General features: G+C 40.5%; 3 protein-coding genes across 5 annotated transcripts; 1 reads left to right on the plus strand and 2 right to left on the minus strand.

Moving 5' to 3' along the window:
• The first annotated feature begins 37179 nt into the window (after nucleotides 1–37179).
• On the plus strand, nucleotides 37180–141571 carry Arhgef26 (Rho guanine nucleotide exchange factor 26). 2 transcript variants are annotated; one of them, XM_050147412.1, is made up of 14 exons: nucleotides 37180–38618; nucleotides 39479–39518; nucleotides 42825–42970; nucleotides 61947–62003; nucleotides 64910–65070; nucleotides 96027–96179; nucleotides 99819–99948; nucleotides 102706–102780; nucleotides 105180–105269; nucleotides 108773–108927; nucleotides 128414–128587; nucleotides 137516–137583; nucleotides 138795–138899; nucleotides 139589–141571. In XM_050147412.1, exons 1-14 carry the CDS (start codon nucleotides 37542–37544, stop codon nucleotides 139729–139731), a joined length of 2574 nt encoding a protein of 857 aa, XP_050003369.1. In that variant the 5' UTR covers nucleotides 37180–37541; the 3' UTR covers nucleotides 139732–141571. The 2 variants fall into 2 exon arrangements, with proteins under 2 accessions (XP_050003369.1, XP_050003368.1); XM_050147411.1 differs by having other exon boundaries at nucleotides 37182–38618; nucleotides 128378–128587.
• A 3677-nt stretch (nucleotides 141572–145248) lies between these two features.
• On the minus strand, nucleotides 145249–178226 carry Dhx36 (DEAH-box helicase 36). Of its 2 annotated transcripts, XR_007592736.1 has the most exons (26): nucleotides 177923–178226; nucleotides 175535–175659; nucleotides 174406–174640; nucleotides 171434–171472; nucleotides 169982–170152; nucleotides 168849–168928; nucleotides 167990–168064; nucleotides 167565–167731; nucleotides 166131–166212; nucleotides 163188–163328; nucleotides 162835–162937; nucleotides 162413–162500; nucleotides 161537–161592; nucleotides 160693–160757; nucleotides 159863–160006; nucleotides 157492–157609; nucleotides 156679–156777; nucleotides 155221–155394; nucleotides 154996–155082; nucleotides 152970–153053; nucleotides 150193–150292; nucleotides 149906–149996; nucleotides 149062–149182; nucleotides 148333–148485; nucleotides 146260–147840; nucleotides 145249–145507 (listed from the first exon to the last, which is right to left on the minus strand). XR_007592736.1 is itself a non-coding variant. In XM_050147410.1 (25 exons), exons 1-25 carry the CDS (start codon nucleotides 178151–178153, stop codon nucleotides 147655–147657), a joined length of 3015 nt encoding a protein of 1004 aa, XP_050003367.1. In that variant the 5' UTR covers nucleotides 178154–178226; the 3' UTR covers nucleotides 145249–147654. The 2 variants fall into 2 exon arrangements, 1 of the variants encoding a protein (XP_050003367.1); XM_050147410.1 differs by having other exon boundaries at nucleotides 145249–147840.
• Nucleotides 178227–186270: 8044 nt separating this feature from the next.
• Gpr149 (G protein-coupled receptor 149) lies at nucleotides 186271–236982 on the minus strand. Its single transcript, XM_050147529.1, has 4 exons — nucleotides 236002–236982; nucleotides 234953–235145; nucleotides 228375–228826; nucleotides 186271–187004 (listed from the first exon to the last, which is right to left on the minus strand). Exons 1-4 carry the CDS (start codon nucleotides 236980–236982, stop codon nucleotides 186435–186437), a joined length of 2196 nt encoding a protein of 731 aa, XP_050003486.1. The 3' UTR covers nucleotides 186271–186434.
• Between the last annotated feature and the right edge of the window lie 51376 nt (nucleotides 236983–288358).

Genomic DNA, 288358 nt, shown 5'->3' on the forward strand with positions numbered 1-288358 from the left:
CCTGTGTTCATTGTAGTCATTCACTTGAAAATAGAAGGCAATCAATCACATTGTAATTTTTATATTACTTAAAAGATTCTGCTGGGGTATATAAGCTGTAAGAGAAAAATAAAGTAGTGAGAAGGAAGTCCTCAGAAAGCAGTGAGAAGGAAGACATCAGGATATAGTGAGAAGGAGCCCTCAGGAAGGAGTGAGGAGAAAGACATCAGGAAGGAGTCAGAATATATATGTAGTATATAAGCTGTAAGAGAAAAATAAAGTAGTGAGAAGGAAGTCCTCAGAAAGCAGTGAGAAGGAAGACATCAGGATATAGTGAGAAGGAGCCCTCAGGAAGGAGTGAGGAGAAAGACATCAGGAAGGAGTCAGAAGGAAGTCCTCAGGAAGGAGTGAGAAGGAAGACATCAGGATATAGTGAGAAGGAAGTCCTCAGGAAGCAGTGAGAAGGAAGTCATTTAGAAAGTGGAAGGGAACATGGCAGAAGAACAGAACAACAACAAAAGAATAGAGTGGAACAGGGACAGAAAGAATAATAAAGAAGCAGCTTTTATCCCCCCCCAGAAAAGGAGTCTGTTTTTCTTGCTGAGTCTTCATCTCATTCCCAGTCTCTCTGACCTGCAGAAGGCTGGACCCTCTGCATCAGAACCCATGCCGTATTGGATTGTATCTACTGGTTTTGTGTAATCTTTAAAGTTTTCCTTCATATTTTTTAATGTCTGCAGTCTTTCCACCTAGATGCATCTGTTTCTAGCTCTAACTCATTGCAGGAACAGCAGTGGACATACACACCATGCATACAAAGAGGACAGGGAGAAAAGAACTGGCCCAAGAAATGCCTTCTCTGAGGCAAGACAATACCAGAGCTCCGACTTGATGCTGCAGTTTTCCAAACTTGTCTCTGTTTCCAGTGGCAACTGTGAACTACAACCAGCAACGTGTTTCCCATTTAGATTGCACTTGCCAGCAGGTTGCATAATTGGATTGGCTGTGCTTAATCTCTCTTAAAACTGAAACATGGAAAGGTTTCCCTTAATAAATGGAAAAAAATAGAGCAATGGAAAGTATTTAGAATCAAAGCAAAGTGAATTTTTGCCACCTATTCATGGGGCCCCTTCCTGATTTGGTTTCAGAGGCTGCACATCAGAACCGCTGCTGCTTGTAATAATGTGTTTGTGGAGGAATTTGTAGTGATTGGTCCTTATAATCCCCCTGATGACAAAAATTATGTCCTAATATCTCATTAACAGAGTTAGGGAAAGTAAGCAAAGCTATACCAAACCTTTTATGAGGATCTGTGAGTCCAAACCATGGAGTTTGGCCTGACAGAGGAAAAATTGATTCTAAATCCAACCCCTGTGAGTTTGCCAGTGATGGAGGAGGAGTTTGCTGTTAGAAACAATAATAGTGTGATCATGACCACTTCACACGTCTTCTGATTGTCAAATGCATTCTTTTGTATTGACAGTATCATAAGAACCTTCTTGAATGGAAACATCAGCTGAGCACATGAACAAGAACTCTGAATCTGTGTTCAAAGATGTCCAACAGCACCTCCTATGTGTTTTCAATTCTAATTTTTAGGTTGGTTTACAGTTTCCAGGTAAATTTAAACACTAGAAATAGTTCTAACAGGAAGGCCACAAAACATTGCCTAACCTGTTACATCAGTTCCTGACCTTCAAGACAAGTAGACACTCTGAACTTTATTATTTGTTTCTTTGTTTAATTTCAGAGTACATTTATATTTTTTTAACCACAAATAACGATTAAATCATGATTGAAAATGGTGCTTCAAAGTCAGGCAGTGGTGGGACCTGCCTTTAATTCCAGCACTTGGAGGCAGAAATGGGTGGATCTCTATAAATTCAAGGCTAGATAGATAGATAGATAGATAGATAGATAGATAGATAGATAGATGAGCGATAAACAGATAGACAGACAGATATATTCGAACTCGCCTTTTCATTTTATAGACATAGAAACAAAAACAAATTGTATGAATTACAATTCATTTAATCAATGTCAGAATCAAGACTGAAACCTACTTTCTCTAACATCAAGCTTGGATGTCAGTTCCTTCAGTCTTCCATTTTCAGACATGGTTATTACAAGAAAGAAGAACCGGACATCTGCGTACCTCTTCCACCCACCTCGTGGAGCTGAGTCATGTAAAAGCAGCATTGCAGGCATATCAGTCTATTTTCCAGAATGGCTTTGTTTGCAAATAATGAAAATCCCAATTCAAACTGCATTAAACACACAAAGAAAGTCTTACCTCACATATGTGAATAGTCCAGAGGCAAGTATTGTCTGGTGATTCATTCAGTGGGCCTGGAATGACTCTTGGTTCTCAGCACTGTTTCCTGACTGGTAACTCATCCCCAGAAAACGTTCTCTGAGATGTCAAGGACTCCAGCCCACCTGCCTCCATGAGAAAGAGGGAGTCTGCTTCTCACAAACAGATTCTTGGAGCACAGTCTCATTGGCTTTGGTGGGCTTGACTTAGCCACATCCATCTGGGCCTCATCTTGATTGGCTTACAGATATCAAGGACAACACTATCCAAATCTGTGGAAGACAAACACAATTCATTTATGTTGAGAAAGGAGATTGGGAAGAATGGGTGGGGAGAGGAACCAATGGCAGGACACATTGTCTCAGCTGTCCCAGGCATTATATCTAAGATCACCTGAACTCAGCAATGGGGTTTCTACTGTGAGACCTAAACTCTTAGATCTATTAGATATATGAATAAGAAGCCCCCAAATTAAGGATACTAGAGTTTTAGTGCATGCTAACATTTTCAAATTATTTATGAAATAATATTTAAAAATTAGAGTAGACAAAAATCACAACACATGTTTTATTCTAATTGATCCAAAAGGTTATGCAGCAGGTAACAGAAAGTATATACTTACAAGATTGGCTTAAAAGTAAAATATAGTTAATACTTATTCCTAGTTGCTGAATAACAAGTCAGTATGTTATCTTCACTTTAAAGTGTACTTGGTACATTGGCATAACTAGTGTGGCTTATCACTATGAATGTTCACATTTTAGGTGGCATGCTTAATGTTTTATTTGACATAAAATTGCTTTTATAAACTTAATATTTATGTTTTCCTTACAGTATCTCCCAACAATAGCATCTGTCTGGTTATCTTGTAAAATTACAACCTTTTCTGAAAGTGTATAACTTGATATATATTATCTTATATGTGTGTACAATGAGAAATGAGTTTTAAAATTGAGTTTATCTACTCTAGTTCTTAATTTTAGAAAACCAAGTCAAATATTTTAAGTTATTGATTTAAATTTGAGAAAAAATATGTCTTTAGTGACTCATAATTTTTGTGAAAATTTTTGTATTGTTGGGAATTATAAAGAGCATAAATACCTTTATTTTCTCTTGCCTCCTTTTTTCTCATGAATAGTTTGGGAGTAGGGGGAGTTCTTAGATCATCACATAATGACCAAATAAATGCTGTGCATTGGTCTCTGTGCCTGATAGATGAGTTGGTAGCTGTTGTAACTGCAGAGTTCAGGAGCATTTGTTCCTCCTTAATGCAACCCACAGAAGAGTGTGCCCAGGAATGTTTGCACACTGTTTGCTTGATTCCATGGCAAAGTTATAGTAACAACAGTTAACAGTACAAACACAGTGTGCTCTGCAGCCCTAACTTATTGACATTTGCACAATAACCTGGCAAAGTACTAGCCTGCTTTTCCAAAGAAGGATTAATTAACACAAAGGTTCAGTAATTTTCCCATGTCTATTCTACAGGTCAAGACCTGTTCTCCTCTATATAATATTAGTCTCTCATACTATAGAAAATTGGACCTCAACTATGAGATTCATAACTTTTTTAAGTTTTAGTTACTCAAAAACACTCAAAAATTGGTGATATCAATTTTTGGCTCTCATCTCAACTACTATGGTGCAAATGGAATTTGCACATTCAATAAGTAGGCTGTAAGTTGGTGTAACCAACTTGGGGGAGACTTAAGGAAGCTACTTGGCATGCTATAGGTTAATTAATGGATTATTTCTATTTTGGCTTTTACTAGTTAATACATCCTATAATAGTCAATTTTGTCAACTTGATCTGGGTAAGAAAAACATAGGGTGTCAATAAAACTGTGGTTGCAAGGACTGCTCCAGAGAGAACTAACTGAATGGGAGGACCCCATGTACACCTAGGATGCAAGAAAAGGAAAAGGGGGAAAGCAAGCTGACGTCATATATTCTTCTCCTTCTGTATCCTGGCCCACCATGGAGTAAACAGAACCACTTCTTCTTCTTCACTGTGATGGAGAATGTTTCTCCTCTTCAGATTATTTTTGTTGTCACAGTAACAAATATACCCAATATAGGTAGATGTCCCTTTCTAAATGGCTTCTTTGAGCTCTCAGAAATATATATCAGAAAATCAAGACTATAGCCCTCTTACTGTCCACTTAGTTACTCCCTTGATTCAATTTCTTCCCTGCTCTGATGTAGCATAGCTCACTTGATGATTATAGCCTAAGCTCCTCCATACCTAATGCTCAACACCACTATGATCTTCCATGTCCTTCTTAACTATTGCTTGTTCTCTGCCTCTAGTCTACTAGCTCTAGTTACTGCAGGCAAACCTTTCGCTCATGGCTATACTGAGGCACAGCCCATGCATGGTTAGTGTTTTTTTAGGGTCAGTCTAATACATGATGGCAGGTCGCCTTTCTCAAAACTCAGGTTCTAGAGAGAGAGCTAAGTCTGGCCATTATTCTGTGGGAGTCATTCTGCAATAACAAATGTCATCAGTCTGCCTGTGTGTGAGACCTGGATACAGCAACCTGTTATTCTGGATCCATCATAATCTCTTGCCAATATAATCACTTCAAAAGTTTGATTCATTGATTGGAATACCACAGTTTGTTCTCAGAACCATAGGTGTCAATTTTCAGACTTTCTCTAAAAGCCAGTTTGTTTTTTTATAACAAAACATATTATAGATAGTAAATGATGAATATAAAAATTATTTGAATCTTTGTGTGTGTGTGTGTGAGAGAGAGAGAGAGAGACAGAGAGAGAGACAGAGAGAAAAAGAGAGAGAGAGAGACTGAGTGTATCTGAGAAGTTAGGCTTGCATGCTATATTGGAAGATGAAGTTTTTTTTTTTTATTTTACATCAATTTATTTTTTGTGCATGCCTGCATGAATCCATGTTTGTCATGTGGATGCCTGATGCCATGGAGGTCAAAAGACACAGTAGGATGTCCTGGAATTACAGACAGTAGTGAGCCACAATGTGGGTGGTGGACTGAACTTGGGTCCCTGCAAAAACAAATGATTTTTACCACTGACCTATCTCTCTAGCCCAAATCTGCTTTTTTTGGATAAGTATCTTGAAAACATTGAATAGAAATATCAACCAGTAAATAGACAGAATTATAAGAGCAAACAGAGATAAGTGTAGGAGTGTCTATTTAACAGAACAAAAAAATAAGTAAACAAAACGAAAAACTTGCAAAATATATCCACTTTATGACCTTGTCAAGCTATTTATTTCTTAAGCTTTTTGTGATCCTAAGGCCCCAAGGAAAGTCAAACAGAAATGTTTATCTGGAGATGTCACTGTGAAGTACTACTTAATAATGAAGATAATGGAGACAGTAAAACTAAGTCATGAACACAGCCCTTCTTGACAGTCTCCACCTGCCACAAGCCCTGTGTGCTGTGATGTCCAAACTAAGACATAAGAAATCCACGGTATATGTGCTGGACTCTGGTCCTTAGAGATGCTGCACTCTGTAGACCACACAAGATTTGCATCTTTTTCCTTCTATTCCTAGAGCAGAGATAAGAAGACAAGTATTTCCTCCTCGGCTGTTACTTATTCACTAGTGTTGAGGAGGTATGTGTAGTTCGTTTGAGGATTCTCAGTCTCAAAAACAAAAAAACAAACAAAACAATGGTTGTTTTATGTTATCTGGTACATTCTACAACACACACACACATATATACATCAATATGTAGCTAATTTTTGTTGTTGCTTGTGAGATAATTTGATTTCACATATGCAAAGGCAGAAACTGGGGTGGGCAGTAGGGTAGAAAACTGATTTCCTTGTAAGATTCACTAGCCAGGTATAACTTCTCGACTCATGAGCTTCAGGGAATGACTGCTGGGCAGGACTCAGCCATCTCCTGGGGCTGCTCCATGCCTTGGCTTTACTCCTTTCTATGTGTGGTGGCTCCATTCTCTCCTGCTGTGGTTGCTTGCTTCTGTGGGTCTGGGAAGGGACAGGTGGCTACAGAAGACTGCATGCCATCAACAGAACTCAGAGAAGTGAGAATCTTCTCTTGATGGGCAGTTGATTGGCAGACACAACAAAAGGACATCACTTCAAGAAACATTAGTTGCAGATGAAGAGGAGATACTGTGACCTGCATTAGTGGGTCGGAAAGGAAAGCCGGAAAAAAAAAATCAGCAGATGTCCTGATTATCAGCACAACCCAGGCTTTTGGTACCCACTCCCCCATCTTCTTGACTTGCCCATATGTGCTGTGATGTTGCATCGTTTACAGAACACTATTAGCAACTTCCTAACTCCTGTTCTTGAAAAAAAAGAGCCAGGATTATATAGTGCTTTAACATTTTCGTTACTTACCGATAGCATTTTCAGCAAAGAATTATGAAATGAAAACATGTAACATGGCGGAGTTAGAATGCCGATAAAGGAAAACGGAAGGTTAGGTGCTTTCCAAATAGAAGATTTAGAATGTCTGTAAATAACTTGCCCCGTGGCTCGTGTGTTTATTTAAGCCCATGCTTCTAGAAGGTTTGGGAACAGCTCGTTCTTTTTTATCATCATAAACATTTCATCTGCGATTCATTTATAATGTTAAGCTGTTTTCAAACCCTTTCACCCCCTTTTAAGTGGTTTGAAAACAAATTTTACCCCATGTCCCATCTGGTTAATATAAATTATGAATTAGCCAAAGCCAGGATCATTAACATTTTTATAGCACCAAGAACTAGCCTAGTATTATAGAAGTGACTGTGGTACACTAGGCAGATACCCTGTCTCTGTCTCTCTGTCAAGCTATGTTCCTTCTAAACTGTTGCTTTCTTCTATGTTTTATTAAATAAAGTAAGGGGTGGAGTGGAGAGACTGGAGGATGTAGCTTAGTTGATGGAGGGTGTGCCTAACATGTATGAGGCCCTAGGTTTGTTCTCTAGCACAACATAAATCCCAGTGCGGTGACATGCACCTGCAATCCTGGCATTAAAGGGTGAAGGTTCAAGGTCTTCCACTGATACATAGTGAGTAGAGACACTGTTTCAAAAGAAGAAATAAAAATATAGAGAAACAGTACAGCAGTTAAATGGTAGTGCAAACTTATTGTGCACAATGCCTGGGTTCAGACTCCAGCAACAATACCTTACAGTGGAAACTGGCTCTTTTAAAACAGTGTTCCCTTCTGTTTCAGGTTCTTCAAGCTGTTCAGCAGTGGGGTGAGGGGTAGACAGTGGTCCCACTTAAGACTGAGGATTCCACAGACACTTGTTCTCTGTACCTGGTCCTGTTGGGAGTTTTCATATTATGCACAATTGATGTGGGATGCCTCTCTGTATCCTATGAATATGTTTTATTACCATTAGTTAATAAAGAATCTACTTTGGCCTATGGCAGAGCAGAATATAGCAAGGCAGGAAATCCAAGCAGAGATAGAGAGGGAAAGAAGGTGGAGTCAGGGAGACACCATGTAGCTGCCAAAGGAGAAAAACACCAGAACCTTACCTTACTGGTAAGCCACAGTCTTGTGAAAATATACAGATTAGTAAAAATGGGTAAATTTAAGATATAATTTTATTTATTAATTTAAGATATAAAAGGAATATACCTAAGCTGTTGGTTAAGCAGTGTTGCAATTAATAAAATTCCTGTGTGATTATTTGGGTCTGGGCATTTGGAAAATGAAGGCACAGTTCACTGCAAAAAGAAGCTTTTGTGATAAAGATGATCCTACTCATATTTTTGTCTGCAGAAGATAGAAAAGCGAATTATTGTTAGTGGAGTAGATTAGAATAATACAGGGATATTTCCCATATCGGGGAGAGGACCCAAAGGTGGGTCTGTGTAAAACTAGACAGTGTTTTCTTCTCACATTTTCATCTGTATCCTCATCTCTGTTCTCATTCAGATGTCAGCGCCAGTTTGGTCCAACATCTCTTACACAGTTTGCATCCTGTGGGCAAAAGCATACATTTTCATGACCCCCACATTGACAAAGACTAGTTCCATTCTTTAAGATTCGGCTTTCAAAATTCTCAGAAGATGACTCTAATTGTCCTAGTTTAGGGAGTGGGGAGGAGGGGGGGAAAGTAACCAGGAATCCACTGTAAGAAGAATCTGCATGTTCTTCTTCATTAAATTTTCCTGATCCTGAACAGGATCGTGTGGTAATTAAAAGACCATGCAGCTCAGGGGGAAATCAATGCCTACTATGTGTCCAGCACAAAGTGCCAGCTCCAAATTCTTCACAAACATACTCTTCTGAGCCTGTTTTACCAAGAAGCAAGAGTAATAAAGTCCATCATGGGTGAAAAAAAGATTTTTTAAAAAGAGACTAGCAAGTAATAGGGATAAATCAGTCCAAAGCAATACATCCCTTGACTATTCGCATAACATAAAAAACCCTTTATATTGCTGTATATCTTCTTTTTTTTCTTTTTTTCTTTTCAAGACAGGGTTTCTCCTTAGCTTCTTGGTTCCTGTCCTGGAACTAGGTCTTGTAGACCAGGCTGGCCTCGAACTCACAGAGGCTGTATATCTTTTTTAGCATTTGTTGGGGTATATTTTATCTTCCATTTAGGTTCCAATATTCCCTAAGGGGAAGGAGAATCTTATTTCTCTTCTTAGTGGTCTTAGCCCTGGTATATTATCCAGCATATTGGAACAGAGTGAATATTTGTTAAAAGAGTGACCCCCAAGTGCACTCACGAAAGTGTGCTGCTTTTCATTTGAGTCCTGTTAGTACTTTGGAGAAATGATGAGTCCTTTCTCATCGTCAAGCAAAGGTAAGGCTTCCTCGGTTATTATGTGAGAAAGAAGTTCTTCCTCAAAATATAGCAAAAAAAAAAAAAAAAGACTTCTGTAGTTAGTACTGTTGGAAATAATCGAAAACTAAAAAGAACAAAACTCTCTTTTGCCTTAAAGAATTGAATACTAACTTGCTGATGTCGTTATTTCGGTTTTGGATATATGTTTTGTGTAGTTAATTCCACATGTCCTCCATATGCCGAAATAATAAACATCTTTAAAGTCGGCTCCTTTCCTTCCCGTCCCTTCAGATCCGTACCCATGATGCAAGCAGAGACTCTTCATGTGTATTTAATTACACGAAAATGGCTTGTGTGTTGCTGTCTATTAATTACAGCACTCTAGAATTTATAAACTATTTCCTCCTCCACCCCATTTGCCAGATTCTCACAATATTACTTACACGATCCTGATTTAGCATAGCCAGAGCAAGGAAACATTAAAATGCACAAGCAAGGGGTTTTAACCACATGAATTTTCAGGATTTTAGGTATGAAATTTTTTATTTCTCCAAATTAAAAACAACTTAAAGGACTCGTGTATTTTAAGTAAAAACTGATGGTCTTTAAAACGCTAAGAACCATGTCTGATATGGCCCATTCTATTCTTCAGGACTTAAAACAAATTGTGTTTGTTCGTTTGTTTGTGGTATTAGGGACTAAATGTAAGACTTGAACCTGGGAGGCAAGGACTCTGTGTTGAGTTATATCTCCAGCCCATTAAGCCACACTTCCTTTTGCTCCTGTTGAGTTCACCACAATTTCACCAGTCCTGTGTACTTGAAGGTGTATGATATAATAAAGAACTCTCTTTGCTGTGAAAACTTCAAGTCAAACTGTAAAGCCTGCTGTAACTCAGGAGGCTGAAATAGAGACACTTGTGTCTCTCTCAATGGAACTATCTGCTTTTGAACCATAGAACCTAAAGATTCACTAAAGGAATTTCCCCAGGAATCTCCCGCTAGGTGAGAGGAAGGAGATTTCACAGAGTTCTAGCAACCTATCAGACTACCTCATAGGATGGAACTGAAGGCCAGCTAGTAATGGGTCAATGATGGGATGGTGGGTAGATCTCACTGCTTGAAGAACATATCTTTGCCTTCTATTTAAATCTGGATCTCACTTCAGGACCTGGAAGATAGCAGGGGATGGGGGTGCTGGATCTTTCTGACCCAAAGTGTGTCCACTTTGAATTAATCTCCTTTTTCTGAATCCCACTACTAATTTCGCATCTTTTACTGGCTCACTGAAGACAGGTGGTTGGACCCACTTGGGGCACAGGTCTCTGACCCCTGAGTTTAATAACACTGCTTGTACTGCCTACTTTTTGTTAAGTTGACACACTGGAGTCACTTGGGAAAGGAACCTCAACTGAGGAATTGCCTCTATTAGTATTGTTTCTCTACATGTCTGTCGGGGGCATTTTCTTGATTCTTGATTAATACGGCATGAGCCCAGATCACAGTAGGCCATGCTACTTCTGGGAGTGTGATCCTGGCTTGTATAAGAAAGTAAGTTAGCTGCACTATGAGTAGCAAACCAGTAAGCATCATTTCTCCAGTTATAATTAGGGTTTCTGTTGCTGGGATGAAACATCATTGCAAAAACAGTTTAAGAAGGAAAGGGTTTATTTGGCTTATACTTCCGCATCATTGTCCATCACCAAAGGAAGTCAGGACAGAAACTCAAGCAGGGCAGGAATCTAGAGGCAGGGACTGATGCAGAAGGCCAGGGGGAGTGCAGGCTTTTTCCTCATGACTTGTTCAGTCTGTTTTCTTCCAGAACGCAAGACCACCAGCCCAGGGATGGCATTACCCACAATAGACTGGGCTCAATCCCCCACAAGGTTTACTACACCCCAATCTTAAGAAGGCATTTTCTCAATTGAAACTCTCTCCTCTGATGACTCTAGCTTGCGTCAAGTTGACAAGAAACTAGCCAGCACACCTCCCGAGTCTCTCTTCCAGTTATTACCTTCAGGTTTCTGCTTGAGTTCCTGCTTTGGCTTCCCTTTTGATAGTGGGTTAGAATCTGTAAGCCAAATAAATCCTTTTCTCCCAGGACTGCAATAGGCTTTAGGCTTTGCTGAGTAGCAGCGTGGGATAAAATCCCTACCAAGTAGAAGACTCTATATAGTTAGTCTGAATGACTTAGACCAGCATGTACACTGGGCTTCCAAAGTGCAATTAAAGGGAAGTGAGAAATAAGACAAAGTAAACGGGTTTGTCTAGGTCACTTGCAGGCAAGCGTAGCAAGACTTTTGTTGATCCAGAGTTCCTATGGCTAAATGCTAAATGCTATGCTAGGGAGCTTCTGGAAGTCTTTAAAAGCTTGAGCAACATTCATCTGAGACACAAATGTAACAAGTGTCAAAGTGAGATGATCTCAGAGCTGGGAAGTTTTTCATCAGAATAGGTTGTAAGTAATTAACTCCTCACCGATATCTCTGCAAGTAATCTCTCAGCCATACTGCTTTAAGTAACCACAGTAAGATCAATGGGTCACTAAGCAGGACTTTGTAATAAGAAACTGTACTTTCATTTCCTGGCTGCTTAGACCCAAATAATCACAGAAACTATATTAATTACAATACTGTTTGGCCTTTTAGTTCAAGCTTTTGACTAACTAACTCTCACATCTTAAATTAACCCATTTTCTTTATTTTATATTTTACCACAAGGATCATGGTTTGTTACCTCTTGCTTCTTAGGCAGCTACATGGCATCTGCCTGACCCCACCTTCATTCCCCCTGCATTCAGTTTAGTTTCTCAACCTACCTATATTCTGCCCTGCCATAGGCCAAAGCAGATGCTTTTTTAACCAATGGCATTAAAACATATTCACAGCATATAGAGAGGAATCCTGCAACTGAACAGGATTCAGTTTTTTGTCTGTCATCTATGTCCTATGGGCTGCAGGAGGGGGGGTGTCATTTGCTTATATGTACCTGGGGAAAGATACACAACCATGGTGTCCCTTGGAAGTGACTCAGTAGCAACTCACTCAACTAGAAACACAGATCTTCATTTTGCAGATGAGGTACCATAGTCAAGATGAATTCTGAAGTTAATTAAATTATTCATCCAAGTATACATATAAATTAATGAACAAGGTTTCATGGTTGACCACACAACCAACCAGTTGTGGAAAGGTCCATGATCTTTTGGAGGCAGATATATTTGGTTTTAAACATGTCTTTTGCCGACTCATTTTAAAAATGGTTTTTACTTACTCTACCAAAGATATATATATAATGTTGCAGTAAGATATATCATGTACTTATGACATATGATATGTATAAGATATATAGATATATCTTACTATAACCTCCTATGCTAAATTCTGAAACTAAGAAAATGTATCTTAGCATCTAGGTCCACCAACCTCAGATACTGTCCTATATCTAAGCAAGCCTATTTCAATAAACATGGTCTACAAAGAGTCATATTTTTCCATTATCAGAGTATAGGCAACTTCCAGGCATATCATTTATGACACTATATCTCCATTAATGAAATCATAGTAGAAGAGTTTACTTGTCAAGAGAGTTTTATTGGGCCAGGCATGATGGCACGTACCTGTAATCCCAGCACTTGAAACTCAGAGGCAGAGAGATCTCTGTAAGTTTGAGACCAGCCTGGTCTACAAGTTCCAAGACAGCTAAAACCACACAGAGAGACCCTGTCAATGAGTTTTTCTGGCTCCTTCAAACACATTTGACGATAGTTCCATAATAGGACAAGTGCCTACCATCAAGTTTAAAACTTCCATATAATGAAATTTAGGAGCTAGCTGCTTCAAATTTTTGTGTAAAAGCACTCAATAGAATAGAGTAGTTCTATTAGAAGCTTTTCTGTGAGACTTTTAGTGTCTTTTTGCCTCATAAATCCATTGCTTTTAAAGATATCTGACAGGAAATTTACTGGAAGTGGCTTTGGGGACAATGATGAAAATCAAGCCTCCCCATCCTCCCCATCCCCTTCGCTATACACAGCAATTTCTTTTTCAAACTGGTAGTATTTGATCCACGTAGTTAACTCTCAATATCTTCTTACTTTCTCATACAATTCTGCCCTGTCAATTATTCGTGTTTCAGCTATGAAAATCTTTTCCAAAGTTTAAAGACATCAGTAACACTCTGTATAATGGCTGAAAACAAGCCATAGTATATGCCTCTAAACAGAAAATTTAACACAGGAAATGGGCCAGTCTATACAGAGCTGGTTCAACCATTCATTCATTTTAAGAACTGATTAGAAAAAACAGAAATTTAATTTTAAACTTACTTATATTACTGTAGAATGAACAGATACTGAATGGGTAAAGGGCAGGATTAGCTACCCTACCAGCCCAGCCTACTTGACAAGTTCCAGAAGAATTAGAGACACTTTCTCAAATTCCCAAATGGTAACTAATGGATGACACCCAAGTTATCCTCTTGCTTCCATGTGTATGTTCACACAACACACACACACACACACACACACACACACACGTATCCCTGACATCTTTCATTCCAGACACCTTTTACATCTTTCTCTGTGGTTTGACTAAGAAATGTCCCCTAATCATGAATGAGTCTGAACACTTAGCGCCCTGTCTTTCAGTGCCTGCTGACTTGTGCTGGTTTTGAAGCTTGTGGAACGTGTAAAGGATGGGGCCTCTCTGAAAGAAGTGAGTCACTGGGGGCAGTCCTGAGGTCTGTGGAGCCTAGATCCTCTTCCTGGCCACTGTGTGCTTCCTGACTATAGTCACAATATAAGCAGCTAGGCCATATTCCCCATCACCCCTGCCTTCTCTACTCAGGACCGAAGCCCTTTTTGATTTGCCAGCCAAAATAAATGCTTCCTCCTTGTGCTGCATTCTTCTTTAAGATGCGTTTGGTTAGAGCAGCAAGAGAAACAGCTGATGCTTCTCCCTTCTCCCTGCATCTCGAACCACTCGCAAGGTCTCAAGGCTAGTGTGTTATATTTTCTGCTCTACTCTCGGGGCCACAATGCTGATAAGGCCACCTTTTCTCAGACCATGATGACCCCCTTAACCCTAAAGCATTCTTCTGCTTTGAGTCCTCCAAACTTGTCACTCAAAGCATTGGCGTTAAGTTCATCACCTATCATTCAGTCCTTTGATCTCAACCTGGTTTCTTTTATTCTCCTCTGGCCCCTCTGGCCAGGTTGCATCCTGGTTGCTCCACGAGCGAGAGAATGAACTACCCTACCCTGGTTAATGTCGCCATTGGCCTCAGCACTTCTTAAAGTAATACAGAAATTAATAACGCTAGAGAATAGTAGCAGCATTCACCTAGAAGTGCTCTTGTGAGGATTAAATGAATTAGTGCAGATTAAAGGCAACGATGTTAAATTCCTAGTTATTTATTGATATTCTTCTAGACACCAAAATGTCTTTAAAATGGAATAATATTCTCTTCCTTCAAAATGTTAACAAGAATGATGAAAACGAGTGAGTGAGAATATGAATAATCAAATAAACATGCCCATAGGCTGGAAATGGAGTCAAAATGAAAAGTAGTGAGTGTATTAAAGACCATTTAGGCTCCTGGGACAGAAGTAGAAAATGACTGTGGAAAGTTTGGCTTCTACTGATAAATAGTGACATAAAGGGGCTAAGGCTAGAGGAATTGGAGCCAGGCTCCCTGGATGGGTAACATCTAATGAGAAAGGGAGTTTTTATGAAGCTGTAAGAGCCAGGCATCTGGCATGGTGATGAGGCAAAGGCAAGCAGAATCCTGAGTTCAAGGCCAGCCTGGTCTACAGAGCAAGTTTCACGACAGCCAGAATTAAACCTGTCTCAAAAAAAAAATTAAACAAACAAAAAAGTTACAAGAAACACTGAAGCAAAAGGCATACACAGAATGAGACAGAGCGAAAAGAAAAAACACCTCAACCTCACACATATTGTTAAGAAAAGCATAGTCAAAAAATGTACTATGTCAGTAGTGAAGGATTAGTGTGGGCTCAGGACACTGAAAATCAAGTTCTCAGCGCAAAGGAGATTTATTTTCCCAGGAGAAACAAAGGGCAGGGAATAAGAGACAAAGACAGAGACAGAAGAGGGACAAAGGACAGCTTCTGAGTAGAGAGAGGGTAGTGGCACATAGAAAAATGGCAGTGTATTCAGGTATAAGGGGAAAACCTGTGTTGGGATGAGATGTTTAAATTTCATTGGGCATGTTAATTAGGTGAGCCAAAGGGGACATTGGATTTCTGGACTTCAATACTTTGAGTCTATTTTTTTTTTTTTTAAGTTTTTCGAGACAGGGTTTCTCTGTAGCTTTGGAGCCTGTCCTGGAACTAGCTCTTGTAGACCAGGCTGGCCTCGAACTCACAGAGATCCGCCTGCCTCTGCCTCCCAAGTGCTGGGATTAAAGGCGTGCGCCACCACCGCCCGGCTTGGACTTCAATACTTTGATAGCTGGACCATGGTTGTCAGTCTCTCAGGTGGAGGAAGTTACTAAATTAGGGAACAGACCTTGGGGGCTAGCTTTTGGGACTATAATCTAACAGTTTTTAGCAAGGGCGAGGGGAATGGAGAGAAGAGAAAGCCTGCCAGAGCCATATTTGTCATACTCTAGCTGGTCATGCTCTGGCTGGCTAGAGTCCCTTCAAGTAGACTTTTTTCCTGGTTAAGGTAAAAAGGGGAGTGATATAAAAATTTTAAAAATGTAACTCATCTTGTTCACATAGAAGAAAGCACTGGGGAAGATTTGTTCTATTTTTACAAGAGCAGGGAAAAGAGAAAAATATGAAATTGAGAAGAGCCAATATAATGGAAATGCCAGACATTGGGATGAGCGAGATAGAGCAACAGCTGTAAAACTTCATTAGCTATGATGCTCCCACAACTGCAGAAAAACAAGAGTCTTCCTAGAGGAAATGATCTCAGACAGACAGACAGACTGTAAACAGATTATCTCCCACGAACACCCTTGTGAAACACATCAAAAATAAAAAAAATTGATAAAAATGTGTAGACATCATTTGAAAACACAAAATGGTAGACTCTTCTTAACAAAAATAAAACTAAAAGAATGCAACCTTAACTTACATGTTTACAGAAAATACAGAATTCTTTCTTACACAGTCAAACTCTTTATTGCCTTCTAGGCATATCAGAAAAGAACTTTCTGTTATGTGTCAAGACAATTTCTAGTGAGATGCAAGACATAAATGTCTCCTTACCCCAGGTAGGAAGCCCCCATGAAGGACCAAAGTATGGATATCACCAAAGTCCAACCTAGTGAATCAAAGACTTTTATTGGGGTTACTTAGAGGAATAAGGGTAAGGGTCTACTTACAGCAGCACAAATGGCCTAGAGACAGCTGTATCATCAAAGCCCACCTTAGGATGGGTAACAGTTCACAAAAGCTGGGAACCTGGAGCACACGGCACAGCCCACAGGCAGCTCAACAGGTTGGAGAATCTGCCTTCCAAATACCTTCATAGGTCTGAATCTTGTCCAGGTAGATAAGCCGGTTTCTGCTGCTTTCAGGTTGCTCAGCTGGTTTCTTCCAGGCACTTGGGTTCATCTGAGAGTGACTCTCAGCGGTCATCATTGTTCTCTCTTAGGCGAAAGGGAACCGAGTCAATCTGGTCAGCTTCAGGGACTTGCTGAAGCTCTTCAGAGTTGTTTCCCTGACAGCTTAAGACCCTTTTCCATCTCAGAGAAAACTGCCACACAACACTTTCAGGCTCACAAAAGCTCACCTCTTCAGGTCTATTTTTGATTACTGTCTGACAAATTCCCAATAGGCCAAGAACTTAACAGAACACACACTTGTTATTCTACAGGGCTTGTGGGTGTGGAATCTAGGCAGAAACTAGAATGTCTGCTTTGGGCTGTTACTAAGATGATGGTCAAGGGCTGGAGAGATGACTTAGGTCATCCGCAGACTCAAGTGGGAAGTGGTCCACTTCCTGCTCTGTGGTTGCTGGCAGGGTCTATTTGCTTCAGGGCTTTGGAACCGAAAATGAGTGCTCCTCAAATACTTTAGAGGCCACCCACTGACTTTGTCCCTCTCGATGCTGTGGACACAAGATACTATGCTTCTCTTGGAATCCGTAACACCATTTAATGTCAATCATATTGACCTGAGACGAACTTTTCCAACAGTATTTGCCATATATTGTGAAGGGCTCTACTAAGCCTATGTATGGCAAATGTGGCTGGGGAGGCTCTGCCCTTTCCCCATTCCCTCTGTCTCGCTGAACTGTTGGATTAAGTACATAAAGCTAGACATCAAGGTTTATCCCCTTATTTGGTCATTTCCTCCTCCTGAGGCTGACTACCAAGGTCCAGCTATCAAAGCATTGACGTCCAGAAATCAAAAGCCACTTTCGCTCACCAAATTAACTTGCCCAATTTAAATTAAACAACTTATCCTAACATGGGGTTTCCCCCTTTACCTTTATAAACCACCATTTTCCTAGGTACCACATCTGTCTCCACTCTGTCTGGAGGCAGTGCTTTGTCCCTCTAGGACAAATACCCCTGCTCCTTCCCTCTTGATCCCTTCCCCTTCTCCTCAGTCCTCTATCTCCTGTGTTTGTCTCTTACTCCCTGTCCTCTGTCACTCTGGGGCAAACAAATCTCCTTTGTGTAGAGCACTTGGTCTTGGGTTCCTGAGATGATACTTTTTTTTTAATAGGTATAGCAGGTGTACATGTTTGTTCTTAGGAGCCCCGTTTCCCTCCACTTTTATTAACTTCTTTGTAAATGTGCTTTATTGAGTCACAGATACAACAGGTGTCCTCTTGTGTAGACTTTGGGAGCTAACTTTAGGAGTAATCTGTCTTTTAGCAAGGCAGAGGGAATCGGGGAGAAGAAGGGCAAGGCTTGCCAGAGCCATGCCCACCCTGCTTGAGCTGGCCAGAGTCCCTTCAACACCTGCATGCAAAGGAGCATTTGTTTTCATGCCACTGGGAGGGACTTCCTGAGATTGATAGGTTGATGATGCTCTCTTAAAGCAGAGGGTGGAATGATCACCAGAGGGCACCGCTGGGTCATCCTCAGATGCATCACTAGGAGGAAGTTTCTTCGGTTTTATAACTGAAAGGAATTATACTGCCATTTCACTTTTGAAGCACACAGTGAAATACGTTGATTTCAGAAAGGTAAATTACCTCTCCTATATCCTCGACACAGTTAATTTAGGAGGGGGAGAAAAAAATTTCCTCGGCCATTTGGGCATTGTTTCATTCCCGGGTTCTCATGTTACTTACATGGTTTGTTTGATTTTCTGGTTCCTAAGTCATATCTATTGTGTTTTAACATGTAAAACAAAGCCATATATCTATTCGTTTTAAAGTTGTGTTTCAGTGTTTTTGTTTTGTGTTTTCTATCTGCTAGTTTGCATTGCCGACACCACTTCCTTGGTGATGATATAATTCCATTTCTTCTAAGCTTCAACTAGTAACTAATCTTGGGAGATAATAATTTTAAATAAATCTCACTGGCACAGAAGATCACCACTGCTATGGAATGATCCTCCTGTATGCTGGGAATATGTACTGCTTCCATTGGTTAATAAAGAAGGTAATTGGCCTATAGCAAGGCATGATACGGTTAGGCGGGACAAAAAAAAAACCTGCGGATACTAGGATGAAGAATGGTGGAGAGAGAGAGAGAGAGAGAGAGAGAGAGAGAGAGAGAGAGAGAGAGAGAGAGAGAACAACTAACAGGATGTTAGAAAATGAGATAACAAGCCATGAGCCACGTGGTGAAGTATACATAAGAAATATGTTCGTTTAAGCGTAAGAGTTAGCTAGTAACAAGTCTGAGCTGTCAATCGAGCATTTGCAATTAATAATAAGCCTCTAGTTTAACATTTGGTTATTTGGGAACTGGCGGGTGGGAGAGAAACATCCGTCTGCACAGCACCGCGCTACGATGAATGGTACAATCCTGAGGTTCTAAATACTTTACATAGAACTTTCTGTGTTCAATTACATTTCCTATTCTGTTAATCAAAGCAGTACAGGTTTTCTTCATGGCAGCTTTATTCCTGCAGTCTGTAAAGCGCCATGTGGAGATGGACCACAGACAGGCCTGTTGCCAACGCCACCCAGTTCACAGCCACCATTCAGCAGCTTCCAGCCCCTACATCCTCAATGTCTTGCGTCCTCTTTTCCTGGCTCCTTCTCAGAAATCTAACTAAAGACTCTTGGATATCTGAGCAGTGTGAGAAAGGATAGAGAAATGTGAAGCAAAATCAAACCCACATTTAAAAAATACCTTAAAATATGGACGGCAAATGAGTGGGTAAAGGCGCTTGTCTGACTTCCTTGGTTCAACCCTAGAAACCAAATGTTGGAGGAAGAAAACCAAACCCCTTCAAGTGTTCTTCTGATCCGCACATGTGTGGTATAGCTCAAAAGAATAGGCACAGTCACACACATGCACACAAAAGAAGCAAGTAGTAAATTTTAAAACTTTACCATCCAGCTAGAAAGAAAAATGCAGAGAAGAGTATCGCTCACGAGTGACGACTTCACTGACAACAAAGCAAGTGTCTAATGACCTATGGTATTAACTGTAAAGAGCTGACTCACTCCCCTTTGCAGATGTGCCCACTGGTGGGCTGCACATGCCCCCGAGGACGGTCCTCATGCATGTGCCCACGGGCAGCACTAATTGAACTCAGGGGGTTTTTAACAACGACGAAAAGAGGATGTGAAGTTGGGAGAGAGGGTGGGGAGCCCTAATGTAGGGTAGAGAGAGGTGGTGGTGGATGGATCAGATGGAGACACATTGTGTACATGGAGGAAACTTTCACAAATGGATAATTTTAAAGGAAAATTTGTCTCATCACCACTCTACATGTTAAAACGGTTTTGTGGTCTGCTGTTAGCTGTGACATCTTTGCACGTTCTGGTGGAATGGATCATAGGCTTTGCAGGCTCTCTTTAGTGCCCTGAAAGTCACATTCTTACATGTAAAATGTGAAAAGTAGTGTGGGCCACTTAGAGCCAGTGTAAAGATTATATTTTCTGGGGTGACATACAGCAGCACTTTAGTGGTAATGGGTGCATGCCTAATAAGCATATAGGCGTAGCATGAATAATAAACACCCAGGGACAGATATTGGGGTTCAAGCTGAAGATCAGAAAAGCAAAGCAGCCAGCCACTGGCTCCTACCTCCGTCTCAGACTGAAATGAGTGAACCTGCCTCCACGAATCCTCAGACTGAGACTGAGCTGACACCTGCCTCCTCCCACCTTACATTCCTCTCTAGGGCTGTGATTAAATGTGTGTAGCACCACTGCCCGGCCTCTATGACTAACTCGTGTGGCTGCTGGGATTAAAGGTGTGTGCAGACTGCCTGGGATGTATGGCTGCTTTGGACTCTGATTTTCAGGCAAGCTTTATTTATTGAAACACAAATAGTATACCCATATCTATATGAAAATGTGTTTGAGACTGTTTCAACGGAGAACCTCATCACTGAGACTCCACATCAGGTGCTCTGTTAAACATGAGACAAAGATGAAGCATTCAGGAATGTATCATGGATGTATTGTCAATGTGGAGAGTAACACTCATACTACAGATATTCAGTTGTCTATATGTGGTATAATTATACAGATATAAATACTTAGGAATACAAATAGCCTTCAAAATTTGACCATTGGGGCTGTAAATATAGGCATGTATCATTTAGGAACAGGACATGTTAAGAAAATGTTACTTGATTCATCATTATGCGAACACCATGGAGTGTACTTACACGGACCCACAAGGTATTACAATACCAGCCAAGGCTATATTAGCCATCATCATATAAACGCAGTCTATTGCTGACCAAAACATCATTACATAGTTCACGACTGTATATAATATTGGCTAATCAGCATGTAATGAAAGATTCTACAATGGTGGTATGGATTTTGTTATGGGAGATGAAAGACACATAATTCTCATTCCTAAGTATTTTGCAATCCAAAAGTCAAATCATAATGGAGACTATTTTCTGGCAAGGAACATGAATGTGTGCTTTGACTAAGACAAAGCTGTGTTGAAATTCTGGCTGTCTCTGTTGGCTGTGCAGAACACTTTCTAGCTGACTGTGTGTCTGTGTGTCTATGGGTCTGGAAGTGTCTTTATGTGTAACACCTGGTTTTGGTGTTACACCCTCGGTACAGTTCACACGCAACTGGGAAGATAGCCCTTGTCCTCTGGAAGAGCAGACAGAGCTCTTAACTATTGAGCTGTCACTACAGCCCCGAGTCCACGTTTTCGCAAAGTATCAGCTTGCAAATGATTTTTTCCATGTAGATGGCATATCAATGTGTGTATGAAAGTAGTGATATTGTAATATAAAATAAGTTCAAAGTAGGTAAATTGCTGACCAGCTCTGAATCATAGGAATGAGGCTGTAAGATCATCCTCAAAAATATATACTCAAAACCGTAAGAATGTAAAATCAGTCAGGTGGTGGTGGATCATGCCTTTTAATCCCAGCACTTAAGAAGCAGAGATAGACAGATCTCTGTGAGTCTGAGACAAGCCTGGTCTACATAGTGAACTCCAGGACAGACAGAACTACATAGAAAGACTTTGTCTTAAAAACAAAAATAAAACAAAGCAAGAATATATAATCAGAGAAGTAAAAATTGTGCAATAAAGAGAATACTTATCATACAGAAGGTATGCAATTTTCTAGTGTATGAAAGAGCATTAAAAAGCTAGTAAATGTTAAACCATTTTTTGAAACTTTTTTTAACCAGGTAATAATATATTATAAAGAGTTTTAGTTTTTTAAACACTCTCTTATAACAGCACTTTAGATGACTGTAATATAATCCTTTGTATTTGTACACACTGCTTTGTCTACCCACTCTCATACCATGACACATTTTTATTCTAGTTTTTACAATCTGTAACAGCAGTTAACACTTTATGACAATATGCATATGTAAACACTTCTGGAGAATAAATTATGAGGAGGAGAACAGCTTAAAAAAAAAAAAACCCAGAGCATTCACATTCAAACCTTTAGAAAGTTTAAACCAATTTCCACTTATCCCTAGTAATGACTTTAAGCACAGTAACTATAAAAACAAACAAACCAACCATTTTCTATTTATCAGTTGTTTCATAGTAAGCTTGAGTGTCACTTATGGGACAAGTAAATTTCTCTTATAGGACAGTAAGACCAACACGCCAGAGATGGCTTTGTACAACGCGCTTCAGAACATCCCCGAATAATCCCCAGTCAAGTGCATCAAAACCACCCGGATGCCTTTTCCCTGTAGCTTTATGGGTCCTAACCCAGAACACAGGATGAGAAGCAGAGAACAGGGTGTTCCTGTTGGAAACTGGCATTGGGTGCCTTGACGATACTTCTGGGTCAATCAATGTGTGCCTTTGACTTAGAGAATGCTGCCTTTGTCATCAATAAACATCTACTTTCTTTTTATAGTACCTGAAAGGTATGTTTACAAACATTCTCCAGTTCTGTGCTCACACCCAATCTGGGCATCAGCTCTGTTTTAAAGAACAAGACACAGAATTCAGGGAGATCACTAATATTTAGCATTGTGAGACTGTAACATCTTTGGCAGCCATTGGCATGTATGGTTTTAACTTTTGCTTCTCTTGTGACTAATGAGATTGAACGCTGCATACTTGCTTTAAAAGCAGTAGAATTTGCTTTTTTATGCATGTGTTCTTTTGTCTCCCAAAGTGTTTTACCACTGTTTTTCTGTGATTGGGCTATGTTCTTTATGCCTCATCCCTAATCTTTTGCCATTTATATTTGTACAAAACATTTTCTTCCATTCTTTCTAAAACATTTTCTCCTATTCTTTCTAATACATGCTTACTTTTTTTTAAAATTAAGTTATTTTATTAGTAAAATAGCAAATGCTTTATGGGATGGAATATATCTTAAATGGAAACACCTTGATCAAATAATTTTAAAGCAACCTTGATGTATTTCCAACAAAAATAGTTGAAAATTTGCTTGGAGTTGGGAATAACCTAAGGTCTTATTTGACATAGTCTTTTGTGTTCATTTTCAATTATATACTTTCAAAGAACAATTTTTCATAATTATTATCATAACTGCAGGTTTAGTTTCATGTAATTTGGCATTAACGTGTTTAACGATAGTCATCCAAACTGTAAAACTTGTGAACATTATAAACACATGTTGTGTGAATGATTACATTAATAAATTTTAATGTAGTTTTTTTTATTTATTCTTCTCTCTCACACTACATCTGGACTGCAGTTTTCTCTTCCTCCACTTACCCTCCCGTCATTCCACTGACTCTCTGTTTCCTTTCCGAGAAGAGCAGGTCTCCCAGGGCTATCAAGCGAACACAGCATAACAGGCTACAATAAGGCTAGGCGCACATCCTCATACCAAGGCTGGTTTGCTCAATCTTTTTGTTGTTAGCTTTTCAGAAAGCATATTTATAATGAAAATAATATTCTGCAGTAAATATATGACTTCCTTATATTAAGAAGCAGAGAAGTTGGCTATTTAGGTGAAAGGGATGCACTATTCTCCATTCTACAGTGTACATGTACATAATGCTTGTGTTTTATAACGAGTATATGAGCTAAGATTACGCTAATGCCCAGAGATCCACAGAGAACAATGAGATGCTTCTTAATGCTATTTCCAAGGGAATACTCAATAATGCTTTTTATTTTATATTTTTAATTTATATACATTTTCTACCCTTATTTTTGTTTCTGAATATCTGCATATTTATATGTAATAGCCACCTGACACAGAAATCATAGGAAACATTTAGAAGATGCACAGAAGGATCTTATGAAGGTTGCTATTGATTTGCCACTGATTAAAGCAACACGTTTCCCAGAACGTTTATTCAAAGCCAGACGCAGGCCTCTGTCACAAATATAGATAGTTCATGACTATGAAGAAATCTACTTAAAATTTTCTCATCACAACTGGCCATTTTAAAACAAAGATGGACACGAATTAAACTTGAGCCAGTCTCTGGGCTAAACTTGTCTATACATAGTAACTATATTTAAACTCTCTTTATATATTATGTCACCAACATAGACCCACCCATAGTAAAATGAATAATAAACAAGTACGCAGAAGATGTGCCACAAAACCTTATTGCTCTTCTACAGACTTCCCTTTAATCCACCTATCCCAGCCAGCTCCCTCCTTCAGAGGTTATGTTGTACTCAATGCTCTAACTGTGATGCACTGCTGAACTCAGCCAAGGACGGCTGCAGACCATGAAGAGAATGGCAAACCAGGAAATGATAGCCTCTCCCCAGCTCAGAGCTGGGCCAGGCAAAGCTGGAAGGGAAGGACCTGGACAAAACCTCTAGATCCACCTCACGCCGACACGAGCAGGATGGGAATACCCTGTTCCTAGTCAAAACTAAATTCCCCATAAATAATAAACGTAATTTTTAGTGTTGTAATCTGACGCAACCTTTCATCTGCCAACCTTACTCCAAAATCCGTCGAGCAGTTAAATGGAACAATGCCCCTAATCTGCATGTCTTTACCCTAAAAACAAAGTTCCAGTCCTTTAATGGCTTTGGTCTGTTTCAAAACAGGGCATTTTGAATCATCTGGAGTCAGTGCAGGAAGCATTTCAAAGTGGTTGCTAGGTGGCAGATCGCCGCTAGGGAAAGCATTTTCAGACTTGATTGTCACTGCTGGGTGAGAGTAGCTTGGGAGTGAGCCTGGATGTGCACAGCACAGAAAGCTTTACTTTGGGGCTACCTTTTGTGTCCAACTAAAACTTGACGGCAAAAAGGAGCTTGAAAAGTACGTCTGAAAAGATTTTATTTTGTATGCAATGCTTGAGTGCCTAGGTAAACAGGGAACTAAATAATCACAGGGTTCAATTTATTTCAGCTGTTTTTTTTTTTCCCCCTTGCTGGAGTTTTGAGATAGGTAAGAAAGGATTTCTGCCAAACAAATCTGGGCAGGAAAAAACTTGAAAGTACCGACCCGTCTTAAGTATCTCCACATTATTCTTGATATAATTTTACCTGGAGAAAAGGAATGCGCACACAGAAATTTGATTTATCTGGAGTTCGCTTGCAAATAGAATTCTCCACACAAAGGAACAGTGTGGCCTATTCAGGTACACCTCTGTTCAAATTACTTATCTAAATTCATGAAACAAGAGTTGTGACTCTACACACTGTTTTTCGTTAATCCGGGAGAAAAACTTAGAATACAAGAAAGCTCAGAAAATGAAGTGAATAGACACAAGACACGAGGAAATAATCACCAGAGGAAAAATGACATGGCCATAACATCCATAAGGAAATATCTACAAAAATGACCAGCCCTTCTTAGAGAATATTGGTGTGTGATTTCATCATTATGACTCTATGTTAAGTATATCAGCATTACACCATACCCAAATTGTGTTTCATCAAGTGTTCAGGTTTTATTATTTATTTATTTATTTTTTTATTTATTTATTGATTGATTTTACTACTTTATCTATCCTGGTACCCTGGGCATAGAAGGAGTAAAGCAATGAATTTTGGGAAAGATAGAACCTAAAGAAACTTCCTATTTTTTCCCTTAATGTATCATATTGTGACCTCATGGACTGAACAATTATTGGATTTTCAGCCTTTCTGTCATGAGACAGCCATTGGGGACTACCAGGGCCACAGCCTGTAAGCCAGTCTAATAAATTCCACATATATATGCACATACACATGCTATGCAAGTATATGTACATATGTATATGTTGATGCATATATTCTATCAGTTCTGGTCTTTTAGAGAACTCTAGCTAATATAGAAGGTATGATGTATGCTTCAAATATCTGGGGATCTATGTGTTTATCACATCCACCATAAATCTATAGACTACTCATAGTTGATACCTCAAGGGCCAGGGAAGAAACTACAGGCAAATGAAGAAAGGTTTTTCTGTTTATTTGCTATTTTTATTTTGTTTTATTTATCTTTTTTCCACTTTTTACAATCCCAATCTTTACTACATGTATGTTTGATCACCATTTGATTGAGGACAATGTCAGTTTTTGCCATGGAAGTTTTCTTTTTTTGCAGCAGTTACTGAAGAGGCAAATAACTGGTCAAAGTGATGAGAATAACTGGTCAATAAAAACCGAGCCCTAAATGGAACATCTCTATCACCTGCTCCGAGGCTCAGGACACAAGGCAGAAGAGGGGGTAGAAAGAAAACAAGAGCTGGAGGAAGTAGGTGAAGCACTGTGGAGCATTTCCTTCAAGGCGTATCTTGACCCCTACACTTGCAAACTCGAGACAGCTATAATCATCCGTATGAGACCTGTAGAGACTGGGCTCCTCAGCATTATTTCATGGAGGAGAGAGACACTCACAAGGCTCACCACTCTCTGGGAATTTATGTCCCTCTAGCCATTCCTGGGGAAAGGAGGGGCAGTTTCCTCAGTTGTACAACCATTGGTAAGTTGCCTATGCTTCTGTAAATAGCTCTGCACCCAGGTTCCCGTAAGCAACCTTAATTAAACCTGCTGGTCCACCCCTAAAGGAGGTACAGCAACAGGACGGGACTAGTTGGGAAGAGGGAGGGAGACTAAGAGAGCGTAATGAGAAATGAACATGATTGAAATAGATTATATCCATGTGTGTATGAAAATACTGTAATCAAACCCATTAACTATAATTATTACCTGCTGATAAAGTGTTTAAGTAAATAAAACAAAGCCGCAGAAACACGGCTATTTAAAGAGACGAAGATCTTGTTCATCCATGCTGTGTGCTCCGACTGGAACCCACTGAAGGAAGAAGATGCTAAAGGGCGTATCTCATCCTTGAAATCCAAGAAGAGCTCACAAACCTAGCTGTGGCTGCCAGTCGCGTGAACTTAGAGGTTTCTCTGAATCTTCTCCTCAACATACAAGTTCTTATACTTCAAGCCAACTATCCTCACTGTGGCTGTGGACTAGCCAAGAGGATGCCTCATCTTCCGGACAGTGGGAATAAAGGAGAAACCCAGTCGTGCTGATCACATCTGCCTGTAATTCTCCCTGGGTGTGACCACCAGGAGTCCTCTGTGGCTATCTCTATGACCTCTACCCTTTTCCATGACCAGACTGACTTGTCCCATGTCTTCTCCCATTAGGCACACTCCTGTGCTCATAACTGCCTCCAGGTACTGGATCAGCTACCACAAAATTATTCTTATCTATACCAGTTCTCCGCAAAATGACGCTGGGGAAGAGAAACAATCTTGTTTTGTGGTTGGAGAAACGATGGTCTTTAAGATTAAGTGACTGTCCTTCTAACAGTTGGAAGTAGCCAGCACACCAAAGCTTAGCTTCCTGATGTCCAGTCAAGTAGGCCCAGCCTTAAAACTAAAACTGCTTACATTTCCCTTCCCCTCTAACTTCTGTCTTATTTTCTTCCTCTTTTACTGTGGAAATTCCTGCAGGGTGGTGGTGGTGCACACTGTTAATCCCAGCACTCTTAAGGCAGAGGCAGACAGATCTCTATGAATTTGAGGCTAGCATGTTCCCACAGAGGGAGTTCTAGGACAGGCAGGGCTACACAGAGAGACCGTGTCTCACAAAACTAAAACAAAACAAACAAACAAAAAATAAATATACGAACAAAAACAAAAGACCCTCACTACTTGTAGTTAAAAACCTGTTTTCTTTACTGACTGCTTGTCTATTAGTCTGCCAAGTTGGATTTTATGCCCATGAAGATTAAAAAATCCTTCTAGTGAGCATCCACGAAACTGCCTAGGCTCCCACGAAACCAATAGGTCCAGTAGAATCAAAAACCCGTTGCCATTGTTCTTGAGGTCTCAGTAGTCCTCCTTGTCCGCTATGTTCAGCGAGACCAGTTTTGACCCAGGCTTTTTCAGACCCAGCCTGGATGGAGGTGGGTGGTCCTTGGACTTCCCACAGGGCAGAGAACCCTGATTGCTTTCTGGGCTGACGAGGGAGGGGGACTTGATTGGGGGAGGGGGAGGGAAAGGGGAGGCGGTGGTGGGGAAGAGACAGAAATCTTTAATAAATAAATAAATAAATAAAATCCTTCTAGTTCAAAGGTTTTAAATGGAAAACATTGTAGTGTTAGGGGCCATAGTGATTGGTCTTTCCCAGTGCACCATGACAAGGATCATGAATCCATTTTACTTTTCTTTTAATTTTGTATGACATTTATTATTATTATTATTATTATTATTATTATTATTATTATTATGTGTACATGGGTACATGGAGGTCAGAAGACATTTTTGTGGGAAACATTTTTCTCTTCTTTCATCTCTTGGGTCCCTGGCACAGAGGTTAGTTCATCGGGCTTGATGACAGACACCTTTATGTGATGCTCCATTTTTGCCAGCCCCGGTTTTGGTTAGTGGAGGGCGGGGCCTCACTCTTTAGCCTAAACTGGCCTTGAACTCCTAGCAGTGTTTCTGCCTCAGCCTCCCAGATGCTGGGATTAGAAGCGTGAGCCATTTTATCCAGTTTCCCCGTTTATTGTCTTTTACAATCTCGGCTAATCTACCATATGAAAACTATGATCTTGCTACTTCTATTTTCACTGTTCTGGCAACATGCTCTGGCTTAGCATATTTTGTATCTTAACAAGTAGGCACCTGTAGCTTCTCTAAAGTGCCTTTTCTCAATCTGCTCATTTTTCCTTGTCAGGCAGTTTCTCCTTGCTGATTAGTGAAGGAAGAAATTTGTGCAGCATGATTAATAAAAACCCAGAGACAGATACTGGGGTTCAACCTGAAGACCAGAAAAGCGAAATAGTCAGTCACTGGCTCTTACCTCTACCTCAGTCTGAAAATGGTGATCCTGCCTCCAGGAATCCTCAGAATGAGACTGAGCCTGAAACCTGTCTCTTCCTATATTCCTCTCTAGTGCTGGGATTTAAGGCATGCACCACAACCACCCAGTTTCTATGGCAAACTAGTGTGGCTACTGGGATTAAAGGTGTGTGTCACCATTGCCCAGTCTGTATGGCTGATCAGTACAGCTATTTACTCTCTGATCTTCAGGCAAGCCTTATTTATTAAAATACAAATAAAATATCACTATATTTTCCCTTTTGTCTAAAATTTAAAAAAAGAAAGCTATAACTAATATAAGGAAACTATATACAATAAATACAATGACTATATACAATATATACAGGCAATAGATACATCAACAATATGTAGTCCATTTTCATTTGACAAATTCAGAGAAAATGCTCCATATCTATTCTGTCTTGGTGAGTCCAAAGTCTTATACCTAATAAAAGCCTCTGTGTGTTTATTTGGGTCTGAATGGCTGTGGGACCAGGCAGGACAGAAACTTCTGCCAACCAATATGTATGGACCATCTTATTTTAATGTATATTTAAATATATTCTGTAACTTGCTCATAAGAGCTATCCCTTAGATTTATGAATTTATGTGCTTGAATTAATGCACAAGGACATTAATTCAGGTTGGTATAGTCTGTCAATCTTTTGTTTCTTTGATTCTGAGTCTGCTTTCTTCAGATTTTTTTTTTTTTTTCAGAAAAGAACAAAACTTAAGTTCTCCAGGGAGTACCAGTTGCTACTCAGGTAAAAATGTAGTCTGCTTGGCAGCTGGTACCATCTCCTTTACCCATAGTTAGCTAAATTAACTCCCTAAAACTCATTAATACAAACTCTCCTTCCCGGGAAACTTTGTTTTTGTTTTCTTCAGGATTCAAACTCCGGACTATAAAAAAAAGACAAAACTGAGAATTCCAAGTCAACCATTATCAAGGATGGGAGAAATGATTCAAAAGGTTGTGTATTATATCTATTCAGAGATGGAGAGATGCAATTTATTTTCATGTAGCCTTAAAGACAAAGGGATCCCACAGAGTTAATCATTTCTCGATGAGATGGATTACTTAGGTAAAAAAAAAAAAATAAAAACTAAAAAATCCCCCCCACAAATAAACTAGTGGCGACTTTCACACCTACCCCACCCCACTGCCAAAGGATTTCAGCATGCAACAGTGCCTTGGGGTGGCCCCTGGCAGGCAAGGGTGAGAATGCATGGGAGAGAAGCCCACAAACCTCGGGAAGCTGAAGCAACACTTTCTCTACACACTCACTCAGCTCTTAATAGGATTAGAGGGTTATTGCTACAGCTCATTAACAAGGAGGAAAGGAATGCAGCTGTGGCTCCTTCTTCTTCTTCTTCTTCTTCTTCTTCTTCTTCTTCTTCTTCTTCTTCTTCTTCTTCTTCTTCTTCTTCTTCTTCTTCTCCTCCTCCTCCTCCTCCTCCTCCTCCTCCTCCTCCTCCTCCTCTTCTTCTTCTCCTCCTTCTCCTCCTCGTCCTTCTCCTCCTCCTCCTCCCCCTCCTCCTCCTTTTTTTTTTGCAATTTATTTTATTTTACTTTTGATTTGTTTTACTTTTTGAGACAGTGTTTTCCTGTGTGTATCCCTGACTGCTGTTGATCTCACTCTGTCAACTAGGCTGACCTTGAACTCAGAGATCTGCCTACCTCTGCTTCTCAAGTGAAGTGCTGGGATTAAAGGAATGAGCCACCGCCACCTTTCTGTTTCTATGATTTAAAAAAAAAATACCATAAGAAAAAGTTAATTAGGAGACAAAAGTTGATTGTGATTACGCTTTCAGGTCAGGGTCCATCACTGAGGAAAATCGGGGCAGGAACTTGACGCATAACCCATGAAGGAACATTCTGGCTCCCTCCAGCTCATTCTTCTCCACTTTCCTTGTAAGACCAAGACCATCTGTCCAGGGGAATGGTGTTGCTCACAGTGGACTAGGCCTTCTTACATTAATTAACAATCAAGACAATCTCTTACAGACAATCTTTTACAGACACCAGTGATTCAAAAGAGATTTTTTTTTTTTTTTGTCTCCCAGGTGACTCCAAACTGTGTAGGTAGTTAATACGAAGTAGGATAGTAGGAAGAGGAAGCATGTCTAACTACTGTCAGCTATAGTAGGGACCATTAGTCCTTAAAAAGCCGTTTGTCCCTCTGGCACCTGCTGGAGTGAGCCCATCTTATTATCTATACAGATTAGGGGCTATTGCTCTACTGGTGCTCACAAGGGAGAAACCAGAACCAAATACCCAGCCAAAATAAACCCAAGAAGGAAATAATAGGCACCAACTATTACTCAAAAGTTCTTCCCACATCTTCCTTCTATAACAAAAAAATAAAAAAAAGCAGAAGATCTCAGCAGTTCCCTCTGAAGAAAGACTGAGTGGACCATGGACCATTGCATTAGTCCTTATTTTCATTCTGTTTCTAAAATATTGTTAGGAAATAGGCCATACTTCCAATTAAATCCCACCCTTTTCCTGGCAATCTCTTAGAGGAATATGCATTTACAAAAAAAAAATCAAAGACAACGATAATTCTAAATTACTTTAGCTTCTATTAAGCTTTACCTTTTAAAATGTTTCCATAATATCTAATTTGAAAAGCAACCTGTGACGAAGCCCTAAGTCTGCGGAGGAAAACTCTGAAAAGGTGGTAACCCTGTCAAGGCCTAAGCACTGAGGTTTCCTTAGCACCCTAGGTTATGCCACCCAGATCAGTCCATGCAGCCCAGGTAGTTCCTTGTGGAATGAGAAAGATACTTAACAGAAAGGACTGTAGAAAATAAATCAGGACCAACTCCATTCCTGTTTCAGTCTTCGTGGCTCTGCTTAAGACCTAAGAGGAGGCAGTGAGTGTCCAAATAGAGAAGGGAAGATGTAACGAATGTAGGCAAAGCAGAAAGGTCTATCAGCAAGGTGGTCAAGCAGGGAAAAAACGCCTTACCAATACAAAACAGTTATTTGCCCATTCCAATCCAAATGTGAGGAATGGTGACAATATCTCCTGAGTCTTCTAGAGCGGTGGCAGGCAGGTAGTGCAGTTGGCAAGAACATAAGGCCATGCCAGACAGATGCAGCTGCCCTTTTCTGGGCTCCAGGATGAGGTAAGAAAAGAACTTCGCACGAAGCAGCACCATTTTGCTACCCTTAGCACCCCACTTTCTTCCCTTCATAAACCCTTACTCGAGGAACACACTAGAGGGCAGAGTTTATAGGTGGCTGCCACTTCCCATCACATATACTAGTTGCTATGGACAGATGTTATCCAACAACTGGAAAGCTCTTGTTGTCAAAAGGGCCAAAGGGACCTGCATGAGAAAGATTGTCCCTTATAGAGGGTGTGATGAGAGTGTTCACAATGGCAGACTTCTGACCAGCAAGGTCAAAGATTCTGCTCGTAGATGAGAGATGACCTAGGCCTGGTCCTTGCCTCCTAGCAAGAATTCCTTCTCAGTACTGAAGACAGCAGAAGACAGGAGGAAGAGCTCCCCTTAGGATTCATCTTTCACAAGGCCCACTCCTCAACCATGCTTCTTTTTCTAGTTCGGTTGCGTCCCTGGAGTAGGAAGCAGGCAGTGACCTGGCACAATGACTAGATCAGGCCTATGGAGTCCAAAAAGTAGGGAGGGAACCTTTCCACAAAACTCACATTTATAGCATAATATATCTAGTGTGCATCAGAGAGACAGAGAGAAAGAGACAGACAGAAACAGAGAGATAGAGACACAGAGACACATACAGAGATAGAGATACAGAGAGACACATATACAGAGAAAGCCATATACACAGAAAGAGACAGAATATAAATAAATATTGCAGAGTTCTCTATTACTTTCCAAGGATTATAACTAAATCCTAAGTACCTCTGAAAAGCCAAGTTGTCTTTTGTCAGGCCCATGTTACTGGGTAAAGGGAAAGAAAGAGGGCTTCTGCCAAGCCAAAGACGGGGACTTGTCACCATGTGCACTGAAATCATTGAACTGCTGAACCCTTAGAAAACTGTCAGTTTTGAACTTTCCTTTTCCTAAAGGCCCATGCTATAGAATCTTCCCACCAACTTCAACCAAGAATTCCTTATCTTGGGTAACCTAAATTGATACTGTCAATATCCCAGGTTATCATGTCTGAATTTTATTTGTATCAGAAAATCTTAAATCAGAGACTTAGAAATCAGGACAATCCTGCACACTCCTGTCAGCAATGTCCAAACTGTCCAGAAAGCCCTTGGTATCAAGCAGATGGGAAAGCCAAGAAACATATGTTGGGCACACACGTGCTTACCTATGCACTGAGGGTGGAACAGGAACCTGGTGTATATCCGGGCGTGCTTAGAGATCAACACATCGCAAACCACGTAGGCTACACACTTCCTTTTGCTGTGCCCTGCTTTCCAGAAATGACTCCAGACCCACTGCAAACAGGATGAGAATTCCTAAATTATTAATTTGGAATTTTAAGTGCCAGAATCTTCCATGGAATCAGTACTTTTTGCCAATCCTTCCCCATACACACACACACACACACACACACACACACACACACACTTAGCTTACTCCTCAACCCACAGCACCTGTGTCTGGTATTGTTCTGGTGACCTGCAGACTCTCATTTGGCAGTTGCTGCAATTCCGTAGGTGTGTGCCCCAGAATTGCACACACCTACAGACCTACACACCTAGGGGGCCATCCTCAGGCTCTCCAGTAAAGGAACAAAGAGGATCAGCGTGTTCCTTTGTCTTCCCTGAGCCGAATGCCTGCCCACATCCTTTCTCCCAGTCTCTATGAGGGAGCCACAGTTGGCTGCCCTATATCATCCAAGTAGAACTCTAAATAAGAATCATCAGATCTATATACGAGATTAGCAACCACTTGGCACTTAAGAAATGTCGTCAGTCTAACCATTGCCCCACACTTTGCTCACGTTGGAACGTCTCTTTCGGAAGCCCATTCCTTTGGCCTGGTTGTATCTGCTAACAGAGATTTCCGTAGAACAGGGAGCTTTCTGCTTATCTTACTCAATTTGAGTGTCTCTGTTGTCATTTCGACGCTTCAGGCCCTTGAGACAAGTTGGATCCTTCGAGTAGACCTGGCCCACTGCTTCGCTTTCAACTGCACCCAATCAGTATTTGTGGAAGGTGTAGCTAAATTAATTCAAGGTACATGGACAGACCATCAAAGGTATTAAGTCTAATCAACATAATGCACTTTAAATTAGCCCGATTATTGTGCTAAACACAACAATAAAAGTAAATATATCCTGCAGTATACCACTGGATATTCTAATAATTCAATATGTGCTGTGGGACAATGGTCTGTACCCTGTCACTTGTATTTTGAATAAATGCTGATTGGTCAGTAGCCAGGCAGGAAGTGTAGGCAGGATGACCACGCAGGAAGCAGAGGTAGGGCTATGAGAAATCTGGGAAGAGGGAAGTTTCAATCTGCAGTCGTCACCCAGACACAGAGGAAGCCAGACACAGAGCAAACAAGATGTGACTGCCTCGCCGAAAAAGGTACCAAGCCACATGGTTAACACAGACAAGAATTATGGGCTAATATAAGTTATAAGAGTTAATAAGAAGCCTGAGATATTAAGTCAATCAGTTTATAATTAATGTAGACATCTGTGTGTTTCTTTGGGACCGAACAGCTGCAGGACTGGGTGGAATAGATATAAACAGTCAAAAATATGGCCTTGGAATACATCAATAATCTGTGTTGCCCAACACACTCCTTTATTCCAATTTTAAAGAGCATTTAGTCCTGCTTTTTAATTTCTCTGAAACTGGACATTTTCTTGCTATCAAAAAAGAAGCTACTGACAAAGTTCTGGAATCGACAATACAGTTGTCATTACCTCTGTGAGCAACAACAACACACACACAGATCCATATAATTACATTGTATAAAAATTTCTGTGTTTTAATCAGAGAATAATGAAAGCAACAGATTTCCAATATGTTTATCAACGGCTAGAAAGACACACGACTACAACATGCTCTTTAAAAACAGTTATTATTGATGCTATTTTATGTGTGTGTGTGTGAGAAGCCACACATCTTAATAGCTGAGTGAAAATAAAAGTGTTGTAAAGAAATAGTCATGGCATACAAAGCTTCAACCAATTTACTCTACTTCTATTTTACATTTTTATACATGCTTGGTACTAAAAATTTGTCTAAGCAAGTCTACAAGTATTTTTTCAGTAAGTATAAAGAATTCCATAACACTGCACTGTGCCATATTTTAACTAGTTAGTTGCTTGGCAACCGACTGACTATATCTTAGATTTGCAAGTATACAATAAATTAACCGAAGGCTAAGACACACAGTCTGTGTGTTCCCAAATTTCCCTGAATCAAAGAACAGCATTAGCTGTTTCATTGTTGTTTGGGGATTAGGCGGTTGCTCAGGAAGATGGAAGAAGAATCTGGGACTTCTTCATAAACACCAATCACAACTGAAAAACCAACATAATTCGCAGAGACACCAACTCTCACTTACAGCCCTTTAACTTAGGTTACAGATAGGATTGTCATCCATATTAAACCCTCATTTATCAGTTTCCACACTTTCTGAAATTAAACTTATTTTATTATATAAAGCTAGTATTAATGATACAAAATTCCCTATATTAAGGGCCTGTGTATAAACACAGAATCTGGCTCATTCCTTACGAAACGGTTGGCAAGTTTCTTTTTTAAAAATGATTTTGGTAAACATCATGATGCCTTTTCTTCTAGCTCACAAAACTTCCTCAGATCAAAGTTGTACAGCTTTGGTGAGTATAGAAACGTATAAAGAAACACGACAAACTTCACCCTCCCTTTCTCCACCCAAAACAGAAAGAAGCATAGATTGTAAACAGTGTGTGGTCGCAGGAATGCTGCCAGCTTGGAGACTCCCATGTGTGTGTCTTGCCAACAGTACCAATTCTACAGGCCCAACCAACTGAATTCATCTCCCTTCCAGTTTGCCTCATTGTTCTTACACATCAGGATGTTCACCAAGACAGAGTCAGCTTGGCAACCAACAGCTACGGGAGGGATGCTCGTTTTTCTTACTCATCTCCTCACTCAACAGATACTTGCCGTCTACTGGGTGCATGGCCCCTGCCTTCTTCCAGGTTACAATGCAAAGGCTAAGCATTAACACATAAACGCGTAGGCTTGCAGATTTACAGAGCTGGGTTAGTGTGGTAAAGAAAGAGACCAGGTGGTTAGGGAAATAACCAGCACAGAGTGTTCTAGATCAGGGGGCCTTTGTGGGGGAGTGTCAACCCAGAAGGCCAAGAGAGTGAAGGCTCTCAGGCCCTGAACTTGGGTTGGTTAAGGATAGCTAGGGAGGGGACTGGTCTGTAAGGCTTGACCCACCTCTAATCGGCCTCCTAATCTCTGATAAGAATTGGGAATTTACTCCTTGTACACTATTTTATTCTACACATTCATTTTTCAGAGTGCATTATACACAATTGCACACTCAATACATATTTTGGTCTTTTGTTTACTTTTACTGTTTAACTTTGAAACACACAAGGTCCAAAGATTATGAAAAAAATTCCACCTGGCCTCCGAGCAAGTTTCCCTCTGCGTTGCCCACAAGCGAATCTGTCAATAGTCCACACAGCATTGTAAGTAAGTAGGGGAGTGAGGTTCACTTTGAAGATTGTTGGTGGCTCAGCTTGGTTCCTACCTGGTTCACCATTCCAAGGGGCATAGCGCCTTGCTCAAACATGGTTTACCCTTTCAACCTCCTCCTCCAGGGCTCAGGGATCAGAAAGTATACCTCGGCCCTACACTCACGACGGTTCCCACGTTGTGCTCCGAGGCACGACCGCGCCCTCCAGCTGGCCTCTGCGGCCGCCGCCTGCGCTCCGGCACTGGCACTCTGGTACCCGCGTCTAGCACCCGGCTCAGGTGTGCAAATCCTCTAGGCAAAGAGAGCAGAGTGCACTTGGTGTAGGCGGGGACTGGGACTCGGGGACTCCTCACCACAAGATTCCCGGGCGTGCAGGGGCGGGGCCAGGAGGGGGCTGGCCCTAGCGTGGGGGCGGAGCTAGCGCCGCGGGCCTTGGCTGCGCTGCGCGGGGTTGTTAGCCGGGAGCTTCGGTGCGGACCCAGGCCACCCACGGGGCGCGGTGCACTCCTTGATCTGCGCTCTGGACACCCGGAAGGGTGAGCGCGCCGCGGGCCGTGCAGCGGGGGCCCGGTGGACTGGCGCGGAGCAGGCGTCTGGATGGAGGCGCCGGGGAGCGTCCCGAGGCGAGCTGTCGGTGCCAGCTGAACTCTTCCCAAGTGTCCTGCGCGTCGGCTACCCTCTGCGAGTGGGCTCTCTAGGTGCCGGCGGGCTTTGGGCGCGGGAAGAACGCTGAAGAGACCGGATTCATCCTATCGGCTGCAGGACGGATCTCTGCCAGGGGTCGCCAAGCGTGGCGGGAGGCGCTGTGCCCGAGAAAGGGCGGGTAAGTGCGGCGCTGCCGAGTCCCGCGCGACACTCGTGTGACTGCCAAACTGGGAGCCGGCTAGGCTCCGAGACGTGACCAGTTGTCCGGAGGCAAAGTTCCTTCCTCTTAGGCAACCTGAGCAGCTCTCCTTCTCCCGGGGCCAGCCCCAAGGCCCCGCTATGGACAGCGAAAGCGAGGTGGATTTTTCCAGCAACGGCGTCACCCCTTTGTGGCGGAGACGGTCCACCCCTCCTCTCCAGCTGCTCGGCCGGAGCAAGCCGAGGCCACAATCCTACCAGAGCCCCAGCGGGCTGCTGATTACCGACTTCCCCGTGGAAGAACTGGCCGCTCTGCCGGCGCCTCAGATTCCCGCCCGAGTGCCCGCCGCCCCGGACGACAGGACGGTGTCCAGGAGCCCCCAGCTTCTGTGCGCCCACCGGAGGCCGGTGACCAATGGCCGCACGGTGTCCCCGGACTATAGAGCTGCTTCTCCTCGACTTCGACGGCCCAAGTCACCCCTAGTTCTCCACGCGGCGTCGGGAGGCTCCCCGAAGTCCCCTGCTAATGCCACGGTGGCCTCGCCTACGGTGCTGTTGTCCTATGCCTCCCGGACTCCCGACCCTCCTGCCTCGTACGACCCGGAGGAGGACCGCACCGGGATAACTGCCAGTAAGGTACCTTCGCCCATTGCCAATGGCCTTGTCCCGAAAAGCGACTCACCTGGCTCCCCTTCTCAAACTGGTCAGATGGCTGGGGACTTGGAACCGGGCTCCTCGAGACTCTCCCCTGCTCCCCAACCCAGGTCTTCAGAACACAAACTGCCGCTCCAAAGGCTGTCCTCCCAAGGGAATGAGCTCCAGAACCCTCCCGTAGTTTTGAGTACCAACAGCCCGGCTGCCCTCAAGATGGGAAAGCAGCAGATTATCCCGAAAAGCCTTGCCTCGGAAATTAAGCTGAGTAAATCCAACAGTCAAAACGTAGAGCCCCACAGGAGACTCCTCAAGGTGCGCAGCATGGTGGAGGGACTGGGAGCACCCTTGGGCCACGAAGGGGACGAAGGGGACGTCGACAACGACATGGACAGCCCGGGCTCCCTTCGGCGAGGCTTGCGGTCCACGTCTTACCGGAGGGCAGTGGTCAGCGGGTTTGATTTTGACAGCCCTACCAGCTCAAAGAAGAAGAACAGGATGTCCCAGCCTGTTCTGAAGGCAGTCATGGAAGACAAGGAGAAGTTCTCTAGCCTGGGAAGGATAAAGGTAGGGCTGGGCAGGCTCTCATGGCTTTCATTAAACTCAAAATGAATGTGCTGGGGACAAGGCTCGAATGATCGTGGCACTTGTGATAACGTTCAAGTAAGTTGAGTTTTACTCAGTGTCCCAATCGTGGAACAATGCGCTGACCTCTCTTGTTTGCATTAGTCACCTTGTCCCCTTTTAATATTTTATTGCCATTAATCATTGGGTGTATTTGACAAGCTCATAGCTTAGAACTTGAGTGAGGGTGTGAAGTTGTGTACTCTGATACAGGCCTAGCTGCACTTACTGAATATTTTTTCCACCGGGACCTAAAGGAAAAAAAGACAACTAGAGAGGGGTGTTTGGATGTGCCGCTTTCCTAGAAACAAGACAGATCGAAGCCAGAGGGCCAAGACTGCCTTTGGCAGTCACGTATTTCTCCTGATTCATCAGAGAACTGGAACCAGTCTATATAAATGTCACATATGTAATACACGAACATGCCTGTTTCCTTTTAGACTTAAGGTCTTGAAGGAAAGACTTTACATTTTATGTCCAAGCCCCTCCCCCAAGCTGTCAAGGACAGCAAAGTTCAGTTTAACAGCAGGGAGTGGGGACTGCCAGTCAATTTCAGGGTCCTTAGTCTTGTTTAACAGGATGTGGGGGATGCTGTCCATTTTATTTTACTGTTGCTGTGAATTGGCATGGGATTCTCTGCAGTGTGCTTTTGGAAATCTGAAGGGTATAACAAAGAAAGGGGGGCATTTGCTTACAATAGCTGTATTTTCTACTTGGCTCATTCATACACAGTTTGCTTTCTCTCTCTCTCTCTCTCTCTCTCTCTCTCTCTCTCTCTCTTCTCTGTTTTTGTTGTCTCTTAGAAAAAAATGCTGAAAGGACAAGGAACATTTGATGGGGAAGGTAAGCATTTAATTTTCCAGACTTTTATTGCGGCTACAATATGGTGCATCAATTATAAGTTGAAACCTAACTTCAGTAACAAAGACTGCTTGTGATGAAAACCCAAAATTGCCCAACTTTGTCTTGGACTATACAGTACAAAGCTAAGGTTTTTACCTAGAGGGGGCATTTTTTTATAAGCTGGTAACCTTTTTGGTTCACATCTTGGGAACTTTCATTCTTCTTTGCCCTGGCTCCATCCCACCTGCCTCAAAACAGAGCAAGCTCTTTAGTCAATCACTCTGAAATTGATGCTTGGATCCTAGGTGATATTTCCTTAGGCCTCATTTTTTTCTTCCTTAATATTATTTTCACCTTCGTTTTTTTTTTCTTCTGACTTTCTGTTTTCCTACCAAGTTTCATATTTGGGGCAATGCAGCTTTTCTGGTGGGGAAAAAAAATAAAACATAACCTTAATAATTTGTGGTCTGTATATTATTGGTTGTTAAGGACTTCAGAAACAATAGCGGCTTCAGCCAGGTGTCCACATGCTAATCAGATTAGCGGGCTCTGTAAATAGATGGGTCAAGTGTCAGCCAACTGGAGGAGCATGGAGGGAGCAGTCTCAGCCTCAGCCCGGAGGCTCCTGGGGACAGTGAGTGGACTTAGTTTCTGTCAGGCTTCGAAATGCTGAGAGTTTCCACCCTTAAGTGGATGAAGAAGGAAAGCCTGCCCTTCCATAAGAAAAGCTAGTGGAAAGCCACGTAGGTTGAAAATATGTAATTTGGGTGATTGTAAAATAGTTCCTGCGTGGCTACAAATAGGTAATTAATGAAGTCGTTGTGCTATGTAGAAAGTAACTGCAATTTGGAGAAGAAACCCAGATCCGGTATTTGGACTAGCTGAGGGAAATTCATCTCCTTGATTTTATAATTGGGGAAATTCAGAAGCCCTGAGAATCTTAGTAACTCGTCCCCACTGACACCCCTGGTGACACTCTGGAACTTAGGGCTGACTGATGATTTAATGCATGTTGCTGTTTCCTGGACTATTGTACCGATGTGAAGTCAGCAACCCTCCACTTTGCATTTCCTTCAGAGGATAATTTTTGCTTCTGGGAAGTTGAGCTCGATTCTGTGAAGGCCTTAAAGGGTTGAAAAGTTTGAGTGTTTTAAAGTCAGAATAGGCAGCTGCGTGTCATCTTTTGTATCAGCTTTGAGTATCTTATTGATTCTTATAACACGATGGTGTAGATATGTTTTTTGTTTGACACGTGTAAGGGAAGAGTGCAAGGTGGCCTGGAGGATTGCACCTATGAGGCAGTGTTGTCCAGTGGTGAGGACTTGTGGTGCCAGGTTCTCGATGTTTCTAGTCATTGACTGAGTAGCAGGGATGCAAGAACTGTGCGTCGTGGAGCCCTGTCTCTCGTGAGATGAGGGTGATACTACCGCAGACAGTGAGTGAGAAATCCCCTCGATATTGTTCATATGTATGCTTTGTGCCTCCCCCCCGGAACTACTTCAGAGCTGCAGAAACTGAGTTTGTTTCACGTGCAGAACAATCCCAGAATAGTCAAGTCTTGCATCGACTCCGGTGCTACTGTGGACACAGTGCACACAGAGCTGTCTGTGGTTGCCAAGAGAAAAAGCAGATGTGGAAAGCGTTCCTAACTCCCTAAGCCCTATACCAAACTCAGAATCTTCCCCATCATTCCTGAATCTCCTGTCTTCTGCTTTCTGTCTTACAGAATCCCTTGCGTTCAGGATGAAATACAATCATTGCAGTGTGAAAGAAACTGAACCCTTTTGCACTCAGGATAATATCTAATTCTTTTATTTAGATTTAGATTTGGACTGTGTGGCTCATCTCTGTAAACACGTCTTGCATTGTCTGACCACTGTCCATAGCCATCATAAACTGCCTCGACCTTCATCAGACTTCCTAAGGTTTCTATTCTTGCTTCAGAGAGTGACCATCTGCTTTTTCCGTGAGCTCTGTTGCTTTTCTACTTTCAGAGCTTAGCCCGTCCTCATTGATGCTTCTCCGACACCCAGGCTGGATCAGACTCTGTCAGACCAACTCTGCACACACATGTTCCCTTCTGTCACTATGTGTTTATGTGAGATCATGAACCCTTCAATAACTTGTGATCCCACTTGGGGTAAAAACCAGGGTTCTTTTAGTGGCCTCATATGACCTGCCCTGTACTCACCTCTCATCATCTATGATTTCAGCCCTCTGCTGGTATTCCTGCCACACTGGCCTTGCTGCTTCTTGCCCATACAGACACAGGAGGCAGACTCCTGCCCCTAGGCATTGTACTTGGGGTTCACTCACGTGAAATACTCTTTCCTGGGCTCAACAGATAATGTGCTTTAGAGCACAAATATAAGGAATTGAGCTTGTGTTACCCAAACCCACATGAAGCCAGGTGTGGAGAACACATCTGTAATCCAAGTCTTCCTCTGGGGAGCTGGGTATGGTGACAAAGAAAGTGGACGGCATAGACGGACACGAGGAGTTGTCTTCTGATTTCTCAGATGTGTTGTATGTAACACCTCCCCCCAACACACACACACACACCTATTTCTCCAGCTGTACAAATGATTTCCCTTCTTTCCTCTTATGTCTTGCCTTAATTATGTCCTGTGAGGCCCTTCCTAAACCACCCTTTCTTCCCAGAATTCCTAACCCTTCCATCATTTGTTTGTTCTCCATGACAACATAGTCATATTTGAAATACTATGAAAGTTAATTGTTTACTTCAATCTCTTTCGTTTTATATCAGCTTCACGAGCATGGAGATTTCTTATCTTTTTTTTTTTTTTTTTTGTCCATTGTATTCCTAGTTGCTTAGCAGTTGCTGGCATCTAGGAGACATTTCCTAAATGTCAGGAGGATGAATAAATGTGTGACTATGAGGTTCATTCTTTTTGCTAACTTAACTTTGGTTCATGGAGGGATGACAAGTATGTTTCCCCTTATTTTCAGAAAGTAAAACATTGCAGATGTACAGTAAGTGTCCGCTAAATAGATAAGTGGAAAGACCAGCGATAGGCATTGAGAAAACATAACGTGGATTTAATTTAGCATCAGTTACAGTGGGTTGAGGCTAACCATGCTTTATGAACAGTGGACAGAGATACCGAAACGTGGCTTAACTTGGAATGCCATATATTCTTTTGTGACAAAACATATTTGCTTTTTTCTCCCCCAACTAATAATTAAGCCAGCACTAACTGTTGTATAAATACAGCCCTTTGTTGAGAGCAAGTGACAGAGCTACTTGGGGGCAACTAGTGACTTAACTGACTTGTTTTCTTGAAGAAAATGCAGTCCTGTATCAAAACTACAAAGAAAAGGCCCTTGACATCGACTCTGATGAAGAGTCAGAGCCCAAAGAACAGAAGCCAGAGGAGAAGATCGTGATTCACCATAAGCCACTGAGGTCCACGTGGAGCCAGCTCTCTGCGGTGAGTGTTTACATTCTCCTTTTCTATCTGCGGGAGGAAAAGGCCAATTTGTGGAAGTCGTGCATGAATGCGGCTTTTTTTTTTCCTACCGATGATCCTGTAATTCTAAGAAAAAAAAAAAAAAAAGACTCTTGCCATTGCAAAATGTTTCTGGAAACTGCCGACCAGTAAGGACGTGGAGTTTGACACTTCTGGTCAGGAAAAGCGGGTTTGATAAAATGACAGAACATACCTTGAGACAGATGTTGTGTGGACTCAGTGAATTCTCATCCAGTGTGCATGTAATGATAATATAGCCCGGATGTTTTCATAGTTGCCCATATATATGCATATAAATGTGTTGTATGGATATATATGTTTATTTGCATGTATGTACAATGGAGAATCAATTACAGTTGTTCTTGGGCGTTTTATTTTGTATAACCGTATGGATATTTTCTTGAAATTAGTTAGTGAGGCTGTCTTCTCTGTACATCTTCTGTATACGTGATTCTAATGTTTTTGTAATAATCTATAATTTCTTCTTTCTGGATCAAACATATTTTGTTTTTTTTAGCCATAGTCAGTTTTTCCCTGGCTTATAAAATGCCATTTGTCACTCTGTTTTCCTGATCGAGTTTGAGCATACCTTGTCTGACTGCCTGATGGATTAGCAAGTTGGAAGGAGCTCCCATGGCTAGGCAAGGGTGGTAAAGACACTGCATCCAAAGCAGGCCAGTGAAGCTCTGAGTGTCTTAGGCACAACCAGAACAGAGGCAGCTCCCTCTTAAGCCATGCTGAGCGTTGTTCAGTCCTGATCCTCATGGGTTTTGGGAAGTCGCCAGCCTAGCACACAGTTGCACGTGTTGGTGCTGTGCAGCCAGGATCATGGAAATGCTGTGTTAAAGGCGGGGGGGGGGGGGGGGGGGGGGGGGGATGTGTAGGCCATGCCCTGGGGTAACTTCTACTCTAATGCTAAGGGATGTNGGGGGGGGGGGGGGGGGGGGGGGGGGGGGGGGGGGGGGGGGGGGGGGGGGGGGGGGGGGGGGGGGGGGGGGGGGGGGGGAACGGGGACAGCTTCTGCTTTAGGCTCCGTCTCTCCTCGTCTAACCTGTATGCAATTTCAAAGTCTAGAATCACACCCCCCCCCCCATCTCCTTCTTTCAAAGATAGTCAGATAGTCTCACTATGTAACTCTGGCTAGCCTGGAATTCTCTGTGTAGACCAGGTTATCCTAGAACTCAGAAATCCACCTATCTCTCCCTCTTCAGTGTTAGGATTAAAAATGATGCCATCACACCTGGCCATCTTCTTCTCCTAATCTTGTTCTATGGCAAATCTGTTCCAGGCAAGCTGTGGTACCTATGAAATTATGCCCGGAATTAGAATGTGATAGCAACAGGGTAGTCAGTGGGAACCAGTGATTCTTTTGAGCATCGTGATAGGGAGTAGTGAGGGCTGCGATGGGCAGGCCTTTGTAAATTGAACAACTACTTCTTAGCTATAGTCAGGGAATTGCAAAGCTTCATTATAATATGCCAGGTGCTCTAATACAAAAATCTAGACTTTGATGAGTATGATCTGAATTTAAGTTTTAGGGGGATGTTATGTGGATCCAGCAAAACATCTGTATTTTCTCCACTAATTGTGTGCCTCTTCCATGACATTCTTAGGATTTTTTTTTCCTATGGGGCTCGGTGGTAAAATGTCTCCAGAAAGTTGGTGTATTAGTTATGTTTTACCCTAATAAAATGATCTGATGATATGTGTGTATCAGAACAGATACCTGGAAAATGTAGCTCTTAACAACTGTCATTCAGTTCTCATTCATTTGTTGATATGGACCATTTGGTAAAGGATGTGGGAGCATTTTTTTTGTTTGTTTTATTTTTTTGCGTTTTCATTTGTGACAGCCACTGTACTTGCTGTAAGCCTAAGTCCTGGGGGATGGCTTTTGAACTCTCAGCAGAAATGTGACTTCTGTGTCACCGTTTGATCCAGCTTAACCTCAACACTAAAACCGAGGCTGCCATGTTCGTGACCTTCCGGCATCTGGCTTTCATTGCAGTGAACAAACACAGATGCAGTTAAGTCAGGCTGGATGTCCTTCAGTACAGCTTTGCCTATGAGCTTGTATTTTCACTTGGCCGGGAGGAAACATGCTGATGTACCTTTAACTTAGAGTGTGGCGTCTTTGATTTGAGTGTTCCCAGGAAGCTCACGTGTATTTATGGTCTTCTTTGGCTGTTGCATGGTCAGACTTTTGCCACCTACATAGATGCTTATATATGTGAATCTGCATGTTCCTTTTCTATTTCCCTTTCTTTAACATTTTACTTTATCATATTATAAAGTGCTGTTGACATACAGAAAAGTTAAAAAAAAAAGAGCCAAGCAGACAGTCATAAGGGTAGTAGATCTCCATGTATTCACCAATTATAAACAATGAATATTAATATTTTAACCCGTATTTCTCAGTCTCTGCTTTTGAGGCAATCCAGTTCAACACCCCTATTTTCCTGTGTTCTTGTTTTTTCTCCGCAGAGAATGACTATCCTGAGGGTCTTTGCCTTTTCCATATGGTTTTCCTTTTTCTAAAATACTATTTAAGATCCAGTCTCTGTGTTTAGCCCAGACTGTCCTCAGTTTATCTTGTCATAGTCTTCTGAGTGCTGGGATTAGCTGAGGTGGGAACTCTTTCTAGTACAAAGGTGGAACCAGTTCTGGAGCTTGGCAGAGTTGATCCTGTAATCCTACAAGGCAGTTACTAGCACGTGTTAATAAATGGACACGTTTTAGTTGGGACTACAAGTAGAGGAGGCTTTGTGAATAAGTAACACTGTCAGGGTAAGTAGTCATGATCACTCCTTATCTGTCTGCCCTCCTATCCTGATGCTTTCTTAAACAGCATTGAAGACAGTTCTTAGAAGACTTCTGTTACTGAGACTGGTCTTGGTATCATCTTGCCACGCTTAACTTTTATTGGGTTAACGGTGTCGCCCCCACGTAAAGTCCTTGCATGTATCACGTTTACCCAAACTCTTCCTTGAGTGTGGCCTTGATCCCTGAAAGAGAACAAGACGAGCAGTTTTCTAGTATTTGGCACGTCTCAATTTGGCACGCATCTAACTTTTCACTTAAGAGGGCTCTGCGTGGGCGCACATGCACGCTGGCCACTGTTGAATGTTTAGTTTCGAAAAAGCTCTTATCTCTGTGGCAAACACCTGCCTGCCTCCTAGCATGATGCAATTTTCTTATCTGTTGACTGTATGGAGCATGCAGTGTGCCAAAGTCTCTTTTGATGTGCAGCAATTTGCAGTAATTTATGAGTTATATAAGCTCTGTAGGCCTTCGTTCTGTAGTGTAATTTATCTGTGTGTTTTTAAGCATACGACTCTTTTGGTTTTATTGGCTACTGCCAGGAAGGGAAGCGCTCAGCCGCACAGGTGCAGGCAGTTTTAACACAGGGACGGGGCAGTTTTAACTGCGGTGTTATGAGCATTTAGGGATAAAGGAGAGGCAGACCCATGTAAGAGAGATTAGTTAGCTACTCCCTCGTTGGAATGAGCATTTCGATTGCACAGACTTGAAGCGAACTGGTGGTTTATGCATTTATCGATGTTATCCCAGTCCACAGGTTCCCCGTGTGGAAGTAGAATTATGTTGTAGTCCAGAAAGCGGCTGCATTCATTCATTTCCTAGGGTGGGGCAGGCTCAGACCGCATACACTTACTTGACTGTCGCTGTCAGTGCCTCCCTTCAAGGTTGTACCGCATCTCAGAACCCAGGGTTTAGTTGTTTAAATGTGGAAGGTTTTGAGATTGTGAAGTTTTTTTGGCCTCACGAGATTGGTATCTGGAACCGAGCCCAGAGGCAGGGAACCTGCCTCACACAGGTGAATGGCTCAGTGACTCACTGACATTGAAGGCAGGAACTCGAGCCAGCAGTTCTTGGGTCTCTGGGAAAAGCTGTGGGTTTAAAGGGAAATATTGATTGTGTTAGTCAGGGGTGGAACACTGGGTACTTGTGACACTGGCTGCCAGGTGTACTGCCAGTTGAGCCCTGTGTGGAAAGCGAGCTCTGGTTTCCTCCAAAGTTTTGTCATTACTAGGATCTCAGGAGTGTCGCTCTTTTCCTCATGGACTTTTGCTTTTCGTCCTTAACTCTCACCCCAGGTGCATGCTGGGGCACATTTAGAAAGTGGCCTGTGAAACCCATGTTTGTTCAGTTACATTCAGTGACAGCAGCAGAGCAACCCTTGCCAGCCATGCCCTGACCCCATTGCGATGGGGTGTGTTTGTATAATTTCTCTTACCTTGAAGTGCCAGGTACCTTTGAGCAGGGTGTTCAGGCTCCCGGGGCAGAAGCTGGAACACGCCGGCATTCTTTCCACACCTAATATAGTCATCCACTCGTGGGCTCTGCTGTGCTTGCTGGCATGCGGCTTTATCAGCCATCCGCCATCAGTTCAGATGTTTCTTCCCTATGCTTAAAGAATTCAAGCTCTCCAGTCAGGCATTGTTTTTTTTTTGTTTGTTGTTTTTTTTTTTTTTTTTTTTTTTTTTTTTACATTTTCATCAGTGCTTTGGCTGTGTGTAGTGGCTAATGCTATGGTTTGGAATCCAGAATTAGGATCTTAGACTCTCTGCTTCTGCGTGTAGGTAGTAACTTTTGGAAGACATTTTGGAACATGCAGAAATAAGGAAGGGAAACCGGGACATTCACAAGAATAATTTTGTTTAGGCTAAAGATAAAGCGCATCTTTTGAGTTTTAGCAGTATAATCAGATGGGACTTATTCTTGTAGGATTTAGACTAGATGTATTGCAGAAGATACTGTTTTTGCTTAAAACCAGAGATGAACAAAGATAAAAGCCATGAATAGCATTCCCTTTTGGAGAAATACTTAACACATTTAAAAGCCAAAGAAAACGTTCATTCTGGTCTTTAAATTTTAAGACTTGCCCACATTGTTGCTTAAAATAGTAGCTTCTGTGGGCCAATATGTTTTCATTAATAGTTTTGTAAAACAGCAACCTCATAAAGTTTTTTTTAACCTTTGATAGCAATTGATGTTGTCTACAATATCTTTTGAGCTTAATTTTCTACTAAGCTCATTTATCTAGTGCCCACATCATGGACCCATGCCTTTGCGTACCTTAGGGCACATGGAGGTCAGAGTACACTTGGGGTTGGTTTTCTCAGGTCCCAGGGTTTGAAATGAGGTCAGCAAGTCTCTTCTGAGCTCTTGCCTGTCATTTATGTTTAAAGTATAGACATTAACCATCCTTCATGTTTGACTTTTTTACCCCTTGTTGCTATATGGTCATCTGGAGTACTAGTGCACATGTCCGGGATGGATAATCGCACTTCTAGGCATGGTCTTAGCATGTCGCTGTAATTATGTTGAAGTGTTCTCTTAGCATTTTTGAAAATTAATTTTAACTTACATAAGCAATATGTAACATGGTCCCTATACAGAACACAATCCAAATATTTTTCTAATCCCAGAGTTCTTTCCTTCCCCACAGATAAGTTATTCTAAGTTTAGTAACACTTTCTAAAATCTACATACATATTTAAGAAAAATAGGTTCTGTATGCTCACATAAATAATTAGATAGTTTATAAGATAACATTTGCCTTTTCTTAATCGTGAGTCTTAACAAACATTTGAGGTCCATAAGTGAAATGATTGCTGTAACTGCTTCACTATTCTGTGGGATTTATGTATAATACTTTACTGGTATGTGCTCATTATATGTAGAGCTGGATTTTTATATAGATATTTTCTATGCAGTATATTATTTATTTTGACTTTATTTCCTCCAAACTTCCCTTTTATCTCACTTGTGTTAGTCTTCTTTCTTCTCTCAGCCTTCCTTCTGCTATATCGTATATGTATATATTGTGCTAATATGTAATCGTTTTACATGTCTCTCTATAAAATCTAGGGTTCACTAATGAATAAACATGATATTTGTCTTTCTGAGTCTAACTTACTTTGCTTGATATAATGATTTCAAGTTGCATGTTTAGTAAGTTATGTAATTTCCTTCTTCTTTATGACGGAATAAAACATTGTGTCCATACAACCTTTTTAATTTGCTTGTATATATGCATTCTCTTTATGTAGTCATCTGTTGATGCACACGCAGGCTGACCCCGTTACTTATGTATTGGGAACAGAGTCACAAGGAACAGAATTGTGACAGTATCTCTCGCGTATTGACTTGGAGTTCTTTGGATATATCTGGAATTGATTTGGCTGCGACGTATTTTCAGTTTTATGTGGGTCCGACATATTGGTTTCCATAGCACCCGTCTAACTTACATTCCTATTGTCTCTGTTTCCTTTCCTCCGAACACTCACCAACGCGTGTTTTCTTGTTATAATTTCAGTTTGCGTTCTTTGGTGGATACAGATGTGGAGCGTACTTTAATATGTTTACTGATCTTTTGCTTTGCATCTTGTGAGAACTATCTGTTTGAGAGCCAAATGAGCTAACTGCCTTAGCTCATTTATTGATTGGGTTGTCGGGTTTTAGTTTGATAATTAGATTGTGTGTGTGTGTGTGTGTGTGTGTGTGTGTGTGTGTGTGTGGTCCTTTATATACTTTAGATAGTAGTCTATCCGATGTACTGTGTGTGTGTTAGATAATAGTCTATCCAATGTACTGTGTGTATGTGTGTTAGACAGTAGTCTATTTGATATACTGTGTATGTGTTAGATAGTAGCCTCTCCGATGTACTGTGTCTATCTGTGTGTGTTAGATAGTAGTCTATCCAATGTACTGTGTGTGTGTTAGATAGTAGTCTATCCGATGTACTATGTGTATTTGTGTATGTGTGTGTGTGTGTGTGTGTGAGAGAGAGAGAGAGAGAGAGAGAAAGAGAGAAAGAGTAGTCTATCCGATGTACTGTGTGTATCTGTGTGTGTGTGTTAGACAGAAGTCTATCCGATGTACTGTATGTGTGTGTGTTAGATAGTAGTCTATCCAATGTACTGTGTGTGTGTTAGATAGTAGTCTATCCGATGTACTGTGTGTGTGTATTAGATAGTAGTCTATCCGATGTACTGTGTGTGTGTATTAGATAGTAGTCTATCCGATGTACTGTGTGTGTGCATTAGATAGTAGTCTATCAAATGTACTCTGTGTGTGTGTTAGATAGTAGTCTATCCAATGTACTGTGTGTGTGTGTTAGACAGTAGTCTATATCTGATGTACTGTGTGTGTGTTAGTGGTCTATATCTGATGTACTGTGTGTGTGTTAGGCAGTAGTCTATATCTGATGTACTGTGTGTGTGTTAGTGGTCTATATCTGATGTACTGTGTGTGTGTTAGTAGTCTATATCTGATGTATAGCAAAGAAAGACTTTCTCCCACATTATAGTCTGTCACTTCACTCAGTTGTTTTCCTTTGATATATAGAAGCTTTTTGATTTTATGAAATTCCATCTGTCAATTTTTATAGTTACTTCCAAGTTATTGGAGTTCTTTCCCCAAAGTCTGTGTCTACACCCTGGATTTTGAAGTGTTTTTCTCGAACAGTTTCAGTTTTAGACTTAGTCCTGGGTGCATTTTGAATTACTTGAGTTGTACAGGATGTGAAAATGAGATCTAGTTTCATTCTTCTGCATGTTTTCCCAGCACCATGGACTTCATCACTTTCCATTCTGCTCTGCCCCTTCCTCCACTCCACTCTGCTTCATTCCGTGTGTGTGTGTGTGTGTGTGTGTGTGTGTGTGTGTGTGTGTGTGTGTGCGCGCACCTTAGGAAAGTAAAGATTATTGTCCCAAGAAAGTGGGAAGAGATGAGCATAGGTTATTTCATTTTGATAGTATAAGCACCTAAAACCAGCTCCTGGGAGTCAGATAAAGAGGATATTATTTCACTGAGTAAAAATCCAGTCAGAGAGACTGATGGATGACAGCTTCATTTATCAAGTCTTTATCAAGGACCGGCTTTCTGCAAGTCCCTATGCTGAGCAGTGAGCTAGAGCAAGAATCCCTTGCTTTGATGTCTTTGCCAATACCATGAAGCAGACACCAAATGTCAAGCATTCTCATAAATGAATGCGAAATTCCCACTTTGGTCAAGATATGAGGGATGTGTCATCATGCCATGAGATCCCATGTGAAGGAACATCTGTCTGGGGATCCCATGTGGAGGAACATCATCTGTCTGGCACATCAGTATGGTCAGTAGTTTAACTACACATAACTTAATCATTGTATTGATGATCCATAGAAGGTCCCAAGCTTTCATGCCAGCAGTGATAGGACTGCTACTTGTGTGGAGACTCGAATCCATGAGTCTCTGTATCTGTAATCTCACGATTGCTCTATGAGCACGCAACCACACACCTCTGAACGGCGCTTCCAAATGTACGGTTTCTTGTCATCCAAAGCAGCCACTGCTGTTTTGAAGTCACCTCTCTCCTCTTTCCTTGTCCTGATGTTTTATGTCAGCTTGACACTGGCTAGAGTTATCTGATAGGAGGGAACCTCAACTTAAAATGCTTCCATAAGATCTGGTTGTAAGGCATTTTCTTAACTTGATTGGAGATTGTGGATGGTGCCATCCCTGGGGTGGTGGTCCTGAGTTCTATTGAAAGCAAGCTGAGCAACCCACAGGACCCCTCCAAGGAGTCTTCATCAAATCACGCCCCTAGGTTCCTGCCCTGTTTGAGTTCCTGTCCTGACTTCCTTCAGTGATGGACTACAGTGTAAGCCAAATAAACCCTTTCTCCCCAAACTTGCTTTTGGTCATGGTGCTTCATCGCAGCAATAGAAATCCTAATGAAGATACTCCTCTTTCTTCTCTCATCTATTCTTTTCTCTCTCTCTCTCTCTCTCTCTCTCTCTCTCTCTCTCTCTCTCTCTCTCTCTCTCTCTCTCTCTCTCTCTCTCTCATCTATCCTCCCCCCAGCCCAGAAGCTGTGTCTGTAGTCTAGCTTTTCTTATAGGGTCCATAGGAATATTATTGCAACTATGGTCAGTATCAGTGTAGTATAATGACAAATTAATTGTACTCTGTGTATGTATGTGTGTGTTTGCATGTGTGTGTATGTGTGGACGCACACATTTAAATAATAAAGTCACTATATTCACTACAAGGTTGTAATGTCTGGGGAAAATGCTAGTATCTCATGACGCGGTTCACTTGTATTCTGCAGCGCTGTAATAAACGGTACAGATAGAACAGTCCTGAAACCAGCCTTTACTCTAGGGACTTGTAGTATCGCTTAAAAAAGATGATGAATATGAAAGGCCTAAGTAATGTTTTCAAAATATGTAACAAACGTGGACGTGAGTGACATAGGAAACATAGAGAGCAGGAAAGATTCGGAGAGTTCTCTTCATGGGATGTCGCAGGCCAGAGAAGCAGAAAAGCTAGGATAGAGGTGATACTTGTATAAAGTATGTCATAAAGTTTGGTACATAGGCCAGTGGGAGAAGTGAATCAGAATTTTGTGTCTCTTCCTCAGGTCTCTGTACAATGAGCTACTTTGCATCTCAAAAAAAAAAAAAAAAAAAAAAGAAAGCTATTGTATGTTTTGTGTGCCTAATAGAAAGCTTTGAGTTTTATCATCCACTTTTTTCTGAAGTACACTGTGCTCAAGTTAAATTTATTGCAAACCCAGGAAAGTAACCTCAGTGTGAGTGTTGCTTTAAGTAACTCGTTGTTTTGCATTTTGCCATTCCTACCCAACTGCCACTTTACTAAAAAGCCAGTACAATAGCAGCTAAGATGCTGGCACGGCCTGTGCAAGCGGCTGCTCTTTCTTCTGTTGAGAAAGGCATCTCACCCCATCTTCCTCGGTCCTTCCTGACTCAGGCCTTCGCTATGTGTCATGGCCTCCTTCTCAGGTATGCTGACTCCAGCCTGATCCCCCTCCTTATCTCTGCAACTCCCAGCTCTGTCTGTCACCACTCCTCTTCAGCACAGCCTCATTAGCCTTGCTTGGTTGGGACCCGATTCATGCCTTGTTGCCTCCCTTTATCTTAGTGTCTTCATTTCTTCAAGCTGCTGACAGTCATTCCTCTTTTCCCTGGCTTCCCTTTTACAGGGAAATACTGTTACCATTGACATCCTTAAACACTTCTGTTTGCACGCGTTAATTCTTTTGTTTCTCTTTCCTTGGATGGAAGATATTAAAACAGATTTTAGTTTTTGTTATTGAAAGTGATCCTTTCATTTCATTGTCAAACACAGTTATTATAGGAGTCTCAAGAATTACTAGGAGACAATAGGAAATTGAAATTAATTGAAATCTTTCTTTGTCTGATTACTGCTGATATTGTTTCATAACTTCTTTGATCTCTAAAAAACGTGTATATACACTTTCTTTTTTTTTGCTTTTTCGAGACAGGGTTTCTCTGTGGTTTTGGAGCCTGTCCTGGAACTAGCTCTTGTAGACCAGGCTGGTCTCGAACTCACAGAGATCCGCCTGCCTCTGCCTCCTAAGTGCTGGGATTAAAGGCGTGCGCCACCACCGCCCGGCTACATTTTAAATGTATATACATGTGTATAGGTGTATATACAATTGAAGAGAGGGAGGAGCGATGATATGAACAAAGGGGTCAAGACCATGATGGGGAAAACTCCCACAACAGAATCAACTGACCTGAGGTAGTGGGACCTCACTGACTCTGGGGCTGACAACTGGGGAACCTGCATAGGCCTGAACTAGCCCCCCTAAATGCAGGTGACAATGGTGTGGCTTGAGCAGTGTGTGGAGCCACTGGCGGTAAGACCAGGATCTAACCCTACTGCATGAACTGACTTTGTGGAGCCCATTCTCTATGGAGAGAGACCTTGCTCAGCCTAGGCACGGTGGCAGGCATGGGGGGAGGGGGGTTTGGTCCTCTCTAAGGACCTTATCCTCTCTGAGGTGCGTGGGGGGGAGTGGAAAGAAGTTGGGGGCCGGAGGAGAGGAGGGAGGGAGAACTGGGATTGGTATGTAAATAATAATAATTTTTTAAAAAAATGTGTATATAGAGAGATTGGACAGATTTCTCAGTGGTTAAAAGCATATATTGCTCTTGCAGAGGACTGAAGTTGTTTCTGGTACCCACACTGAGTGCCTTAACAACTGCCTGTGATTCTTGTTCCTGGAGATCTGGAACTCTGCTTTGGTCTCCATACGTGCCTGTGCTCATGTGTATATGCCCCTACAAATACACATTCTTAAAAGTAAAAGAATTCTTAAAAATATTTTTTAAGAATATGTATAGAGAGATAGATATTTTCTTTTAAACATAAATTCAATAACGTAAAAGTAGCTTTGCCACCTGTTATTTTTTATTTTAACAATATCTGTGGTGGTGAACTTGCAGTAATAAAATGCATGTTTCTGTTTTCATTTAGCAATGCCTCAGATGAATTTTACTATTATCAAGCTTTCTTCTTAAAGCCCATATACTATTTCATTAAGCAAGTCGAAATTTAGTTCCTTTAACTAATTTCCTACCGTTTGCCATTAGTCTCTATTTGTTTAAAAGTTTAATATTAACCTCTTTAAAATAATGTAAAAATATTTATCTTTAAAATTTTATGGGCATGTTTTTTCTACCTGTATGTATGTGCTCCACATACATGCCTGGAGCATGTGGAATCAGAAGAGGGCTTCGGGTTTCCTGGAACTGGACTTGCAGATGGTTGTGAATCACTGCATGGGTGCTGGGAATGGAAGCTAACTCTTTAGCAAGAGCAGCAAGTACCCCTAAGTGCTAAGCTCTCCCTTCCTTCTATAAAGTAGTTTTGTTTTTGATTGCAGACCCAATGCAAATACACTTCCTTGCAGCTGCCATCTTCGCTTGCAGTCCCAACTATTCAACTGCAAATTGCTGTTCCCCCTCTGCTCGTCATTATTTTATTAAATAGTCCTCTTTGAAATTACTCCTCTTTGTTAAATGACTTTATAGAATTTCCCTTTTACAGCCTCACGTGCTTTCTACTTCTATGTCTCCAGCTTCCATGTGTTAGCTAACCTCATGCTCTTTTCTGATTCCTGATGTATACATCAAAAGCACAGCTCACACTTATTTGGGGAAAGAAAATGAATACATTTGGGATCAAACTCCGAAGCAAACTGTTGGGAAGGGATGTAGGTTACAGAGAACAGTAAATAAAGGAGAGGAGTTTGTTTAGTGGGAGGAATGTCAGGCCCCATGTTCAGTTAGGAGGCCCTGCTGACAGCTCAGCTCCTGTTGCAGTTGACGCCAGCTATCTAATGACTTAGGGTTTCTGGGGCATTGGCGGGGAGGACCTGGGCATGGGGAGCTGCCAATCATGACTCAGACCTCAATAAAGAAATCTGAGGGGCCCAGGACAGGTAACAAACATGAGGACCTGAGTTATATCCTATTTTAAAAGACCTGGGATGGTAGCATGTACTTTAATGCCGGTATTGGGGACGCCAAGGTAGAATTCCTACGTCTTGATGGCTGGTGAGCCTAGCCTGACCCGTAAGCTTCAAGCCAATGAGAGACTGTTTCAGAAACAGGTGGTTGTCTCCCAAGGAACAACAGCTAAGTTTGACCTCTGGTTTCTTTCTACACATACACTCACAAACATGCACCCACAAATAACAACAGACTCAAACTCACTCACAAAGAAGTTTTAGAAGTCTGTGTGCTGCAGTGGCTAAGAGCTCAGGCTGTGGGATGGCCAGGCAGAGAAGCTTAGATTTGAAAGGCAAACATTGCTATGCCTAGTTTTTAACTGGTGAACTAGGGATAGTAGTATTTACCTTGCATGGGTGTGGGTTTAAGATGCGTGAACTGTGCCTGGTGCATACTAAGCATTTGACATATTGATGATAACCAAGAACTCTGAATCAGGAGTTGGCTAAACACAGGAAACTACTGGCTAGTGAGAGCTGGCTACCAAGGAAGGAATGCATGCTCACCTCTTACATCTCAAAAATTAATTAACTTAGCAGTTAAGTCTTGTACATTTAATTACCTGTTTGGTTGCATTTTCAGCCTTAGATCTTTATTGAAATAACTAAAGTTCATTTGGGAATATTGGCCAGTGTATGACTGTAAAACCTCAATCCCCAGCCTGTGTTATCTGGTTTTCCATCATTCTAACAGTTCTGATCCTACCTGCTTGAAAAGGCATGCTTGCTATGGGGGCCCAGGACTTTAGTGAAGGTGACAGAGTTGATCTTACAACAGAAAATAGAAGAGGGTATTGGTCTTTTGAACAAAGGAATCAAGAAGTCACTGGCATGTTATTTGATATATTTCAAACTAAAAATATATAAAGTCTGTGTTTTACTGGCTCTTTCTCTCTCTTCCTCCCTTCATTTCCTGTCTTGCTTGTTTCTATCCCTCCAGTTAGCATCCTCTCTGCTGAGTTGCAGTTCTCCAGGAGAGTGTCACTGTCTCCATCTTGACCTGATGTGTCTGTTCTGAGATATGTAGGACTGATACTTTGAAAGAGTGATGTCCCATGGTGCCTTGTAACTTCTTTAGTTTGATGTCTCAGGATCCTTCTCTGTAGTCGAAGTGGAACTGGAGAATGCCTATGGAGTCTAAGAAGAGGGTATTGTTTCTGGACCCTGCCAGCTATGTCATTGTCGCAAGCTATTGCCGTTGCCATGTTTTCTTTGCTCTGAGAGACGTCTGGCTCATTTATAGTTGAGGGGTGACTTCAGTTGTGGTGGGCTGAAAGGACCCAGGAATGACTGTGTCCTATAGTATATCTCTCTCTATATATATTAGCCCCTTTCTACTTGGGCTGTTGAGAAGGGCACTCATGAGTAGACGGAGGCTGCTGGAGATGAGCAACCAGCCTATTATCAGCAATTGAGTAAACATTGTCACGTTTAAATGGCTTAGCTCAAATAGAAGTCCGGTATACATTGCTTTGTGAAACCAGTGTGATTTTTATTAGCATCATTTCAAATTGACTACATTTCTGCCTCTTCATGGTTGGCCCATTTACATGGGTCCCCCTATTCTGTTTTCCCTGAGTGGTGGAGAAATAGAAGCAATACAGGCATCCATCTTATCCAGAAAGAGCCTTACATCACAGGGGAGCAAGAACATGTCTTTGCACTACAGGAAATGTTGGTCTACTGAGCTAAGTACTGGTGCTCTTGGTCTCAGCTCTGCACAGAGAGGATCGCGGGCAGGTTCAGTGTTCAGGGATTTTCTTAGAGATTGTGACTGATAATTCTGTCCCGGGTTATAAAATAATAAAGCCTATGGATTTCCGGACAGCTCTCTGCAGTGTGAAGATTCTTAGTGTTCTGTACCGACTGCAGAAGTACTGCAGAAGTGTACCGGATGGAGAAGCCTATCTTCCTTCCCTGTGACATTTGTCTGAGGCTCTTGGACTTGCAGAGTGCAGTAGTCCAGGCTGCTATGACAAGATAGCACAAACAGAAGTGTATTCCTTATGGGTCTGAAGGCTGAGAAGTTCAGTTCAAGGCAGATTTGAGATTTGATGAGGGGCTGCTTTCTGACTCAGTTCCTGTTTGGGGCACCTTTGCTGGGTGTCAGAGGTAAGGGGTCTGTCTCCCTCTGGCCTGTTTTTAAAGGCGCTAGTCCCAGTTATGAGGGCCCCACCTGAATGATCTTATCACCTTTTAGGAGACTCTACCAGCTGATATCATCGACTTGGGGGAATAGGGTTTCAGAATGTGAATTTAGAGGAAGACCCAACTTCAGACTTCATGGAGGAAATAGGCAGGAATTAACATCTGGGTGTTTCCTTTGAGGTATTTACCTTTTAGAGATTTGGTAAACTCTGTTTCAGGGGGGAACTAGAGAGTTCCATGTCCAAGTAAGTGCTCTTTATTAAGTTAAGCAAATTGTTAACTTATCATTCAGATATTCAAAATATATAGATCGCAAAGACCAAAGGAGAAGAATTTCCGATTACAACAGCAAATACATAATTTACGATTGCAAAAATTAGACCTACTGACTTTAGTTCTTAAGGTTTCATGAAGACACTTTGAAAATTCTATTTATTAACGATAAGTCAATCTAATTAAGCAACAAAGTTCACATGCAGTTACTTTGGCCGTCTGTGTGCTTCCATTTGTACCCAGCTGGGGCTTCAGATATGATGTATACGAGGAAGCCATGCGTGAGTCTTACCAGGAGGCTCTGGAGTGGACTGGGAATTGTTCAGCATCCAGGGAGTGTGAATGTTTGGCTTATGGAAGCAAGAAAGAAGAAACTACCCCAGGGCTAAACCACATTCTCCAGCAGTAGTACCAATAAAGTCAATAAAGTGGGCACTGTGATACTCATGTTGAAAAAAAAAAGCGATTAAAAAATAGGAATAAAAAGAATGCTGAACACTTTAGGTCCTTTGACTTCAGATGCAAATTGGGATTCATATGTGTCGGTAGCTACTATGTCGTTTTCCTTTTCCATACATCAAAACAAGGAACACACATGCAGACATGGAGTAAACTTGATCCTTAGTTTCTCTGAGCAAAAGCTTGCAAACTTCAGAAAGTATGAATCATTTAAAACTGCCTCTTTTATTGTTCTAAAATTAAAAAAGAAAGAGAAAAAAGGCCCTGGTCCTTCTGGTCATTTTGGCATCAGTTTACCAACAAGATCACTGTTTCTGACTTTGAATATCTACTTTAAAAGGACCTTCTGTATACATTCTTTTTTTTTTTTTCCCTTTCCGTTGTGCTACACCTCCTTCTCTTTCTGCCATCCCTCGTGCGCTATGCTTCTGTGCTCTCCTCGCCTTCAGTCTTCTCTGGCTTCTGCCACTCTTTCCGGGTGGCTCTGCAGACAGATCACTCTCTCCTTGGTCTTCTCTCCACACCCCTCCTTTTTCTCAGCTTGTCTGCCCTGCTCACGACCTTGCGCTTCCAGATGACTGCCGGACACCTTAGCTGCTGCTAAATTTAGAGTTGAATGTGGAAGTGCCCGCAGGTAGACAAAAGGATTCTTCTGGCATCCTGTCCATGGTGTGAGTGAGTGGTACAAGGGGCGACTTCGTCATATCTCACCAGAATGAACTTTCAGCCTCCCCGGATGTGCTCCGATTCAGTTTCCTTAATCATAATTCAAGAACCACTTCCTGGAGCCTTTGTTTGGCACTCCGTTTGTCTGGGACGTTGCTGGTTTTTAATGCATGACTTGGCAAAAGGAATATTTTCTCGTTCATTGCATTAATATTACAGAGGAGTGGTAATTCTTTGCACTGATCGTTCAACCTCTTCAAAATACTTACTTTTCCTCCTGAGGAGGGTGACTGTGTTGGCTGTTCTCTCCCCTGGAGAGGATGGAGTAACTCTTCGTCTCCCCGAAATACCAGCTGCCATCTCTGTGGGTCTCTTAGCAGGGTATTTAATTTTCCTCCCCAGCAGAATTTGAGATCTAAAGTCCACTTGGAGGGAGAGAGGAGCCAGCAGTGGGGGGAAAGGCTTGCTGGTGACCTCACCTGCAGGGATTGATGGGCCCTGTGCCTTCCGGCACCTCCGTCCGCCAGGATTTTGTCAGGCAGGAAATCCTGTGAGGTTCCTGCCCAGGCTCACCAAATGGAGCTCTGAAGGGCTTCATTCTTCTGGCTGGTCTCCTGCCTTATTAAAACACACACGGAAGCTTTTTTTTTTATCCATAAGTTCTTGCCGGCAGGTTGACCTCAGGTCACGATGGTGGGTAAAGATAAGAACGTTCCACCATGGGCATGGTCCAAAAAACACATGGAAACTGTGTTGCAGAGCTGGCACGTAAAGGAGTCTTGGTGACGATAGCCCCGCCCTGAAAACGGGGCGCCTTTCATAGAGAGCAGAGGCTTACTATAAATCATCAAAGGTTGCAGTTGGACGGACGTAGACCCAGTCTTGGCCTTCCTCCTGGTAGCCGTGTTCTTTTGGATCTTAAGCCTCAGCTGCCACCATCTGTGAACACCATTCATTTCCCAGAATTTTTTTTTTTAATGAGAATCCAATGGGAAAATACATTAAATGCTCAACACAGTTCCCAGCATGTAATAAAAGTTTTGAATGATTATTGATTTTTGCTATTGATTTAGGATCACTCTCTATTCTCCTGCTCAAATGTTATCAAAAGCAAACTGAGGACAACAGAATGTCTGCAGTTTCCACAGCAGTGCTGTAGAGGGACAATTATGCTCCCCTGGCCTTCATGATGGTATGTGTCCCACCCTTGCGACCATTGAAAAGCTCGTGATGATGGCCAGGAATGCTTTAAAGATGTCATCTTCTAGACCCTCAGCTCCTGAGTATTTTTCTTATAGTACGTATGACAGAGCCTCATCCCCACATCCCTTTCAGAGTTACTTTCTTACCCTTTTTATATACAGAGGTTCTCTTACCCATCTCAAATCTTTCCATGGCATTTTTGTCCTGAGGTGTGAAACTAGGACCCCGATGACAGAGTAAGTTCGAAATATTGGTTTTAATGGAATCTTCTTTGTTAAAGGCATCGTGAATCTCCCTCTGAATGAGAGTTATCTTCGCAAAAAAAATATTTTACTTTTTCTGTTTAATGAATTAAAATTGTCAGTCATTGTCGGATATAGTGGTACACTCCTTTAATCTTAGCACTCAGGAGGCAGAGGCAGATGGATTTTCGTGAGTTTGAGGCCAGCCTGGTCTCCATAGTAAGTTCCAAGACAGCCAGAGCTACATAGTGAGATACTGTCTTGAAAAACAAAAACAAAAACAAAAAAACAACTTCCCCTCAATTGTTAGTAATTGTGAGGCCTTGATTGTAGGTTGTTCATGACATCTGTGGGGATTACACTTTTCAGGAGAATTTCTTTATACTTGGGACTCACTAGAGGGATTGCTAGGGACTATAGGGAATTTTAGAAAATTAAACTTGAAAAATATCTCTGATTTCAAAGTTCTCTAACGATGGTTAATAAGGGGACCCGGGCACTTCGATTTTTAGATTACATTATGAAATTTTCGTGGGAAATTGACATGAGACTGTGGTGTTTAGAAGAGAACAATGTGAACTGTCCAGCTGCTGAGGAAATTTGTTTACATGGAAGATAGAGGATAGCAAATGACTACAATTTTCTTGTTTCTTTGGGTGCATTTGAAATTTTGAAGATGTAACAAATATCAGACATGTTCTTTTAGGTTTTTAAGCTTATGATGAAAAATGTTAGGTGTCAGTTTCATAATGAGCCTAGAGAATCAGCCCTTACTGTTTGGGGAAAGTAAGACAACCCAAGGTCTAAAGACAGTCCCGCTTCCTTGCTGTAGATTTCTCCCCCTCGAAGAAGCTCAGGCTCCTCTCTTACAGCTCTGTCCGTCATGCTCAGGGATGCCTGTTCCACTTCACGACGACCTTCTGTTAAGTGAGTCCGGGACTGAAAATCAGGAATATCTTTCCTGTGCCAACAGAAGTGTCAGGAATGCTAGCAGAAAACCAGAACCCTGCTTCTTGGAGTTTGTGGGCCTCCTTTGTTCTTGGGTTTAGAAACTGAGTTTTGATGGGAGCTACAGCAGTCACACAGGGTGGAAGTTGAGATGAGGCTTTCAGCCACTCAAACGATGGCACAACAGCGTTATAGCCAGGACACTGCTCATGTTCATGCGGACTGGAGACACTGCTGCTTCTCACAGAGCACGCACATTGACATCTTTGCTCATCAGGTTGAAACTGCTGAGACCTCTGGTGCTGGGCACAGTTGTGGGAGGAGCTGTTTCTGGACTGGAGCTCTGTAAAGAATGCAGACAGTGGTTAAGTGACGGAATGAGTTCTGGGTGAAAACTTGGACCATTAACGCTCAGAGCCGTCAATCATTTCCTTTGATTTTTGATTCCTTTATGACTTGGAGGTAACTGGATATTCTGGAAATAGGCACAACTTGAGGCAAAAGCAAAGACCTGAACTGATGGCATTGTAGCACACGCTTGTGTGTGTGTGTGTGTTTACATTGAACTTCTATAATTCCACATTGGATATAATTTCTTTTCATTCATTTGAAGCCAGTGCAATAAACTCTCCTTTGCCTCCTCTTCTAGGTGAAGAGAAATGGGTTATCTCATGCAGTGAGCCAGGAGGAAAGAAAGAGACAAGAGGTATGTTCTCGGCTCTGAGTGATGCGGGGCGACACACATACCTTCTTCTGCATCTACTCTGTGTGCTTGGTCCGTGTTTGGAAACATGTTTGCTTTCCTTCTACGAAGAGAGCAGGTGTTCATCATAAGCTTAAAAACCTTTAATAAAGTGTCACACGCCTCAGCCCCCAGAACAGAGAAAGTAGTGTTAAGTGTCTTAACATCATTTGCATTTAAACAACGAAGCCCCTGGAAGAAATATGGTGAACTACAGATGGTTGATCCTGGACTTGGAAAAGCCAAACTCAGAATCTAGTACTTTGTTAGTCGCTACACAGTATACCCTGATGGTGTAGGGCACACTGCATGCGGTAACTGGGGAAAGGATACAAGACTTATGGACTGCCTTCGCAAATGTTCTGTACGTTAGCAAGTGAACCAAAAAATGAAGACTCCATAATGAAAAGTCGGATAATAGGACTTTATAACTTGAAATTTAAACCAATACAGTTTAAAAATTTGGTTCCTTGTTGTTGTTGGTGTTTTGCTTTGTTTTGTGTTTTCTTTTTTCAAGACAGGATTGTTTTATGCGTTAAATGTTAGCCTGTTCACTTTTTGCACTCAGCATATTTAGGGGTTTGTCTGTGATGCTACGTATTCCTTCTGATCATTGTTTAAGCCTCCATGTGGTACTCCATTCTCTGAATGCCTATCCCAGGTTTTTGTTGTTGTTGTTGTTTGAGACAGGGTTTCTCTGTAGCTTTGGAGCCTGGCCTGGAAATAGCTCTTGTAGACCAGGCTGGCCTCGAACTCACAGAGTTCTGCCTGCCTCTGCCTCCCAAGTGCTGGGATTAAAGGTGTGCACCACTACTGCCCGGCGCCTACCTCAGTTTTACTAAAGGTTAACAGAGGCTAGAGCTTTTGTTAATCTGCTTATTATAGAATTGTGGTGATATTTCATTTGTATTTTAATAAATAAAGCTTGTCTGAAGATCAGAGAGTAAAACAGCCCCACTGGTCAATCTTACAGACCAGGTAGTGGTGACACACACCTTTAATCCCAGTAGCCACACTAGTTTGCCATTGAGACCAGGCGGTGCACGCCTTTAATCCCAGCCCTAGAGATTATTATAAAATGGGAGGAGACAGCTCTCAGGCTCAGTCCAATTCTGAGAGTCCTGGAGGCAAAATCACCATTTCTGACTGAGGTCGAAGTCAGGGTCAGTGGCTGGCTGCTTTGCTTTTCTGGTCTTCAGGTTGAACCCGAATATCTGTCTGAGTTTTTATTAATCGTACCTCATGGAATAAATGATATTTCTTTCTCTTCATTGACAAATTCAAGAATTTCTCCATAGTCTTAAGTCTATTAAAACAATCTATCTTTTAGATTGGATTTTGACTATTTCTATTGTAATTCTAAAAATCTTTATTGAGGTTTCTCATACAAATATCATGGTAGCTTAAGTCTCGTGGTCTAACTCCTTTTTCTTCCTCGGGCATTCCCTTCATTGCTCTTTGGTACTGAATGTCTCTTTAGTGATGTAGTCAGCCATTGCTATCTTAAATTTTTCCTTCCTTCCCTTTGCCTGTGATCTCTTCTGCCTAGTCCAATGTGTCTTTTGTCTGTCTTTGCATTTTGGGTGTGATTGCAGAAGCCTTTGCTGGTGAAAATATCGGAAGTCATTCCAAGGCACAAAATCCATCAGCCACCTGTTACCTATTCTTTTTGCTCAGTAATGGAGAGTTTTCTTGAGTTTGTTTTCTATTTCTTAGGGACAGCTGTGTTGATGGCATGGACTTACTTGTACCAGTTGCAGCCTAACTTTTACTGGTTTTACTCTTTATTTTTTAAATAGGTATGTCAGGTAACTGGTTGGAGCTTAGCTGAGGCCAGACCAGAATCTTCAAGGTGAAGGCCTCCAAAACCTTACATTTAAAAAATAAATAAATATTTAAGAAATAAATAAAAGAGGCAGTGAACACTGTTAGTCCTGAACAAGTTAGCTCTGCTAACTTGATATACAAGATGTAGCCCAGCCCAGCCATGAGCAGCTGGGAATCTACCTGCCTGTGTCTGTCCTCCCATCCAGCCTTCATCCTCTGTGCAGGGTCTTGAAGGAGATCAGGTACCCAGGCCTGTAAGAATGTTTACATCGCCCCCGCCCCACACTGAGAAATGCTCCTAGCATTCTGGTTCGTAGAGAATCTAAGTCCGACTTTGTGGAAGAGGTAGATGATTTCTTTACACGGGGTGTTGGTGTCTCTGTGGCTGTGGCCTGGGATTACATCATTCATAGTTATCAGAAGCGTCCGTGTTTGTCACCAAGGGTCTCTGCCGAGGGTGCTTTGTTCCTTCTTGAGACACGGATGAGAGTAGAGTGGGTGGCTTGTTGAGCAGATGGAATTACTTTCAATTGTATGAGTTATATAAAGGAATTCCTGTGGCTGCTAAGAACCTTCCAAGGGAAGGTGCGGTCATGCCGCACGGTTTTTGCTGCTGTGAACTGCCAATTAGTCGTGTTAGAACACAGAGAGAAGGAACAAATACTAGAAGGGAGCAGGGGACTTCTCGTGAGATGGTGATCATAAATTCTTATTGTCTCTCAAGCAGTGCGCTTTGAAAGCAGGGCTAGAGGAGGTGACCCCAAGGGTTAATTAGTGTCACAGTGAGATTTTATGGCATGCCCTACTTCCTTCCATAGATTGTACCCTGTGGCAAAGGCATGACCTCAGGATGCCATGGAAAGTCATCCTGGCTCTTTAGCTTTTCCTATGGCGAGGCAGTGACCAGTCTTCAGTTTGGGTACACATGTCTTCTCTGAGGATGATGTGTTTCCCATGTCATTCCTATAGAGAACAGTGAGCGCTGTATGGAATTCTTCAGTTAACAATCGTTAAGAAAGTGTTTATTTTTTTCACGTTGCCAGGCCATCTTTGAAGTCATATCCTCTGAGCACTCCTACTTACTCAGCCTGGAGATCTTGATTCGGATGTTTAAAGAATCTAAAGAGCTGAGCGATACAATGACGAAAACAGAGAGGCACCACCTCTTCTCCAACATCACAGACGTCTGCGAGGCCAGCAAAAAGTAAGCGCTCTTCAGTTTGCCTGGGGCCAGTCTGCCACAGCACTTATGACAGACCGGAGGGATCCTTGTGTCCTCTGACTGAGGAGCTGCTGGGGTTAGGAAGTCTCTCTCCACTCAGCTGGCCCGTGTCTTCACCCCATGAAGTCAGTTTTAGGATGGGCTTGGAGCTGGTGATTTAGATCTTGAGCATCTGTGCCTGCTCCTTGTCTCAGCAGGGAGCTAGCCCAGGCCTCTCCAGCCCTTCTCCTTCCCTGCATCTGTTCCTTTCTTTCTTCCATTTACAGGAGAAGGAGCCCTATCTGGGCTAGGCTGTGTCACTTGTCTATTTTAGTAAGAAGAGAGAGAGTCTTCAGGCTTTCATCTTCTGTATGAAATAGTTGGGTAGCCTGTAACAGTGTTTTTATTGTTTTTAATTATTTCACTTTGAGTTATGCCATGAGAAGTCACATTTGTGTAATATATTTTCATACATTCAAAACTTAAATTTAACATTTTTACCAGTTTTGCTTTTTCCACTTAAATATTTCTAGATATACGCATATGATATTTGATGGATATTTGATGTGTGTCAGTGTTTGATAATGAAAAATATTTTCTTATATTACTACACTTTGGTTTATGATGCTCTCCTATTTTTTTATGTGTGTAGAGGTCTGTATGTAATAGGTTCATTTATTTTAAAATGCTGATGTCACAAAGGGTTATATGGTAAGAATTCCCTTCATATACTGCTTGTTGGCTGCCTGAAAAGCAGATAGAGCAAACATTTCTTTCTTATGTATCCTCAAAGTACATTAAGATTTATTTATACTTTTTCTCATTTTATTTAAATGGTAACACTCTGTGGGAAACCATTCTTCCCCGTAACCCTTTCATTTAAATTTTAGAAACCGTAACAAGTCTGTAATTTAAAGTTTCTCCTTTTTAGATACCTAAAAGTGGATCTAATGCCATCAACTGGCTTCCCTGTACACATGCAGGCAAAACACTCATACACACAAAATAGATAAATTTAAAATAAAACATTGAACAAAAGAACTAAGTGTAGAACTTCTCAGTTTTTTTTTATTACAAAACTAAAACCAGAAGGACCCTTATTGATCATACTTCTTCTTGGTTTCCCTGGCAATGCGGCACTCTGATTTGGAGAGCTGCCCATGTTGTGTGACCTGTTATTATATTTCAACTGAGCCCCTTCTACTTGATAACTCTGCATTTATATTACAATAATTCTAGTGATGAGCATTTATTTGATTAAATTTGCAATGCCATTTCATAGATAGCCTTTTCAAAACGGAATGTGCTTAAAAGACTTGCCGGGCATCCACTTGAGGAACATCAGGAGTGACTCTTAAGATCTTAAACATGGCACTCATGGAAGACTCTCCAGTGTTAGAAAATGCAAGACCACAGATAAATGTTTCTTACGGACAACAGACAGTGCCAATGGAGCAGAGCACTGTGGCTGCAGCAAAGCCAGGCTTGTAGGCGTGACTGTTCTATTATGGAATGAAAGAGGTAGCTGTTGGTGATAGCATATTTAGTGTAGATTGAGGTCAGAACACTGTTGACATCCAGGTTGACATCTGGTACCCTTGGTGGTACCTCAGGCTCCTCTGTTTGCTGTTTAAACACCAAGGGGCCCTTCCATGTGAGACAGCATTATTTGCACATGAATGGGCACAAGAATAAAGACCATGCTGATTTCAAGTATATCGATAGGCACCTGTCAGTAGTGTGTCCCTTCTATGTGACAAATCACTCATTTCAGTCACCCTTAGAGAGCCTTTTATACAGAGTGCCTTTATAGAGCCTCTGCTATGCTAAGGGCTACACCACCGTTTAGCCAGTGTCTGCCTTGTGGATGCTGGTATTGAAGAGTTAGCGGTGGCTGGTAGAACAACCCTAGCATGTGTGCGGAGAGACCCAGAAGCCTAACACATCTCTGGAAACAAGAATGTTTGGGTCACACTAGAGGTCATGGGCCATGGTGAGGTCAAAGGAGAGGAAGAGGGTTGGTGGATGGCAAGGTTCACAGGGCTGGGTTTCTTCTGTTTGCTGAGGAATTTCACACTTAGCGATTGGATAGGGGGCTAAGTGTTGGTGTTGGAAAGAACAGTGTCGAATCTATTGTAGAGACAAACAACCGGTGGTGAGAGATTTGAGGTGGTTTCAGTAGCATAGTCAACTGGTAAACACAGACAAGGAAGAAGAACTCAGAAGATGTTTAGATTGTGAATCCTCGAGGACTTGGTAGAATGAGGAAAGTTTCATTGGCTTTCTAGTTTTCGGCCTGGCTGACTATGGATGGAGGTTCTGTGTATGCAGTTGACACTTAATGAAGGAGATAAAGACTCCTATATGGGACCTATTAAACGTGGGAATGTGGCACATACAGAGAAGGTGTCTAATTGAAAGAAGAAAACCTGTCTGGGCCTGGTGAGCCAAGCCTCAGTCCCAGTAGTCAGGATGCAGAGGCAGGAAGATCTCTTGTGTGTTCGGTTTGAGGCCAGCCTGGTCTACATAGTGAGTGATTTCCAAGACAGCCAGAACTACATAGTGAGAGTCTGTCCCAAAGAAACAAAAGAAGAAAGAAAGAGGGGGGGAGGGATGGAGGGAGGGAGGGAAGGAGGGAGGGAAGAAGGGAGGAAGGAAGGAAGGAAGGAAGGAAGGAAGGAAGGAAGGAAGGAAGGAAGGAAGGAAGAAGGAAGGACAGAATTGAGTCACAAAGGGGGCTCCTGTCACTATGGGTCTAAACAACGTATCAATCTTACAACAGTGTTTTTAAAGTGGTGATGATAAAACCAGATACCTCCAAGGAAATGTATTTTTTGGGGTAATGCTGTGACTTGACATTAGTAGATGAGGTTTGGGTACAGTTGATAATAGTCCTGGATAAATTTATAGCTGGGAAAAGAGAAGATAAGTAGCATCATTTTGGTCCAGAAACATTTGAGGAGCCTAAGTGGCTAGGTAGTATAAGAACTACACAGTGGGTTCTGACCTTTGATCCTCTGGTCCTAGACAATTTGTCTCCTGATAGATAGCCTCTCTTTTGGTGCTTTGGCCTGGCAACTGTCTGCTGTCTAACTAACTCAGGGTTAGAAGTCTCTATAGAGGGAAAGCTAGCCTCCTACTGACTCTGTATATGTTTTCTCCAAGAAAGGAATGCCATTCCGTTTTCATAGAATGACTAGAGAAAAGTCTGGAAAGTTGTGGTACCGGGATGGTTCTGGGCCAGCCTGTGGACGACCTTTGACTCCCAATTTTACTTACAACTTAACTGGGTGAACATCTTGACTGTGTTTCAAGTTCATGAGATAACCTACTCGTAGTCTTTTTCTCCTTTAAGGATCAATTACGTTCTAAAAGCCTGATTATGAAAATAGAAGCATTTGCTATATTCTTCCATTTAAAAACAGATAAATTTGTTTCATAAGCAGGTACCACACCTGGCATGTGTTTTGCTTGTTTAAGTGGTTCCCTTTAATTCTTGCTTGGGTGTCCATTTACTAATAATGTGCATATAATGTTGCTGTATTAATAGTCAGTGTTATTGCTTTATGTCAATTTGCAGTAGAATATATCCAATTCTAATTATTTATGAACTTGAACTATTTCCCTATTGAAGCTTGGATACTGTCATTAAAGGAAATCACTCATTTGCTGCAAAGTATTAGTCACCCACTTGTGGTCAGAAACTACGGGCTAAACAAGGGCCAATTGTGTTAGGAAGTTTTCTGCAAAATGAAAATTAGATGGTTCTTTGTTCTATGCAATATATTTTTACCTCCAATTCTGTGCTTTCATTTTCAATATCATGTCATACCAACCGTGCTGCGTGCTATTATTCTGGAGTTCCTTGCTAGCAAATGTTCTTTCTTTACTCAACATGTAAATAGGTAGTACCAGAGTTTTCCAAGTGGAAAAAGCTACTTCTTTTTTTCCCACTAAAAGAAAAGAAAAGAAAATGGAAATAAATGATTTTGTTGGAAAGCCATTTGAAGCAGAAACTATTCCTGTCTTCTGCAGACTGTCCTTCAATGTGCTTTTGTATTCTGGGGAGGTGATTTTTGTTCCTGGCGTATGATGAGCGGCAAATCCCAACTCTTCCAGTTCCCGCTTTGTTTAGGGAATAAACTATGACAACAGTAAACACACTAAACAGCCCTTACCTGATTTGCTTATCCATTTAAATCAAGTTAATTAAAATTAAGATATCAAGGAGCATTAAATATTATTGTAACTACACACGTCTTATGAAATTGCCTAATAGTACCCAAAATGGCATTTTGTTCAAATACTGGCACAGCAATGTGTATTCAGAAATATGTTTTCTATTTGGTATTAAAATTCTAAGCTTTAGTGCATTAACCAAATGGCAGTAAACCTCCCGAAGTCTTTAATGGCATTAGAGTTAGTGTTTCCCCTTTTATCTGATTCATACAGCCAACTTCTAAAAGAAAAGCATATGAAATGTAACTGGGCCAGAGAATACAGAACTCCTTAGATCGAGAGCCCTGGTTCAGCTTTTGCCCTGAAGTGATGGCTGTTCTGGAGTTTCTTGCTAGCAAATGTTCTTTCTTTACTCAACATATAATATAATTTGCCATAGAATCTTTGGAAAAGAAACCCATTGCTCTTCTTGCCTTTATTAAACAGATAAAAGTGTGTGGGTTTTTTTTTTTATTTTATTTTCTAAAGCCAATTTCTTCAGCGAACACTTCACAGACAAACATAGAAGCCATTCTCTGTGACCTTTATGGGCCTTTTCTCCACCTGGAGACAAATGTCCCAGGAATTTATCTGAAATTCTCTGCAAATCTCTCACACAAAGATGTGGGAGGTGACAAGAGAAGAAATAGGCAGTCATCTCAAGCAATAATGAGGGCTACTGATGTTTTCATGGATGTAGTTCTTCAAGCTAAGAAGGCAGAAACAGGTGGACGAGCTGAGGGTTTGTAAAGATGAGGAGCAGATGCTGCTGGGGTGATGTGGGGAGCTGGAAACACGAACTCATTCTGAAGTCCCCGAGAAGTCGATGTGGGCCATCAAATAGCAAACTCACTGGGATGGGTGCCGGCAGTGGTATTTTGGGGCCTAGAAAACCCAAGCTGGATACTCAGTAACTATTTCAGGTCAAAAGTTTAAATTGAAATTGACAGTAAAGGAAGCCAAAAGAATAGCCAGAATCATACTCTGCTTACATTTATTTAATATGCTTTGCTGTGAAAAGGACAGAAATAGGTGATGTTGAGGTGAAGGTATCAATGACTCAACCCTGTGAAAGACTAAGAAGCAGTCAGACTTTGGACCCGTCTTTGATTCGGCATATCTGTGTGATATCTAGATGATGCTCTTCTGGACCTCATAGACAAGGAAAAATAAGTGAACCCTGGGGCAGATGATGTAGGCCCAGCTGTGGACTTAGGATCTTGCAACAGTGGACACTTGGAACATTTTATTCCCACTCTTCTTCCAGAGCACCCCTAGGCGGGTACCCGTGGACCCTCGGCCCTTGTTATTTGAACCATTCTAAAAACTTCATCGATAGTATTTATGTTCTAATATGTTATTACTATTACCAGCATTTACAAGAAACAACACATTGAAAATTATGGTTTCTACACGTAACCCTCAAACTTCAAAGATACATTCATTTTAGGAAAATATTAGGCAAGGGATTACTGATTCTAAATCTTAGGGTATTTTCCCCCTCTTTCTAAAAAAAAAAAAAAGTAAAGTACTCTTAACCTTCTCTGAAATGTTTTGATGATAAAAAAAAACTACATGCAAAGTCTTTAGGACGACACCATGTAAGCCATCATATAACAATTTCTTTTCAGATATTTTAAATACTCTCAGGCATTTATTTAGGAGGGTGAGAGCATGTGTTTGTACATGTGTAGGTGTGCATGCCACAGCCTGTGAATGGAGACAGAAGACAATTTGTGGGAGTTTGTTCTCTCCTTCCATTCTCTGGGCTCAAGGGATGGAGCTCAGGTCGTCAGTCTTGGACGCAAGCATCCTTACCCATGGAGGTTTATGAAACATGTCTGGATTTTGCTTTTCCCACTTTCAAAAAAAATTCTATTTAATTGTCTCTGCCAACCTTAGTCAAGAACAAGAGGAGGCTAAACTAGAATCATCTAGAAGAGAGAACCTCAGCTGAGGAACTGCCTCCATCAGATTGGCCTAGGAGCATATCTGTGGGACATTTTCTTGGAGTCATAATCTATATGGGATGGTTCGTCTCCCTGTGGTCCAGGGTGCAGCGGTCGGATCAATAAATCACCAATAATTGATATTTAAACAAATTTAATAACAAAACAGACTCACAAAACCAAGGTTCCAGCGGGGTAGCCAGCGGAAACAGGAGAGCAAGCGGAAGGGCCCGCGCAGCCTCTGCCCGCGCATTATATTAGTAAACATACGCCAGAGGGCAGCCCGCCCCCAAGGGGAGGGCTTATCCCTACACCAGGGCCACCCTGGATCAGGGTTGTATAAGAAAGCAGTCTGAATCAGGAAACAGCTTTCCTTCATGGCTTCTGCTTCAGCTCCTGTCCAGAGATCCCTGCCCTGAGATTTCCCTCTGGGATGGATTGTGATGTGGATGTGTAAGCCAATCAACCCTTGGGAAAGTTCCTTTCCCCAGCTGGCCCTGTCAGTGTTTCATCACAGCAGCAGGGCTGTGGACCTGTGGCCGTGGTTATGGCCACAGCATATCATCAATCCCTTTTAACTGTCTGCTTTATTTTGACATTGACCGACGTCAGAGCCAAAGCAAACGGAGGCTACTGTCATCGTACAGAATATGTTAGCTAGGACTTAGTTGGCAACTAATACCTTGTGTTTTTCGTGTAAATGGTAAGGTCTTCACACCAGTGTTTGGCAAAGGCCCTGGCAGGCTACGACTGCCAGCCAGGCTATTCCGATACGATTACCTTCGTGCAGGCACTTGGGGACTGTACACCCCCCTTCACCCTTATGCATTGACTGCACAAGCCCATGAGTTCTGAGTTGTCACACAGAGATTTAAGTTCAGATGAAGATCCCAGTTGGAGCCCACTACACTGTTAGCAACTGTGTTTCACTGTGACCAACCTTAAACTAGAGTAGAAATCTCTGGAAAAAGAAACAATGGCTGAGGTTTAGTTGCAGTATTTCATCTGCCTTCCATTTGCAGCTGTGGATTTTGAACCAGTTCATGCATTTTTTTTTTCCCTTTGACTCCCGCCAGTCGTGAGTAAAACAAGCAAGACCACCCAGTTTATTTTTTTTCCTTTTTCTTTTTTGGCAATGGGAAAGATCTTAATGTAAACTTGAAGATCTAGCCAAGTTAAATCTAGCCCTTGGTTTACGCACAAGGGGGGTGGTTGATGAATGAAGTTGCGAAGGCCGGCAGTTGTGAGCGTCCTGGTTGTTTGCTTCTAGCTGTTGTGTGCTCATTATAAGCATCGTGGTGTGGATTTTCCATGTTCTAACACTGGCCGTTTCGTCTGGATCCTTTTAGGACACTATCGAGTACCATCGTTTTCCACTTCCAAGTAACGATATCGAGCCAGAAGTAATTACGTGACTCTACTGCTTAACTTTGGTTAAAATAAGGGAGACTCTTGTTTCTTCAGACGTGTTTACCCTGGGCAACCTAACAAAAACACGCACGTGTTGCCAGTAAGAGTTTAGTCTAGCCAGGTGGTGGTGGTATACCACTAATCCCACACTCGGGAGGCAGAAGCAGGCGGATCTGTAAGATCAAGGCCAGCCTGGTCTGCGCAACGAGTTCTAGGACAGCCAGGGTTACGCCGAGAAACCCTTTTTGGAAAACCAAAGAGATTTTAGTCTGAAGAACTAAATTTCAATTTAGGGTTCTAGGAAACACACACGCACACACGCGCACACACACACATGCACACATACGGAAAATGACTATGATTTGCATCCTTTTGGTATGCGTCCTCCAATAGAGAATTGTAAATGCTTTTTCTTCTACCTGAATGGCTTTGACCTCTTCCAATATGTAGGTCTTACAAGCCAAGGCACCGCGTGCTCTGGGACATGCTGTTTTCATTACCCCGTTAACATGTCCTATTGCCGCTGTAAGCAAGGGCAGTTGTCCAGTGTCTTTGCCATAAGCGGTCTCTGACTCTGCCTCCTGCTGCCCCATTGCAGGGCTGCCGTGTAACCTGAAAACAAGCAAATAGGCTGTATAAGTGTCGGACGGTTCGTAGCTCACCAGCTGAAAAAGATATCTAATACAAAAGCTTGTGTTAAATTCCTTCAACCACTTCGACAGTGAGTTGAGGAAGACAAGGAAACTGTATGTTTGGAAAGTGGAGACTTAACTCAGATTTATGATTTTCTGATATTCAGTATGAGAAATATATTTCCAAAATAAACATTTGTAGAAAAGTTTGAAAGCGAACGGGTTATTTAGCTCTTAAGTGGTAATGTAAATATTGAGCAATCTGTGGTGAGGCTTTATTGTAATTTTTTTAAGGCCTCAACTCTGTAAAAAGCTGTGAAAATAACAGTTTCCCTTAACAAGTTAAAAATTCATTTTTTGTATTCTAGGAAGAGAGATGAATAATATCTTAATTATCAACCCGGCATATTATTACCACTCTCTACGATTTCCCAGGATCTGGATTAAATCATTGTGTGTCTAAGAAGAATATTCTGAGCGGTTCATATATTTAGCGAATGGCGTTAGGTATGCTTCTTAACGGAGCCTTTATCTTCACAGTGTTTTCTTTGGATTTCTAAAGGGTTTCGGGAAATGACTTGGGCTTCCAAAAAAACTTTGTGGAAAGGTTCCATGGAAATGTCAAGATTGGCTGAGATTGACCCTGTCACTTGTGGGGGACTCAGACAAAGGTCTCCTTGTAGCTAGCAAGCTGCCTTTGTATTGGGAGTTCATTGGAATGTCTTCTCTGCAGAGGAGACCCATCTGGAGAACCAGCCCAGGGCACAATAGCAGTGTTTGTGCTCGCCTGTGGAAGGGGCCCTGCTTCTCATTCTTTGCGTCTCGTGCACCATTTTGATGCACATTTACTTATACAGACACAGGTCTGCGCTTGTGTGAGTATGTGGAGCCCTACAAGAATATGTGCAAGTCGCCTTCCAGATTGTCCTCAACTATCCATATCCCAAGGTGAATTTTACCTGACTCCATTTCATTGAAAAAAACAAAACAAAACAAAACAAAATCAGAAGTTATTAAGGCACTAAATTACTTTCTTAGATGTCTCTAATATTAAGTTAAAGGTCTTTTAGGAGGAATGCTTTTTTTAAGCTCCCTGTCACAGGTTAGCCGTATGCCTTTAACTCTGGAGCAACTGATACTTTGGGGAAGGTTTTCAGAAGTTCTCATTCTGCAGGGCAATGATCACACACGCCTTTAATCCCAGCACTTGGGAGGCAGAGGCAGGTGGATCTTTGTGAGTTCAAGGCTAGACTGGTCTACGTAGTGAGTTGCAGGACAGGCTCCAAAGCTACAGAGAAACCCTGTCTCAAACAAAACAAAACGCCAAAACGTTCTCTTTCTGAAGGAAGAGTTCGATTGCCCCGGCTGTGTTATTGCCACCCCCTTTACCTTTTCTTGCTTTCCTGGCCAATATCTAGTTTATGTCTGTAGAACTCCATTTGTGATCAGAACGGAGTTAGCTTGCAGTGCCATGACCCTCTTACTATTGTTTTTCGACCAGGTGATTTCTATTTGTCATGAATTATTCTTGAAAAAAAAATGCTATTATTTAGATTCAAAACTCTTGCCGGGTGGTGGTGGCACATGCCTTTGATCCCAGCACTTGGGAGGCAGAGGCAGGTGGATTTCTGTGAGTTCGAGGCCAGCCTGAACTACAGAGTGAGTTCTAGGACAGCAAAGGCTACAGAAACAAACCCTGTCTCGAAAAATCAAAAAAGCAAGAAAAAAAAAAAGATTCAAAACTTTTTCTCCTTACAAGCTGTTGAGTGAAATATCACCCCCCCCCTCCCGTATTCTGTAGGGATATATAGTGGAGAAACACTTGCTTTTGTCTGCTTTATTTCAGCTTTCAAGGCATTAACTAATTCCCAGCTTTGAAGACTGGCTTTTGTTGATCATGTTTCTTTTCCCCATATTGGAGCCAGGATTGTCAGTCTCATCCTTGAGTGGGTCACTTCCCCTCTTCCTATCAGCTGCTGAGTGAGCCCTCCCTCAGAGAGAGCTGATGTTTATCAGAATAACTTCGGGACCCAAAACCATGGCTTTTAGGGTTTTGCTGAAGCCTTGTTATCACTAACTCCCACTGGAGAATTCCTGCCAGTGCCTGCCTTCCCTTGGCTGTAGATTTTTCTAGCGCTATGTGGTTCTCACAGAGATAGCACAGGCAGACTTTACCTGAGGTTCATGTGTGTCTCATATTAGGGTCTGAAAGTGGTGAGAGCCTTGGAGATGTCTTGAACAGTATAGCTGTACGTGTCACTATAATGCTTTTAAAACTTGGCAGGGATGAGTTTATGACAGCAAATAATCTAACCCAATGATCCTCACCCTTCCTAATGTGTGATCCTTCTCATGTTGTCACATAAAATTATTTCGTTACTACTTCATAACTGTGATTTTGCTACTGCTTTGAATTGTAATGAAAATATCTGATACGCAGCGTATCTGATATTTATCCCCTGTGAAAGCATCGTTCGACCCCTGAAGGGGTTGCAACCTCCAGGTTGAGAACCACTGTCCTAACACGAGATAGCTCTGCAAATTATTTTCTGAGCATTGAATGTCGAAGTTCTAAAAAGCAGGTAGAAAGAGGGCTTTGCCCCTTCTTCGAGGGAAATACAACACAATATTTTGATAATTTTAGTTACCGGGTTTCTTTTAAAAGGCCTGGCATTGACTTGTAGGCAAAATACGAATTCAGGAAAATAGGCGCCATCCAGAACTGCTTTCGACCCAGTTGTGGTGCCCGCATCTCCCTCCTTAGCCGTGTGCTCAGAATTTGCCCATCTGGAGGAAGTTACTCTATTTTACCACTCCAGGAACCGTGGTTTAGAGACTCTGCCTTCGATCACTCAAAATGATAATTGTATAAGTGAAAAAATCAAATTCTATCGAGGATTAGGCAGTGAAAAAATAAATCCCTAATAAAGCAGCTTTCGTTGTAGCTTCCAGAGATGCGCAGGCAGAGTTTAGGCACGATGCTGGTAACTTTTGGTCTGTCACATAGCCAGAGTTTTAAAAGAAAGTAGCAGTGAGTATCCTTTCCTCCCTTCTACTCTCCAAATATGCTGGCACTTTCTCTTCTCTTTAGGAAATTAAAAAGTTATTTATTATTTGTGTGTGTGTGTGTGTGTGTGTGAGAGAGAGAGAGAGAGAGAGAGAGAGAGAGACAGACAGACAGACAGACAGACAGACAGAGACAGAGAGATGGATAAATGCCACGGTACATACCTGAATGTCAGAGGACGGACAACAGTTCTCTGTTCTCTCTCCAGCTTTACGTGACTTCAGAAGGACTGAGCTTAGGTCATCAGACCTGCGTGGTTGGTGGCTCTTTGCCTTCACCACTGAGCCCTCTCACTGGCCCCACTTTAGGAACGTGTAATGAGTACTCTACATTGATAATAGTCATTTCTGTAAGTATAGGACTTTCTAAAGCATCATTTCTTTGTCTTTCATAACATAGTTATGCTATGAGGTTTTTTTTTTTTCTTAAGAATTGCCTGTTGAGCGCCTACTATGGGTCCAGGCCCTGGAAATAGAAGAGTAAACTTAGTAGACAAAATGCCCATTCTTGTGACCTGGTGAGATAAGCGTGTATGAAACAGATTAGAGCTACACCTGGTGCAGGAAACCATCCAGTGACCCTCCTCACCTCGTAATTACCCTTCCTGCCTTTGGTCCTCATGAGATTGACCTCAAAGGGTACCTGTCTAGAAATTCCATACTCATCACAGGTTAGTTGTTTATATTTAAAAATACCTTCATTAAAATTGGACAGCTGACGTGTGGAACATAGCTTACTTAAGACACCAACATTTCTGTGCTGCAAATAAATTAATTATTTATTTTCAGTATGAAGATACGGTATTTAAGCTGGCCATGGTGGTGCATGCATTTAGATCCAGCACTCGGGAGACAGAAGTAGGCAGATCTGAGTTTGAGGCCAGCCTGGTCTACAAAGTGAGTTCCAGGACAGCCAGGGCTACACAGAGAAACCCTGTCTCGAAAATCCACATATAGATGGAAAAACCAATATATATATATTACATATATGCATTATATATTATATGCAATATATATTATATATATAATTTAAAGAAAATCCAAACCCGAGTCATGCCACAGTTCGAAATACTAAACATATGTCTAGTTTGAATGCATAGTTTTCGAGTATTCCCCTGTCTCTGGAGGGTTTATACATTTCCAGGGTTTGGTAATAGGCACTTGATACAATTTAAGGAGAAGGCATCTGGTTTATGCATGCTCACTAAATCTCCTTTTTACATCATGTCCTCAGGGAATGCTTAGTTTTGTTAAAATTTCTGTAAGTCAGGATTTCACTTTATTTTTAAAATACCCAGTTAGCTCCTTCGCAACTGGAAATATAAACAGCAGAGTCCGCCAGCCACATGTGCAGCAGGAGCACGCGTCTGACAATGGTAGCCCCACCGCTGGGAGTCTAGTTCTCATAACAAATCGCACAGCACCCCCGACTTCTTATGTTGACCTTGCTTTGCAATTAACTTCTTCCACGTACCCATTTCCAGCTTTTCTGAAGTTGAACAAGGGCGCTCTGCCTGTACTAGCTATTTCCCGTGGCTGTGACAAAAGACAGCTTACGAGGACAGCTTCATTGTCGCTGGTTTGAACGCACCGTCCACCACAATTGGGCAGACGTGGTAACTCTCATGGCTGCAGGAGTACATGGCTGAAGCGCCTCACATCTGGGTGGACCAGAGAGCAGAAAGAGATTGATGCTGGCCCTTGCCTGGCTTTCTCCTTTTTTTTTTCTTTTGATTCAGTTGACCCCAGCTCATTGAGCGCTGTGTTTATGTTCGGGGTGAATCTCCTCTCCTGGCTATCTTCTCTAGAAGAACTTTCACAGCCACACCGTAGGGCGTACCTCACGAATGACCAGTCATACTCATAATCAAAACCAACCACCGGCTGTCATATCCCTAACTAGGGACATTCTGGTGAGCTGGTGACGTATTTGTTGCATCTTCATGTTTCAATTGTGATTTCTGTTACTTAAAATGGTCTCAGATCAGCAGACTGGAGTGCTGTTAAGTGTGTAGTATTCCTTCACAACATGGCTGTGGAACACCTTTGAAGGAAATGTGCACATTTTATCATGTTTTAAGTTGCATTTGTTTGTTTGTTTGTTTGAGACAGAGTTAGTTTCTCTGTGTAACAGCCCTATCTGTCCTGGAACTAGCTCTGTAGACTAAGCTGGCCTCGAACTCACAGAGTTCAGCCTGCCTCTGCCTCCCAAGTGCTGGGATTAAAGGTGTGTGCCACTACCGCCTGGCCCTTAAATTGCATTTTTAATGCTATTAGCACAAGTTGAATGCCAAGAAATTACCATATTTACATAATTGTGATTATAGTTCCAGTTGTATTGGGGTTAGTTTATATTAAAGAATCAAATATTTGTGTCTCCCTATATATATATATATGTATATAATAAGATGCGTTAAAACAAATTGGTTGTTTGGTGAAAATACTGTGACTAGAGGCTTCCAGAAGCTTGACTCAGGTTTCCACTCGCAGCTTAATTAGCTCAGCCTTCACTCATTCAATGTTCATAGCAACTTTGTGGAGCATAAGTACTATGGCTATTAAGAACCCACAATAATTATAAAACCACAAATGTCCAGCTCCGTGCTAGTATTACTTGGCTTTATTTCTTTGTATTCTTTCATTATATCCGTGGGCAAACTAGAAACAACTTAGTTTAGATGTAATGAGAAAGGAAACAATACTGTGGTAGTGAGGTGATTCAGAACTGTTGGAGACTTTAATTACTTTGTAAAAGCTTGCTTTCAACATCCTAAAGACTGACAATTAGAATGTTGCTGGTGGTGTCCTAACAGCTTAGCTTGGTACCTAGATGTGCCATGGATCTGCCCGGTTCCAGGCCCTGTGTCACCACCTGTGCTGGGTAGCTGCCTGAGGACAATGATGCCTGGCTTCTTTGGGTCTAGGCATTCATGTACTAACGTTAAGGGAGATGAAAAAAGAGCTGCCTTTTTCAGGTCTTGTGATAATTCGCTAGTGCATGGGAATCAGTCAGCTAAACAAGGCCTTTGTCCATACCAATTTTCACATGCCTCCTGCAGCCAAAACTAACAGTTGAGAAATTGTTATTATAGCATAGTTTACATATCAGAATATAGTGCGTTCAGCCAGGTGCTATTAATGTCTTTTCATATTTAGGGAAAATTTATCATCAAGGTTTCATGGACTCTTTGCCACACTCCCTTGAAAATTGATTCTGTTGCTGCCTTGGAGTTTTGCCAGAGTGATATAAATAATTGGACTTAGCTTCTGATATAGTTTATTCTGGCTCAGATTGTGAATATACATTGACAAGATTTTTCTACTGATAAACAGTTCATCAGGCCACATTAGATTATGAAGAAATGGCCAGGCACACTTTTTCTTTCACTTACCCCCATTTGTAACTGAACTGTAAATGTCCCCAATTAATTAGACTACATACAATGCCATCAATTACTGAAAACTGCAAAAACTTCAAAGCCTTTCTAATGAAAGACAAATATCTTGTAAGTATACATCTGTCAAAGTGTGATGGGAATTGCAGTAATTAATTCTTGCTCACGGTAAAAATAACACTCTTAACATTTGTGAAATCTTAAGAGTCGGTGCTCTCATTTGTGTTAATATGGGAAACCCTTCACGTGTGGGACAGATTGGTTGACATAGATGTAATAATTCTTCCCCATGAACAAGGTGTTGCTTTTCTTTATAACGAAACAGAAACCAGAAGTTGTACATAAGAGTCTGTTTTTTTTTTTTTCTGACATAGAGTGTGTGCTTACAGATTCCTGCCAGGCAGAAGGAAAAGCCTAGTGAGTCGCTAATAAATAGACTTGGTTCTACATTGGAAGAATTGAAATAGATTCTGTAATCGTTTTGGCTTCTATGGAAGTTCTTCACTAGCGTGTCTTAGTCATTTGATGATAATATGTCAACTGCTATTTCTGTAAATTGCTTTATGTTTTCAATCTCACCATCACCTGTGGAGGAGCGATCTTCTTTAGCAGACAGAGTTGTAGGAGGAGGCTGCTTGTTGGTTTCCAGCCGCCTGGCTAGCTTAGGCCCAAAATAATCATAAAGAAACTATATTAATTAAATCACAGCTTGGCCCATTAGCTCTAGCTTCTTATTGGCTAACTCTTATATATTAATTTAACTCATTTCTATTAATCTGTGTATCGCCATGTGGCAGTGGCTTACCGGCAAAGTTTCTGCATGTCTGACTCTGGGGGCGGCTCCATGGCTTCTCTCTCACTCCACCCTTCCCTCTCCCAGCATTCAGCCTAGCTTTCCCTGCCTAATTCTCTTCTTCCCTGCCATAGGCCCAAAGCAGTTCTTCATTCATTAACCAATAAAAGCAACATATAGACATAAGGACCTCCCAGACCACAGAGTAGAATAACAGTACACAAGGATTGAGGCCAGCATTCAGACCCACGTCTGAGTCAAGCTTGTTCCTATAGGGAAGCAGAGCCTTGTGCTCTTGTGGCTGAGGAAGTTATGGGTGTAGGATGGTGCTGAGTGCCAAGAGCTCTCCAAAGAGTGGGCTGCGAGTTCAGCCTTCACCATCTTTGCTACGGTGATCTCGATATTGTCCTAGGTCCTAACATTTCAGGAAAATTGGGAAGACTGAATATGTATGTGTGTTCTTCCTTTTCGGTGTTGAGAAATAAACAATTACGTCCTGCTGCATATACCTTGAGTCTTTCTGCCATGGGTTACTAGTCTATTGCATACTGTGTTAGTTTAAGTTAGCCCGATAAATTGGTAGAGCCTGTGCCAATGTTCAGGGTCACACTCTTAAAGGTCCTCACGACCCTCTGTACATCTTCAGCCAGAGTAGAGGAGGGTAGGAAAATATGTCTTAAAGTATTAGGGTGAGTTCTGCCATTATGATCTAGAGAAGTTAAACATAGTTTTCTTTTCTTCTTTAGCTTTTCAAGATAGGGTTTCTCTGTATAGCCCTAGCAGTCTTGGAACTAGCTCTGTAGACTAGGTTGGTCTCAAACTCACAGAGATCCTCCTGCCTCTGCCTTCCAAGTGCTGGGTTTAAGGTGTGTGCCACCACTGCCCAGCACATAAATATTTTCAAGCACCTTTATATAATTTGAGACATAAATTTTGAACAGAATACAACTGTGTGGTTTTCAGTGATAAAATATGCTTACTTTCCTTCATTTCCCCTCTCAACTTATATGTAAGAGAGCTTTGAGTAAATTTCTCAGGAAGATTTTTAAAAAATATACACGGTAGAGCATCTAATGTATCAGGTATACATGTATGCATCTATATGTATGTATGTATACCCATTCTCACCCCTTTGCTGATAATTGAGTTGGCCTATAGGAACATAAAATATTAGGAAATACTGAAATTAATGAGTTCGAGAACATGAGAACGAAGCAGTGGGTGTGGAGGGGATGAGTGTATCGTCCGCACTCAAGAGGCTGAAGCAGGAAGACCTTCACTTCCAGGTTGAAGCAGAAGACAAACCCCGTCTGAACAAATAAACAAATACACAGGCAAAAAAAAAAATTGTGTAAACACTGAAAAAAAAATAGATGAAGATAAGAACACCATGTTCATATTGAATCCCCACGTCCTTAATGGAGGGCATCCTGCGTAGAATACTTTTATCCTCTGTTCTTCTCAAACATGGAGTTCACCACTCTGTGTCAGAGAGTGCAGCTGAAGTTTGGGTTCTGAAAGTCTGGGGGGAGAGATACAGGTAGGCATCCCTTTCTTTTGTTTTCAGACTTCTATAGATATGGATGGCTTAATGGTGATAGAACTTTGTCCTTGCCCCTGCAGCTAGCTGCATTTAGTTCATGCTGAAGGACTAGGGCTGTTGTCAGAACTGGCAGTCTGGATGCTGTATAGGACAGGCAGCAGCTGCTGCTGGAAAGAAGCAGGCATTTTGCCCCCCCCCCCCCATTTTAACCTGAAGCATGATTGTTTCATGGGTTATGGTGATGGCCGGGTGGTTAAAAGCACTTGCTGCTGTTCCAGAGAACTGGAGGAGTTTCATTCCCAGCACCCACGTGGTGACTCACAACCCTCTGTAACTCCAATTCCAGGGTAATCTGATACCCTCTTCTGATCTGTACAGGTACTGCATGTACATGGTGCACAGCCATACATGCAGGCAAAACACCCATACACATACATAAAAATAAATTGATTAAAAATAAAAGCTTAATAGTTCCCTTGACTTCCCACAGAAATAAAACTTTCCTCTTTTATTTTTCTCCCATAAACCTTTAGATTAGCTTTAATAAAAAGTTCCTCAAGGAATTAATTTACACAAATCTGGATATTTGTAAAAGAAAGCAACCTTTTTGAAATTGCATTTTGCAAAATCTGAAGTCCTAGTTAAGACAACTGCTTTTCATTGCTCCTGTAGAGCCCAAATGAGAAAACTGTTCTCTGTTGTTGAACTAGGCTTTTAATCCTCTTCCTAAAGACCCATATAAAAAAATATTCACATGTGTTGGCTTTTGTTTTATCTTATCTCCTGTTTTATTTGAGAAAGAACCCAGCGTGTGTTTCTTTTGCCTGGTTCTAATGGACTCTAAGGAAAGCACTTAGAAATGATACTGTTTAACAGTTAGATGTCAATATCCACATGGAAAATAACACACTACAAGGTATAGCTATCAGGTATAATAGTGGAGAATTGTTAGTTCAGGTTCATGCTGCCTTTGTTAGCACGGGTCCCAAGGTATGTTCAGAATCTTATGTTTGAGAGAAGAAAGAACTGCCAGTAACAAGAGCCTTAACACATGCTAGCAGGTACTGAATCTTATCATCCAGCTACCCAGTCGTGTTCCCTGCCCCTTCCCTCACACAGACATACCTACCTCCATCCCTCCTGAAGGACTCTAGGGCAGCCCTCCCAAGTAAATGACAAGCAGGTGGTTTCTTTGATCTTTCTCCAGTTCTTACTACTGGCTAGGCCCAGCTCTGCTCCAGTGGCAGAGCGTGAAAATGGAAAGTGCACTGGGACTATGTTTTGGTGGAGAAAGAACCAAATGTAAAGCGTGTGTTTGTGTGTGTGTGTGTGTGTGTGTGTGTGCGCGCGCGCGTGTGCGTGCATGAATGTGTTGAACTCCAGACAAGCATTCTCCAGTTGGTTGACATCAAGATATGAGTTGTAGAAACATCAGTGAAGCCGGATAATGGCTAACTGCTTACAAGCTATAAATGATCACCTTGCCTTGGCCCAAGCGCTTTGTATCCTTGTGAATGATACAGCCATGGCGATCTGCTATGGTCATCCTTAGCATCCTCAGGAAGATAAGATTCCGTGTGATTTAGCTAGGTCCAGGTGTTTAGACTGGCCTAAACTAAGTGACTAAGAAGGCTGAGTAGGAAGGAAGTCAGCTAAGGTTTGTGTCCACAGGCCTCGCTGGGTGGTTTGCAGTGAGAAACTGGTAGTTAAGAATTAGATTGGGAAACGCCGGTCTTGCTGTTGTTCAGAGGGAAATAAGATGACTACAGAGAGGATTTTAGAAGGCAAGGTTTCAATAGAACTGGGAAAGTGGGTTAGAGTGGGGTGGGGGATTGGGCATAGCGCAAAGAGCCTGTGTGCATTGGGACCAGGGTTTAACTAAAGGAGTAAGGGAAGGAAATGGTTATGTATAAAAGAGTGATCAACAAAGGTGACATTCGTTTTTTAAGGCTTATATAATGAGGTCAGGAAGCAGGAAATGCATATTTAAGAGGATCCATCCTATGGATGTATCTCTAATGGAGGAAGTAAGCTATTTTGCAATTCAAAACTACACCATTGTTGAAGTTAAAGTTTGCCAGGACCTTGATTACGCTCAAATACTTCATGAGACTGGGATATGAAAGAGATTTTTCTCAACATTTTAGCACTATGTCTAGACTATGTCGCATCCACTGAAGAAGCTCTCAGAAAGCCTGTGAGGAGGTATAGAAGCCAACTTGCCCAACTTTCTATAAATGCAGCTGTTTCTCCTGACACTGGTCTCACTGGTGGTTGAGCTGAAAGCGGATGGCTGTGTCTTAGGTTGAAGGGCTACACTCGCTGGAATGAGGCTGGCTTCTGTGAGGACATACAGTCTCCAGTTCCCGGGCGTGACAGGACTCTTGGCTGACTTCCTTACAAGCATGCTTGGCATTCCCACGAATCTCAGCATTGGGGATGTGTGGAATGGCTTCAGACTATGTCCCTTGAGCCTAGAGGCACTTTCGTGTCTGCTAGTCTGGGTGTCAGAGAAGGCAAACAACTGGGTTGGGGCCTCCTGACCCTGCTTCAAGAAGAACAGCCCGCCTTTGTTGCTTGTTGTGGGACTTCATAGGAGTCCGTTGCAAGGAAATGAAGCACACACTACATGTGCCATCTGGGCAGCAGAAAGGAGGCTTCTGTATATGAACAGAAGTAGCTGACTTCAGCTCTTGTCCCTCTCTGCATTTTCTGGTCCTCTTTACTGAAGCAGTTTCTCTGTTGAGAGAGTAATTGATGTGCTATACAAATACCCCACTTCAATCACATAACTCACTATTTTTCTGTTGTATTCACAGATTGTGCAACTGTCAAAATCACTTTTTTCCTTTTTTTTCATTTCTCAGAAATGAATGCTGTGCTCACTAACATGCATTCTACACTTACCCTGGATTTCCCGAGCGCTAGGCAGCTTCTGGCTTCTTTTCTGTTGGGCATTTCATATTAGTGAAGCCACACAATTGTGGTCCTCTGTGAGTAGCTTCATCTACTAACACAGTCTTTTCACAGTCAGCCATGACACACTTGTTCCAATACTTTGTTTTACTGCTAATAAACTTGCCGTATTTTACCTATCCATTCACGAGTTCCTGGGTATTGGGCTGTTTCTCCTTCTGCTACTATAATTTGCTGCTGTGAACATTTGTGTGTAAGCTTTTGTATTCCAAGTTTTCATGTCTCTTGGGTCCATTCCTCTGAGTGGAATTCTTTAGGCTCGTGAAAACTAACGTGCCAAGGCGCTCCCCCTTCCTTTCAGTGTGCGCCCTACGGTGCTGGTGACTGGTCTCCTTAGCTTCTCCCTTGCACTTTGGCTCTGCCCACCAGTCCCACCTGTCCTTCTTCTGCCTAGCTATTGGCTGTTCAACTTTTTATTAGACCAGTCAGGTGGCTTAGGGAGCCAAGGTAAAACAGCAGCGTGCCTTTATATAATGAAACAAACGCAGCATAAACAAATGCAGCACACTTACACTTAGTTAAGTAATATTCACAACAGCCTTTCTTTGATAAGACAAGATACCTGACAGAATACCTTTAGGGTAGAAGGGTCATTTTGATGTAACATGGCTACAGGAGCACATGATACTCAACCACAGTGGACCAAAAAAGAGAGAGATAAAGAGAGAGAGAGAGAGAGAGAGAGAGAGAGAGAGAGAGAGAGAGAGAGAGAGAGAAAAGAAGGGAGGGAGGAAGGAAGGAAAATCTTAGTATCTGGTACAGTCTTTAAAGCCACAATTCAAGTGAGCTAAAGCCTCCAGCTACCTCCACCTACTCTGTTGCAGCACCCCCCCCCCCCCCCCCCCGCCATAGTGCCATCAGCTGTGGACCAAGTGTTCATCACAGAAACTGGTGGGGGCATTTCCTGTTCAAATACATGACAGATTAGAGCTGGATTTGGAAACTCTACCTCTCTGTGATGAATGAAGTTGTAGGCATCCTATTCAGTATACGTCCATAGTAAGAGGTTCTGGGCATCAGCACCCAAAGGAAAGGAAAACATGAAGGCTGGGACGAGAGAGCAGAATGCCTGACCTGAGTTTTGAGCTGGTGGCTTGTATACACAGTAGTAATTGCTTCTTCCCTCTCCTTCCCAGCGGGCTCTGCTGGGTTACTGGGTCTTTTCCTCCGGACTTGTTTCTTTCCTTTCCCGATTGATTGCCAGTTGACTTCTGAGCGCTGATGGCTGTACCAGGCCTGGAGATTGTTGACTCAGATTTCTGAGCTCTGTTGCTTGTTTGGCTTCAATAAGAAATAATGGGAATTTATTGTTTTTCCTGAATTGGGCAAGAACTTGCATTCACCACAAATCCTGTGTTTCTGGTGCCTCGCTAGCCCGCCATAGTAGACATCTGAAAAGGAGGACCATGAAAGTTGAAGGAGACGGCTGTCTGTGAAATGGGCAAGCAGGAGCTGGCTGCCTCTTAAGCCGGAGCAGCTCTGAAATGCAGTGAAGCCTGGCAATTCTGTTTCCCTTTTGCGGACAGTGGATTATTTTTCCTTCAAGTTGACAGCTCAAGTGCCTGAGCGGGGGTGTTTAAAGTCTTGGCTCTTTAGGACGATAGGCTTGGAGTGTAAAACATGAAAATATCAGTGAACGGAACTTGGAGTTGATGTTACATGTTATTTTGTGCCCGTTGATTAAATTGTAATTTAAAATATTGTATATACAACCTCCAAGGGATCTCGGTGTAGAGCTCAGAGAGCGTGTGTTCTTTTTTATAGTAATTTCATCCTAGAATGGCCAACCCGCATAGGAAAGAAGCCATTGGCATGAGGGCCCTTTTTGTTTTATTTCACTTCGTTCCAGCCTGTTAGCAGTGTTTCCGGGCAGCAGACAAGAATCTTCATTTGCTTGGTTTGCTTTTAATTTATACCCCAATGGTACCCATGGAGAGCTTCAGGCAACTTACTGTCCCCTGCGTGTATACAATAAGTCTGTTAAAGTGGGAAGTGGAAAACACAGCAGGGACCTAGACAGCAAACAGGCCAAGCCACCTCTCCCCAGGGAGTTGCCTCCAGCAAGGATTAAACACAGCAGTGTCCTTCCAGGCAGCCAAGGCGCTGAAAAGGTCACGACTCTTTTTGTAGCCACTGCCCACTAAAAGGAAACAACCTTTCTGAAGTAGTAAACCTGTTCTACTTTGGGGGATTCTGAGGAATTTTGCTAGGATGGAATTGGAAGTCTTGGCAGAGAGCCTCACCCTGCATCGCAGACCCTAGTAGGGAGATGAGGGCAGCTGAGGAGGCTGCCTGGCCACAGAGACAGAGCCTCTCAGTGCTGCCTCACTCCAGGCCGTCCCGGGTGCAGGACCCTCCTATTTGACCATCGCCGTTATGCTACGTCTGATGGGCGCTTGCTTGGTATGGCTGGTTGCTAGTGCTCTCCTTGGAAAGGGCTAGTTGAAGTCATTTAGCAGATTCTCGGAGCATTCTTTCTTCTTACGTCCTAGACATTGCCTGAGCCGCGCCTGGCTGGTCTACGTCTTCATTGTCATATATGTCTGTGGGAGCAAGGAAAGTCAGAAACTGGAAAAGTTCCTAACAACCCAGAGCCGCCCATGTTTCCGTCTCTCCTAAGGACATTTTAATAAGAGTGTTATCGCGTGCTTTGTGTCCTTCTTACAGTTTATCCTTTTTTTTTTTTTTCCCAGAAGAAATTAGAATATGCATGAGTGGACCAGCACAGAACACTAGGTGCAAGTATGTACAAAAGTTGCCATGGGAACCAGCAATTTTTTTGTGTGTACTTTCTCATGAAGAACTTTCAGATGACAAGTACTTTGCATTCTTACTTTTAAGTAAAACTGAATGGCATTAAGTTTCAAGGACTTTAAGAATACTGCCATAGTTATATGGTCCTGTGTATACTCCTTTTAGAACATAAGTCATCCCTGAATGTATGGACTAAGTTTGAACTTTCACTGCTGTGGGAGCTTCTGGGGACACCTGGGTTTTGTAGTCTTCACCCCTCCTCTTCTAGCCTTGACTCCCACCTTTCTGTGGACTTTGCCCCGGGGGTGGGGGGATTGCAAACTGAACTTTACTGTAAGGACCCGGATTTAAATTTAAGCTTTGAACTGCACCGCTCGACGGATAAGCAGCCCTTTGATCAGCACCTGGCTTGCCTCTTTTGCCTCAGTCTTTTCTCTTTTCTTGCTACAGTGGAACATGATAAAGATATCTGATATAGACCTCCGTGGTGTGTTCACACAATTCAGACACATCTTAAAAGTCTTAACAAAACTATCAGAATTCCTAGGGGGCTGGAGCGATGGCATAGTAGTTAAAAGTACTTGCCATTTTTTCCCAGGGGACCCTAGTTGGATTCCCAGTACCTATACCAGGCTACTCACAACCTCTGGGACTCCAGCTCTAGAGACTCTACCCCTCTCTTCTGCCCTCCTGGGTACCTGCATGTGGCGCACCCTCATGTGTGTGCTCATAGATTAAAATAAACTTTTAAAAAAGAATTGGAACAAAACTTAGCCTAGAGATTTTAGCGGAGCAAGCAGTAGCTATTAAGATGGGAAAGGGGAGCTGGGGAAAGACTCGGTGTTCAAACATGAGGACCTGAGTTCAGATACCTAGCACTTCTGTGAAAAGCTGTAAATGGTAGTAGTGGCAGCATGCACTATAACCCCAGAGCTGACAGGTTCCTAGGATTTGCTGCTAGCCAGTCTAGTCACTGAGTGAACCCCAGGTTCAACGAGAGATGCTGTCTCAAATACAGTGGAGAATGATAAAGTCACGCAGTGTAGACTGTTGTGGTGCGTTCACAAAACATAACATATACATCTGACACATGCCAGCCCATACACATAGAAAACACATAAAATAAAGTGGGAATGCAAGTCACTGAGGCAGTTTTTCTTTTTGTTTCTGAGAACGTCTTTCTTATTCTGAGCCACTTTAAGTTTTGCCTTTATTTTTTTATTATCAGTTTAGAGTCAAAATAAAAAGCTAAAAAAGAGTGTAAGAAGATAGACAGAAGCACACACACACACACACTTGCACCAGTGTGTATCTGTCTGTCTATCTGTCTCTTTAGTGAGGAGAAACCTCTTTAAATCTTTTCCATTTCAGACTATAAGATATTCTGATTGAGATGCGGCAGCCCCATATTTTTGTAGAACCAACACATTACTTTCTCAGCCTTAGTCTGGTGATGGATATGATCTTCGTCTTTGATTTGGATTGACTTATAATGGCTGCCTACAGTCCAGGTTGTATACCTGGGCAGAGTCCTTCAGTCCCTTAATGATGACTCTTGTAGGTTGGTGGTGGCAGTTCTTTCCATGTTTGCTGTCCTCAGTCTGGTGTGTTAAACCAAACTGACACTTGTCATTGAAACCAACATAATCATATATACCCAAGGATATTTAAAGAAATTGTGTGTGTGTGTGTGTGTCTTACTTATCCAGAGCAGAATATAAATTCATTTTGATGGATTACAGAATGTTTTGGCGATTCTGTAAGAGTGCTGAGGAACACCTAGGTGATGAAATATTTGTGTTTAGAGAAGATATTGCATTATATAACAGCAACTTGGGTATGCGGAGACTACCTGATGTATTTTATGTTTTCATCCTGACTGACTGTGATCCTGTCTGGTGATCCACTGTCACCAGATGAAAGTGACAGAGAGAGAGCTTAGATCCTTAGGTTGATGTGGAAAAGTTCAGGAGTGACCTGGGTTTGCCTCAAGGAGATGGATGTTAGTGTAGGAAACGTCCTTTGAAGGATGCCATTCCAGGGACACAAGACAGTGCTGATGGATGCCAGAACTCCACTTGTGATTCTTCCAGATTTGGGCTGCCCAGCCTTGCTGGCACCCTTCCTAGACTGGTGAAGTAGGGCTGGTCAGGCAGGTTATTCAGAAAGCAGAGTTTGCACTGAAGAAACTTGGGCTACCCAGGGTTTCACTGTGTCTCAGTTTGATATGACTGTAGAATCTTGTGCTGGGAGTCTTGCATCTTTGGTAGTGGGCAGAACTGCATCTAGTTTGCGTCTTTAGTGATGGCCGTAACTTCTTCTAGGTAGTTCTGAGAGCCCAACTTGCCACAGTCAATAAATGTGTGCTGACTTGATTTACTAGGGAGAAAAACTAGAAAGAGAACTTTCAATTTTGCTTAGCACATTCTTGGTAAAATAACAATAAAGCAAAAAAAGGGGGGGTAGATTTCATCTTTATACTAATGCCCAATTTAAAACAATAAATTGTATTTATTCTCCACTTATATACCCATGAAACACTGTCTCCAAAGTTCAAGCACCTAACTGCCAGTCTTTATTAACAGTGAACACAACAAAACAATACTTCCCCCTCTTTGACTTGAGTCAGACAGAAGGGAATAGAAATTTAAAAATATTTAGCTGTGATGACAGCAGGAAGGGTGAAGAACAGTAGAAGACAAGGAACACAACCCGCTTAGCTGAGTTGGAGATGACTGCCTGTAGCGTGTGGGATGTAATCCGAGATATGAGTATAGAGTCACCAGGCAAAGCGAAGGGCTGCAAGGAGCAAGGAGGGGGGAAAGAATGGTTCCTGGGCAATTCCACAAGACACTGTAGGCCTGTGCTCATTCTTTCTGGTCTAGGACTCACCACTCCCATTGTGGGCTGCAATCCTCCCCTGCGGGCTGAGCCTCCCTGCTGTTGTCTTCACACACTGCCATGGCTTAGGTCTCTTGGAAAGGTCTTTGCAGTCTTTGATTGTAGGTGGAGGCCGCTTGTTCCTCCTGGCGCCCAGAACCAAAATAACCACACAGAAACTGTATTAATTAAATCACTGTTTGGCCGATTAGCTCTAGCTTCTCATTTGCTAACTCTTTTTTTTTTTTTTAATTTAACCCATTTTTATTAATCTGTGTATCGCCACATGACAGTGGCTTACCAGCAAAGTTTTGGCATGTCTGACTCTGGCGGTGGCTCCATGGCTTCTCTCTGCCTCCGCCTTCCTCATCTTATGCTATAAGCCAAGCCAGTTTCTTTATTCATTAACCAGTAAAAGCAACACATAGACAGAAGGACCTCCCACACCATTTGTTTGCATAATAGACTTAGTCAACAGCTGTCCTTGCAAAGTAAGGATTCTTTTTAGCCCCAGCTGTTGCTCTTCTTCCTGGATGTGTGTATTCAGGGCTGGCCAGTACCATCAAGTAGACGAGATGAGCCTTCACAAGAGAGCAGAGGTGGCAGATTTTTGCAGTGAATACAGAAGACCTCTGTCTCTGGGTTCAAACCAAGATCGGGTGCTTAGAATTCTTACTCACGCTCTGTTAGTCTTGGTTTGCTTATCTTTAAAATAAGTTACCGCAGGTATAAGTGTGAGGACTGAATTTGAGACTGTATGGAAGGCGTGAAGAACTGAAGGGTTTATTTCCTGACATCCACCAGAGCCTGCTTTCCTGTGCTAGACACTAGAGGATATTCTGAAAAGCAAACTTTAGGTCTGTGTTACGGGATCTCTTATCTTCTCTGGATGGCTGGCCTTACTGGGCCATCTTTCCAAGGGCTGTCATCTGCTGTGCTGGCTTCATTACCTATTAACTTCTGCTCTTTCTTTTTTCTTTAGAACTTTGTATATGAGCACTGTACCTATATCACTCCTCCTGTTTTCCTCCCCAACTCATCTTGAACCCCACCGCATCTATGGTCTCCTTAATAGTTACTGTGTGTGTAGATGTGTGCATGCATGTGTGTGTGTGTGTATGTGTGTATCACAAAAGTATTCCCACCTCCATTTAGTATTGTGTCCAGTACATGTGCTCATGATTAGTCAGTTTGGACTGAGCCTTACCGATGTGGGTATGCCTCAATACACACACACACACACACACACACACACACACACACACACACACTTTTAGAATTAAGCTTATAAGATATATGTAGCCCTATGGATCTTTCAAACATCCTTTCTATTTTCCCCCTTTTTCCTTGTATTACCTTTTCCCCTTCCTCTGTTTTCCTCTTATCTCATCCATGTTCATAGGCCTGTCTCCTATTATTCCTCTTTCTAGAGCTCACTCTGTCCTAACCATGTTCCCCAACCACCACCACAGTCCCCATTTGCCTGACTTCTTTGGGTGTTTCATTTATTATACTCAAATCTAAGGATTTGGAGCTGGGATCCACAAATAAGAAAGGGCATATGGTGTTTCGTCTTTCTGGGTTTGGGTTACCTCACTCGGTACAGTAATTTTCAGTTCCACCCATTTACCTGCAGAGTTCATGATCTCATTAAGAAGTCTATTGGTCAGTAGTGGGTTGCAGGCCGCTGCTACTCCTCATTCATAGTCAATCTTACCTATTCGACAAGGGCAAAAGGAGCTAAAGTAAGCACAGGCGTTGTGCATCCAAGGAACTACTTTACCCTTGAATTTGTTTCCTGCTCAGTGTAGTGCCCTATAGAAGAACACAACCTGGGAAGAGTGAAGAAAATCTGGTCCCAGAGTTCTGGGAAATGTTGAGGGATGGATTATGCACCAGGAGTATGTTTTGCATTGGGCTTTCTTCACACGGATTCTTTGAGTCCATGGGAACTCCTACCCACTGCAACCCGACTGTTGGCTGAGGAACTGCAGCTGGCTGCTGTCTTTGAAAGCACTGGAGGAATCTGGCAGAGTGAAGTGCTCTGGTGATGCTGTGCTAAGAGCCACACGGGCAGGCGAGATAGGTTTGTGGTCAGGGAGGTGTTTGGTGGAGATCCCTGTGACCCCCTGGTGACTTCTGTGGTGTAGACTGTCGGTGCTGTTAGTGTTGTTGTTGGTGGGGTAGTTCTACAGCTTGGTTAGTTGTAAAACAGTCTGGCTGGTGGCGCTCGTAAGGCGGGAAGAATATGGTATTGTTGCAGAAGGAAGAAACTTCATAGAGCCAAAGTCCAAATTTCTATTTCAGAGCTGTCTGCCAGATTGCTTCTTGAACCTGGTCCTGTTTCCTTCAAAACTTCAGTGTTTTCTCTTTGGCTCCATATTTGGTTTGGATCACCAGCCTTCCTGGTTACTGAGATGGCAACTCCTTCTCCAGAAATGTATTGGTCTTCTTGCCGCTCAGCTTGATTAGCAGAGTATGCAGGTTTTCCGAGTAACCAACGGGTCTTCTAATATCAAAAGCCTTAAAATGTGTCCTCATTATGCTAATGCGAAAACAAAGGGAATATAGCTTGGCTTGGATTGTATTAAAGTAAGTCACATGAAGATATTTTATTAGTACCTTGTTTTTAATTCTGCATTTCGGCAAACTTTCTCAAGTAATAAATGAGATTTCCTTTTTCACTAGGGAAGGCAAAGGTACCGTTTTTTTTGCTTAGTGGTTGCATTCTTCAGGCTGTTGACGATTGCATAAGGCAAAAGCTCTGAAGGTTATTCACCTGTTAGATATTTATATCCTGGGTTTGTATTGTGATTACTTATAGTAACTTCTTTTATCAGTTTTCCTGGAATATTTTCTTGCAACAGTTGGATTCGAATAAATCACACGTATTTGCATTTATGTCAAATCAGCTAAAAATGCACCGGTCCTGGCTCTGCTGTGCCTGGAATTCCAGTTCCTCCGATTTCTCACAGATGTGTGTTTTCAGCTGTCCCCTAGAAATCACCCCGGCGAAATGAATAGCTTCCTCGCTGCTTCTCCTTCCTCCTGAAGCCCCTGTCTCCACTCAGGGTTTAATGAGCCATCTGCTCTGCATGTGGAACCCTCTCTCAGAAACCTTAGCATCTTCTCAATTCTATTCCTTTTTCCTCCAAATTGTTGCCCAGTCTGCTCCCTCTCTGTATTGTCTTGAGTCCACCTTCCTGGCCTGCTGCTGGCCATCTGTCTTGTCACTTCTCTCTGTCCCACTTCTGACTATGATTGATGACTTTCAGGTTCCCCTCTCTAGTCCTTCTTGGGGTCACACACAGCCAAACCTTTGCAGCGTACCTCTCATCTGCTCCGCAGGTGTCTCTGTCTGCCTATTTATTCTGTGGTTTGCAATTCAGCCCCATAAGCTCCCCATTTCCTGAATGGAGACTGTAGCCACATGGCTCTCTCTCCTCTACTTCCACTGTATTGTCCTCTTTTCAGGGATGACTGAGCAACTCAAAGCCTCCTCACCTACAGTGATTTCACCTTGGGAGTTTTCACTGGGTCGCTGGTTATCACGCCCTCTGCCCTAGGTATCTACAAAGTCAGGGGTTCCTTCTAACCTCCTCCCTTTCTTGGCGGATGGCTTGCTAGAGCAGCCCACAGAATGCAGGAATACATTTTCTCATTATCACTAGCACATTAAGAAGGGAGGAACTTCAGGGAGAACCAAGTGTCATCGGGGTGGGGCAGGTGACACAGAGCCTCCCGCCCTCTCCAGGCTGGCCGCCAACCCAGCACCGCAGTGCACCGGGCCCTTTCTGAAGCCTGTTGTTAAGGGTCTTTGTTTGTTCTTTGTTTGTGTTTTTTTTTTTTTTTTTTTTTTTAGTTTTTTGAGACAGGGTTTCTCCGTAGCTTTGGAGCCTGTCCTGGAACTAACTCTTGTAGACCAGGCTGGCCTAGAACTCCCAGAGATCCGCCTGCCTCTGCCTCCCAAGTGCTGGGATTAAAGGCGTGCGCCACCACTGCCCTGCGTGTTAAGGGTCTTTGTAAAGGTGGTACGGGATCGGCATTATAGGCCACAGGCACTTGGGAAATGAGCCTGAATTTCAGCTTCCTTCCTGCCTTGGATATGGGGAGAATTCCATCTTCATAAAAATGGTTTGGTTTTTCTAGTTGTCAGCCTAGGATGCAGGCTGACAATTCCTGAACCTACCTAGGCTTCCCCAACCTCCAAGTGCCTCCCCGGCATCATATGAAAGACATGTGTTGGCACGGAGACGCCAAGAGTTTTAAGAGTTGTGTTCAAAAATCTAGGAATGAAAACGAAGCCTTTATTTTTTCTAATCCTACCATGACTCTGCTTTATTGTAATTGCCCCCTTGTTTCCCATCAGCCACTACTGTGAGTGTTGAGGGGGGAAGGGTCATTTTTCCTCAGCTTTCATTCAGTGACTTAATTTTCCCTGGCGAATAACCCAGATTCCTCCGTGCTGGTTCTTGGTAGTACATGGTCCTGTCTTGGTGGATACTCTCTTACTACTGAATTCCAGTCTCCCCGGTTATACCCGCAAAGAGTTGAAAGCAGAGATTCAAACAGATAGTTAGATGAGACTATTCAGTCACAGTAGCCAAAAGAACCATTAACAGTGATTGTATAACCAGTGGTTATACTCGTGTGTGCAGTGACTAAATCAGGCAACCCTAAATTACTCTTCCATCTGCCTCCCAGACAAGATCTGATTACTCTGAATTGCAGCCTGATTAAGTTGTGAACATATTAAATACTGTGCATATTAACATATTTAAGATAAAATTTTTATTTTGCAAGGGCATGTGAGATTCATTTTGTCATCGTTCACTTGGGTGTGTGTTTGCATTTTCTCCTCTTGTCTGGTTTGGGGACAGGGCCTCACTGTGTTTCAGTGGTTGACCAGTACTCTTGATTTTCCTGCCCCTACCTGCCCAGTGCTGGGATTACAAAGATGTGTCTGTCCCACATTCTGCTTTAAGTGGCAAGACAATCTGTAAGCAAGGCCCTCCCTCCTCCAGCAGGGAGAGCTCTTAAGATATAGGAAAACCTCTTTATTTTTAAAACGACCCCCAAAGCAAAGAAATATACAGGATTATCAATGTTTAAAAATCAAAATTTAAAGCAATAATTTATATACAATATATATTATTATACAGTAGATTTAAATTCAGATAAAATTTTCAATGCTTTTTCTTTGTGGGGGAATTGTTTTATTTTTTGAAATTTACTTAAAAATTTTAAACTGTGTATTGTTATTACTTTTAAACCCTCCATGGAGATAATTGTTATTTCTAAAACTTTAAAGAAGTGTAAATGCTTTTCCTTTTTCTTTCCCAGATTCTTTACAGAGTTAGAAGCAAGACATCAGAATAACATCTTCATAGACGATATAAGTGACATCGTAGAAAAGCACACGGCGTCCACATTTGACCCCTATGTGAAATACTGCACCAATGAAGTCTACCAACAGAGGACGCTGCAGAAGTTGCTGTAAGCAGGGTTGAAGGCTCGGGTTTTGATCGTCTGACCTACTTTTGATCAGAGCTCATTGATAGATGAATTAATCATAGACATGAGACTCTTCGGAGACTTGTTTCCTCCTTGAGCGATGTGTAAGAGGGTTACTTTTGCAGTGAGGATGTGGTGAAGAATTTTCTCCCTCAAGTATGCTGAAGGCATGCCCCCCTCCCCCTTGCACATCCTTTGCATTGTCCAGAGACTCGACTCATCATCACCCAACCTCCCACTTTTCTAAACAAGTAACTGGCCATTACGTGGTTTGCCAGACGGCATAAGGGGGTTCTTAAGTGGACCAGGGCGAGTCCCTAGGATCCAGGGTTTCCCTTACTATTCTAACCTCTGTAAACTGTTTACAGGACTTGCAGGGTCCCTCTTCTCCCTCCCTGGGTAGATAGGGCTGAGCTGCTTGCTGTGGGAGGGTTTAAAAGAACAGAAGAAAAAGAGAAACGTGGAGATTTTAATTATGCCACCATAAGGAGCCAAGCATTCTGTTTCTCACCACACGTCTTTTTTTTTTTTTTAGATTATTGAGAGTTTGGAACTGAGGTATAGGAGAATCAACAATTTTTAAGTGTTCTCTATATACTGCTTTGTTATTTTAGAGGCCCCCAATTATCATAAGTAGCTGTTTTACACAGTCATTGTCCACCATAAACCCAGTTTAGGACTTCCTGGCTATTGTTATTCTCACTCTTTCCTAAGAGTAGTGACATTTATGGTGCCTCTCGCCACCCCAGGCGAGGTGTGAGATCTTTGAAGAGTCTAAGGGGAGGGTGACAATGTGTCAGGAGAATGGGGGCCTAGAGACGGAAACATAAAGATTAACATATGGAAAAAGAACTAGCTGGGTGTGGGAGCCTGTTAACTTTCCCCACCTGGGTTTCAGGTGACAATCATCATGGGTGAGAACAGCTCTTCAGATACAAACTTGAGAGCAACTGCTGTTTGCATGAATGGCCTACAAAGGAATCATGCCCCTGGAGGCTCAACACTTTCCCTACTCAAGGGCTCCTACTCTTGGGAGCACTTCCCTTTTCTTAGCAAGCTATTCGTATTTCTGTTTATAAACATGTGCCCCCAACCCACCCACCCCAAGCTCAGCTCCTTGGCTTAACACTTCTAAGCCTGCTTACCCAGACTCTGTGGGCTTACCTTTTTGCCACTCAGCTCCTTGTCAACAGCCATGGCCAAAGGTGTAACTTTCTGCCTTCCTCTTCCACATCTCTGTCCTCTGAGCACCTGCTGAGATCTCCACTTGCCTGCCCATGGGATCTTTCTCTCAAACTAACAATTGCCTATGAACTTCCTTCCAAGTATTTTTAAAAACTCTTTTATTAGGGAAGACTAATAACCAGAAGGAGACCCCAGTTTTCCTAGTCACAGTTCCCAACTTTTTAAGGAGGGCAGATAATGCCGTCTTCCTGTCACCTCCCCGGTCATGCTACAGGGCAGGATGGAAACCCAGCCGGCCTTGTGGTTAGGTTCTCCGTGTGAAGAGGGGCTCACTTGTACTTTGGGGATTTCAAAGCCTGGTAAGTCTGGTTTGGTGGCTTCTCAGGGATGCAGGGTATTTAGCCTAATACCTGGCTTCCACTCACTTGATGCCAGAAATGTCTCCAGATTTGCATGCCCTTCATTTTCCTTTACCCAACACAGGGCTAGAGCTCTGTACCTGAACATATACGTTCATGCTTGGAAGCAAAGCCCTGAATTAGGGTGGACATCGCTTTTCATTTTGTTTTTCAGGACTATATATATATATGCTATATATATATATATGCTATATATATATGCTATATATATATGATTAGTTACAGCATCTGTATTCTATGACTCTCAAAAATAGATTTTGTCTAGATTACCTTAATCAAACCATCATGAGAGGTTTCCCATGGAAATTAGTGTTTGTATCTTTAGGGGAATTCAAGGTTGGTGCAGTAACCTTCTACTTCCGCATGTTAGAAACCCCAGAAGTCTTCAAAACCCAGCCAACCAAGATTCTCTAGTCCACCCCAGATGTCTTAATCAGAACCCTTTGGGCGTGGGAGGAGCCTGGGACCTGGGTGAGATATAGGTGCAACCTACATGAAGTTTGTTTTTAATTTCCTAGAAATCTTTTGAAAACTATTGAGGAAAGGATACTTAAAAATTCCCAGTGTGAGAAAATAAAAATAAGACAGCTCTGTGTGATTTCTCTTAATTTGCTATTCCAGGTCTTTCACACTTTATTTTTGGTAGCCTTGAATCACATCATCTGATGAATTTCAAGTCACTTTTTTTTTTTTTTTAATAAAATGGTCCTGACAGGCACTGTCTTCTTCTCTCGTTCTGGAGTCCAGTGGTTTGTTCTGCAGCCTTCCTTTCCCATGGGAAGAGGGCTGTGGATGCTGCAGACCACCACAGGAGCAGGGGAGGAAGGTGGGACCAAGGGTCAGAAAAATTCAGTTTGATTTCTTTCTGCTGTTTTTGCTAAGTGTGTTGCAAGTTAGAGTTTTGTGAGTGCCATTCTCTTGGAATCTCCAGCTCATCCTCCTTTAAGGGTCTACAGACAGCTCTACTGAGATTCTGTATGGAGTATCTGGCAACGCTACATGGATATATGCCAGTATCATGGCTGTTTTCAACTCAGTGGGAGAGGAAGAGAAATATTCTGGTTTATATGGCCCAAGGGTTTCCTGGCTAGACATGTCTGTAATCCAAGGAAGGACCCAGAAGGATTGCAAGCTGGAGGTTAGCCTGAAGAGCATCACCCTCCAAAAAATCTACAACCCCCAAACAATGAAGTGAATATAAACAAAAAAGAGTTTCCTTTGTTAGAAAGATGATCTTTGGAATGGTCAAACGTCCCTTGAAAATCTTGCCTAAGTGATATTTGTTGGGGATCTCAAGCTGGGGCCCTATTCCAAACTGGTCTCACTCATCTCATTCCAAATCCAGCCTCTGAGTAAGCCTGTCAAAAATCAGCCCCTCCCTGGTGCTGCTCAAGACCATGCCTACAGGCTATATAAGACCTGGCAGCCATATTTGCCATGGGATTCCTCCCCTGCCTTCCCAGGGGAGTTGCTTTTTTTTTTTTTTTTTTTTTTTGCTTAGATTAAACTCGGATTAACTAATTTGATCTGATCTGATTTATTATATCTGAGGCAACATTACTTCCGGGGGATTTAAACTTCTTAATATTTCTTTCTTGGCTATGCCCAGGGCCAAAACAGTGGTTTGAAGCTTGATTATTGTGTTGATGGGGTGTGATTTGTACGTGATCAAGTATGAGATCTGATCTGTTCATACTAACTTATGATTGACATATTCTCCATTACAATCCTGTGTCCTCTTGTTAACATCCCAATTTTACAAAGATCTAATTCATATGTTTATTTTATTATTAATATTGTTATTGGGTACCATGTCTTATTTTTAGCATTAAATAGAAAAGGTAGAAAAGTCGCCTGTCCTTACCAGGGTATTTATTATATAGTTTATGTTAGGCTTATATATAAGAATCATTGGTAATATGAGAATTGACCTCAGTATTTGGTAATATGTTTTTGTTTGCTTTTGAGCTTGCAAAGGAAACATTTTGAAGTCTTTTTCTGCTTTGTCTCCCCACAGAGCCACCAACCCCTCCTTTAAGGAAGTATTGTCACGAATTGAGTCGCATGAAGACTGCAGGAACTTACCCATGATCTCTTTCCTCATTCTCCCCATGCAGAGGGTGACTCGCCTTCCCCTGCTGATGGATGTAAGGCAGGATTTGATGACTTTGTCCTTTGGATATTCGCTGCTACAAATCTTAGTAACTAATTCACTGTTATTCTGCTTAAATTGATGCATATCTCTTTTATAAAACCCCTTCATTGAGAAGATGCTATTCGGTTGGAAAGTCTATGTTTGAGATCACTGGAGTTTATCATTAATTTAGAATTGTGTGGTCAATTTGGTGAAACCTGCTTACATTGCCATTTTTTTTGGAATGGGAATGACATTAGCTTTTTGAGCTCAAGAGACTTGGGTTCCATTTCTGCCTGAACCACTAAGCATGAGACCTTGGACTAGTCACTTTGTTTTTGGGCCCTTGCATCTTGACATTCCAAGATGCTTTGGGCCCAGTTTCTCCTGGCATGATAAGGTGTGAACTAGTTTCTATCGTGCATTGTGTAAAGTGGGTAAAAAGCCCAACATCCTTTCGGTATTAGGTAATAGTCCTAGAGGAAGAAGCCTTTGACTTTGAATAATGGCAAGGCCTGCTGAGGGAAGGGGGAGGAGACCATCTGGCCTGTGATAGGACCTGCTTAGCCCATGGGCAAATGGTGTCTTTTGATCTAATTAGGACAGTTTGTCACAGATGTACTTTAAATTGGGTCATTATATTGGCTTGGTATCAGGTTTTAGGTATTGATTTTACAGACCAACACACGGGATGAAAATGTATCAGAGATACATAGTGGAGTAAAATTGCAAGTATAGATGCCATTGTCCATATTCCACCACAAGATGCTGAGCTCCTCTCAAACAGAAGTGAGGTGTGCAGTGCAGTGATTGTCACCTTCTCACTCTGCCACAGCGGTGTGGCGGCTTTATCAGTTATTTCAGAATTCTGATTCATAAACCCTTCCTTTGTCCTCTCCAATCACTTCAGTCTACTGTGTCCCCTCCTGTAGTTTAGGAAACTGTTTTCCTGCACACACATAGTCACAGCTGCTTACCAGTCTGAGAAACGCATGGCTCACAATGCCGGAGCTGTGTAGTGTCAGTGAATGTAACTAGGAGTATCTACTAATACAACCTCGGCTTCCCCAGGAGAAATCACCTTGTAAGTCTTATATGGAGTTTGTCACTGGCCCAATGTGAAACTTGGAGTTTCAAATAACTGAATATTTTTTTTAGATCAGTATTTATCCTATCTAAAGATAGGATGCATTAATTAATAATCAATCGAAACCAAATTTGGAGACCAGAATGGTATTCCTCTTTCTATCACACCGAACTGCACAATGTTGGATATTTATGGCATGGTTACATAGTAGGCTGTTCTGTCATAATCGTGTTTGAGATTCTGAGATTATTAATGTGTGCACATAATTTTATGTACTTTTTATCATATAGATTCCAGGGAAGGATGTCTGCCCTCCTGGAAATAACCCAATATTTTTCATATTTTTGTATATCCATTAAAGGGGACAGAAATTGATTGTGGAACCATGAGCAGAGTTTTCAAAGTACAACAGAACAGAATATGGAGTATTTGATATATACATGACTTATAATGTCGATAAATATTATTTCTAAAAACCTTGCCTAATTTACGTGCACATAGGTACCGCTTGTAGTATAAATGCGTTCTTCATAACAGGTCACACTTTTGAAAGGAAGAATCATTACTGAAAGCCCACATATGATGCGCTCTGCACATGTAGCGGTTCCACTGCCAGACTTCCAGATTTACAGACTGCATTCATTGGTCGTTAAGACACGGGGGCCTGCTAGTTATTAGCCACATTCTGCCCTTCCTGGGGACTGTTGTCCTCATCTGTTTCCCACATGTGAGAACCCAGGCGGCTTCAAAAACTGCCTCTTAAATTTCATTCATTAGGAAATTGACTTAAATTTGTTGAAGTGGTTGGTCATCTTAAAACAATTCCATCGGTTCCCTGAGCTTTCAAAGTTATATGTACAAGCCGAGTGTTCCTTACTGAGAATGCTTGCGGAAAGATGTGTTTTACAGCTTGAATAATTTTGGAATATTTTCATTTGTATGAGGAGGTGTCATGGGAAAGGGGCCCAAGACTAAACATGGAATTTATTTGTGTCTCAAGCCTACCTTGTATATTACATATTCTAAAGGCAGTTATATGCATTTAGTCATTGTGTGCATGAAACAGTTTCTGGTGTGGAGTTCTCCATTTGTGGTGTTCTGACAGTCAAAAAGGTCTGCCTTTTTAAAAGATTCAGGATTTCAGTTTTTCATATTTAATGCATCTGTATCTCAGCTTATCTTTAGCTGGTCACCAGAACTGGGACACTTTTTGGGGGGTGGGGGGAGATGACCATACTCCAGGCACTCAGCTAAGATGTGTAGATCACTTACCTCCTGGAACAGGGCATGAGCGAGGCTGGGTTGGATCCCTGCACAAGGAACAAAAGGCAAAGCAATAGCCTGTGTTGTGTCTGGCTTTGCTACAATTTTACGGAGGAGGACAATGATGCTTATCTAGGGCCAGTGACATGCCCACAGTTAAATAACTATCATAATGCAGGTCTGAGATTTGCTAGCCAACCTACTGACCTCTGCCGTCTTCTTTCTTAAGTAGCTGGATTTATTTAGGCTTTATGTATTTAAAGAATATTTTCTAATTCTGCTAGTTGTGTTTTAATATCCTTACCCCTAATCTCGTGTCCAGAAAGAGTGGTTTGTGTAAGTAAGAGGAAATGGCTGAGTAGTAATTTATTTGGCTTCATATGACAAATCAATTGGTTTTGCTTCTTTTCCTTCTTTTAGACTATATGTCAAAAAACACCTAAAGACTCTCCAAAGTATGAAGTCTGCAAAAGGGCCTTGAAGGAAGTGAGCAAGGTAACTGCTTACCACGATAACAGTAAACCCCATGTAGAGAGCTTCAAAGAATCCAGCAGACCTGTCCTTGCTATAAGCACTGAAATCTCTGCAGCCATATTCACATAAATTGGAATGTTGACTGTTTCAGACAGGTTTTGTGTTATGTGCCCATCCATAGCTCATTTGTCTGGTATGTTAATAGCTATCTGTTGATTCTTACCTTCAACAAATATTTATTGACTGTAAACCATTATACCAGGACTAATGCTGGCCTCTGAATATTTGGTGACAAGGCAGGTGTGTTTATTGCATTCAAGGTATGTGCAGAATAAAGAGAAAGACATACATGAAATAGAATTACACTCAAGGGTGATGAGTGATGTGGGAGGCAAGTACAAAGTGATTTCAGCTGAGATCTACAGCAAGAATAACTGTGAGCCAGGGGGTAGAAGGTGGAAGGAGTGTCTTGGGTGTCTAGAGACCCAAATCCAGGTGTGGAAGAGTTTGAAGAACTCACTGAGAGAGGGGAGGAGAGGGAGGAAGGGAAGGAGGGAATCAAGGAAGGAGGGAGGAAGAAAGGGAGAGAGAAAGGGAGAGAGGACATGCAAGGAGCTTGTTAAAAATGTTAGAGAGTTGGAGGCTATAGTCTAAGATGATGATAAAGCTATGAATTCATGTAAGAAGATGGAAAGAAATTTTTGTGTGTATGTGAATGTATATGTATAGTAGACTTGGAATTGGTGAGCACTTTGGAGGACAGGCATCAAAGAGATATAATCCTTGATTATAGACAACTGGGTCATTTTCTCGTTTTGGATATATAATGTAGATTCTATAAAATTTGTATTTTGGATCAGAGCTCAGAGGAGAGAATCAAATTGGAGACCTGGGTTCAGAAACCATCAGCATGGATGATAGTTCGAGGTAGGAGTGTGAAGGGTTTTACCCATGATGAGGATACAGGATAGTAAGTGCAGCAGCCCGTCGTGAAAACCCCAAGGAATACCAATTTTTAGTCTTTTTTTGTTTGTTTTTTTGAGACAGGGTTTCTCTGTGGCTTTGGAGCCTGTCCTGGAACTAGCTCTGTAGACCAGGCTGGTCTCGAACTCACAGAGATCTGCCTGCCTCTGCCTCCCGAGTGCTGGGATTAAAGGCGTGCGCCACCACCGCCCGGCCCAATTTTTAGTCTTATGTAGAAGAAAGTAACCAGCATAGGAGACAAAAAACAAATAAGACATGCCAGAGTAAAGGAAAACAGAACAGATTTTAGCATTGCAAAAATGGCCAAATAGCTCATGGGTGCGCCTGAGAAGAGGCAAGTATGACTTAGCTGTTTACAGGGTTCATCTACAGGTAAATGGCACAGAAACCGCATTGAAATATGTTGAGCAATGAGTTGGGTGTGTAGCAGTACGATAGCTGTCCCTGGTGGCTGACTGCTTCAGGAATCAGGCCTGGAGTAGAGAGAGAGAAAGAATTGTGACTGAAAGGGAAGTAATGTTTAAAGACAGAAAGCTGTGTGCTTGTTGCTGCTAGGCACGCGGTAGCTGAGAAAGCTGAAAAAAGTATGGTCACCCCCGTGAGTAGCATATGAACAGGATTTAGATGAATGGACACTGAGCGTGCCAGAAACTTCCAATTATCTCGTGTTGCTTACTTCCTGCATAAATGGGGAAAAGATCTTCATTCTACTTTATTATAAAATACTATTTCTTTTTATCAGCTTTAAGTACACTCATTATTTTACTTATCTTTGAAAGCCATTTTACAAAGTTTAGGGTTAGTCCAGTAACCCAAATATTTACTAAGTATTCATCAATGGCCCATGAATCCATTTCTTTGCAGATCATGCACTATTTCTAATTGAGCAGAGTGTCTCTTAGCTGGATGCTCTTGAAGAATTGCTGAGACTTCCCTCCTCCAGCATTTCTTTGTGGTCTCATGCTTTACATAACACTGTGCTTAGATTTTGCCTTTGAACTTGGTAGTCTGCTTCCTGCTGCTCTGTTCTGGAAGAGAGGAGGCATTGTAGCTTGTGGTAGAATGGGGTTCTCTTAGGTAAAAGGCAAAGCTAGGCAGAGGATGGGAGCAGAATAGATAGAGACCTAGAGTGTGTGGCGAAACCTTGTCTGGAGGTTGTGGAGCCACAGAGGAAACCTTTACACAACCCCCACCCCTATTGTTAACTCCTGGTTACCCGCTCCACATCTGAGCACCATGTCCCAACCGGGTGGCACAGTGAGTTCTATAATGATCAGAAATGGGTTCTTGGAACTTCTAGAGAGTAGATGGTTTTTAGGGAGAGATCTGAGATTGAAAATGAGGTTTCTTGGAGCGGAGAAAGGGCCATACAAAACAGAAGAAAGTAAATAAAATTTTTCTTCACATTTCTTAACCCTCCTATGCTGTGTTCCCAGTTGGTTCGGCTGTGCAACGAGGGAGCACGGAAGATGGAAAGGACGGAGATGATGTACACGATTAACTCCCAGCTGGAATTTAAAATTAAGGTAGCCTTCTACCTACGTTTATCATATTATTGCTGCTTAAATCTCATCTAAACAAAGAAGGTTGGAATTAGCGTTTCTAAGAAGGATTGTCCATTGAAAAGACAGAGGACTCCCCAGATGCCTAGGGTAGTCTCCAGGCTTCTCTCCAAGCCATGACGGTATGACCTTCCTCAGAAAAACCACTGGACAGTTAAAATAGTTGATAAAGGAGAGTCCTCAAGTGTTGTCATTAGGTTCTGCCATATAATGGTGCCCCCTGGCTGGACTAGGGTGTTCTAAGCCGAGTGAGACTACTACTTTGTTTTTGCAAAAGAGACAGTTATTGAACCATTGTTTTAAAGCGTGTTTTCTCATGTAGCTCGTTTTTACATCCGTGCTGCTTCTGCTACCTGTCTGACACTGCTCACGAACAGATCAGAATGCCCAGACCAGTAGACAGTGGCAGTTAATGGCAAACCTGGGTCACGGCTCATTCTTTGTTGGAGTTTGTAATGGATAAGCTTCTGAGTGTGATTTGGTTTTTGTTATATAACACAGAAATTTAAACAGGCAATTTAAAGTGACCCTATTTTTTTCTAGCCAAACTTTCTAACTTAGTAGTGTCCTGGTGATCAGCATGTCATGGTATTCTGCAGAAGCCACATTCTCTGCCACGGGTACAGAATTTGGGAACCACTGATATGCGACAACTACAGCCTCTTATTGTGTAAGCCAGGAAAACAAAACCCAGAGACCAACTGTCAACAGTCACTCCACTAATGATGCTACCCATCAAGATTAGTGTGAAATCAGGCTAAGGACCCAGGTGTCCTGACTGATGGGTGTGTAAACTCTTCCCTTGTAATACTCTGACTACAGTCATCTGAATACAAATTCATAAATCAAAACACAGATTGTCGACTAATTCAGACCACTTAGAAATGTCATTTAGAACAACTTGTGGCCTTTAAGTTGGATAATAAGAAAGATCCTATTATTTTGGTGGATAATAGTACACATTTGTATTCAGTTCCCTTGTAAAGATGAGAAAATTAGAAGTTCAAAGAAGTTGTAGTGATTTGCCCCAGAAGTATGGCCACAACCAGGTGTGCTTGGTTAAGATAACATCAAGGGTATAATGAAGGTCTCATGTGATTATATATACACATAATCAATCTAGAAGTCGTAAGTAGAAAACAGAAAACAATGCCTAGTTCAACGCCTAGTTCGTTAGGTGAGAATGTATAAACCTTTCACTGTACAGGAACAAGAAAGACAGAAACACAGAGACAGTGTGCAGAGGGGGAGAAGAAGCTGCAGCTTTGTTCATGCAGTATGCATGCCGTACCTCACATGGAAAGTCAGAGTGTCGAGGAAAGGAGAAGGGGCAGACACTGGAAATGACAAGCTAGAGAGCTGCTGCCAGAGCGGGAATGGCAAAGGACGATTAAGGTTTTGAAAAATGGCTTCATTTCATTCATAAAGAAATTGCTAATGGGCATTGGGGTAACAAGCAGTCCAGAAGTGTGAGAACACAGCTGAGGTTATAGGAACAGCATTTTGCAGGCTGCTGCTAGAAAGGATTTTCACAGTCGTGGAACTTGCTGCCATTTTTACAAAGCAAGCTATTGCAAACCAGCAAGTCTGCTTCCAGGAGTCTATTCCCTACTGGGGGGATATAAAGATCACATAGTTAGTTTGTTTTAGCAGAGGATCTGAATCAATCCAGATATTTATCATGGAGAGCTATTGCACCAAAATGAAGCAGAACAGACCCACTCAGCTTTAGAGGAAAACAAAGGATGGTTGGGTTCTTTGGTACCTATGAAGGTAATCATGTATATCATTAAGTTAAAAAAAATAGTTGTTAAGAAAAGTGCTTTTTCCGAAGAAATTTCTGGAGAGGCAATGAAGGATCTAGCATCTGCCATTACCTGTGGAGGCAGGAGGCAGTGTGTGGGACCTGGGTGGGTAAGAGAGATGGGGAAGAGGAGGCTTTTCCCACAATGCTTCATTCACAACACACTTTGGTTTTCAAAGAAAGCATAGACATTCTGAAAGCTACTCTCAATTTGGGGTGAATAAGTGGAAGTTTGATATTTCCTAGTGGAATACACAGACTATAAAAAAAAATCAATCTACTTTAAAAAAAAAAGCAACGATAAGCTCTTTACTTAGTTGCTGCACAAAGCATTGTCCTAGGGCGACATATACGGTAGAGCATCATCATAAGTGTCCTTGGTTCAGACCCAGGACCAACACACAATGGCGGATAGCCTTGAGCTTCCGACACTTGCATCAATCGGGACCTAACCTGACGTGTGTGTTTTTGTAGCAATTCCTAAGCACACAGGTCAGAGTTTACCTTAAGCAATTCTTTCTCCGCTGACCTTACAGGACTCTGCTGTACCTATTACATAACTGTGTGCTTCTGATTAAGGGGCTGGAAACCCCAGGATCTCCCTTAGAAGCCAGTTTGCAAAGTTTGGGTTTAGCCATAATCTTTGATCTTCCTTGTTGAATTTGTATACAGCGGATGAATAACCTTCTTATAAAAGCCCTTTATAAAGTTGGAAAACTATGAAACCCTTTCTTTGCCTCTTCATTTCCTCCTTAATATCCTCAATTTCCTTCAGCCATTTTTAATCATTCTTCACTTAGCAGAATGCCGTGTGCTGTGCCACGTTACTGTGCCTGTCTGTTTACTATGTATCTAGGAACTGTTGCTTCTTTTATGGATATATGTTTTTACATTTTTGGCAGTATACGTTTCTAGTAACTTTACTTTTTATTCTTTAGAAAAAGGAAAGAACTTAAAAGGGTACAAATTATTCTGTGGTTTTGAGAGTTTTCCAGTTGGCTCGTACAAAACTGAATAAAGCAAAGGCAGAATGTAATTCCTTGGGTGCAGCCTTTTGTGTGAGATTGAGGGGTTCCGTAAAAGAACTCGACTTCCATAGCCAGAAAGTGGAGTGAGGTTTTCAGGGGCGTGTTTACACAGTGGAGACACCATAAACTTAAAAACAGGTGCTCTCAAGTCTACGGCTGAGCGGATTTCTCTAGACAAAACATAAGTTTTGTGGTTTTTTTCTTCTTGAAAAATCCTTTTGTAGTTCAGAAAGTGAACACAGACTTTGAGAGGTCTCCTGGTAACTACAGGTATCTACAGATTTCCATGTTTATGTTCAGCTTTGAGCTATCTACAATAACTGATAGATGTTTGCCACTAAGTTTTTTGAATTTCAAGTGGCTCCAGTTTTCCTTTGAAGTTCAGAGTTAATAGAAGAGTCATAATTTTGTGGCCCAATAACATTTTCTTGGGCTTTCAGTTTTGTATGGACACGCTAGTAAGTTTTTATGTTGAGAAATAAATGTGTGCTTTCTGGAGAATATACCATATCCAATTGCAGTTTGCTACTATCAGCCTATAAAATAATGATGCATCTCATCAGATGTCCCTTTTGATTATAATGTCTTATTGGCCTTCACTTGGATATGGGCACTGAGTTTTTCTCTCTTTATAGCCTTTTCCCCTCGTCTCCTCTTCCCGGTGGTTGGTGAAAAGAGGGGAGTTAATAGCCTACGTGGAAGACACGGTGCTGTTCTCAAAGAGGATGTCCAAACAGCAAGTCTACTTCTTCCTCTTCAACGACGTGCTCATCATCACTAAGAAGAAAAGGTGAGCCGGTCAAGTGTGGCCTGTTAGGGCACCGTCCTCCGAAAGCCTGAGTGGAGGCTGTGTAATTCCTAAGTGTTGAGTCAAAGTCACATCTGTCCTACAGTGTCTCCAAGTACAAGTATAGTTAAGACTTGCATCACTATGAACCTCGTAATCACAGCCATCCTCTACTAAGTTTTTACTGGGGACAAGCCAGTGCTCTGGGCATCTGACACCTCCACATCGCTCAGTTCTCCTGCCACGCCAGGCGAGGCGCTGCACTTTATCCCCACAGCATTGTTCATGCTTCTGTTGTCCCAGGGCATTTGGATAAATCAAAATAAATGGTTAAGGACATGCTAGGGGCAACTCTGGTGTGCCTTGTGACTTAATTTAAAAGATGTTATTAATCTAAGAAATGTGCCCATGAATGGCAAGGTGTTGAGCGTGCTCCTTTCCTGGGGAAGTGAAGTATCTCGGTTGATTGGCAAGTGATTTTTCTCCTTCTGCTTTTCTGCTCTGCATTCATGTCCTTCTTTGAGGAGATGACCAGAGGAATTTCATACAAACCTAATATCTTTACAGTATATTTTTTAAAAATCTCGACCAGTTCCCGTTCTCAGGATACACACACACACACACACACACACACACACACACACACACACACTCACACTCCTTATCTCTGTCCATTCCCTGGACACATCAAACACATAAACATATATTCTCTCTCTCTCTCTCTCTCTCTCTCTCTCTCTCTCTCTCTCTCTCTCTTTCTTTCTCTCTTTTCTCTGCCTTTCTCCAGGGGACATTCTCTGTCACATATATCAAATGATGACATTACTCACATAAAGCTATATTTCCTATTGGTATAAGATACAGTTTACATCTTAGACTATAGTCTGGAAATAAAAATGGCAAACTTCAGGTCATTTCCATGTATGAAGGAAATGGGATGAACTGTTGGCATGTGATAGAATGGGTAGTTCGGAGCGTGAACTTTCAACAGTAGAAACAGCCTACCTATGAAAATATTCAATAAGTGTCCAAATTTATCATGGGATATTTATTCTACTACTAGTTCTGAGTTGCTGACTTTTTTAACTGATGAATCAAAACAAAACAAAATATAGACTGAGCTTCTTATTTAATCAGACTGTGATATGAATTGTTCAGGTGTATACTGTTGGGAGTTCTTGGGAGTTCTGTTGCTGTGAAGAGACACCATGACCACAGCAACTCTTACAAGGGAAAACATGTAATTGAGGTGACAGCTTACAGTTCAGAGATGCAGCCCCTTATCATCATGGCAGGGAGCATGCTGGCATACAGGCAGACATGCTGCCAGAGAAGTAGCTGGGAATTCTACATCCTACAGGCAACAGGAAGTAGTCTTCGTCTCACTGAGTGGCATCTTGAGCATATATGACACTTCAAGGCCTGCCCCCACAGTGACACATTCCCTCCAACAAGACCATACCCATTCCAACAAAGCCACACTTCTTAATGGTGCCACTCCCTGTGAACTTATAGGGGTCATTTTCATTCAAACTAGCATATATACCCAGGAAAGCAGAGCAGGAACTTGGATGCTCTATCCCCAAAAGCAATTCCAGGAGGAAAGGGTTTATTTTATCTTATATTCCACATAAACGTTCACTACAGAGAGGAGTCAGGGCAGGAACCCTGAGGCAGGAACTGATGAAGAGGCCATGGAGGAGCGGTGTTTACTAGCTAGCCCGAGGCTTACTTATAAGACCCAGTCCTACCTGCCCCAGATGACACTGCCCGCTATAAGATGTACCAACCGACATCAATCATTAATCAAGAAAATGTCCCATCAGCTTGCCTACAGGTCAGTCAGGTAGAGGCATTTTTTTTTTTTTTTAGTTGAGGGTCTCTCTTCCCAAAAACCTAGCAAGCACAGCATGTTATCTTGACTTTTATAAAGATTTTTTTTTTCTCAGAGTTGTTGGGATTTTAGACAGTTTTTTTTTCTAGTTAGCTCAGGCTAACCTGAAGCTCACTGTGTAACCAGATTGGTCTCTGTCAATCATTTCTGCCTTGGCTTCTTTAATACTGGGATTATTTAATACTGTGTACCACCAAGCTTGGCTTTCAACACGAAGTAAGTTTTAGGGGGCACAATGATGTGTGTCAGACTCTTGATTTCTAACATCTTCCAGCTGTCTCCCCGCGTGGACCCACAGTTTTATCTAATCTTCTGAGTTGAATGATAAAATAAAGGCTCACAAAACCCTGCCAGTTTTAAATATTAGAGTCGTTTTGACTGTTGACTGATAAATTGGCGAGAGTTATCATCTTTAGAGGCCGTTCTAAAACCAGGATAGTGCAGCTTTTATTCTTGAACTTGCACAGAGCTAGGCAGTAAATGCAGAATTCGGGCAGATGTTTTCTCGCTCAGCAGCTGATTTTCCTCCTGACAGGTGGCTTTGCCATTACATTTCGTGTTGATACAGCTACGCCAAATTCGTGGGCCCAAGTATGTTGTTGAAATCATAATCCGAATGACAGAAAGAGCAAGGCGTATTTTCCCAGCGGAAAGGGCACCCCGAGCATCTAATTAGCGTTTGCCAAAACTGGCATTTTCTTGCCCTGTCAATAAGTTCGTCGAATGTCTGAAGTCCTCCCAGCTGAGGAGATCCCCTTGGAAACTGCTGGTTCACGGACACTAGTCTGCGGGAAAGAAGCCTTGCTAAGCAGGCTGGGTGTGAAATGTACAGTATGTGCTGCTGTATTTACACAGTAGCGTCAAGGAGGCAAATGCAGATGCTTTGCATGCCAGAGGCAGCGGTGAAGGAGATATAGCTGCTTGGAGTCAGGCAATAATTCAGACCATCTACAAGGCAGAGAGATAAGGGCTCCTTATCTGTGCCAGCTCTGTAGGGCTGATCCAGCCACCCACGGACTGACTGAAACTATAAGGTTCCAGCAAGGAGCTTAGCATGGATGCCAGTAGTTTGTTGCACGGGAAGGCTTTCTTTCTACCTACTGAGACTGGCTCTATGGGGGACCGCTATTTTTTCTCCTCCGTTCCAGACTGCTGCATGGGGCGTACTATACACATTTCCTAGCTTGCTGAGTGTGTGGCCTTTCACCATATAGCTCGTGTTTGCTTATGGTGGTTTAGCCCCATGGAGTTGTCTTCAAAGATAGTGTTTTTTCTTTTTCTTTCTTTTTTTCACAATTTTTAGATTGGAAGAAAACATAATTTTTTTAAACCTATCTGGGTTGCTAGTTAGTCATTTTATTAATAGTTTATTCTGCCAAATTTCAAAGGGATACATCTAATTTGACTTCTTTTGATCAGAAAGTAAATTTGTTGGTGCTTGAAGCTGGGACTGGAAGCTACCAAGACCCCACCAGATTCTGACCTCAGCAGTGTTGATATAGGGCCTGTGCTTTGTTGGGGGGTGGGGAATTCTGTGATGTAGTTTTAAACAGAATCTCTGGTCTCCATCCACTGTTTGCTAATGCCTCTTCCCATTGTGCTAATAAAACCGTCTCCAGGAAAGTTGCCTACTGCCTCCCCAGGTGGAAGCCTCTTCAGAATACCCAGATTTGCTTTCTCAGTACTGTTAGTACATGTTGCAGGGGAAGGAGCCGCTTGTTCATCCGGCAGCCTGGCTAGCTTAGCCCCGAAATAACAACACAGAAATTGTATTAATTAAAACACTGCTTGGCCTATTAGCTCCTACATCTTATTGGCTAACTCTTACACCTTGATTTAACCCATTTCTATTAATACATAGAATACTTTCCTGGCAGTGGCTTACCAGGAAAGATTCAACATGTCTGATTCTGGTGGCTCCATGGTGTCTGTCTCTGACTCTGCTCTCTTCCTCCCAGAATTCACAGTTCTGTCTTCTCCTCCTACCTAAGTTCTGCCCTATTAAAAGGCCCAGACATTTTCTTTATTCATTAACAATGAAAGCACAACACATAAACAGAAGGACCTCCGACACCAGGCGCCTGTCAGTGCATGGCTTGACACAGCAGTAATAGAAATAGTGCATTATAAACATGATAGGTTATCAGATAGTAGTGGGTTTATATGTACTATCATTTTGTAGCTGATACACGCCAAGAATAACACAATAAGCTGGCTGTTGATTCTACCCACATGTTCAGCCTTATGAAGTTATGTACGTTTGGCCCTAATCTAAGACCTTAGTTGGTTAAAACTCTCAAACTCTGGGAGACAGTTTACCATCTTTTTATTCATGGTTGGTCTCTTTATAGCTGCTGTATTACAGTACTAAAAATAAATGAATGACTTAAGGGTCCAGAAGGGCTAGCCTCACCTCTTCCAGCTCCCAGTGACTCCAGGCATTCTTTCCAGTTTGCCTGCCTTTCATATGACCTGTTTCTCTGCTGCCTGTGCCTCTGTGTGTCTCTGAGCCCCCCACCTCTCATTGCTGAGTTACTGGATGCAGAGCCTACTCCAATCTGGTATGACTGGGTTACATCTGCAAAGGATTTATCTCTCAATAAGGCAGCTTTCAAAGTGCCAGGAGTGCCGGGTGGTGTTGGCACACGCCTTTAATCCCAGCACTCGGGAGGCAGCAGCAATTGGATCTCTGTGAGTTCGAGCCCAGCCTGGTCTGCAAGAGTTAGTTTCTAGGACAGGCTCCAAAGCTACAGAGAAACCCTGTCTCAAAAGAACAAAACAAACAAAAAACAAAACCCAAAGTGCCAGGAGTTAGGACTCCACCCTTCTTCATTGCAGCATACAATCCAACCCCACTACACGCCTGGCCCCTTCTTGTCACCTCACTTAAACACCATTAAGAAATGTGCAGTGATGGTCTAAGGTAGCTCAGGACCACATGTTTCTTCTACACCAAGTCACTCCATTTTCTAAAATAGTTTTCAGAATATTGTCATGGTCATATGACTTGAATGTCTCTGTTTGGTGGTTTCACAGATTGCTCATATTCAAATCCTTCCCATCACCTCTCACCTTCTCCTGGCTCCATTCCCTTCTTAGTAAATGGCCCCTCTGTCCTCTGGCTGCTATGGGAAACCTAAAAGGTAACCTTCCTGTCTGGGTTTGCTGGGCTCTCACAGGCAGTTGGTTTGTCACAGCCTTCAGTGTAGCTGGAGTTCTGTGCAGCTTGTGAAATCCTTCTCTTCCACATCACCACCGCCCTTCTGCCAGTGCTTTCCATTTCTTCCGACAAGATAGACCCAGCAGGCACCAGGCACTTCCTCTCCTTGCTCCTTACCCTCCACATTCAGAATATGTTTTAAAGATGAACCTACTGAGCTTCACCCTTTGTAAAACTTAGCCTCCACGTCCTATCTTGCTTTCAGCACAAATGCCTCACAAGCACATCCGTCTCCATCTCCTCCTCATTGTCCTCGTCCTGCATCTGTGCCTCTTCACCCCACTTCAGATGCCAGCCCTAGCACAGGTTTCTCTCTCTACCTCGACTGCTTCCCCTCTGCCCTGCCCTCCCCTCACTTCAGACTTCTCTAGGCAACTTTCTCATCTTTAGGCTTACATTAATGGCCATATCCCTTGGGGGTTTTATTCTACCGTCTAAGTCTGTTTTCTGCCTCCCTGTGATCTGATAAAACTGGACACTTTCCTGGCTGTAACATTTAATGTCCACTATGAACCTGTGTCTCATATTGACCTTTATGTCCCCTGTGCTGAAGCCAGGCACTTAGCTGTAAGAATGCTCGTATGACAAGTATTTGCCGAGGACGAGCCACTCAGACTGATGCTGTCCCATGTTCTGTTGCTGTGAAGAGACACCATGACCACAGCAGCTCTTATAAAGGACAACATTGAAATGGGGCTGGTCTACATGTCACCATGGCAGGGCACGGTAGCGTGCAGGCAGACATGGTGCCAGAGAAAGAACTAAAAGTTCCACATCTGGATCTACTGGCAGCAGGCAGAGAGACTGGGTCTGACTTGGCTTTCTGAAAACCCAAAGCTCACCCCCCCCCCCCAGCGATATACTTCCTCCAATAAGGCCACACCTACTCCGACAAGGCCATACCTCCTAATCCTTTCAGACAGTGTGGCTCCTTATGAGTCTGTGGGGGCCATTGTCCCCCCCAAACCACCACAGGTGGCCAAACAGAAGCCCCATTGCATGGATGCCCTATTCATTCTGTCTCATGTCTGGAACTTCTGGAGACTGGCTTGGTCTGGCCTTGTCCTCCAGAGTGTGTAGAGTTGTCTTTTGTCTTCCTCATGGTGGAGCTGGTTTCCTAGGGAGTTGTTGATGGTGTAATGATCCAGACTATTTCTCCTGGGAGTCCTTTTGAGGACATCTATGGTGTCTTAGGCAGACTAGATGCAGCTGCTGTGTGGCTATTTGTGTGTGTGTGTGTGTGTGTGTGTGTGTGTGTGTGTGTATGTGAGCCTTTCCTTCTGTATCCTTGTTATTCACTTTTGCTTTGGCTCAGACTTCAGGAAGGATATTTATGTCTTCCTTTGTTTTGGGTATTGTCTTTATAAATAATAAACTTTCGTGCTATTTCTTTTTCTCCCTTCCTTCCTTCCTTCCTTCCTTCCTTCCTTCCTTCCTTCCTTCCTTCCTTCCTGCCTGCCTGCCTGCACGTATCTCATGCTAGCTTCTAACTCACCCTGTAGCCAAGGATGGCACTGTGCTCCTGATCCTCCTGCCTTTACCTTTAGAGTGTTAGGATTATGGGTGTGGACCACCACAGTTTTATATACTCCTGGGAATAGAACCCAGGACTTTGTACAGGGTAGGCAGGACCTCTGTCAACTCAACTATATCCCAGTTCCTAAATAAATAGTAATAACTTAATCTTGATAAAAAAAAAAAAAAACAGACTCTGCCTAGTAAGTGATGTGGTTTCTGACATTTTCTGGAACATCACCCATATACTTTTGTAAATGTCACATAGCTTCAATTCATAAAATTACTCCACATAGGCCGTTTTTATTTGCTTCTGATTTTTATTATAGCATTGATGAGTGTTTTAGGTACCAGTAAATGTGTCCTTATATCGAAGGTTTTAGGAAGTAGAAATACTGAATTATCACCCCCTCTCACACTCTCAGCCTAAAGACAAAGCCAGAGAAATGAAGCCCATTTGGGAAACCATGCACGCTCTCTTCCTCATTGGGAAACTCATTGCTGGATCGTTCGCTATGCTTTCAGCAGACTCCCCAAATCACAGTAGCTCGAATAATAGTGATGGTGGGTTTTTCATGATACATGAGGATTAGAAACCAGGCTCATTCATTATCCAAAGCTCAGCCCCTTGCTATCCACAGCTAATGCTGGATCCAGGCTTGCTTTCTGACCCTATGAATAGAGCATCATGCTTGCCGGTGTCTGCAGCGGCAGGGTGCCATCCAATTATAGGAAACTATGTAGAAATGACTGCCCAAAGGGCAGCTTTCCTTAAATGGCTTTTCCTTTTGTGTTGGCTGGGGAAAGCTCCACAGACAGGATCCAGAGCAAACTCGTCAGAAAGGACTAGAAGAGAAATGCTTCTTTTGGTCCAGTCAGGCAGTGTCCCTGAGCTGGGTCAATGAAGCCAGAGCTGAGTCAATGAAGGCAGAACCGATTAGGCACTAGATAGTGACAGCCATACCTCAGAACCCCTTTCCTGTAGGTCACCCTTTAACACAAGTTTCTTGGGAGAATTATTATTCTTTTAAAGCGGGTGTGTGTGTAGACAAACACAGGACAGACAAAACACGCACAAAAGGAGAAGACACAGACACGCGGCTCCCACGTGGGTGCACTTTAATGGGGGGGGGCACGATAAGGGACAGGTGTGCAAGACACACAAGGGTAAGGGGCAAGAGAGGGAGACCTCGTGGAAGCTCGCTTTTTAACGAGAAGCGCAAGGGTATCTGGAAGAAATGTCCTGCACCTGTGCACGCCCGTGCGTGCAGGTGTCCGTAATCCAGGAGGAATCTGGGAGCTGTAGTTTCCAAAAGGAACAACAAGAATAAGAAGAGTTCTTTGGAAATCCCAACACCTCGCCTTTAGGATGGATGGATGACGAGGAACAGTGACAGAAGCTTTAGACTCGCATCCTCTTCCTAACACTGGCCATTTGTCTGTGGCTCACTGAGTATCTGCTTGGCAGGGGCTTCTTTGTGCCTAGCAGCCCAGGTGCACCTGCCAGACACTTAAGCTGGCATGTAGATGGGCGACGTCAGAGTGCTAGCCATAGTATAGAAGCATGTCGAAACCTACATAGTCTTGGCTTGTTTTCCACTCATTTCCCGATTACCTGTCCTCACAACCATCAGCCGTGTGACTACTTCTAGTTAGGTCAGTGGTCACAGAGAAGCGCATGTATGGTGAACATGTGGTGCTTGCAGTTCACGCTACTCTGAACGTGTATGCAACGCAGCACCATTGTCGCGGTCCCCTACAATCCTCGTCATGTTACAGAGAACGACACTGGTGGAAACACCTAAGGTTGAACATCTCTCATTCTGAAATCCGAAACGCGACAGAAAATCCAAAATCGTATGAGAGCCGGAGAGCAGGAAGTCCCATGCCGTGCAGCTTCCCTTCAGGCATTGCTTTGTTCTGACCAACAAATAGAAGGGAAATTTCCCTTGATTAGGCCTGGAAGATTTTTTTTTTTTAAGAATATCTGTTGCCTTTAAGGGGAATATTGCCACCCCATGTGGCAGAACCCTATTTAAACCACACACATATAGGCAAACACTCATGCATGCATATTTAAGTATATAAAGTGTTTCCCTATATCTTTTTAAACATCCTTAGTGTTATCTTCCTTTTTTCTTCATTCCCCCTCTGTTCCCTTCTTCTGTCCTCCCTAATTAAAGCCCCTCCCCTTTTTCCCCTTGTCCCCTTCTGAGCTTCCCAGTACCCCTTCTCCAAAGCCCCTTCTCCCCCATCATGATCTCTTTCTACCTTCCTGGTTTCTGTGGTTACTCATGGTTATACATATCTAAAGATTCAGAGCTGGGATCCACAAGTAAGAACATTCAACATCCATCTTTCTGGGTCTGGGTTACCTCACTCAATATAATATTTTCTCGTTCCTGCATTTGTGTTTTATGCAAAATTGCATCATAAATTTGCATTTGCCAGAAAATTTCATTTTTCTTGATAACCGAATAGTATTCCATAGTGTGTGTGCACCACATTTTCCCTGTCAGTTTATTAGGCAAGGGACATGCAGGTTGTTTCCATTTCCTAGCTGCTGTGCATAAAGCAACACTGAGAATGTCTGAGCGAGTATTTCTGTAGTAGAATACCAAGTCCTTTTGGCGTGTGCCTAGGAGTGTTATAGCGGGGCTGGGCTATATAGTGAAGCTACTTGGAGCTTTTGGAGAGTTTCCCACATGGATTCAGAGTGTCTGCACCAGTTTGTAGTCCTTCCAACAGTCAACGGGGGTTCTCTTTCCTCACACCCTCACCGTGTTCATTATCAATTTCATTTCCTCTCAGCCATTATGACCAGGATTAGATAAAATTTCAAAGTAGCTTTACTTCTCATTTCCCTAGTCACGCTGAACACAACCCATTTCTTAGCCATTTTTGTTTATTTGTGAGCTACCTGTTTGGATCCAAAGCCTGCATTTTAAATTAGGTCATTTGCTCTCTTGAGTCTTTTCGTTTGTTTTGTTTTGTTGAGATCTTTGTATTTTGTATTTTGAATATTAATCTTCTGTCTGATGTATAGCTGAAAAAGGTTCTGTCCCCTCCGTGGGCTTTCTTTTCCTGATGGAATATGTTTTGTTTCACCATTTTAAAAGTGATTTTCCAGTGCGGGGCTGAATCATGTCTGCAGGTTTCCCACTGCACTGCCGTTCCTGAGCCGCCAGTGTGAAGGGTTCTCCTTTACAGCAATCCCTTTAAAGCTATAGATTCCTCTCCCTGATGCCTGCTTCTTAAATCTTATAAACATAGCTCAGCCGGGGCTTAGAAGATGAGTTCGCTGTAGTGGTACCACCAGGTCACCATTGTGAGGTCAGGGTCTTACTCTAGAACTCAGTTCTTATCAGCGTTGAATGCCCAGTGGCTTCAGGGAATGTGGCAGGCTCCCAGGAACTGTCCTGGCCTAGTTCCATTCTGTCATAAGTTTTTCCATGGTTGTGTTCTTTCCTAGTATAGAAAACTGAAACCACCTGATATAAGTTGTTTTTCTTTGCAGAAAAAAAAAATTCTTGGGAAATCACACTTAAAGAATTCAGATTCAAATCATTTTTACTACAGGTATACTAAGCATATGTACTGCTGATCACTGTGGCATTTGCTCCCATATTGAAGACAGTGAGAAATGAATAATAATTTTCTTTTTCCTCACTGCCCCACACTATTGCTCTAGCATCCCAAAGAATTTTTTTTCTGTGTCTCTAAGGAGAATTGACATCCCTACTCCCTGGTGGAGGCACCTAAGCAGCACACTGTTGATGTGTAGGGTCAGAAAGAGTAAGGTTCAATTCCTGGCCATGTGACCTTGCACGAAGCAGTTTCAGCCTCTCAGCATCTCAGTGTCCCTTTCTGTAAAATAGGAGTAATAATGTCATCTTTATTGTGGAATGTGTTCAAATTCTGTACGACAGTGCATACAGAGTGTTGGCTATTTCAGTAATCCCTACGAAGTAACTGAGGCGATCCATATTAATTTCAGCATTGTGTTTGTCTCTCTAAAAAGTCTTGCCACAAATCAAATTACTACCCGTGCACTACATTTTACTGTTTAAAAACTAGTCTGAAATCTTCAGGCCATGTTTCACTTCAGAAGACTACAGCATACTGCAGGACTAGGCCTGAATTTTTGACCTTTGAAATTAGAGATTTTTAGGAATAAGTGCCTGTCTCTCCCCATCACCCATCTTAGCCATCAGGGCAGGGACAACTAGTGCCATACCCTCATTCTTCCCAAAGAGCTGTGACGAGTGCTTTCGTGGGGATATTTGTCTCTAGCACCCTCCCTTGCTGCGTACTTGGGAACCCTCCTATTGTAGCCAGCCTCCATGGGCGTGAAATCAGCCCATGGTAGATGGCAAATTAGGGCTGGGAGTTGCTGTATTGCACTTATACAGATGTTTTCATATTGTTATTCTTTAGATGGTAGGGCATAGCAATTATTTCCATAGCGTGTTGGTTGTTATAGGATATGCTGAGCATATTTGAAAATATGATATATGAATACGCAGATCTGAATGAGGGACATAACTTATTACAGGTTTAACGTCTTTGAGAGTTCCCTCAGGACAGTAAAGGACAACCCAACTGCATTTTCCATTTTTGTGGTGTAAATCAATGACGATACGCCTAAACCAGAGTGGGGTGATTCCTGTAATCTGGGGTCACCTTGTTACCTATGTGAGAGGCTGTCTGTTTGTTCTCTGATCATGCCACTTACTGATCACCGCGGGGGCTCTAGCAACAGCTCTCAGAACTGCTTGTCTCCTCTTGGTTAAGGATGATAGGTGTTGCAGTTGCTGGGCTGTGGAATCTGGCCCTCCTGCGGACTCTGGCCATCTTTTCTGGTGGCGGTTAATCACAACAGATGCTTCTCATCCCAGCGAATGAGGGCCTCATTACCTCTCCCCTTTATTATTCTCCGGACAATGGGTAGGAAGTGTGTAGCATGTTTGTTAGTCTTGAGAACAATTTTTGAGGAACTGAATAAAAAAGGCTAGTTGAAACCAGTGTCAATGTAAATATCGCATCTTTGCAAGTCAGGGCTCTTGGCAGATCATGAATCTCCTGATATGAGTATTTAATTTGAATCCTGCTTAGTCTGCTCATCCATTTGCAGGGCATATGTAATTATCAGGCCTTTGAGGCATTCCCAGGCAGTGGAAATGGATGGTATTCTGTTAGAACAACAGAAACTGATAGCTAACATTGGGTGTGATCCAGGAGTGATTCGAAGCGCTCTGCACGACAAGGACGTAATTATACACCTATTATCTCACTTAATCCCCGCAACAACCTGGTGCCTTCGTGCTGTTAAGACCACTGTACAAATGCGAGCAGTGGACGCGTGGAGAGGGTTGCAGCCCTGATCAGGTTCACCAAGCAGGTGTGTGATGGGCTCGCTCTAAGCAGGCCGGCTGAGTCAGTTCTGTAAGCCTGCTGCCATGCTGAAATCCATTACTTCTAAAAATTCCATAAAATTACTTGTTAGCTGTGTAAAGCCTCACTTTGTATGAAATCAGTCTCAACCAGGTAGATCACTTTTTTGTTTTGTTCTGTTTTGTTTGTTTTGTTTTGTTTAATCCCTTAGCTTGAAGTATATTCCAGCATTGTTCAAGGGCCTCTGTCTCAGCAGTGTGTGACTGGAGCATTTTAATGCCAGTTAAGCACGGAAGCTAGTATAGGGATTTTGAAGTCATGTTACTGAATGAGCAGGGAAACAAGTTGGAATCTGCAGAGGGAGAGCTCCTGTACAAGCCTCAGGAAAACAGAAAGGAGTTCTTGTCCGTTCATTGCAGTCTTGTTAAGCTCCTGACCTGAGCTCTCCTGGGAGAGTGGCCGGCCATGACATCCCTGTGAGAAAAGCCAGTGGCTGTAGGATGGCTCGGAAGAGGATGCCTGGGAAATGCCATGGAAAGCACTGGGGAGGATAGCGTTTCAGAATGCCACAGGTGCATGCCCCCATCGACTTCTCTGCTGGCATCCAGAAGAATGATGCCAATGCCCCGGGCACTGTATTTCATGGGATGCTAGGCCCTGGTGACCTTGGGGAACTGTTTCCTTAGTCTGTGAGTGCTGGTCTGAGGAAGCACAAGCAACTACTAGCTCAGGAGACTTCGTCTTGTTGCTGGCGTGTTTTTTGTTTGTTTTTTTTTTTAGGACTGAGGCCGTATGAATGTTTTAGATAAAACCTATGGAAAAGGCATACTGAATAGGGAAAAAGAAAGAGAGAGAGAGAGAGAGAGAGAGAGAGAGAGAGAGAGAGAGAAAGAAAAAAAGAAAAAAGAAAGAAAGAAAGAAAGAAAGAAAGAAAGAAAGAAAGAAAGAAAGAAAAACAAATCTTGCCACTACCTTGAGGATATATGCTAGGAGTCAGTGTGCTGTTTGGATATTTGATAAATCTTTATAACACCACTTTCTCTTAATTTAACTTTGTTTATGAAAGGAACAGTTGAAAGAGCTGCTTAGGCTTCTGCCAGTCATTCTTGGTCCATGGAATAGGTTCTTAGAACAGTATGTGAAGCATGCAAGCGTTCTGGTGCCTTCAACAGTAGGGAAGCTGCTCTTTACAGCACAGCCCTTGGCCTTCCCTGCCAACACTATTTTCCTTCACCGCCGAGATCCATCTTGCTCAAGCATCCCTTCTCCTTTTCTGGCCAACAAAAGTTGCTCTCTAGGATGATAGCTAGTAAGGGTCAGGGTGAAAGTCCCCCAGAAGGTCAACACATATTTAAAAGCCTCTGTCTTACCGCAAGGCAAACCTGACTTGTCTTGTTCACCATGTTAGGACTCTTACAGACTTTGACAGACATAATCTAAGGATTTGAATGGAAATTTTTAAGCAATGTCAGATGTTTCTCCAAATCTCCCAAAATTATTTAATGGTTATCAATTCCTCACATGTTTGAGAAACCATCTGTATCCTATATTAAGTCCCTAAATGTGTTTTAATCACTGTATGAACTCATCAGTCTATTTCACTAGTCCATCTGTCAAATCATGCCCTGTCCTGGTCCTTGAACTGCTATGGATTTATAAATGTCTTCTTAGGATGTCCAAGGGCCAATTCATTCTCATCTAGTCTGTAGAGTCTTTTTTAGTTATTTCTGCAGGTTTATCTTTCCACATTGTTTAAAATAAACCCCTCTATTCAGCTCTCCTTACAAAACCATGTTTGGATTTGCATGGACTGACTGGATTAAAATTATAAATTACATTAGAAAGAACAGATACCTTTTTATATCAAGATTGTCTTCTTGTAGAAAATTCTGATAAGCATCATTGTAAAGATTTGATTATTACAATCAAATGTATAACATCAGATTTCCTGATGTTATAAATGAGGTGGGTTTATCAATTATATTTAATCTTAAACTTTATTACAAATACTAAATAGTGTGTGTGTGTATTACCATGGCATGTGTGTAGAGGCCAAAAGAAAGCTTATAGGATTCAGTTCTCCCCTTTGGACTTGGGTACCAAACTCAGCTCCTCAGAGTAACCCTTATCCCTGAGTCCATCTCACTGGCCCTCTTGGATCCTATTCAACTGGATCATTGATGTTTAGGAGAGCTATTATTTGCCGTTCTTTTTCTCAGTCGTAATATTCATGGTCACTTTGTGGTTATACTTCAACTAGTAATGAATTCTACAGACAGTCAGCAGTTGGTGGGCTAAAGAAGACATCCCATTACTTAGTGGTTCATTGAACCCCAGACATCCACAGACACCTGAAGTGACAATACTGATATTTTTCACGCCTGTACACTTTTGATGTGAAACCTATTTTCTTTCTACTTTTACTTTGAAATAGGTCAATTGTGCAGAAAGTCATGGCACACTAACACATTCATTGTCCCAGCTTGCGTCAATTCTTAATGGTATACACTTTCTTCTTCCCAAGTTGAACAAAACCGTAAATCAAGGTCCCTTTGTCCTCATCTGGGCTGAAATGGGTGCTTATTTCTGTGTTCAGTGCTGCAGATGTTCATGTACTATGTCATTTGTGTATTTTAAACACAAACTTGTTATATGTGGTGTTTAAATGTCTTTCCGGTCTAAAGGAAATAATATCCAAATAAATAAATAACAAATAATTTTCCACTATGAGCAGTGTTCCAACCTTTGCAGAAACTATGGGACAGGAAGTTAAAGTGCTCCATAATTATTCGACTAATAAAGGGAGGGCCAACGATGGAGCTCATTGGTTCAGTGCCGATCCAGCCTGTGCAGGGTCCCGGGATCCATCCCAGCACCACAAAAAAGCTAAAAGGACCTCTTTACAATCAGGCTCCTGTCTCAACACCACAGCGATGTGTGGCATGCATTCAGACGTTGTCTGAACGTCTTAGCGCAGAATTCCTTCCAGAAGGGAAAACAACCGGATGCGTGATTAGCTTCATAGCCTGCTCTCTGTGGATATTTATTTCTTTTATTTAAGATGATAATTTAAAGAAGAAGAGTGTGGGCAGGATTTACTGGGCCTTCAGGTGGGTTTAACAGGGAGGCACATCATCACTGAAGATGCAGAGCAGCGGACTCTGTGGACTTGATCGGGTCCCTGCCCCTGAGCTGAGATGGCTTGCACAGAGCCAGCAGCCTGAGCAGCTGCAAGAGCAGAGTGCCTGTGGCACAATGGAAGGAAGTCTCCCTGTAAGCTCGTTCAGGCAAGGAAAGGAAAAGGATTTTCCATTTGCCTTTTTCTGTGAGCAATTCAACTTCCTAATTACACGATCCAAGTTGTTTCAGAAACGGTGTCAACCATGTGTTTGCTAAATGGTGGAGACAAACATGAGGAAGTCTGATTAGAGTCAACCTCCCCGGGGAAAGGCAATGTTTCTATCCCATTTGATTCAGCCTTCGGGGACCTGCGCGAGCAGAAGTGCCTGTGTGGTAGGCTCCCTTCTTCCTTGTCCAGCACACCCTGTAATCAGCTGTCCTGAACTGGAGAGAAATTGTACGTGCTGACTGACATAAGAATGAGTTTCGTGCAATAGGCAGCAGACTCAGAGGCAGGGGGATAATGGCCATTATTGTGAGCCTTTGGGAGGTTAAATATCTGTATGAGAGTCTGTGAGAGAACACACCAGAAGTATCTTCCAAGAGGGAGCCAGCCGCTCGTCAGTTTTTGTTTCACTGGATTTGAAAGTAGCTAATCAGGGTAAATAACCAATTCAACTTCCTACTGTTGCATGATGCCGGGTCTTTTTTCATAGAAACCCACTTTTAAAAAGTGTTAGGCCCTGATGCAGAAGTTTGCTACCTAAATAATAGTGGGTTTTGGATAGGTGACCGAAAAGTGCTTAAAAGACAGAAAACATCTTTCTTGGAGACTGCTTTGGATCAAGCTAAGTTCTCCATCCTGACACAGTTTGAATTAACACCGGAGGTGAAGTTCCATAGCTATGAATAGGATGACCACCGTTTTAACATCCAAAGTAGACAATTGAAGGGCTAACTGGTCTAAACTGGTTCAAACAACTACCATAGCTAGTAATCACTGGCACTGTACTTGTTGCTTAAAGGAAAACTTAATGCACATTTTAAAAATGTATCTGTTTCTGGCTTTAATGATTGTTAAAAAATAAAACTTCACCAACAGTTCTATGGCCACCCTTTCTGGGGAAGGGGATGGTTTCCTTGTCTTCCACTGGTTTGCACACTGCCTCTTTCTTACCTCGAGCCAATGGGTCTGTGCTTTTGTACTTCGGATCCCTGGGAAAGATGTCTAACTTACTAGTGATGGGTGGTTATTGGCTCTTGAAATACCAAAGCTTATTGTTCTTTTTAGAATAAATGCTTTTCAAAAAATTCAAAGCAGTTTTGAAACTTGATAGCTGGGTTTTTTTTTTAATTTTGGTAAACCCTGAAAGGTATGAATTCTGAAAATGAAGAGGAGCAAAGACTAAACATTATAGCTTACGTTTGTCCCATGGAAACTCAGTCCTTCCTTTTCTACCAGGAACAACCTAATGAGCAAAAGTGGCCGAAGCTGAAGGTGCAGGAGCTGAGTTCGTCTTAAATGAGGACACTGTCATGTGCATATTCTCCTGACTTTTGCTTCTTTGGATATAACATCAGTATCAATGCAACTCTCATTATTCGGGGCCTACTTGGCCATCCCACTTCTACAATATCAGTTTCTTCAATCTCTCTGTCCAGACAATGACTGTTCATTGGGAACAAATGGCCTGCTACTGAGTGATAATCTTTTGTAGCTTTTGATTTGGATCAAAGAGAGGGTAGTAGATAGGAAAAAGAGAATAGCAAGGAATATGAATTCTGAAAAAGAAGAAGAGTAAAAACTAAGCCTTGTAGCTTTCATTTGTCTCCTGGAACTCCGTCCTTGAGTTCTGTCAGGGCCAACCTAACAAACAAAACCTTCCGACGTAGGTGCAGGAGCTTACAATCCTTTACTATGTGGTTTTTGTTAGTGTTGTTGAGATGTTGCTTTTATTTTAATTTATTTATTTATTTTGTCTTAGAGGGGTCCCTCTCTATCCCTCTGCCACTTTTATCTCTCTTTGTTTGCACATGCATGCGTGCTTGTGTGTGTGTGTGTGTGTGTGTGTGTGTGTGTGTGTGTGTACACATCCTGACTCCTGGGCCGTTAGATTTATGTCTGAGATGTCCTGACACTGTAAACATTTTCTGTGCTGCAAACAATTGACTTCTTTGTTTCTAGTAAACAAGATCTTTTAAAGATACAGCCATGTTTGATTGTAAGGTGTTCTGTCCTGCCTTCTTCCTTTGAGCACAGTGTGCACTATTATAGGTCTTATTGTAGATGTGAGAACTTCTTTATATTCCTGGGTGTGGCAGCCCCAGGACATCTTTGGGAACTTCCAGTAAATACAGACGTGACCCTAACAACAGATCTGGTCAGGGGTGTGTTCTGTTTTTAGAGGTGAAACCTGTATGTGCTGTCGTTTGAGTGGAGAATCCATCAAACTAAACTTCAAAAAAAAAAAAAAAAAAAGACTGTGAAATTTTCCAAGGACGTTTACAAGGCAGAATGTTTACTACTGAATAAAGCAGGCCTCAGAACTTTGAACAAGATGTTTTGTTCTAAAAGCCCGAGTATATTTAGACACAGGGGGTGTTTTCTTTCAGCTCTTCTCAGTTCATATACTTATATTTGCTATTACATGAGATAATCATTGTTTTTAGAGTATGTTAGAATTTATTGTAGGGTCATTTGGAGCAGTTCAGTTGAGGTTTATCTGCAAGGATGGAAAAGAGCGGAGGGCTGTATTTGGAATTTCCCAGGCAATTTCAGCCGAGGAAGATGAGCTTGTGTACAAGAAATGATTTTAGCTGGGCACAGGGACTCCAGGCTAGGTAATTTGATATGCATGACTGAGGGGACACGAGGAATTAATCAACCAACAGAGGAAAAGGTCATAGAGTCAGTGAGCAGGAACTGCCAGGTGAAAATAAGTTTGGGGCATGAGGATATGGTGAGCCAGTAAGATTCGGTGTGCCAGGTAGATCATGGTATGTCTTGGCTGATACGGAAATGGATGAGAGACTGTGTTTGATGCAATGATAAAGCATGGCTGAGGTGACTGAGGTGGCTGAGGTAGCAGGCCCAAAGCCACTGAGGAAGTCAAAGAACTGACAGATCTCAAGGAGCTGATCATGGATTGCAAAGAACGAAGTAAGGCTGGAGACAGACAATAAGTTTGGGAGTCATAAGGGAGGATTGGGAGACCCCGAAGTATGTAGACGTTTGTGATTAGGACAGAGACTAATAGTGTGAACTCCAAAGTCTAGTCCTTCCTGGGAGCCAGAAGTGATTATTTTCTAGAAGTGAGCAGAGACAGCGGGGGTTATGGCATCCCCTAGAGAGACCAAGATTCTGTTAGAAGAAGCTAATTGATTAGAAGGTAGAGGAAAGGTTCAGAAGCCGAGACCTCAGACTCTGTTGAACTCCCTGAGGAAGGGCACTCCAGGAGGGCACAGTGGGAAGCATTCAGGAACAAGCTGTCCTGGGAGGAAATTATTAGCCTTGCTCACAGTCTGAGGGTGGATAAGCAAGGATGGACATACAACATGATTGAGGCTGGTGGCTTCTAAAACGGGAGTCTGTAATGTGAGAGAAGATGGACTGGGTGGGCATTTGCCAGAGCAAGCAGACCTCTGGATTTCTACTTCCATCCTCTGCTGTGGTCATTTGGGGGTAAGGGGTGAAAGCTGGGCTACCTGCGTGTGGGCAGGGTTTTACAGTCCCCTCTTCATTCTGTGCTGAAGGTGGGTGTAAAAGCTGGGGAGAGGCCCATTCATGAACTCTACTGCATGCAAGTCTCACTGATTATAACAATTAGAGAACTGTGGCGAATGTAGCCTAGGAGGCTCTGTATTGGGTTAATTTATTCAATGCTTCATCTTTTCCGAGATCTAACCTTTGTTTATTCTTCCTAAAGTGGGAACGCAAGTCCCATGGTGTTGCCTGCTAGATGCTTGGATCTTCGGTAGAAATTTCTCAGAGTTTGTACTCAAGAAGCACCCAACTTGGATTTAGGTTGATTTTTTTAAGCCCGTGTAAGACATGATCTGTGTTTTCAAAAATCTCTTTTATCTGAGATGTACTTTATGTGTGCTACATATTATAGAGTATTGGTGCTTCTCATGATTGGTAATCAATAGGTAAACTTCAGATACCAGCTCATGTTATGAGACAGGTCATTCCTCTCATGCTTCCTCTGGATGCCCAATTCTCAAAAAAAAAAAAAACATGTGATGTGAATGAAGTGTGACAGTGTCACAGTCATTGCTGCTGATTGACATGTTCTCTCCCCGTCTTTTAGTGAAGAGAGTTACAACGTCACTGATTATTCCTTAAGGGATCAGCTGCTGGTGGAATCCTGTGACAACGAGGAGCTTAATTCTTCCCCAGGGAAGACTACCTCCACAATGCTTTACTCAAGACAGAGCTCAGCCACGCACCTCTTCACTCTGACGGTCCTCAGCAACCATGCCAATGAGAAGGTGGACATGCTGCTCGGGGCTGAGACCCAGTAAGTGCACATAGGGCGAAGGCTCAGAGCTCCCCGACCTCCCTCTTCTTCACTCACCTGCTCCTCCTCTACACAGACAGCGGCTGGTATTTATCTCTGTTGTTGTATACCTCCTGTGCGCTGAGCACAGCATCCAGGTGCTTTTAGCAGATATGATCTCCTGAGGATCTCTAGGGTGGGATGTTGCAATTTGGGCCCTGTACGTCCTGATGGATGCGTCGTTTTCATTAAAAATGCATTTTATTTAAATACTGGCATTTGGATAAACAAAAACATTAGGATAAAGTTTTTTTCTTATTCATTCCGGCAAGTTCATTTGGAATAGTCTGGAACTTTACGTCAACCTCCGTTTGTCTTTCTGCAGCCCTAGAGAAGCTGCTTCTAATACCAAAAGCTACGACGTGGCCGCTTAACATTTTACACGAACACCTTGTAGTTGCTGCACTTTGGAGCCTTGAAAAAATGGCTCACCCCTTTTGGGACGAATAATTAAATGGTAGAAACTCTAAGCAAATGCTGCTTTCTTTTGGGACTGAATTTGAAGTGAATCTTGAATCACCTGTCTCCAGGCAGACAGAGCACAAGGGTTCTCGGAGTTATACCTGGCCTAGGAAAACTTTTTTTGATTCCGCTTTCCAGTCAATCTCTGAAAGCAGATCAGGCATTCTCTGTGCACCTGCAGATTCACCCACACTTAGTGTGCGGTCCACTCCCACATGAACAGTCATAGACCAAGTACTATGTTGGATCAGGGAACAGAGCAAGGGAGGAAAAGGGGTTCCCTAAGTCTGGGTCCTCTCTGGTCCTTGCTTGTTTCCTTCCATCACCTGATCATCTGTCAGCATCCCCATGTAGAGAGGTTAAAATGAATCAACCGGTCATAGTGAATAACAGCCCCAACTCTAGTTGAGTTTTTATGTTAAAGTATTTTCTTGCCGGAGAAGTCCTGCTCTATGGACTCGCAATTCTTCCCCGAGGGCTGTAGAAAAACCCACAAGAGTTCCTAGCATTGCCTTTTATGTCTGCTGCTTTCAAAAGGAGGGCGTCCTTGGGGTTGTGCTTCTGGAATCGAACACGGGACATACCCAGGGCTAGGAGTAAGGAAAGGCATTGTTCAACCCTAGAAGGCCTTGGGTAGCAGAGGCAGAACTCGGTGTCCTTTGTGTGAGGGAACCTCTTTAAAAAATGGAATTAATATGCTGGATTTTGTGTAACTTTAAGAAAAGCTTAAACTCTTTGGGGGTTAATACTTGCTTAGATGTCCCAGAAAATTCATGGAAGTGCCCCCTCTGTACTTAGAGATGCAGAGAGTGCTGCTTTTGCCTGTGTCCTCTTCTATTCAGTTTGCTCTTCATTCAGGCTTCGCCAGAGCACTGCAGAGCTCTTCCTGACTGGCTCATCCATAATTTATGAAATCTCCATCACTTGTTTCTTAAATATTCCAAGGCAACGTCCTGCTCTTTTTATACCAAGACCGTAGAATCTGTTCTGCTCTCTTGCCTTTGATTTGCCTTGGATTGAACAGTTACCCATTTTCTGAATCAGACATGTTCTCAGAATATTTAGTTATGTCACCCACAAACTCATGAGTATGACTCATATTGGTCATTCTCTCTTTACTAGCGAAAGAGAGAATTCCAGAAAGGGGGGGGGCAGAAGTCTCTCTTCTGGAACAGAAGGAGTGACTGTCATTCTTTTCTTCCCTTCTCTGCCCTCAAATACAGCTGAGAAATAAATGAATAGAACGGGTTTGGAGAGATTGTTCAGTGGTCAGAGCACTTGCTATTCTTACAGAGTTCCTGGGTTCACTTTCCAGCACCCACATGGTCACTTACAACTATCTGTGAGCCCAGTTCCAAGGGCTTTAGAGTACACTCTTTGGGTCTCTGTGAGCACCAGACTTGTTTGCAGTATGCATACATATGTACAGGCAAAACATTTAAAGGCATAATGTAAACAAGAAATTCCGAAGATAAATACAGATGCTGGCAAGATACAAAAGAGTGCTGGTAGAGGTAAAAAGTAAATGACTCCCAAGTGTGCTTTCCTTAAAACACATACACTCTCATGCACAATTAGTTGTTTAAATGTCTAGCAAATTGCTGCACGCTCGGAGTGGATATCTGTAGATTGGTCGTGAGTTACTGGCTTTTCTGTTTTGCTTTATTTCTTTATTTATTTGTTTTAAGCTTACACCTGGAAATATAAAAGCTGAGCTGAGCATACTGATTGAGCACTATAAAATGTGCACATTATGGTCTGTGTGAATCAACTTAAATATCTTTTATCTCCCACGCACTTACCAGGTCTTTATGACGTGGTCTATCTGGTTTTGAACACTCAGTTTTGATCAGCGTAAGGAGTGTTCTTTGCACCTGAGATTTGTGAACTACTGGTTGGATCTGTGGGCTGACCAATGGTTCTCACCCAGAAGCAGTCAGTGACCAGTAAGTAGTTCAGCAGGGGCGGGCTGTGCCCCATTAGCCCCCTTTCCATCCACGATTGTTGACAGGTTGAGCCTTGTGCAAGCCCAGGGAAAGCAACCACAGCTGCCATGAGCACATGATTACAGTGGCTGTGTCATGTCTAGGACACAGCCATTTTGTCGCTTTTCTCCATCCCTACAACTGGCTCTTACATTCTCACCATCGCTTCTCCCTCAGGATTTTCTGAGCTTTACGAATGTCCCATTTAGGGCTGTGCACTCAACTCTCCCTTACCCAAGCAACAAAACATCTCTGTATTCATGAATGTTTACTTGTAAAGAGAAGCTTCCCTGATAACGGCTGAGGGTAGCATTTGTCTATGAGAATAAACATGTGTGTTTAGAAAGCAGTTTGACTCAGTTAAGTTTAGTTAAACAACAGTAGGATGTTGCCTCTTATGGCGTCTGTTTTCCCCAGTAACAGGTTTTTGATTGAACTCATAGTATGAACCTTGATTTTCCTCTCGTGGAACAGGCTCACATCCGACCATAGAGCATTGGTTGCCCCTAAGATGGTCATGCCGTTAGAGTAGCAGTGGGCACATATTGCTGAATGGTTACTGTTATAGTTCATAGGGTTCAAGGTTGATGCCCTTTCTCTCCCAGCCTCAGCTCTCCTATGCTAGAGCACTCTCTAGCATTCTGGAAGCTAGCCATCAGGGACGCAGCTTTCTGCTCAGTTCTGACATTAATTCTTTATATTTTGCAATTAAGATGAATAGTATCTTCAGCAATAGCGTCTTGTCATCTAGTTCCCATGGATAACCAGGAAGAATGGCAAGAACCTGCATTATGTGGGGGACCCTTGGGACAACTCACAAGAGGATTCTCCATGTGATACTGTGATACCTATTTCATAACCATGACTTCTAGGAGCAGAATTCTCTAGCTAGGAACGGTATCTCCTTTCCAACTCTTTCTTATTTTAACTTACACTTTTAATGGGTTTATAAAAATGTTAGTTTCCATATTACTGTTTCACACACTATTCATGTCGGCTACCCTCCCTCGTGCTCTCATTTTCCCAATCGCCCACCCCTCCAGTACTTAAGCCTGTTCTCCCACCCCTTAAGATGCGCTACTCCCCCCTGGCCCCTTCCTAGTTTCCTGGCATCTATAAGCATTGCTGCTGGAGAAACTCCTCCCCCACAGTTCCTCCTGATTTTCAACCTTTGTTCCTGAGAACACTGCTGACCATTTTGGAGAATGTATGCCTAGTGGTGTCCACAGTGTTGGGTCTGTTGGGCTATCACAAACCTTAAGTTTGTACTGCTAATCAGACAAGAGTTTGAAAAATATAAAGAGCTACTCCTCAAGAAAAGACAAGGGAAGAATGTTTTACTGTCAGATCTTTTTCCTCGAGACCTTTCAAGAAGGCTGTGGAGATGGAGAGTCCCCTTTGTCTGCCTTCACTACAATGAAGCCCAGGCAGCTGCAGCTCCCAAAGGCAGCAGACTGTAGGTAGCAAGTGATGACCTTGGCTTCCTGCATTTGCAGTATTGATGTCCTTCAGGTCCAGTGTATGGAGGATTGAGCCATCTAGTGTGTGTTCAGTGAGGGGTACACACTTTCTTCACCTCGTCCCTGTAACTGTAGAACAGAATCATCATAAACCACAATCAGAGATCCTTCTTTGCACGTCTCTCACAGAGAAAGCGGGAGTCTAACTAGTGTGGCCGGTGCTGTTAGCCATCCAGACCACCGGGTGCTGGGCCAGGGACAAAGAGGCATTGTTTGCAGGGAGCCTTGTCTCTTCCTGCTTCACTTGATGATTTAATTACAACAGGAAGTAAAGGGATGGAATAAGACTGTAAGTGCTATCTCGGAGCCAATCTTCCTTCCTTTAGGAAAATCACAATATAAAATAGACAGTCTATAATGGAAAAATATATTTCGGGTTATATATAGTATTTTTTCCCCACTTCTTGAATCTAGAGTCTAGGTCAAAATATGATCTTTTGCAAGAGAATAGTGTTTCTCAAACAACCTGTTTCTTTTCTTCTAAGACAAATTAAAACCATGCTCATGAAAGACACCTCTCATAAACACGTAAGATATTTCAAGTAGAAATGGACAGAAAATTTTTGAGAGATTTTGTTCATTTTTATTTTATGGGCATTGATTGGTGTTTTGCCTGCATATTTGTCTGGGAGAGGGTGCCAATTCCTTGGGACTGAAATTGAAGAGAGTTGTGAGCTGCCTTGTGGGTGCTGGGGATTGAACTCAGGTCTCCTGGAAGAACAGCCAGTGCTCTTAACCACTGAGTCATCTCTCCAGCTCCATGGAGAGAAGATAACAATGTTACATACATTTGTTGGGTGGGGGACCAAACTAAGACAGCCTTCATTTGATTCTCTGAACAGGTGAAGCGTACACTGAGCCCTCACGTTTCAGATGGCGCATGCTAACTGCGTCACAGTCAGTCTGACTTTTGGGGGGGTGTGTCTACGTGTGACAGAATTATAAATTTGAATTACTCTTATTTTCTAAATGATCGTTTCTATTTTTATAATGTTGGAAAAATAAGACTGCCCTTTAATACTTGTTGGTTTCTTTGTTTATTTATTTTTGAGACATGGTTTTTCTGTGTTGCTTTGGAGCCTGTCCTGGAACTAGCTCTTGTAGACCAGGCTGGCCTCAAACTCACAGAGATCCGCCTGCCTCTGCCTCTGGAGTTCTGGGATTAAAGGCGTGAGCCGCCACGCCCGGCTTTGTTTATTTTTGAGACAAGGTTCCCTAAGCAGCCTAGGCTAGCCTGGAACTTGCGATGCTGCTGTCTCCTCAGCCTGAGTGCTGGGATGGCCAGCAGTGTGAGGATGCAGTGTGCTGTTATTTTAGAGCCCCCTTTTCTAATGCTTGTCCAGCCTTTAGTAGATACAGTAAGAAACTGGACTCCTGTGTCTGGGACTCTGTTGCAATCGTGTTTAAACCTGCTGTGCCTCTTACTGGGTTAAGGGATAGGACAAGGTGCTCAGCTGCTGACTCCCCCATGAGGAAAGCGCAGTGGCATCTTAGAGTGCCAGGCACACAGGGGACGGAAGGACTGGGCAGTCTCTTCGCCCTTTCGTGTTCTTTCTCCTCTGGTCGGATGTGGTTTAAGGAGAGTCTCTCCCCAGCATATTGCACGCTGTTTGAGGCTTGAATAGGATGCATTCTGTTCTGTCTGCTCCATTGTATTAAGGACCGTGAACAGCCGAGAACCCTACTTTGTCCACTCTGTACCCCCAGCCGTGTGCAGAGCCTGTGCATGCAGTGAAGCTCGGTTGGAGAAGGGTTAGTTGTGCCTTGGAATTTGATACCCCGCAGGTATGAGTTTGCATTAGCCCAGCGTTTCCCACTCGGTTACTCTGAGCAAAGGGAAACCTCTGAACTGCACGGGCGGTAGGCTGCGTATTCCTCTTGTTTCATATTGTCCTTGGAGAAAGGGTGAGCCATGGCTTTAATAATGGTCCTCCTGTCTTTAGGATTCTGTCTTACAGTGAGCGCTCTGCCCCTGCTTTACAGATAGGTCCTTCCATCTTCCTTGTGGGCCAGCCCCTTGGCAAGGAGCTTAGAAGCCCCAGGGGAAGTGGTGTGGTTTGACAGCTTCTAAGAGGGGGTGGGACTGGCTCAATTGAAACATTTTCAAGAAACAGCTCCATTCAGCGAAGGCAACAACAAGTGGCTTGTTCTGTCCTCTAGAGTCTCAGCAAGGGGCCACGCTGTCTACAGGATGCCATTAGTATCCAGACAGCATGGCACGGGGTGAATGATTTCATCTGGACCGTTCAGCGCTCAGTAGCAGGGGACAGCTGCTGGATCTTGAGATTGGCCTTGTCTGCAGAGTCCTGTGGAAAAGATTCAGTTCTGGGCGGGATAAGACGTGGGGTAAAGGCCTACCATGGCTTTGGTATGGCAAGGAGACACAGAGCTGTGGACATTAGCTCTTAGTAAACCAGTCTCCTTCTGGTAGACATTGTACTTGGGAAATCTAGTTGAGCCTGTGGCATCATAAGGACCTTTCCCCCCATCACTTGACAGAATTTAAAGTATTTTATTTGGGAACTGGATTAAAGGAAGCTGTTTATTACTTAGTCCTCACAAAACCAAGGTAGAGCATTTTCCTTTGCGCTAGAAAGACAACACTTTTAGAAGCAGGATGGTATCATCGGCTTCTAATAGCTGTATGTATGACGGCCTGAAACCTCACCTCCTTCATTTTTCCGTGGGTGAGTGTAGACCTACCTGTGCATGCCAGTGTGTGCCGGCCAGAGGGCTGTCCCCGGTGGAAATCCACCTTATCGGAGCTAGGGCTTCATTGCCACTGTGTACACCACAGTGGGTGGCTCCAAACCTTCCTGAGGCTCTCCTCTCTCTGCCTCCCATGTCCCTGCAGGAGAGCTGGGACTACAGAGACTCACACTACAGAGTCCAGCTTTTCCATGGGTTCTGGGGATCCAAACCCATGCGTGCCCAGAGCAATACCCTCAGAGCCGTCTCCTCAGCCTCTTGATTCACTCTTTAAAGAAAATTGTTTGAGCATACCCATTTCATCGGAAATGCCTAACCCGTTATTTTTACTTTTAAACATGTATCAATTTATTTATTTTTGTTTTTTTGAGCCAACCTCAATATATTGCTAAGAGAGGCCTTTAAATCGTGCAGTTTTCTATATATTTAAGAAAGAGACCCGATTCCTGCCCTGCCAGAGCTTATGATCTGGTCACAGGAGCAAACGGCTTGATAAATGATCAAGGTTCAGGGTGTGATTGGTAATTTGATTCTCTTGTCAGCAGATGTTTACTGAGCCCCGGTTATGGACTAAGCAGTGCTCTAGAGATAATCCAGTTAACCAGGCCTCCCCGCCCCCACACTGCCTGCTTTCAGGAGGGTACAGTGGGCCAGCAATATGCTGAGGCTGGGCAGAGGGCCCCGGCGAGACTACCAGATAGGGATAAGGGAAGTTACCTGGAAGAGACGAGGTTAGATTTTCCATATCAAGACTATAGAAACAAAAGAAGTCCAAACAGAACTGCATGTAGAACCTCAGCTCCTAATCTATAAAATGGAAGATTAATATGTGGGATGAAAATTAGAGCGGCATTCCTTTGGACAGGAGCACTGACTGCTCCTGGTCTGGTAACATAATAGACATGGGTTTGTGTAAGCAGAGTTGAGTATTCTTAAAATACTTTTTTTAAATTTTGTGACATTTTTTTAAGATTTATTTTTAATTCCATGTATGTGTCTCTGTGTGGGGATGTACGCGTGAGTGTGGATGTTCGAAGATCGCCTGGAGCTGGAGTAACAGGCAGTCATAAAGCCTCCTGCCTGCATGCTAGGAACTGAACTCGGGCCCTGCACAAGGGCGGGCACCTCTCTCTCTTCCGTCTCAGGAGCCCCAAGAGGCAGTGTTTTTAGAAGGCAGTGGTGAGCCCGCAAGGCTGCTGAACACAGCGGGAAAGCCTGGGTAGTGTGCACTGTTGCCGGGTCTCATGTGGGCTGCTCTAAATGGTGTGGCAGGGGAATTCTTGTTGGGGAGTGAAGCTAGGTTGGAGAGACGTGTTTAGATGCGAGGTAGTGGGAAAATTTTTCGTTTTTTTCTTTAAGTATTTAGGGATAAAGACATCTGTCCAGAAGGCACATTGGCACAGTGATTAGCTTAAACTACTAACCTCAGAAATGCTAGTCGCATCCCACAGGTGGCGTTTTGGAAGGATTATATGAAGTAATGGATGCTGAGTACATATATCTGACATACATGCATTTAGTGAGTGCTTAAGAGAATGGAAATCTGTGTAGAGTGATTTAATGAATTGCAGCGCTAATGCTGGTTTCTAAAGACACAAGAGTGACTGTAATGGAGCAGTGCTTACTTACCCGAGACTTGGGATGTGGTAGTCATGGTTAACTTCGTTTCATACGGCTATACCTTAGCATGATATTAAAATAGTTGGGCTATTTTTCATTCTAATTATACTCATGAAAACATTTTAAAGCACTTGGGAATAGTTTCAACATGTCAGAATTTGTCTTTCAGTAAAGCTCACACTGACCAAAGGTGCCTGTGTTAGAGATAACTGTAACTATGTCAGATTCCCTGTCTTGTTTACCAGAATGACCGTGTGTGGGGGAGGGGAAGGATCCTGCGTCACAGGCTCGCGTACAGGTGAAATTGATCTTTGAACTGTTAAACTTCAGACCAGGTGTGTGCTGAGTATCCGCGCTTTCATGTGCTGGCGGGAATGTCCTACTGCCGTATGAAAAGTTCCATTTAGCCAATAGCGAGCCAGATTTATGTTTGCTTGCCTTTTTAAAACTTACTCCTTCCCCTGTCTCAAGGGTCAGTCCCCTACCCTCCGGGATCCTTTATGTTTTGGAAATTGATTTACACGGGCTAACTGGGATATACTACTTGGGTGTCTAAGGGACGAATCTGAATTGCACCTGCTCTCTGTGTTTAGGAGTGAGCGAGCTCGCTGGATCACAGCCCTGGGACACAGCAGTGGGAAGCAGCCACCAGATCGAACCAGTAAGTTTCCAGGAGAGGTAGCTGCTCTGGAATATGGAGGGGCTCTGCCCCCTGCTGGCTAGCATGGTTACTACACTACCTCCATCTCTACCTGCTTTGCAAGGTTCCTCGCAGGTGCATTTGTTAGATAAACATGAAAAAGCACTCCATTGCCTTCATGAATCTGTTTCTCCATCCGTGAGTCAGAGGCATGGGGTTCACCATGGGTTATTATGAGGGCTACGGTAAATTACAGAGGGTGAAACCCTGCTTGAATTGTGCAGTGCTTACACTTAGCTGTTATTAATGGGTTTGAATACACACAGAAGAATGTGGTGGTGTGTATTATTATTATTATTATTATTATTATTATTATTATTATTATTATTATTATTATTATTAAAAAGATTTTCTCTGTAGCTCTGCCTGGCCTGCTTTCACACTAGCCCAGACTGGCTTTGAACTCAAGCTTTTGCCTCAGCTTCCCAAACGCTGGAATTGCAGGGTGTCTAGTTACAAGTTTTTGATCTAAAGAAAATTACATTTTTTTAGTGTAAATGGCAATGTCAAGAAAATGTGCTTCATTGTTCTGGTGTCCCCTCATTCTTATTCTTTCATTGTGATGCTCTGCCTGAAGTTGGAGGACTGAAGAATGGGGGTTACAAAGGTGGTTTCTAGGGACAATGGTCACAGCTTTTAGAGTCAGAGCAAAAGTGTTTGGTGCGACATTAAATTTTATATTAAAAAAATGAAGCCATGCCAGTCAGTTTTGCTGAAGTTGTGTTTGTGCAAATCAGCACTTTGGGGTACTCCAAATTAGTCTGGCAACCTTTTGGTTGGAGCCCTCATTTTTCTAAGCTTTTTCACAGCCTTTATGCCTAGTTGCTGGTCGGATGAGGATACTGTGGAGAGAGACCTGGGTACTCTCTTGCCTCAGTTTCCCCAGTGTACGATGGTGATTGGCAGTTCCAGTGTATAATACCATGAATGGCTCCTGATCAAGGCTATCCTCAGCGTATTCATGCATCATAAGACCCCTCTTGAACCCCAGTTTTAAAATTCTAAAGGTCATAAACAAGCATGAGGCTTCTTAAAGTCACTTCCCCGTAGAAGCCTGGTTCTGTCGGCCAGTGCCAGCTCTGGAACTACAGAGCCGAGTGAGTGAATGCATGCGGCTGCTTTGTAAGAGTTTTGTTCCTCAGCAAGGTCAGTGTGTTCCCTTTCCTCCACAGCACTGACTCAGGTGGAAATCATTAGATCTTTTACTGCCAAACAGCCGGACGAGCTCTCCCTACAGGTGGCCGACGTGGTCCTCATTTATCAGCGTGTTGGTGATGGTGAGTAGGGTTCTTCTCATAGGGACGGAGGAGACAGGCACTCGCAGAGCCTCGGGTGCACGGAATTTAATTTTGTTGTCAGTACTTGTATTCCAGTTCCTGACTCCAGCTCCTCTGTCCAATCCTTAATCCCTGTTTCTGATAATCCATGCCCCAAACCACAAGCTTTTCAGAGCCCCGATGAGTGCTTAGATGTAATCATTTGAAAACCCTTCCCTTGCCCCCTCTTGGTCATCTTCTGTTTTCTCTGTTTGCTTTTGAAACACGAGGCAGTCACTATGAAGTTTCCTTTTCTTCCCAGTCCTGTAGTCCTGTAGTTCCCAACTCCAAAGGCTTTTCTGCCCTGCTCCCTTACTTAAAAAAGAAAGGGTGTCCTGCTCTCATACCCAAAGGGTTCCCTTTGGAACCCTAGTCAGTTCACGCTCTCTTAGCCTCCTCCCGAGTTTTTTGCTCATGTCCAGTCTTTGGTATATCACTCATTCTCTTGAAACCTTGTCCTGTTTCACCTCAACTGTTTTGACCTAAACGGGAATCTATTGCACTGAAGTTTCTTCTTGCCTATTATCCATGGTCACCCAACCCACAGAAGAAAGCCACCTCTGAATGGGGCATCTCTTATTCAGAGTGAGCTGGCACAGTAAGATCTCTCCAGACCTGTCTTGCCTGATGCCACCTGGTTTTCCTTGCAGGCTGGTATGAAGGGGAACGACTTCGAGACGGAGAGAGGGGCTGGTTTCCGATGGAATGTGCAAAGGAGATAACGTGCCAAGCGACTATTGATAAGAATGTGGAGAGGATGGGGCGTTTGTTAGGACTGGAAACCAACGTGTAACCTCTCAGATGGCCAGCGGAATAGGGGCTAGTTTTCCCTTATCACCGCTTAACTAAAAGGACGGAAACACGTGCCTGTAAGCTTGCCAAGTTGTTCTGTACTCTCGGAAGAACAGCTGCGAGATGCAGTTGGTCCACAAAGCTGTTTTTGCATGATGACACTCCTGAAAACCTCTCTGGGTCCACTGAAGAGTTGGCTTCAGGGATAGCAATAGTCCTTGGCTCCAGCCACTTGCGCTGTTATGTAAGATGCTGTATTTTGGCTTCTCTGTTGTTTCACTTAGAGCATTGCTCTCCTCCTTAAGTTTCTCCTTTGTACGGTCCCACAGCATCAGCCAGTTTGTCTGGAAGGACTGTTCATTTTGTAAATACTTTTGGTGTCTTAGCCTAATGCTGTTAATTCTGAAAGGGACTGATAAGAGTTCAGCAGGTGAGCTGTCATGTTCTGTAAACTGTAAACCTCTTTCTACGAAAGGGAAATCGACACTTGAACTTTGCTATCATTTTCCTCGTTAGAAGGAAAGTGAGGAGTTGCCCAGTGAGGATTTGTAAAAATCCACCTCATTCAGTATTGGTCTTGGCTAACTTTAGCTTAATAAACCTAAGCTACTAAAATGACCCGGGCTTTACGGTTCCCATCTGCGAGAACATCGGAAGACAGGATATTAGGGGCCACCTGCTAAAGAGCTGACCTGAGGCTGCTTTTCCTTCAGCAGCACAAGGTTCCTGGCTGTTCTACTTGTTTTCAAGTCCAGAGTGGCTGGAACACACATTAAGGAAGAGAAAGTTAAGTTTAGACACTATCAAGATGCCAACAAGGTACTCACTTGAAATACTTTGACCTTAACAGGAATTTATTGCACTCAATACCTGACGGCTGGGTTTGGAGTCTCTCTTAGCTGTGAGTTCCTATAGGACATTATTTTTCCACTAGTACAAAGAGACGAGGTAGAATAGTAGAGTTCATTGAACAGTAATGAAGTTTCGAAAGATAGAAAAAAATTATTTTCATTGGTAGCTATACCCCCTCTCTATTCTGTTCACTAAATAAAATCTAAATATACATTATGGAGGGCTCAGATATTTGTCCTGTGGCCATGTTCCTGTCTAAACAGCACCAAACCATAAGGCTCCAGAAGGCCCGTGTGTAGGTGTGCTTGGCTCATACCTCGCAACCCAAACCCAGCAGTAAGCCAGAGGAGAGGTCCCAGGGGCTTTCTCACCTTGGAGTTGCTTTCCTTTTGCCTCTACATGTATTCCTTGCAAGACATTCCAGGCCGTGAGTTTTTTGAAATGTACGTAAGTATGTGATTGGAGCAATAGCAGTGGTCCCCCAGCAAAAGATGTCCTAAGAGTATAAAAGAGGAAATCTCTCTCATCAGTAATGTCACAAACTTTTTAGAAGAAATGCTAACAAATTACAGTTTATTCTAATGGTATGTTTTACTTAGGACAGAAGGTGTTGCTTGCAACAAGAATCATTTTGTATTATTTTTGCTAATACTGATTTGGAGCTATAAAGTAACACTACGGATCCTGTGAATTAATTTATAAGTGTTAAACAGTGTGGAAATGTGCATATCCTTTAAGTCAAGCGGCTGAACCCTGTTATTAAAGTGTCCCAGTGTAGCCGGTATTTAACAGTCACAGTGTTCCATCTCAACTGTGATTGTGTTTAACACAGCGCTTTTCTTTCAACCTTTCTTTTTTCAATGCCTTCTTTGAATTGTACAGTGACTTCATGCCTACAGTACAGAAATGTTACTATTGTTCCAATAAATTGAAACTTGTTGTACACTTTCAACAAAGCTTGTGAATTGATAAAGATTTTATATATATTTTTCGTTCTGTGCTGGAGTGATTTAATTTATTTGTGGGGTGAAGTGTATGGTTTGGGGTATGTGTGGTTAAATCAAGGCTGTACTGAGATAGTATCTACAGCTAGCCTTACAGAAGATTCACCTTGTCTCTTGGGTATGCGCTGGCATCGGATAACCTAGGAAACAGGTGCTTTGGAGAATTGGTTCTACTGTCTTTGTGCTTATAAAATTTATCATCTAGCAAATCATGGTGGAAGAAAAAAAATCCAAATCCTTCTATGTTAGTTTCCCATTACTGCATAAGAGTGCCACAAAATGAATGACTTGAAGCAATACTCACTTGGCATCTGTGTAGAGTTTGGGTGATAAAGACATCAAAAGGATAATCCACGAAAGAAAACTGGGTAAAAAATCTTCCATGATGAAGCTTGCCAAGTTATCACTGAAAAAGGAAATGCCTCCTAATGATATTCTGCTATTCAGTGCCATGTTCAGTCATCATCATAGAAGCTTCTTCCTGCAACAGATGGGAACAAATAAGAGACCCACACCCAGACATTACAGAGAGAGAGACCCTGGGACACTCAGCCCTAAATGGGACGTCTCCACCAAATCCTCCCTTTTCTCTCCCACAGTTCAGGGAACCCCAGGGAAGAGAAGGCAGCAAGTGTCTCAAGAGCCAGAGGGGATCGAAGATATAAGGAACACAAGCCCCTCTTAAGTCAACATGAGTAGCTCTTAAGGAACCCAGGACTGCAGCAGCATGCACCAGGTCCTCTGCATCTGTAAACTTCCAGTTGAGTGTTTTGGTGCAATTCCCGAGTGTGAACAATTGGGTCTCTGATTCTTGTGCCTTCTCCTATGCTCTCTCAATTGGTTTGTCTTGCCCAACTTTGTTGTGATAGTTTTTACATTTCATTTTGTTATATTTTTCTAAGAAAAAAAAAAAAAAAACGAATGAATGCCTGGAAACATAGCCACTAGGGTAAAGGTTAAAAACGGAACTGTCATACCTGCTGGGACAGGGAAGATCAGTTTTCTCCACTTTGTGTGTATCAACAACTTTGTGTATATCAACCACACCAGAACAGGTTGTTCAGTAATTGACCAATGTATAATGGGCTCCACAGGTTTTTGTGTTTATTGCAGTTTGGTGAGTTTTTCGGGTATTTTTTTTTTTGGGGGGGGGGATTCTGTTATCTTGATTTTGGGGATATTGTTATACTGGTGTTTTGTTTGTTTTGTGAAAGTATTTAAAGTTGGGTGCGAAGGGAAAGCAGGTTTTGGGAAGAGAAGAATGATTGTAATAAAAATATAATGGGGGTATTCATCTGAAATGTACAAGGAACTCCTACATTTTAACTCACAGATCAGAAACAATCTCAACTTTAATGGCACAGATCTGGATATCACCGGACCTCACATAGAACATCAGCTTGAGTCGGAGCTGCAGACTAATCTTGTCAGACACTGAAACAGCCAAAAAGAGGACCAGCATGGTTGTGGAAAACTATAACCCCAACCTCAGTACTGGAGAAGCAGACGGAAGTGGATCTCTCCAAGTTCAAGGTAAGACTCTAATAACCCCTAACAAAGATGAGGAAACAAAAACAGGAACTCTTACTGCTGGTGGAAATGCAGTAACCTCCTGGGAGAGCCTTTTGGCAGTTTCTGACAGAAGGAAACATCCCTACCACAATTACAGGCTTTGGGTTTTATCCAAGTGAGTTGAAAACATGTCCATTCACACAAAAACGTGTATAACTGTTATAGCAGCTGCTTTCACAATCGCAAAGGCTCAGTGAGTAAGTGGATAAGCTAGACACCATCCATTTTTATCTTAAAGTCAAAGGAAAATAATTGCCTTCTACGAACAACTGATCTTTTTTTTTTAAGTCTGACTGGAAGCTACGGCAAAGCATAAGCAAAGAAATATGGAAATATAGTTGACCCTTGAATACCACTGTGCTAGATAGTTGTGTCAACTTGACACAAGCTAGGGTCACCTGAAAGAAGGAACCCTCAGTTGAGAAAATGCTGTGAGATCCAGCTGTAAGGCATTTTCTTAATTAGTGATTCATGGGGGAGGGGAGGGCCCAGTCCCATTGTGGGTGGTTGCACCCCTGGGCTGGTGGTCCTGAGTTCTAGAAGCAGGTTGAGCAAGTCAGTAAACAGCACCCCTCCATGGCCTCTGCTTCAGCTCTTGCCTCCAGGATCCTTGAGTTCCTGTTCTGACTTCCCTCAATGATAGACTACAATGTGGAATCACAAGCAAAATAAACCCTTTCCTCCGCAACTTGCTTTTGGTGTTTCACCGCAGCAGTAGTGACCCTAAGTAAGTAACCACCATGGTACAGCCTCTCCAGTTGAAGTGTGTAAGTTTTAGTGTCCCCAGTCCTGGACCACTAGTGGTCCACGAGTTCTGGAAGCAAGCGCAACCAGAAGTGACTACAAGGTTGCTGTAGTGTAGCATCTTCTATTAGCGTTGACCCTTCTAGTTTTAGATTCGCTATACTCTGAAATTTTAATCTAAGTTTTGGTAAATTTTTAACTTTTATAATCAATTGGTACATATTTTGATAACTATGCACATCTATTTTATACACTGAGATACCTTTTATAAATTTTTCAATAGTTCTAGGACATAAAATGTGCAACCTTTTCAAATCAAATCTTCCTGATGTCCTGGCCCTCCAAGATGTGTTGGTGAATTCATCAAATTCTTTATACCCATGCTGTTCAAGAGTCAGCAATACAGGAGGAATGCCTAGAACAAATCCAAAACTCTACTGCACTAAGGCTCTAGGAAATAACTCGCCAATCTGTGTGCCCCTTGTTTTCAGAAATATGTCACTCATTCTATCTGGAAACTAACTTCAAAATTCCTGAAATGAGTCAAATTTAGGACCGAGAAGGTCACAATGTAAAAGATGCCCCCTCCCTCAGCAGGACTGGCTGGGCTCCATTCACAATGCAGACGGCTTGTGTAATGCTTCCAAAGCGCTCGCTCTCACAGTATTATCAACACTCATTTTGTTCTCATGCCCGACCCTCATGGTTGGTGCCACGTTCTTTGGGCACATTGGACCATTTCCAAGGTCAAGAAACAAGCACTAACAGCATACCTATCTAAAGTGACTAATCTCCCTAGACAGGAATACTTTAGAACCCCTCCTTTGACATGAGGTGAAGAATGTAAACACTTTATGTATAAGACAACTAGGCAAAGAAGCAACTGAGCACGTGCAAAGATGCTCATTGCTAATCACTGAAGCAGAAATGAAATAAAACACTGTTAAAAATCACATCAAAAACCAATGGAAAATATCAAGTACTAACAAGACACCACAAGCAAAAGTGATATAGTCACTTGAGGAAAGTTTGGTAGTCTCTAATTAAAGACACACTGTGCCAGGTGGCTGGAGATGACCCAGTCATCTGAGTCAGAAGACTGGAGTTAGTGCCCAGCACCCACATGGCAGCTCACAATGCTGGCAATTTCAGCTCCAGAGGATGCAATGCCCTCTTTTGGCCTCCACAGATACCAGCACACATAGGATGCATATAAACTTATATAGGAACATAGACACATGAATCAAAATAAAAATCTTAAAAAAATACTTAACCATCTGATGGAATGATCTTAATTCAGGATATTTACACAGAAAGTGAAAACATGGAACCATATGACAACTGGCTACACATTTAGAGAAGCTTTATTTATTAACAGCAAAAATGCTGAACATACGTGAAATGTCCATCAAGCCATAAATGGATACAATGACAAAGAGAATACTAAACAATAAAAATCAATAATATGAACAGTAAGTATATAGGTTATCTCAATGCTTTATATTAAGTCATGTAGACATTGTGAATCCATTTCTAAAAATCCTAGAAAAGGCAAAATTGATGAAATGCTGATCACCGGGCGTCACAGGAGAAGGGAAATTTTGCCTGCAAAAGCAACAAAGACAATTTTAGGTTGATGAGAATGTTCTACATCAAGACTGTGGTGTGTTAGCTGCATGATTTTATATAGTAGAGACGACATACTGGAGCTATACTCTTAAATATATAATACCTTAAAGCTTTAAGTAGGTATGGGAATGTATCAAAAACTAACAATGGTAACATGATTTACTTTGCTAGATACATCTTCAAATACTCTCCAGCCAACATAGTTTAAAAAAAAAAATCAGAAAAATGCTGTTTAACAAATAAGATTATTATAAATATATGGATATGCCATCATTTACTTAGCTTGGGTGCACGAATATTAGAAGAATTTTAAAGTAGATTTTGTTTTACAAATGCAGCAAAATACAGTTTGCAATGAACTGACTTAAAATTATCCAAAGCCTTTTTCCCAGGTATCATATGCATGAACTCAATGCTCCTAAAACACTCTTCGTGTCTCCTCCTAAGTGTGCTTCAGTGGTGTTCCAGCTTATTCTCTGTTGTACACAGTGATGGAACACACACAGGCTTTTCTCTTTCATGACCTATTTTTTAAGACCACTCAAGAACAAGTCATTTTGAAGCTTGGAATGCACTTTCCAGTTAGCAACCCTGGTCTGAACACAGCAGTGGCAGAACCTTCAGAGTGATGAGCAACTTAATCCCCCCTCCCCCACCAGCTGCTGCAGAGATATCATGGTGCTTGGAGGGGAGGGCAATACCACACTTAATCCTTGTGAACTGCTTACCTGTAATCAGTTCTGAAGCATGCTTTCCTTGCTGTGGAGAAGAAATACTTGCTTGAAACACACCTTGACTTTAGGGCCAAAACTAGTATGTATTGTTACACCACTGTCACTCAGAGTTCAGAGGCAGACTTCATTTTGCTGAGACAATCCAAAAGAACAAATTCAGGACGCAGTACATTCAAATCTTTGCACACAGTGCCAGGTGACATACACTCAAGACGTGGGAGGAGTAGCTGGACCAGTGCAGTCAGCAAATCCATAATCATACACCCTGGTCATCTCACTACTTATGAGGAAAGTAAGACCACACTTGATTATCTTACATTGAGAAAACCAACATCATTAAGCTAGAGTTAGGGACTCAAACAAGAAACCAGGAAGCGAGTCAAAATAGTGAAAAACCAACAGTTCTAACAGGCCTGAAAACAGCCATGTTTTGTCACACTCCTCCAAGAGGGTATAAGAATGGTGTATTATAGGCTGGGGATGTGGCTCAGTTACCCAACACTTTTGCCAAGCATGTGTGAAGCCTGTGGCTCAACCATCTCCAGGATCCTCGGTACAAAATGTAATTGGTAAAAAGATTATTTAATGTTAAAAATATTGCATGGACAAATAGTAACAAAGATTGTGTGAGGCTTATATGCATCAGACACTAGTCTGTGGTCCTTTAAACATATTAGCATGTGTAATCCTCACAACCTTTACCTGTCCTTCAGACAAGGAAAAGAGGCTGAGCTGGGACAGAACCTCCACCACCACATCCACATGTGCTCAGGTGCCACAATGTACTACACAGCACAGTAAGGTGGCTAAGAACACTTGAAAAAGTTAACAAACAAAAATAACAACCAAGTGAGCTAAGTGATAGGTAGACTTCTAGAAAATGAACCAAGAAGTTAGCTGAGATTTACACATTGTACATTTTATTAAATACTGGGCTTTATTACATCAAACTTACTTGTAATATAAGTTGATTTAAAAAAAGTGGTTGTATTCAAATTCTTAACTACAGACTGTTTTTTGGCCAAACATACTACTTTTACTGTCTCTAGACAGTCACTATGGACAGAAAATTAATTTTACATAATGGCATAAAGGAATTTCTCAATGTTACAACACTTAATATACGGAAGAAGAATTCTCCCAAGTGTGGACATATCTACAATAGAGTATATGATCAGAGAGCATACAGCTTTTCCCAATGTCTCTACGGAGCTAGATGACACTGTTTAATCATGCACATTAACTCTTTACTACCCACTCAAAGTTTCTATCTTACACGCAAAAGTGATTCATAACCCAAGGCTTGGAACTTTCCCAAAACCTAAGAGAGAGAGAGAGAGAACGAGAACCATGGACATCAGGTGAATTTCAGGCCTCCACAGAAAGCTGTCAGCTGTAATAGCCCTCCTGTGACCGTGGTGTCAAGCTCCTTGGAATGGCCTTTTCCTGGGTTTTGATCAAGTCTAGAATAGCTGACAGTACTGCACAGTCTCTGGACTTAGTGTCGTCCCAGTCTACAGGGTGAGGGTGTTCAATCTTCTCTTGCAGAAGGATATCCAGTTCCTTTCTTAGCCCCTAAGGTTGAAGGAAGCAGGCACGTTCATCAGGGAAGATGGATTTTTAGATGTCAAAGACAAATGTGACTTTTGTGGTGACAAGAATTTTCATAAACTATTAGAAAGAAAGGCAAAATATCTGCCTTTCTTAGAGCAACCAACTAAAAGTATCGTTAAAAGATTCAAACATTCAACTCCAAAAGACTTTGGAAGAGTTTATTACTATTTCAAAAATAATTTGGAAAACTGTAATCAGTCAACACTGGCTCTCTTGCAATAGAACAGGAAACTTTCCTTTTAGAAGCATGTATTTATCTTGGGGGCCATGATGTGTGCTGTGGACTGCGTGTGGAGGTCAGAGAAAACTTCTACCATGTGTACTCCAAACATGCAAGTCACTGGGTCTTCAGGCTTGGCCGCAAGCTGCTTTACATGCTGAGCCATCTGGTGGTCCCCAAGAGCACACACTCATTTGCTTGCAAACTTACAGACAATCATTAATACTAGTTACCTTCACAAGGTGGGCAATTCTTTCTGGAGACTGAAACACAATCCATTCATCTACAGCAATAACTTCCTGACCATTGTCTTTCTGGATGGAAATATCTCCCCCAAAGAATAGCAGGCAGTATGGTGAAACTTCTGTACAGTCGTACAAGTAAATCTGTGAAGGGTGTTAACATAAACAAGTGCATGAGGAAGTAGAAGCAGACTCCTACCCCAGCAATTCAACATTCCAGACATTGATAGCTTCCTTCTAAAACAGGTATTGACCTGCTAAGGTGATACTGAAGAAATAACATTTTAAATAAACCATTCTTCATTCCTTGAGATTTTACAGTTTTGTTCTAAAGCGTATGATTTCCCTTGAACATTTTCTGAATGCCAAAACTAATGAACATAAATAAAGCCTAGAGTACTTTATTTGTATATCAACATATAAAAAATAGAATCTCACTTTCTATTTTGACCACTACTAAGCTTATTAACTTATTACATAGATAGACATATTGTCATGCCAACAAATCTTTACATAGTGCAAACTCGACAGCACTTCTTGAAAGCAGGCTCTCAAGAAAACCCACGAAAATCAAGTAACTCATGTACCTCATGAAAATACACAAAAAGTACATTACTCACAGAAATAAAGCTACACTGCATCTCAGAGGAAAAAAAAATACAATTTTTAAAGCATAACACTCCAACACTGACATTCAGATTATGCTACATGTGCACTTACACTGCTCGTCCTCATCTTCAGGTGATAGATAAGCCAGTTATAGTGGAAGTCTGTCTGCTCCACATTGACAGACTTAGGATGAATAGAAACCAGACCATCAGACTTTGTGTGAACTTTTACCCTTTAAAAAAGTTAGAATACAGTTCATAAGTATCTTAAGGCATTTTCCCCTTACTATTATAAAATATTGGTTTAAAAATAACAGGCAGCTTAGTAAAAAATCAAACAAAGGAAGCAATCTTAAAAAATATACCACACATGAGTTTAGTACATGTCTGCTATATATAATCTCAAAATCAAATTTTGAGGAAAATAGCATCTGATTAAGGACAGATCAAAGCACATGAGCAAAATATGATTCTTCTACATGCTAACAACAAATCCACTCACAGTTTTAATAACTGAACACAGTAGACAGGTGACAGACTCTAACTTAATGGTGTTAGTACACAGTGCACAATGAAGGATGAAGAAGGAACTAAGGAACTAAGGCTATACAGAAATTGATTCCACTTCTCCAAAAAGAGAATATATATACACATACACACACACACACACAAAACAAAATCCATTCTAGCAAATTTCTTGTCAGGCATTGCTTCTCACACTGCTCGGTCAGCCTTGGATGCTTACAGAAGGTCCATGTTCTTAACCTGTTATATGAATGGGCGGTCAGACGAGTAACTAATCTGTGTGTGAGGACAGTTCCCTATGCGCAATAATTCCCACACATCTATGTTATCAGACATGCACAGAATCCAGCAACCAGGAATGAGAATACATTTCTACATCCAAACATGAAGAAAGAGCATGTAAATAGTTCATAACAATCTTCAATACTTACATTTTTCTTTTTTTACCCAAATTTAGTCGGATTTTAGCAACTTTGGGATATAAACCGGCACAGATGACAGCTTTAATTATCTTCTCATTATCTGTTGGGAGTAGGGAAGTAGAGGCAGGGAAAAGGAAACTACTGAGACCATTAAAGGCAAGTGATTTTACATTGGTGTATGTGTGTGTGTGTGTGTGGTGTGCATGTGCATGCATGCATGTGTATATGCATGCATGCTTGTGTATATGCATGCATACGTGTGTGTGTGTGTGTGTGTATCCTTTGCTTTGCTTTACCTGAATTTATATTAGCTTTAGGATCTTTGGGACTTCTACTGCTTACAAATCCAGCTCCAAGAAGATGCTCAGCAAACTGTCCCTTCATGTTGTGCAGCATCTAGAATGTAATGGTAACAAACAGCTAGAATTCTTCACACAGAGAGCCTACAAATCACACACACCTCAATTTAGTTTTTAGCTTCTACTTTACAAAAACACTGGTACAAAAATGTGATACATTTAAGACAACATTTAGTTGTTGGTGTTTTTGTTGTTTGGTTTTTCAAGACAGGCTTTCTCAGTAGCTACAGAGCCTGTCCTGGAACTAGCTCATGTAGATCAGGCTGGCCTCAAACTCACAGAGATCCGCTTGCCTCTGCCTCCCAAGTGCTGGGATTAAGGGTGTGCATCACCACCACCAGGCAACAACATTTAGTTTTAATTACACGTGTGTTCTTTTCATGTGCATTCAGGTGCCTGAAGGCTTCAGACCGCCAACAGATGGCGGTACAGGCAGTTAAGAGCCACCAGATGCATGTGCTGGGAAACTTGGATTCCTCTGCAGCAAGAGCTTTTAACTGCTGAGCTATCTATCTCTCCAGCTCAGCTCTTAAGTGTGGTCATTTAGTGAGGGAACTGGAAAATCAAGAAACAAGTTTCTGTAAATAAATTTTACTATAACACATCTATATTCTACTGTCTATTCTTTCTGACTGCTTTTGTACTCTAATAACAGAGATAAATGTTTTTTAAGATACTAGCTTGCAAGACTAAATTTATTATTTGGTGGTGGGGGGAATAAAAACTACATGATGTAAGGGGGGAAAACATTAAGGTTTAAAGAATTAATCCATTTTGCAAGATGTGTAAGTTTTGGAATTGCCTTTTACTTTTTTTTTTTTTTTTTTAAAAGGCAGGAACAATAACAAAAGAATCCAAACAATTACCAAGATTAACTACTGTTAGCCTACTGCACAGGAGAAATTTTCTTAAGAGAAACCATGAGTCAAGCAGAAATGGTAGGTGGCTCAGTACAGCAGAAGAAAAATGTTGCCCACTTCAGTTATCTTCATAATCATTAATACTGCAGACACTTACTATGCATACACACCAAAAGAGAAATAAGAAGTGTAGCTTAAGATGAGACCCACTGTGTTGCTCCTTACTTTTGTTTATTGGATTTCTGAAGCAGAATTTCATATAGCCCAGTTGGTCTCACACTATGATGCTGAGGCTAGGCCTGAATTCCTGATGCTCTCCTGTCTTTACCTCTTGAGTGTTAGAATTATATAGGTATATTGTACCACTTTCACCTTGAAATGAGCTTTTAAATTAGAAAGCTTTTTTCCAACAATCATTATGATACAAATCTGTAATCCAAGTTACTTAGGAGGCTGAGAGAGAAGAACTGGGAGCCCCAGGCCAGCCTGGGCTGCAAGCAAGACCATCCCCAAAACAAGTTTTTATAAAGAGAAATTAACTTTTAGTTAAAATGAAAGAAGTTCCACATAAGTGAAATTCAATGGTCCAGATCAATCTGTTTTCAAAACCACAGAAATGTTTCCTAAGGAATTCCTTCAAGTTTAACAAAGATTATAATACATACAACTGGTTACAAAAAAGTCTTTCTTTTGACAAAAGGAATAAATTGGTTTACCTGTGTAATTCTTCTAAATGAGCCTGTCAGGTACATCCTCCTGGTCATTGTAGCATTATGATTCTAGGGAAATGATCTTATACAGTCCTCACTGTGTAGTTCCCTCACTACCTTTTCTTCCTTTTGTATCTAAACAGTTTCAGCAAGCACTGACAATCATGGGACATGTAGGCTCCAGCGCTGAAACTTTCCCTGGTTCCTTCTGTCAGTGGCTGTTTTCAGCAACTCAGAGAGGAGCATTTTTTGAGTCCTCGCCCTTATCATACACTGGACATGCTATTCTCACAGATGACTTGAATTTAGCCATCTTTCCACAATATAGTGCAGTTTGTTTTTCCATTTCAGGGAACGGTCAAGGAAAAGTGCCTGGGCAAGTTTCCACTACACACGATTCTTATGCAGTGATGCTCACTGCACTGATGGATCATTCTTATCCTTAACTTTCATTTATCACTTGAATTTTGTGGCTTTCAGCTGCATATCCTGAATGCCTAAAGCTTCCCTTTATGCCAATAATTTTCTTTCTTAGGAGTCTGTTTTGTAGCGTTCTTTGGTCTTCAATCCAGGTTCTTAGCAGACCCCAACCCCATGCCTCTTGAAAATTCACTCTTACTGCCTTATTTTCTTGCCTTTGTTTTACGGAATGTATAGTCTTTTCAGGAACCCTATCCTATGATAGAGTTATTAAGGTATTTCTCTGGAAATATCCTATGTCCTTTGTAATTTTTGGCTGTAGTATCTTTCTGAGTTGTCTTATCACTTTTCCCTCTACTGATGACTGGGACTTTTTACTAGAATGTCAATTTCTTTCCTTTTTTTTTTTTTTAATATTTATTTATTTATTTAGTATACAACATTCTGTCTGTGTGTATACCTGAAGGCCAGAAGAGGGCACCAGACCCTATTACAGATGGTTGTGAGCCACCATGTGGTTGCTGGAAATTGAACTCAGGACCTTTGGAAGAGCGGGCAATGCTCTTAACCTGTGAGCCATCTCTCCAGCCCCTAGAATGTCAATTTCTTGACAGACACTCATACTCTTTGTATGTAGTTAATTTTACTACAGATATAACTGGACAAAATGCCTGCAAATATACTAATCTAGTATATATGATTAGTGCAAATCTTTCAGCGTTACCTGCAGCGTGTTTGAAGACAGAAAATATTCCCAGCAGTAGTCTTTTTCGTATCTGAAACCACGTCGCTTAGCTTCTTCCCAACCCTATTGGACAAAGAAATGACAAAACTCAGTTTCATGGTTCTACACTGTTGTACGAGGGCCACTTGCTTGTTTCCCAGCTGCCCAGACTCCCGAAATAATCAGACAGAAACTGTATTAGTTAAATCACTGCTTGGCCCATTAGCTCTAGCTTCTTATTTGCTAACTCCTACATCTTGATTTAACCCATCTCCATTAATCTGTGCATCACCACAAGGTCATGGCCTACCAGCAAAGTTTTAGCACATCTGTCTCTGGCAGTGGCTCCATGTCTTCTCTTTGACTCTGCCTCCCTCCTCCCAGCATTAACGGCAATCAGAGCATACAGAGGGGAATCCCACACCACCACACCAACCACTACTTAGCAGTTTCCATCTTTATTTTACTAACAGTTTATTCACTGGTGTCCCATATTCTCTGCAAAGACGTCAAGACTTTTAAACTCAGAACAACAACAAAAAAAAAGAACTAAGCTCCTTACGATTCTAGTACCTAACATTGCTACTGAAGTGCAAAATAGTGTAAGTTATACTAACATATTGTGTATTTTGCACAAAATCTTTCCATGGTGTATCAAAAAAGAATATTAGTAAATGAATTTCAATGTTCTCATACATTTTCAATTTCAAAAACATAGTTTTCTTAAGTAGAATAATAAAAGGCAGGCTGGAGAGATGGTTCAGCAGTTAAGAGCACTGGTTGCTCTTCCAGAGATCCTGAGTTAAATTCTCAGCAACCACATTGTAAATCATAACCATTTATAATGGGATCTGATGCCCTTTTCTGACATGCAGACATATATGCAGATAGAGCACTCATACACATAAAATAAATAAATCTTGAAAGAAAGAGGAAGAATGGAAGAAGAAAGGAAGGAAAGGAAGGAAAGGAAGGAAGGAAGGAAGGAAGGAAGGAAGGAAGGAAGGAAGGAAGGAAGGAAGGAAGGAAGAAGAGGGTGTCTGTAAGATGGCTTAATAGGTAAGTCCCTGCACCCAAGCTTGACAACCAGAGTTAGATCCCTTGATCCCCCTATATTGTAAAAGGAAATACCAAACTCTCACAAATTGTTCTGACTGTACCATATGCATGTTGTGACATGTGTACCAACATAACACTCCCCTAACAAAAATAAATAAAACTAAAAGGGAAATAAATAAATAAGTAAAAATAACAAGGAAACAGGGAAAGAGATATATTAAATGAGTCCTGGCTAAGCCAGATCCTGCATATCCTTTATGAGTGAGCCCATCTGACTTTACCCCCATTTACCCTTCTCAAAGTCCTACATTGAGCACAAGTGCCATACCCAGTGCCCTGGCACCTCTTTGTGTGGCCCCCAACCTCCAGACTCTAGCCAAGACATACTTATCCACTGCCAACCCACAGGCCAATAAGAGGACAATAATGAGGAGACTCAGAAATGAAGAGAGAAACATTACTACAGACACCAAGAGAGTAAAGATATTATAAAGAAATAGGTTAGAGACCTAACTCAACCAGATTAGAAAATGTAAAAGAAATGAAAAATGTCTATATACAAGTACCATTTTATGATCTGAGGTTGTATTTACACACACACAGACACACACACAATATACGCACAACATGATTTTGATATTCTATCAAAAAGCTGTACTACTGACTCTAAGAGTAGAACATTAGTAGACACACTGTCATAGAGATAAAGACACGAGGAACGTTACATGTGAAACACAAGATAATGTGTTCATCTATTTCAGTCTTACTTTTTATATAAGCCTTTCCCCAAAACAAAGATGAACTCTTGTACAACAGAGAAAGTTGTACAGAAACTTTTATAAAATATTCGCCAAATTTTAACCATTTCTCAGCCACCAATCCTTGAGATATAAATATGGTCACTTAAAAGTATTATAATAAATGCTCTTGAATAATCTTCTATAAAGAAGAACAATGTTTTTCTTACCTCAAATGCATTTACAACTGTCAGGTGATCACTTCTAGTCTCCTTTGCCAACTCCTTTCTTCTTGCATCGGCAACCTTTTCTTTTCCCTAAAAATTAACAGGTGTAGCTTAAATTTGTCTGACGTAATAATTATGGATATTTTGTTGAAATATAATGAAAAATACATGTGAGCAGTAAATAGTTTTAGCATTAAAAATGCCCAGCCTTTTTTCCATCTTTCTTACCAATGGAATGACGAAGGGATCTTTAAAGCTGAGACTAGCAGCAATAGTGAGGACTGGATCTAAGCAACAGAATAAAGCTCCAAAAAGAATCATTTTTCCAATATGTGGCTCAACAGGTAATCGGGCTAAATGGACACCAAGAGGTGTTAATTCTTCTTGCTTATCCAAAGCGCTCTGAAAGAAAGAATTTTCTTACAGCAGGTATAGCAAAGCACAACATTAAAAGCTACTGTAGTTAGCTGTAAAATACACATTCTCTTAAGCCCCCAAATGCCCAGGCACTGTTTTAGGTGCCTTCAACAGGAAGAAAAAAAAAATTCTGACGTCAGCAAAGGCCAGTGACTTATTCAAATTAATCTACAACATGGAAATGTAATGTCAGAAATAAAATCACCTGTGGTCAAGCAGTTATGAAAAGAGAAGTGGGTGAAAAGCAAAGTCCCTAGAGTCTAGTTTAGGTGCCATGATGCAAAAAGAGGTAAGGGGCATACGTAGAAATGAGTTCAGTTTCGATTCCCTGGGTAAACTGGTTAAAATGAGGGCAGCTAGAAAAGACACCAAGGAAATATAAGGACATGGCTGGATAATTTACAGTGTTATTTTAAGCAGTTTGTTATTTTAAAAGCCTATCTTGGTGCTATAAAATCCAAATTCTTTAAAATTATCCATATGGATAGCTTCCAAACCTTTGACATGTCATTGACACCCTCCAACCCAACACTAATATGACTTTGCAGATAAACAAAAACATTCTTTCTCTACACGGTACAGTACAGTACAGAGAGGTACTATAAAGCATATGTATATACTGAGGTAATGAACTTCTAATTGACTCATAACCGAAATCACCACACACAGCTGCGAACAATACTACGTAGTCAGCACTTTTCTCATCTCTTGTGCTTCTCTTACTACTCTGGGCCAGTCCTGTGCCTTTCAACATGGTCCTATGGAGGAATGACTGTCAATTACAGTCACTTAAAGAGTTTCTCAGAACATAAGAACGAAATAACAAAACCAAAAACATCTTGTTCTGTGGATATAAGCTATAATAGTGAACGATAGTTCCAAGTATTATTACGGCATCATAGAGATAAAACATCTATATATATTTCAAAATATGTATCAAATTTGTTTTTATCAAATATCTATTCTACCATAAAAACACTTAAATATGACAAGAAAATATCATGGTAACCAGAAAGAGTAAACTAAGTCAACACAGTTCAAGGATACATATGAAGACCACTAAAGAAAAACGTCAAGATTTCATGTAACTTGAAATCAGTCTTGTACATGAACAAAACACAAGAAGTCTTATATCGTAAAAACATAAGAGTGCTGTATCAAGTCTGACAATGCTGGACTCCGGAGTGATAAGCTTTTAAGAAGCTGGTATACGCTGTAACATCTAAATCCAAGTTATACTTTTATAAAAAAAAAAAAAATCAAATTTACCAGTTCCATTAGGTGTTTTATGGAGAGCAATACTGCTTCATTTGATGGTGGATCCATTAACCTACTCAGAAAATAAGCAATTCCACCTAGCCTTAAAATCTGTGGAGACAAATAGTTAAATATGGATCAAAGACATAAAACATGCACTTTCCAAGAGCGAATTAACTAGTGAGAAAAGTTATATAAAAAAAAATCCCAGCAAGTTGGTTACTGAGCATATATACACACACACAAGGTAGAGTATTTGAAGATATAACAGCTAAACAGACCTGGTGGCACAGGACTATAATACCAGTTACTCAGGAGGCTAAGGCAGGATGATCAACAACTTAAGGTCACATTGGGCCAATTACTGAGACCATCTTAAAATCAAAAAAATAAATATAAATAAATAAATAAAACCCAACCTGGTGCGTGCGTGCGTGCGCGAATGCAGTTAATTCAGTGGCAGAGATCTTGCCTAGCATAAGCCATGGGTTCAATCCTCTGAACCACAAAAATTAAGTAACAGTAGATAACAATCACTGAGTATAGGTCTAACACTGTCTTAAGAATTTTACACAGGAACTTTATATTAACTTAAAATATCTGCTCACTAAAGCAGAACAAAGTTTCCAGGTAGGACGTGAGAATCAAAGACAGATACCCTGATCCTAACATTATCAACTGTTAGATATATATTGGAAGGATGTTTAAGTAGCTGCCTCACACAAGTAAAATGAAGTAGGGTCATACTATACTTTCTTCTACTAAAAATGTTGAAAACAACAGCATCACCCTCCATTTAGTTTGTTTTTCTCCCAACAAATATACCTTTATTTGCAAACAAAGTTCTTCCAAAGGAGTTCTCAAAATTTCTGGTAGCTGGTAGTCATCTAGAAGACTTGCTCTAAGGCCATTATACAGATGATAACAATGACCAGGCTGAACTCTTAAAAAGAAAAAAGCAATAATAAGAACATGACTTTTAGAATGCCACAAAAAGAACAGGCAGGGAAACCACTATCTTAGCCTGCATTTATTAATTAAAGAATATATTTAAATGTAATCTATATAGTGAGCTCTCAGATGTTGGAAACTCTTTTATGTTTGTAATTTAGTACCACAAGTGATGACAGAATTTATATACTTCTGAGCAGATTAGTATTTCGGAAGGCTCTAGCTGTATAGAATACAAGTTCTAAAACTTTCAGTTTTTTGTTGTTTTTCTTGTTGTTTGGCCTACATCTACAAAGACTCAATATCTATTATCTAACATTTTTCTGGTGTTAAAGACCTAATATTATCTATCACCTCATAGAAAGTAACCATATTTCCAGAAGGGATCACATGGTATAGTGGTTTTTGTTTGTTTGTGTTCTGGTCTCCAAAGAAACTATCAATCTATAGGCTTTATGAAGCATCAACTTCACAATACAAGAAACCATCTGGAAATCAGGTTAAATAGGGACAATCTGTAAAGGTTATAGCAAGCAATACAGAGCTTTATAGACTGAGCACACATACATAACAAAGGTATATATATGTCAATAATGTTTTCTTTAACTTTCCTTTTCTAACATGAGTCCATATCTAAGACAGTGACTATTTTGACCTTTAAGTGATAAAGGACAACCTTTTGTGACATCAGCTATGACTGTCACTAACATGACTAAAGTACAAATCAAAATCAGTCAGCACAACTACGTGTAAAGGTCAATACAAATACTGTTCTCATCACTAAACAAATGCTCTTATTTCTATGACTACACCAAAGGAGAAAAAGTGCTTCCCTTGTGTTTTACTGGGGATCAACAGTCAGAATCAGTACTGCTTAAAAGGACACTGACTAGAAGCCCAGACTGTGGAGCTGGGCTGCTTGGATTCAGGCTCTGTCTCTGCTTTGTACAAAGCACTGGAACTCTGAAGAAGTCATTTCTCTATACCTCACTTTCCTTATTCTTAAAACACATAGTTGATAGCTTAGCTATGAGGTAAGAATCAAACACATAAAGCATTTCGGAGAGGAGCTGGGACTCAATTATTGTTAGGTAATGCATACTTTAAGAACAGACACGGAAACAAGACTGTAAGTAACTAAAACAGGCCATTAATTTTAACTAACTAGACTAGGTGGTCAAAGAAAACATTCACAAAATAAGAAACTTGGCAGATATTTCCCAAAAAGGTATGACTAAAACTATTTTCTTATTTAAAAAATGTGTTGTAACAGGTAGGCGTGGGAAAAAACAAATGCAAACTACACTGAGATCCCATCTCACTTCTTCACTTGGTGTTAATGGTTAACACCAAGAAAACAGACGTTAGTGGAGGTGTGGGGAAAAGGAGCACTTAGGACCTTCTGGGGGTACCAAGCAAATTAATATGAAGGGTTTTCAAAAAAACTAGAGAACTGCTGGGCGATGGTGGTGCACGCCTTTAATCCCAGCACTTGGGGAGGCAGTGGCAAGAGGATCTCTCTTGAGTTCGAGGCCAGTCTGGTCTAGAAGAGCTAGTTCCAGAACAGGAACCAAAAAAAGCTACGGAGAAACCCTGTCTCGAAAAATCCAAAACAAACAAACAAACAAAAAACTGGAGAACTAACACATGACACAACTGTGCTGCTCCAACAGCCTATTGAGGTGCTTTAGTCACAATAGCCAAGATACACAGTCAGACTAACTACCCATCAACAGACAAGCTGATAAGGAAAATGTGTTGTAAAGATGAAATTATGATACCTGTAGGAATATGTTAAGCCACCACTCAGAAAGGCAAGTACCAAACATTCTCCCCTCTGCAGAACCTAAAGGTAAACTTACATACACATGAACTACCCAGATGATGGTTAGATAGGCTGGTAGATGGTCATAGGAAAATAGAAAAGGAGTGGAAAGGAAGAAGTCGAAACACAGGAAATAGAGGGTACAGAGAAGAGGGGGTATGTTACATGGAAGAGGAACTGTCTGAGTAAAGGAAAAGGGTAAGGGGGAAGTGTAATCATACAAATGTAAAAGAGATTTTACAACCTTATTATTTTATATGCCAATTAAAAATCAAATACTGACAGCCCAAAAAGCATTATGAATTAAATATAGTACACAAGGTAACTCTCCTACTAATACTTCTACATCACAGCAATAAAATGTGCTTAGATTTTTTCCCATCTTCTCAAGGGCCTGGACAGCATTTATGTCCCTCTTACCTTCCTGCTCTTCCTTTCCTCTGTTTGGCATTAGCTTTACTAACCCACTCAGCAGACATGGTACTGATGTTGTTCTGTGTGTCAAAGTGTGTCTCTTTAATTTTTCCTCCATCTATTACATAAACCACATCATCTATGGTGATGCTGTTTGGAAAATAGATACATAAAATATAAGTACATCAAGCGGACCATTAACTTATACCAAGCCTATAGATTTTAAAAATATTTTTTTTATTTTTCTTAAAATATATTTTTACTGAGTCGAATGGTTTTAGTAGTTCGAATCTCACTGCTCTTCTTGCGCTTTTCAGTTTTACAGTAGCCAAGCCCACAGCCGGCAGCATCATCCCGTAGTTGCAGTACTTATGCAGCAATTACACTCTTATCATCCCATAGCCATCTCCTTAGCATTTCCACGATCTCATGACAGCTCTGAGAGCCGAAAGGACTAGGGTCTAACAGCAGCTACTAGAAAATAATCTGTTTCAGCAACTGAGCTTTAAATGTCTCATTAAAACATTAGAAATGTCTAAAGCTGAATGTAATTAATTATAAAATAATACTATCCCTAATTGGAGAACAGAAAAAAAGACTAAACCTACATCAGCTCCCATGTTTCTTTAGAGAAGTTTTGAAAAACAACTTCTTAAAGGTCTTCTTCAAAAAGAAAACTAAAAACAGTATAACAGCTTTAAAAAGAAAACTAAAGTTTACATTTGATTTTTTAAAAGGATTAAAGTATCTCATAGAGAACAAAGGTTTAAGTATGCTAATAATGTAGGGGTTCAAAACTTATATAACCAATAGCTGATATTTAAAATAGTTTTTACCTAGTCTCTGCAATGTTGGTAGCAATTACTATTTTCCGAACGCCAGGGGGAGTTTTTTTAAATACCTGTAAGAAAAAACACATCAAAAGTATACTAATTTCTGACATACTTTTACAGTTACTTCTTGAGATATTTGATCAATTTTAGCATTTCTCTTTAATAAATGCCATATGTTTTGTTTATAAATCTATCACTAACACACTCATTTTCAACATGAGGAAATCCTCCTTTGGTAAGTTAGCGCCCACAGATGCTAAGGCAAACAGAGGCGCTCCACTTTTACCACATCCTTAACGAAAGCTGGTGAGCAAAGTAAGAAAAAACAGCTCTTTAATCAAGGACAAGAAACATCAGAGAAGCAAGATCTATGAAGTCTCAACACAACTGCCTAAACAAGGCCTGATCAAGGACAACATCGATAAACATACTAACATCGAAAGGGGAAAGCCTTGAGGCCTCGACCCTAGAAAGAGAACTACGGACACCTGAGGAATGCTGCGAGCAGGAGAAACAGACTTTCTCAGGGAAGAGCACACCAGCTGATTAACCAAGACCAAGTGGGCAGCCCGAAAAATCACATACACATAACCAGTATTATACAGACTCAGCAGGTCACATTTATATATTTAAGAATGTGTTTACACACACCAACAACAACGCAGAAATAGAGGTCATGAATTTGAAAGAGCAGTGTTGTGTGTGATGCACAGGAAAGGTGAGAGGAAGGAAAAAGCGTGGGAAAACAATGTAAGTAATGCTTATGTTTCAAAACATAAATAAAACTCAGTAACTGTACAGTTAGCCTCAATCCGAGACAAAAAAAAAAAAAAATTGAAGAACATACCTGTGTCTGGTTTACTGTAGGCATCAATGAATGTAAAGGTATAATAAGAAATTTATCTGAAAATTAAAAAGTAAATTAAAGCTCCATTAAACATATGGCACATGTATGAAACAGTAAATTTAGCTGTTGAATCACACAGTTCTTATAAATTTATATTTCTACATATAGTCAAACTGAGCTTTTCTACAATGGGTTTCTGAGGGCTCCAATGAGTTCCAGTTAACATAGCTACATTTTCATTTGTTAATCTATTTACTTATTGATAAGCATTTGCTTATCAATTCAAGATCAAAACAAGCTTCTTTGCTGTTAACATGAACCTGAGTGTGTGTCTGTATGTATGCCTATGATGGCCAGAAGACAAACTGACGTTACAGGCAGTTCTTGATGTGGAGTGGTGGGAACTCAACTCAGGCCCTCTGGAAAGGCAGCAAGCATTCTTAACCACTGAGCCATAACTCCAGCCCCTGCCCAAATTCTTAGAATTTCTTTAAGTGGTGGGAGGCAGCTTCCTAAATCACACCCATGAAAGGCCACTAATTGTATCCTATTAATAAAACCTCCAATGAGATGGGAAAATTTGAAGTCCATAAATACCAATATTTTAATTTTAAAGCTCAATCTTATTAAGGAAGTTCAAAGAAAGGGTAAAATAATACTCTCATAAAACTAAAAAGCTTCCATTTGTGTATCCCATCTTCACTTATGACTCAGAACTTCTAGAAAACATTCAGTTTCTTAAATGAAAAAAATCCATCAGGCCTTAGATCCTCAAAATCCTTTACTAATGTAGTCCCGTAAGTAACAACTTCTTCACATATTACATGAATTCAAGTAGCAGTGTTGGAATTATAGTATAATACATTTATATAATACCTGATTTAAACATCACTTGTGACATCAAGAGATCATGTAAAGTGCTGATATTGTCCCAGCCTGGTAGAAAGACCAGTATTGCACCATCCTATATAGACAGGAAATCACTATTAAGAGGACCTCATCAATAATCACAATAACAATTCTATGCACACTTAAATCCTCACTAAAATTGTAGCAGCTCAGAATTTTAGCTATTTAAATGAATACAGATCCCCTTAAGAACTCAGATTTACAATCCAGAGATAATGTTTAGTCTTTTCTTTAAATAGGTTAAATGCCTAAAATATGTTATTTTGAGATTTCCTTCCAGTCCACTTTGTAAAAGCACTTAGGAAAGTGAGAAGTGAGGTTTTCATGACTTTGATATGTTAATAAAATTAAAATCCGCATTACTTGAAGAAAAACTAAACAAAACTAACCTCTTCTTCCAAAACAATGTATCGAATAAGGGCAGCAATCAAATTCAGATCAACTTTATCATCATCCATCCTTTCCAAAACATCTACGGTACTTGCAGAGTATCTACCAAGATCACACAGAAAGTCATGACATGCTTGGCAAGTTTTCTGTAGCTTAATCAGCTATAAAACCTTAACATTAACTCAGTCTGCATATGAACAACCAATCTACAGATAAGAGAAAATTAAAATTACTGGGATAATAACAGGTAAGCCAAATTGGCAGTGTGTAGCTGGAATGCAATTCTCCCCTTCAAGCACATTGTTGGTTCAGTTGTTCAGTCACTGTGTTCTAACCTCAAGTACATGCTCACCTTGTTCGCAGCTCCTTTATATACGCTGGCCAGCGTTCTTTATAGATTGCTTCTTTTTCCTCCTTTTCTTGTCTATTTACATGACCCTGCATGAAACCCCTCTTGAACTGGGATCTATGTTCTTTTTGTTCTGGAACATATCTAAAATAAAAGAGTAGTATGTATCTTCCTACATTTAAAACATTATGGCTTTAAGTATACCTGCTTTTACATTGGAGATTTCAAACCAGATTCTAAAGAACATTGTCGCTATATTTTCCAGCAAATGTTACCCAAAATATTAATTTAAGTATTAATACATAAAACTTCACATTTAAGATAAAAAGTATTCCCTGTTAAAGCACATAAGTTCTATAAGCGAGCTCAACAATCTAAATGAAAAATGATTTCTGAGCTACCTTTTATCTTTAGTTTTAAGTTTGCTCCAAAATACAATTTTTAAATAGAAAGTCCAAAGAAAGACCTAATGACAGCTTCAGAGAATAATTTGGACTCTGAAAGTTTTTTCAAACCAAACTGTGCATAAGATCCCTTGTAACACATATAAAATAAGATTTCTAAATGCATGACTTCAGCCCAAGGATTTCAATGAGATACTCCAGGAGTATCAGACACATGCCAGCACTGCAGTTCTGCTGTCACGTGACAGCGAAGGGGAGATGCAGACTGCAGGCGTAGTTTTCAAAACGAAAGAGGTACATGTGTCCAAGAATTATTCACTTGCATTGTGAGCTCTGAGAAAGAGGGTGGGAAGAGACAAAGGAAAACTAAAGCTACTTTAACCCCAAGGGTCTCAGAATTTAAAGGATAGCATCTAGACTGGAACCGGGAGGGTGAATGGAGTCTAAATTCAGTATCAAAAGAACATCTGTCTCAGACAGAGTAAATGTCTCACATGACATTTAAGTCACAAAATCTATCAGGGAGATGAAAATCCCAAAATGGAACTCATGAAAGAGGTGGCGACACTATAGCCTATGACCCTAGAGATGCTAAGTAACAAGGTGAACCCTAAGGAAAAGATATATAGATCCACCTAGAAAGGGGAAATAAACAAGGTCGCCTGACAAAATTGGAAGCATGGGGTGTGGGGGAAAGGGACGGTGAAAGGGGAAAAGGAGGAGAGAGGAGAACTTGAGGGAACAGGATAGTCAAGATAGGGAAAGGACAGAGACGGAGAGCAAGGAAAAAGATATTTTGATTGAGGGAGCCATTATGGGGCTAGCAAGAAACCTGGCTCTAGAGAAATTTCCAGGAATCCACAAGGATGACCCCAGCTAAGACCCTAAGCAATAGTGGAGTGCCACGTCCACAGCAGTGACTGCCGTGTAGTGACAAAATGCCTCTGCGCTGGCTTTTGCCTGCTGAAGGATTGGGGTTAGAGCTTCTTGGAGCGAAGCCCCAGGTGGTCCCCCTGGCAATCAGCAGTCCAGAGAGGACCTGATGCCCTAGGCAAATCTCGTATCTGGAGATGGCCTTGAGAGCGAGCCCTCCTAACACCTTGCCTGATCTTTCTCTGTATTTCTCAATTTTCCTGTTTGCAGCTGACCGCTTACCAAGAGATCAAAGTACGTCCTTGGCTCGGCTCCACCGTTCAATAAAGCAGTCCTTGAGGAACTGAAGTATGCCCCAAGCCACATGAGCCTGGGAAACTTTATTATTTATGAAACAGAAACGGCTAAAGTTGATATGTTATGAGGGAATCATCATAGTGAATCAGATTTAGAGAGAAAAGGAGAGTTAGAGAAAATTCCCCTTTATGGAAAGATTAGCTAGATCCCAGAAGCCCTGGTGTCTTTATAGTAAGAAGGAAAGAAAGAAAATTATTGATAACATGAGACCAGTTTTAATATATTGGTATAGGAACTATCATGAGAAAACTATTAGGGGATAAGGAGCAAAGAATAAAAACTATATAGATGGAAAGCTAAACACAGGACCCTGAGAACTAGTCTCCCACGGTAGAAAGTAAATAATGGTGTGAGACAGAGTTCTAAGAGACAAAACAAAACTAAAAGTCCTTGCCAACATCTTGAGCCCAGGAGCAGGTAGAAGGAGCTCTATTTTGATTATGCTTAGCCTTGATTTATGTCTGGAACCCTGAGTGGGGTGATGTAATGAACCTGCCAAGTTCTTTGATCTGTTTTGTACAAAAACTGAAGCTTTACAGAAGTAAAATTGCAGCAGATTCTCACTACCAGTGTGTCTGTCTGTCATTCCCTTGCGTCGTATCCTGGCTATCCTATCCTTCACCCTGTTCTCCTGTGGATAGCGGTCTCCAAGAGGGACGGTCCGTGGCAGTGGAGAGGGTACCCAAAATGGCCTTGCCCTGTAGTCAGATTGATGACTATCTTAAACATCACCATAGAACCTTCATCTAGCAACTGATGGAGACGGGCAGAGCCCTGTGGCGAAGCACTGGGCTGAGCTCCCAAAGTCCAGCTGAAGAGTGGGAGGAGCGAAAATATGAGCAAAGAGGTTAAGACCATGATGGGTACACCCACTGAAACAGCTTACCTGAGATAATGGGAGCTCATCAACTCCGACCAGACAGGGAGGAACCAGTATAAGACCAAGCTAGACCCTCTGAATATGGATGACAGTTGTATGGCTAGGGCAGATGGCAGGGCTACTGGCAGTGGCACCAGAATTTGTCCCTGCTGCTAGTACTGGTTTTTGGACCCCATCCTCTTTAGATGGATACAGGCTGGATATAGTGGGGAGGGCCTTGTGCCTTACTCTGAGGAGTGGACGGGGAAGGGGGAGGTGAAGGGGATGGAAGTAGGGGAGGGAGTGGGAACTGGGATTGTATGTAAAATGAAAAGATAAGATAATTTGTTTTCTTTTTTTTTTTAAATAAAAGTGAGAAAAAAAAGAATAAATCTGAGACAAGCAGAGTGATATATTAGTACTTTTTAACTGATTTTACTGCCTAATATTTACCTTATTTTTTCAATGATATCTTCCAAAAGATATTCCACAACTGGAAAAGTAAAACCAGGTATATGTATCATCGGACAGTTACCTACAAGGGCAGACAAAAACATAACCATGACTTTGTATTCAATGTTCAAAAGTAAAAATCAACACACTATAACTAAGACAGAATATTCTTAACCCAAGAAACAGTACAGTGCTACATCTTCTACTTTCCCACCTGACTTTTAAAAGTCTAGTTTTTGAGTTATTTTACGTCTACAAACTGGATAAAGCGCTCATAGTTGTAAGAACTGAATATTAGAGCCATTTTAGATTGAACTCAAAATACATTAAAAATCTATTATTCAAGATCGCAAAATGATGAGTCTTAGTTAAACTGACAAACAAGATTAAAAAGCATTGTTCTCTGTGGCAGCCAGAATGGGTGTTGATAGAAAGTTAAAGCAGGAACTAATCAAATGTTGAAATGTTTCCATCTTAAGGTCACTAACAGATTATCTCTGCCATTAAAATCCTTTTTGTCTCTCATAACAAGCAATTCAAGTACACAATAAACAAACACCGAGCAGCACGGGAGGTCAGAAGGCCTGAGCTACTGCCCCTGCTCTGTATCTCACCTGCATAAAACTGAGTTATTCCTATCAAGTCCTTATTAACAACCAGAAAGACAAGACCTTCCCCAGCTAGAGCATCATGTTATGAAGAGTGAGCTGGGTTATATTCTATAGGCATTCTTAAAGACTGAAAACAACTGTGTTGATACTACCATTTCAATTTCTTGTCCTTCCCCCAAGTATCTCTGTTACCGTTATGAGAAAGACAGACACTGAGGAATAATTCAACACAATGTACTTTCCCAAGCAGTCAGATCTAGCTTCTGAGTCTCTGTTAACTATGAAATGACAATCCCTGTTAATTATGCAACCTGGGATAAGTCACTTAACAGTTGAGGCTGCACTGTCATTTGCAAAACTGAGGCAATACTAGTACCTACCGTAAGATTTCCCAAGAAACAGTGAAAACATAGCTCACTACTACGTGGCACACTGACATCGCTCTCTGAGTGAGCACTGACACTAGCAAACTGTCAGCCAAGCCTGTGACAAAACATAAATGCTACAGAAGATCTGCATGCACACAGAGAGAGAACATAAAAATGTCATTCCTGTGGTTTGATTTCAGTGATGCCACATCACTGTCTGGTGGCAGCACCAAGAAACTAGCTATCTTCAGAGTGGGAGAGAAGGGATGCTACCACTTAAAACAGCAGGCTTGGGTCTTTTATCTAGGAAACTAGAACACAGTTAAAATACAATAAATTAGTGGACACTCAATTTTATTACATTTAGTACTGTATATATTTCGTTGCTGTTGTTCTGAAGTTTATTTACTGGTTTTGGGATACCTTTTCTAGGATAATTATCAAATTTTACTCACCAAAATATTCTGAAAATTTCTCAGCATTCAGTGTTGCACTCATCAATATTACTTTCAGGTCGGATCGAAAATTGAGAAGATCTTTAATGACAGTCATTAGAACATCTGACTGTAGATTCCGTTCATGAATTTCATCAAGTACAATATGGCTAACACTGGACAAACGCCTAGAAGACAAATGTGAAATTTGTAACTCAGTTTAAAACTGGAAACCATTTTTAACAACACAGTCCTGTTTAATAATTACGTCTCTGGACATCTGTGAAGTGTTGGTATTTATATAACTTTGGGGAGGGGTGCCTGTCTCATGTAGCCGAGGCTGGACTTGAATTTCTGAGTTGTCTCTCAAGCCCAGGGTCAAAAGCATAAGCTATCATACTCAGCTCTATGCTATGTTTTTTACTTCTTTACCGAAACATACTCACGAGTCTGACTGGAGCCACTGAAGAATGATTCCTGTTGTGCAGTATAAGATAGAACCTTGTTTCCTTGGCAACCGACTGTAAATGAAAATACACATTATTAATTATTGGTTTTCTTTAAGGAAGTACTGACTTCCACAAAAGTTTGAGAAATCTTTATACTTAGCTTTTAATTATAATAGCATGAACCACCATGAAGTAATGAGAAATACTACCCTTAAGTTTACTTTGACACTAAAATTATTTGTTTTACAGGTGCAACCTTTAACAATTAAAGATTGAATGAATTTATGGATCCCCTAAGATTCTAGTTTGGTAAATAGAAATCTGTTCACTTGAACAGATCAACCTGAGCTCCAGAAAAGGAGTTCAAACTTAGCAGAAATAGACAATGAAGTTAATGACAGATATCATTAAATAGAATCTATTAAATAGACTCTATCAAGTAGATAAGTGGGATCAACAGGTACAAGACACCCATTTAACAGGAATAATGATCTGCTACTAAAACTCATTTTCAGTCATTCTATAATAGGAAAGCACATTTCTGCTTTTGTAATTTTTGGTATTTTTGGTTTTCGAGACAGGCTTTCTCTGTAGCTTTGGAGCCTGTCCTGGAACTAGCCCTTGTAGACCAGGCTAGCCTCGAACTCACAGAGTTCTGCTTCCCGAGTGCTAGGATTGAAGGAACGCACATACATATACACATGCACGCAGACACAAATAAACATAATTTAAAGTATATAAAATATATGTTAATTCTAAAAACAAGAATCAACATAAGGGGGAAAAATCTCCTGATCCAATGTTTCACAAAAATCTACCTGCATACAAAAAGTGAACCAAAGTGAACACTGTTTACCTTTGGAGACGAATCTGGTATCCAGTACTATTACCACTGCCGCAAGACTCTGCCCTTTCTGCAGCTACTCGCTCAGCAACCTTTAATTTGAAACATAGTTGTAAATAAAATACAAATTCCTTTAGACAAAGGCACTTAACTGTCATAACAATCTGAAGTTTTAAAAAGTAGTTGATTTTCAAATGAGGTAAGAAACTAGACACTCACTGATGTCTGAGTTACCTAAAACTATGTGGTGTTTTCTTTGAGGATGGAACAATACCAGCTTCTTTTGTTCCTCATTTATCCGAATAAAGACCTTCAGGACTAAATTCTTTCTTATTTCATCATTATTTCCACAACATCTTTCCATGAGACTCTCTGACTAATTACTCTTTTTGACTTTTCTGCAGTAGTTAGAGACCATAGTCCAAACTTGAAAACTGCAATTTGAAATTAAGTACATATTAATAATTTCTCATCTACTACTTATGTGTAGCAGAGACTGGTGTCTAACTCCTTGGCTGCCTGTTTTCGAAGGCAAATACAAATATCAAATCAAAATGGAAAGTGAAATTTAATTATAATCATTGGTGACTCTTTCACTCCTTGCAATGGTAGGCTAACAGATTATCTGTTCTAAACCACTACAGCAAAAGGAAACATCTGAAACAGTATCTTATTTTTACCCTCATATGCTTCCTCTGAGGAGCTTCATTCAAAACTCAGGGTCTATAAAATACAGCTTCAAGTACTAACTAAGGCTTCAAAGGTCACTATTATTCCTGTACTCAAACACTAAAGGACAGATCACTGAAAGAACACTCAGTAAGCCTAGTGGCAGAAGTTACAGAAGCCCACGAAAAAGACTACAGCTTCTTGTCAATTCTATAAACATTTTATTGGCTTTTCAGTTTTTAGATTTGTACTGGAACTAATTAATCTTGAGTGCGCAAGCATCTACTGTTGATGGAGGAGACATAATCCACTTTTCAGGTATTATCAAATATTTGCCAATTAAGCATTTGCTCTCATAGGGACAATTCCTAAGTATAATAAAGAATCACTGCAAATCTTAAAAACCAGTTAGGTTCAATCAAAATTCCTTGGAGAGGAGAGAAAGAATTTTCACAAGTGAGTAACAGTTTACTTACTGAAATGGCACTAATTCTTCTCGGCTGAGTACACACTATTCTGCAGGCAGACCCTTTTCCTCTTTCAATGTAGTCATCCAAGATGAATTGCGTAACCTGAGTGGTTTTGCCACAGCCGGTTTCACCACTTATTACTGTTACCTGATGGCTATTGATTAAATTTACCAGCTCCTAGTTCAAAAGAGAAAATAAGTGAAGAACAGCGCTTTAACTTCAATCTGAAAAAATATTTCAAGTTCTTTCCAACTAAAGGTAAATAAAGACTAATTATATAGTAAATTACACATATAAATCTTAGAGGAAATGATATCTTAAAACTTTTAGATACACACTAATAATGTTCATACTAACAATTCACTATATTAACAAAACAATCACCCTGCTGCTTCAAGAATGTTATGTATTTTGCCCTGCACCTTTAACCCAGCCCTCAGGCGGATCTCTGTGAGTTCAAGGCCAGCCTGGTCTAGTTCTAGGGCAGGCTCCAAAGCTACAGAGAAACAACAACAAAAAAAAAGTTATGTATTTTAATATAAAACTTACATTTAAATTTTTCCTATCTATTCTAACAATGTGTAACATTTCAAGTTTAAACACTAAAACAGCTGGTAAACATTTGATCCTCAAAATCCATCCATGGCTTCTAGACATGGAGAACTAAAGCGCAGATGAAAAGTTTTTGAACAAACAATTACACCTACACTGAACTTGCCATAACTCCCTAAACAATACAGTACTTAACTATACAGCACTTCCATACATTACTAGAGGTGCTGTGGGAACCTAGAGATGACTCAAACTATGTGGGGGAACATGTACAGCTTCTATGAAAATAGAACACCATTAATAAGGACTTGAACATCTCAGGTTGTGGTACCCAAATATCCCAAACACTGAAGAGGAATGTAACTCACTCATTCAACAGATAGCTTCTGGTTGCCAATGTATCGGCAAGTGTTGTTCCAAGTTAAGATACAGAACAAACGAAACAGACCCTGACCTCAAGAACTTACATTAGACTAGGAAGGGAACACACAGATGTCAGGTGTAATAAGTGCTATGAAAAGCAAAGAAAAAGAAAAATAAGTAAGATTGGGAGGACAGAGCCAGATAAAGGACTATGTTATTCTATATAGGGAGTATGTGATGAATGGGACCCATCCATTAATAACACTATTCTCAGTAGTTCCTTATTTTTAATTCAAGAGCGTGGTCTTGAGTTAAGAGCAACATAATCTTTCAGAGACACATATGGAAATTCTACTTTTAGAATTTAAGTCTTTGGACAAAAATATCAGAAGACTGCTTCATACATTTTTAAGAACTCTAAAGCATTCAGTTAACATCCCTACAGGAGAAGGTTCACTAACTCTTGTTTCTTCACAATCTGGACCTTCTTTTAAAAAATACGTTAAACTTTCGGGAAAACCAAAGAGCATAAAGCATTTTTACCTTTTGCATTCCATATGAAGGCAGCTTTTTTCTGAAATGCTGAAATTTAAACAAAAACCATTCTCAGAATAAACATCATCAAATTATAATTAGATCATAGATAAATGTGTTAGACAAAGAATTTTCCACTATGTCATAGTGCACAAAAAGAATTAACTACAAGACGCTTACTAGAAGTGTGTTATTCTAGGTTAGAGAATGCCAAGTGACCCATCACCTGGTAATACAATAACAACCTCTAAATTCTTCTATCACTTTATTCTATTTTTATTCTAGATAATCAGCACAGATTTGGTTTCTACATCACTCCTTTCCCTAGTCATTCATACACCACTTATTAATGCAATAGGCACTGGAGCAGATCTGACAATTATAGAAAATTTAGTTTATCATTTCAGTACTAAAATTCTTATTAGTCAATTTCTGGGCATCAACACCTCATGGGTTTTATTTCACAGGGTTGACACAGAGCTCTTTGATAAATCTTTACACACACACACACACACACACACACACACACATATATATAAGTAACAGTTTTTGACTCACACAGCTTCTTACCAAATTTACAATTTGGTAGATTACAAATGTTATATAAAGAGAGCAAATTATTTGACTGATGTGAACTTCCTTGAGAATGTTTAAAGCTATTCTGGAACCCTGGACATATACTAATGAGTATTAGAATTTATATTCAATTAGCTCCATCCTGTGTTAAGAAAACAATCCTCAGCAGCATAGAAACAAGGCAGTTTTAACATCTGTCTTCCTGAAAAACAAAATAACTTTTAATTTAAAAACAAGTATTAATACATGAAAATTAAAAATTGGAACTATTCTAGGTAATCAAGGACATTATTACCACACTTGTTTGTAGTAAGGTTATTTTTCTCAAAACCGTAAATAAGACAGTCAATGTGATGGATTTAGGATTAAAATTTACAAAAATCATTACATATATCTTCATCTTTTCTTTTACAATCTTTTTAAAATTTTTTTCTTTTACAACTTTTAAGTTATTTAAAAATTATTTTATAATATCAAAAAATCCTAATAATCAATGACATCAAATGAAGTCACCTTAATGTACAAACTATTACACAGCCTTTAAACTACAATGGTCAATTCTTTTCTGTAATGAGTGTCAGGTTCAGTCAGAGAGCCTGTCTCAGAAATTAAGGCAGAATGTACCCTACATCCATCAACATCTGTCCTCCACAAGTACATACCTACGCACACACACACACACACACACACACAGAAACACAGTGTGTATTATCAAGAATGATTAAAGTGGTTTTGGGGGGTAAGGTTTTGCTCACCCATTAAGAAAGTTTCCTGTTCTTCCAGAGGACCTGAATTCAGTTTCAAGCACCCATGTGTTGACCAGCAGCTAGCAGTCACTTCAGCTCAAGAGAATACAATGCCCTCTTTTAGCCTCCATGGGCACCTGCACTCACAAGCACATTTGCCACACCACCTCTGCGGCAGCCTACACACACACACATACACACACACACACACACACACACACACACACAGCCTTGTCTCTCTCTCAAGAAATAAATCTTCAGAACATTTTTAGAAATAGTGAGATAACTCCAATATCAATAAAGTGCTTGCTTGCCTTGCCATCATGAAAACTAAGTTTATTCACCAAAACCAACATTTGGAACAAGAGCCAGGTGTAGTGTGCTAACATTAGGGAAGCAAGAACAAGCAGATCACTGCGCTTGCTGGCCAACCAATCTAGCTTACTTAACGAATTCCAAAAGACTGGGAGACCTTTTCCAAAAAGGCCAAGATGACACCACACATGGTGGCGCACACCTTTAATCCGAGCCCTGGAGAGCCAGAGGCAGGCGGATCTCTGTGAGCGTTACAGAGACCCTCTCTCAAAAAACAAAAAACACCCAAGGTGGGTGATTCTAAGGACTGACACTTCGGGGCCTCCATATGCACACATATACATATGAACAAAAAAGCTGAATTTTAAATATAGTTAATTTTCTAATAGAAATAAAACATTTACTAGTAACTGAGAAAGAGGAAGATTCATTTTTTTGAGGCTCGAACAGTCACCCATCTGAATTTTGCACCTTATACAAAGCAAAGAGAGACAGCAATTAATTCTTTGTTCATAATGTAAAAGTTCTCTCTGCCAAATGATTCTGAAATAATTCACCTCGTAAGTCTCACCAGTGTCCAAATCAAATTGCTCCAAATAATGGGCATCAAACAGCTACACAATTTAGACCCTGGCCAACCTCAGCTTATCTTATTCTAATAGGAAACTCAACCTCTATCAATGCAGCCAATGGGTTAATACTTTCTCACAGATTGGATAGTGTGCCTTCTCAAAAATAGCAATATGCACTTATAAGATATGGATCCCAAAATAACCTGGATATTCCTCTAAATACGCATGTGTGCACGTTTGAATATTATCACATATACATCTAGAACACCCACAAATTATATAATTTTACGTTTGGATTGAAGGGGACTTTAAACAGCTTGTCGACACAATAATTTGTACAACTTCAGCCCTTGTTGCAGCAGCACACTTAAATGCTGGCAAACATAAGATGGATCATCTAGCTTTGGAAATTTTAAAATTTATCATCTGTAAAAGGAGGAGTCCTGAGCTGAAAGAAACTTCATAATTCTGACAATCTGGCTGGACTCACAATTTCTTACTAGATTGGCCTAGAAAACTGTGTTCCCAAAGGCATTAGCAATCTCAAGCAATTCTTCTCAACACATATGCATCTGTGTAAATACGATACAGACTAGGTTGTATGGAATTTTCACCCAGCTTTTCTCTGCCACCCAAGAAAGTCCGCTCACAGAGGGAGGTGTCTTTGAGGAATCGCACTCAACCATACCAGGCACTAGCCTTCGACCATAAGCCCACTTCTCCCAAGGTAGGGAGAAGAATGACTGACTTCTCACCGCTTGCTTCCCATTACCTGCATCTCTATATACCGAGGGTCAGATTTTTTCTTTTGTAAATCTTCTAATAATTGCTGGTCTAAGCCTCCATTTGGCTCATTTTCTTGCAGTAAGTACTCAGAATCTCGGTCAATGTATGATTTGTCTGTGATCCTAAAAGTCTTTTTTTCTTGGTTTAGCGATTTCTTTTCCTGGTTGTCTAATTTCTTCTCTGAGTTATTTTTTTTCTCTGAAGACACTTCAGTACCATACCTATAACCACAGAATGAAGAGCAGAAGGACCAGATGAAGAGCTACTTCAGGGACTGGAACAAAACAAAGCACTATATTCTCCAAATACTTCAAAATCTCCAGCACTGAAAGCAACACAATGCAGTTATGAACTACGCTTAGATTCTTACAGCACATTCAGACTTTCCCCCATTTTTACATGGATTATCACAGATAATTAATTCCCTGTGGTACTTGAGAAATTAAAATCCACACAACAGCCATTCATCCTTTGCGGCCCTTTCTACTGTTTTGCTTCTCTTGATTTTTCAAGGATTTGGTTTATTTGACAACTTCTTTTTCTGCTGCTGCTCTTCCTGAGATCTAAATGGGAAGCTACATTACATAGTCCCCAAACACTTCTAATTTTTCCAACAAACAACATGGCTTTTGCAGCCTTCTGAAACAGCAGCAATTTAACTTTATGTAGACCTGCCCCACAGAAGACTTCTGGAAAGAGAAGATGATAGGCGGGTAACACAATAGTCAATATCTCACACGGAGTGAACACTCTTGACACATAGGGAACACAATATCTAAAATTTCTCTTAGAGTCAAGTGTGGTGGCGCACACTTTTAATCCCAGCACTCAGTAGGAAGAGGCATATGATCTCTGCGTTCAAGCCCACCCTGCTCTACAGAGTGAGTTCCAGGACAGCCAGGGCCACAGAAAAAGCCTGCCTCAAAAAAATAAAATGCATTTTTCTTTCTTCAAATCTATTTGCACCACTTAAAAAAGATTCTTGAAAACTAATTCTAACTTCTGAAAAGACTAAAAATGGAAGTCTTGTCTTTTTTTGTTTGTGTTTTGTCTAGTCAATGCTACAACAAAACTTTTCCTTTTTGATATTCTTTATGAGAATATTTTCTATTTACCCATGATCCTCAGGAGCAAACCAGGATATCTGTGCTTCTGACTCTTTATCATTCTTAGCTTGGACAGAATTCAACAGCTGCACAATTTGCTCTTCTCGTCGTTGATCCATGTGTACCACGGCTCTCTGTTTTATAAAAAAGAAAATTGTTATCTGTTAATGTAAACATGCATAAAATTACTTTACATCTAAAATGAAAAGATAAAGGCAAAGTAATGTTATATTCAAATACATATAAGAAAGTTAGTGACCTACGCTTACCCGCTAACCTAATCTCACTCCGTAAGTCAGATTCATGGCAATATTTGTGTGCCCTTCTAGGCCTCTTAGTTTACACATGTCTACTAAATCAGCTCTAAAGATGGCCACCGAGAAGAGCATGCTGGTCTCATGCCCTCAGTCCCAAACAGAAAATAAGTGGTCATTAATGCCCAATCTCTTCACCAAGATACAAAGTAAAAGAATTCCTTCAATTTTTCTACCCTATGATCTAGTTTTGTTTCTTCCCAACAAACCTGCTGCCAAATGCTCCATTTCTTCATCCTTCCATTTCTCGACACCCTACTGCAGTGTTTTACTAACCCGTCTCCATAGCTGCTTTTATCAAGATCTTTATGACAGCCATGCACTGCCTGCCACGACCAACTTATACACTCTTCTTCCCTCCTCTGGCTAGTCCGCCTTTCATCTTTTCTTCCAGACTTTTTCTGCCCCTTTTACAGGCAGTAGCACCGCATCATCTGGAAGCCTGTTAGCAAAGGAGACTCTCTCAAGTCTGGTCTCAGTCATAGACATTGACAAGGTACCAGGTGAATCCCACACATATTCAAGTTTGAGAAATATAATCTGTGAACTTCAGAAACTAGGTGTTCTTTTCATAGTGTACCCTCACTTCAAAAGAATCCATGGATCCTTGCATTGCCAAATGCTAACTCTAGTCAAAGATTTCCTAGGTCAGTGGTTCTCAACCAATGGGTTCTGACCCTTGGGGTCCAAAGGCCCTTTCACAGGGGTCACCTAAGACCATCAGAAAAGATATTTACATTATGATTCACAACAGCAGCAAAATTAGTCATGAAATAGCAACAAAAATAATTTTATAGTTTGGGGGTTACCACAACATGAGAAATGGCATTAAAGGGTCAAAGCATTAGGAAGGTTGAGAACCACTGCTCTAGGTTATCAGAGCAATCCTGAAATCCTCATTGTATGCCTTACACCATCAAACTCTGTCTTTTAAAATTCTCTCATTTGAATAGACAGTCCATATTCTCCATATAATAACCTTGTCTTCTAAGTCCCCTAACACACTTATCTCTGTAAATCAGGTTTGCTATATTATGAACATAGTGACTAAGATACCAGCTCAGAAAAACTGAGTTTCCTATGCATAGACATTGAAGGAACAATGAGGCTGCAGTGGAATGCTTTCATTTTTTTAAGTAGAGGCTTTTTTTTTTTAATGTAAAGAAGTGGAAATTCTAGGTTACAACCATAACGAGCTGAGTGGTGAAAGGGAAAATTGCACAACTGAAAAACACACTTAACGATAATTCAATGACGTATTTTAGAGAATAAAACAGTATAAAACTTAATGAAGAGTAGAATTATCTCAGATTCAGGGCTTGAGCTCAGAACCATTAACTCACGGATGTTAAACCCAGATTCCCAGAAAATGCCAGCGAGCATGAGCACAAGAGCATGGCTTCAGAGAACAAGACGAAGTGGTTAAGGAGAAAATGAAAAAAACTGGTCTGTGTTTGAATTACATTTCCGATGTATTATACAAGGCACTTTTCATCAAGTCACTAAAATGTCATCCCGAAAGCTGTTGGGCAATGATTTATTTTTCATTAGAATGGGTCATTTAAAAAAGCATGATGTTTTCTATACTACAGATCTTCATGACACAAATCAAACTGCCAATCCCCTGATGAGATTAGCCAAATGCGGCCCTATAGAGTCTTCCCTGCAGGCATGATAAGTTTCTGTTGAGCTACTACTCAACAGAAAATTCAGATGCAGAAACGAAAGGGAGAAAGGAAAAAGAGTCGAGCACGTGATTCACTTTAATACTAAAACTATTAGCTAAACTATTTGTGACAGGGTGTTACTGCTTTCGATGGCTGCTCCAGACAAAGAACTTAAAAGTGGCAATAAGTTTTCGAAAGGAAAAGATGACATTACTAAAACAAAAAAAGTCTGCTTGGGCTGGAATCTGAATTAGGCATTCACCTCCAGTTCTCAAGTCCGCAAGCAGAGCATGCACGGGGGCTGCAGCAGGGATGGCTTGCGTTAGGACGCGCAGCCCGTTACCACAGGCTCGGCCGAGGCTGCACCGAGCTCGAGCCGACGCCGGCGCCGGCGCGTCCCGCCTCGCCCTCCATACCTCCTGCCTCTCGACCTCCTTGTTCTTCTGCGTCTGCTTCCTGGCGTACCAGAGGCCGATCTCGCGACCCTTCAGGTGTCCGGGATGCCGTCCCCGACCCCCGCGGCCACCTCCGCCTCCTCCGCCGCCGCCGCCCGGGCCTCGGTTCCCTCCGCCGCCGCCGCCAGAGCCCGGGCCGGAGCCCCGCGGCCCCGCGTCGCGGCTCCAGCTCTGGTGGTAGTCGTAGCTCATTGTCCCGGACGACCACTCGAGTCTAAGCAAAAAATCAACCGCTGAAAATGGCGTCCGGGCCCGGAAGCGGGCGCACATCCGCGTCGGCTTGGCTTCCGGCGCCCAGCGCGAGAGGGCGGTCCTTTGAGTGTCACAAGCAGGCATTTCCGGTGGCGTCACGGGCGCATGATGCTGAGAATGTGGCTCAGGTTGAAGTTGTGTCTGCGGGGTCCCCTTGGGTGATACCGCGAGGAGAGCGGCTCCGGTACGGCAAGGTTTTTAACCTAGACTGGAAAAGTGTGGAAATTTTTGTGAATTTACATTCCTTTGGTTAAAACGAAGAATTTGTTTTCAAAGCCATGGAGAGTAAATACATACACCACGAAAGCCTGGCCCAATGTGTACGCTCTTCAAACTGCCTGGCACCTCTTTTAGGGATCTACCTTTAAAGAATCTTCAGTACTGACAGTAAACAGCTTCCGTAAACACCCAACCTCCGCATCCTTTACTCTGCTCACTAATTAGAATGTAGCAAGAGGGAGCCGCACAGAACCACAGGGTGCGGTAATAATAATGGGATACTACGTAGTTTAGTTGTTGTCCGGAAATCTGGAATGTTCCATAATCTTTATATCAACACATTGGCCCATTTTCACATCGATATTAAGGCCCAGGAATAGGGCTTATTGCTAACATTCTCCTTGAAAATCAGAGCCCTTAATTTTCTTCTTTCAGGTCATTATGAGATTTTACTCTGTTAGGCTTTTCCTTCTTTTTAAGATAAGGGTTTATGCAAGAGAGCTGGGAGATTTGTTACTGCAGCAAATAGTCCTTGCTTGTGTGTTTTATTTCTAAGAGTTGCTGGTTTGATATCATATTTGGGCTCACTGATAAAATCAGACTATGGCAGTCTGATGAATGTGTGCAGTTAATTCAACCTTGTATCATCAACAGGTGTTCTGATGGCTGTCATTCCTGGTTGTCTTACCAGCAGAAATTTCAGTTGACGTCAGCTTTATGGGTCCTTGGATCCATCCCAGTAATCCCTGTGCCACCAAACAACAACTCTTGACCTTTTATCTCCTGTGTACTATAGAGGAGCATCTGGATCCTTTCTGAACTGTTTAAGAGTTGAGGAAAGTTTTGCAGTGTTGTTACAATTTGTACTAGGCAGTTTTGGGTCAACCTGATACAAGTTAGAGTATTTGAGAAGTGGGAACCTCAGCAGAGAAAATGCGCTCTTCAGATTGGCCAGTAGGCAAGACTGTGATGCATTTTCTTGATTGATGAGTGATGTGGAAGGATCCAGATGCCAACAATAGCCAGAAACTGGTAACAACCTAGATGGCCCTCATCTGAAAAATTGATAAAGAAAATGTTGTACATTTATACAAAAGGGTAGTACTCAGCTGTTAAAAGCAATGACATCAAGAAACTTTCTGGTAAATGGATGTAACTAGAAAAGAATTCCTGAGTGAGGTAACTCAGACTCTGAAAGACAAACGTGATATGTTCTCACTCATAAATGAGTATTAGCTGTAAGTTAAATGCTACAGCCCTCAGAGCCAAAGAAGCTAAATAACAAGGAGAGGTCAAGGGAGGCTTCATGAAGCTCACTGTAAAGGGAAAATAGAATAGACATTGCTAGTGGATTGGAGGAGGGATCAGGAAACGGGAATGGGAATGGGACCAGTAGGGATCAGGTGGGGAGAGGATGGAGGGAGCAAGTACTGGGAGAGACAACTGGTATCCGGGGGCATCTTTGCAATGAGCTAGAAACCTAGCAATGAAAACTCCCAGAAATATATGAGGGTGACCCTAGTTAAGACTCCCAGCATTATGAGATATGCAACCTGAATCAGCCATCTCCTGTAACCAGGCAGGTTTTCCAGTGAAGGGTCTGGACCACCACCCCAGACACAAACCCTTCAGCCTGCAATTGTCCTGCCTACAAGATGTGCTGGGGTAAAGATGGTACTTAAACTATGGGAGTGACCAACTGATGACTGGCATAATTAGAGACCCATACCCTGAGCGGGAGCTCCCCATTGAGAACCAGGGCCAGAAGTGGGATACCCCAGAGATCAGAATAGAATCAAATACCAATGGCAGAAAAGGTCAATAGAATGATCCTAATGGTACTCTGCTATGCTCGTAGATTGGTGCCAAGCCCAACTGTCATCAGAGAGGCTTCACCCAGAAACTGGTGCAAACATATGCAGAGACCCACAGCAAAATACTAGTTGGAATTTGGGGAATCCTGCAGAAGAGCGGGAGGAAGGATTGTAAGACCCAGTGGTGTCAAGGGCACCACAAAAAAAAAAAAAAAAAAAAAAAAAACCAGAACCAACTAACTATGTTCACAGGGGCTCACAGAGACTGAACTGACAGCCAGGGAGGCTGCAATGGCCTGACCTAGGTCCTCTCAATATATGTTACAGCTGTATAACTTGGTCTTCGTGTGAGACTCCTAGCAGATAAAGCAGGGGATGTCTTTGACTCTATTACTTGCTTTTGGGACCCATTCCTCTACCGGATTGCCCCATCTAACCTTAGTGGAACTGTGAAAGAAGCTGATGGGGGGGGGGGGAAGGCAGAGGGTTTTTACGTCAGGTTCAGTTTATTCCCTGGATTGTTTTTTGCGATGTGATATCATGTCCCCTGTGAGAAACATTGACATTCAATTTATAAGACATGTTTATTCTTGCTGGGTGTCAGAACATAGCTATAGAACCCAATCTGGTCAGTGTACCATGAATCTGGATATGGCCTTCTGCCTTATTTTGATGCTTTTCCAAATATAATCTATATTATGTGTCAGGATATTGTGTTTAAATTGGTCTGTCCTGAGAAAATTCTGGGAAAGGACCGCTCTGTTATAGGTCAACAAACAGATGATGGTATCTGTCATCTGAACAGTTGTGCAGTGATGGCTACAATTTTTTTTCAAGGAAAAATGTAGATTAAAACCAGCTAAGGACATTTCTGGCTGTTGGGACTCAGGGAATCACTTTTCTTTGGGGATATTGTTGCCCATGCACCAATAGATGAACATATAGGTAGCAATAATTGGACTCAGTGGATTTTTTGTTTGTTTGTTTTGTTTTGTTTTTTCGAGACAGGGATTCTTTGTGTAGCTTTGGTACCTGTCCTGAAACATGCTCTTGTAGAGCAGGCTGGCCTAAACCTCATAGAAATCCATCTGCCTCTGCCTTTCAAGTGCTGGGATTAAAAGCATGTGCCACCAATGCCCAGCACCAACTCAGTGGATTTTTAATTATAAAGAAGAAGAGATGAAAAATGGGAGGTGATGTATTGAAGAGGATCCGGGGGGATGGGGTGGGGAAATTGGAAGAGGTTATGAATAAGATGTACTATACACATGCATGAAATTTTCAAAGAATTAATTGTAAATTTTAAAAATAGGATAAAAATTAAAACAGGAGAAAATTACAAAATAGAATCAGGCAGGGGAAGAAATGAATAGTGCAAACTCCAGGAAAAGTTCCAAGTGTGGAATTTCTATTGTACTTTTCTCATGGAGTCATGGACAATCTTCCTTTTCTCTGCATGACAACAAGCTCATTTGAATGCTTGTTGGGACTCCATCATAGCAAGAGCAGAACTGGGTCTGGCAGACTGTTCAGGTGACAAACACAAGTTTCTAGTCCCTCAAATGCTTAAGCTGATATAGGGAGATCCAAAAGCTCTCATTATAAACCAGTCTATTATTGTCTGGTTTGTTTGGGACCAGCAAAGAGGAAGACAGTGAGATACAAGTAATAGAAAATACTTATGCATTCTATGAGTCTGTCTGATGAATTGTGGGAACTGACAGTAACTAAGAGAATCTTCTGAACATAAAATTGATATTGTGTGGACTCTATTCACTAACTTTATACATGGCTTAAATTGTCATATATCTACTTTTATATGTGTTCTGTTTTATTTGAATTTTAATCTCAAGCACTTAGAAAAATTTATAGTAAATATTAGACAGCAAAAATAATGAAAAATTAATAAAATAAGCTAAAAAAGTGAGTCAGAGAAAATCTGTTTATGGGATCTCATGTCAGAGAAATTTATCAGAAGAGCTTTGAAATAATGCACAACCGAGTTCCTCTTGTGTTCTGAGAAATACAACAGGCTTTTCTGCTTTAAAATAAATTGCCTCTGTCAAGATCAGCTGTCAGAAGTATTAGGGATTATATAGTATGTGTTTAAATTACTTGATTTTTTTACAGGCACTGTACTTTTGCAGTTGGTTTGAGTCACCACCAGATGGTGACACTAACAATGAACCAGTTTTTCTCTTCAGGTGTATCAGTTTATAGACAGAAGAGAAAAGCTCTGCCTAATTTACTGTTTCTTAATAAAGAGAATTTTATAACTTTATCTTACAAGGATAAGTTAAGACATTTATATATAGTACAAAATATTAAGGTACTTCCTGTGTCAAAAGAGTTTCATGATTAGCCTCACTCTAAAGAGTAAATAAGCTCAAGTAGGCGTGTGTAATTAAAACTTCTCCCTCGTTACAAGGATTTGGAGGTGATGTTTATGCTTCTGCATGACCCAATTTGTGTTTTATGTCGATTCAATACAGACGGCTCAGAATGCTGTTGCAATTTATTTTTAAATTTAATTTAATGTGTGTGGGTGTTTTGCCTGCATGTATGGTTCTGCACGATGTGTATGCAGTCTGAAAAAGTCAAAAGAAGCATTCGATCCCCTGGAACTCGATGTGGGTGCTGAGACTCCAATTCAGGTCTCGACAAAAAGAGTCAGTATTCTTAATCACTGAGCCATCTCTCCAGCACATATTTTCTATTAGTCTTTTAAATAATGTCTCAGATAATTGATCCCAGTACTCTTTATTACAGAAAACATTTAAAGTATATCCCTTGTATAGCATAAGAAACAAGGGTAGTGAAGTGGAATATGCTTTATTTTTTACTTTTTGGTTTTCCCAGCTTAGGCTTATCCAGCGAAAAGAAAATGGAAGATAGTCAGAAATCCAGATAGTACTGTCTTCTAATCTTTGAAATCTTTATTTTCATCATCTCATCAAAGGCTCCAAAAATGATTTGTTTACATTCAAATCTTAATCAAGATCTTTAAATTTCTTCCTTACAGTCAAAAATTGCATTTAAAATGGCTATATTGTTTTCTTCTTAAGAAAATTGGACATCTAGATTTGCCAAAAAATTCTCTCTTACAAAGCACTGCTAGAATGTTCAATTAGATCTTCCTTGTTTGTTTGCTTCCTCTTCTTCTTTCTGTCTTTCTCATTCTTTTATCTTGGAGACAGGGTTGAATTATGCAGCCCTGGGTGCTCTGGCACTTGCTCTGTAGACCAGGCTGGTTTCCAATTCTGCCTCTGGCATTTGGGGATTAAAAGTGTATGTCACCAGCTCAGTCTACCTTCCTGCCTGCCTGCCTGCCTGCCTGCCTTCCTTCCTTCCTTCCTTCCTTCCTTCCTTCCTTCCTTCCTTCCTTCCTTCCTTTCTTTATTTCTTTCTTAATGAAAACTCCTTTGGACACAGGATCTCGTGTACAAGGTTGGCCTCAAACTCTAGGAATTAGAGAATGATCTTGAACTACAGGTGCACACTTGGAAAGACTCTACCAACCCAGGTGCATGCTAAGCAGACAAAGTTGCCCAACTATCATTGTGTTCAATAGTTCTCAATTTTGGTGAAAACGTTTTAAAACAATATATTTATGATGAGAAATCCTGTAAGTTGAAATGTATATGCTATGTATAACATTGTAGGTCTGTTTTGATAAACATGAATAGTGGCACTACCTTTTCTTAAGTTTAGGTAATGAGGTATTGAGTAGTAATTAGAGATGGAAAAAATTCATTGAGATCATTTTATTTGAATTTTATGTTTTCTTGCAATATTTTATTTGTTTTGGGGCAGAGTCTTACATGGTAGTCTAGGTGCCGGAAACTCACTGCAAGGCCCAGGCTTGCTCGAACTTGCATCTCTTCTCTGGTTTCTCTCAAACTGGAAATTTTGGCATGAGCCATCACAACTACCATTTATTTATATATGTATTTGTTTATTCATTTTGAGGTACTCATTTTTGAAGAATTTTTTTGATGGCAAATACTCTCTGGAGAACAAAACAATATAAATGTTCATGTAAAGTAATTTTAAAACAATTTTGACTCAGTATAATGAAATAGAAACCAAAGTGAAGTGTTCTAAATATAATTAATTTAATCTGTAAATAACATATATGCCTACAATAGAGGTATGCACAATCTATAAGCACATGAAACAAGAACTTTTGTAAATAAATATTTAGGTAACATATTTAGTATGTTTATGGAAACAATAATTTTAAATAATTATTATTTAAAATTAAGATTAGAAAATAATAATTTTAAAAAATCAGAACTTTTGAAATATACATCAGTGGTATGATGATAATGTGATCTGAAAAACAAATCTTATCCTGTATTCATTTAATAAAATACAAGTTGAATTGGTTATTGTTTGAGATTACACATTGTCTTTAGGGAGGAAATCTTAAAGTTCTTAATCTAGAAATAATATTTGAAGTAAATTTTTTATGCTTCAAGAATGGCAAAGCAAGTCTTGGAAATCTTCAGCACAAGAACAGACTTCTGTGATTAGACTTGGGGGTTTTCTCTTCTTTAACCTCTCAGGATTGGATGTGACAGGATTTTCTCCCAGTCTCCATTCAAAGAAATGGAACAGCTGTGGGAGGGCAGGATGGGTATGGCTTGCTCTAATTCGGACCCTACAGGTTAATGTCATGCGTCGTAGTCCCCAGGAAAGTACTTTTAGGAGAGGGGTAAATGGAGGTGGGGCCTAATGGGATGTCTTTAGGGCACGGTAACACGTTCTAAAAAGGGTTATGAACACCTTGGTCCCTTTCCTTTGCTCTCATAAGTGAGAGATTGATTATGTTCTTCCCTGAACTCATTCCACCGTGTGCCACATCCCAGAAGCCACAGAGTAGACAGATCATGAGTGATGTTGTTTCACTCATTTTACTCTTTGGGCGGCCCAAATAATCACACATGGAGACTTATTATTACTTATAAATGTCTGGCTACAGTTTAGCTTGTTTCTAGCCAACTTATCTTAAATTATCCCATTTACCTTTTGCCTCTGGGCTTTTACCTTTCTATATACCTGTTTTTGGTTTTTTTTTTTCTTCTTACTCTGTGGCTTGCTGTGTAGCTGGGTGACTAGCTCCCTGAGTCCTCCTCTCTTTTCTTCTTTTCTTGCTCCTTGATCCTCTCTTCCCAGATTTCTCTTTTTTTCTCTCTGCCTGCCAGCCCTGCCTATCTTTTCTTCTGCCCAGCTATTGACCATTCAGCTCTTTATTAGACCAACCAGGTGTTTTAGACAGGCAAAGTAACACAGCTTCACAGAGTTAAACAAATGCAACATAAAAGAATACAACACATCTTTGCACCATTAAACAAACGTTCCACAGCATAAACAAATGTGACACATCTTTAACTAATATTCCACAACACGTTAGTTCAAATAAAGCATATCACAGGTATTGGAGGAAGAGAAACCTAACAACAAGCTTTTTTCCAGAGATGTTTGAATTAAAGACTACTTCTAATGCCACTTGCAATATACAGACTATTTAAGAGTGATGTTGACACAGTGAATAGGCAAAAGAATACCTCTGATATATTCAAGAGAGACAAACAGAACCACTTGCTAAACTACTTGTACTTTATAACAATAAATGAAGTAACAATAGACTAGGGTTACATCTAAATTTCCATGTTAGAAGCTAATTTGCCTTATTATACAAGAACATACTTCCTAGACCACTGAAAAGGCAAAGCAGTAACTGAAATAAGCCTATTTGGCTAGACGTGTTTAGGTAAGTATGCATTCAAATACAACTCAGAGTTTTGGTGTATTTTTTTCCATTTCCACAACATCACTTTTCCCTCTTGCAGTCAAAAGCAGCCTGTGTGCAGAAACCCATGCATGAGAACAGTGTGTTCTTTTCATAAATAGGCAAAATATTATCAAACTAGATCAGGATTTGGCTTAGGAAGGTTTTGAGAAACCAGACACAAAGTTGTTCAACTGCCACAGTGTATGATTTTTAAGTAGTGTGTGAAATGCACTGTATGTATGCACTACAGCAAGTCACCCCGAAAAATAAGAACCAGGAAAGCTTATGTAAGCCCATGATTAGAAGGAAGTGGGAAATGAGTCTCAGGACTAGGGCAAGTTTTGCAGTCCAGGGTTGCAGAGCTGTCTGACCCTGTAAGACCAGTCAAACCCTAACTAACCTCGCTTTCTGCCTCCCTTTTTCTGTAGGCTTTGTTTAATAGCTGGATCTCTTCCTGGTAGCCTTCCCTGACCTGATGCTGCCGCTTACTGTTCTGTCTGTGTGCCTCCACGGTGTCTGGGATGGAGATGTTGATATCACCGTCAGGATCACTTGTGGGTAAGAAGAGGGAGTAGGAAGCAGTTTCTCCTAAATCGCAGGAGACGAATCTGTTCTCCTTCCGCGAGTAGCGCAAAGAAGGAGACCTGACTTTGGTTGAGGACTGGCTGATGTTGCTGATGATTGACACGGTGTCCAAAGCCTCATCGTTGTCGCAGATTTCAAGGACCTCCAAGTGTATTTTCACGCTGGTGTCCGCAAACGTGGAGGGAGTCTCCTCTGAGTTGGGCTCATGGCCCACACTTTTCGATCGATAGACTTCTATTTTCTTGGAGGCTGGGGTTATCTTTTGCCCTTCTGCGCTGACCTCATAAGTAGATAGAGAGAGGGTTTTCCCTGTAGGTGCTTGGAGAGACACAGTCCCCTGGAATGCACATAAGGGAATAGCCAGCCCACTGGAACGCTGGGGACAGAAACATAAAGGTTATATTATTGAAATCAACACATAGACATTCATTTTATGCATCAGAATGGTAAGTTTCCTATTTTTGATATTTGATATTTTTGATTTCTTTTGATCTATTTCCCTGGAAACTATTTACAGATAATGATATTCTCCTTCTGTAGCTGAATATCTCTTAGGGCAAACATACCTGAAGGAGTGTAGCAACTTAAAAGAAGACAAGGGGTATTTCCCAGAGTTGAAAGAGAAATGAGGGTACTGATTGAAAGCAATAGACTAGATGTTCCTGTCCAAGGGTAGGATTTGGGCATTCATTACATTCATTTTTACAATGTAGAATTGCTTTTATATTTCTGCTACATATTCAGTTACATTTAAAAGTATACATAGACCTGGAGTTTGGTTGGGGCCCAAGGACTACCCTGCAGTTAGGGTGGCGCTGAACTTAGTGGCCTGTTCTGCCACCTGGGGCCATGGTGACATCAAACCACGAAAAGCTGATGAGGGCCATGTCTGGGTCCGTAGTCCCCCCAAAGTCAGGGTCTATGTTGACGCCTAGGGTCTAGGCTCAAAACAGCCATGAATAGTATATATGGGGTAACTGCATCTTAACGCAAAATGGTATCACTGTCCAGTATACATTTTTGTATTTTGTCAGTGTTGTGTAAGAGGTGTCCGTGCACGGGAAGATTCTCTCAGCATTTTCTTTGATAAAACATTTTAGTTATGAGGCTTAATAAGACATCAATTTTATTGTGCAATCAGAATAACCTATTTAAATAATCTGAGACGATTCATTTCATAGTCTGTGCTTTCTATCCATTTTAAAGCCAATGAATTAGCATTTGCCTGGGAATAATGATAGCCCATTACTGCAGTATGCTTAAGAGTGTAGGTGGCTGGGAGTTTTTTTCCCCTCCATTTGGAAATGAAAAGCTTTTCTGAGCCTCACACATACTTGAAGAGAAGAGAGCCTGCCATGTAAACATGTTAGCACAAATAATCTTCCATGATAATTGATTCAAACTTGACGACCTTGGGTATACAAAATGCCTTTTATTTTTTCACAGTTAAGCTGCTAGGTGAATTCGGGGTGAAATTATAATATAAAAAGAGTCTCTCGAGGTGATTATTTTAACAAGGTGAGGCTTTCTGCTGCTTCTGAATTATTCAATTTAAGCAAGGCTTGTGGCAGCAGCCAGGGTCATCACCTACCCAAAGCCACAGTGGGTCACAGGTTACCCAAGGCCACAGTCGGTCACGGGCTCTCTGAATTGGAAGCTGGAATGTACCATTAACTCATGAATATTTAAAGAGATTGGCAAATTTAATAGTAAAAAAAAGTCATTTGCTGACCTTTCAGTGACTTTTGGACTTAGAGTATATAAACTAAGGAGCATAAGTAGAGCAAGACTTAGCGCAGTTAGGGGAAGATGGAATGGACACACCAGAAACGAAACAAAAACCAATGGGGGTAGGGAGAAGAATTCGTGAGAAAACTAAAATTTGCTTTATGGAAATTCAGTTATTATAAAGGTTACATATTTTCATATATTTAGCTCCTCAAATTCTTTGTCCCACCATGTCTTCTTTGTATGATTAGTGAACCAAAGTATAACAACACACAAGAATTTATTAAAACAAGAAAATGTTGGGAAAGGATATAAAGACCTTTAATACGAGACTTTCACAGGAAAAGATGTATGGCAAAATCTACCCTCCCAGACTGCCAGCCTGGGCCTTAAGCCGTTTCTTTTTCTTTTAATTTGATGTATGTATGGTGGCATAGGCAGGTTCATTTTCTTATGTGGGCTCCTGTGGAGGTCAGAGGTAGACCTTTCTCAATCACTTTTTTGTTTTGTTTGTTTAAGACACTATTTTGGGTTAATTGGCTGGCCACAGGACTCGTACCTCACAGCACAGGGATTAGAATATAGTGTTTTTATATGTGGGTTCTGAGTCTCCATATTCAGGTTTCAGTATTGCACAGGAAACATCTTGACCCCTGAGCCATCTCCTCATCCCAGGCCTTTTGACTGGTGAAAGTCTAACCAGGAAGACTGATGTTCGCTATGACAAGTACTGATCCTGCTGAGCATGAGCCACACCTCCTGGTGGGGACTTCCACTTTCACACTTAGTATCCATGGTAATCTGATAAAATGAAGGCCCTAATGATCCAAAACTTATAGATGAAGTCATTGAGTTGTGGGAGGTAGCACAATTAAGTTCAAATCCCAGTCAAATCCAAGTCCAAGATCACCTGTGTCACGCCTTTTGTTCTAAGTGTTCTGTTACTCCAAGACAGTGAAACAAAACGTGTCACTCTGTCTGCTTTTTTGCAACCTTGAGGTAAACAAGGCCAACATTCCACTCTCTGCATTCAGGCATAATCTACAGTGTTCTAGGCAAACATGGAGGGAAAAAGGATTTCTTTATGTTAGGAACTAACAGAGTATTTAGAGAAGTAACTTTAACACAAAGGTTTTTAAATGGACCTTACAAGGATTACTTAACAGGGATAAGATGGGGAAAATGTGTCATGGGGTGTAACAAATAAGTGGGGCCACAAGGAGAAGAAACTGAGCTGACAGAGGTTACATTCAGGGATGATAGTCCTCAATTCCAAGATAAACATTTTAGTTTTGTGCACCATAGGCAAGGAGGAAATTCTGATATTTATTTCTACAACTATGAAGAGAATGAAGATATGTGGAATATCTACTGGGCAGACACAGTACCTGGGGCCCACTCTGTGTCCCTCATCAAGACTTAAAAAATAGAGGTGAGAAAGACATAGACATTTTATCTACATATGAGTCTATTCCTTCACAGTATTCTTTGTTGAAGACCGAAGTTAGCGAGAGCCAGAGTGATGGGTGGATCAAGCCATTACATTGTCTTTAAGAAACTTCAACTATAATGGGATAAATAGATTGAAATATATGGATGAAAAATTGCACACCATGCAAAAATAAAGACAAACAAGAGTGGCTATATTAATAGTGAAAAATACAGGTTTCAGGGAGGTAGAGAGGTGGTTCTGTGGTTAAGAGAGCTTAATGCTTCTGTAGAGTACCTACATTCAGTGCCCAGCACCTATATGACAGCTCACAACTATCTGTAACTCTGGTTCTGAGATATCTAAGTCCTCTTCCAGCCTTCAAAAGCTCTTGTACTCATGTGATACATGTACACTCACTCATGTAGGAACACACATATAGATATAATAATTTATCTTTAAGAGAAAAGAAAATAGAGACGTTAGAATGAAGAAACCTTCCAGTGACAGGAAAGAGTATTATCTGGTGCCTAAAGGATCAATCCACCAAGAAGACATAGCAGTCCTATAATGGACACAGCAAACCACAGAGTAGTGCAATACATGAAGCGAGACTGATAATACTGAAAAGAAAAATTCTCTGCAAAGCTGGAGGTGTCAACACTATCAACAAGTGAGAACTAAGCAGACAATCATCCAGAATAAGAAAACATTTCATCAATTAATGGGATCTAATCAATCTGTAGAAGATTTTAAGACAATTTTAAGACAACTGTAGAATACATATTTTCTTCAAATGTTAGTGAAATGTGGATGAAAAAATTGTTCTAGTTCATAGAACAATGTGGTGATATGTATTTTTTGAAAATCTTTTTTGAACCCCTGGATCCAAGATAACTTTTGGCAGACCTCTCAGCAAATTGATAATTCCCCTTCAGATCTTTTAAGATTGTGTACTTAACTTCCTCTCCTATTGTGTCCTCAGCCTGTTCAAATTTAGCCCACCTTTAAGAGAACAATGTAACCAACATGGCTTGCCTTGAATTTCCCACACAATTGAGCTTTTAAACCTAAGATAAATACATAGCTTTTTATCTTCAATTAGGTACTCTTCCTTGACCCTGACCCAGAATGTTCTATGTGTGTGTTGTGGTAATCATTAGCCGAAACAGCCAACAGGTTGAAAACATCTTTAAAGCAAATAGTCACCACGAGTATTGCAAACAAGGTAGATAAAGCTGGATAACACCTGCGTGCAGGCTTGTTTGCTCTTCTGAGTCAGATTGGATCAGTTTCTTTCATTGTAAAACTCTGCTAAGGATTTCTGTAAAGAATTTCTCATCCCGCTCCCAGGCTAGTTTTTCTGGGCTGTTCAATAAATACAGAGCAAGTCCTTTTCATAGACAGACACAGGGTTAGACACAAATCAGACACAGACATTCAGACAGGCATGACAATGACAGAGCAGATTCATACAACAGAGAACTCACAGATCAGTTAATAGCCACAGGCTGTAGACCTTTGGAGGACACAGGTAGATTAGAGAATTCAAACATGGGCTCACTCTTGGTCAAATTAATCTAAGAGGAAGTGATGTTGCTTTCACTTGTTAATGTGATAGGGATGCATTTTAGTATTCTCAGAGGTTATCTTTAATTTGTTAAATGACACAAAAGAAACGGAAATGCATTTAAAAAGAATAAAATTATACAGAGTATTGTTCTCTCTGTGGAATCAGGGTAACCAGAATATAATAAGAACATTTCCAAACTCTCAGAAACTCAGTAAACACTATGAAACAGTCTATGACTCAAGGACGAAATGCTGAGGGAAATAAAAGCACATTGAGCTGAATTAAAATAAATGCAGCGTATCAAAAATCCATCCTAAAGCAGCACCGAGAGAGGGATTGAAAGCACTAAATCCAAGCATTACAATACAGAAGCAGTCTCAAGTCTAAGCGTTCAGCAAGATTCATTTTTTAGAAAAGCAAAAACAAAATAAGCCAGAGCAGCATAGAAGGAGAAAATAAAACAACAGAGATCACGTAAATGAAAGTAACAGAGAAAAATTCTTGCACCAATGCTGGTTCTTAACAGATTAATGACATAGAAAACTCTAGGTGCACTGACAAAGAAAAAGGAGAAGGTACAGATGACCTGCATCAGAAAGGGTCAGGTGATAACCTTGGTTGCTGGAAGGATGGCAAGGGGTGACACACCCATCACACACTGAAATTCAACAACTTAAATAAAACGTACTGACCCCCTGAAAGCACCAGAACTACCACAGTGCATCTAAAATTAAACAGGGATTGAAGTCCGATGGAACTACCACAGTGTCTGAAACCAAAATTTGAAAAACGCCAGAGGCGAAATACCCTAAGGCCTAGATAGTTTCACTGGAGAAATCTACCAGCTTACAGTTGAACTAATAAAAATCCACTTTCTTGCAGGAACTAAAAGAGTAAGGAACACTTTGTTTCAAAGACTTGATTTTGCTTTAATACCAAAGCTATTCTGATAGTATTAGAAAATCTTACAGATTGATATCACTCATAGATACCAATGCAAATGTCTTGAACAAATCTTAACAAGTAGAATTCAGTCATTAATAAAATAATTACATATTATGACCAAGTAAAGTTTACTACAGAAATGTTTGGCTGGTTTATAATTAAAAAAAATATATTAATGTGATCCACCACAGTTAAGAAAGAAAAGTTCCATGATTGTGCTGTCTAGTTTTGCCAGCTTGACACTAGCTAAAGTCATCTGAGAAAAGGAAGCCTCGGTTGAGAAAATGCCTCCATAAGAATGGGCTGTTGGCAGGTCTGTAGGTAATTTCCCGATTAGTCATTGATTTGCAGACTGTGCTCAGCCCTCTGTGGGTGTTGCCAGCACTGGGCATGGCCATGTGTTCTCTAAGAAAGTAGATTGAGAAGGCCACAGGGAGTAAGCCAAAGCAGCATCCTTCCACAGCCTCTGCATCGGCTCCTGTCTCCAGGTTTCAGCCCTCCTTGAGTTCCTGTCCTCCTGTCCTTCAGTGATGCAGTACAATGTAAAACTGTAAATCAAATCAACCTTTTCCTCCCCAGCTTGATTTTTGGTCATGGTGTTTCATCACAGCTATAGAAACCCGAACTAAAACAATGATCATACTAACTGATGCAGGAAAAAAAAATCAGTTTTCAAAATCAAATATCCATTTATGATTAAACAATATGAAAAGAGGAATGAAAGGAACTCTCCTCACTTTGGTAGAATCGGAGCTGTGTAGCTGACTGCATTAAATGGAGAAAGAGACTTTTCTCCCAAGAGCTGGAGCAAGGTAAGGACAAAGGTGTTTACTGTTCTGTTCAGCACAGTTTTAGCACAGCTCACAGCGAAGGAAGAGAAACAAAAAGGATTTGATCAGAAAAGAAGGTGTGAAACTGTAGCTATTTGTAGGTCACATGATTAATTCATAGAGAAAATCCCTGGGAATCATAAAAATTCAAGACTAAGCATAGATCCAAATAAGATTTTAAGATATAACTTTGCAAGATCCTTGGTGTTTTTTATACCAGCAATGTATATATGCTGAGAAAAACCTGAAAATACAGTAGTATGTACAATTGCTCATAAAGTTAAATATTAAGATTTAAAGCTTATTTATAGACTTCTAAATGGGCAATGATCACTCACTGCTCTCTACCCCAGGGCCATCTCTACAGCCCTCACAACAGTTTTTGACAGACATCTCCACAAGCCCGCTTCTTCATGATATAACTTTTGTGGCTAGGCAAACTTGGGTTCTCAGAATGAGAAAACATAACTCTATCTCAAACCCTCTAAATTATCTCAAAGACTCACTTCCCAGATTTCCAAACAATTCTAAAATAAATTTCTTATCCCACAGTACAAATTGAAACGCTTTTTTGTTGTTTGTTTGGCTGGTTGTTTTTGTTTTTGTTTTTTCTGTCCTTACTGATAGAAGCTGGAGAGATGGGCTTGAGAAAAGGTTCAGGAGTTAAGAGCACTGCCTGCTCTTCCAAAGGTCCTGAGTTCAATTCCCAGCAACCACACAGTGGTGCACAACCATCTGTAATGAGATCTGGTGCCCTCCTGAGGAAGAGACCTGGTCAGGCGTCCTCATCAACTCAGACCATAAAACCCAGTATAGACAAGTTCAACAGAATCACCTTATAGAGGATGCCCATGCTTGCTTCAGCATTGCCAGGGAATACACGTCATTCATTCATTCAACTGATACAAGCTGCTACTCTGGTACATACTTAATAAAAGAAAAGAAGAGAAAACCCAAACATAACTTAATTAAAGAAAATATTGATGTTATTTTATTTTCCTCATTATTGTGTGTGTGGCACAGGTTCTTATTGCCATAGCACATGTGCAGGTCAGAGGACAACCTCCCAGACAGGGTTCTCTTCCTCCTCTCTGCGTTTTTCAGGCTTTTACCTGCTGGTTCTTTTTCCAAGCCCAAGGGACCCAAGGGTACTCATGGATGAAGTAGGCAGAACACAGTCCAATTATATAGAACATAGAACTTCTATCATAGAATTTAAGAACAGCCATGAAACTGGAAAAGAGTTCAATCTCATGTGTAAACCTCTAAGAGCAGTGTTTTTTTTTTCTTTTTAAAAAAAAAGCAACACAAGGAAACAAATAAACAAAGAAAAGACCCATCCCTGACATAAACAACTATATAGAAAGATGACTAAGCAGTCAGAGGGCTGCAGATACAGATTTTCTTTTTCTATTTCTTTTCTTTTCTTTTTTTTTTTTGACTGTCCTAGAACTCCCTCTTTAGACCAGGCTGGCCTCAAACTCACAGAGGTCCACCTGTCTCTGCCTCCTGAGTGGTGAGATTAAAGGTAGTGTCACCATCGCCTCGTGTACAGATTTCATTTTGGAGAGGTGGTTTGGGGGTATTGGTACTCAACGTAAAGTCTGCAGACAACAAAAAGATCTTGGGGGCTGTGCCAGCTGTTGGGGCTCTTTGGTCACATTCACACACAGCTGATTGCTGATGGTGCAGAAGCAATAACCAGTAAAGTAGGTGTGTGAGCATGAAGGAAGGCCCTGCCATAAAATTCAATGAGGAATCACCGTATGTTTCATCGCTGTGCACAAAGTAAGAATATCCACAAAGTCCCTGCATGCTCTTGGACACTGGTTAGGAGAGTGCCTGGCTACTCTAGAAGACCCTGTTCTAATCCCGTGCACCGTGGCGGGCACCTGTAACTAACTCCAGCTCCAAGGGATCTGACACTCTCTTCTGGCTTCTGAGGACACACACAGATGTACTAGCAAAACACTTTGGATAATGGAGAACACTATTATCTCTATTTTTCAGAGAAAAGTAGGACACCTTTTCAGACAGCAAGTGGGCGAGCCAGGATTCAAATCTGACAGATGGCTCTGGGGAAAGAAATCATACTCTACGATTCGTTATCTTATATCTTAATCGAGTACCTATTTCCATGCCCGAAGCCACAAAATAACTACACATTTGTCCGTCTGTCATAATCTCCATGCAGACCAATCTGTAGTTCTTTCTGGGTGTGTCACTTTAGTTCACTCCGTTTTCTCTCCTCAGAGCTTTGTTATATTGCTTGAATTTTAAAAAATAATGAAGATCCACTACACTATTGTTATGTAAAAAATAAAGTCATTATTCTCAAGACAAAACTCAATGCAGATCATTTTGCTTTTGAAAAAAAAAAATTGAAAAGTAAAATCCGGCTCTTTAGTCGAAAAGCATGAAAAGCCTCTCTCCTCTTCTTCCTGAACTATTTTCCTCCTCCTACTTGTACAACTATAGAACGTGATACATGGAAATTGTTTCCTAAAACTAAAAGTGATTTAGAAGGCAAAGTTTGCAGAATCTTCACAACTGGGCAAATACTGGAGCAATCAGAAATTATAACAAAGATTCTTGTAGAAAAATTTAAAGAAAAATGTCCTGACATTATTGGATCTCATAAAAGGTGTGGGTTAATGATGAAGCTATCCATAAAGCATCAGCCACAGGCACAGTCGAACTTAAGCACTGGCCTCCTTGAATAAGAACTTTGCAACAGTAAAATATTCAACTGTAGTAGTTGCTTGGTATCCATGGAGGACACATCTAAGAACTTCACTGGCACCAGGCAAAGGTGTTGCTTGCCTTTAATCCCAGCACTTGGAAGGCAGAGGCAGGTGGATCTCTGTGAGTTCAAGGCCATCCTGGTCTACAGAGCTAATTTCAGGACAGGTACACAGAAAAATCCCATCTTGAAACAAAACAAAAATCAAAAAACAACAACAAGAAGAACAGATCTTCACTGGCTGTTTGAATTCACAGATAGTGCTGAGTCTGAATGCCTTGCTTCCCCTCTACTTATAGATGTGCAGACTGAAGGTGCTCCATCTTAATCCTGCGCTTACTGATCACGAGGGCCATAGCGTTTGTTGCTGGAGACACGAGAGCAAATCAGGCATATTCTTCTTTTCTCCTTCCTAATTTCACAGACAGGAAATTCTTCCCATAGATCTTTAGCAGTCTCAGCAGCTGCCTCCCAACACACACACTTTTCTTTATTCAATTGAGAACATTCTTCCTTTAATTAGCATCACTACTTTTGCATCTGGGTTGTCCGGAAGTAAAGAAAGGATTACTTGAACACAAGGCCTGGTAAAGCACAGCAGAAGACCTGATGATTGAGAGGGCTACAAAGTGACTAACTATATTTAAAAGAATATATTAGAAGGACGATGTATACCCTGGGAGGGACAGACGAAATCTCATCATTACTCAAAGATTTTTTTTTCTTTTTAAATTTTCACTATTTTGAACTTTCTCATTTAATGTTTTTTTAGGCTGCACTTGAAAACTGGTAGCTGCTACTCTGGGAAGCACATTGTAACTTGCCTCATGGTTATTACAAAATACCTCACAAAGTGACTTAAGGAAAGCCAGGCTTATTTGGCTCACAGTTCCAGGCTACACTCCGTTATGGTGGGGAAGCGATGGTTGCAGACTGAAGTAACTCACATTTTATCCTCTAAAGGATATCCTTTATCCTTTACCACATTTCATTAGTTAGGAACCTGGGAGTAATGGACGCTAGTGTTCTTCTTCCTGTCTCGTTTTTACTCACTCCAGGACTCCCTCCCAGATAATCCTAAACTGTGCCACTCACAGTTAAGGCGAATTTCCCCTCTTCATTTAATGTTATATAGATACCCTTCAAAGGCTGCAATGGTTTGAATGAGAAATGACTGTATAGTCTCAGGCATTTGAGGTTTGCTTTTGCATTTAATGACCATTTGGGAGGCTTATGGGGGAATGGCCTTGGAGAAGGCGGTTTTAAGAATTCAAAGATTCATGCTGTTTATAATTTCCTTTGGGTATCCTGCTTATGATTTGAAGATGAAAGCCCTCAGCTCCCTGCTCCTATAGCCAGGCCTTTATTCTACCATCATGGACTCTTTGGATCTCTTTGGAAAGGTAAGCCCAAATAAACTCTTCTATAAGTTGCTTTGATGGTGGAGTTTTATCAGAGCAAACGAAATGTAACCAATACACAGGCATACTCTAAGGCTAATCTAATCTAGATACGCTTCCACAGGGATGGTTAAAGGCTTGTCTCCTAGGGGGCTCTAAGTCCTGTTAACAACCAATATTAACCTTTAAAGGATCACTGTATTGGCGTGTTTCTGAGAAAAGAATACTATACACACTCATTCCAACGTCAGGAATAGAAAATGTTCTTGCTTCTTTACTAAATCTAGGACTTCTGGGTACAATTGCAGATTAGAAGTATCACCACTGAAACTTAATGAAAGAAAACACTCAAGATAAAACATTTTTATCTTCCAAGAGACAGGGTGGTACATGAATAGTATCAAGTCAGGCATGGCTTCTGCAGAAAGGCAGGTGGGAGAGCTAAGAATAAGCAGCCAGCTAAAGATCCCCTCGAATTGGCACCTATTGAGTAAATTAAGCTTTCTAGGGGACAGCAGTAATAGCTGTAAGGGAAGTGCTGTTCCTTGCACAATCTCACCTTAAATAGGCCACAGTTGCGTGCCATGCTTTTGGCGAACTACAGGAAAAGGACTTACAACCTTCCCTCCCCAAATGCCAGAACATCACAGAACATTGTGGCTGCAGAGTTCAGTGGCCCTTCCCACCACCCCCACCTCTGGAGCCTGGTAGAACCAGGGGGATCTAAGACCTTCCCTTTTCAACTCAGTGCGGCTGTGTGAGCAGGTCCTTCCGTATGTATGTCTTATAGTGCTTTTATGTTTGCATATTTCTCAGTTCCATCTTAGTGTTGCTCTATCTGTTTCTTCTCCATCTACTAAAAGGAACTCTTTTTTACACCTTTCACCCTTATCTCAAATAATCTGCTCTTATTCCTATATCGTTCCCTCTTCCTCTCACTTTTATCCTTCTCCTTTTTACCTTTGAATTGTAATCTTCACAGTGTTTTACAATCTATAAGATTTGTGTTTCCTAATGATAGTCTAACTCCCCCCCCCCTTGGCTACTTTATCCACCTTAGTTTTCTTACTTTTGATCTAGTATTTATTCCTGTTCTCACACACTTCCTTCCCAACCATAATCATATTAACTAAAACTAACTCCAATATATTTCTTACTATTTATGATTGCTTATCTTCCAATAGTTTTCTTAAGTCAGAAGGGCGACGATTTTAACTAATTAACACAACATTTGTATAGTAATAAGAAGTAGCTATAGTAGTTCTCACAATTAATATTGTACTCAGAAAATAGTATAGGGTCTGCACTAATCACCCTGAGCTCCTGGACTGAGGAAATAGTTTCTGAATTGTTCCCCTCAATCTTCTATCTATAAATGCCATATAAAATTGCAAACACTTTAACTGAAAGAATACAGCTGTTAAAAAAAACGCAAGCAACAAAATTATACAAAATGTATAAACTCCAACACAGCAACTTAAGAAATAAGAGAAACAAAGAAAACATAATTCCTCCAAAATTTCCCAATCCCACAATAATAGATGAGTATATGGGATTGAAAATCAGGAACCACCTCTTTCTTGCCTCCAAGAAATGCATGTCATCAAGATGCAAAAGATGCATGCAAAAGACAGATCCGACCTTAGAGTGAAAGAATGCACTGGGTGTTTCAGGGAAGTGGGCAGAAAAAACAAGCAGGTGTTATTGTTCTAACACCTGACAAGCTAAACTTCAAGCCGAAATAGGTGATGAAAGACAGGAAGACACTTCACACTGACTGAGCAGTTCAGCAAGCGGATACTGCTGTTGGAAACAGGAATTCTGAGCACAGGTGCACCAAATTTCATAAAAATAAATGCTATTATATGTAAAAGTTACAGATTAACCCTAACATAAAAGAAGTGGGTAACTGCAATCCCTTACTTTCTGCAGCTGACAGTTCTTCCCAACCAAAAATAATCAGAGAAGTATGCAAAATAAATGACATCATATATCGAATGTGCTTAACAGGCATCTAAGGACTATTCCATCCAAAAACCACAAATATACATTCTCCTCAGCAGGCCAGGGACTTCCTCTAAATTAGGTCTTCTATTACAATATAAAGCAAGTTTTAACAACACAAGGAAATGAAAGTAATTCCATTTCTCCGATCTGATCACAATGGAAAAAAATACAAATACAAAAAAATACAAAAGAAACCCCAGAGCATGCACAGAATTATGGGAGATTAAATAACACACTACTCAATGATAAATGAGTCCTTGAAGGTAGTTATAGGAAAAAAAAATTAAACCCTAGATTTAAATGAAAATAAATGCAGGCATACCAAATGGCTTGGGTTGATATTGTAAATTCAAGGTCAAGTTTTAGGTAAAATCATTCCTAAAAAAAAACTGGAAGCAAAGGAAGTGGTGAGCGCCAGCCCTCAGTGCAATGATGTCAAGCCATCATTAGGGAGGCGATGTCTCTGACATCCACTTCCTCTGTCCTAGCTGTCTGCTTGCTATGCAGCGACATTACTTTCCCTGTATAGACTTTCAAGCTACATGCTGTCACCAAGCTTAAGCAATGATGGATGTCTGGTATTAGCTAAATAACAATGTTTGATAGCAGTTTGTTTCTTAAAGTTCAGATGCCGTATATTTCTTAGGAAATATCTAATATAAAATGTTAGCGCAAATGTTCGCGTAAGAGCCACTTATGAATACTGCTCTTTTCTCCCTCTTATTTTCTTAGTAAGGAACACTGCTGTTTTAATATGAAATTTTATTTGAGATAAGTTAGCAGTCATGACTTTAAATGTTTAATAATATTAGAGAATATCTTCTCAATAACTCCACAGTAAAACACTACATTTTATAAATATTGTATTTTTCAAATGTGTTCACCCGTTTTTTTTTTCCACAAGAGTTTGTCTCCTCCCATTAAACTGATTCAAGGCTATAATCACAGTTTACCTAAGGACATTTCTATCCGTATTAAATCTGTGTAAATTTCAGTCCAAAGTGTTTTAGGTGATTTTGTGAGCCATAAACTAGAACATTATTTTCCCTGGGAAGCTAGACATGCCAGAATATTAGCTTTGAAGATGAGAAAGGGAGCATAATCCTTTAAGTTATCATGAGTTAAATTATATTTTATTGTAATTCATATTCCTGTACTAACTAGACTTATATTTCATGCTAAGTGAATTATGCTGAAAGCGGACACATGCTTATATCCTTGATTGTGAAAAGTGGATATAGTTTCTTACAGGTGCAAAATTGTCTAGAGGAAGGGATGCCTAGCTGGCTGCTAGTGGTGTTCCTGGGAGAGGTTAGCATTTGGAGCAGGAGACTAAGTAAGGGAATGGCCCACCAATACCAGAGTCTGAGGGCTGAGGAAAGAGACTGAGAATACACAGGTTTGTTTCATGTTTTTGACAAAACATCTTGAATTCCTTCCCTCAGATACCACACTCCTGTTTCTCCAGTTTTTGAGCTTGAACAGGGACTGACCCTGTTGGGCCAATGCTAAGGATCGGGAACTTGGGTGGGGCTCTTAGCAGCTTGCTTTTCTGCTTTTCAGGTAACTGGGGATGCTACAGACCCACTAGGTTCTCCTTCTCACAGATGGCATCTCTTTGAACTTCCTGGTTTGTTATAGAGGGGGAAGCAAGTCTACGACGAATCTGTTTTATGCCTGTCTCAAAGCTATGTGTCTTTCCTGTGAATTTTCAAACTGGGTAGTTTAAGTCATGCAACTCTGTTTTATGTGTGCTGTGATTTAAATTGTTCTTTGATGTGGGATTCAATACGAAGTTTCACCACAGACTAAATCATAGCATGTATGTGTGTACATGCATGAGTCCTTTATTTTTTATAGAAATAAATAAACAACACAAACCCAAATCACCCCATCCTACTTCTATTGCCTAGAAAACTAAGATTAGGTCCAAATGGCGAGTGAACACAAATGGTTTTTGTTTCAATGCACAGTTTTATATTTTTCAGCGTTTGTTCATTAGTGCAGCTGATGAAGTGTGTGTAAAGGGTGAGGTTTCTAGTTCAACTTGAAGATACTAGTCGGACCTTGTTCTTTCTGGAACCAAACTTTCTGTTGGCATTCTTCTGCAGAGATGGTCGCATACATGACAAGTACCCAAATGATGAACTGTGAAATTACTCATGTGTGACTAGGTTTTCTCCACCACAGAATTAATGCCCTATAGCGCCAGCTCTTCACGGTTGTCACCATCACTTAGCATAAACAGGGAAGAAAGCAAAACCAGTAGGAGAAATGCAAACCATGTCCTGCAACCGAAGTGCACCCATCTGACTTAGTCCTGCATTTATGCCTTCACATTGCATTACACCTGTGTGATGTCAAAATAAAACAACATGATTTCACCTGAGGTAGGGGTTTCTCAACTTGTAGCTCGAAAACTTTGGGTATAAAATATCCTGCATATCAGATATTAGCATTAGGCTTCATAACAGTATCAAAATTATAGTTATGGAGTAGCAACAAAATATTTTTTTGATTGGGGGACACTGCAACATGAGGAACCATATGAAAGGCTGCAGCAGCATTGAGAACGTTGAGAACCACGAGGATAAGACCTCACTTAGCCTTCGTATCACAGAAACAACAGAGATAACTGTAATATCTTCATTGGCTTCCTGATTGTATTTGTCCCATCTCTCGCTCCAAAGTGACACCCCTAAATACCATCCTAAGATGGGGATCAGGGATCACACATGAACACAGTGCCCTCATAGATAGAACAGTTTCATTATCTAGAGGCTGTCATTATTATTGAATTATTATTATTATTATTGCTATTCTTGTTATTTTTTTGAGACAAGGTCTCACTATCTAGTGTTGGCTAGTTTGGAACACACTATATAAACTAGATTGAACTGGAACTCAGATCTCCCAGACCGAGCACTGATTTTAAAGGTATGGACCACTACCTTGTCCTGTCTTTATTACTAAAGCCAGGAGTTCCCGGAATTCAGGCAAACTGTTGCTGAATCTTACAGCACTTGTTGGTTATCTTTGTACCTTATGTAAAGTGTAGACAGAGTCATTCATGAAAGAGAAAACTAAACATCTTTACTGGTAAGAATATTGAAGCCTACTCTGGCTGGAGAAATGTCATGCGTTTCTGCATTTGGAATCTCTCGTTCAGCAAGAAGTCCTTTACTACCTCATTAGATCAACCACTTCCTTACGCATCAGAGTTTTTGAAAGGAACATTGTAAATTTAAAATTCTGAATTTGTAATGAACAACTATTAATTACTGTAAGGTCAGAATCACTAGCAAGGGCAGAGACTTGGGTGAGGAGGTAACAGAGCAGACAGGCAGGGAAAGGGAGGAGCACAGACCAGGGAAGGGTAGAGAATGAACTAAAACAAATTATGTTTTAGTGCCACAAACACTTTCAAAATTAATAAAAATCATCATCTAAAAAATATTCAAACAGCCAATATCTGTTTCTAAAAACCCAAAGTATTTAATGGTTAGATTATTCATGTGGAGAGTTTTTGAAGGCTTTGTTGATGGGTAGGATGCTTTTGTTATGTGTGTTTTCTTTCAAAAAAGAAGTTTATTAGATTAAGCACTTGTTATTAGGCAGCTATCAAAATGCATTTCCAGCAAACCCAAGCTCAGCATCTTTTGAGCTAAATCAGTGTCAGGATGAGATTTAAAAACAGGAACAGCTGTAATCCCAGCACTTGGGAGAGAGAGACAGGTGAATCTCAGTGTGGTCTACTGAACAAGTTCTAGAACAGCTGGTGCTACACAGAGAGAAACTCTGTCTTGTAAAACAAAAACAAACAGGAAGAGTAAAGCCAGTGAGCAGGTTCTAGGGACAGAGAGCAATGGACAAAACCCGTCCCCTCCCCTCCTATCCTCTCTCTGCCCTTCTCTTCCCCTTTCTCCCCTCCCTCCTCTTTCTCCTTTCCTTTCCTTTCCTTTCCTTTCCTTTCCTTTCCTTTCCTTTCCTTTCCTTTCCTTTCCTTTCCTTTCCTTTCCTTTCCTTTCCTTTCCTTTCCTTCCCTTCCCTTCCCTTCCCTTCCCTTCCCTTCCCTTCCCTTCCCTTCCCTTCCCTTCCCTTCCCTTCCCTTCCCTTCCCTTCCCTTCCCTTCCCTTCCCTTCCCTTCCCTTCCCGTCCCTTCCCTTCCCTTCCCTTCCCTTCCCTTCCCTTCCCTTCCCTTCCCTTCCCCTCCCCTCCCCTCCCCTCCCCTCCCCTCCCCTCTCCTCTCCTTTCCTTTCCTCCCTCTCCCTTTATTCTTCCCTTTCCCTTTCTGCCTCCCCCGACCCCACACTCACTCTGGCACAGAGCACCACCCTGAGAACTGGGCTCCAGCTCAATTGCCATCCTTATGAGCTTGTTCCACTCTGCCACAATATAAATGAAAACGGGCAGAAAACTGGACGTCTTCCTGTTACTCTTTGCATATTCATTTTCAGATGACTGAGCATTATAAATGTTGCCAATTAACAACTGCTCTGTCACTTTCATCCGAGAGATTTTGCTTTTACAGGCAGAGCTTTTACAAAATAAGGTTTCATTGATTGTTCTACTATATTTCCAAATTGATTCAGCTCTGTTGGTCTTCAAGTACATGGACTTTACATTATCTTATAGTGGATGATTATCTTAAAGTGTCCTAGGTCATAACAGTAATGTCTCATTGCTTTCTTTACTTGGTATAAAAGTCACAAAGAGTGAGGACCAAAAATAAAGAGTAGACCATAAGATACAAGGTAGAAAAGATAACAACTTCACCATGTTAAACTGGAGAAATGGTGAAAATGAATCCCATCAATAAAAATGTGAAAGTTTGTAACTCTGACATAATATGCAAAATTGAGTTTGGTACAATGTACTATGTTTTATAAAGATGTATTACTTTGTAGAAATAAAAACCGCTTAAGAATAAGTATTTGTGCAAACAAGTGAAGGAAAATATTGCCAACTCAAATGGATCAAATGTACACTAAAATTATCTACTTTCCTTCCCAACTCCTTTTTATGTAAATGAAACTGTAAGTTCAAATCAATTCTTCTACAAGTTGTCTTGATCCTGGTGTTTTGTCACTACACTATAACAGTGACTAATAACCCTGCTGAAAGTCAGAAAAATTCTTCTCAACAAAGAAAATGAATTACAATATGCCTTCGTAGGAGTCTCCAAGATTTCTTTTAACTCTAGCACTGGTATGAGAGACAAAGAAAAAACTAAAATTGGGTCTTGTAAGTAGAGCAGCACAGGCTTTTGGCTCTTTTGATATGTGAATTTTACCAGAGATCTGTGGGAGGAGCGTGGGGAGCAAGTATTGGCCCCATTTGTACAGGACGGAATTGTCAGCAGTGAGGTTTCAACCTTGTAAGTCTGAGCTGCTTCAGAGAGGGTCTTGGTCAATAACAGGCAGCCACATATAACAGAACTCAGACAAAGGCAAAGGGTGGAGAAATACAGCATCTCAGTATCTTTATGAAATTGGTTCTAGGAATCCCTGTGGTTGCCCAAATCCACAGATGTTCAAGTGTTTTCTATAAGATAAAATTTGTATATCAATTAAATCTTTGCTCTTATAAGCATCAAATGATCTTTATGTTCATTCATAAAATTGTTGAATCTGTAGATGTGAACCTTGTGGATTACAAGAGACAGAATAACAGAAGTCTGAGAAGAGAGAAGTACTCTTGGCTGAGCACCAAGTTCAGAGCATTGAATTCAAAGAGCTCCAGATTACTTTACCAAAAATCACTCTGGGGAAAGCTAATTCATTAAAAAGTCATTTTGCCTGAGACCTACAACAGTGATCTGCTTGCAAAATATACTAGTGCAATAGCAGCACGGTGGTATGAATAACCAGCTACTTTTGATTGGATTTAAGGCTTACTATGTGAGATGGAACCTATACCTGACACTGCTAACAGGGCCAAGAACCTGAGACTAGGTAGTGTATGGGCCTCTGGAAAACCCAATCCTATCATTCAGCTGAAGGAACACAGCAATAAAATGACTCCTGAGGCTGCTATACCCATAGATCAGTGCTTCACTCAACTACATCAGAAAAGCTTTTTCTTGGAATATATAGGAATTAACACAGAGACTCGCAACTGGACCATGTGGGAAGGGAAGGAGACAGGGAGGGAGGGAGGGAGGAAGAGAGAGAGAGAGAGAGAGAGAGAGAGAGAGAGAGAGAGAGAGAGAGAGAGATGTTGGAGCACTCAACCCTAAATGGGATATCTTCATAAAATCCCGACCATCAATGCTCAGGAGTCTATGTGCAAGAGAAAGAAGAAAGGTTGTAAGAGTGAGAGGTGATGGATAACTTCAAGGAAACAGTGCTTTGCCGACACAATAGTGGGCTGATGTGCACCTGAATTTAGAGAGACTATGATGCATATATGAACTCAAAGAGATGGCGCCTCCACAGGCTCAAGATAGGGTTCAAGCAATGAGAAGTGAAAGTAGACACTGGGTCCTATCCTTTACCAAGATGTCATCTTGACTTAGTACCCACTGGCTAATAGAAAATCAGTTTTCTCCAATGGAGTCTCATTGGATATATCAACTAACCCTAGGGCAGGTGTCATGCCCATGAGTAGTTAGTTGACCAACACAAAATTAACTCAAAGTATTTTTGTTGATTTTGTTTAATTTGTTTGGAAATTTTTTGCCTTATTGTTTTGATTTTCATTTTTGTGCATTATTTTTATGCTTTTTCTTTTTTGTATCTTGTTTTTCTCTTCTGAAAGAGAAATAGGGAGAAAAAGAACATAAAGTTGGGTGGGTAGGTAGTGCAGAGAAACTAAGAGAAATTAGGGGATGGACAAAGAAAAAAATAGTTTGGCAAATGATCCAGCATAAAAAAAAAAAAAAGATCAAAAATCTGAGTCCTGGTGAATGGTCCTGAATGCATTCTATTAATGATCATGTTTTGCAAGTCTGCGTTAGTAATAATTTCCTATTTATCAAATGCCAAAGTAGGAACAGTTCATTTTCTTTTAAGAATGTTCTTAAACTGAAGGTTCATAAGAATATTTCTGCTATTCAATATATTCAGAAGGATATGTTTTTGTTTACACTTAAGCAAAATATACCCTTGCATATAGCCTTAATTTCTAACATATCCAAGATAATTTAAAACATTTCAAGGTAATGTTCCTTAAAAATAATTGCTGCTGGGTTTATTAAGCTTAGCAGTTAATCTATTAAGAATTTGTCCTTTAGGGAATTTATTTTGGATGAACTGGTCTGTCTTCTATGTGGACAGAATGGAGGACTGGAATGGCAAATTCTATACAGAATGGCTCTAATTTGGGTTGAGCTATAGCAACTGTGGTGGCTTGAATAAAAATGGCCCCTTTAGGCTCACAGGGGTGGCAGTATAAGGAGGTGTGGCCTTGTTGGAGTAGGTGTGGCTCTGTTGGAGGAAGTATGTCATTTGAGGTGAGCTCTGTGCTCTCAGAATCTCAAGCCAGGTTTAATGGCTCACTATCTCTTCCTGCTCCCTGTGGTTTCAGATGCAGAATTCTCAGCGACCTTCACAGCAACATGCCTGTATCTGGGACCAACCTGTAGAAAGGGATTCTGTAATAATTCTGGTTGACTGAGAACTGAATTCCTAGCTACGTATTTATATTCTACTAAAGCCCAAAGGACTCCAAAAGCATCTAGCCTAGATCTGCAGAAGATGAAATTAGACCCAGTTTGGGAGAACTGTGGAAGGCAGAGACGGAAAACGATGGGGCTGAGAAGTTGCCCAGAGGACACGCTCAATCACCATAGACCACGTAGTAAGTTGTCCCGTCTTTGCTTACAGGCACTTGTTGATAGATAGATTTCTTCTATAGAGAAAAGCCGTGTTTCTTCTGATTTGGGCTGAATCTCTCACAGACCCACAGTGGTTGGCACTGAAACAGCTTTAAACATGTTTTGACTTTACATAGTTACATGGGTTGTTAAGAACTCTTTTTAAGTCACAGGTTCACTCACTCATGACGAAGCCCTCATTTTCCCTTTGTTTTGGGGTAGTTCACCAGTTTTCAGGGTCTCCTATCCTACCAGTGGCGTTACACGCATGCCTTGATCTCTGAGGGAATGCTGTGTATGGTCTAAACACTTTCCATTTTTCCTAGTTCATATACTGAAACCCTAATCATTTGGATGATTATATTAGGAGATGCAAAATTTTGGGGAGAGACCTGCCTCATGAAGGGGTTTAATACCCTTGTTAGGTAGGCCCAAAGAAAACTGATTGATCCTTCCACCATAAGTGGACACAACAATCAACCAATTGTCTGTGAACCAAAGCCATCTTCAGATGCTGAAACTGAAGATATCTAACCTGGATTTCTCAAATTCTACAACTGAGAAATAAATTTACTTTATCTGTGGTATTTTATTACAAGGACCCAGGCAGTCTGAGACAGGAAGAAAGGAAGCTACATATGGGATCTTAGGTGATGGCAACAGTCGTTAAGCATCCCCAAGTGTTCTTCAGGAACACTTTTTAAGTGTTGAAATTCTGGATGGTCAGATTGCTGAGTGCTGTAGCTGAGAAAAGGCTCTAGGCATGCCCCAAAGGCCTCCCGTGAGCTTCGACTTTAAAGGGAAGATTGCAAATCACTGTTACTAGCTAAGCAATGATACAACTATTTGGCTGCATCAGACTTTTTTAACTTTATAAAGCATTTAGGCACACTTCAAATATAAAACTAGTCATTTAAAACTAAAGTCTATTTGCCTTGTCACTAACTACCTCAGTTACACAGCTCTGTAACAGAAAGGAGTACTTTAAATAATAAGTAGCAAAGGTAGGAATTATATAGCTGCACTAAAGGTTAAAATGTAGGCTTCTATTTAACTAGGGCAGGAAAAATCTCGATTCTTTGGAAAGACTCATGAAGTCAGATCTGGAGAGTGTGTGATGCATGAAGCCAAGATCAAACTGAGATCAAACTAAATATCAAAGCTGGGAAAGACCTGGGATTATCCACTGCAATCTTCCTTCCTTTTCAAATGTCTCAATTTTTGAATGAGAAAAAAAGGGCAAAGAACCCATCAAATTATCACATATTTAAACAGATCCAGAGCCAGACTACGGTCCAAATTCTGCAAGGCAACCAAGAAGCCATCTGAGCTTCTAGGACTTCTGTGCGTTGATGCAAAGTCAACAGTGCCAGGAGAAGGCTAATTTAGTGTCTGTGGTTGTGTTTGTCTGGTCCAGACAGCCACTTGCTTTGCCCATTGAACAGCTGTGGAAGAATTATTCATGCTTGTTCTGAACAGCAGAGGACTGTATCTGAATCACTGGCTTCTCTTTTTCTAGTTCCCTTCTGGAAACTTCAATGGACATACTCTAAAAGGGCGTGTAAATAGACTGTGGCCCCTAAGAGGGATTCTCTAATTTGTGGATGTGATTGAGTACATCTCTGTGTTAGGGAAACAGGTATTATTAATGGTGTAAGTATCTTTATTAAAGGGTATACATGCTAAGTATGTATTTTTGTTCATGAGTTGTATCTTCATCGGTTCTTATATATCCTTGGCTAGAAAGAAACATAGTACAGTATCCCTGCTATATGCCAATGACAAGGTTGATTAATTTGGGTATTATTCTGTCTGGTTATCATTCCTAATCTCTGTAGCTTTAATGAGACAAAAACTCTAAAGGGAGTTTTCATATTTCTCATTCTTGAGAGCACTAAAAAGCTTAAAACTTGAAAGAGGAACTTAACTGGTGGCATAATACCCTTGGGTACAATGTCTTTGTAAGATTTCATCATACCAATCATTAGTGATTACTGTCAAGTCTATGCAGAGCTATTCTCAAAGAACAAGTAGGGCATGAACAGTAGGAAGTTAATCTTAGAGTCAGGCACTGGGTAGAATTTGTCCACGTTATCTATTAACTTACTGTGCAGTTTCAAAGGATCTCTTTGTATCAAGTCTACACATAGACTATGTGCCTAGGAGGTCATTAAGGGGCCGCCATATATTCCAATATCTCCACTGTCTAACACTATAACCCTGACAAATTTCTGTAACTCGGAGTCTTCTAGGAGAGGGAAAGGGGGTAACTAATGACTCACAGAAATGTTAACTGTGTACAAGTGCTTAGGTTTTTAACAACAAAGATTTAGTATTAGAAAACATCATGATTTTAGCCTGTTTCCTCTTGTTGCTGTAGGACATAAATGTTCTTTCAGTCTTTTTCAGTTTAGGGAACCGAGGGACAAGACAGATCAAACACATAACTGAATCAGGAGTGGAAAATTCTATCCTTCAAGTGCCCAAGTCTGAGTACAAAAGACCCCCAGGTACAATACTCCCAATGGTGAGCAGATATCAGTTGTGGAGTTCCAAGCTAGGATCAGCCTGACGACCTAACACAGACACACACAAACTTTAGGTCTAATCTCAAAGACAGACTACAAGGAAGTAAGTGTTAGTATTGCATGGTGTAATTCCGTTATCCTCATCAAAACGTTTTAAATATTTATTTTAAAATAGATCAGAGCTCCAAGCAAAGCCACCATTCATCTTCCTATTGCACAGGATACAATTTGTAGTGTAAACAAGCTCCCTTATGCAACATGCATCTGACCTCAGGGGAGACCACTTCCCTCTCTGGTTCCTTTAGGACAGGCTTTGGAAAGCCTTTCACTGCATATAAAGAAATTGTATCTATGAAAGATGTGGAAGATGACAAGTATTAGGGACCTTCTGAAGAATTTGAGTCAGTGAGCTTAAATTATTTCCCCTGAGAACTATCACTATATCTGTGTATCTTATTAAACTTCAAAAAGGCAGCCCTTTTCCTACCTTATAGCAATGTGGGAAAGAATGAGACACGTCTAAAGAACCAGGGTTTCTTAGAATATGCCATCAGTATACCAAGCTCACTTCAGGTACTTTCCAGAGTACTGATAAATCTACCCTGAGAAGAAAAAGCTGAAACAAAACTGGGAATTCTTTTTCTCTACCTGTGATACAAATGGATGCGCTATTATTATATTTAATATGCTTTGAGAACAGCTGCGACTAAATTAAATCCCCTTGGGGTTTATACCAAAATGGTAAAAGCATCAGAAGGAACCGAGAAGTGATTATCTCAGAGAGTTGGAGCCGTGTTTGCCCCGAGAAAGAGAGAGGCGACGTGAGGCTTACCTTACTGGAAAGTGTTGCCCCACTCATGGTAACACAACCCCTAAACATGTAAAGTAAACGCCAGGAGGGAGACAGTCAAAAACTGATGCCAATATGATAACGACGGAGAACTTCAATACCTAAGTCTCAACAATAGGTAAAGCGTTTGCATAAAAATATCAGTGAACAATAGTTGTTCTGAGCAAAGCAATAGATCAAGTGGGGCTGATAGAACTATTCATAACACTCCCTCAGCAACAGAATACACATTCCTCTCAAGCACACACAGGGTGTTCTTCAGTACAAATCACATTTTTAATGACAAAACAAATCTTAATGCATTCAAGGAGACTAAAATCAAACCAAATGTCATTTTAAATAATAGTGAAATAGAAATAAAAATTAATGAGAGAAGAAAGGTTGGAAAACTCAAATAATGTGGCAATTAGACATATGTTTAAGCAACTAATGAGTCAGAAATGAAGTCACAAAATACTTTGAAACAGATGAAAATCCAAAGTGTCATACCCAAACTTATTGGATAGGGCAAAGCAATATTAAAATGGATGTTTATGCGCTAAAATAACACAGCTGTGTGCTTCAAGTAACTAGATCAAGAAGAATGAAACAAGCCCAAAAGTCAAAAAAGGAAAAATCTAATAAAGATTAATGATAGATGAAATAGAGAACATAAAACTAGAAAAAAATCAGCAAGAATGATTTATTTATTATTTATCATTTTGTTCTGGAGAATGGAGATGCAAGAGCTCTACCACTGAGTTACACTCCTAGCTTCCTGAGAGTTTAATGTTTGAAGAGAGAGAGAGAGAGAGAGAGAGAGAGAGAGAGAGAGAGAACAGAAAACCATTAAGTAGACTAACAGTAAAGAAAGGAGAATAAGAACTTATAGTAAGGAATTATAATAAACAACTATCTACTAAAAATTAGAAGACAGAGAAGAAATAAATAAAATCTTGTAAGCAAGCATCCTGCCATGACTGAATTGTAAAAAATAAGTAATCTGAACAAAGTTGTGATTAATGGAAAAACTGAATAAATAATCAAAGAACTCCATCAAAGAAAGCCCAGATGGCATCTCACTAGGTAATTAGAGCTAGTATGCAGAGAAGTACAACAGCCCTTCACAAGCTTTTCTAAAACACTGAAGAGGATGAAATGTTTTGAAACTAATTTTTATGAAGCCAGCATTACTATCCCAATAAAGCCAGACCAAAACGCCACAAGAAAAGAAAACTGTAAGCCAATTTTCTAATAAGAATAGATCAAAACTGCAGCCTGAATGTGACTATTCATTTTAATTTTTGACTTGACGCAACATAGAATCACCAGGGAAGAAGTTTCACTAAGGGATTATCTAGATCAGATTGTCCTGTGGGTATGTCTGTATGTCTGTGGCAGAGTTTCTTGATGGCCTTAATTGACATGAAAAGACCCTGTCTGAAGCTGTATGGGCATCATTGCCTGGTTTGGGTGCCCTGGGCTGTAACAGAGAAGAGTGAATGAGCTGAATACCAATGTTCTTGCATCTGTTTCTCATTGCCCTTAACTGTGATGTGAATAGCTGCTTCGGGCACTTGACAGACTTTAACCTAGAAATGTGAGCTAGCCTCCCCGGTCCCACGACCATTCCTCCCTTAAGTTGCTTTTCATTAGGGTATTTTATTATAAGAAGAAAAATGAGACTAGGCTATTGGGCATGGTGGGTCATGCCTGTAATCCCAGCACTTAGGAGCAATAGTGAAAGACCTGCCATGAGTTTGAGGCCAGTGGGTCCACAGAGACCTAAAACAAACAAACAAACAACTGGGAAAAGAAGCTACTTCTCACTAAACAGAGCACACATTATGACCAAGTGTGAGTTAGTTCTGGGAAGCAAGAGGGGTACTCTATCACACATTAATGAGATGAAGAATGAGTATCACAGAGTCATTTTGACTGATAGAGAAAACGTGGCATGGATTAAACATCCTTTTGTAATAAGAACTAGGAAAGTTTCCTTGAATGAGTTCATTGCTTACATTGCACTTAATAGACAACTTCTTTTCAAAGATCTTCCTCTAAGATCAGCAATGAGGAAAGGGTGTCTATCGCTACCACTTCTGTTGGAGATGGAAGTAAGAATTCCTAGACAGGATAATTGGACAAGAAATAAAATGAGGAAGTAAGCATGCTTTGTTCTTATATGTAATGAAGGACTGTGGCTGTATCGCAAGATGCAAACTCAGGTCAGCTGACTTGACAGGAAGCCCTTTTAAACATCAACCCATCTTGCCCGCCCTATATTTTTAAAATCATAATGATTTATAATGCACAATATTACTCTTTAATGAATACTAGTAAAATAAAACAAAGTAAGCCTCAAAACTTACACCTGATCAATTCCATATTTCATTGTTGGGCCAACATTATCTCAGGGCCTGTACCTTAAGGCCTATAGAACAGAAAAAAGCCTGGCTCAAGTACAGGGGCTAGACTTTGGGGCCTGTAGGACAGAGAAAAGCCTGGCTCAGGTTTGAGTGAGGATGAGACAGCAAAAACTGGGTAGATGCCCCTCCAGCCAGGGGGAGGGTTTGACTGCCTCTCATTGGCTGGAGGTACCCTTACATCACAGGATGTTGCTTAACCTTTATAAGCAACTGCTCACAGTAATAGACTGAGTTCCTGCTTTGACTTGACTCCCTATGGTGTCTGTTTGTCCTGCATCATGAAGCTGGATTGTTCTGTGTTGTGGGGCTGCAGAGTGGGACTTTTCCCTGGGGACTCAGGAAGCCTAGTATTTCATGATTATCTTTCATCTTGAGATATTTATCCTATTGTATCTCCCTGTTAGAATACATGTGCTGATACATACCTCCCAACCCATTATTCAGTAATATCTCTCGGAGACCATGAAACTAACTAGAGTAGAGTATTTAGGCCAAGAAATTCAGGACATGGTGTATGTCAGAGCCCATTTACTGTTTTATTGACTATCTAAACTTTAGAAAGAAATGCAAAAGTGTTATTAATATAGGTTAAGTAAAAATTACATTCTTTGGGTAGCCACTATGTTATGAACAATATGAAAAATAGAGCAATTTTTTGATTCAATTAGAAATTTGTATCATTGAAAAATGAGTTTCACATGTGTCTTTGTTGATTAATTTACATTTCACTTACTGGTATCTTAAATATTAAACAGAACTCAAATTGTAAATTGCACTTGTATTACCTGTGTATATGAGATATTGATAAAAGTTAATCAAGTATTATAAAAATCAAGTTATGATATGGAGTTTACATTAAAGAGTGGTATCTACTTTAATACTATTTGTAGATCATGTACCTTTTATATATGAACATAAACCTTTTATTACAGACCTAGTTGTCAACACATTGGACTGATGATCATAGTTCAATTTATTTATATTTTTGGGCCAAAGGAACTAGCACTCACTAGTTAGATAAAGTATAAGAATAGGTAGCACATAAATGTTTATGTACTATTAAGAATTAAGCAAATAAAAAGTTAAGAAACTATTTTTATTCTCATCCATGTTGTCTTCCATGCTTTAATGGAAAATAATCCTTTCTTTTTTGCTCTTTCTTTCTTTCTTTTTCTGTTTTGTTTTCTAAGACAGGGTTTCTTTGTAGTTTTGGAGCCAGTCCGGAAGCTAGCTCTTGTAGACCAGGCTGGCCTTGAACTCACAGAGATCTGTCTGCCTCTACCTCTGCCTCTGCTGGGATTAAAGGCATGCACCACCACTGCCTGGCTAGAAAAAAAAAAAATCTTAATTCTTAAAAAGACTCACTGAAGAAAAGTTTGCTTTATAGAGCCAATAAAATCATGGGGAATTCATCTATCTGATATTTCCTTGTTTAGATTAAATAATCTTTTTCTTGAACTGCTGGATGAATTATATAGAATCATGACTGCATTTGAATTGTATGAGTATGGTCTCCCGGTATATAAGGCTGAGAACAGGAAGGAGTTCAATACTGCTCAGAAACAAAGACGCATCAACAACTCTGTATGCCATTAGGAGGTGGGGTAGACAGAACAACTGCGAGAATTGAAATCTGACTGAAGAACAAGTCTAAGGATCAGTTATTCTTATAAATATCCCCGAATCAAAACATCGTGATTCATCTCATCAACGTGAAAATGATTTCAGAAGAAGCAATATTATTTGTTCATGGACTACTATAATTATCACTGCTGGGTTGACTTCGTGGAGCTAAGGGATACCAGATGAAGTAAACTCTGCTTAGTTTTCATGATTTGATCAGATTAAAATATGGAACATCTTGACCTATTCACAGAGCTCAGTGTGACTGAAATAAAGACCAGCAGAGAAGGGAGGGGATATAGCTAGACTTAGTTTTCTTTTTCATTACTTTACAATTCTGGTTTATAAAAAATGGCCTAATGATACTCAGCTTGGGCAGCTCATTGGGAGCAATTATTTATAAAATCATCACACGCTAGAGCTGATGCACCAAGAGTAGCAACTGCTTAGTTTGAAGTGGCCCTGGGGTTTATCTAATTTTTATATTATCATATGCAAATTTAATGCCCAGATGTGGATAAGAGTCACTAGCAGGACATAAGATTCTTTTGGTTTAGCAGGAACTTCAGAGATCACACTAGTGAAGTACAAGCCAGCGAGCCTAGGCATAAAGTGAATTTCTTATCAAGAAGAAATTAATAAATAACGCTAATTCTCATATAATAGCTGAGCTTAAGAACATTAAAAAGCAAAGAAAATTTTCTGTAAAATTAATATTTTGAAGATAAAATTACCGGGAAGACTTTATCCTTTCTCAAAAACATTTAAAATTTGTCCATCAATGTTTGGTGAAATAAATAGCAGCTTCATCCTTAGATTAGACTAGGATCCTCATTTCTGATCATCTTGGGTTTTTTCATGAAACTAAATTTCTTCTGGAATGGTCATCCCCATGTTGAATCAAAGCCCACTCAGAGTTCAGAGTGCTTCCTAGGTTACTGGCAACTCTGGGGCATAGACTAATGTCCACTTATGTGCTAAGTCTGCTAGAAGCATTTGAAGGAATGATGTGGGTTATTATTGAAGTATTATCATTGAGAAATTGTTGATACTGTATTTGACACCCTGAGTTTGTTATTTTAAGCAAACAGCAGGGAAACAACTCAGTTGTTAACATCTAATTCACCTCTGTATTTGAGCAGAAAATGTAGTTGCTTTGACTGACATTCATTCAGTCAACAGAACTCTCACCTATACTTAAGGTTTTCCTTCTGATTCTCCTATAATTTATGTATTGATAGTTGTATATATTTAAAATAAATTATATCTCAGTAACCAATCTTTATAGCAGTCCCATGAGTTTAACAAATGTTAGAAAAGCTGATGCTTCCTTAGATGATGTTTTTTTTTTACACACCATGTTTAGTGAAGACACAACTTGGGGGTGGGCTGTAAGTATCCTTTTCAATAGATTTCACTGATGACAGAGTGTCACAGAGACACTTTAATGACGTGCTCTCCAGTGGACACCAGTGAGCCTTTAGTACAAACTGTTATAAGGTAATTCAATTTGGTATCTCTTTTGCAAAACTGTCATTTTGCTCTATGTATAAATCTATAAAGAATGTAGCCATTCTTGATGGCACATTGCTATATTCTGTTGACATTAGCACATTATTTCCATGTGATTTCTGCTTCACTGTTTACTTCCATGAATCAGTAGCTAGAAAGCTGCCTTCCTAAAGTCATAGTATTAAGACATATGTAGATGGTAAATAGTTTTGCAGGCAGACTTGAAGTACTCAGAGCAACTGAACTCATTAGCACTTTGGGGAAATATGTGTAGGATGCCTATCTTCTTCCCATTGTTCTAAGATGTAGAGATGAAGGAATACGTTGGAGCCTGAACTATTTTCAAGAATTTGTTCTTACTACATCTTACTTATCACTGAGGTTCAAATTAAATACTTATATTCTTGGAAATATTTTCTAAGTTTCCTATCAAATGGTGCCATATACCTATAAAAATTTGTTTCTTTAAATTTCTCTTATGCTATAGATTAACCCCACGAGGCCATAAACAATGTTCATTGTATCAACTGCTATACCACTAGCTTCAAGCACAGTGCCCGATAATATACACTCAGTGAATACCTGATTGGTACAGGAGTGACTGAAATAATAAGAATGAAGCACAATTAGTAAAAACCTTAGAGACAGAAATTGGAGTTCAACCTAAAGGTCAGAAAACCAAAACAGTGAGCCACTGGCTCTTACCTCTACCTCAGTCCAAAATGGTGATCCTGCCTGCAGGAATCTCAGAATGAGACTCAGACTGAGAGCTGTCTCTCCCATTTTATCATCCTCTCTAGTTCTGGGATTAAGGGCGTGCAGCAGTACCACCTGGTTTCTACGGCAAGCTAGTGTGGCTACTGGGATTAAACGTGTGTGTCATTGCTGCCTGGTCTGTATGGCTGGCCAGTGTGGCTGTTTTACTTTTCTGTTGCTCAGGCAAGCTTTATTTATTAAAATACAAATGAAATGGCACTACAATAGTGTGTTTGTTATCCATTTTATATTGCATTATTTGACCTCTGTTGGCTTATATAACCAAATCATTTTATATATGCATATATGCATGTATAAGATGATTTATATATATAAACATATGTATATATATATATATCCTATAAAAATTCAGGAATACAGAGAAGAGGAGCCCAGACAGAACTCAGATTTACTTGTTTCTAAAGCCTGTGTTCTATCTAAAATATTCCATTATACTGGTCACTACTAAAATGAAAATACAGAGTAACTATTGATTTTGAAGATACATTTGTTATGGTTTGGATACAAAGAAGTCCCTAGAAGTCTCATGTGTTGCAGATTTGGTCCCTGGCTTGTGTTTTTTTTTTTTTTTTTTTTTTTGTGTGTGTGTGAATTCAATCATTAAATAGTAACAGATCATGAGGGCCTTGACATAATCAATGATAGTTTATTATTAATTAGTTATTATTAAAGAGATTCACAATTTAATGGCATTCTACTAGGTGTTAGTAGAAATTAGAGTTAGAGTTTGTTAGAGAAAGCAGGTTCTTGCCTTTCTCTCTTTTTTCTGCCACTCTGCTTCCAGATTGCCATAAAGTTAGTAAACTTGGTCACCATCCCTGTCACCATGATGGCTGTTTCACCACCTCAAACCCACAGCAATGGTGCCAGTTGATCTTGGATTAAATATTCCAAAGGTATGACCCAGAATAAAACCATCTTTTCTTCTTTAAATCAATTTTTCTTAGAAATTTTGTCACAGTGATAAACAGCTAAGCTGCCATGATAAATCAATCTAATTTATTTAATGTTTATTCCCAAATGAACACTGGCAAAGCATATGTTAGAAACATTAAAATTGTAGCTACTCTGTTTCACAGGATCATGATAACTTTGTCTCCATTTAGATTTTACTACAAAGTTGTATGATCTGTGGCAGGAAAGAACTGGCTCAAATGTCATCTTTTTCCAAATGATAAAATGTCCAAGAATAGCTGGTATTCTCTAAAATTCTGTCTTTTATATAACTGCATAAAACTCGTGGATCTTATCATGAACTGTAGTAAATGGTGACATTGCTTTTCTGGGTGTTTAAGATAGTTTTCTGGTTTAGCATATACTGCCATTCAATGACGTGTAGAACTGTAGGTCATGTTTTCAGTGTAGGAAGGATGACTCTTGAACAAAGCTCTGGTTCTGAATACGGAAGAATCTGTTTGCCCAGAGGCAAGGCAGCACTTCCAAATGCTCCTGCTTGAAGGCATATTCAGCTACAAGCAGATCGCCTGGCATATTTTCACTTTCCTTGTAGTTTTATCTCTCAGAGTGGAGTAGACAAAAAGAGTAGTTTATTAACGGATCAGTTAGAAGGAGAAGGAGGCTGACAATGTTGAAACGGTTGGACACATGAGGAGGAAAATGAGTAGGTATTTCTAGGCTACACAATATCTGTATTATTATGATGTTGGCCGCAGGAAACAAGGTATCTCTAAATTTTCAAAAGGCAAATTTGGGGAAAGAGAGAATAGATCCCTTCCTTGGTGTTAAAGATTGTGATTCCAGTATAATCACAATGATCCAGTTGCATAGTGAATAAAGATGTGTCTTAAATTTTCAGGTGAGTCAATTCAGAAGGCTTAAGGAGGACTTCCAGGACCTATGGATATGAGTCCTTTCCACCTTGACTAAAGGTCAGGGAGTTTATTTTTGCTCTTTCAAAGTTGTTGACAGCAGGTGTGGGTACAAATAAGAAATGCTGACCTACGGTGTGGTAAATTAGTACTTAGAGTATAGAGGTAGCTCTGATCCACCTGGACCAAAGGTCAGAGAATTCAAGTCTATTCCTGTTCCTTCAAGGAGATTAGCAGAAGCTTCCTGGGAGTGACTGCCTGAAGGATACTTGGTCTAAGGGTGTGGTTGTTACAAGTTCTATCCAAGCAACAGAATGATTGACTAAGGATGTTCTGTTTATTCCTTATATCATGTTAGTAAAGTTTGTTGCCTCCCCCTCCCCTTTTGGAATGGGGTATGTGGAAAATAAACATGGGCGATTTCAGTATTCACTGAATTTCCCTCCTGGTGTTCTCTGTGTTTCTATCTTTTATTTCTGTCATATTTCTGTTCCTTTTGCTTAATAATTCTAACCCTCTTGCCCCTACCCTGGAAACATGCAAACCCCATCAAGGCTGGACCCTGGCAGAGGGCCTATGCTAATCACCCCTGAAGACAATAAGATTGCTCTTAGCGAAACTGAGAGAGAGAAAGCACAGCTTGTAAAGATACCAAAGCAATAAAAAAAGGTCTATGGATCATATGTTCACTTCAGAAGGTCACAGAAGGGAACAGGTTCACTATTGACACTAGAATCATTGAGTCAAGAGATGGTATGGAAAAAGACTGTATTTTCAGCTTCTCATTGCTTCTTTATTCTTGAGAAATTTTTTTTAACTGTCAAGAAAATATTCATGAAAATAAAGGGTCCAAATTAACACAAGAAGCCATAAAAGAGAGCTTTGCTACTGTGCAAGACCCTGACATCTCTAAACAAATTTGCCCATAGCCTTAAGGGAAGTAGGAGAGATTGCATATTCAAAATGTAGAAATGTTTTACATTGGAATAAGTGAACATTACAAATGAGACAAGAAAGGGTCACAATTTTTGGAATGGTTCCAAGCTCCACAGATAAAAAAGAATTTGAAAGACAAGAGTATAGAGCTTTTGGATGGGGGACAGTATGAACTCAAGACAGCTCTACACCTTCTCAAGGATGCTGGTTCCATTTCCTCACCTCCTGAGTCTACAGAGCCTTATTTTTATTCTTCACACTCGTTTTTCTGCCTGAGATGCATTCATTTGTATGCAAGTCAGCTGCCCACACTCATCATGCGCTGTAGGTACCTGGAAGGCAGGGGGCTTCCAACTTCATATAGACAGCTGCTCTGTGAAAAATGCTTGCTGAATAAACAAGCAAATTAATGGCAACAAATAAACTCACTCTTACATTTATATTAATATGTTACTAATGGAATCATTGTCAAAAAGAGGAGGAAAGCTATATTAAATACAAGGGAAACTAAGGGGATTATAATAACAACATTGGCATTTGCTTCTTACATTTATTTTTATTAAGAGAGACAGAGAGCTCATGCCATGAAGATTTGGGTTTCACAGGAAAATTTGTGGACACCAGTTCTCTCCTTTTATGGTGTAGGTGCCTCCCATGGCCTTTTTAACTATCTGAAATCCAAAAACAAGGCATTTTTGACCATCTTTGATCCTTGAAGAAACTCAATTATATGCCTTTAATCCCAGCACTCAGGAGGCAGCGGCAGGTGGGTCTTTGTGAGTTCGAGGCCAGCCTGGTCTACAAGAGCTAGTTCCAGGACAGGCTCAAAAGCTACAGAGAAACCTTGTCTCGAAAAACCAAACCAAACCAAAACAAAACAAAACAAAAACCAAACAAACAAAAAGCTCAATTTTAACACTTCTCTGAATGCCTATTAACTCTAAATTCACTTGGTTATCATGCTTTTTAATAAAGTAAAAATTATGATAAGTCTTATCTATAAGTGTGTATAAAACTTCTCTCATTGGTCACGTCTCTTCCACTTTACTTTCTAGTTGTTCCTATGATGAGATATAGGGTAGTAATTTTAGTGATGGCATTAAAAGATATTTAGATTGTTTGTAAACTTAAATGTTGGTTGCTCTTTTGTGGTGGGAAGTTTCCAACACTTTCCCGTTAGTTTTTACATATTGTTTGATAAGCTGTTTTGAACTACAGTCAATTCTACTGCACTAGAGAACACTAGATCTCATTCTTACCATCTCACTGTAACTTCCTGTTATTTGATCTCCTCTTTCCTCTCCCCACCTCCCTTCCTATCCTTCAATCATTTTTTCTTTGACTTGTCTTTATATTCTTACTGATTTGTTGATATTCTGCTCTTTACTTCTATGAAATCAACTTTTTTTTTCTGCTTCAATGTTTAGTGACCAAGGTTATGCAAAACATAAAAGATAAGTTCTTAGATCTATGGGTGACACAAATTTGGGAAGGATGGTACAGGAACCTGCCCATAGCATCATCATCTGCGAGCGTTCTCCCCAGTAGAAAAGGCAGTGCAAGTTAGCTGGCATTTAACAGGGAGAAGATACAAATGGGTTTAAACAAGAGTCAGCATATGTATCAAATAAATAGTTCTCTGGCTAAGCAACAGGAGCCTAAAACGGCTTGAGAATTTGGGCTGATAAATAGACACACCAGGAATTAGTGTGCTGTGCCTTCCGAAGAAACGAATTTAGAGTTAATATACATTTGGAGAAGTGCTATAATTGAGTTTCTTCAAGGATCAATCAGAAATGTCTTGTTTCTGGATTTCAGATAGAAAGGCTGTGGACGACTGTGAGTACATCTATCGCGTGCTGAAGAGAGGGGCAGTGTTTAACCAGCATGTGAAATGGTGCTGTGAGTGGCTGGGTAACTGTCGTCTCTTAACAGCAAGTAGGAGTGACAGAGTGGTTCTGATAGGGCCAAAGACAAACGACAATTTGGTGAGAGGCCCAAGGCTGGGGATGCTCCTTAAAATCAGCTTGGCAAATTTTATCTATTTTAAACTTATTTCTATAAAATTTGAAATTAGGGGCTTCAGAAGTGACTCTTAAGTTAAGAGCTCTTGCTGCTCTTTTGGAACACCCAACTTCAGTTCCCAGAATCCAAGTCAGTGATCTCACAATTGCCTAAAACTTCAGCTTCAGGGCATCTAACATCTTCTCTGACCTCCATAGTAGCAACACACATATGAAAAAAAACAAAAAAAAAAACACAAAAGCATAAATAAAAAAAAAAAAATAAAAAAACAGAAAAAAGAAAAGAGAGAGAGAGAGAGAGAGAGAGAGAGAGAGAGAGAGAGAGAGAGAGAGAGAGAGAGAGAGAGAGAGAGAGAAAAGTACTAAAATCTTTAAAATACTGTGAACTTTAACACACAAGCAGGGAAAACTTCAGCATAAACATGCAGTCTGTGAGAGCATAGTGATTCCTTCAGAGGAGAGGGGGGATATTGTCAACACCTCTGGGGATCACAGGTGTGCTTTCTAGGTCACAGACCATTCCTGCAAGCAGACAGGTCACAGAGTTCTTCGATAATCACCTCCAACTCTCCAGCACACTTTTATCACTTTCCCACGTATCCTCGAACCATTTAATTTATTATGTTTTCAAGCGCCACCAAATATTACAGAGTTGGCGTTGGCTGTGTGGTGTTTTATAAATTCATACTTGCAAAACTCATTTCATTTGCGTAGCTTTCCTTTAGCTTTCTTTTTAAATCAGGACTAGAAGCCGTTTGAAGAGCCTGAAGCTTGCATGAGTTGTATTCTTTAGGAAAAAAAAGAATACAGACACCCCTTCAATTAGTTTTATAAAACCAAATGCCATGGGAATGCATTTTGAAGATTCTGTGTATTGGTAAGGAGAGCAAAACAAGCCCAAGGCCAAAGGTCACGCCCTCTGGATCCATGGGAAATAACACTTCTACATGCAGTTCTCGCACTTGAAACTTCAGTTTGTTCATTCTCTGTGTGTTTTGGGCGCTTGTGCTGTTGAAACAAAGCATCCAGAAGCACACACTCATCCTAGGGCAACACTGTCTAAGAGAAATACAGGAATAGAAACACCCTGCAGTTGAGTTTTTCAACACTGTAGCCACCAGCCATTGATCACTGAGCTGCAGCTAGTATAACTGTCGAAACAGATATAAAATTTAAAAATCAATCATTTCATATTTGAAAGAAGACATTTGATTAGTAGCATTAAGAAACAGTATACAATTCTAAGCTATATAGGAAAAAGCAGTTGGTGAAGTATCTATCTCATTTTTGGAGATCTCACCACCCTCTCTTTCAAAGGAGTTCAAGAATTTCTCTCAGCAGGAATTCATTTCTTTAAGATTCATTTTTGTGGCTTGAAATTACATGTATGCATGCATTTATCTGTGTGGGTATGTGCACATGTGAGTGTAGGTGCCCTTGGAGACCAGAAGAGGGTTTTAGATCTCCAGGCAGTTGTGGGTTGTTTGATGCGGATGCTGAGAACTGAACTCTGATCATCTGAAGAATATCAAGTGCTCCTAACCATTGTGCCATCTATCCAGCCCTACCAGTATTATATGAGTCTTTACTTTTCCACATTCTCATTATACTGTATATTTGGACACTCTGTAGGTCTGCATGATAACAAACAGATTGAAAAGCCACACGGAATGATGATTCAGTAGGTAGGGGATCTTTCTTTGTAACCAGGAGGACCTGAGTTTGAATCCACAGCATTCACACAAAAACCCAGGCTGTGCATGCTGTAGTCCCACACAGGGAGCAGACATAGATGGATTTTAAGAGTTCACTGGTTAGCTGGCCTAGCTAAAATGTGATCTTCTAGTTCATAGATACTGTCTTAAGGCAATAATGCAAAGAGCAATAAAGGAAGGCTCCTGATGTCTGCATGCATACACTCTCAAGAGGACAAAATGGCAATATACAGAATGGAAAAATGTTTTCACCAACTCCACATCTGACAAAAGGGTAATATCCAAAATATATAAAGAACGCAAGAAACTAAATGTCAACAAACTAAACAATCCAATTTTTAAAAAAGGGGTACATCACTAAACAGAGTATTTTCAACAGAGGAATCTCAAACAGTCAAGAAACTTTAAAAAAAAAATCTTAAGCATCCTTACCCATCAAGTAAATACAAATAAAAACATTTTGTGAATCTGTCTTATACTTATCAGGGAATAAGATAAAAAATACAAGTGACAACTCATGCTGGAAAGGATGTGGAGCAAGGGAAACACTCCTCCATTGCTAGTAGGAGTGCAAACTTGTATGGCTGATATAAAAATCAATATGGGTTTCCCCAGGAAATTGGGAATCAATATACCTCATGATTCAGCTATACCATTCCTGAGCATTTGCCCAAAGGAAGCGCCATTCTATCACAACAAAACTGGGTCAACAATGTTCATTGCAGCTTTATTTATTATAGCCAGAAACTGGAGGTGAAAATTATTCTGGTGAATGGAGCAATGCAGATTCCAAAATAGCCATGTGGCATGTTTGACAAAAGCAAAATTGTGTTCTAGGAAAAGAACTCACTGTTTACAGGACAAAATAAAACCTTCTTAAGTCTGGATGGTTGGAGTGTGTATATTTTCTTTGCTTGTCTTATTTTCTAAGCCAAATGTAGTAATTCCACATTACTTTTCTCACAATAAAGCAGTAAAGGTTGTCTTTATTAGTGTAATAGATTTCAGGTCTCTGACCTCTGAGTGATGAACTAACCACATCAAAGGAAAATAAGTAGTTAAAACAAAATATATAAACTCCCAGAAGTCATCTGTGCTGGGGTAACTCAGTAGAGGCTCCAGATAGAGGTATAAGTGGATTTTTCTTTGACTCTGGTAATTTTAGTTAGAGAAGTCGATAGTTATTCTTTGATTAGTTTTAGCCTCTGGAGTTATTAAACTGACAGTGTTACTGTAAACACTGACATCTAGCCTTTTAATAGTTTATTTTAAAATGCGAACAGTTGTATTTTTTAGGAGTAGGAAAAATATGTGTTCCAGAATATTTTCCTGTAACATTATTTAGTAAGTCATTCATTAAAAGGAAGAATTAATGTTGTTCTGATATATAAGCTTAGGTCCATTATTTAGTAATTAGAGTTCAAACAGTGGTATTTACATATTCTTATTTCTCAAATATTATTGTATTCATTTAATTTACCTTTTTATTTTTTATACGAGTCCGCTATGCGGTTCTGGCAGGGCCGGAAACTAGGTAGAACAGGCTGGCCACAAACTTCTGACAATCTTCTTGCCTATATATTTCTTTTCTTTTCTCTTCTTTTCTTTCTTATTTATTTATTTATTTATTTATTTATTTAGGTTTTTCAAGACAGGGTTTCTCTGTAGCTTTGGAGCCTGTCCTGGAGCTAGCTCTTGTAGACCAGGATGACCTCGAACTCACAGAGACCCCGAGTGCTGAAATTAAAGGCTTGGGCCGCCACCGCCCAACTGTTCCTGATTCTTAAGAACAAATGAGTATAGAACTCTTAAAAAAAAATCAGAGCAAAGGAAAAGTGGAATGATGGGTAATTTTATGAGCTTAGTATTTAGGGAGATGACACACAAGTTGCTAAATAATTTCATGCTTAATTTTCATGATTCATAAATGGAATTTTAGGTTTGGACAAGCTATCATTTTTTTCAGAATCAAAGTCATGCCATGATTATCACATTTAAACTTTCTAACTGAATGATCCACACGTCTGCTACCCCTTCCACACACGTGAACAGTGAACCACATAGGAATTACATAGACATCCAAAAAGAAGAATTTTCTATTCAATTTTAAAACTAATTATAATCTTACAAATATTCTCAATTTGTGGTTTACATTAAATTCTATTTAAATCTATCCTAACTATTATACTTTGAAGTTCTAAAAAAAATTAAAATTCACTTATTTTAAACTTAACGCTACTTAAACACTAACATTAAAATTAAACAAATCAAAAGGGAAACCTGGAGATTATGAAATATATTTTAAATCAAATCTATGGTTCTTAAAATCTCAAGAACAAACAGACAGTATTCAATATAGTGCCGTTAGATGTCAACTGAGAAACCAAGTCTAAATGTTTCAATAGATAAGGTTCTCATATAGCAACTGCACAGTCTTCTAAAGCTCAATATATTACCGTATACGCTATTAAGTTATTGTTTCCAGAGGGAAGAAGCTACTTGGAAGAAAAGGTTAAAAATGGAAATGTCACCATTTACATCCATGGGATGTTATTAATAAGATGTAAAATATAAAACTTGTTTTCTGGTCTTAAGAAAAGTTCTTGTAAGCCTTCCAGCTCCACTTGTATTTTGTTGATATTTAGAATAAAATATTTAAAATGACTTACAAAATTAAAAAATGAATATTTTATAATTTTAGCAAATGCTAATCTTGAAAATCATAAATAATTTTGTGAGTATAAGGTCATACCAACACATCAATTTACAGCATGGGTATTTCTCGGTATATTAAAGTTCATGATAATATGATTCTTAATGTCAACTGGTTTCTTATAGGTTTTTACCTGTTTTGAGCCTTGTACCACCAGCTTGCTTTACTACCAATCATCTTTCTTACTGTCATCATTTTATATGAATGTCCTAAGGTACTTGGTTATTATAGATGTCAAAACGATATTATGCAATCAGCAAATCTTTATAATTGAAAGCTACCTAGATTGATCAAAGTTTTTTATGTTAGTGTGTTATTTTACTTTTTATTTAATGAGGACTGTAAATAGGAAAACATGTGCAAATAGGTTAGTTCTTTCATTTTTTTTTAGGTGTAGTTAGACCCGTGAAACTATCAAATGTTGTAAATGATGGCCATCAACTGTAAATTTGAGATAATTCTTAATATTTTGTGTCACAGGCCATAAAAAGCAGGTGGCAACTAGTGTTCAGATGTCAAACCAACAGATTCATGACAGGATTAGTCTTCTACCAGATAACCCTGTCTCTAGTGGTGACCTGTGACAATTTTGACAATATGCAATTTAGAAAAAATAAATAATTTAATGTTTGCTGAAAACAAACTCTTATATACAATATATAAAAGTATATACAATGTTATATTGTCTTAAGAAATTTAAAATTACAAAGCATAAATACCATACTGTTTTGGAAATATACATTTGTGATAAAGTAAGACAACAAAAAGAATAAGTAAGATCCATGACCGATTGTTCTAGCATGTTTTTTTTCTTGTGGTAACCACCATGACCAAAACCTAGGAAGAAAAGGGTTTATTTGGCTTATACTTCAAGTAACATTTATCACAACACAGGGTAGGCCCTCAAGCAGGTGTTAAAGCAAAAATTACATGTTTAACTAACTTTGTTACATAGATGGGATCATCTGCCTATGGATGGTGCTGCCCACAGTGGACTTTCCTACATCATTTATCAATCAAGAAAATAATCCTACAGACACAGCCACAAGCCAGAATAACCCAGGAGATCCTTCAGTTTAGGTTACTTCTTTCCAGATGAGTTGTGTTTCTTTGACAATAAAAACTAAATAGCACAGAGACACAATCTTTAAGGGTCAAGCTGAAAGATAGAGTAACAGAAGAGCACATGAGGTAGGGTAGGCTCTGCACACATACGCACACACATGTGCACGCACACACACAATCATGAGAATTATTGATTTTCCAGTTCAAGAAAACCAAAGGTTCACATGATCCAGAAGCAAACCAATGATGGAAAGGGTGAGATGTCCTCTGTTAGCTGGTGACTCCTATTGTTCTAAAAATGTAGAATATTTTGTTCTCTGGTCTCTTCTTTTGTCTGCAGTATTAAATTTGTGACAAATATTTGAGTTTTTCTGAGATTCCTAAGTTCTAAAACAATGTGCATGTTTCCCCAGTGTTTTATATTCTTGTTTTGATAACTACTACTTTTGAAATAGTGATATGAGGGTGATAATAGGAAAATATATTATTCATACATAGAAAGGCATATTCCTACTTGTGTTATATGATGATACATTTAATCAATGAATGCATTAATCCTAGCAAAATATTTCTGGAGTTTAGCTTTTGGTTTCAGAGATTGAGACCAGTGATCAGATTTCCAGCACATAATGAAGAAAAAGCCTCCTTCTCCCCAGTAACCTTACAGCCCCCCAAGCCAGGGCGACTTTATCAAATGTGAGGGTTTAGAAACAACAAGCTCGTACCAGCATAATGGTACGGATAGAGACTCATCACTCAGAAGTCTGGAATCAGGAGAAAGTAGAAGAATATCCACATATAATTTCTCTTTGCTTTTAAATTATCATCAAACAATGTTTTTATACTTAATGAAATGGGACATTTGACAAGGCTTGAAATGGCTCACAAGAATGCATCTTGAAATAAATCACTTGTGTGTGTGTGTGTAAAAATTTAAAACAAACATGTTAACTTATTTAACCAATGGACTCAGGAGCCAGAGCTCTGGAGTAGAGTGTGAATTTTAACAGATTACTTGAGGTTAAAATAAAATGTCTTATACTTCTCAAAGATCCCTTGTATGTCTACTGACACACACACACACACACACACACACACACACACATGAAATGCAAAACCAAGATACATAAATAAATGGAATATTTCAAAGGCCTTGTAATAAAAATGAGATGCTGTGGAAACCAATTGAGACAAGTGAAACCACCCTTGGGTTTGATTAAATGAAGGAATAAACTCATCATCTTTTCACATGACTCTTGGTTAGGTTTACTCTTAATTTCCTAGGAAGAACTTACCTGGCGAGGGGTTCGTTCTGACTTACTCCTGCACCACTCCCAGTCTGAAAGATCAGGTTTCTGATTCTCCTCATGAGACAATCGTCTTTCTGGACCTTCAAAAATGGTGGTTTCTTCATACTTAATATCACTTTCTGCTTGAACAGACAAAGCGCTCTTTTCCCCGTTCAAGCCGGGTTTGGCCTCTGGGATGTCTGAAGTGTTGGTGCACTCGTTGACGCCAGACAGTGTGGTGCTGTCCACCGGTGGCGTGGTGCTGATTTCTACTGTAATGGCGTTGAAAACATTGCGGTTGTCTCCCCTAGGCTCCTTTGTAGCTTCGCACTCACAGTTCTTCAGGTTGTGATAGGATATGGAATTTTCATCATCCTCATAGTAATCTGCATGTGATATTTTGTAAATTCCATAACTTTGTTGGAATGATAGATTGAATTCAAAGCCTTTCCTCTTAGCTGAATGAAAATAACAAAATTCCACAGTTAATATGGTAGATATAAACATCATTGGATGTAAATAATGAGTCTGAACAGGCACTTTTTTACCTGATTACTTGGAGTAAAATATCTTCAGTTAGTGATTGTAATGCATGCAAAGCAACATGTCTTACAAAACTCAATCGTCTTATTACTCTGAGCCTAATTTCTCTTACACAAAGAGCAGTCTGGAAAGCAGCCAATCTTAAAGACTGTGCCTTTAAGGTGATCTCATATGACTAAAACTTAACTGTGAATTAGGAAATTCTCAAATATATTTACTTTTAGTTTTTCAGTTCATCATTTTTAATAATTTGCTTTCATTTGTTTTATGTGCATGGGTGTGAAGGTGTCAGATCTCATGACAGTGCTGGAAATTGAATCCAGGTCCTCTGGAAGAATAGCCAGTGATCTTAACTGCTGAGTTATCTCTCCAGCCCCTCAGCTCACCAATTTTATAGTTTTTATTTTTTACTTTAAAAAGTACTATATTGTCTACTGCCCTAGAAATTGATTATAAAATAACCTTCATATTATGATCTATTATGAAGATATAATCACTGCAGCTGTTTTATCTATATACTTCTGACATTTATATATGCAAATATGCACATTAAAATGAGAACATAGTTTGCCATGTAGCTTTTAAACTTTAAATAAATAAATAAATAAATAAATAAATAAATAAATCTTCTCTTTCTGACTATGGAGATAAGGGTGGTGTTGAATTTTCCAGGTAGCACAGGCTGGTTTTGAACTCTTGGCCTTTCTCTCTCAATTTTTGGGCCACAGGTGTGAGACATATTTACATTTCTCATACAAATAAACTGAGAATACATTTGTTTTTTTTTAATGAATGCATGTGTAATTTTGTGGATGGATGCTGTTTTAGAGTACTCTCAAATCTGAATAATTACAAGGTAAATTTAGCAAGGATAGATAAATTTTATTAAACAGTCAGAAGAGCAAGTATTCCAAATATCACACTACTAATTATGGGTATGGCTCAAAGTCTTGGAAGACAGTGCACCAGAAAGTGATGCAATTTTTGTGTATAAGTGTCCAACAATAGATAACTTTCATATATTAAGAATCAGCTTACATCAAAGTGATAGTCAAATGCAGTTTGATGCTTCATTTTTTATCTTTTAAGACATGGTTTCTTTCAAGAGAACTTTCTGCTCTCATATCTCAATGCTTTACAGTTAGGCATTTAGCTATCTTTGGTAGAAAAATTATGAAAAGCTATAAAGTTTTTATGGGGATAACACATAAAATTTGATTCACTTTGTAACACACTCTGGTGCATTCACTTGCTCATTCTATTACTGAAATGTTCTGAGAGCCAAAGATTTACAGCTCAGTTCTGCTTCCTGGAAAATAGAATTAATCAATATCCTTCATTTTTGTGTGAGCCAGAACATAAATAAGAAAAATTTGTATCAAAAAAATTGAAAAGTAGAAGCAGATGATTGTATCCTGTATACTGTGACATTTATAGTTCTACTTTATTTTTCCAGTAATATAGTCCAGTAAAGTTAAGTTGTAACTTTTAAGGTACTTCCAGACTGAGAGCTGAGGAACTACAGGATGACACAATTAGTGATCAGTTACCCTTCTTCAAAGAGATATAAAGTGAAAAATTTGTAGTCTAGAACTACTCAGAAAATAAGGGTGCCCATAAAACACCAATTTTATGATTAATACCTGACTGTATAGTGTTAGTTGTATATTGTAACTGAGATACAGCGAGTAAAAAATGTGTAACATTTTAAAAACATGATCAGAATGTGCTACTGGAGCATCTGCTTCCAGGTCAGGAGCACACAAGGAAGTTTGAGGTAAAAAGAAAAATGGGGGACCAGTGAAAAGGCTCACTCAGTAGTAGATAGAGATGTTTGAAATTCAAGTCTAATGACTTGAGTCCAGGCCTCACTCACACAGTAGAGAGAGCTATCTCCCAAAAGTTATTCTCTTACACATATAATCATATATACATTAGCTATCACACACAATAATGATAAATACATATTGAAGAAAGAAATTAAGATTGCCATAGTAATTATGAGGTGGTAGATCAACCATGTTGTCTTATGGTCTATCTACATAATATGGTCTCTGGTAGGTCAACCATGATCCGGTGGAGATGGTACAAGTATATGGGTAGCGCAACTTGGACTCATGGGTTATTTGAAAAAAAAAAAAAGGTGAGAGAGGTTGTGAAGGTAGGGGTCGATCTAGAAGGAGATGGGGAATGAGTAGAGAAATATGACCAAAATACATTGTATGAAATTCTCAAAGAATTAATAAAACGTTATATTTTAAAAACCACATCTTTGATCTAAACCTAGCTCAGAGGCCATTATTGGGTATGTCTGTCCCTTACTCAGCATGTAGCACAATGTAGCTACAAATATCCTAACCATTTCCTTGGTAGGTGACTATGAGTGAGTGTGGATAGCACGCCAGAGATGGCAGGAATGTTTGGTTCAGAATGACCCGACCAAGTGCTACTAGCTGAACGGAGTATGATCCGATGATGTGGGATTCCCCTCTGTATGCTATGAATATGTTTTATTACCATTGGTTAATAAAAAAAGCTGCTTTAGCCTATAATAGGGCAAAATATAGCCAGACTGAAAAAGTCAAGGAGACGCCATGTAGCTGTCAAAGGAGAAAGACGACAGAACAGAACCTTACCTAGTAAGCTACAATCTCATGGCGATATATAGATTAGTAGAAATGTGCTGATTTAAGATGTAATAGTTAGTAAGAAAGAAGTCTGAGCTAATAGGCCAAACAGTATTTCAATTAATATAGTTTCTGTGTGATTATTCAGGTCTGAGAGTCGGGAGACGAAGTAGTCTCCTACTACAATCCAAGAAGAATTTCTTCAAAACTTTATTCATTTGAAAGTTTTAGAACTTTTGGCCTCTGTCTACATATATTTTTTTTTATGAATTTAGAACATGAACCTGAGTTGCTTGTAAAGGTTTCAAAATAGACAACCAATGAGAGGGCTCAGTGGGTAAAGTCACTCCAATTCCTGAAACCCATGTAAAGAAGGAAGGAAAGAACAAAATGCATGAAGTTGTCCTCTGACCTTCAAATGTGCACCGTGGCATGTACACACATACACACACACACACACACACACACACACCACCACCACCACCACCACCACCACCACCACCACCATATACAATCTAAAAATATTTTAAAGCTTTTGAATAGAGAAGTTTTAATTGATTAATAGTTTGCAAAAGGTCTAAAGACCAGAAGAATAGTCTGATACTTTGAGAAATCTGAAAAAGAACAGCTTCACTGTTTTTAAATCCTGCATCAAGCATATATTAGCCATCTCTTACCAACTAAAATTTTATAATAATTACATTAGCTTATGAGGAAGAGACCTGGTCAGACGTCCTCATCAGCTTAGACCATGAAACACAGTATGGACAAGTTCAAAATTTAAAATATTATCTTATAAAATAAACGATTTTACATATATCATGAGGCACTCTGATTCTGTAAAGAAATTAGCTGAAAATGTGACTCTCATAGAGAATACCTGTTTGTTATAACAAGAAAACAACCTGTCAATCAAAAAGTATGAATCTGAAAACCATATCTATACTACTAAAATTGCTATGTTAAGATTTATATAAAACTTTTGTTTTGAGATAATATAGAAACTCCTATCCAAAACAAAACAGGATACTTATTCCTGCTAATTATTTTCTGGTTGTTTGTCTTTTTGTCTCTATTTAGTGAAACTGAGACATATGGTTTCTTGGTTATTTGAACGAGAGCCTGGTAACATTGCTTTGGCATTAGTTAGTTCTGACATGGGTGCTTCCCAGTTTTTATATGTGTTTGTCTAACCAACTTCACCAAGACTTCATTCATTTCCACTGGCACAAGCTTACCTCCCTCACAATCTTAAATTTGCTAAGACAGAATAGCTGCCCTAATATAATAATAAATAGCATCTGTCAACTGTTAGAACTGGCTTTTAAATAATTTCTTCCTGTTCCATAGTACAGCACTTGAACCTAGAGGTGGAGCAACAGAAATTGAAGTAGCCAAACAAATCACATCATATGGAGAGACATTTCCTGAACTTGAGCAGTATGCTACTAAGAAGTTTGCTGAAGCTATTCCGTGGGCACTGGCAGAAAATTCTGGTGTTAAGGCCAATGAAGTTATCCCTAAACTTTATGCAGTACACCAAGAAGGAAACAAAAATGTAGGATTGGATATTGAGGTTGAAGTTCCGGCTATAAAGGATATGTTAGAAGCCAATATTTTAGATACTTACTTGACAAAATACTAGGCTATTAAATTGGCCACTAATACTGTGGTCACTGTACTAAGAGTGGATCAGATCATTATGGCAAAACCGACTGGTGGGCCCAAGTCTTTAAGGGGGAAGAAAGACTAGGATGATGGCCAAATTGACTGTGGGACTTTTTTGTTGTAGGTGAAAAGTTTTCTTTATAGACTGGAACTTTCCTAATGTTTTCTTAGTCTCCCTGAATTAAGAAATATTTGTGTTTGTGCTCTCCTGGCGTTACTGTTAACACCTGTTGGATCAATTGCTGTTTATGTCAAGCTCTTTAAACACATAAGCTAAAGCGAGGCAAGTAACTTACACGACTGCTCTCTTTCTTTGTCTGACCTGCTTCTGAAAATAAATTGCTATAACCACCAAAAAAAATTGTAAATTGTGCACATTATTTACTATCAGTTGTCTCTGTGATTATTGCTTTAGCTATTAATCTCTAGAAACACATCATTATTATGTTATAGTTATTTTAAAGACACAAATAAGTTTGCCATCTATTACCAATAAAACAATGATATTTTTAACAATAGAAATATATCCATCAATTGGAAAATATCTGGATAGTCAACAATTTAAATATAATAGCACATAAAAATGGTCAGTAATTAATATTTATAAAAATAACCTTGTTGTTCAATTGATTACAGAAAATACTATGTTTAATATTCTCTAAATTTTATAACTCTAAAATGATCTGTTTTTATTTAATCTTTCTTTTCTGTTAAAGAAAATATACTTGCTTATTCAGTGTGAGGGACAATTAGCAGAAGCTATTGATCATACACTAACGAATCATCCGGTTCATTCAGTCTAGTGCCTATCTTTTGTCTAGAATGACAAAACATGTTTTTTTTTTTTTTCAGTTTTAGTAGCTCAGAATATACAGCTCATTCTGGGTCTTGTTTTCCTCCCGTCATCTTTTCATTAGAAGAGTAAGAATCATACTGTTTCTTTTAATAGATGTGATCAGGCTCCATCTAGTCTCCATACCTATGGGAATCTATGTGCCCAGACTCTATCTGCTCCTGTCTGAATACAGCAACAACAACTGCCCTCTCTCCCCCCTCCTAGCAACATAAACAACTTCTTAGAGCATGGATAGTCTCTTAGGTACAAAACCAAGGACAACCAGAAACCCTCACCCCTTTTTAAGCTTGGGGGGTTTTTGCTTATCGGTAGATGTTAGGGGTGTAATGTGTTTCTAGCAGTTGGGGAACAACGTGAACATCTACTGGGGGACTGTTTTCAGGCAAGGTGGTTACATACTACAGAAATTTTCCAATATCTTAGGGGGAAACAGGCATCAAAATAATGAAAACACCTTTCTTACTGTTCTACTGAATAGAAATAGCTCAGGGAGGGAGTTTTATGTTCTTTTGGGGAGTTCATCTCTTTTCAAACTCAGGCTGCTCAGCAATGCTGCTCATGTGCAGGTTTGGAAAGAGAGACTGATTTTCTACTCAGGGCTAAAGGGGAGGAAGGAGGTAACATAAAGAACTGTGTTGATGTCAAAGGGCTGAGTTGAATGCCCCCCTTTCTATCTGTAAAAGTCACGAATGAATCAATATTTCTCAGGGTTGTTTGAAACCTCTTTCAACACTAAGCTGAAATTTTATCATTTCCTCTCATTCTTTACCATGTGTATCTGTCCTAGGATTCTCACATTCCGCCCCCTGTAACTTTCTCAGTGGGTCTTTTTCTGCCTTTGAGTGTATGCATGTACATTTAATCTCCCTCAGCCACTGGGGAGGACTTACACTTTTTCCCATCGAACTCAACGGAGTAGGCGTCTGGCTGGCAGTTGATGATGCAGCCACAAGGTAAGTGGGTCCAGCGTTTGGACAAGACAAACACTGGGGTTACAACGCTGGCCAGCAGGGTTAGTAGAAAACTGAGGGTATCTACCGGAAGGCTCTGAAATCCCACCACGTGTTTTACCACCATGTGGATCTGAAAGGCAAAGAACTTCTTAAGCCATTCATTCCTCTTTTCCACTTTTGAAGTCTTTCTCGCAGCCCCCACTCAGTTGAAGTACTCTATCCAAGCCCCCTTCCCTGATCAATAGGAGCTCTTCTTCTTGGCTACATCCCCCGGGGCTTCGGTGGCAGGATCCCGGGAATGCATGGGACACATGTCGGTGAACCGGAGCAGACAAGTTGTAGTGGTTTCCTTTCTGAATGCTCTGTCTGCACCTGCTGCCCTTTGAAATCTCTAACCCAGGAGGCACGCAATCTATAACCTAGAGATGCTACGCAGAGAAGGGCCAGGAACCGGTGGGACCTGTACTGGAAACTCCAAAGCACTTGCCACTCCTTGTTTCCAGGTATCTACCCTGGTGCGCTGGTCACAACAAGCGCCACTGTCTCCTCTCCTCCCACCTCACTCCAGGATGCCGGGAACAAAAGCTAATCCCCCCCCCCCCCATGTTGATCACACCTTTCTGTCTCTTGGTGCTGGATGTGGGCGGGGTCCCTATGAAGCAGGAGGAAACAAGGGATGAAACTGGACCGCAGAAGGTTGAAAGAAAAACCCTTTTAGTTCCTCCCTCTCTTTCTGAATACGCCCAGATTTTGCCTTAAGAGATCTTTGACCATGATCAAGGAAAACCAAGTCTCCTGTGGTTGAAAAGACTCTCCACCCTTCTCAAATTGAGAAACACTTAACAGCCAAGGCTTGGTGCCTAACACTGCTTTCTTCAGCTCCAACAGAAGCGTTTGGAAGCGGACTTATCCGCGCATCTTTGGGTGGCTCCCCAAACCTACATCTGGGCTCAGCTCACACACCCGCGCGTGAAACATGCACTCACCATCATGGGCAGCCAAAGGATGACTTTCGTCAGCGCTAGGATCAAAGAAAAGCGTTTCTGTGCCAGGCTCACGGGGAAGCTGCTGGTGCCATGGGGAGTCCCGGGATTCTCTCGCTTGCTGGCTCCAGAGCCGGAGGCAGTAGACTCTTGACCTGGGCCAGGCACCGAGTCGGAGCTTGGGGAGCATCCTCCAGCGCATCTAAGAGCTGGGATCGCAACGTTCTCTGGCGACAGACAGAGCACTCTTCCCCCAGCAGCGGGGGTCCCGGGAGTGGAGGCGCCACGGGAAATTTCCTGGTAGTTGGCGTGGAGTCTCGGTGGCTCCTCGGAACACAGCAGCTGGTGAGTGAGAGGAACGGAGAGAACCGCCAGGAGCCCAAAGGCGGAAGCGTACACGGCGAAGAGGAGCAGCACGTAGGGACTGGAGCAGTCGGTCAAGCAGCCCCAGGGCGTGCGCACGAAGAAGCCCCAGCCACATAGTGGGAGCGCGGCCAGCAGCAGGCTGACTGCCCACACAGTCAGTACCACACCAAGCACCTGTCTTGATCGCAAGGCGGCTGACTGACTCGCCACTGTCCTGTGCATCGTATAAAAGTTGTAGAAGACTATAAGAGACGCCTTCAAGTTGCTGGAGAGGCCCTGGCACAAATACAGTAAGGCAGAGGTGGTGCATAAGGACTGGAAGTAGCCTGGAGTCTCTTTTGGCCATTGCAAAAACATGAAGATGGCCACGGAGAAGACGCTCAAGAGATCATCCACAGACCAGGAAGCCACAAGCAAGGACACAACAGTTCTGTTTTGCACGGTCAGCAGGGAAAACAGTGAGAAAACGCTGCCCAGCAGAGCTGCGAGAGTCATTAAACAGATCAGGCAGAAAAGAGAAAGAGTCAGAGTTGCTGGCGAATTCACAAGGTCCGTAGAATTGTGACTTACTTTCCACAGGTTAGAGTCATTTGTTAAGTTGCTGAGAAGGAAAGACATGGTCCTTAATATTTTAATTCCCCTCTTCAATGAGTCTGATGGTTTTCCCAGAGCGTGCGAGTTGCGAATCTGATGTCATTTCTCCTGCCAAGTTTCTCTAGATGTTCCATGTGTTGGTCCAGCAGGAAATGGTCAGACATGTCTCAGTTAGAAAGATCTGACTCAACCCATGTTTTAAAACTGGGATCCGTTTCAGGCATCAATAAGAAACTTTTCAGCATTTTAAGTAAATAAGCCAAGAAAAAACTTCATTCCACCACCACATTTCAGACAAGAAAGCAGAAAAGCCTCAGGCAGATTGCCAAGTCCCCATGCCTGGATGCTGGGAGCAGCTCTAGGTTGATGCAATCACTTGGGAGAACAATAAAATGATGCATCTGTTTCCAGAGCTGGATTCAAAGGCAGAGGTTGTCAGGTAGGTTTTCGGTTCAGAGAGAGAGAGAGAGAGAGAGAGAGAGAGAGAGAGAGAGAGAGAGTCATAGGGAGCCTGAACACAGGCTCTCACCAAACCTTTGTGTTCTTTAATCAGCCTGTGATCCTGGGAGCTGCAGGAAGGAGGAGTCAGCTGCAAGCAGGAGAGAAGCAGGGACTAAGGGGAGAGAGAGTTCAGTGTTGTAACAAAATGATTAGTAGCTTCTCCTCTCAGCTTGGCTTATATGAAACCAGAAATAGGGCCTTTTGATTTGGGCATATAAACCTAGTCCAAATACTTGCCGTGGCTTGGATTGAACTATGGAAATCACTACCAACAGGTATAAGCTACACCCATAGCTGAAATCCTTCCTTATCCTCTATCCAGGCTTTCCTTGTGTGAGAGGCTTTCCCTGGAGAGGTAGGGCATGCATGTCTACTCAGCCCAGTCAGGGAACCCACAGCAGGCCAAAGTGATGATTGTATCAAAGTCCAACTTGGTTAACTAATGAGTGTCCACTGGGGTTACTTATAGGAACAGGGATGACTCCCAAACAGCGGCATCATTAAAAAGCCCATCCCAACACAGGTCACCAGTGCACAGCTCCATCCCTGGAACTCTTTGTACAGCTTGCAGGCAGCTTGATGTGTCTGTGACTCTCCTCTCGGCAGCCCAGCTGCCTAGAGTCTCCTCTCCAGTAATCGTTTTCTTCTTCTATTGTGGTAAGGAGGGGTACACATGACTCTCCCAAGTTTAAGCTTTCTCAGATGTGAAGAAGTCTATTTACCTCTCGAGTCTTGTGAGCTTCCTTCCCGAAAGGAAGGTTTCAGTCCTGAGGAATCCAATGCACAGCCGTACAACAATCCATCTCTTCTGTCTGTGACTAAGCATGGGTCATATGCCACAGCCTCAGTCACTTAGGACTCTCACTAGTGGTTAGGAGTCCCCAGGGTATACCACGTATTGCAAAAGGAAGTTTCCTTCCATGGTAGATTTCCACTGAAAGCAACAGCGACCTATGGGCATAAGCACAAATGTTTAGATGACAGTTTGATGGGCGCATCACGTCCTTTTAATAAAATAGTAGCGGTTGCTTTCCTACTGGGGCTTATGACCTCTCCAGATATGACAATGTGAAGTCCCAAATTGTTTGTTGTTTCCAGGATAGTTGTATCATATCATTGTGGTACAGTCAGATACACTGACTGGGATTTTTTTTTTTTTTTTTTTTTTTGTACTGTAGCACATAGAATCCACAGCCAAGCAGTAGTGTTGGTGACCACGCCCTCCCAGCAGCCTGAATACTAGCTTCTGGCACCAGAAGTCTTTAAGGAGGGGGCTTGAAGCTCAGTCCCAACTTTATTTCCCCATGTCCTGCAACTAAATTGTGTTGTGTCTACAGCAATAGGACCTTATTATCTAGTTTTGGCATGCTGCTAACAGCAATGGCAATAGCATTTATGGTTTGAGGACCCTCAGGGCTTACTCAATCAGCAGCCTGTAACAAAATAATCCACCTCAGGTACTAGTATTTTCTTTCTTATTTATTTATTTATTTATTTATTTATTTATTTATTTATTTATTAAAGATTTCTGTCTCTTCCCCACCGCCGCCTCTCATTTCCCTCCCCCTCCCCCAATCAAGTCCCCCTCCCTCGTCAGCCCAAAGAGCCATCAGGGTTCCCTGCCCGGGGGGAGTCCAAGGACCACCCACCTCCATCCAGGTCTAATAAGGTGAGCATCCAAACTGCCTAGGCTCCCACAAAGCCAAAACGTGCAGTAGGATCAAAATCCCAGTATTTTCATTTAACAAGCTTATAGACTCTAGGAGTATCCTTTTCCACGGGTGCAGGGTGTTGCCTATATTTAAGCACCTAAAATATGTATAATATTTTAGATTAATCCTCTCACAATTTTATGCTTACATTCAGTATATTTCATGATATTCATCCCCCACTCCTAGATGAAGCTGTCATCTCCCGACGACCACCTCTTCATATCCTTTGATTTTGTTATCTCACTGAGTCCAGTTTGTGCTACTCACGCATATGGGACCATCCACTAGGGTGCAGTCCACCTCCCAGGGGCCACACCCTTTCCCAGAAATCACCAACTATCAGTGTTTCCTCAATTAGAGTTGTGGGGGGGGGCTCATGAGTCCCTTCCCCTGCGTGCTGGAATGTTGACTGCCTTGTTATTGTTGGGATCTTGTGCATGTAACCCCCGCTGTTATAGTCCATGACTACAGTGGTCCTGTTCAGTTCAGTCCTAGCTTCTACAGCCTTTCTGCTTCTCCTGCAGTGATGGGTGTGACTCAGTTGCCCCATTTGTGGCTGAGCACACCAAACACACTTGGTTCTCTGAACTTTAACCCACTGTGAGTTTCAGTATTAACTGCCTTCCACTGCATGGAGACACTAATCTAATGAGTCTAAGAACTACACTATCCATGATGAAAGAGAAACAAATTTAGAGGGTAGCTTGAAACGATGTCCATTTTATCAACTCTTGCTTTAACAGTCCATTCTCTCTCTCTTTCAATTAACCAGGCACCAGGCTGGTTGTATGTTGCATAGAAGTACCATGGCACCTGGTTGTCTTTACCCCAGATCTGTAAATCACTGTTAGTGACATGACTAACCCTGTGATGTGGTTTGAACGAAAATGGCCCCCATAGACTCATAGGGAGTGGTCCAAACCAGGCCTAGTATCTCATAGTCCCTTCCTGCTGCCTACTGATACAGATGTACAATTCTCAGTTACCTCTCTAGCACCATGTCTACCTGCATGCCACCAGGCTTCCTGAGATGATGACAATAATCTAAACTGCAAGCCAGCCCCCAAATAAATGGTTTCCTTTTTAAGAGTTACACTAGTTACGATGTCTCTTCACAGCAATAGAAACTCTAAGACGAAAATTGGTACCAGAGTCTGGGTATTGCTGTGAGAGTCCAGACCGCGTTTCTGTTTGGAGGAATATGGAACACTTTTGAAGTTTAGAATGAAAAGCAAATGGACACTTTAAGCAGGCCTTAGTGGGTCTTACTGCATAGGAGCATGGAGGACAATTGTGGTAAGGGTGATTTGAAATGGGGCTCAGCTTAAGTTGTTTCAGAGGAGAAGAATATTGATATATGGCCTTGAGATCATTCTTGTGAAATTTTGGTGAAGAATGTGACTGCTTTCTCCCCTTTTCTAAAAAAAGCTAAGGGCCAGACATAGTGACTCACACCTTTAATCCTAGTACTTGGGAGGAAAGATCTGGTAGATTTCTGAGTTCAAGGCCAGCTTGGTCTTCAGAGCAAGTTCAAGGACAGCCAAGCTTAGGCAGTGAGGGAAATCGTTTAAAAACGAAAGCTGGCAAAAATATATTTGAATAAGGGAGTCATAGTCCAGCCCCAGCAAGCAACAGAACACAGCAGCTTCAGTCATATAGTTCTGGTCTTAGAGTCAAGGATACCAGAAAGGGGTTATGGGATTTCCCTCTATGGCCAAGGAAAGCTGCTGAGGCCAGGCATATGTCGGGTGACTCTGTATGGAGGCCTAGAGAGGCCATTGTGGAAAGTTGTGAAGGTGACGATTGCCTTGAGACTCCAAAATGTTGGAGACTCCAGAGTTGTGAGACAGAGACCTGAGGGAGAGCTGCTCACAGGGAGTGGAAGCAGTCCAAGAGAGAGAAGTGCGTTGCCATCAACAAAGCTGAAAGGAGTTGGAGATCTGAAGAGTGCTTTGAAATTAAATATGAAGATGTAGTTAGTGTTTGGAATTTTCCCAGCTGGTTTTTTGGCCTTGCTTTGGTTTAGTATTTCCTCACTATGCCCTTTTCCCTCCATTTTGGAACGGTAATGCATATCCTGTGCCATTATATGTTGGAAGTATGTTATCTGATTTTTTGTTTTGATTTTACAGGGGCTACAGTTAAGAGATTGCCTTGAGTCTCTAAAGAGATGTTGGACTTTGAAACAGGATTGAGATGGTTACAGACTATGGGGACTTTTGAAGTCAGACTACATGCATTTTTGCATTATGATATGATTACAAGCCTATGGGGGTCAGGGAGTGGAATGTGGCAGTTTGAATGAAAATGCCCCCCATAGCCTCACAGGGAGTGGCATTGTTGGAGGTGTGGCCTTGTTGGAGGAAGTATGTCACAGGAGGTGGGCTTTGAGGTTTCAGAAGCTCAAGCCAGGTCTAGTGCCTCACTATCTCTTCCTGCTGCCTATTGATTCAGGTGCAGAACTCTCAGCTACCTCTCCAGCACCGTGTCTGCCTGCATGCCACCATGCTTCTCTCAATGGTGATGATGATGGACTAAACTACTATGAACTGTAAGCCAGCACCAATTAAGTATTTTCCTCTATAAGAGTTGCTGTGGTCACGGGGAATTTTCCCAACAATAGCAATCCCAACTAACACACCTTATCACAGTTAGTTTTCCATGAGTGGCCATATGTAACACTGAATTGAATGAAACACTTGATGCTGCTCTCTGGCATAGGAATGCATGTAAGAGGCCTGTAGTAGTATTCACACCAATAAGGACGTATTTGTGCCCCTAAGTGACAGGACTAGGGCCTTTACAATCTGACAATCCCTTAAGGAAACAAGTTGACTTATATATGTATTCGCTCCACTTCTGTTGTTCCAACTGAGGTAACAGGGCACACAGTCTGTCCTGCAGGGTTCTTAGCCCGGTCCAAAGCCTCTAGAGCCTTTCTGCCTTTTCACTACGTAGCATTCCTCTTTATCAAGAGAACTAGCAACTTGGGTAAGGTGGGGTATGAAAACCCATCAGTCTTCCAGGAACTTCAAGGATGCTTGCAGCTCTTTTACACTCGCAGGCACAGACTTCAGTAGTCTAATACTATATACAAATATTCTGTCAGTTCTATTATTGTCTGGCTTCCTCATCCTGGTTGCCTTCATGGGACTTCTGTACATTTGCTCAGTACCATGGGCTTGGTGGGACTGGCTTAAGCTATTTGGTTTAGCACAAAGTCAAGAGAGAGCAGCTTTGTCTGCTTGTTGTGCTGAGTCTGCCTCCCTACATCCTATCCAGAGTTGGCAGACTCTTGGCCTCTACCACTGTAGCCATTCTCATTGTCCTTGGTGCTTTTAGGAGTTGCCTTGAATTAAAGTACTTTTAGCCTCACCATGAGCCCAAGAAATATTTGTGCACTAAGAGAGGGAGCCACCAGTCTGTAATTTGACATGAGGCCTCTCATCACCCTCATGTGTAGGCAATGTTTGCTGTTCTGACAGAGAATAGCTGGTGTAGTTGCTAAACCAGGAGGTCCTTCCTCTGTAGCAGAAGGCACACTGGAGATGCCCTGTACAACCAATCTTCCACTCCTTTTCAAAAATCCTTTAGTGAAGAGCTGGTGAGGATTTAAGTCCTATCAAAAAGTCACAAGCATAGCGTTTAGCTCTCTGTCAGGTTCTTCTTTAGGAACTCCCAAAAAAAAAAAATAGCTACCACTTTGGTTTTCAAGTAACTTGGAAAGAATCCATAGCCTTTCTTCTTTCCTTTCAGGCCTAGCAAGGTCTCCTATCTCACAATGATCATATGCTACCCAGATCACTAAGGTTCCATCTCACTTCCAGGGTCCCTATTGAATCAATTTTCTTAACTCTGGTGAATACAGTTCTGTCTTGCCTGCTGAACTGGGTGGGCATCATTTCTGCCTTCGCTCTTTGCTATCAGTTCCTTTCTCGAGATTCTGAGTTTTTGGCTTCTTGGCAGAGGTTTAACTTGCACTGTTGTTCTTGTATCCTGATAGCTCTAAGAAACATCAGACCGATGTCTCTATCCCATGTTCCCCTCCCCTCAAGTTACCCACCTAGTTATCCGCAGAGGATAACAGCTGCATGTCTTTTACATAAGCAAATTCCTCTGCATACCTATTTCTATCTGAAAATCATTTGTGACTATCCATTTCAGAGGCCAGGCAACAGCTGCTGTAGCTTGCAGTTACTCTTGTCTCTTACTGGCCACAATCACGGACAACAAAATTTGCTCTAAACCTTCAATCTTTCTCAGGACATCTCTGTGCTTACTCACTCAGCACATAATTTCCCACCATATGCAGGAAGAAAATCCTACCAGCATGGAAAGTCTCCAAGGACTTCCCACCTAGAACTTTCCTCTGGATAGAGGACTGAGCCTGAGTTACATGTTTCAGCCCTGTAGTTACACAACAAGGCCATAATGAGAGAGCATACTATCCCAAACCATATGGAGAAAGGTAGCCATATCAGCATTTCCCCTTGGGTGCTACTCCCTTATATGGGTCAGCATATAACTGGATATCTTGCAACATTAACAAGAACCATGAAATTACCCCACCCCAACCCACTTTCATCCAGTTAGGTCCCTTTTTGAACATTGGGTGTTATATGAGAGACTTTCCCTGTGGAGGCATAACAAAGACATCTATCCATGCCAGAAAGGGGCCCCGCAATAAGCCAAAGAAACAACTGAACTGAATTCCAAGCTGTGAACTATTAAGAGCTTTGATTGGAGTTACTAATGGGAGTGTGGGGGAGGAGTTACTTACAGGAGCAGGGATGATGCAAAATGATGAGGTCACAGAGAAGCCCACCCCCTCACAGGTGAGGACCTACAGAAGCAGCCTGTCAGGGGAACTCGTGGTTATGGCCAGGGGAGCAGTCTTCACGAATCCTTCAAGTTTCAATTTTCCCAGACACAGAGAAGTTTGTTTACCTCCCAAGTCTCATGAGATTTTCTCACTCCCTCCTTGAGAGAGTGTTTCAAATCAGAAGAAACTGCTATATGACAACTTTACACTAAAGGAAAAATACCAACAAATTCTTAGACATGAATAACATGTGCCAGATTTCTTTTTATAAGCATTTTTCAGAAGGAAAAGGAGAGGAAAGGTATCAGCTCAGGACCCCCTAAGGCCAAGTTCTCAGCACAAAAGATATTTATTTGCCCCAGAGAGACAGAGAACAGGGAATAAGAGACAAGCATAGGAGATAGAGGAAGAAGAAGTGAAAGAGAACAAGGGAAAGCCAGCAGGGGTATTTGTCCTGAGGGACAAAGGGCTGCTTCTGGATAGAGGGGAGACAGACATGGTACACAGGTGGATGGTAAAATGGGAAACCCTGTGTTACGATGATGTGTTTAGTTTCAACTGGCCATGTTAATTGTGTGAGCCAAAGGGGACTACTGATTGAGAGTTGGATCTTGGTAGTCAGCCTCAGGAGGCCAAATGAGAGGCTAGCCTTAGGAATTTAATCTAATGTTTTTTAACAAGGCAGAGAGTATGTCAGGGCAAGGTGTTCCAGAGTCATTGTGGCCACAGTTGCCATGCTCGAGCTGGCGGGAGTCCCTTCAGAAAAATCCTGCGTAGACCACTCACTTGTGGAAGGGAAACAGTAGGGGCCTGTAAAGCAGACTGTGGAATAATGCTTTCCAGAGGCCAGGGCCCAAGGGCAAGAGGAGGGTAGAAAGGCTAGATAACATGTATCAAAATGCAGACAGATGAGGATGCTCTAGTGTTTTCTAGTACAGTATGTAACTTTAGACTATTTAGTATGTAGTAGTTAAGAAGAACCTGAAATTTCCACATGTGGAAGTCATGTGTTCAAAGAGACAGAAATGTCAATTTCTCTGATGTTATTATATAGATATGTTGTATTATCATACCATACCCATAAACATGCACAGATATTATTGTAATGGTCTGCTTTGTCCCTTTAAGAGACAAGCCACGCCCACTCCCTCACTGACTGCAGAGGCAAGCTGATAGTCAGCTTCCAGCCTGAGTCCCTTTCTTTTCCATCTCTCGTCTCTCTCTCTCTTGAGGAGGCAGCTTCTGTCTCTCCCTTCCCCGCACTTCTCCCCTTCCCCCTTTCTCTTTCTCTCTCTCTGCCTCTCTCTCTGCTCTTCTCCTCTTTTCCCTCCATAACCCACTAAATAAATATCCAACCTCATTCTGCATGGTATGCCTATTCATGACTCTGTTTTGTGCCCACAGCGTGGCTCCCTGCCAGGGACCAACCACCTATGGAGTGGCCTTGTGGCATGCCTATTTGTCTGTCTCTCCTCATGGGACTGGATGCCCCCTCAAGGTTTCTCACCCACCATAGAGCTCCCTGCCTGAGACTCCTGGCCCACTGTAGCCACTCTGGGAACTGCACCATCCCTGCCTGGAATTGGCGGTTCTCGGGACCCACTGCCCTCTGCTGCCACTTTGGGGACGTGTGTTATGGTCTTGAGGACTGCTGCCCACTGCTGCCCCTCGGGGGAACCACAGCATTTTACTTTTACTATTACAATTATGATATTTAAAGATAAAAAGATGCATTTAGGAATGTCTCATCATAGTCTTAATTACAATAAACAAAATTATGCTGAGTCATTGGGTCTAGTAGCTATAGTTTCTGTTTTCTGTCAAGTCACCACATAACCAGACTGCCATCTGATGGACTGCACTTCTCATCATTCATAAGTTCATCTACAGATCCTAAAAGAAAAGTCAATTCATGAAAGAAGAGGAAAACAACAACGACAACATGTTTAATCAAAGTGTTTGAGATGTTGTGCCCAGTAGCTGTATTCTGAACTGACTGTTAGGCAAAATGGTAAGATGGCTCAGCCAGGGAGCTGAAAGCAGTAGCTAGTCCTTATTTATTCACCCAGGACTTTTTAGGGTAGGCGTCGTGCTCGGTGCCTTCCCTCCTTTGTATTGGAGAGTCTGTAAAGATGCAGAGGATGCTGAATGGGGAAGTTGCTGTGGCAACCACTTATGTGAATGACACACCCATAGGATGGTCCTCTGCCATCATTCCTGTCATTTATGAAATCACTAAGCAACACCCTGAGCGTGAGTCTGTTCAAGTGGGACGCAATTGTCTTTGTCTTTGCCAGGTATACCCTTCAATAAGCACAGTAGGCACCTCAATTACTTTGGCATGTTGATTGTTTAATTTCACCCTCCAGTCAGCAAATGAAGCCAAGATCCACATGGAGCATCTAACTTCTAGCTCCCCCTATTGAGAGGAATGCACCTATTAGTTTTACATGTTTTAGAAACCATAATACACCTACATAAAAACATGGGAGTAGGGGGCTGTCTCTGACTCTTTTGCCTGTTTTGGGAACTCTTTCCTTCCTAGTGGATTGCCTCATCCAGCCTTGGTATGAGGGTGTGTGCCTAATCTTAACTACTTATGCTGTATTTGGTTTATATCCCAGGAGGCTTGCTCTTTTCTAAAGGGAAACAGAGGAGGAGTGGATCTAGGAGAGAAGCGGGTACTGAGAAAGGACTTGGAGGATAGGAAGAAAGAGAAACTGCAAATGGGATATAATATAAGAGAGAATAATATATATATATGTGTGTGTGCCTGCCATATGTATCTATATATCTATTTCTATCTATCTATCTATCTATCTATCTATCTATCTATCTATCTATCATCTATCTATCTATCTGTTATCTATCCACCTGTGGTTCTTGTCACAGATCTGTTTTGTGTTGTCAAGGCATAACTGTCATTTTTTGATGTGACATTTAATTTTGAAATTTCAGTTGGTTTAGACAATAAGCATCATGTCATTAAGGAATGATGGATAGAAATTAATAAACAGCTGCTACAATATGTTTTAGGTCTGTAACAGTCTCCCTATTGTTATGCCCAGATCATGGAGTCTCCCTGAAACCAACTAAGAAGACCAGTCCTGTATGTAAAACAAAGAGACTTTATTCTTACACAAGTTTGCAAACTCAGACTCTCCATGTGTCCAACGTATTGGGGAGGTCAGAAAGCCCCAGCTCAGTTAGGGTTGGGGTTTTATCATAGCAAAGGTGAGGGTGAGGAATTTCTAAGGTTCAGGACCCCTAACTGGTTGACATTTGTCTAGGGGTATCCTGGTAAAAAGGGATGGGTGTGTGCTGGCAGGTGATCCTATCTACAATGGTTGGAACGTTAGGAATTTCCTTTAGATGGTCTGTTCCTGTGTGGTGCCTGGGTAGTCTCAAGTTGTGGTCTGTCTTGGAACCAGGTATTGCCTCAGGGTAAACTACAAAGACTCAGGCCCCTATTGAGCTTGTAATGGCTGGGTGCTACACCTGTCCTCATTAGTTCTGGATTTTCTGTTAAGTAGAAATCTGGAAAAGACACACTTTACTACCATGCTGCTGGTTTCTGTGTGTTGCAGGTGAGGATACTCAAAATACTGCAAAGGTTGGCAGTGGTGCTGCAGCTAGGAGTGAGCTAGCACTCCTGACTTTCACCTCAGATCCTGATATTGTAGGCGGCTAACATAAGAAATATTTAAATTTTCTCTAAGTGTCTGTTTCTATATTGTAAGATATGAACTTTGCCATTTCTAAATTGGATGAATTTTTTTAAAGATCAGTTTAACTTTATTTTAAGTTTCTTTTCTTCCTACTTCACAATAATGAATAGTGTCAATAAAAGTGTAAGCATGAGAGAGCTAATGCTTGAAATCTCTGTGGTTTCTGTAGTCAGTGATGGCTTCTTTAAGCAACAGAGACTTAATATAATGGTGGGTCTATGGCTTCCTGGAGAACCATGTTGACCTGTCTGTGGAAAGAATGTTCATGTGAGCTGTTGAGTTTGGGGGTTGGTCATTACTGGGTGGTACCCAAGCTAATCCTAATATGCTGACAAATACCATTGCCCACATTTCCTAAGTGAGAAAACAATCACTAAAAACTTATGTGATGTGTCCCTGGCCACTTGCTTAGAAAGGAGTGAAGACAACTTTAAAATTATCATTTCCATTTTATGTTCTTTTGGTTTTCAATACAGAGTTTCGCTGTATAATCCTGGCTATCCTGGAACTCACTCTATAGACCAAGCTGAATCTTGAACTCACAGAAATCCGCCTGCTTATGCCTTTTGAGAGTTGCATTCTATTGGTTTTATTCTTTTGTAGAACCCTGACTGATACAGTATTCACTACAATAAATGTTTAATGGTTGAGATAATAGTGTTCTGATACTAAACAAAATAATGTGTAATGCAAGGAGGTCCTTGCACTTTATTTTCATACAGTTCATTTTAACTACAAACTTTCCGAGTTGTTTTTTCTGTGTGTCCGAATCTGAAGAACAGAATAATATTGCAAACTAAATGCCAGTACCACAAATGATACATGAAGAAGCTCTGTTATTAATATTAGGCTCTTATCTTTACCTTTGGGAGCTTTAAACACTCATAAGCAACTATGTGAATAAGTCTTCATTCCGATCTGGTGTGGTTTCCACTTCCCTTTTCATGTTTTCCTTTCTTAGGTGATAGTCCTGCCCATTGTTTTGCACACACTGGGGCATTCTGGATACTACTTCCATTTATGCAAATGAGTTGCAAATGTCTTTAAGTGTCTACATCTGTGAGTCATCAGTCTTGAGAACTAAAGCTTCATCAAGCCAGTTCTCAGCGATTAGAGTTCTTTCTCCTTCACAGAATGGATGCCACTCATCGCCCTGGGGGTACCACTCTCCATCCTGGTGCAGCTTCTCTTTGCACTCAGCATGATGGCTTTGTTGCCTAGCTGGCACTCTGTCTTCCATCTTCAGCGAGCAGCATCCTCTTGTCCTGAGGAAAGTGGTAATTGGAATTTTCTGGTTAGAAGAGCAATTTTTAAAATTAAAGTCACGTCTTCACATCTTCCCTCACTACATTAAAAACAACAATTACTTTGAAAGATTTCTTGATTTTATTTTGGAGACTGGTAAGCTATAGATTTTTTTCTAAACGGGCTTTTTTTTTTTAAAGGGAATAAGAGAATTTATTATAGAGCCATATTTGAGTGACCTTGGCTTAGGGATATGGGGAAAAATTTTATAAAGTTTCATAGCTTTAGAAATTAAAGGATGCCACAAAGCAGTGCAAGTTCAGAACACATTGCTTGGGTACATCAGAGGGGTAGTTAAAAACAAAATGGAGGACCCTTTTCTGTAGGTTTCTGATGCTGTCTAGGTGGCTGCTAACTTAGTGGAATCCAAAGGTTTTTAATCTGTTAGTCAGAGCATGTTCTAACAGAAAGTTGAGCAAAGAATCATTTATGGTGGTAACGCTAGCCTGAGACAGTAACATTAGCCTCTGTCCCTGCAACATTCCAACTGTGCCCCATCACTGCAGCTCTAATTAGTCAGTTGATTTTTAATCCTGGGTAGTTGTTCTATAGCAGTCTCTGAAGACAGCTTCTCCTAGGAGTTCTTGTTCACAGTCTACCCTGTAGACCAAGCATCACATTTTGTGCACATGGGGTAGGGGGTACAGATTGTTTATTAAACATACAGTTTCTCATTCCTACGATCTGATGAAGAGGAGACTGAGTAGTGGGCCGGACAGCAGTCTTCAGGAGAGAGGAATAGCTGGAAAAGTCATTAAGATTGTATCCAAACTACTACCATCGTGATCCATATCTGATTTTTCCCTTGTTTCCTTGGCACCTGTCATAGCATTGGCATTACATACAGCATATAATACAAATAGAGTCAGAGAGATGCCGTGTAGCTGCCAAAGGAGAAAGATGCCAGCTGCCAGTCAGAACCTTACCTACTGGTAGGCCACCCTTTCTTGGCAAATACACAGATTAATAGAAATGGGTTAATTTAAGATGTAGGAGTTAGCTAGAAATATGCCTAAGCTATTGGCCAAACAATAATATAATTAATTCAGTTTCTGTTTTATTATTTGGGTTTTGTTAGCTGGGAAAAAAACAAGCAGTCTCTGCCTACAAAACATAATGAATGTTGTTACAAGGAAGTGGCATCTTTTATGTAATTTTTTTTTTTTTTTTGTTTTTCGAGACAGGGTTTCTCTGTAGCTTTGGAGCCTGTCCTGGAACTAGCTGTTGTAGACCATGCTGGCCTTGAACTCACAGAGATCTGCCTGTCTCTCCCTTCTAGGTGTTGGAATTAAAGGTGTGCGCCACCACCACCCGGCCCGTTTGTATAATTTGTATAAGAAGAGTTTTGCCAAATATTTGGATATCCTAGCTGGAGTAAAAGGAGTCAAAGTGCAGTTTAAATACCAAATGTTTTATACACACTATACTGAATAATTAGAAAAAATACATATGTATAGATACACATTTGTATAAGGACAGTGTAAACACTTGAGTGTTTAAGGCATGGAAACTGATTTTGAATAGGGCACAGTTTAAAGTAAGCAAACTGTCATAACAAAAACACGACTAAATGAAAAAACATATCTTCTTTTGTAAATTTACTAAAACCAAAATTAGTATTATTTACCACTTAGAAACATACCAGGTGAGATATTATATTCCATAAACAATTTAAAAGTTTTTACTATAAAATATTTAAGAGACAAAAAGAGTGAAAGGAATGTTTACTTCTTCAGAGTACTCAGCTGTCAAAGGAGTTGATGTAGATTTTTAAAGGCAACACAACCACACCCATCCGTTTGTGTCTGTTAATGGCTGCTTTCATTTTAAAGACAGAACAGAATAATGAGTAGTCATGAAGCAGACTGTAAACTAGAAAGCCAAATATCTTTACCACACAGCACTTTTCAGAAAAATAAATGTTTGTATGAGGTTTATAAGAAAGACAATGATTTTAATGCCAGTCTCTTTCTGGTTGGTAAAAAACCTTGAGTCCTTTGCAAATTTGGGTATAATGCTTCTCTCCTTATCTGCTTTCAACATACATGGAACACTTTTTTATATATTACACTTGCATATAAATCATAAATAATTGTTAATAATATCACTGGCAATAGTAATTATGATGTCAGACATTCTGAAGTATTTACATTTATTCAGGAGTTGGATTTCACAGTCTTATGAATGTCAAGTTTAGTTCCATTTTTCTTCACAAAGGTACTGAGGCAGAGAGAAAGTCCCATAGCCAGTAGGTGAAGGAATTGGACTGGAAACTGATTATACAGAGATAGAACCTGGGTTTATCGAGACGATATACTGTGAACTTTATTTTTTTTCCTGTTTTCTAGATTTCTTGGCCGTGCAAACATGCTGTCAGCAGCAGTAACTCAAAGGAATTGCTAGGGAAGAACTTGAGCACACATTTCATCCATCCTACATCCGTCTGAACGTTGCCGATGGCTTCCTGGAGTATTTTTATTTTGTGTCATGGGGCTTTAGAGAGTTTATGGAAATTACTTCAGTAACTCTTATTTCACTGGGGGAAAGTAAGGTTCCTTCCAATTCTTACAGCTGAGAAGCTAGACAAAAGCACTTGTTGAAGGTAGGGCTACAATTCAAGCAATGAGGTTGAAAATGATAGAAACTCCATTTTTCCATTCCTTATTAACCAGACACTAACCTAACTCTCTCTTGACTGAGTGTTGGCAAATACTTTGGAATATATTTGCAGTGAAGGGATTATTCATGAAGGACTTTTAAAATCCTGAGTGGGAACTGGGCTAGGTGATCTGAATCAAGATACTTGGTACTATAAATTTGAGGCCAGCTGGGGCTCTTAATCAGTTTAAGGTCAGATAGTCATCACTCATTTTGATACTGGTTAAAGTCTGTTAAACTATGGGACTTTTTTTTTTTTTTTTTGCATGCTAACCCCAAATTACAACCTTTTAACTCATGGGGAAATGTCTGAGGCTAATTTTGTATTACTATAAACTACTGCATTTCGATGTTAAAAGCTGCCAGAGCTTATGCTATTTTTCATAGCAATCTCATTATTATGTTATTTGATCACAAAGGAAAGATGACATATTGATAGGAAGTTACTGAGAGAGAATTACCGTTGTCTTTTGAGGCTGGAAACTAAACTCGAGGCCTCAAATACTCTACTGCAGGCCACAGCTGCAGACAGGATTTATTATTTAAATCACTATGTTGACTATTATCTTTATATTATTTTTCTCTGCCGAAGAATAGTCTGTGGTAGATGGTAGATTCAATGCTTTCTTGAAGAATGACTTGGCACAACTAGGATACCTCTATTTAAAGTCATTGCCTTATCTTTAGAGAATTGTAAATACAATTTTCATTTGCACCCATTGCTATGTTCTTAGAAGTCATTTTTTAAAATCATAGTTATAATTAATAAAAAGTGTGCTAAAACTATGTTCCGTCTAAACAGAGGCCAAAAGATAATAGGGATAGCTACCTGAGTATCAAACAAAATATACTTTACAAGAAACAAACAACATCTAACGGTAGATACCTGTTGATAAAAGGTTAAATCTGTAAGAAAATGTAATAATAATAAATGTTTATACAAGTTAACAAGCTATGCAAACACATAAAGCAAAACTGACAGAATTAGAAGAAACTTCAGTTGTAGACTTCAACACACCACTGTCAGCAATGGATAAAAATTCAGATAGAGGATAAATAAGGAAACAGAACATAGAATTCTGTATCAGATAAACATAACACTTAATACAGGTACTTAATAACAGTACCACATTCCTCTTCTCAAGGGCACATGGTACAGTCTTCAGGATAAGATGATGTGTTCAGATGAAGTTTCAGTCGACTAACATTACCCTGATAGCAAAGGTTTCAAAGAGGGAAAAGAAACTACAGACAATATCCCCTGTAAACATTGATTTTAAAAAAGATAAATTCAGAAAAGTACTAGCAAAGTGAATTAATCAGCATAATGAAAGTGCCACACCACATGCTCAAGTAGAATTTCTTCCTAGAACACAAGGGCATTTCACGGTTTGAAAAGCACCCCATACAGTACAATGCATTGACAGATAAAAGGGAGAAACACTTAGTCATTGACTATTATAGATGACCATCTATTAACCTGTATTTCTTTGTTTGTTTGTTTGTCTTTTGGTTGTTTGAAATACCGTTTCTCTGTAGCTTTGGAACCTGTCCTGGAACTAGCTCTTGTACACCAGGTTGGCCTTGAACTCACAGAGATCTACCTGCCTCTGCCTCCTGAGTGCTGGGATTGAAGGAATGCACAACCACTGACCAGCTAACCTTATTTCTTAATTATACATTACATTTTTAAATGAGCTGCACAAACAAAATACCTTAATCAAGAGCAGAAATATACATATAATAAAACTGACTTTAAATTTGTATCAATAAACCAAGATCCATACCAATGCAAAGTATTCATATCTATATCTTTCTTTTTAAATGAAAACAAACATTTATAAACAAACATGTAGGGAATTTGTGCATTGTTCTCTAGACTACTTCCTGATGATGGGGGGGGGCTGTTAATCAGGTCTTTCATAAGGTACCCTGTGTGGTAGGTTCATTTTAGCCAGCAGGTCCTGAAGCTGTCGAGGATGTTGGTCCCTCTGGGTCATTGCTTTAGGATATCTTGTTTGATCAAACCATATTAGCTAGTAAGGAATCCACAGCTTTATATCCTCTTTGGAAACAAAAGCAGAAGCTCTTTTCCAAAGCAACATATGTTTAGACGCAAATTGTGAAGTCAAGATACCTTTAAAATATATATGTTTGTTTAGCTTAGCAGCATGTGAAATGAAATGTCTCTCTGTACTTAGCTCATTCACAGTCAAAAATTTCAAAGAAAACACAATAATATACATAATCCAGACTCTCTGTTTATTTTCCATCTTTATGTGGCTTATTTTTCTTTACTCCTTTAATTTATGCCTGTCTGTACTCTGTCTCTTTAAAGATTTTGTTTTATCCTTAACACTATTTATTTCTTTTTATAGCTGTCTTTTCTCTTTTTCTCCTCTCTCTCAAGCCTGCATACATTTTTTTAAATTTTCTACATTTTTATTTGCTTAGTTACAAAAGCTATTTCTGCTTGCCAGTCTCTATCTTTTTTTTTAATATAATTTTTTATTGAAAAAAAATTTCCGCCTCCTCCCCGCCTCCCATTTCCCTCCCCGTCTCCAAGGATCCTGCTGCCTCAGCCTTTCCACTGCCAGTGCTTTCAGCTGTGTGCTACCTCACGTGATTCTGTGTAGAGACTGAGATGCTCCAGTCAGCTATGTTCACTCACTCGCCAGGGGTTTCGTTAATATGCACAAGAGTCACTCATACATTGAGAAAATGTTTTGACAAATTAATTCATGACATTAGCCTTCGGTGTTGTTTGGAAATATTTAGCCTAATGAATTTTACACTGGGAATGACCAACACCAACTATTTGTAAAAGCAAATTGGCTTTCAGTTTCCAGAAACGAATTTAACTTTTTTAGAGAGTGTTTACCTAAAGTTTATGTAGAAAGAAACATGTTGTTTTATAGGGCTTTGGAGAATTTGACAACTTGAAAAATATTCCTCAAGGAGTTAAAAAAATGAACAATCAGTTCTACCTCAAGTTTGTGGTTCTGAGGCAGCTCTTTTTCAGCTCCAGGAGCAGGCAGACTGTGAGTAATTGTTGAAGGAGACCCGGAGACATGCCTGTGCTTTGGAATTGTGGCTCAAGGCCTTGGAAATCTAACAAAGAATTTCTCTAAGCTATCCTATGACCCAATAGGGTGAATTATTTCTGCTAACCAAAACTACTTTCAAGAAATACCAGAGATGAAACAACAGGAATTTAATGAGTGAATACTGAAGAAAATGATATCTTTCTGCAGATATGAGTGAGGCCCTCAAGTAAACATACGTAAGGGCTTCCACTATTTAAACTGACACAAACTGATCTCTCTCTCTCTCTGTCTCTGTCTCTGTCTCTCTCTCTCTCTCTGTCTCTCTCTCTCTGTCTACCTATCTATCCACCTATCTATCTTATACACTTCAATATAAAAGTCAAATTATAATTTTTCAGGTTTTTTCTAACCTTTTCAAAGTTAGTTGCTGAGATTTTTGTTTTCTCATGTCTAAAGAGTTATAATAACCCAACTGATGAGTGAAGTGGTCTCTCTCTCTCTCTCTCTCTCTCTCTCTCTCTCTCTCTCTCTCTCTCTCTTTCTCTCTCAGTGTGCGTGTGTCTTGGTATGTATCATGTTCGTAAAGAGGTCAAAAGTAAATGTTAGGTTTTTCTGTTACATTGTATTTTGTGAGCCAGGGTCTCTCACTGCACTCAGAATCTGTAACCGGAGACTGTGCTTTTATTTCCTGGCTGCCCAGTCCCAAGTAATAACACAGAAACTTATATTAATTACAAACTATTTGGCCTGTTAACTCATCCTTATTATTAACTAGCTCTTACAACTTAAATTAACCTATTTCTATTATTCTATATTTTGCCATGAGGCACCTGGCTTGTTACCACCTATCTTGATTCCCCAGGCCGCTCTTCCCTCCTTTGACTCCACCTACTTTCTCTCTCTATTTCTGATTGGATTTCCCACCAAGCTATAATCTATCCAACCATAGGCCAAAGCAGATTCTTTATTAACCAATGTTAATAAAACATACAGGGGCTGGAGAGATGGCTCAGTGGTTAAGAGCACTGACTGCTCTTCCAGAGGTCATGAGTTCAATTCCCAAAGACCTGGCTCCCCCTTCTGGCTTGCGGGCACACATGGAAGGAATGCAGTACACATAATATAATATAATATGATATAATATAATATATAAATAAATAAATAAATATTTTTTAAAAAATATAGCATACAGAAGGTCATCCTTCACCAGGAACCAGCCATTCCTTGGAACTGGCTAGCCAACCAGCTGCAGAGCCTTGCCTATCTCTACCTCTTCAGCCCTGCGACTGTCAGGTGTCTCCTTCGTGCCTTGCTTTTTAATATGGTGTTAAGGATCCCACTTGGATCCTCATGTTTACACAGAAAGCATTTTGCCCCTCTGCCCGTCCATTTTATTAGAACCAGGGTGAAGCCTTTTAAAACTTCACTAATAAATTTTTCATGAACAAGTAGGCATTTGTAGAATTTAGGACAGTTTTCTTTTTGTTAACTCTTTAGAGAGTGTTGATTTTTTTTTTAACTGAACCTTGCAGTTACAGAATTGTGAGCAATCAAAATTGAAAATGAATTTGGCTTGGTAAATTAAGCTGTCTATTTTGGTAATTATCCTAAACTGAGACTTTTCCTCTATCTGATACACCAAGTAAAATTTAAAAGATGTTGTGGAACCTCTGCAATGGCTCAGCTCAATAAATTGGCAAAAACATCTTTTTATTTGTCGTTGGAAGAGCTTACTTTCTCCAACTGCTGTTAAAATCAACATGTAGCTGAGATGGAAGGAACTTTGGAGTCATTAGTTAATGTCTGTCTTATTCTCAGAAGAGGGAAACTGAGTCTCAGATGAGGTGACTCAAGGTCTAGCATTGGTTAATTCCCACATGTCTGTGACTTCAAGTCCGCTGCAGGACAACATCTGAATGCAGCAAAACGAAGCTTCCCTTTAAAGACCACAGAATGCCCTTTAAAACAATCTCACAATTAAAATGTAATCATATAATACTGGCCCAAATTGCCTTAACTGTTCAATCCTGAACTAATTGTCATCTCTATTAAGCACTGTCTGGCATCAGGGGTTTAGTTTAATGCCGCCTCAGTGTTTTCAACCCCTTGATTTTCTGTTAGGAAAATAACCATTTTTTTTTGCACAGTCTGGAGTTATCTTTTGTTTTCATTGATCTATATTCATGTTTTTTTTTAAAAATCTGTATTCACATCCACATTAGAGAGGCAGTGTAACCCAAGGTTAGGAGGAGCATGGGTCTAGCTCTATATGCCTACTACTTCTTCTTCACTTTTTCTTAGTTCTGTAGAAGAAGATCATAACTGAAGATCTCTTGTAGGGTTTTAGTGAGAACTGAGTAGTTAGAGCAGTATACCTATTGTGATGAAATTTCTCATTACTGAAGAAAGATTTTATTTGTCAAGACAAAGGTAAGTATCCAGGGGGAACAGGAGAGAACATCAAATTTCCTGGAGCTGGAGTTACAGGAGGCTGTGAATTACTGCCTAGCATGGGTATGGATGGAGAAGCAAGCTTGTCCTTTGGAAGTGCAGTACAAGATCTAACTGCTGAGCCATCTGACCCGGCCCCCAAACTCTTCACTCTCTCATAGCACAATCTTTTCTCCTGCTGTTAGGGAAAAATCCGAGCTATAATTTTTAATAGGTCTTTAAAATATAATACAAAATTAAGTTTGAAAGTTTTTCTCCAGATCTTTTCATGTTTAATCTTGGGAAAGTGGCATAGTATTGCAGTCTAAATATTTAACTTTGGAACAAGACAAGGTTTTAACGTTTTTGGTCTCTACCATTTTGTGATATTGGATAGGAGCATGTTGTTGCACTTATTTTTAATGTTAAAGGAGATAATGTACATAAATTGCTTAATATGCCATTTGGTACATAATACATATATTTAACAGTCATTATCATTAATTTGAACTGATTATCAATTTAACACTGAGTCTTCCATACATACTTGGTAGAAATACTTCTTGTTGATGTCAATATGGATGATGGATATATATATATATATATATATGAGAGATTACATGGCAAAAAGATAATTTGAATTCTTATTTACTAGTCCTATAATGTTGCTTGGATTCTTCATCTGTAAAATAGAGGTGATAATTTATATTACAGTTATTATTTGGTTATGTATACAAAAGGGCCAGTAATGCAATTGTTTAATAATTCATGCTTAAAATCCATGCATTTACCTTTAAAGTTCATTAAGGTATTCTCTATGGCTTATACACATACTTGTTATTAAAGCTATTAAATTATTCTTATTTCTTGCACTTCAAGTTTATGAAAATGACAAAGTAGGTTGTAAAAGTTGGATTATAGAGGGAACTTTATTTGGAAGGAATCAAACAAAGATCCACTTTAAAGGAATTTTTACTCTGGGAATCTCAGTGTGTAAAGGAAGAAAAGTGTACACAATTCCCCAGATCTTTCCTTTCTTGAGGATGAATTAAGTAGGGACAATATAGCCACATTCCTAAAAAGCCTTGTCTTAAGTGAACAGCATATTTCAGCTAGCCATTTTCTTCACAGATTTCTTGACAAGGCATACCATACTGTCTTTCTGAAGGCTTTAACATCTCCACATTCACTTTCAGAAGGTTCACCCTCACTTTTCCCTTGGTTTTGTCAGACTCCAAGAGAAAACTTTCACATGGAAACTGTGTGGGTGAAAATGCCGACGTGCCTTATAAATCATTGTGTGCTAATTACATTCTGTGTTATTGGAATCTTTTAGTCTCTTTTTATACAGGAAGATATCTAAAGATAATTGAAGGAAATGCTACACTCAAAGAAATATTCATGCCTGTATGCATTATCAAAGCCATCTGTGGCTCCAATACCTCTTCTGTAAGGGAATAGTTCATCTCTGATCCTTGAGAGTTTAGCATGTTAAGCAAAAACATGTTGTTTCAATAAAACTGTTGATATCATGAACTGACATTGACGAACTTTCACATTATATGCATGCTTATTTCAGATGCTAGTATTTTACAGGCCATTGAGTATTCAGAACAGTGGATGCCATCGTGTGTGGTGACAAGAAAACAAAGGGTCAGATTCACTGGATACCCCCGACTCTTGGACCTCTGTTTCATCATCTTTCAAATGGAAAATAAAATGACACTTACCTTACATTATTTTTTATTTAGAAGCCAACAAACAACAACAATAACAAAAAAACATGTAATCAGGTCATAGGTGGTGGCTCACTCCTTTGATCCTGAACTCTGAGTCAGAGGCAGTCAGATCTCTGTGAATTCCAGACTAGCCTGGTCTACATAGGGGGTTCCAACTCAGCTAGGAATACAGAGTGCAGCCCTGTCTAACAACAACAACAGCACACCAAGAAAGAATGAAAGAACAAAAGAAAGAAAAGTAAATAAATAAAGAAAGAAAAACAGAAAGATGAAATCATCTACACTGAGTACCAGGAGTATAAGTGCTCAAAGTTAACTTTTATTGCATTATTATAATTTATAGTCCCATTGTCACTGGGAGTTTCTCTAATGCCAACCTATCGATTTTTTAAATGCTCCATAATGGCATTTCTTTCCCAAATACTGATGATATTAAGGTGTGAAACTGAGCTCTGGCTGCCAGCCTCCATCCATGGCGTTTCAGTGGTTTGCTTCCAGCCTTGCAGTGAGGGAACTTGGGGAGTTGACGTCCTCGTACAAGAAAATGGTTTAAAGGTTTTTCCCTTTTAAATACTACAACTCTAAACCTTCCCCAAATAATACATAAAAAGTATTTTTTAGGAAGAATTATAAATATGAACTACACAGCCTATATAACCTTACTTGTATGTGTTTGATTCCAGAGATGCTGACTGCTCTCTCTCTGTCTCTCTCTGTCTCTCTCTGTCTCTGTCTCTCTCTCTCTCTCTCACACACACACATAAACAACATACACCACACACTACCACACATATGACAGAAATGGGGACGTATGTGTGGTGTGTGTGTGTGTGCCTGTAACAATAGTTAAAGAAATGGAGGGCATGAGATTAATAAGGGTAATTGAGAAGGGTTGGAGAGAGAAAAGGGAATAATTATATTTTTATTTCAACAGATAGATAGATAAATGATAACTTTAACCATGAAACTTAAACAAAATGATATCATCATATCCTTTACATACAGGAAACCGCATACAAAAAAGTTTAACATTTGTCCCCTATTCAGTCAAACTTGCTGGTAAAACTGCATGAGAATTACATTCAACTTGGAGGAAGCTCTTATCGTTTTCCTATGTTGAGTGTTTGGAGCAGACTTTCCCTGCAGGGAAGGTCTTGGCTACCCAGCAAAGCTGAATATCCATCCTCAGGCATCACTCCTGGCCCTGCTTTCCAGCTTCCTCTGGTTTGTGCTCACTCTCTACTCCTAGTTCCAGCTCTCCCATTCTTCCATCACGTCCCAGATGATGTTCACTGGTCATGTTCAACATGACTCTGGCTGTAGTTTAAGGACATTTCTCTTTCAGTTCTTTCTTCCTTAGTTTTATGTTCTACAGCCAACAGTGGCTCTGGGAATTCCTCTGAAACTCTTTTCTGTCCCAAGACGAGGAGTCACCTTGGGTGTTGAGAGTCTGTATGTTTCCCAAGAGAGTCAGCAGCTCATGTCCATTCTTAGCTGAAGGGATACAAAGTTCTGTGAGTGAGTCCTGTGGGATTGAAATAGGTTCTTGTGTTACTCAGTTTTCTGTTACTTTAACCAGTATATGAGACAATAAATTTAATAAATGGAAATATTCATTTTGGCTCACACTTTGAAAGTTTGATTGATGATTAGTTTGACCACATGCTTTGGGTCTACACTGGCATATTGTGGACGATGTGTAGTTGAGGAGAACCACTCACTCTACATTTAGGAAGTGAGAGACTATCCAACTGACTCCATTGAGAGCGTGTCACCAGTGACCTAAAAACCTTCTCATTATACCACCATCTCCCATATGTTAATTCTTCAACTACATAGGCATAAGGCTAAGGACTAAGCCTGTATCGATAAACCTTTGAGGGAACACTTAAATTCCAGGCTAGAGTGACTTGAGCCAGAAGAAAATGGGAGCTGCTCCTTGGATAATGGATATTATATTTAATACGTATTAATAAGAGCATGACAAATTTCACAAATGTCCCTCATGTATCTATCTGGTTTTTATTTTGAAAGTGTATAGTCTTCTTTGATGCATATTTATGAATATTGTAATTTCAGGTACTAGAGGATATATTCAAAGATGATGTCACAAACAATAGATGAGTTTTTTTCTGGACCATTAAGTTCGCTGGACCAGTCTTCTTACCATGGCTTAGAAAAATCTCTGTCTGAACACTAATTGGTTTCCATGGGACATGATTATGCCCTTTTAAGACAATATCAGTATTGCATATTCGAGCTCTGTTGTCCCAGGCTGAATTGCTGAAGTCAGTGATAATGGGAAAATTATTTAGGAAGATGCTGTATACCTCAAATATCTCATTCTTAGGTTTTATGAGAAAAAAATTAACAAGTATCACTAGTTCATGTCCTTGACATGAGATGTCAGAGAAACTCATGACAGACATGTTTTTGTGTGTAATATCCCAGTGGTTCCTTTTTTTTTTTTGAACTTGCTGTTATGGACAGAAATTTAATTTCACAAAGCCTGAGAAACACACAGGTGCTTTACTGCATAATGCTACAGAGTATGCTTAAAACATCAGCTTTAGTGTGACGTCGGAAAACATTTTATCCCATACTTTCAAAATATTGTGTTTCAATGCCCTTTATAAATACAGCTTACATAGTTGTGATGGCGAGTAGTTGAATATAACAGTGCGGTTTTCTAAGACCCACAAGACAAAGAAATAATTTCTCATTTGGTAAAGGATGACAAGATTATTTCTTAAAATTTCTTCCCAGAAATAAGTCCTTTAAATGATAAAGGAACCCTCATTTAAATAGTCAATGTTTTTTAAAATGTCAGGGAATAAAAGAAGCCTTGGAAAACATAACCTCTGTATTATTGGCCTTTAACAATTGAAAAAACAAAACAAAACAAAAACTTTGAATGGCGCCTGATATCAGTGTTGGGTGACAGTTAAGTGTTGTGGTCACACCTGTGAACCCAGCTACTCAGGAGGCTTAGATGGGGTCATCAAGCTTAGGAAGTCAAGGTCAACATAAGCACATAGCAAGACCCCTATCTCAAAGAAAGAAAAGATAGAAGCAATTTCATCTCATCAGGTACATTTTCACTGTAGGTAATCCAAGATTTAGGAAGCTGTCTATATTTATTTTAAAAATCCAAGCATATGGGAAATATATAAGCCTAAACTATAGTGGAAATTTCTATAGGCTATATTTCTTTTTTAAAAGTTCTTCCAGGGAAGGGGATATAGCTCAGTGTTAAACTGCTTCCTTAGCATATGTGAAGTTATAGATTTGATCCCAAACACACTCTCTCTCTCTCTCTCTCTCTCTCTCTCTCTCTCTCTCTCTCTCTCTCTCTTACACACACACACACACACAGTGTGGGAGAACAATTCTATATCTGTCAATTATGTTTTAAATAAATGCTGATTGGTCAGTAGCTAGGCAGGAAGTATAGGTGGGACAACCAGACAGGAAATGGAGGCAGGGCATAAGAACAGGAGAATTCTGGAAAGAAAGAAACTCTTTCAGCAATCCTGTCCAGACACCAAAGAAGCAGGATGTGACCTACCCCGCTGAAAAAGGTATTGAGCCATGTGGTTAACATAGAAAAGAATAATAGGTTAATATAAGTTTAAGAGCTAATACAAAGCCTGAGATAATGGGCCAGTTTATGGTTAATGTAACTTCTGTGTGATTCTTTGAGACCTAATGGCTGTGGGAATTGGATAGGACAGAAACCCCAACAAACAGGCCTTCCTGTTACACACACACACATACATATGTACACCACAAATGAAAACAAAACAAAATCCACAAAGGCTCAGCCCATTAAATCCTTTGATAGTCATTAAATATTTAAAGATTTACTATAATTATTTAAATTAAAAGGAAGTATAAATCAATAATTACTGTAAAAAAGCAATAAAGGTACATCTTCCCACATAGGTGGTCCATACTAGGAATTTTAATTGAAAGAAAACACAAAACAAGAATAGTTAAAAACATAATTTAAAAATAAAAGGTGAATTAATTATCTTTAAGTAACCGAGATCTGTTTTTTCTTGTTTAAATCCTTTATGTGACATTGACGTTTCTTGACTTGAGAATATTAATTTTTTTGAAATCATAGTAACCAAAAGGTCAGTCAATATGGAATGTCTGTCCAGGGAGCCTATTCCTGCAAATCCTGTGTTTGGCCAGCCTTAAAATCTCCTTGACACCCAGTTTCTCTAATATCTCCTGTATGCTTTCCACAGCACTATTATGAAGGTTTTTAAAAGTCAACCTTCATGAACTAGAAGTGAAAAAGCACAGGTCACAATGAAAATCTCGAGTTATTATGGATCATAAATTATTTGTTTATTTTATTTTCTAAATTCCACATGTTGCAAGGCTGGTTTCCTCTCATCATTTAGGTTTTAACTTACTGTGTCTCCTTCTTAGGAAGGGATTCTCTGACCAATGAACTGAACATGAAAGAGGCATACCTATTGCCATGCATTCTCTGTCTTGCTGTCTTTTCTACACCACTCACAGCTCTTGGAAACCAGCCCTCACTGTGCTGCTTGAGCTGTCCTGTAATTTCAGCCCCTAGGAAGGACATGTTATCAGTCTGACTCCCTGTTCCAATGAATGCTTATGCTCTTAAAATCACTCCTGCCTTCCAACAAGAACACTGGATGAACTTAGGTCCCAGTGCTGTGTCAAGATGAACAATTTAATGTAGTTTTCTTGTAAAGAGAAATCTTCATACTGCATCTTGTAAGACTTCAGAGCTCAGTGATAAATTAGAATGCCCGAGTTGTGCTACCAAGTCGGCCATCAGTTAGCCTAGAGATGCTGAGAAGATTCTTTTTCTCTAAATCCCCGATAAAGTGAGGCATTTTGACAAAATTAACTGTGTATTACTTTCACCATGGTATGATAGAATTTATATAATTTGTTGATTTGTATGCATAAGTGAATGACTAGGTTTGTCCCCATTTCTGAGTTGCAATGGTTCAACTTATAAAAGTTGACCCTTTTATTCTGAGTTCATCAAGACTCGAATGACAGAACCAACTCACTGGTTTGAACTCTGTTCCTGCCGTTCCTGGCCATAGTACTTCGTGTAAGACTATGATAGAATTATCCTTCGAACTTTGTTGGATTAAATGAATTATTCCATGCAAATGTATCTCTAATCATTGGGAAGGAAATGAGTTGATGAATGTGTAAAATATCTATGTTCAATAAATGTCTAGCACATAGAAGACTCTATAAGTGAAGTTAAGATTTATTTTCATGTGAATATTTTTATCAGGGCTGTATTTTGTCTGCTTTAGTAATATGACTTCGTGTGCATAGGATAAATCTTAAAATTGGGGTTAGAATCTGAGGTTACCAGAAATTCTTATGATAAATTACTGTTGTAATGAGTTTTTGAAATATTTTAGAAACACCATTATTCTTTTATGAGATGTGTCTAGAAACAAAGAGGTACATGGCATTCTTTAGAAGACAAAATTAGGATATAGAAAGGTGTGAAAGAATGACCAAAAACAAGTACAGTGAAAATTCAAGGGACGAGAATAATGTTCTATAGCTTGCAAATGTTTCTGCTGACATTTTGATCCAGGTCATTCCATTTTCTGGTACCTAGTCCCCCCTGACCTTTAAGAAGATGATAGCATATAGCACTCTAACAAGAATAGTCTATTCTCGTGTTATAGAACATGGTGGCCCTCTAGGAGAAACCTCCTTTCCTCCACCTGAGTTGAAGATGTATGGTCACAGATTGAGCTTTGCCCTAGTTCCCCTTCCTCACAGGCCAGAAAAAGACACGTTTTATAGTCACAGACTTGCTTGATACAGTCACGATGATGTCTTTAATATCAGTGAAGAAGATGACCCTTCTAAGGTCATGGACAATGCTATTGATGAAAACGACACTGACAGACGACATAAAGCAAGTGAGGGGGATAGATTGATGCATTAGGATGACAATGAGCCAGACAGCCTTGAAGATGAAAGGCAGGTCCGAGTGAGTGAGCTGGTATACCTGTAAAAATCAGGACGACAAAGAATGTGAAGGCATTGATTCATCTCCAAGACATGACATTTTGAATGACAGGTCAGCACATACCCCAGGAGGGTTAGGAAGGAGAGGGCTTTTCAGAGGACGGGAACAATGATGCCTGTGATGAATGCAAGGTAGCAAAGCTGTCAACGAAGCTGCACGAGGAGGATTCTCATTCCGACGGGGCTCTTCCTCTCCCTCACAGCAGCAGCTGGAGTGTTACCCCAGTTGGCTTCTCCTTCCAAGATGCAAGTACCTCTAATGCCAGGACCACAGGGTGCTGAATTATTGTCTGTAGAACTTGCACAGCTTTCTGAACTGCCAAGGGAACTCTCTCCTTGATAACCACGCTTACATCCCAGAAACCATCGGGATGCCAGCAAACAGAGGAAACCTTTTTGTTTCCTTTTTATTTATTAAAAAAAAGCATTTTTTCAGTATACATACCAATGCAAGTTCCTGCTCCTTCCCCTCCTCTCATCCCCTTTACATACCCTCCCACCCCACCCTTATCCAGTTCTCAGAGAGGGTGAGGCATATTGCTTTGTGGAAGGGCCAAGGCTCTCCCTACTATACTTAGATGCAAATATTTCCTTTGCATTCTTGGACATTTTGCCTTAGGCATTAAGGACAGTATTCTTGAGAAGAATCATAGATCCACAGACCCCTGACACAAAGGGTCAGAAATGTGCACTGGATAAGAAAGAAGCAGAATCTGCAGGCGCGGGAGGAGTTTGGCAGATCTGGTGTTGGAAGTTGGAAAGGGTTTTTGTGTGTGGGCTTCGCCACTCCCCACCCCATCTCTTTTTGCTCATGTTTCTCAGGGAAATATGAGGCGAGGTAATTAGGACAGAGTGAGAAAGGGGCAAGGAGATAATGGAAATTGGAGCATAAGAGAGAAGGTGTGAATTAGTTTTCTACATGAGGGAGAAAGCTAATTTTGTAGGAGAATGCAGCAGGATTGCTGAACAGTGTGGTGACTGCCCTCTTGTCCTTTCAGATTTGAGAAGGCTGTAGCTGTGTGCCTTTCGCCTGTTCTGTTCAGCTGATTGAAGATGTGAGTTGAGGGGCATTAGAAAAGAGGATGAAGGGAGAGTGAAGCAAGCAGCTCCGCGGCTTGACAAGGAGAATGGTGCTTGAGGGAGGTTTCCGAAGCTCAGTCAGATGAAGATGGAAGGAAAAACCCGAGGGGTGCTCTGCCTAGTGGTGGAGTAAGAGCGTGTGATTTCCAGAAAGTTCATAGATAGCAAAGTATTACAATAAACTAGATAGAGAGGGAATCAGAGAGAAAGAGCGAGAAAAAAATCTTTTATGACAAATCACTTAAATTATGGTTTAAGGAGATGATAGGAGTGAAGGAGCATGGGAACAAACTAGTCCCTCTGAATGTGGTTGACAGTTGGGGTAGACTGAGGGGCCACTGATAGTGACACTGAGATTTGTCTCTACTGTATGTGCTGGCTTTTGGGATCCTATTCTCTTTGGATTTAACCTTGCTCAACCTAGATGTAGTAGGGAGGACCTTGGACTTTCCACAGGGCAGGGGGCCTTGCTCTTAGGATTGGAGGGGTTTGGGTGGTTGGGTGTGTGGAGGGAGTGGGAAGGGAGTGGAAGGAGGGGAGGGAGTGGGAATTTGGATTGGTATTTTTTTAAGTAATAAAATAAAAAAATATGGTTTAAGGGAATGAGCATCATATGATCATTTTAGGAAGATTAATGATCTTAAATTTTGAAAATTTGTCATATGGTTTCTTCTCATGATCAGCATCTTAAAAGAATAGAGTCAAGGAGCCATGGTCTACTGTGACAGAAATCAGCCTCCTCCTCCGCTATCACCTCCTCCACCACCATCACCTCCTCCTCCACCATCACCTCCTCTTCCCTCTACTCTTTTATTTTCTATTTTCTTCTTTTTATATTTCCCAACTTAATAAACTACAGGCTCTTGTTCCTCTGCCTCTGCTTCCTCCTAAAAGATAAAGTTTCCTTCTTCTCACATTTGGAAGACTAAATGCCCAAGTGCTGGTTTGTAATACAAACCAAACTAATTAAGACAGTCGCCAGGGAATAACATAGCCTTTGTTTGCTGTGGGGTCAACCCTAGGCACTAGCTGCATGCCTTTCATACACAGAAAGTATACACAAATAAACTCATTTTGAAAGAAGAAATTAGGAATATTAGTGAAATATAGGTGGTACTGGCTAAAGCCAGGAAAATGTAAAGGTCTGGTTGTAAATGATTGATTTTTCTTGTGTTTCTATTTTGGCCATGTCTTATTTTTCCACCATAAAAAGGCTATGTTCATATACAATCTACATTATTGTCATTATTGCTTGCTACTAGGAACAATTCTCTTCCGCTATTAAATAACATCAAATATAAATCTAACTTAATTGTTTTGTAACTTAGTAAATAAACTGACACCACATTTTTTTCTTCCCCTCTTTCTTTGTTGCTGTTTCTGAAGTAGAATCTTGGGAATTTTAGCGAATTTGAGAATGTTTAAACAAAATGTTCCTCAAATGCTCCTCATCTTAAAGTATTTTGGAAGTTATTTTCATTCCCTATTGCAATTCTATGTATTGATCTTGGTGTTACACTTTCTATGTATCACAGTGTAATGTGTTCCTTCACAATTCCAAAACTGCCCATTTATTTTGAAATCCATGGAGGGAGAATCAAATTATTTCTTTCATGATATTGCTATTTCAATATTTAAGGTGGGGTTGATTTGTGTTGTATGAGTTTAACCTATGTATTATGAGGATAATTCAATTTAACAAAGCTTCTGGTTCATCTACATATAATCATTAATTCATTCATTCATTGATTCATTCATTCATTCATTCACCCTGTGTCCACGCATCAACTTAGCATACTGACATTCCTTCGGAAAGACTTACTGAATCCATGCCATCATCTGTGTTTGACATTTTTTAGCATTGGGGCACAATGCAGGCGAAGACCCAATTTTGTCTTCCTCAAGTTCACTTCAGAAGAGACAGAAAAGGACAGCCAAAGTGGCAGGATCCTCAGAATAACAGTGGAGAGTGCTTGCAAGTAAATTATCTTGGATTATAAACATCCTTCACAGCCTAAATTAAAATTTCATGGGTTGATAAAATGCTAGACAAGAAATCGTGCAGTAGAGCAACCACAGAGAGATATTAGGAAATGCCAGGGACTTCATACAAAATGATGGATCACACTGATATGTATTTTTATTCAATAGTTCTAGGGTGGGGTGAGGTAGGTCTATTTATGGTCTACCCAGGGCCTCTCTGAGATAGAAAGCAGATATTGTCTGATGGGTGCAGCCCTATGAAGGAGCCCTTGGGCTGTCAGCTGGCATGCTAGGGTGGGCTGTCCCATGCCAGGGTTTAGTTTTGGTAAACAGGGAGGATTTAATTCTCTCCTCCCTTCAGGGTCCAGTGTTCATAAGGTATATGTAGGCATCTGGAAACAGTTTCTGCTTCTTATGTCTGTCAGTGTTTTAAACGCTCTTCCTAAGTAGACATTACTCCCAGCAACCCGTTTCCCTGATCATTGCCTGTATTTGTGTTGGCCGACCAGACCCTCTGATTTCCAGCTGAATGTTGTCTTAGTCTGTTTTCCGTGGTAATTATCCAGTACTAGGTTAGCTATGTTTTGAAGAAGAGAGGCTTATTTTATTTCACGGTTCTGTTTTGTAGTTGACTACCAACAACTAGTGATGAACTGTGGCAGGCAGAGACCCTAGGAAGCACAAGGTATCACATGGACACAGGAAGCGCGGGGACAGCGTCCCCATCAGTTTTCATAGCAGATCCACCAGGGGATAATTTATTAACTCAGTATTCCTGGGAATGATTGGTACATTTGTGATGAAAGTAAAAGCCATGGTTACCTCCTAGAGGCCCACCTCTTAGTAATAGTATTATGTGGATTAAATTTCAACATGATTCTCAAAGGAGATGAACAATATCTAAATCATAACAGACGTTATTATCTACCTATGTAGAAAATTGGGTCACTTATCACCTTATGCCGTGATGCCAAGTATTAAAATAAGTATATTTTTCATATGCATGTCATTCTTGTACTTACAAACTTCACACATCTCTCAAGTTGTCGTCACAGGATAAAATTAGGAGCTTCTAGGCTACTAAAGACAAATTTAATAAATGTGTTGCCTGTACCGAACAGATGCCTACTTATGGGGTTCTGTAGCACACTGTGATATCAGACATCAGGGTTAAAAAAAACCCACAATATTCCTGGCAAAATTAGCACTCAGGAATAGCAACAAATAGGGTTATAAAATTCAAAATACATTTGTAGTTTTGAGATTTGCCAAGCTATTTCTAAAAAAAAAAAAGGTATATGTTTTACAGGTTTAGTAACACTCTGTACCCAAAGAGCAAACTGACCAGAGGGACATTACCTAGATTTATCCAGGGCAAGTAACAAAATGGTCTTGAATTCCCAGAGGAAAAAACTCAAGGCTAAGTAACTTTTAGATAGTTGGGTTACTCTGGAGTTCTTTGTGTAAGACAAAGATAATGGGTTTAGAAAGTAAACAATGTAAGAGCCCAAAACAACCTTCCTTTAAAACAGATCCAAATGGAGTTTTGAACTTCGGGAAATGAAGCCTGAACAGAGGAGAGACAAAGATGCTGAAGACAGCTAATAACCCTAGAGAAAGTTACTGTATAGTTTTCAGATCATTATTAGAAATGAATCCATAACTGAAATTGGTCCTAAGACGTGAACATCTGATGAAGTAACCATAGTATTACAGTGTTTTCCACAAAACCTTGATATTGTCTGGTCCTACTTTACAGAATCTTTAAAGGTCTTTCCTTGTAATTATGACTGTTATAGTCCAGAATCTCAAGATCAGTTATCAACAGATGATTGGTGGGATTTCATGATGTGTTTCCTCATACTCCAGTGGTCTTTCTGTTTGAATGGGGGCGAATGAACAATTGTCTGCTGCAGAAGGGTAGTATAAGATGCAAGACCAAATGAGGAGTCAGAAAAGCAGCCATCACAAGTCTTGCTAACAGTCTCTGATTATCACGACGAAACAGCTCTCACCACAAGAGCAAATCCGTCCTTCGCTGAAGTGAATGGGTGTTAGAGAATGGATCACCTCAAAGCTAGAGTCAAGAAATGCCAAGCATCATATGTATCGTGGTTTCATTATAAAATTATTTACATAACCATAATAAAATAATTTTATATCTTAGATTAATTAGGTTGTAGTGAAAAACTTTAAAGCATTTAAAAATTTTAAATTTAAAAAATTTAAAAACAAATATAGACACAGGAGACTTCACAAATAGATGACTAGCTTTTGAAATATTAAAGGTGAACTCCTTTGCAATTACTAGCAGGTCAAAGTCAGAATTTTGTCACCTTGCTGAAGTCCCTTGTTGTATCTAGTGTCTCCAGAGCCATCATTATCCCTGCAATATCCTGTTCTTAAGGTAATAATTGTGCTTTGTGTATACTCCTATCGCCCTGTTGTAAATCTTAGAAATTCATGTTTGTCCTACTTAAGAAAGTGAAATTCTTTGAAATAAAAAACTTTTCCCTCCAGTTCAGGGCATTTGTGAAAGAACATAGTTCATTTTTTTACAGACAAAGTTCGTCATTATTTAATAATGATTTTATCATTCACAATACTGACCACAGTTTGCCCATATGACCTCATCTGTATTATTTCTATTTCTCAGTTCTCAAAGACACAGTGGACAATGAGGTCTGAGAATAATTTATGATACACGACCCTCCCCCACACGCATTCTGTCCTAGAACAACAATGCTATCATTGTCAGTATTACTAATGAAAACAGTCACACTGTTTCCTGCAGGGGCTCTCCCCACTTTACCCCCCTAGAGTTATGTGACATTCACATTACCTGAACTTTGTACCACTATGCTATATATTCTCTCTTCTGGCGGTCATAGCTAGCTTGTCTTTACCTGGTAGCTTCAAGGCTCATAAGCATGCTACATCATTTGACAAATTAGGGCTCATTCTAGGTTGGCGTTGTTATGTTTCATGTTGAGATCTACCTGTCTTTGCAGCATCTCCTACCCTAGATTCTGAAGTAGATTTTAACTCAACATACATTTCTAGTAATAATACACAGAAGAAAATGGATATGAGGAAGATTAAATCTATTAGTCATTATTATTTTTCAAATGGAGAAAAGGGGATTTCAGTTGATTTCTGTGTGCACAGCAGAGTTTGATAGTACTCTCCGAAAGCCCACAGTGCTAGGACAGTAATACAGGAAAATGAGCTCAGGAGATTAGTAGTGCATTAGACCTGCCCATGGCAAACGACTTACCAATACTTAGAAAACAGACTTTATGACAGTCTTGTCATGAACATAGCACAAGAATAAAATAATTCAGTTATATGAAGAGGGCTTGCTTCTGAATGCTTAAATGATTCCTTTTGAAATACATTTATGTTTCCAACTTGTGGAATAATTTGAAAGGAAAGCTATGAGAGCTATTTCGAGGTTCTTTTAGAAAGAGCAGTGTCAGTGAAGACAGCAAGCTCTAGGGGATTGAAATTACCCTGCTGGTTGTCAGAACACCATTCGCGAAATCACTGACATTACTGTTAAAGAGATTACCTCTCCTATCAGGTAATGCAGCTTCTAGGAAAGAGGGCAGAGTGCAAGAGAAAAGGTGTGAGAGACGTCAGCTGTGCCTCAGATCCCCGTGTCATCATTTGCTGTCATCTATACTCCTTGGCGTATCTTTTAATTTCTTGGAGCCTTTAATTTTTCCCTACAAATATTCATACAAATATTGTATGAAATTTGTGACAACAAAGGATGTCGAGATAATATAAATGCCACTATTATATGAATACTAATTCTACTTCCTGGGAGCAATTTATATATACAGACCCTATATCTCACATCTCAAATTCTACTTTTTTTTGAGGGGGGGGGTGATGTATGGAATGATCTTATTGTGTGGACCAGCCTTGTATAGGGCACATAGTCTTTATGCTCATAGATAAACATAGATAAATACTAGGAAAACCAGGGTTTGTCTCATCAAAGGAAAATATGTATAACTCTTAAGTTTATCCCAGACTCTTCCTCCCTAGACCTTTATCATGATCACTGTTTCTTAGTCAATAAAACCTATTCTTTTTTTTTTTTTTTTTTTTGGTTTTTCGAGACAGGGTTTCTCTGTGGCTTTGGAACCTATTCTTATGGGAGATGTCACACGTTTTTTACTCATGGAGCAGAGGTGGTTTGCTAGCCTGGTGACTCCGCAGTGTCTATATGGCCAGGTCACCCTGGACTCTCCCAGAATCTTATGTTTATCTCAGTCATTCTCCCTGGACCCTTGAGCATTGCATCTCAGTCAATAGAACCCATCTTTGCAGAAGAGATCATAAGTACTCTGTGTACTTTGAAACGAGTTTCAATGGAATCGTGTCTTAAGCTTTATCGTACACACAGCACTGAGCTAACTATCATCAAGAAACTTTTTTCCCACCAAAATCATGGCTGTGCTTAAGTACACATAAAATCAACTCTCCAGTGTCAGACTCTTGAATTTGAACTGAAACCAGCTACTGAGTCATGTTGAATCGGATTTCCTTCTTGCCTCACATGGATCACCACTTTGCTGGCCCTGGTGTTTGCAGAGATGGCTCCCTCATCCAACCCTCGCCCAAGCCTGGTTATGGACACTTGATATTTCTGTCTGAGTTATACATGTGTGCCATCAATCATTAGTAAATGGCATAACACTTGTCTGGTTTTCTAGGGGCTGGAGTCCTGGATATCTTTTCCTTCCTACTGCTATCCAGTCAATCACCAGGGATAGTAAGGCCTGCATTGGGACTATTTCTCAAATATCAGCCCCCTATTTGTCTTTTATTTGAATTATTACTCAAATATTCATTTTTCATTTTTTACTTTTATTGAAAGTGTGATTTTTCTCATATAGTGTGTCCTGAGTACAGTTTCCTCCCCTGCACTCCTCTCAGTCCCTCCTCACTTCCCCTCCCACTCAGGTCCACCCTCTTCCTATTGCTCACTGGAAAACAAACAGAATTCTGAGGTATAATTATAATATAATAAAACAAAAACAACCCATTAGGACTGGACAAAACAAACAAACAAACAAAAGGAAAGGAGAATGACATACTCATTCATACGCTAAGGAATGACATAAAAATACTAAAACAGAAGCCATAATATTGCAAAGGACCTATAGAGTAAAAAGAGAAAATAAAAATATAGATACAGGGGCGGGAGAGATAGCTCAGCAGTTAAGAGTACCGGTTGCTCTTCCAGAGGTCCTGAGTTCAGTTCCAAGCAACCACATGGTGGCTCACAACCATCTGTAATGGGACCTGATGTTCTCTTCTGGCTCAAGGGCATACATGCAGATATAGCACTCATATACTTAAAATAAATAAATAAACAAATCTTTAAAAAATAGAAATAAACTAAAAATAACAAAATGATATTTTTAAAAACAACAAGCTGTGATGTGACATTATGAGAGAAGGAAGCTCTAAATATGCTGTTGATTTTGTTTTCTGCTGGGCATCTACTGCTGGGTACGCACCCTACCTTTAAAAGTAGTTTGTTTCCCTAGTGAGACTCCCTTGGATGAAACTAAATTTTTAATTGCAAGTTGTTATCAATTGGAGATTACTTCAGGGATAGGGATAGAGGCATGTGTCTACTTCTCTTTCAGTTCTAGAATCCCATCTGGTGCAGAGCCATCCAGACCTTTGCATGCTGCTTAAGTCTTTGTGATGTAATATATGGCTTGATCCTGCTGGTTTAGAGGTTTGTGTGTGTGTGTGTGTGTGTGTGTGTGTGTGTTTGTTCTCCAGCCCTTTTAGCCACCTTTTAAACATTGTGCCACCATTTCATTAGTATATCTTGCAGGCAAGGAACAATTGTAGATCAGAGATTTTGTGGTGGGGTTAGTGTTTACAGTTCTCCTTTGGTATCATGCTGAGTATTTTCTTGTACCAAAGATGATAGAACTGAGGGGTAAAGGCTCTTGATGGGAACCAGCTCGAGTTATTCATGTTGAATGAGTTGTGTATGTATTGTATACAGCAATGGCGGCTAGCTCTCAGTTCATGGAGAGCAAATTATAGCCTTGACAATACCATGGGTTGTTTAGGAGGTTTTGTGGGGCCTCTTTGGCAATCAACTCAATTAAATGTAACCTAATTCCAGTACTGTAAGCTTCATTTGAGGACAATGGATGGCCACTTGGGGCCCTGTCTCCATCATTATTTGCTGATTTAATTTACATCGCCTTCACATGTGTATATACTTTAGCAAATTTCTACTGTATTAGGTTTCTATACAATCCCTCAAATCCCTCTTAATTTTAGCTGTCTCTCTCTATATTCCATACCCTGTCCTCCTCTTTCCTACCCCTCTTTCCTGATCCACTGATTCTAGTCTTGTCCCCTCTATCCATCCACCCATAACTACCTATTCTATTTTTTTTTTCCTAGGGAGTTCTATCTATCCCTCTTAGTTCCTTACTCTATACCTAAGCTCTGTAATTTTATGGATTGTAGCTTGGTTATCATTGACTTAAAAATTAATGTCCACATATAATTGAATACATATCATATTTGTCTTTCTGGATCTGGGTTACTCATGTAAGAAGACTTTTTCTGGGCCCATCCATTTATTTGTTAATTTCATGATTTCATTGTTTTAAATGGCCGAGTAATGCTCCATTGTGCTATTTTCCTTATCCATTCTTCTGTCGAGGGACACCTGGGTTGTTTCCAATTTATGGCTATTAGAATAGAACAACATCTTTGGGGTTTCATGAGGTCCCATTTGCTGTTGACATGAATTCCTGTGCTGACAGTGTTCTCTTCAGGAAGTCTTCCTCTGTGCCACTGAGTTCAAAGATATTCCCCACTTTCTCTTCTAGCAGGTTCAGTGTATCTGTTTTTGTATTGAGGTCTTTGATCCATTTGGAGTTGAGTGTCACCATCAAGGTGACAAGTATGGATCGATTTGCATTCTTCTACACATGGTCATCCAGTTTCGTCAGCACCATGATGCTGCCTTCTTCCCAGTGTGTATTTTTGCCTTGTTTATGGAAAACCTGGTGTCTACTTGTGGATTTATGTCTACCTTCACGAACATTCCATCAAACAACATGTTTGTTTTGTGCCCAAATCATGCTGTTTTTATTACCAAAACTCTGTAGTTCAAATAAAATTGTGGTTGGTGATACCACCAGCAGTTTTTATTAATCAGTATTATTTGAGCTATCCTGTTTTTTTTTTTTTTAATGTCAGGTGTTCTGCCCTTATGCTACTTGGGCTTTTCCCTTGCAGCTTTTAATACCCTTTCTTTGTTCTGTTTATTTAATGTTTTGATTGTTATGTGCCATTGGCAGTTTCTTTGCTGGTTCAGTGTATTTGGTGTTTTTGTAGCTTGATAGACTTCTTTTTTCAGATTAGAAATGTTTTCCTGTATGATTTTGTGGAAAATATTTTCTGTGTCTTTGACCTGGGTCTCTTCTCCTTCTATTCCTGTTTTTTTTTCCTCTTTTTTTTTTCACAGTGTCCCAGATTTCCTGGATGTTTTGTGCCAGGATTTTCTTTTTAAGATTTTAACACTTTCTTTGACCAACGTATTTATTTCATCTTCCTTCAGTGCTGATATTCTTCCTTCTCTTGTATTCTGCTGGTGAGGCTTGCATCTGAGGTTCCTTTTTGAGTTTCTAAATTTTTCTTTTCTAGATTTTCCTCAGTTTGGGCTTTCTTTATTGATTCTATTTCCACTTTCAGGTCTTGAACTGTTTTATTAATTTCCTTTGTTTTAATCATTTCATATATTTGTCTATTCATTTTGTATATTTCTTTTAGAAATGATTTACTATTATTATTATTATTATCCTGACCACAGTTTCTCCTCACCAAACTCTGCTTAATGTTTGGCTGTGGGTCTCTGTATATGTTTACATCAATTGCTGTATGAAGCCTCTCTGATAATTATTGAACTAGTCACCAAGCTTTCACATATTTCTTTAAGGGAGCCATCCATTTCCTTTTAAGGACTTCTGTGACAAACATAAAGGCTATTTTAAGGTCTTTGTCTCCTGCTTCAGTTAAGTTGCAGTACTCAGGCCTACTGTAGTAGGGTTGCTGGGCTCTAGTGAAGACATATTGTCCTGCCTGTTATTGACTGTGTTTTCTTGTTAGCGGCTAGGCATCTGGGGTTGGGGTGTTTGGAATTCTAGCTGTTAGTATCAGTTCTTGTCTTTGTTGGGTGAGTGTTTTGTTCTTTAGTTTCTGTTGCTTTGTCTGGTTTATAGGAAGATATAGTGGCCAGCATTGTGTTGACTGGTAAGGAATTCTTTTGGAATCATGTTAACTTTGGTCACTGGGGGTTCCAGGTAAAATGTGTTTCTAGGTATTGGGAGTTGATGTTTAAGCATGATGATGGGCTGGTGGTAATGGTGGTAGTGGGGGGTCCTGGAAGAGTCCAAAAGATGGAGAAACACAGCTTGTTCTACCAGAATCTCCTTAGTCCCCTGGGAATGGGGAGGGAAAATGAGGAGAGATCATCCTAACAGGTCAGATATTCTGCTACAGAGCTGAGAATGAGAGTGAAGGAATTCCCCATGGAGGAGAGGAGGGAGACTGAAGATCTGATGCTCACCTACCTGCTTCACTGGCTTACTTGCTCCTCTGGCAGGCTTGGCTGGCGAGTTCCCAGGAAGCCTGCTGGAGTTGGGGTAGGGATAACAGGATGAGTGGGGAGGGCAGTTGGAGGAGATCTGTGGGATCCTATGGAGATGGAGGCAGAGAATAAGGTGGCCTCAGCCACTAGTCAGCTACAGAGATGGTGAGGCTGGGGGATTGGATTTGGAGGAGAGGAGGGAAAGAAGAGCCACAGTTAGGCGACCAGTTTCCCTTGCCAGCATGGCCTGAGGATTCCCAGGGAATGCCTGCTGGAGTAGGGGACTAAGATAAAGTGATGAGTTAGGGGAAGGAAGGTTGCTGTGGAAGATGTGTGTGGTCCACTGGAGACAGGGGTAGGGCAGGAGGAGGTGGTACACAGCAGGAGGTTTGTAACAAAGCTGAGGATGCAAGGTGGGGGGAGGGAGGTTGGATTTTCACATTAGGAGAGAAAGGTGAAGATCTGCAGTCAGCCTATTTCCCTGACTGTTGAGGTTGCCCTGGTCCTAAAGAATGCCTGCTGGTGTTGGTGGCTGGGATAATGGGAAGAGTTTGGGTAAGGAAGCTTGGAGAAGATCTATGTAATCTGTTGGAAACGGGCGGGGGTGGGGGGGTCATAGAGGAAGGTGAAACGGCCACAGGTATTCTGCTACAGAGTGAAGGCTGAGACTGAGGATTGGATTTTTTGGAATGGAGGGAAGGGTGAAGATTTGCAGTTAGCGTACCTGCTTCCCTGCTCCAAGTGGCCTGTGGATTCCCAGGGGATGCCTGGTGGGTTTGGGGGCTGGGATAAAGCCACGAGTTGCTGGGGAGGGAGTGTGAAGGGGGAAATCCGCTGGAGAAGGGGAGGAGGGTGAAGAGGCTCCAGCAGGGTGGAATTTGGAAGAGAGGAGAAAGAAGGACGTTCTGGTTAGTCCACCTGCTTCTCTGGCAGGGGTCAGTGTTCAGATGTTCGTATGGATTTTTCAAGCTTTACATTTTCCAAGAATGGTTGCCAGAGTACAATCAGAGTGAACATATGAAAATGGCTTAAAATGTGCTGTTTTCTTCTCTAATTCCCGACAGTGAATTTAAAGATTGTCCCATTCTTAAACATGACCTACAAGGCTTACCTTGCTGGCCCCTTCTGTTGTAACTGTTTGTACTCCTTGTTTACCATGCCGTAATCACCAGGGCCATTTCCAATAACCTTAAGGTTATTCTTATTTCCTCTTTCCCTGGTGCCTTTGACTAGAATATACTTTTGCCTCCTTCACATCTCAGGGATAATGTTTAGCCTTCCCAGCATCACAACTGTGAGGTGTGTTCACTATCAGGACTTAGAGTAGAAAATGGCACATTCTGACTCACCTGAAAGGAGTCTCATGAAGACTCAGGAAGCAAACATACAAAGCATAGGAAGTTGGTAATTTATTGAAATATAGAAATTTTGCGAGATCTGTCCTTAAAGTTATGTGAACAATACGAGGGAGAGGAGACTTCCTGAATGGGTGGACCTGCAAGTCATGCAGTGAATTCCAATAGCAGAGTTTTTATGACTTGTCATCCATGATCACACGGATTTTGGGGCGATACAGCTGCCTTTGAGGCATCCATTCTCCTGTGAGTATTTCCTTACACTGTGCTGATGCCTGTAAGAAACTCCAATAAATAATTGGTTTGCTAAGTTGGACTTTGATGGAACCTTTAACTTTGTCAGTGCCCTGTGAGAGGTGAATAGGCATTTGTTCACATTACCCCAGGAAAGATAACATACAACATAAAGGGACCAGGAAAACCACATCCGCAGACTATGTAGATGCAGCTGGAAGACCTGTAAGTCAGGAAGTGTTCCCTAATTGAAGACCGGACACTGCCGCCTTTATCCTGGACTCGCTAGCTTCTAGGACTGGTAGGGACAATTTGACACTCTTTAAACCTTTCTTTGAGATGCTGACATTCTGTAATGGTAGTTAACATTGATTAATACACCTAACAAATAATGCCAATTTTTAGTGAATTAATCAAAATGGGGTATAAAAGCAAACAGAATACCTATGAACAGAATGCGAACTTGTTACCTTTAAGAAGCATTTTTGTAACAAAAAGTCAAATAATAAAAGCATTTTGACATCAGAAAGGTCAACAATCAAAGTAACCATTCATCCAAAATAAATTTGTCAGCTCTGTATAAAGAACAAAGTAGTCCAACTTCCTGGTGAGATTTCTATTGACTCACAGAATCCTGTGCTGAGACTTCACTCCATTTTTCATTTTACCCGACCCCCCTGGAATAAACACCACGTATAAGAATAAGATAGGTAAAAATCTATCTTGTATGTATTGTGTAGCTTGAACCATACATTTTGGAGTATCTACAAAGAAAAGAAATAAAAACTTTCTTTTTTAGGTCAAAGACTCCTCTCAAATTAACTCTGAAAATGCACCGTCTTGTATCTTTTGGGAATACATATTTAGAGTAAATCTAGGAAATTGCCACTAGCTGCCAATCCTTCGAAAATTCATGAATACATGATTCAATTTCCACTCTTTAAAATGTCCTTCCATGTGTAGAGATTGTCAAGTGAGAGAAGTTAGAAGACACCAAGAAATTGAAAGCTTTAGTTTGATACATTCAAGCCACTTCCCAGATATAGGTGATTTAGAGTTCCCCATTCCAAACTAGGAGTATCTGTATTGGAAACATCTGGTGAGGCAATTATGTTGCTACACTATTTATTGAATTTTATGTGATTGATAAGACTATTGAGAGTGTAACAGTAAACCCCCACCTCAATATGCAGAAGACTCAAAGAATCCCTTTGAATGAGTTTGGAAGGCCATCAAGACCTAGAGTTTCTGAACCTAGAGAGAAAGCAGAACTATATCTTCCACCAGTTGTATTTGAAAATTGTCAAAGTAAGTCACAACAGAAAGACTGCAGAACTCCTATCCAGTTTCTGAAGTGGATCTCTGCGATAAGGCCTTCCAAGGTGACTACTGGGAAGCAAAGTTAGAATTTAAAAGTGTTAGAAAGTTAGAGAATATAAGAGATTAAGAGAATTTAGCCAAATACCTGAAATAGTACACCTGGACTGTTACAACTCGTTGCTGTCATGTTTTGGGAAACGATGTGTTATCTTGAGGACTCTAAATGAGGAGATTCCTATTTTTCCTATCAAACTTTTATCTGGGGTTTACTTTAGAAAAGTATATCTCACAGTACTAAGAAAGTGCTGACCTACATGATTCCAAATCAATCTCTTCCCTGAAGGAGTCATCGAGCTGTCAAGACCCCCTTGCTCCTTCAGTGATGAATTTTACTTGAGCTCCTCATTTCAGAGCATCTGATGTTGTGGGATAGAGTTGTGTGGCTGATTACTGAGGAGAGACACCTGTCATACCATCTTCACAGGCCTATGGTGTTGAGTTTTCCCATTTATGCTAGAATGCTTGGGACACTAAGTCTGTAGGTGAGGTGCAGAACATTCCCTCTTCCATAGCCTGCTTTGTGCTTGGTCATGGCTGGGATAAAGTGTACTTTGAAAATTCCATGAACAGAGGTAATATTCCATAATAATTTACGTGTGTCCATGATGTTGAGAAAAAATGACAAACAAGCAAGAATTGACACTTTTGTGATAAAGAATGTTCAGTATAGAATTTGCCTGCATTCTATATGATTTTGGAAGCAGACGAATGATAGTCTATTCCAAATAAGTGTGAGAAGTTTATGCTTTCCTGATGATAAATGCCAGCTTGCCATAAATGTTAATTAGGTGGAAAGTTACATTCAGGCTACAAATGTGGGGAGCTCAAAGTAGCACCCTATAGAATCAAACCACAAATTAGCAGGCATAGTTGTTAGTGGGTTTTTTGTTGTTTTGTTTGGCTTTGTTTGGCTTTGCTTTCCAATTTGACATAAGCTAGAGACATCTGTGATCAGAGAATCTTAACTGAGGGATTGCTTCCATCAGACTACCCATAGGCAAGTCTGTGGGACATTTTATTGATTAATGATTGATGTAAGAATGTGCACTCCCAGAGTAAGTGGTCCTGGGTGGCATAAAAAAGCAGGATGAAGAAGCTATGGGAAGGAAGCCAATAAGTAGCATCCATCTCCTTCAGGTTCTTACTACATGTTCCATCTTCAGTTTCTGTTCTGAATTTTTCTCAGTGATAGACTGTGACCTAGGAGTTGGAAGATGAAGTACTAAACCCCTGCCTCTCCAAGCTGCTTTTGGTCTTGGTGTTTGTCATTTACCACAGGAGCAGAAAGCAAACCAGGAAAGTGGGCTGTAGCCAAAGTGCAGATAATTGGGCAATTCACTGAGCAAAGACCTTCTTCACAAAGGGGTAGTGACTAGCAAATGAGAGTGCATGGTGATCCTGGCGAAGGGTCTGAGGGCTTTAACCTATAGAAACCTGATTTTATGTTTAAACAAAGGGAGACTTTATGATAGAATTGGTTACCAGCACTGGATTTTTTTCTGGCTTCAATTACTCTCACAACTTTCTCTGAATTCACTAGCATCTCCATAGCCAAGTTCAGTTGCTCAGTTGCTGTTTTCCCTCTTAAGTTTTCTTAATTTTTTTTTGCAATATGTGACACTTCTGAATTCACTCCCTTCTACACTCTCTTCTGCATTTAATTCTCTACTCAGATGTATTATACATTAACAAAACAGTGATAACTATTGTTGATGCCTACTGATTCTATGTGTTAATCAGTAGGAAAAATATCTTGTCTCATGCACAACAGGTAAAAGAAGAGCATTGTCCCACTTTCACAGATGGAGAAGCTAGGCACAGCTAATGTCTTATGGGTAATGGTTTCCTGGGAAGTAGTGAAGAAGTATAAAATATTATATTGACTAAAGAATGGTATAGAAGCTGGGAGACGGTGGTGCATGCCTTTAATCTCAGCACTTGGGAGGCAGAGACAGGTGGATCTCCTTGAGTTCGTAGACAGCCTGGTTACCGAGTGAGTTCCAGGACAGACTTCAAAGCTACAGAGAGACTCTGACTTAAAACAAACAAACAAACAAAAATAAATAAATAAATATGGTGTATAAATGGCACGGTAGAGGTCTGCTTGACTTGGGGAGCTGCAGTACCCTTAACTCTGTGATAACTGCTTCATATACAGAGCAAAATAAAAATGAATCAGAATAAAGATTTTTCCATCAATCTCCATAAATTCCATTATATTTTGCTCAGGTCTATTTACCTAACCTATTCTGGCATGTCACTTTTTAAAATACGAAAGGATAAAAATCATATTTTGTTTTTAAATATTCTTTCTTCCCTTAGCTGTTTGAGCAGTGCTAGGTCCCATTAGCAAAGAGAAATGGGTTAGTTAAGATTTTACTACAAACTGATAAGTAACAGAGAATTTCATCCTTTGGCAATAGTGACAAACAGTGGTGTTGATAGATGATGTTGTTGGAGGACACAGATCTCCATAAAATTATGAAAATAATGAATGATTATTTCATCTTCTGTTTACATGGAAAAGTTTGAAGTCCATTATTTCCGGCCTTTTCAATAGCAAGTATATTTAGCCAGACTCATTTAATTTCTAAAATGGCACTGGTGGTATTTGCATTTATTTCTTGACAAGTATCTATTGCTTCTTGTATGCCAAATTGTATAATAAGTTTTCTCTCTCTCTCTCTCNTGTGTGTCAAATAAAATGACATAGTCCTCTCTACCATAGGTGAATGTAATTCGGTAGATGCAAATATAAAACAGATCATTTTGCAAATAAATAATTGCATAATTATAGTGGTGACATACTGTCAAGTGGAACGTGCAGGGTTTATGAGATGTCAGGGAGACTAATTTTCCCTTGAAAGTTACAGAAGAGACATGGGGGCTAGATCATTCAAAGACTTACAAGCCTTTAATGAATCCCATTTAGAGAGATTCAGAGTGTAATCAAGCAGGAAGATTAATGAGATAAATATCCCAACTAGAGACTGTAAGAGCCTATTGAAATAATGAAGTTATTAGAATATAGGGTCTTTCCTCTGTGCAGGGGTCCTGAAAAATGAAGATAAGTAAAAATGTTAGATAGGATGCAGGTATATGGTGCATGCCTGTAATCACAGTACTTGTGAAATGAAGGCAGGAAGACCAACAACTCAATTTGAGGCTGGCTTGGGCTATATATGACCCTCTTTCAAAAACAAAGCAAAATAAGATAGACATTTAAATATACATAAGAAAGGTCTGTGTTTGATAAACTGATGAGCTATTGCCATAAGAAAAATCATGAAATTTGGATAAGGAGAATTAACTTTGATTTTCTTTTTAACCCATCAATTTTACATGACCTCAGAATTTAAAGTCTCAACCTTAAACACAGTGGTTTTCAACCTTTCTAATGCTGTGACCCTTTAATACAGTTGTGCTGATCTCCAACCATAAAATTGCTTCATTGCCACTTTATAACTGTAATTTTGCTACCATTATGAATTGTAATATAAATGTCTGATATGCAGAATATCTCATATATGATCTCCCCAAAGTTCATGACCCACAGATTGAGAAACACTTCCTTAGCAAATTCACAGAAAAATCTTTCTAGGTAGTAAAAAACTGGTGTCCTGGCTAGAAACATAGGTTGCAATCATTTCCAGAACTTCTAGAAAAACTTTATATGCCCGAGTAAGCTCTAGAAAAGAAGCAAATACTTGAAATTTTTGCAAAAGCAGCTTCTATTCTGTTCTGTGTTCAGTCAAAAGATCTGTCCTTTGTGTATTAACATGGTTGCAGGAGGTCTTGTTCCCAGGAGAATCTGAACCTGCAAATCGAATGAGAAAATGGAGAAGAAAGCATTAAGAGATCACTGTAAGCAATATGGAGAACCTTAGGAAGAAGACAGCTTGATAGGAATGCATTAATGTGACTAAAGAGACAGGTTAAAGGGCCCCCAGTATATCAAGGAGGAGAAGCCAACAGTGTCATGGACTGCCAAAAAGAGATTTTCAGATGGAGACCTACTAGTGAATATGGAGAAAGTTGTGAGAATAGAAGACAAATTTATTTATCCCAGGCTTTTTCAGACCCGGGCCAGCTGGCCTTGGTGAGTTCCCGATAGAACATCCCCATTGTCTCAGTGTGTGGGTGCCCCTCTCGCGGTCCTGAGTTCCTTGCTCGTGCTCTCTCTCCTTCTGCTCCTGATTTAGACCTTGAGATTTCAGTCCGGTGGAAAATGCAGCATATTTTATAATATATATATATTCATCTATGTATATATAGATGAATAACCTTAATAAAAGTATATACAACTTTATACAGTAGACTAAAATTAATTTCTCAGAGATAGTTCAGGAAATCTTTAATAACTGTCATCATTGTGTATGGCTGTTTATGATGTATGTGTTAGTGTGGGTACAAAAATGGTCAATAGAAATTTTCTAGGAAGGCATAAGGAATTTCAGTGAAAAAGTCAGGTTTCATTTTTGTATTTTTTTGCATTTGATTTTTTTAAAGATTATGATTACAGTATTTCTCCCTTTGCTTTCTGCCTTTCAAACCTTCTCGGATACCCACTCCTCCCAACTCTCCTTCCAATCCCTGGCCTCTTTTTTCTCTAATTGGTATGACAAACATATATAGATTGCATTCCCAAATCTGTTGAGATCCACATAACGTTTCTTGTATGTTGGTTTTCAGAGCAGCCATTTGACACTGAGTAACCAGTTATTAGTGTACTCTTCCTTGGGGAAGACCGCCTTTACTGTTTAACCTTCCCTATAGTTCTTTGTGTAGGAAAGCCTTGTGGGCTTTTCCTCATCCAGTTTGTCATATCCATTAGTGCCATGCTTGTTCAGCTCATGTTTGGACACTCATGTTGCTGAGACTGTAGGAATCTCATTTCTGATTTTATTAGGAGACCCAGTCTCACAGCAAATTCCCTGATCCTCTTGCTCTTAAAGTCTCTCTGGCCACTCTTCTGTAGTGTTCCCTGAGCCTCAGGTGCAGAGTTTTTTTTTTTTTTTTTTTTTTTTTTTTGTAGATGTATCCGCTTGGTCTGGGCTCCACCACTTTGTATTTCGATTGGTTGTGGTTTTCTATAGTGCTACCCATCTGTTACAAAAAGAAGTTTTCTTGATGAGGGGTGAAGACTATGCTGAGTTATGGGTATAAGTACAAATGTTTATCGATTGTTGTTATGGATTATGCTGGTTTAACAAATTAGTGGTTATAGAATTTCCCTTCAATAATCATAACTTAGGTTTCCATTACCAAACATGATGTCTCACCTGTTGAATGGGTCTTAAGTCTAATTAGAGAGAAGTTGGTTACTACCAAGGTATTTGCACCATTGCTTCACCCTTAGAGTAATCTTATTGTACTGGTTGTTGCTGAGGTTCATACACATCGTAGGCAAGTGGACTGTTGGTTGCTTCCTTTCTTTGAAAAAGCTCTTTGACACTTTCAGCTTCTGCTGCAATGCATGGGGATCAGCAGCACTCAGTCAAAGCAGATTCTCCCGGTGATTTGGCTGCAATTGTCTCTGAAGAGGTATTTTCCTATTAGCAACATGCCTAGAAAGGAGCAAGGTTCTGTGGAACCAGGACCACCATATCAACTCTGTTGTTTAGTGGCTATGCCTTTCTCAGAAACAGGGTTTTAAGAACAGTATCTCCTTCTTCAGAGATTCATCTCGGTCTTATAAAGGCAGCGAACATTTGTTACATCTGGGACTCCTGTATTCCTATAGATTTTATGTTCTCTCTTCTGACCTGAACTACCAGGACATTCTTCAGTGACAGGGTCCGAAGGGAGCAGGCTTGAAGATTAGAAAATAAGAAGATAGTTGTAAACTTGTGAGCTGGGAAAAGAACTTGGGTCTTAGGAAAGAGCAGCAAGCACTCTTAGCTAATGACCTATCAACCAGGTTAGTGGTTGCTATGTAACTCCTCTCTCCAGATGAGCTCAAGACGGATGCAGTACAAACAAATATGCCACGCTCACTACTAGACGATTTTAGGATTAGTTGTGGCATCTGGTACTGCCGTAACTGATTTGTTTTTCATAAAATTGAACAAAAGTAGCTTTAAAAGCATTTATCCTAAAGCATTTTAGAGCCTCTTTAGAACAAATCAAATTTCCCTGTGAAGCATATCTATACATTGATAAACCATTATGCATACAAGGAAATCCAACACACTTTTTCTTTGTCAGGAAAATGACTATTAATGCACCTTTCCATTGACAGAGGGTCTATCATCACTATCATCTATTTCAGTATCTGCCAATATATCTTAATAAGTGCAGAAGTGTTTTTAGTCAAAGTCATGGAACTGCTAGCCCAAGTGGGAATTATATTTGGTAGGATATATTTAATATTCAGGGAAATTTATTTTGCTGGATTCTCCATTTTTTATTCATATAGCAGAATTTAAAAAAATGTTTTCTAGTATATAAAGAACTCAGTGGTAAATGTTTACTTTATTTGTTTTATTCCTATGAAACTGTTATTACATACTTTGTCTTTAAGGGAATAGTTTACATTTTATTTCCTCTACACATCAAATAGCAGTGATCGATAGCAAGTTATTATAGATATGAATACTGCTAAATTTTCTCACTCTAATATTAGTGCCACATTATAAAGTTTCAGTGACTTATCAAATGTTTTGTTTTGGCAAACTGTCAGAGTGAACTTGAAGATATTAAGTCAGGAATGTAAAATATATACCCTACACTAGCTTATTTCCAGTCCTCAAAGTCTCATAAATACAAATGATGGTAAACACATATGGCATTTTATTCATAAATTCTTGTTAGTGATTGTTCTAAAGGGAAACATGGTCATTGATGCTTCAGAATAAATACTTTGTAGGTACGTTATATATGATCAAACCAATGGTTTAAATCTAGGATTTGAAAAAGTGACTTAGGTTTATATTCCCAAATCATCAATAAGTTCCTGATATTTTTATGGATCAATTATTTAACTTTATTATAATTAGAGCAAAATTTTTAATGTTATAAGATGGATTAAGGGTTTTATGAATGCAAAATGTTATTAAAAATAACTCAGGTTGTCTCCCTTGGCCAGCACCTTTACTGGCAGTCCTGGCTCTGTTTTTTCTCTTCTGTCAGTTTCCCACTTAGTGCTCTCTGGCCGGCAGGTTACCATGGCGAATGTTTCTGGTACACAACTGTAAGACACCTTGCATGTTCTTTCTTGTGACAGCGTCATATAGAAAGTTAACAAAAATACTATCTTGATAAGAATCCAAATGCTGGAGATAAATGTAAGGAAGTGAGTTCTGCATATCACATTCGGAGACGAGGGGGATTTAAGGCTGAGACGGAGAGCAAGGTCTTTAGGGAGAAAGTGGAGAGATGTTGGCATAGATGGTATTTTCCCCCACTTTTGTGGTTGTGGATTGCTCGGCTTCATAAATAATTAAAATAAAAGTGAAATGACAGAAGAAGAGAAGACATGATACTTCCATTGAAATAATCTTTGAAGATGCTTACCATGGCAAGATAAACCAAAGTATAGCTTCTAATTTGCACCAATATACAAAGATATCCTAAACAAAAGTAGAAACATATATACAGTATAACAAAAATAGTTTTACATTTGTATTAACATAAAAAAGTTTTAAAGATAAGTAGGAACATATATGCAATATAACAAAAATAATTTTAAATTTGTATCAATATGCAAAATATTTTAGACAGCAATAGAAGCATATGTACAGCATAATGAAAATAACTTTGAATTTGAATCAATATAAAATAATCCATATTAATGCAAATTATCTAAAACTGATAGTTGCTTTTTTTAGTTTACAAGTAGATTTAATAATCAATCTTATTATTGTATCTATTCCCTTCTTTCTATTCCCAATAAGATCCTTGAATCTAATCTCCATTTTTCTGCTCCCAACTCTATAACAACTTCTTACCAACTCCCTACAGATGACAATTATCCATAACCCTGAGATAAAACAAAAATCATTCACCCCACCTACTGGGAAAGAAGGCATCACTTTCTTAGAATTATTTCCTGCTGTCTGAGGATCAGAGGCCACAGTATCTCTATAAGACCATGTATAACTAAAACAATGGCTAAGTCTCAGGAGGATTAGTTGAAACATTTGTAGCCAGTCACCGAGAAATGGGTAAAGTTTATCTGAAGTTCTGCCTAGAGTGATGCAAAAGGGTGGACCATCTTAGCTAGATACCTTGAAATTGTCCCAAGCAGTTTGTAGTCCAAAGCCAATCTTTGAGTGGTGTTTATTGGCTCGATGACATTATTATGATCCAGGTAAAATTGTTCTTGTGGGGCCCCAAATATCTTCTTTGAGATTTCAGAAATCACTGTTAGGAAAATTTATTGTTCTTTGTGGAAAACTTAAACATTATTAATATCAAAATAGAATGTTTAAATTTTTAGATAGTGTTATACCTAAAGAAAGAGTCCAAAGAGTAAAAATAAGTGTGATTGGCCTGAAGCCAGGCAGGAAGTACAGGCAGGGCAATCAGAACAGGGGAATTCTGGGAAGAGAAAGGCTCAATCTGCAGTCATCACCCAGGCACAGAGAAAGCAAGATGTTAATGCCTCAATGATAAAAGGTACCAAGCCACATGGCTAACACAGACAAGAATAATGGGTTAATGTACTAGTTAATGTACATAAGAGTTAGTTAATAATTCTGAGCCAATAGGCCAA

The sequence above is a fragment of the Alexandromys fortis genome, unplaced genomic scaffold, assembly GCF_014885135.2.
Source record: "Alexandromys fortis isolate MF-2015 unplaced genomic scaffold, M_Fortis_MF-2015_v1.1 scaffold_53, whole genome shotgun sequence".
NCBI classification, from domain to species: Eukaryota; Metazoa; Chordata; class Mammalia; order Rodentia; family Cricetidae; genus Alexandromys; species Alexandromys fortis.

Excerpts from the sequence above, each read along its gene's own strand:
- Arhgef26 (XM_050147411.1), top strand. The coding sequence starts at position 37,542 with ATGGACAGCGAAAGCGAGGTGGATTTTTCCAGCAACGGCGTCACCCCT. Across the intron at positions 38,619-39,478 it reads CTAGCCTGGGAAGGATAAAG|AAAAAAATGCTGAAAGGACA; the intron begins GTAGGGCTGGGC and ends GTTGTCTCTTAG. Across the intron at positions 62,004-64,909 it reads AGGAAAGAAAGAGACAAGAG|GCCATCTTTGAAGTCATATC; the intron begins GTATGTTCTCGG and ends TCACGTTGCCAG.
- Gpr149 (XM_050147529.1), bottom strand. The coding sequence starts at position 236,982 with ATGTCTTTCCTTCTCAGCAACTTAACAAATGACTCTAACCTGTGGAAA. Across the intron at positions 235,146-236,001 it reads TCCTTTGGCTGCCCATGATG|ATCCACATGGTGGTAAAACA; the intron begins GTGAGTGCATGT and ends TTTGCCTTTCAG. Across the intron at positions 187,005-228,374 it reads CAGAACGAACCCCTCGCCAG|CGTTCCAGTGGGCTGGCTAT; the intron begins GTAAGTTCTTCC and ends TTCTGTCCCCAG.
- Dhx36 (XM_050147410.1), bottom strand. The coding sequence starts at position 178,153 with ATGAGCTACGACTACCACCAGAGCTGGAGCCGCGACGCGGGGCCGCGG. Across the intron at positions 160,007-160,692 it reads ACCAACATTGCAGAGACTAG|CATCACCATAGATGATGTGG; the intron begins GTAAAAACTATT and ends TTTTCCAAACAG. Across the intron at positions 155,083-155,220 it reads ATCCCTTCGTCATTCCATTG|GGAAAAGAAAAGGTTGCCGA; the intron begins GTAAGAAAGATG and ends GTTAATTTTTAG.